Source organism: Cygnus atratus, chromosome 18, assembly GCF_013377495.2.
Source record: "Cygnus atratus isolate AKBS03 ecotype Queensland, Australia chromosome 18, CAtr_DNAZoo_HiC_assembly, whole genome shotgun sequence".
NCBI classification, from domain to species: domain Eukaryota; kingdom Metazoa; phylum Chordata; class Aves; order Anseriformes; family Anatidae; genus Cygnus; species Cygnus atratus.
In genome coordinates this window covers 6,463,016-6,748,443 of record NC_066379.1, presented here as the reverse complement: position 1 = coordinate 6,748,443, position 285,428 = coordinate 6,463,016, and the positions used below count along the sequence as shown (strand labels likewise).

Sequence of the window (285,428 nt, the reverse complement as noted above, 5' to 3'; positions counted from 1 at the left end):
TGAAGGGCACTGGTATCCAGAAAAGCCATACAAAGGATCAGGGTTTAGATGTATACATATAGGGGAGAAAGTGGACCCAGTCATAGAACAAGCATCCAAAGAGAGTGGTTTGGACATTGATGATGTTCGTGGCAACTTGCCTCAGGATCTTAGTGTTTGGATTGACCCATTTGAGGTTTCATACCAAATCGGTGAAAAGGGACCAGTGAAAGTGCTTTATGTGGATGATAATGAAAATGGATGTGAGTTGGATAAGGAAATCAAGAACAGCTTTAACCCAGAGGCCCAGGTGTTCATGCCAATTAGTGACCCAGCATCTTCAGTGTCTAGTTCTCCTTCTCCTCCCTTTGGTCACTCTGCTGCTGTGAGCCCAACTTTCATGCCCCGCTCCACTCAGCCTTTAACCTTCACCACTGCCACATTTGCTGCCACCAAGTTTGGCTCGACCAAAATGAAGAATAGCGGCCGTAGCAACAAGGTCGCCCGCACTTCTCCCACCAACCTTGGCTTGAATGTCAATGACCTGTTGAAGCAGAAAGCCCTTTCCTCCTCCATGCACTCTCTCTACGGGCTTGGCTTAGGCAGTCAGCAGCAGCAGCAACAGCAACAGCAGAAGACTTCTGCCCTTTCTCCTAACGCAAAGGAGTTCATTTTCCCCAACATGCAGGGTCAAGGTAGTACCAGTAGCATATTTCCTGGTGACAGCCCCCTTAACCTCAGTCCTCTCCAGTACAGTAATGCCTTTGATATGTTTGCAGCCTATGGAGGTCTAAATGAGAAGTCTTTTGTGGATGGCTTGAATTTTAGTTTAAACAACATGCAGTATTCTAACCAGCAATTCCAGCCAGTTATGGCTAACTAAAAATAAAACAGAAGTGACATACAAGTAAATACTATTGTACAAGTTAAAATGCACGTACCCAAGGGTGTATCTTTTTTTCCACCTCTTGAGATTTTTTTTAAGGCTTGTAGTATGAATACATTCAAGCTTGGTTAGATAAATACAACATGCATCATTTTTTCATTTGCCAACCAAGCACAAAATTATTTTATACTGAAATGTACATTACGAAAATATACTCTCAAAATATGGCCTCTTACAGTATTTAAGATATAGCAAGGACATGGCTGATTTTTTTCATGTGTATATATATATATGTGCACAAACATATGTATATATATATTTCAGAAAATTGGCACTAATAAGTGGGTTTATTGGTCTTTTTCTAATTGTATAATTTAATTTAGTACAAAGTTTGTAAAATATCAGAGTATATATATTGTTTCTACAACATGGTATTGCATTTATATCTTTTTACTACAGTGATCTGTGACAGCTGCAGCAGCTTCATGTTGTATTTTTTTTACTGAAATTGTAAGATATCCATCTTAAAGACATCAATTCTAAAAAAAAGTTGTGTACAGAATATTCCTTAGTGGTGGAATTAAAATGTACGAAATATTTGCTTTTTTCAAAAGAAACACAAATTGTATTTTCTGTTAAAAGTTTAAAGATTTTTGCTATATATTATGGAAGAAAATGTAATCGTAAATATTAATTTTGTACCTACATTGTGCAATACTTGAAAAAAGGTATAAAAGTATTTTGAGTCAGTGTCTTACATGTTAAGAGGGACTGAAATAGTTTATATTAAGTTTGTATTAAAATTCTTTAAAATTAATTGACTGTTGTGGTCTGTTTTTACTGTTCTGCTGAAGATCAGAGTGCTGCGCTTCTTGTGTTGTCAGTGCTAATGATGCAAAAAAGTCTGACTCAGTGCATCACAAAGGAGCGATGGAAAGGGTTGCTGTGTTGATGCACCACAACAATGGGTTGCTTACCTAAAATACTTCTGACAAAGCACGTAACCTGATTAAGTGTTTGCCTACAATTACTTGAACAAATGTTCGCTTGTTTTCCATAACTGCAGCTTACTGAAGTCAGAAGGTGCTTCGCTATTTTTCCCTTGAGAATTAAGACTACAAGCGGTGCGAATGTTGACTTGTTGTGTGACGTGATTTATCGAGAAGGTACTCAGGTGATTCAGTGAAATTCCCTGTCCATGTAATCAGAGCGCATTGGAACTATTATCTCGGGAGGTCCTAGACCAATGCATCAGCGTTTGTTTCTGTATTAGGGATTAATAGCTCAGAAGCTAGGCTGAATAAAAGTGCTGATGTACAGTTTACTAAACTCATTGTAAACTTTCATTTTATATGCTCTATTAAAGAGAGAAATGTAATGCAACTACAATGTGACAATCTAAGGTGTTTATTCTAGTGGATTTCACCAATTTTAGCTTAATAGATTTTCAAAACATGAATGTGAGTGGGAGGACAGATTCCAGAAGCTGACAAAATAACTCAGCTTTTCCATGGCTGTTTTGAAGTTGCATCCCTTACTTTTTTCTGTTCTTTTGACAAATAGTGTTCCTTGCTAATGGACGTTGTCACGGGGAAGAGAAACTTGCTTATTTAATCCCTAACTCTAAAACAGCAACTTATTTTCCTTCCTAGCTCTGGTTGTACAAAGAGGAGATGCATGCTAGGTGGATTGTCCTTTGGCTCATAATGGTGAATGCTAAGCTACTAAAGGAGTACAGTATTAAAATGATCTGAACGTTACTGTTCTGAAACAGGCATTTGAGACAAAATCAGTCTTGGCCTGCCTGATGCACTTGGTTTTATAAAAGGTGCAAACTTGCCCACCAGCAGCACCATGCCATACTACTTACAAACCCAGTCTGGAGCAAGAGCAGCAACTTGGTGGAAATAGCCTTGTGCTGTAAGCAAGGACAAGCATGGTTTGCAATGCTGCTGCGAGGTCTTTGGACAGGGTGCAGCTGTGAAGAAGCATTGCTCTAGCAAAGGGGTGGGTTGGAGATGGGAGGCTGACAATGCTATCAATTTCTAATGCCATGACAACCAATTCAAAAGCAATAATGGAGTGAATTTTTTTTAGGCATTCATCTGTTTGTATTTAACTGGCTGCTTTTTATTGAGTTTGCCATCTGGTTTATCTTTCCACTAACAGCACATCAGTGGACAGAACCATGCTTAGGAGTGTATCACTAGTTTTGAGTGGGTGATTTTGCTTCTAAAAGGGATAGGCCACTGAACGGTGTCTAAAATACATATATATATATTGAAGTCATAATTACTGAAACATGGAGAATGATTTGTGTATTATTTCTATTTGTATGTCTAGACTTTAAGACTTACTATAATTAGCATTTACAATATAATAACTGCCTAGGAGGTTGAATAGCTTTGATAGCAGAGACTGTTTTCAGTGTTCCTGTGATCCGAGCTAAGATCATTTGTTTTAAAGGTCATCCAGCAGTACTACCTTCTTTCCATTCTGATTTGTTCACTTTCACCATAACCAGCTCTACAATAAAAGGCGGTCATTGCCTTGAAAGGCAGTCTGGAAACAAAGGTGGTTTTTATTTTATTTTTATTTTTATTTTTTTGGTGGGTGTCTACATGCAGCAGCACCTTTTAATATAAAGATTTTAGTAAGCAGGTTTCTGTCATTCATAGGTTGTTTATGGTGCTTTGCAAGGCGACAATCTGGAGAGAAAGCTTGCAGTTGAAGAATACAAATGAGAAGATTTTTAATCTGTTCTCTTACTCATTAGAAATTAAAGATTTTATTGTTTTCTGTTCAGTCTACTACATCCATTTATTTATCTTTTACTAAAGCTTAGTGCTGAATTTGTTAGATCAAACATTGATGTTGCAATATTCTGTTTTAAATGAGTGCCAAGTCAATCTCATTTAATGTGCACATGCCTAGCTTTCTGTTCTTGCAGCCATGCTCTCAGGTAAATACATTTGCTTTGAGACAAAGGACCTAAATGGAGCGAAGGTGAAAAAAGGAAGTATTTGCTCAGTTGTGCAAGTTCTTTTGTATTTTCTGTTGTGAACATGCAATTTACTTCCTTAAAATTGCTGGTGTAAGTTAAACCTCAGAAGACATCTTTTATTTACAGTGAAGAAAAGGGTAAAACCCTAACTATGTGTCCCCTTCCATGATTCTAAGTGCATCCCGTCTCTTCATTCAAGGCCCCCAACCAAACACAAATTTAAAAAAAAATCCTTAAATGTCTGAAGTAGCAATGGATTGGTGTTAATGCTTAACTTCTGAACCATAACCAAATTCAGAGTCGTGTTAGCATAAATTTGTAGAGTCTTAAAGAAATTAGAACTGCTATTGACAAACTAGTGGTAGTCTGTGAGGTTCACATCTACTGTAGCATATCCATCTCCTCCAGTATTTCTTGCTTAAACCTATATTTTTATATAGATCTTTTAAAAGATACAAAGTTACATTTTTGAGGTATTTCTTCTGCTTTTACAAAATGTCAAAATCAATACTCATCAGTTTTCCACTGCATGGTTAGTTTATTAAAAAAAGTACCCATTCGCTTTTTCTACAGTGAGGATTAAACAAAATGAGCATAAAACCTAAAAAAATAATGATTGTTTGCCAGAGCTATAAAATTTGACAGAGCTAAGCCATGTCTACCTAGGAAGGCAATGAATGTTATGACTATACTGAAGGTTACATTAATTTGCTTTTAAATGTAAGATTGTTTAAATGATCATGCTACATTAAAACAAGGTTAGTGTTCAGTCATTGGTTTAGAAATTGATAAGGGATGGTAGCACTTTAATCTGTAAGGCAGACTCAATTCAGTACAAATTGATTACTTTTGAAAATTGTAATCTGGGATCTGTGAAATTGAGTTCAGAGGCTTCTTGGCACAGCAGGGCAGGGAGGTTTCAACAGCAGCAGTATGGGCTGCGTTTGTTCTGTGGATAAATGGCAGGCCTTGCTCTTGACCCCAGGAATCTAGGAGCCAAAATTAAATTGATCTGATTATTTTCTCAAAGGGGAGACAGCTAATGGGTAGAGTTTACAACACTTTGTGCTTCATTGCCACGTCATGTTCTCAAAGGTCCGTGCTGCGGCTGTGAACCCAGCGGACGCAGGCTGGCCTAGCATCGCAATCTTGGTGAGTACAAGTTTTTGTAGTTCTTTCAGCATCAACTAAGCTACCATGACTTACACAAATTGAGGACTAGGCTCAAGCCACAGAAAGACCCATCTCTGCTCTTCACCATGCAAAATCAGGAAGCTCTGAAACACCACTTATAGCATCTTGCTACAGCCAAACGTGGCAGCTGATCGCCCAGCTCCAGCACAACCACATGCCCAGCTGGCATCACTCCGTGCTCCCCCTGTACTGCAACGTGCAACAGCCTGGTACTGGCAAGCAGTCCCATTGCATTTCTGAAACGTAAGTAACCAAACAACTAGCTGTTAAATCAGCTCTTTCAACCAGCATGGGATCAAAACAGAGTTCATTTACTGATCTGATGCCCCAGACTGTTCTATTAACGTTTCACTAAAAAATACCTCAGTTTGTGTTGGTAGTTTTGGAGCAGATGAAGCAAACCGACGGTTCAGCATTCTTTTTTATATCATCAGCAAGTTGATTTAAATTGAGTGTACAGAGTTGGCTGCATTCCTCTCATGAGCTGCATAAAAAGTTTGCTAAATCGAAGTGCCAGAGCAGTAAAATCCTGCTGAAGGGATTGTTTCCAAAGATCAGTGAGAGGAACGGTTAAACTGTTACCGTGGCAGTGTGTGTATGACTTTTGTCCTCTTGGCTTGATTTTAGTGGAGGTAGTAAGGAGTTTTGCCTTGCAGAAGGGAAAAAGCATTAAGACTTGGGAACATAAACCACATTCCCTTTGGCACTGCGCGTTCTTTACCTCACAGACAAAATATGATCAGTGTGCAGAACGAATAGCAGGTGTAAAATATTTTTAGACAAACCTTGGCATACAATGCAGACATCCCTCAACCCCCATCCTTTATTCTGTCAGCTTTTGTTTGTTAAAAACAATCTAATATTGATAGATGCAAGTTTGGTGGAACTCACTGTAGTTTTCATTTGATAATTTAGCACTTCAGAGGCCTGAAATTGGAGATCCTCTCCTCCTCTGAGAGCCGAGACACCATTACATTTAAACAGTCTGTCAGCTCTGTGCCCTCTTGGAGCTCGTTGAGCTGCTTTCCCTTTTCCCCTTAGTTTAAAGATTACCCACAGCATAAAACAAAAGAGGACTCTGGGAATGTAGCGCCTTAATTACTGTTTAGTGCCTTGGTGAGCTTCTTTGAGATGGTTATTTCACCAGGACTGGCTAATGCAATTAAAAACAACCCTGGAAATCCACCTTTTTTCCTTGGCAGAATATATTAATTCCCTGCTGTACCCATAACTCCTTCCTTTGTCTTTTCTGCCTCTCCCACAGCACCCTCAGAAGGACTGGCTGGTGCACCGCTCCCTTTGCTCACTGCCTCTCGCTACTTTGCTGCACCAGGCTTTCATGTCGTTACTCTTTTCACCCAGACTCCACTTCTCTCTGATCTCATCTCTTAAATTACTTTGTGCTCTGTCACATAGCAATGCCAGGAACTGCTGTGCGATGGCAAACATCAGCACATGAGGCCCTGGCCACCCAAAGGTTCCCTAGCCCTCCGCCCCGTGTAGGCTGGGCCTTACTTGACTTCACTTTATCTCAACAGACAGTGTAAAGAATACAGCTAAGAATTACAGTAGATGCTCACAGTCTTATGAAACGGGGTGAATTTGCTGCTTGGGCAGCCTCACCCAGCAATGCAACAGCCTGGGAGTTTTTAGTCATGTTGACAGAAACAAGAGGTGGCAGCTTAGCGAAGAACATGGGACAACAGATGACAACTCAGGCACCCCACGTTTCAGCTCTGACCCTGCGCAAGTCACTGCCCTTTTCTGTGTTGGGTTCCTCCTCTAGCTCCACTGAAATTCAAGTGTTAGACATCAGCTGGCTATTGCTGTCAATAAGGAACTTCATCCAATTTGTCTGTGCCACAGGAACATCTCCTGAGGTTGACCTATCGTTCCCTCCTTTTACTGCCTTCAGCTGCTGTGGCCTCTGACTCTTCTCCATAGTACAGTTCAGTTAACGTATATTACATGACCTTTACATTTTATAATAATAAAATAAGGCATGCATATAAAAGTAAAGCGCTTGATTCTCATTGTCCATGCTATAGAGTCTGATTCATCCACCAATGGAGCAGAAAGCCTCCAGAACAGTGAGATCTCACATACCGACTATTGTGATTCTTTAAAAGAATTTCTGTGGGTGTTTCTATAGATATAGAAGTATATATTCCTCCAGTACAAATCATGTGAAAATTTTACACCAGCCTACTCACTGAAGTTGCTGCTGGTCAAAATTAGACTTGCATACAGATTTTACAAACTAAAACAAATTCCCCTTTGATTTTCATTAGACCATAATATTAAGCATCCTGTGTATGATCACAGAGGCAGGGCTACAAGGTTTTGCCTCTGGCTGTGCTATGAGCTGTCTGTGCAGTTTTCAACAGATAGTTTCAGCCTTTCCAGAAGTGGTTTCTCTATTTTTAAGCCTATACTTGAGCCTTTAACTCCCTGCTGAGTCTTGGATGCTGTAGATAACTGCACCTTATTTCTGAAGCCAACAGGTTCCCAGTCTGTCTGTATCTCTCAAGTTTGGCCAGGTATATATAGCACCTCTGTTTGGCAATTTAGTGGGAAGAGTGCAGAATTCCTAACTACAGTGAAAAATGTTAACACCTGGGGCAGTTACCTAATTTGCAGATAATATGTGAATCTCATGTTATATTTATTAACTGCTTTGAGACACAGGGCATATTTTACTTAAGAATGATTGATTTTTCATTTTTTAGTAACACATAATGATGTTCACTATTTATGTCTTCTAGACTGTTACAGGTGCTGTCCTTGTTTCAGTATTGTCAAACCAAATCACTTGAGAAACTGTGATTCAGGCCTACAAGAATATTTTAGAAATTATGAGATAGCTATAAATAATAATCAACCTTGCATCGTATTAATTTATTTTCTGGGTATAAATTTATATCAGTTTCTGAACTTTCTAGCTTTTCTCTACAAGACTACTGAGAACTTAATTTTTAGGTGAAAATTTAGATCCATAGGAAATCACAGGTTCCTAAGGACTGGTACTTTGCAGGAAACAGGGATAGATGTGAACTCACGAGTGTTGGCATTTAACCACAGCTGCTGAATTGAATCAGATTTCTAAGTGATACAGAATGACTGAGACCACCACTGCCCTCCTGTATGCTGCCTCTCTGGTGCTGATGTGCAGTTTGCATTTCAGATTTAACAGTTGGCAGTGGCAACAACCAAAGGCAACCAACTCAATTTAACTCATACAAACTGACAAAAGACAGAAACGCTCAGAGATCAGCCACACCATCTCCGACCTCTCACTCCTGACCTTTAAGGAAGCTCTCCAAAATTTCTTCAAAAGACAATCTGAGTACTAAAATTCCTGACTCTAGGATATAAAAATCACACAGATATTGATTGCATATCACATTATAATTTTTGCTAGCACCAGCCATCCCTAGGCAGTAATTATTCCTGTCTCTCTCGCCCTCTCTTTGTGCCATAAATGACATTATCAGCTGTCCTCTGGCTAGTATCCTCCCTTTGATCAACAAGAACCAATCATCCTTTCCCTCAAATTGCCTAATTCATTAATATAATGAAGTCTAACTCAGAACAATTATTCTCAACCTGTATTTAGCTCTAAGGTTATTGCTTCTATTTCAGACCTAAGGAAGCCTTATGTGCCTGAAAGCATGTCTAGTTTTCCAAGTATGTCAGCTGACCTAATAAACGATGTCCCCCCTCCCTGCCCTTGCCTCACTTCCATCCAACACCATCCTCACTACAATGCAGTACTGCACCTGCTGCCCTTACTCCTGCTCAGCTGAGTCTACAAATGAAGGCAGAGCCTTGATGAGCTATGGGAGGTAGTCTGTTAGCCCAATTAACAGAAGAGAAACGTGAGCATTGTGTGGTAGAGCTGCTTGGCCCTTACAGGCATCCATCCCAGCTTATCTGAGGCTGCACTGCTGGCTCTGAGCATGTCTCCTGGCAGCAGCTGGGGGAGGTAAGTGAGGCTGCTGTTGGCACTGGGGCCCACCATTTCTTGGTCTCTCTCTAGATTTAAGAATTCAGTATTCAGAACAGCTTACTTGCCCGAAGTCAGTGAAATTTAGGCTCTCAGTTTCATTCTCATATCTTATTCTCTGAAATTCCCAGTTTTTCCCATCAATTTTACTATTTTCCTTCAAAGTCTTCCTTAAAACTTATTTTTCCTTGTTTCCTTCCCAAACCAAGCCTTTTCCCCATTCAGCTTGTCTGAGGTCTGTGCTTCGCCATGTGTAATTTGCAGCGTATTATCTGATTGAGACTGTAATCTCTTCAGGGCAGGGCTGTCTCTCTCTGTACTCACAGTTCCCTTTGCTGCTCTCTGAGGTTGAATAAGAAGGACAGAAATAGCAGAGTATACAGACACTCCCAAATATACTGTGTATTTTGTGAACTGTGTTCGGGAAGCAAATTAAAGAATGACTTTTATTAGTAACATGGTTTACGCTGCATCACAGGAAGGTTGAGAAGAAGTAGATGCTTCAGGCAAAGAAAACTCCTTTGCAAAACATTTGTGGAACACATTAGTCTAAAAATACCCATACTTATGGTGGAGAACAATGTTCCATTGCTGATCTATAGCTAATTGTCAATGGCAATGCTGCACACTTCAGTCACGCAACAATCCCGCTGTGACAACGTTGTGTGCTTTGTCCCTCTCCTGCTCTGCAGGACCCCCGGCAACCCACCATGACCAGTGCCACCACTGCTGCCACGGCGTGTCTTGCTTGCCCCCTGCCACCGCTTAGCTCAGGGGGAGGATGGCCACAGCCACCTGCCACAGAGGTGACTTCAGGGAGGGAAACCTTAAATATGATTTTAATGGCCACTGAAGCTTTTCCTCTCTGCGTGTGTGCTGTGGGTGATGCGCTATGTGTACGTGCAATGTGGTCTGGTCAGTTCTCCAGTGAGTTTGGCGTTTTGATGCCTGCACAAATGGCCTCCATGTACTCAAATATCTGCCTGATGAATCTAGAAAATGAGTGATATGTAAGGGGAGATGGAGGCTGTGAGGCTGACTTTGATATGACTTTCTCCAAAGCCCAAGCACTTGGAGCTGGTGGTTTGACTTTTTTTTTTTTTTTTTTTTTTTTTTTTTTAATTTGGAGAGACCTGAGGCTGTTTAATACTGCAGGAGCATTGCTGAGGGTGGCAGCTCGGCCCCTTCCCTGTCCTGGCGTTTACATCGCCTTGAACAAAAGGCTCCTTCTGGCTGGCAGCGCTGCGGACGGGCTCCCCCTTTGTCTGATTCCCAGTTGCTTTTTGGGAACAGCTAGCTGTGCTCCAGTGCCTGGCTTTGAGTCACTTCGGCAAATATTTCTGTGGGGCACTGTCGTCTTGGATATGTCAGTCTCTTTTCAGATGTGAAAAGATATCTGTATTATCTGCTAGCAGTTAGTCATCTGCTAGCCAGAATGGAGTTGTTTTCCTTAAGGATGCTTAGGATCACATAACTCTTGCAGGCAGAGTGGAAAACATCCGTAGATGTCGGGATTAGTCATATAACTGCTGCAGTTATCTTCATCCAGAGCTGCTGCTTTCACTCCCCGTTAGAGCTGCTGAGCTGCAGGGTCCCCAGCCTTTCCATAATGACGTTTATCTGGGCGGGCTGAAAGACAAAGGAGAGCCAAGGCTGCACAACCTTTAGCCAGTTATTTCTTCCTTTACTTGTTTTTTCTCAACCACACGATAAATCATGCTGTGGAGAGCTGTGAATGAAAGGATATGAGCTGCTAATCGTGCTCGCCAGCTTCTCGCTTCGAGCAGCTGCTTTGGCTTCTCTGGGTCTCCATTCCCCATCAGCACAAGGCAGAACCATATTTCTGTGCCTGGCAGAGGTGTGGTGAGGTTTGCCTCTTGCTCCGGGTGACTCGGGTACAACACCTCCACCGGCCTCACACCTCCCAGCCTTGTCCTAGAGCTGTGGGATGGGGACAGAGGAGAGCTGGAGGAGCAGCCACCTGTGGAGCCAGGGGTTGGGTGAGCCACAGGCCCTGGCACCATGAAGGCCACCCTTGTCCTCCTGTGGTGTGTGTGACCCTTTCTACCACCTGGGAAAGGAGAGGATTACTCACTGTTCACTTCATCTGCACGATGTCCTCTACTTGATCGGGATAGGCCTAAACTGGAGACGGCTGCTTTATGGGGATGTTTTCAAGGGAACTGATGTTGAGTGGGAGTGCACAGCAGCAACTGTTGGTTAGCGAAGGCCGTAGCACAAACCCTTTTTGCCAGGGGTGTCCAAAGCTGAGTGGTTAACCCGTGTGCAAGGCTGAACTGCGTCTTAGCAATACAAGGGCAAGCGAGTTAAGGTAAAAAGAAGGAAAACTGGGATCCAGTCAATGTTATTATAACCCTTAGAAGTTCTCAGGTGCCAAGAAGGCCCCAGAAGACCACCCCAGCCCAACAAAACCTAACAGATTAATTCAATGGTCCCTCCAGCAGCACGGTCAGCCCAGGCTAAGCTCTGCTGCTATGAGAGGTGCTTGCTTTTATGGAGGTTGGGCACTAGCAGGCCTCTTGCAGAGCAAATTCCTTCTCTGCTCACGTTTGTGAACTGGAGGAACCTGAAGGACTGGCGAAACGGGGACCCTGCAGCCAGCTGCTGCCAGGACTCCCTCGGGGATTTCTCTTCTCTCAGTCCTTCCAAAAATGAAGCAACATTTGCTTCGACATGGCAATTGGCCCATGAGGCATGGCTGGATATAGGATGCACTAAAAATATATGTGACAAATGTAAACATTGACTTTACCAGGGTGGCAGCGTGCCTGCCAAGAAGCATTGGCTCTGTGAGCCTGGCGCTGGGAGGAAAAGGTGCTCCGGGCTGGCAGGGTAACAGGGAGGACACTTTCTTCCTCTGGATTTTTTGTTTTGTTTCATTTTTTTAAAGCAAGCATTTAAAATTTCAACAGCTTCACACATTAAAATTGCAGCTTTTTGCTGATGATGTTGTGGTAACCACATTTCAACAGGTAGGGGAAGAAAGAAAGAAGGGGGGAAAATAAGAACTGAAGAAAGAGGAAGGAACTGCAGAAGAGGGAAATGCCTCCGCTTCCTCCCTCCTCTGCTGATTGTTTGCTTGGGGTTTTTTAGACATGAAAGTGAACATAAGGATTAGGAAGGAGCTTGTCCGACCCCTGCTTGCGGCCAGAGGCAGGCTCTGGGTCCCGGTGCTCCGGGAACAGGGGACCGGGGCCGGTGACCGCAGTGCCACGTCAGCAGCCTGCGTGCTCCTGCCCTGTGACTGCGGACGAAGGTGGCCATTGAGGGGCTGCAGTGCCTGCTCTGAGCAGTTGTGCTGTGGGAACGGGGCTGAAAGGGCCAGCCGGGCTCTGTGCAGGCAGCTGATAGGGCACATGAGCCTGCTCGACACTTCCCTTCCCTCCAGCTTCCCACCAAAAGGTCTGCAGGACGCTGTGCGGGACAGCTGAGGCTGTGGTGTGCCAGGCAGGTGGGGGCCAGCGGTGGGTGCATATGGGCTCTCTGGGTGAGCAAGCAACGCTTGCTTCATTGGGGTGCTGGGTCTGACACAGCAGAGGACCATCAAGCCTTGGGATGCTCCATCCTCAGCTGCTCTTCTTGTTGCGGCTACCAGAGAGGGTGCAAGGGGCTGTGAGCCCTTCGCTTAGCGTGCCCTATATGCTGCATGTGAAAAATTTGGATGCACGAGGCCATTAAAGTCAAAGGAAATATTTTGTTGGCTTGAGGTAGAGAGGAGCTTGGGTCTCGTTTTGCCACTGAAAATTCTCTGATGCCGGGGGCTGTTCTGGGCAGATGACAGACAGAGGAGCAGCTGTGTTTGGCTGGAGCAGGGGGAGCAGGGAGCTGGTTCTTGGGACCAATATGGGTCCCAAGGAGGGGCCTGCAGTTCACTGAGGGTGGGGTTGGAGAGTTGCACCCCTAAAAGGGGATCCTGAGCTGTGACCCATAGGTCTCCAGGCCTGGAGCAAGCAAAGATACTTCATGTTAGCAGGGCTGGTCTGAGGGCAGGGCTAGAGGCACAAGGTTTGGAGAGGATCACAGCAGCAGCACGCGCAGACCTTATGCCATACTGGTGGGGCCCAGGCAGAGCACGACTGCCCTGCCTCAGGGAGCTTTTGCCTCCTGATCACTTTTTTTCAGGCAGGCAGTCTGAGCTGGCCTGAAGCAGGAGAACTGATACGTCCCCCAGATGTTATCTACAGTCCTGCAAGGGCAGACGCTATTTTTGCGTGTAGAAATGCTGAATTAAAAAGCATGAGCAAAAATCCCTAGCAGCCCTGCTGTACTGCACGATGTCTTTCATTCATATCCCGTAGCACTCCAGCTGCCCTGCAGAGACCTGGCACGGCCGCTCCTTTCTGTGTCAGCCTTCACCTCCGATGCTAACAGGAAAAAATCCACAAAGATCAGACGCTTCAGTTTTGCTCCCCTGGGCCCCAAAATGAGAGCACACCCCTCCAAGCAGCCACAAAGCAAACAAATGGGCTTTTCCTCCGCCCCTTGACTTTTTTTTTTTTTTGTCAGCTGAGGATGCAATAGCAGAATGCAGGAAAACGTTTATTTTCTTCCTTTGCAATTGCTAACTACAGGCATCCCCTATGTGCAGCTCCAGGAGTGAACAAAATGATTCTGTTCAGGCAGTCTCTGCTCCAGAGCATAAAGTTACTCAGCATTTGCAGCACCAGGCCATTGTAGATGTTTTTATTCTGTCTCTACTTTGCGCTTAGACTGGCATATTATGAATGACTCCAATTAACAGTGCATGAGCATAAACAATGCTTTACTCATACATTACAAATTGAAAGATTTTTTTTGTGTGTTTGCAAAAACATATTCGTGTTCAGAATTTCTTTCTGCAAAGCTGAAAGCACCTGAGCTTCAGGCCGGGGAGGTTTGGGGAGTGGGGTGGGGAGGAGCTGGCTGCACCACGCTGTGCAAACAAACTGCTGGTTTTGAAAGCAGACCTAGAGGAGTTTGCAAATGCATTTATTTAAGCAAGCAACCCATCTGCTACTACCAATAATGGATGCATAGACCAATTGGGTATTTGCTCAGCTCACAGGCCAATGAGTCTTGTGTATGTTACATGATTTGCACAAATCGATAGGTAATGTAGACACACATGCCCACATCTGGAACACAAGCCACAAAGGCAGGGATTTGAACAGTGACTTAGTTAGCACCTAGCAGTGCCTGGATCGTCAGGGCAAAAATATAATATTTTTCTTCTTTTTAATGAACTGCTAGATTTTATTAGGCAGACTGTACCAATGCATGTTTCATGAGGCTGCGTGACTCCTGCAGGATGCAGCTACCATCTGCAGAACTGGGCTTGGAGCTGCTTCAGGTACCCGGCTGGCCAAGGAGGAAAGCTCCAAATCACACACAAATGCAACACAGCTGGCTGAGGACCTGCCCCGCTCCCAGCACTGCCAAGTACGTGGCCGTGCCTTCCGATTCCAGCTGTGGAACTAGGGAAAGGAAAGCTTTATACAGAAAAAGAAAACAAGTTAGTCCCTTATGGGATATAACCACCCCCAACGACAGAAATATGTGTGGCCTTCTCTGCAAAGTGCTGTGTAGTGGGGAGCTATACTCGGAGCTCCTTGCAGAAAAGTAAGAGCTAGGGCTCCTTGGGACGGAACTGGGGCTCCGGTGGTTGTTGCACACGTGGGTCCTGTCCATGTGCTTCAGGTTTCCCTAAACTGGCAGGCGTGGAGCCCTTCAGGGTGTCTGCTGTCCCCGTTTCCATGTCCATCTCCCACCAGTTCCTTCTGTGGTGGCACCTCATATTCCAGAAGCTTCCCTTCTGCCAGAAATATTTGTAGAAATGGTGCTTTTTTTTTTTTTTTTTTTTTAACCATGCTTAGGAATGCATGCAGAAATTTCGAGGGGTCTGGGGTGTGTGTGTGTGGTGCATGTGTTTGCCCTGGAGCTTGATGGAAGGAGCTGTGCTCTCCCAGCAAAACCCAGGAGCAGCTTCTGCAATACACTGGTGGGAAAGGTGGAGGCCTCAGACTTCAGTTTTATGACCTTGCGGTGCCCAGAGGCTCAAACCCATGACAAAAGTCTTGCTGGTCAAGGCAATTACTAAATAGGAGAAAGGAGGGTGGAAGACAAACCTGTCCTCTCTCCAGATTACAAATGTAACAACCTGTGAGCTGCAATAATTCTGCAAAAGGTGCTCTCAGGAGTGTTTTTCCCAGTGAATGTAGTCATAAATAATAATAATAAAAAAAATGCATGCGTGTACTTTACAAAGCAAGGGAAAATTTTCTTCCTCTTCAAGCCCATAGTCTGCAAATAATTTGTGAACAAGAGAAGCAGCTCCATCTATCTTGCTCTGTATTTGTTACAAATCATTTGCTCATGTGTAAATCTTCCTGTCAGGGCAGGAGCAGCAAATCCTCCTTCAGTCTTTGTCCTCTGAAAAACTTCTTTCACTAAACATGAAAAATTGAATGAAAAAGTAGTAGGTGTGCAGGTGTGTGTTGGGATGGATGCGTTCCCGGTGTTGTGAGTGAATGCGAAGCTGCTGCTGGTTGTGGGGCTGAGTTTCTGCCTGGCATATGGGGCTGAACTGAAAGGGTTTGTCATTTTGCAGGAAAACAAAAGCCAAGCCTAAAAGGCCACCCCCAGTACCTGCTTCCATCCTTAGCCTGCCTACAGCAAGCAAGCAAATGGCCACTATCAATTCGAAATACATTTGAGCATCCCATCTGGAAAAAAAAAATCTCAATTTTTAAAGCTCACAGCAAGTCCCTAGATGGCAACACTGCTCTTTCTGACCCTGGTATAGTGTCGTGAGCCTTGTTGTAGTTGATAGATCTCCTAAAGCTCCTGCTTTGGAGATTATGTGATTAAGCGAGACCTTAAACTTCCACTCACAAAAACGAGAAAAGGAGTATGTGTTTAGTGCTGGTGGGGGCAAAGAACAGCTGAAAACTAGTTGCTGCAAGGCTCTGCAATCTGATGGCAAATTAAAAGAACAACCAAAACTCCTGTGAATTTATCCAGCCAGGTGGCAAGCATAGGATGCAAGGAAATGGTCTCAGTTTGCACCAGGGGAGGGGTAGATTGGACATTTGGAAGAATTTCTTCATGGGGAGGATGGTCAAGCACTAGAACAGGCTGCCCCATCCCTGGGGGTGTTTAAGAGACATGGCTGTGGCATTTCTATGTGGCACTGAAGGACAGGTTTTATTGACAGGACTCGGTAGGTCAGGTTGATGGTTCAACTTGGTGACCTTGAAGGTCTTTTCCAGCCTAGGTGATTCTATGATTCTGTGGAAAGAAATAACAGGATTTTAAAGCCAAGTTCATGATATTGCAAGTCGTGACTCACGACTCCTAAATGCTTTGAACTGCCCATGCACTTGGATACTTCTGTAGCTGAAAGCCCAGACAAGTAAAAACTGTCCCCTCTGCAAGCTTGTCCCCTCTGCAAGCTCTCCATTGGCAAGGAGCAGTTCTCCATCACTGCTCCACAGCGCACGGCCCTGTGAACATAATCACAAGTGCAGACATAGGTTGGACAGTCAAGGAGAAAAATGCCCACCCGACCCTGCTTCAGATATTTTCCTGGAAAAAGCTATCAGAGACCTTAAAGATGAGGACACCTTTGATGTAAGTCCTGCTTTTCACACCTGTTCAATCTGTAGATCTGAGAAAGCTATTAGCATTTCACTTTTAATCTGTGTTTGTTCACTGTTGACTCTGTGCAGGTCTGCCCTGTCTGTGCACAGCCCTCGCAGTGCTGCAGCTCTGCTTGCACGTACTCATGAATGGCTCTTCTTTCGCTTAAATGCCAAACGGACTGAGAGGAGCAGCAATTTAGTTATGCCAGCGAAAAGATACTTTTGCTCGTCTCTTGATTAGATGACTTTTCGAGCTCGCTATCACAGTGCAAATTGTGAATTGCAAATATTATAATCAAATATACAATTTGAGTTTCATCCTGAGTTAATTACCTGAGTCGTATACATCTGTTAGCTACAATAAATTACAGCAGAAATGGAGAATTTGATTGCAATATTCACTCTTTGGATTATTTGCAGGTCAAGTATTATTCATAGAAGAGATTCATGAATAATTTTGAATAACTGGACCAATATATTTAGAAACCAGACAATCTGCATACAGGGAGACAAAAAGCGTCAAATAAATTATACATTGTGTCCTTTTCTTGCAGCTCTGCAAATGGATTTGACTGCCTTATCACACTCCTGACTATATCTATTTTTTCCAATAAACATTGAATTTCTCCTGCTGTATCGCTTACCAGGCAAGGATGAAAGGCAGCAAAGCGTGACCCCAGCCATCCAGCTCCGCAGGGGTTGCTTTCCCTTTAGAAAATCTAAATTATACAGCAGAGTGTCTGTGAAACAGTTAAATTAACGAGGGCAAGGCAAATCTAACCACAGTAGGTGAGAATATTTCACTTTAGGAAGGGAAGAAACCCGGTGGATGCAAGGCAGCGAGAGGCAAGGCCCTAAAGCGCGATGCCACACGCCATCTTGTGTCAGGCCATGGGAGCAGCTGGATGCTCCTGCCCCAATTTCCAGCCTTCTGACGTCATTTCAGTGCTGGGGGACGAGCGGGGTTTTGTTTGTTTTTCTCTGCACCCCAAATATTGCAAAAATAGGAAGCTGTGGCTGTGTGGGACCTGGGGTTCTCCATGCTCGGGCCGCGGTGGGTGCAGCAGTTTTGTGTGCGTATGGTCAGTCGCTGGTGCTTGGGTTTGTCTCCTGTGACCATGTTAGTATGGTTGGACATCGCTGGACAGGGAAATGGACATAGAGAGCTCTGCTGAGGGCCGTAGGTTGCAGAGGTTCTGGTCTGCACTGGCCCCACAGCCTTCAAAGGTTTCTTGGGACACGATGCACTCACTGGGGTGCGTCACCTTCCCACCGCGGTCATGGTGTCACTGGCTCCACCACTCGATAGCATTCCTCCTGCTCCACCATCTCGTGAGCAGAAAAGGGGGAAGGGACTGAGGAGGAAGAGTGAGCTCTTAAGGCTCTTCAGGAACAACCTCCTCCACACGTTCCCCCAGGTCTCCTCTGGGACCATCCCCTGCTTTAGCCATGGACGTCCTTGCTGGGCTGGGGCATGGAGGACATGAGCAAGCATGGGGCATCTGAGGCTCGTGTGTGGCTTGTGGCTTTGTTTCTAGGGGGGGCTCAGCCCCCACTTTTCCTTCCCTGGAGCACAGAATTGTGGTCAATCCCCATTGTGGTTATTCTTGCTGAGTTTTCTGTGCTGTCTGTGGGGTTTTGGAGGCATGAGCAGGGAGCAGAGAGACAGGGACTCAGACCGGAGGACAGCGCAGCTGCTGCCCGTGCCACTTGGGAAGCAACGGGGCCACATTTACATTTATTTTCCTAGATATTGCCAATTAGCATGTATATTCCTGCAGGTGATAGAGATGTTTGCTTGGCTTTTCCAAATAAACCCAGGTGAATGAAAAGTAATAGAAATGAATTTGCTTACAAGTTCCTAAATGCTGCTGTCAGCTGTTATCCTTATGCATCAAACTACCTTTGAAAATCCATCTGCAACGACTCAGAGCAGCCCCTTGCTCCCCAGGGCCGTGGGTCCTGTCCTGCTCTGGGTGACCACCACAGCATTTTAGAGCAGCTCCCCCTCTGTGAGCTGCTCTCCAGCCTTGAGGAAAGCTGCAGCTGAGCCTGGCCATCATCTGTGTGGCCTGAGCTGAGCTCTGCGAGGTGGGTTCAAGGCAGAGACCCAGAATTCAGAGAGCAGCAAATTGAGGGGAATTCAGTCCCAAATCTGATGTCAGATTATCTTGGTCTCCAATGAGAATAGCTTGTTTGAAGGTATCACTGCAATGCAAAGTTACAGCTTGTTTTCCCCCCCATGTATATTAATCAATATTGTATTTCATCTGCTATTTTGTCATCCTGTCACTTGGTATTAGTGTCCTTCTACAGCTCCTCTGTCGGCTTGTCTTTCTGCAGTCCTAAGTGACTTGGTATTGACAACGAAGCTGGTAACCTGCCTCTCCAATCCCTTCTCCAGATCATTTCCATTAAGCAGCCCAGGCCATCGCCTGTGTCCCCGAGGGACTCTGCCGATGACTTCCCTTCATTATGAAAGCTGACCTTTCATTCTCACCCCTTCTTTCCTTTGTTTAACCAGTCCTTGGCTCAAGAGACTGCTTTATGTCTCACTGCAGGACAGCTAAGTTTCTTTAAAGATCTCGGGTGAGAACTTCCCCTGGAGCCTTACCGAAATCCAAGTCAGCTCTATCAGCTGGACCATCTCTGTCCTCGTGACTGCTTCAAAGAGTTACAGAGCACCACTTCACCCCTATGAAGTTTGCAGACTCTTCCTCTTTACACCACGCTCATTCATCTGGTGAGTTTTGCTCTCTTTTACACTTTCTACCAGACTTGCTGAGTTCTTGTCCAGTTCCTGGGAACCCTTTTCTAAAAGTAGCCCCATGTTTGCCACCTTCCAGCCCTCCGGTCCTGCAGCAGGCTGAAGCAAAGGTTATCCGCTGTAGTTAACAGTTAAGTAATTTCTTATGTGAGTACTTTTACCCTTGGGTGAATACCATCTGATTCTGGAGATTTATTACTGCTAGTTTTTTGTTTATTTCAAGCAGTAGTGGAAGTAATGTCCTTTACGCATGTTACAGTACCCACTTTGATCTGGGCGTGCTAGGAGTGGAGCAAAGGAGGAAGAGAAGGTACCGACTCCTTAAGGGGTAGTTCCTTTTCATGCCAGTTAATCCAGTCCAACTACCATGTCATCGTGCTAGTTTAAGGTGTAAAAATGCTCTCCCTCCTCCCTCTTTTCCTCATTCTCTCTTTTTCCAGCCTCCTCCTTTCCTCCTGCATTTCTCGATTTCACTGTGACAAATGAGAGGGTAGGAATTGCCAGGTGGGACAAGACCCATGGCCCTTTGTGTCCTGTAACCACCACACAGAGGTGGCACCACTGAGGGTTGTCTGAGCAGAGACTGATAGACACAGAGTAAAACACCAAAATCGGAACTTTCTGGCTGAAATCTGAACTGCAGAGCAGCCTTTGAAAGACCTTCCATTGAGTTTCTAAACTCTTGGGCCTGAATGTCATATCATTTGCCCAGCCATAAACAGCTGTGAATTAAGCAGGCTGTGCTGATTTTTTGGCTAATAGATACGTCCAATAATGCTGCAGTGTTATCTTCATATCCCACTGGTGTTTGCATTGTAGATCAGGAGCTCAAGCTGGCATTTTTTTCAAGATTTAAAGGGCTGGCAGAACACTTATTCAGTTGTGCAACCTCCATTCACAGTATTTCTCAGATCCTGAGCATGGGGCTCATTTTTTGTCCTTTGACAGCCGCTGTAAATCAATAAGGCAGTTGGAGGTCACTTGTAGTCAATCAGTAACCAGAGCCTGCGAAGGGGAAAACACTAAATATTTGGTATAAAAACACAGGCTCCAGGCTCGCAGCTCTGGCTCGGGGTGACGTGCTCACAGCTGAGGAGCAGCAAAGGGCTCTCACCGACTCCAGCAGCTCCCAGCACCCGGGGCCTCTGGAAACCTGGCTCCGCACAACCCTGATGTAGATATCCAGCCTGCCCATAATCTTTTCCTGGCAATTGGCTATATGAGAATTTCACGCTATGTGCACACGGGGCGAATTTCAGCAAAGCAGGCGCGAGGTGCTTCAGGCAGAGGAAGCAGGGCTCGTGTTGCACAGTGCTCGTTCGGTGTTGGCTGCGTTATTCCTCCTTTTTGCAGGAAGCCATGCAGGAGCTTTGCTTCAGCCACCGCCCTCAGGAGCCCAGACCCACAGCGGGCAGTAATTCTTGTAGGGGTCCCTAATTCCCTTTGAAACAACTAGGAGCTAAGCTCTTAAATACCTCTGCCATCTGAATCATATTCCAGTGGTGTCATCATCTCTGTTTGCTCCTACTTCTGGAGCTGGTTGCCCATCAAAGCTTCTGCCTGACCTCATCTCTGACTCCCACAACGTGAATATTTCCTCTTTCTCAATTTCCTCCTTCCTTTGACCTTAGCTGCTCCAGGGTTTGTGCTGATGCAGGCCCCTACCTCTGAGAATTACGCAGCCACCTCTCCATGCTTGCTCCCTCGGGGCCCTCACGCCCTGAGCTGCCAGGTCCTGTAACAGGGGTGTGCTCTGTGAGAGGCTGCTCGCCATCACTTTTTTGCTGGTATTTTGTCCCTCTGCTAATAGAGCTCGGCTGTGCAGATGGTTTGCACAATAACCTGTGACTCATTTTCAGATCCATATGCTGGATGGTTTCCATTCAGCTGTAGCTGCAGGGTTTGCAGATCAATGCGTTGCACTTTTCATCGTCACTCCAGACCGGGAGGTGGGCAAGTGGTGCTGGTGCCAGCGGCTCTGTGCACTCCTGGATCACACACTCTGTGCACTCCTGCAGCTCGAGGGTCCAGCACACCTCCCGCTCCATCCCTGAGTCCTGCAGAGGTCCCTGCAGGTCTCCGTCCCTGCAGGTCTCTGTCCCTGCTCCCTCTCTTCCCACACATTGGCTCTACCCAGTGCCAAGCTCGGCACAGGTTCCAGGACCTTCAGACCTCCCGCTCTGCCCAAACTCAGCGCCAGCCCCGCTAACACAGGTGGGTGTCCATGGAAATGCTGCTGCTCTCCTGCTTGGACATGTTTGACTCAGCATTGCCCCAGCGGCTGCTGGCCTTTGCCATGTGCTTTGAAGAGGGTCGCCTGCCTCCAGCTCCACCACTGTGTTCTTTCCCAGCCTGCTTCCAGGCCAGGAGAGAAATCGAGTAGGCTTTTCCCTTTCTCTCATACTTTTGATACAAACTGGCATTTCCATCCAGCTTTCTGACAACCTTAAGGTTGCCTTGAAATATGCACCCTAGAGAACAGGACAGAAAACTGTGTGAACAATGCGAGAGGGATTTTCTGATCAGGAGCTCTGTGCAAGTACCTATTAGCCTTGCAAGGGCTTTAACTACATCCTTCAGTGCTTGGTCCTGTGCGTGTGCTTTCCTCGGGCTGGCTGACTGGTCAGACTTGAATTTTAGGCTTCTTAAGGGTTTAATAAGAGGCTGAACTAAAATATTAGCTTTGAGTGGCGGGCTAAGCTCTTCAAGGTCAGAAGGTGGAGAGGCTCTGCTCATGGCAGCCCTGTGCCCAGGGGAGGTGCTGCTGGGATGGCTAGGGATGGATTTCCCCCCGAGAGGGGATGCCCACGGTATGGCTCCTTCTGCCTCAGGGAGCAGCAGTTCTCAGACTGCATTTTAGACTTGAGCACAGTAATGTGCTTGCTGGAAAAGCCATACATCAGCTGCTTTTTGCTCTCAGCAGCTTTTGCATCCCAGCTCTTCTGGAACAACCGGGTACGTTTCCAGAGCCACTCAAACACTCCCACACTTGCAAAATCCTTTAGCTTTCGGAAGAAAGGACCATATAAAGCCAGTCTTTATTAAACCTTCATCCTCCAATGCCTTGGTGTTGGAAAGTATGGCAGGAACATGCCACTTCCTACAGCTTGCTTGTATGACAGATGCCATGGCCTGGGCTGGGGGTCTGGGAGGGCAGCGGGGCTGGCGCCTCTTGGCCCCAGGAGGGATTTGTCATGAGAACATAGGTAAATGTTACGAACCTTTAATTGGAATTTTTCTCACATACACTCAGGAAAGGTACAACAAAAAAAGCAAGCAGGTATTTTCTTGGTCAGCAGTCTGATCCAGGCTCCTCTCCCTCCCACCCAGCTTCTTCCAGAATTATACAGATAAGCAGAGATTTAGATCAGTTCCTGTTGCCGGAGCATTTCGGGTGCAACCCAAACCCAGACCACCAGGAGAGGAGCCTAGCTCTCTGCCTCCTTGGGGTCCCTGCCCATCGCTCGGCTGCTGAGCACAAAACCCACCATGAAAACTGAAGCTGGCCTCCACCTTTAACTTTTCAATTCACCTTCCCCACTGTTAAATTTCTTTCCCCCAAACCCTGACAGTTGCAAAACACCCAATGTGTGCAAGCTTTGGGAATTTAGAGGCTTGCATGCCATGCTGAAGTGCAACATCTACCTCCTTCATCTTCTTCTGCCAATCCTTATCGTACATAGGTGCGCAGGAGCAGGCACAGCCCCCAGCCTGCCTGTTGGATGTCAGCATGGAGCAGTGCTCACTGCACCTCCCTCAGCTCCCCGAGGTGTGGCTGGGGACTGCTCCAGCCCTTGGTTGCTTTCTGTGCCATGGTGGGCACTGCAGTGACCCAACCAAGAGGTGCCTTGGATGAGGTGACCCACCCCAACCAAGAGGTGCCTTGGATGAAACTCACCGTGTAGCCCTCATGTCCCACTTTGACGGGCAAGAACATTCCCCAGTAGAGGCAGGATTTTTCCAGGATCAACCTTTTCTTTATTTAAGGATTTTTACATAGCCAAATGTTACATTTTTGGACACATAAATGTTAAAATGTGTATATGCATGTTCACACCCACAGCCCACACCATCTTTCTTGGGGTTTTTATTCATGCACATATATACAGTGGCCTAGCACAAGATGTTTTCCATCGTTTCAAAGCATGCCCTAAAATGCTCAAATTGATAAATATCTTTAAACTGTCCACTATGTCTGTTTGTGTCCATGCATTTGTTCTTCACTGGCTTTGTGTCTGTGCACGTGTGAAAAGTCTGCAGACTGTGTATTGCACTTTTCTATTTTGGATTTCATTTTGACTGCTTTTATTTTACTTTCTCGCCTATAAAAACAGGCTTTCTGATGAAATTAAGCAATAAATCACTGCATGTGCTCAGATGTAAAGGATTTTCAAAAGCAAAACATCTGGCAGCACACCGCCATCCTCCTGCCTTGCACTTTGTGTGATAGACAGACAATATATTGATTAAAACAAAAATAGGAAAGTGCAATAGAATAAGGGTGTTTGCTGACATTGCTTTTATGACAGAAAAGTAATTTCAGGGGTGAGAGTGTGCCTTGGGCTTTTACATGGACCTGTTGTCCTGGGTTTAGGATCAAGGGAGTTCTTCAGTGGGAGTTTTCTCAGGTAAGGATTGCCAGCAGGTAGTAGTTGCCATTCAAAAAACAAGGTACAATCCAAAGGAAACTGCTAGGAATTAAAATAAGCAAATTCATAACACATAGATTGGTTAAATGTGCGCAATTGTAAATACAGACAATAATTTACAGGCTTTTCTCGTGAAATATATTAGTGCTGCTATGAGGAGACAAGAGTGTGACTTACTTATAATGACTTACCATAACATTTCCATACTGTAAATGAGACAGATTAAGTTGACATTATATATTACTTAGCTGTGTACCAATTAGCTACACAAATGCTATGAATTCCATCATTTATGATGGAAGCTATATAAAAATTGTATAATTACTGCAGTGAGTCATCTACTTAAATGGCATTCCTATATGGACAAATTGATTTCAATGCAAGATTAATAGCCTTTTGCTGCTGTCTTACGTGCTTGCCAAAGACCATACTACATTGTTGCTAAGCATCATTAATGGATTAAAATAAGGGTTCTGCATAATTCCTACACTGTATCTTCAAACAGCTCATTTAGTTTGTGCACTAGCCTAGCGCTTGTTAGCCCTACATAACACACAGGTCTGGGAGGCTGACACGTGTGCAGGAGGTTAATGTAATCCTAAGAACTCTTTCAAAAGCTCACAGGTTTTCTTGTGGATGACTTCGCGGAGTTTCCGTACACGCCGGATGCTGGAGGTCCCCACAAAGCTGTCTGGCTGTAGGACAGCCATGCCATTGTGGACATCTCCCATGATGATGAGCTGGCCATCCACTGTGGTCATGTTGGGACATGGGCAGCTCCAGTCCATGTTCAAAAGCGTGATTTCTAGTGGTTCCTTCCCCAGGAATTTTAATCCCATTTTTTCATCTTTGAGAATCTCCTCCACTGTCACCAGGGCATGTCCTGAGTCTTGATCTTCGGTCAGTTCTGTTATGCGGCCCAGGATAACAAAGTCGCTTTTGCAGAAGCTGGTCACCAGCTTCTGGCGTGGCTTGCAAGCTTTGCAGTGCGTGTTCTTCGGGAAAGGGCACATCTCTTCACATGCCTCCCGGCTCTCAAAGTTGTTCTCGTTACCTCCGCACCCGCCGTAAATGAAAGACTGGCACTGCTTTGTCAGGCTGTTATAGGCCCACCTGGGCTCATAGGCTTTGCAGTGGCCTTGGAGGGCTGGCAGATTGCAAATGTTGATTGGGCCGTTCATGCACGTTAACATACAGTTCTCATAGGTCTCAAAGTGGTTGAGGTTGCTGTTACAGTTCCCGTAAATGAAAGTAAAGCAGTTGTTTTTCTTTGCATCATAGTACCACCTGGTCTGCTCTTCTCCACAGTCTTCACTGTCTGGTTGCTTCAGGCACTCATCAGTTGGAAAGTGTGTTTTGTTCTGAGAAGCTTCTTTGGATGTGGGTTCTCCTTTGATGACTGACAAAGGGAAATCAGCCCTGAGAAGGCCACCGCTGTTTTTGGCCGTGCAGGTATAGATGCCTGCATCTTGAAGCTGGGTGTTGTAGATGACCAGCTGGGCAATGTTGGTGACCACAACATTCCCTCTGACGTGATTTGGCTTCATAATGACTTTTTCTTTCCCATCGACCTGCTTCTCCCATGTGATTTCTGGCTTGGGCCTCCCTGTAACGTCGCAGAGGAAGCTGACGGTCTCTCCCACATAGACTGACTGATGGACGGGGTTGTTCACGAGAGCCGGCGGCAGGATATCGATGATAGTTGTCTCGGAATAGGCGGTAGTAGGGCGAGCTGTTGTTTCTGGGGGGATAGGGCTGGTGTTCGGCCAGGTAAGGTGGTATCGACAGGTGACTACGTTCAATGTGATGCCCTTGATGCAAGCTTCTGCATCCATGTAGCACTTGTTGTAGTAGGTGAGCCCGTCGGAGGCACAGGTGAAGCTCGGCTCCTTCTCACACCTGTCCTTGCACTTGCACACGGGCTGCCCGTCCCAGATGTCGCACTCTGAGCCTTGCTGGATGCACATGAAACGGTCGCAGGTTGCCTCTTTGGGCATTCCCACCGGCCCTTTCTTCCCCTTGACATCCATGTACCGAGCCGCCACACAGCTCTTTGTCCCACAGACATTGGGACAGCACTTCTCAAAGGTCTCGCATTCCTGCATGGTAAGAAAACAACCCAATTACTGGGGACAGAGTTAAGTCCTCTTTAGAGACCCAGTAAGCAGAGACCCCAGAAACTTTTAAGGTTTCAAGCTCAGTGGACCCAAGTCTTTCACTCGATCCAAAACTCGGTGTCCCCACTGGCACCAAGTATAAACCCCTCCAGCATCTCCCAGGAGGTGGCTAAACACGTTGGGGGTCCTGAAGTGCTTCAAGAGAAGCCTCTAGAGAAGGAAAAGGTATTGCTATTTCTTAAACACTAACCACATCATAAGTCTTTCCTAGAGTCACATGGACTGCTTGACTACAGAACTAACAACCCCCTTTCAGCACTCCAAAATGCCTGAGGACAAGCCCTGAGAAACAAGAGCGGATGGAAAGACTTATCATATGGCTGTAGGCAGTAATCCTTCTTATTTTCCACAGAAGTATGTAAAGTATTATTTGAATTCCCTGAGACTAACAGCCTACTCTTGGAGGTGAAACTGCCAAGGATTTGTAATTGTTCACATTGTAGGGGAAATAATAGAATACCTCAAAAGTAAGGAAATTCTTGCTCCAAAAATAATTTTTCTATGGTATTTAGAAAAACAAACCCAAAACAGCTCATTATGGCTTCTCTGTCCTATTTTAGTCCTATTTTCAAATGCAGCATTGCTATTCTAGTAATTTATTACACCCCATCTTAGCTACAGTCAGCTCAAAATTGTGGTTAATTTTAGGAGAATTTTTGTCTTCTCTACAGAAAAGGTATTTGATATGTGTCCACTGAATCACAGTGGCCATTTCATTAGGGATTACTTTAAGGGACCATGAACATTGCTACCATGTACATGACAGGGCATACTTCCACCATGTGTTAAACATCTGCAACCCCCTGAAATCCAGTGGATTTCTCTGTAAGTGAGAACAAAATGTTTTTTAAGCTACTAAACTCAATAGTTTCCCCTGAGTCCAGTATCCTTTCCTTATTGGGAAAAAGATGACCTAATAACATAACTCTTTCCCTATTTCCAGCTGCACATTACTAGGTTTCAGAAGCAAAGTTGCAAAACGGTTTCAGCTGAGGTTAAGGAGCGTGGTTTAGCAAAGTCAGACTCCTGCATGTGAGTTCCCAGGACTCTGCTCAGACAAGGCTAGAGTGAGTATTTTTATCCAGTGGCTTCTGGCTTTCAGGTTTTGACCAGTAAATTATTAAAACAATGTTCTCTGCTGCTGCTGGGTTTTTACAAGTCTTTTAATATTCATTGCTGCACCTGGTAGCTGAAATAAAGAAGGCTTTATCGGGACTGACAAAAGTAAAAACAACACCTTCGTTCATAACACATGGGATGCATTGGAGCAAATCTCTTCATTTACTAGATGAGCCTTTTTCCCCTCTTTTTTTTTTTTTTTCCTCCACTACTTCTAGCACTGCAGAAACAACATGGCTGTAGAGCACGAACCCAATGACTTCTTTCTGCACGGTACGTGTGGCTGTCAGCCTGCTTTGGGCTGCAGGAACTTTGCTGTTGATGTAAGAGGCAGGAAGAGCAGGTATTTTCAGATGCCAGCTTGAGCTGGCAGTGCTGACAGGTTGAAAAATGTTTTTTAGGGTGGTAAGCTAAGCACAATTTGAGCTGGGAGCATCACAGAGAACATCTGCTTGGTCATTTTAACTATGCCGCTGTTCTGCACTCCGAGCACGCTTTATGTTTCAAAGTGCAGAAAAGGCTGATGATTTACATGTTAAATCAAATGATTTCATACAGAATTCCACCCTGGGAATATAAAGCATTGATGATGGCTACCAACAATAAAGAACATCGTGACACTGCTAAAATACTGTGGATTGGCCCCAAGGCATGCTGAGTTCTGGAGTATCAAATTCTGATGTTTCCTTTGACAAGAAAGCAGGGAAAATGATCAAACAGAGTGGCTGCTGTACCCACAGCAGCGTAAGTGACAGCTGCCACACACCTCCCCGCTTAACTGATAATTCATCAAACCTTTTCTATTTTATATAGGTCACGGGTCAATTAAATGCATGCATTGTCTGGATCAAGTCCAGCACGGTGCCGGTGCCTTGCCACATGGAATAGAAAGAGACCGTGGTGCAAGCAAGCAAGCTCACCAACAAAACCCACCGCCCGCAACGCAGAGATATAGAAATGTGCATCACTCACCAGGTCAGCTTCGCATTCCCTCTTGCAAGTGCTCTGTGCATCTACCCACAGGTTGGGGTTCATGTCATTTGGGCATATCCCCGCGTGTGAATACCGTATGGGAGGTAAAGCTCTCCCTTGCAGAGAGACCTCCAGAAGCAACAGAACACTGCTCTTCCCCAGCAAGATCCACATCCACCGAGTGAACAGCGCCAACAACATCTCAGAACTTCTCCAGGGCAGTGGCAGTGACCGAGCTGGAGGTAGTTCTTGTTTGCCTGGAGTTGCTTGTTTTGGTGAGCCTTAAATTTTTGAGGAACCCAAATGCACCTGACTTCTGTAAAAGCTTCAGCAAGCTCCTTTGCTGCCTCTCCTGATAGTGCAGCTTGGTCTGGACCTCATTGGATTAAAGGTCCTAGGAAGTTACCCCCTTATTTTAAGAGAAACGCTAATAGTCTGAGCAGAGTTAGCTCTATTTATACCCTGCCTCTGTTAACAAGTCAGAAAAAGTAAACTTGATTTCTTTGACAGGCACACGCTTCCTATGTCCTGGTGGCAGTCAGACAGATTTGTTGCAAGAAAAAAAAAAGCTGGAAAGAGTTTAAAAGGCTGGAACTGGCACGGTGGGACCCCTGCATGTTTCTGAATGCAGGGAGGCCTTCTTAACCCCTTTAGACCTAAAGTACTTCCCTATGCTAAGAATGGCATTTACTTCTGAAAGGGTACTTGTCTAAATAACAGGGACCCACGATCAGGGGATTTCCCCACGGCAAGGGGCTACACAATCACTTGCTAAAGGGAACAAGTAATAGGATTGAAGCAATTAAAGCTAGAATATCATATATTAACAAAGGAAGCAGGGAAGAAATAACTTATTTAAACTTAGGATCTGCAAAGCAGAATGTCTTCATAACTACCCCCCCCCCCCGGGGCTCCTCCGGGCTTTTTTTTCTCTGTGGTATGGAGATTTCCAGGATGCTGCTTTTACTGTTGCCCTCCAACCCCACCAGCAAGACGTTAAAAGTGTCCCTGAATTCCTCCATGTTTCCTGACAGCGAGATCCCGTCATACAGTGCATTGCTGACCCCTTTAACGGCGACAACAAAAAAAAAATAGTAGAAGTTCAACTCTATGGAAACCTGCATAAAGGAATGTACAGCATTTTTGCATTGGGGGGGGGGGGGTGCTGGAAATTCAGTCAAGCTGAGTTTGTCATTCCCTGATTATTACAGCAAGGGGTCGATCCTGTTTGTGCTGAACACTTGCCAAAATGTAGAAGCACATGGCAGAAGCTCGAGCTGCTCAGCACCTGGCAGGATTAGAGCCTCCAGGCTGAATTCTGGGCTGGCTTGGCCGGATCCTGCTGGGTGCCCAGGGCCTCCTGGGAGGACCAGGTGAGTTTGCATCCCAGGAAGGGGTCAGCAGGGCCGGGTCGGCAGCGCTGCTTCAGGAGGAGGGATCATGTGGGATGCACGACCCGTTTTCTGCTGGGTTTATTCATGTAGGGCTGGTTTTTGTGGCTGAGCATGGGCCCAGTTCTCCCCAGTGGTGGTGTGACCAGCAGCTGCCGTGGACAGGCCTAAATGCAGGCAATGCCCCAGGAACCGGGCTCCTGCTCCTCCTCGGTACATTTACATGCCAGTGTGTCCTAAGGACTTCCTCTGAAAGGAAGGACGAGCAACCCAAGAGAATCTTCCCCCAGCTCTGGCATTTCTGTAGCACCCCAGGTTCATGGCAGAGGCTCAAGCAGTTGGGATTTATGTGACCGCATGAACGATATGCACAGCATTTGCATTTCGTATGATGTGCGGAGAGCAGTTGTCCAAATTAGCTATGTATAAGGAGTGAAGTCAACCGCCAGGCAGCAGTTTGCAGTTGATTTATTCTCTCTGAAACTTTAGAAACCTGCATGACACTTGTACAAAGTGCGGCTGTGCGCAAAATGTTTTATTCAGTACTTGTTTACAAAGACAAGCGCAGCACCCTGCGATGCCTAAAAAAGCCAACCCAAAATGACACATTCCCAAGAGGTACTTAAAATTCTTACAGCTCTATTAACAACAAAATCACATGTATTAGTGGTTCTGTTGACTAAACAAAGACACTTTATATTGTACAACTGACTACAGACAGGCTTTGAAACCAGCTGTACGTGGGTCTGGCCGTGCGCGGCTGTCCTGGCGCTGGAGGTGGTGATGTCCAGGGGGGTCTCACCGACAGCTGCTGGGTGTGCGGGGGGGTTTGCTCTCGGTCCATGGGGCTGCCACCACGCAGAAATCATTTTTTTCCCTACCACCCCCACCAGGGTCCTCTGGGGCTGTTTTACCCCATTGCCATGATGGGCCAGAGGTGGGTCTGCAGAGCTCTGTGGCCTGGTGCCACAAAGCCACTTCCTTGCATGCTTTGGCCATGCTGACAAAACACCCTGGGGGCCCACCCCAGGTGGGACTCCCTTCAAAGAGGAAGGAATAACATTGTCTTATATATTTTTCCCCTCCCAGACTGAGGATGGGTTGCCCAGAGGCACTTTTCAGCCACGGGGGAGCAGAGCAGGGCTCTGAAGAACCAGACGCAGGCTCATGGCATATGAATGGAGCAGTCTTCTGCTTTGCTATGACCACCTCCATCCCGACAGATCTTCTCCAAGGACAGGTAAGCCCCCTGTGGCTTTCTGCTTTTGGTACCTCATTTTCATATTCAGCATGTGCTGGCCAGGCTGGTGGAGCTTAACGGGGGCAGGTTAACCACGGAGTCGCAGAATGGGTTGTGTTGGAAGAGACCTTAAGGAGCAGATGCATGGGACATGCGCTCAGCTGACTGAATTGTATCCCTCTTGCAGGTTAGAGGTATCATTAAAGGAAAGGCAACCTGAATGTCTAGATTTGATGTCTTGTCACACCAATGTTGGGTCAGCATTTGGCACAGTGGAGAGCAGCAGGGACATCCCATAGGAGCCTGGATGACTAAGAAAAAGGACAAAGAAATTATCCTTAATGATAATGATGGTTTTGTTGGGTCGCTGTACATGAGGCACAGGAAATTCATGTTAACTAAGAAATCAGGCTTTCAGTAAACCTTTTTCATAGGAAGCTTCTTAGGGAGTCAAATCCTGCCTTAATCCAATGGAAATGGGACAGGCGCTGTGCCCCCCCAACTCCCACCACTCCAGGAACAGGGAGCACTCAGCCCTGGAAGGATCCGTCCCTTGGCCACTTGAACCCTGCCAGCAGAGAGAGGACAACAGCACCATAAATCCCTCTGTGAATGCTGCCAGGCAGCTCCTGAGGTCAGAGGAGGCTCCGAATAACCCTCGCCAGCTGCCCCATCCCAGCCAGAACATCACAGAAAGGCTGTGACATGGCCACATCCAGGAGGTGACACCAGCATGCAGATGGCCCTGGGACAGCAGGGACCCGGCTGTCCTAGCACAGGTTGTGAGAATGATGCCCTTGGTATCTTCTGGGTTTCACTGAAGGCTCATTGCTCACCTGGTTTAAATTAGATTAGCTGCACAGTGGATCTGACTGGGTACTCCAGGACAACACCAGCTTGTGACAGCTGTGAATCAGAGACTGTCAAAGTGCCTGGGCATGGTTTTTCTGTTCTTTCTTGTTTATAAAGTATCGTGCATTTTTTTTCCTTTAATATAAGAAATAAAATAAAGCTTATGCTCAATTTTCTCTAAACAATTCTGTTCTGATCATTGAATTTATGGTTTATCTTGGCTTATGGACTCAGTGCCAGATACTGCTGTGAAAAAGCTCTTCACAAATGAGTTCACGCCTTGGAAGAAACCCCAGTACTACCCCAAAATCACCCTTTCTGATCAAGGTGTTGATCTGAGGCTGTTGGATGGGGACCTGGGAAGAGCTTCCTTTGGCTCGCCCATGGACAAACCTGAGTCCTGGTGGCACAAAGCAGTGGCCTGGCTCTGTTCCCGGTGGTGGGGACACGCGGTACCCATCTGACCCTACACCACAGCCCTGAAATCCCTCCCAGGACACCCACCCTCCTGGTTAAGGCTGTTGATCTAGACTTGCCTTAACTGTGGCTATTTTCATTAATGATAATTTCTTTGTCCATTTTCTTACTGTTTCTAAGCTCTGATGGGACGTCCCTGCCCCTCTCTGCTGTGCCAAATGCTGCCCCAACGTTTGGCGTGGCCCCTTCCAACTGAGGAGGGAAATGGGATCCTCTGATGCACAAACAAGTATAATTGTGGTGTTGCTGTGTTTTTTTTTCTTAAACCACTGCTAAAGGAACAGTAAACTGTTGATGATATTTATTAGGCAAACTGAGCAATCCTCATCTGCAGTTACTAAGCGGACAGCGGATAGATTTGCTGGTTTTATTGTGGAAGGGCTCTTGGCAGGAGCTGCCACCCTGCAATGTTCGACCTCCCATCTCCCATTGATCTCTGCCTCGGCAAAGGGGCCCTTGCAAATTCGGCCTCTCGTGCTGTCTGGGCCAGCCGCCACTTGGCGCCAGCTCTGCCAACACAAACACAAACCACCCCCTCTCCAGGCACAGCCGCGATCCAGTGCTGCCGCCTGGTAGCTTGCTCGCCATGGCTGCACCATTGAGAGCCACAATAGGAGGGTTTGGCTGCCTTGGGAGCACGTTCCGTAGGAATGGAGCCCTCTGCTCTGTGGGTGCAGCCTTGGAGGGCAGCAGGGCGCTGGGCTGGCTCCTGCCCCTGCCCCGAAGGAGGGAGCTGGCTGGGCTGGAGCTGTGTGCCTCCGCCTGTGAAACCTGCTTCAAGCAAAGCCTGGTCCACCACTCCCACATATGGTGTCCAAGGCCGGTACCAAGTCCCTGCCCTTCTTCAGATAGAGGACTAACACCCGCCCCACCTGCAGTGACCCTGAGCACACAGGGAGCCCTGGGGCAGGCTCTTTTGCAGCCCCGCCATCACCAGTTGTAGGCATCAGGTGGCCTTTGTCACCGCACAGATGCGAATGTAATGGAGAGGAAAAGTTCTTTTTAAAAAGCTGTCTCATTTAGAAAGTAGCGATGTTCCATTCTGTATATAAAGCTTACTGTTTTTAAGGCAGATGGCCTGGCATTTTAGCGGGAACGTCCTCGCCAGATCCCCTTTGGAGCACAGCAGCCAACCTCTTGCCTCAAGCAGTAACGCTGCTTCCAAACCCACATTGAAATCTGGAGGATGACTCTGGGACCTCAGCTTTAGCTTGCTTTAGATTGTAAAGGGCCAAATCTCCCCTCTCGAGTGCCACAGTGCTCCCCTAGCCCCCCTGGGACCTGCTCAGAGCCTGGGCTATTGGGGTTGCCCAGGAAGCCCAGCCTGGCTGCCCACTGCGTGCGGCCCCTTCAAGGCTTGAGGCTTCGCAATGCCTCCACGTGCCGTGCCGTGCGTGCTTGAATTGCACCTTAGTGTGAAAGGGGGCAACAGGCAGCCACCACCCCACAGTGACAGCCCTCTGTGCTGTCTCCTTCTCTCCCAGAGCAGCTTTTTCCCTGCCTTAGAAGAGCGTGTCTCGCGCTGGCCCTGGCCGAACGAGCAGGATTTTCGGCCCCACGTGATGCACCTCTGAACATCAAAGCAAAGGAAAAGGCTGAGTTACACAGAGAGCTCTGGAAGCACATGCACATGAGCAGGGGCAGACTGGGGCTGAGGGGAAGCAATGGTGTGCCTGGGTCCTATTTTCGGAGCTATTTGTATGTATAATTAGCGGTGGAAGCATATTTCAGATTCCCCCTAGTTAAGATTTTTGTCAGCGCTTCCTGTAAGCGCCCATAGCTAACAAGAGCTGTTTTGACTCCTGAAATAACCCATCTGAGCAGATAACAACGTGTAAGGACAGGCTCGGGGAACCAGGGCATATTTAGAGCAGCAATCGCTCACCGAAACGAGCCACTGTATCTGTGCATCCCGCCTTGTGCGCAGATGCTCAGTAAGCAGAAGTTAATGTAGTTAGACAAAAGGGTTTAGTTTGGGGGAAAAAAATCAATAATGTTAGGGAGTTTATTACAGGGTTATGGGCCACCTGCTAGAACTCAGCATTAGGCCTGCATTACGTTGTGTTTCGGTACGAGCTGATGGCATTGCACTCAGGCGAGGCTAGCGCCAGAATTATTATTTTATGCCTTGGCAGATGGCTTCTGCTCGGGGGTTTTATCTTTGAGTGCAGACATTCGACTAATCATCATTTGCTTTCTCTTTCTCTGCTAACGTAAGCTGGGCAGGAAGCAATTGCCAGTTTGATGATGGTTCATTATTGCTAGGTTTATTCTGTCTGAAACAGCACAGTGAGAGGCAAAGAGAGTACAAAGGAAGATAATCAACTGGTTATCAGTGAGATATGTGGAAAAGCTGGGTGCAGGAGCCTGCCTTGTGCCAGCCTGTCTCCCTCGCTCTATCAGAAGCAATGCCTTAGGTACCCCACAGGCAGTTCAGGGAGGCTATGGAGTTGGTGTCTTTGGGTTGTGAAGATTGCAAATGTCAAATGCTGGGAATGAATTCATCCTGCTGTCCATCGGGAAGGTTAGCTTGAATAACAGCATGTTAGGAAACACTGGCACCAAATCCATGGTGTGCAAATGGATGGAGATGTTCCCACATCTTGCAGCACTGCTGTTCCTGCATAAGCTATGGTGTGCTATCCTCGGAGGTGAACCAGTACATTTGTGGTTGCTGCTGATCTTCAGTTTTTCTTGGTTCCAGTTCTGTTTGAATGAAAATTCAGAATACAAGTGCCGGCGTAGGCCTCAGGCTGGGTGCTCAGCACATCTTTCACCAAAGCACGTGATGTTCCTCCAGGAACGTTGAGTTAATTTAGTACAATGTGTATGGCTGTAGGAGGCTAATGGATACTATTAAACCCATTGCACAGATTCACTTCAGTCTGCCAATGACCCTAATTCAACGGCACTTATTTATTTTAAGGAATTTAAAGCCGGGAGGAAGTCACTTGCTGAGAATCACACAGCAGCAGCCATGAAAGGCCGCAGTCCGAGACCCTGCTTCTAGCCCCACGGGCACCATTTGCTTTTCAAAAGGCTAATTCAATATAGAAATGTCATGTTGCTTTTGTTTGTGATGTGAGTCAACTTATGCAAACAGTAAGGTTTTAACCCACTGTGCAAATGCTGTTACACTTTAATTTAACTCCCCCAGCTCTCATGTTTCCTCCTTGAAAACCCAGAGTTTCTCCTGGTTTGCACTGTAAGCGTTAATTCCCATAGTGTGACGGCACCAGCTCACCATCACTCTGAGCTGCTCCTTTTAGAAAGTTTATGAACCTTTCAGCAGACTGAGCTGAGAGTTTTTAAGGTGAAAGACAACTGCTGCAAATTTGCTTGCTTTTGTGCTGCAAAGTCAGCTCCAGCCGAGCAAAGACTTCACCAAACCACTGAATGTGCAGCAGTTTGGAAGCCCTCGCTGTGGCTGGGAGCCCCTCAAGGAGATGCAGCGTGGCTCCCAGCGACTGGTCTCGCCATCAGGCAGTGGCCGCTGGCTTTGCCGGACAACCTGGAAGTCCCAGAGCTCCTCCGAGGGTTTGGTATCCAAAACTTAGCTATAAACAATAATTAATTCTCACAAAATGGAGCTATTTCCATTTCTGCAAAGATCATGAAAGCCTTTTAGCGTCAATTCCATCTTTGTGGAATTTAAAGCTAAATTAGGACAAAAATCTTTTTAACTGAGGACTTATTGCCTTCATTTGGCTTTGCTGGTTGTCTGCAGTCCTGGCTGTGGCACAGCACACACCAAGCTCTGCTGGTAGAAGCTCAGCCAGGAGCAGCCCTGTACGTGGGAAGCTGGGCATTTTGGCAGCCCAACTAAAAGGTGAAGTGCTCTGCTTCAGCCTGCAGTCCCCTGCTTCACCACCAGCTCCAAGTGTTTTGTGCGCTCAGCAGAGCCTGAATCCAGATGAAGGCCATCAGGAACAGCTCATAAATCTCCGCTGGGCCGCTGACACCACTACTAGAAATGCCCAAAGGTGACTAAATGCAGCCCTGGTATGAGCAGGGTGCCCTTCCCTGGCATTCAGCTGACAGCAGGTCTGAACGCGGGCTGGAGATTTCACAAGGTTTGTCTGCAAAGCAGCGATGCTCTGTTTCCTTTCATCTTCCTAGCATGAGAGACTCCTGCCTGCCCTGGGAACGGGCTGTTTGCATTGAATGGCTTTTTTCATTGTTGCTCTTTCTAATTTCAGCTAATTCAATGTACATTTTTATTTTAATCTTTTCTTGTTTGCCGCACAACGCGTCCACCTGCAGCCTGCACGCAGCGGGGTTCAGGGAGCTGCAGCATTTTGCTTTTCGATGGCAGCATTGAAGATAACCAGCCCTTGATTGCCTGATGTGATGGTGGCTGGCAGCACGATTGTAGGTAATGGTTAAGAGATTCATGTGGTTTAATCGTTATAATTTTCCTGTCTAAGGAAATTTTCCTTCCTAAGGCCCGCGTGTTGGGCTCATTGTGTTATCTAACCAATTGCTGGGATTGTGTTTTAATGACAGCCGCAGCAGGCCTTCTCTGCGTAGTGAGGTACAAAGGAATCGTAGCATCATTAGAGGCAAGTGTTTCAAACGTGCTCTGTAATGGCCTGATTTTTCTCCAATTGAAAGCAATGGTAAATATTCTCCTGACTTCAAAGGGGAGCAGGGTGAGGTTGCAGCCAAACCCTCCTGGAAATCCCACCCAGCGCTTGATTTTCCTTGACCTGAAGGCCAGCTCAGTCAGCTCTGCTTCTACAAAGGAGCTTTCAAGAGTGATTTTAGCCACTGCTGCAAAGCCAGAGGACGACCGAGCCCTCCCAAGTGCTGGTTTCTCTTCTACAGCTGTCTGGATGGCATCGCTTTTGCTCTCTCTTTGTTGATAGTTAGGGCAACAGGATTCCTAATTAGTTACTTCAGGCCGGTGGGGTGAACTTGGGCCAGACTGCCTGTAGTGGCGTGGGTGGATGTGGGGTACCCTCCCAGGACCTTCAGCTTTGTATGCCTCAGGCATGACAACAAGTTGGCCTCTGTGCCTGCAAAATCATCATCATCTCTGCAACCCGTGGTTTGAGCTGTGACTGTGTCTCTTCCCATCCCAGAGGAAATGGTCTTAAATTCAATTTTACGCTTTTTTTTGTGTGTTTCTATGACACTGTGGTTACAGATCTCTGGTGTGGAAAAATCTAAATTTTCCATACACTTATTTCCATATACTTAACTAACTTATTTTTAAAATCAGTCAGATTTGTCAATCAATATGGAATTATTGTCTACACAGGACCCATTCCCACTTCTGCCACTGACTCGTTCCGTGAGCTGAGACCTATTACTCCTTCTGTGCCACAGCTTCCCCCTCTCTGAAAGGGGACATAAAACTCACATGTGATTCACAAGTTTGTCTTGTGAATCCCATCACTCTGCTTGCCATCACCTCAAAAGCAACTTCTGGTTGCGATGTGTGACTTGCTGCAACCCCAAAACTGCCTGAAGTTTATGCAAAATGAAGTATGCAAAAACCGTATCTGCAGCCATTTGTTTGTGCGTCTGGAGCTACAGCCTTGCTGTGAGAGCTCAGCACTTCTTGGTCACACAAAGGGAAGCTCACAGCTGAGAACTGCAGGTCAGCACTGCCCCAGCCATTCGGAGAGGCTGGAAGTATAGCACAGCCCTTTCTAACTCATACACGCATACTTTCTTCTTTTCTTTTTTTTTTTTCTTTTTCTCTTTCTTTTCTTTCATTTTTATTTTTTTTAACTTTGCCATAGCTAAAAATCACATCATTTGGTGTTTCAGAACATATACTTGGTTTGCACTCTCCCAGCTCCTTCCCAATTTCCTTGAGGAATCTCTGGCGTACCAATGGGGTAGCCATAGAAAACCAGGTTACCGCACAGTAGGGGCTTTCATGGCCTCTAATCTTGATGACAAAATTATTCGAACAAACACTTCTTGTGTCACCAATATATATTATGTAAAACCTTGTGACTTTGATTATGTGTCTATAATACAGATTAGTCTGTTTGGGTGTTTGGTGCTGACCTCCAATAAGCTCCTAAAGTATTAGCAAGAATTTGCAAGTGACAGGCAGGCAGAGGTGCTGTTCTGCCTAATCCCATTCTCAAAACTCTGACTATATATGTCTGAACAGTTTCTGTTGCTTTCCTTAAAGCACTGGGTTATTTCTTTCTCGGCCCCCTCCCAATGGCCTTTGTCCTTCTCTCCGCTGCCTTGATGTATCACAAACGTTGAAAGATTTAGCTAACCTTATGGATTAGAGCCAGGAAGACAGCAAGAACAAATTTAGAATAGGAGGCAGAGAATGTACCAGCTGGGAGGTGATGCTGTCAATCTCCATGGAGACCTCTTTAGTTACAGCTTTGCTAATTACTCTGTTGAATTGTATAGCGTCTGGTTGAAAGCCCATCCAAGTCAATGGAGAGTTCCTAATTGACTCGTAGCTTCAGCTGGCCGTGTCTCAGGACCATGAGGAGTGCACAGGGCATAGCTCCTAAGTGTGTCTGGTTATGATTTGCATTCGTGGTTTTCTCCTTGCCAGCTGAAATGCAACTGAAGGAGAATTCAGACCTTGATGCGGTCTTCTGCATGGGGGCAGCTTCTCCTAACGAAATACACAGCCCTTCAGAAACAAGCTTAGACCTTGGCTTAGCAAAACACTTAATGTTTTGCTTACGAATACAGGTGAACCATCTCCACTGTCTTGTTAACAGCATGTGGACTTGCTACACAAGTCATCTCCTGCAGGAGATGAACTGGGACAAGATCCACAGAAGCTTTTGGGCTCCAAACACCCATGTAGGACACGGCCCTGAGCAGGAGCCAGACAGCTACATACATGTGCCCTGTGTCCCCTGGACAAGCCAATTTCATGGCTTAGGAGAGCAAAGCAAGGGGCTACAGACATGGACAGAGAGGAATGCATCCAGATGCCTGGAGAAAAGCTAGAAAGGCACCTTGTCGGCTTGGCTTTCTGGGTGCGGACACCTCTCAGCTCAGAAGGGCTCCACAACTGCAACACGAACAACAACAACCCTCAAGGGGCGAAGTTTGCATCCACGCACTGCAGCTCAGGCTTGCCATTACTTGAAGCCAAACTGGCTTTAGACACTAATCCACTGAACAATTTCCAGTTGTTATCAAAATCTACTGGACTTCTTAACCACGAGTCCCTGAGCTGATGTACCACCCCCCTCAGGTTCCAGTTCTCTGACTTGTTTGTTCAGAAACGATTTATTTGTCCTACAAATAGGAACAATGTTAAATTAACAAATGAAAAGAAAAACAGCCACACACCATGCCTGATTTCTAAAGGGGTTTAGCTGTCTGAGCAGATCCTTCTCCTGCAGATCACGATTCCCCTCAAAATCAAGGATATTTTCCAACCCTCCATCAAATTTCACTACGCGCTGCAGGTGTGAGCATCTGCGTGCTCACGTGAGTGCTCACACCTCCTGCCACCCTGCAGTTAATGAGTCCTGTGTCACGTCCATTCTTCAGGGGTCTTCTGGTGAGATGTTGATGTAACTAGACAGTGGGATACAGAGGAACCATCTAAGATCTAGCACCTGGCTGATGCTCATGGAGAATGGATGAGATGTGGTGCAACACCAGCAAACATGAAGGGAAGAGTACAGCACTGGAAAAAATGAGGCCTGTCCTAAATCCCAGCCCCTAGTACTACTGTCACAGTAGCAATTCCTGCCTGGCAACTAGCTCAAAGTTGATTTTAAGTCAAAGGAAAGGCAATCAGTGCGTTCCCTACAATTTCACAATTCAACAGTGTGCTGAAAGTTTTTATTTACCTCAGCAAGAATAGAGGGGCTTAGGGAAGGGCCTCAGCCACCCTGTCTCAGGTGCTCATCTTGTCTGACACGAGGCAGCTGGAAATTATTGGGTTCCAGGCTCGTTACCTTTGGCTGCTTTGACAGTAGGTGGAACACAACAGGCTTCTCCAGAGGACGATTTGTGTGTGCTATTCTTAGATGCTTACCCAAGGATGAGATGAAGCAGTCTCTGGGGTGCATGTGTCTTCCCTCTGGCACACAGCGAGCACTGGATGAGGCAGACTCAGACCTGACAACAAGGGGCTTTGAATTTAACCTAGTTCTCCTACAGTCCCTCACACAGGTACTTCCATGGGGCCAACAAAATAAACCACTATAACACAAACTGCTTCTCCTGTGTGACTTTGACTTCTTCTGTGCCCCTCTCCGCCGCATTCAGACACTCAGTAAAAGGCCCAAAGCGAGCTTGGTAAGTTAGCTTAGAGCTAGGCAAATATTGGGCTTGACTTTTAATTTATTATATCTTCATTCTCCACCAGTCCTGCCATCTGCCTGAGCCTTAGTGCTATAAAGCTTTAAATCTGTGTGTGTATGCCTGTTCTTGAAGTACAATGTTCAAGTTTTTTTTCTACCTATATCTTTTTTCTAGTACCCTTATGTGAGTACAGGTTGGTTAAAATTGTCAGAAACATTTTTCTGGTGGGTTGGGTGGGGACTGAGTGCTTCAAATGCAACTGTACAGCTCTATCTATCAACTGTAACTGGGAATTAAACCTTTAAAAAGACGTTTAATAATAACCTTAAATGACTGAGAAGTCAGTTAAAGGAGCTGGGGAATTAAACCTGAAATGCAAAGGGAGTGAAAAACTTTTCAAGCCTTAAAACAAAAAGAGGGGCACAGGCCTAACGGACAGACTGTGGTTTCTCCAAAAAAGGAGAAAAGAACCAATACAGAAGTTCGGTCCCAGAAGCCTGCAAAAAGGCAGATATTAAAACTAAGCCAATAGAATCTGGAAAGCTTGTTCCAAGGACAAAGAATGGCCCGACACTACACAGACACATCCCTTGTGGTTACTCCAAGCAGCAGCACGATGTCAAAGCATGGGACAACGAGTGCTGCTCGGCGCTGCCTTACAAGTTCCAGTGTTCCCATTGTCGCCCACAGTCTGCACGGACTTCACCCACGGCTGGTGGATACGGGTGCCCCTCGGGTGGTGAATGCACAGGGAGTGCTGAGCACCTGTAAATCACAAACAAAAACCCAAATATCACTTGTTTGGGCTCCCCACACACATTCTTGCTGTGTCTCAGAGCAGTAGCTCAGCGTTTCTGCTGAAGGCCAAGGACTTTAGGAGGCACGTTTAGGAGGCACACTGACTGCTAGCTTTTGGGCTGGCAGCACAGCACAGGGTGCAGATCCCAGCAGCATCCAAAGGAGATGGCCAGCACCCTGCAGCCTGCACAGACCCTGCTGCCCGCACTACGGAAATACATGTACAGGTGTGAATGGGGGCTTGCCAGGCATGGGCACAAAAACGACTGCCATATGGTAATGGAGAGGGAAGGAACAAGGAAAGAGCATGCTCTTGGCTTTTCTTGTTTCTGGTATGTGCATGCTAGTGCCAATAAATGGGGTAACGCATGCGAGTTTGGGCTGAGGCTCCAGGGCGCAAGGCACAGGCAGGACGGGCAATGGCGGCTGGAGTCAAGCACGCTTGCTGCTAATCCTCTCTGCACAGTCTTTCTTGTGAGAGGAAATCTTATGACTCCAGGGAGAAGTACATTGTGTAACTAAGTGGTGGTGAACCCGAGCTGCATTTAACAGGGCTTGGCACAAACACTAGAGAGTAGGATACTCATCCCCGGAGAGCGTGAGAGAGCCTGTCCCCAAGCATCGCCTTCGAGTCCTTAAAAGCCCTGGCGGTGGCCTTGGGAGAGGAGCTCAAGCAAAAAGAAAAGCCCCCTAACCCTAAACAAATCCGCTCATTGAGCAGGGCTTCCCTTCCCTTGTTACAACATTGCATAACGCCCCTTTGCACTGTGCAGAGTTTTGAAATCTGCAGGATCAAAGCTGTATGGAGACACTATGGATGTGCTGGGGAAAATTTAAAGGCGTTTTACAACCATAGCAAGAAGTGCAAATCTACACTTTGGGGCCCTTCTTGCTGTTCCGCTGTGACACCTAGTGGCACAGAGCAGTTTTACCCGTGGCCTAGGGTATGTGTTTATTTTTCTAGGCCTCATCTTGCTCTCTTTGCTTGAATAGATTTTCCCCGTTGGTCTGAGAGAGGTCATGTACCACTTTGGAAGAGGCCCACAGGCTATTTTGCCCCTTTATCCGATTGGATTTTTTTTCCAGGTTTAATAAGTTGGGATTGCTTAAAGCTGTTGTGGTGTGGTAGAGAGCATTCTTGCTTCCTATAAGATCGGCCACGTCTTCACATTTGTGTGTGCTATGTTTGAGTTTTACAGCTGCATGCCATGGGTGCTAAAGACAGGCAAATGTGGTCATGGGTGCTGACCTGGGTTGAGAAGTGGGATCATTTAAGACAGCTTTTATTGAAAAAGGAAGTGAGTTTAAGAAAAAAAAAAAAATCTAGGTGAGAGTGTCCAGGTGAAGGCTGGACTCCAGGTCCCTGAGGTCCGTATTTGCAGTTGTCACTAAACATTAACAGAAGAGGATAAGTCTTGTTTACAAACCATTCTCTAAGCCAAACTGTTCATACAGTTGGTTGTGTCTTTCTGTAAAAGCCGAGCAAAATTTTTGCTAAGCCTGTTGCAGTCTGTTGCATGAGATCAAAGGCATGTGATCTGGTTTAAAGCAAATGCCTCTGAGTCACGGTGCGACCTTTGTCGTGCTATTTAAAAACGTCGCCTTTGCTGCTGCACACTCCAGCTGTGTTCATGGGGGCTGTTTGCAGGTACGCCGAGCACCCATGTACCCCACAGCCTTGGCTGAGGAGGGACCCCCAAAATGGTGTTCACGTAGAGAAGTAGAAAGGTCTACACTCAGCAGGCCTCAGCCTTTCCCAGCTGATTAAAGTGAAGAAGATTGCTCCTCTGCTTCTGTGTTTTGAAGCTTCGTTTATGGTGATAAGCGCTTGGGAACAGTTTGGGTGGTAAATGCTGCAGGCACGCTCTCCGTGTTACTGCAACTATCACAGCAGGAACGCGGCTGTCCAACGTGTCTGCAATGCAAGTCCTAAATTAAGCGGTGGGTTAAAAATAATGTGACTAATAAGTGCTGAAAAAGAGAGGCAATGAAATAAAAAAAAAAAATCATCTTAGTGCAAATTTCTCATTGGTGGCAGACACTGATGCCAAAATAGAAACCCTGGAATTGACGAATGCCCCAGCCCACGCTGCAGTTATTTAATTAGTGATTTAATTGTGCCCAGAGGCACACGGGCTGGGAATTATCAGGGGGTGCCCACAGGAAGTGCGGGGCTGTGCTCGTCACCGGGGGCTTCTGAGCCCGAGCCCCATGGCTGGAGGGCAGGCGCAAGGCCGGAGAACCGGCGCAGGCAGCGCGGTGTTTCCACCCCACCGGGGTCGCTGCGTTCCTCCGTTCCCTTCCGAGCCGAACAAGCGGGGCGAGAACCGTGAGAAAGGGCAAGGGGAGCCCGGCCCCGGGCCACAGCCGCCGCCCGCTGCCCCTGGGCACAAGATGGCGGCGGCCGTAAGGGAGCCCGGGGCGGCGGAGGGCCGGGGGCGCGTTGGGGGCCCGGCGGCGCGGCGCTGAGGAGGCCGCCCGGGCCTCCGTCCCCTCCGCGCCTTGTGACGGGCTCCCGGGGCCCCGCGGCGGGCAGCGAGGGCCGGGGATCCGTGTACCGGCCCCGTGCCCCCGGGATGTCGGCGATGAGCAGCGCCTCGGAGGAGCGGGAGCTGCAGGAGCGGCTGCGGGAGGCGGCGGCGCTGGGGGACGCCGAGGAGGTGCGGAGGCTGCTGGGGCTCGGCGTGGACCCCAACTCCCAGAACGAAGTCAACGGCTGGTGAGGGGCGCGGGGTGCGGGCGGGTGGCGCTGGGGGCTGTGGCGGGACCCGGCTCCCCGGGCGGGGATGGAGGCGGCCGCGGCTCGGCAGCCCTCGGCCCCGCGGTGGGGAGGCCGGTGCTGCCCTTGCCTTGGGCAGGGGTTTTGGACAATGTCGGCCCCAGGGTTTCCAACGTAAATCTGGGCACCCCGAGTTTAATGTTGCTTCACCCCAGTCATCGCTGCTTCGAGGACGCAGCACGTTAGTTTTGTGGTTTACTGAAAAAGAAATGCTGATCTCAGAAGGCTTTGGGGTTTACTGCTAAAGAGGATCATAACGAAGGGAGCCTGTCCTCTTTCCACCTGTCACCACCTGTTTGTGCTAGGACCTCTCCTTAGGCTTCACCAGCAAGGCTCACAACGGAATGGGCCTTGCCCTAGAGAACTTGGAACACAATTGTTAACTTCAAAGATAAAACGTGATGTAATGAAGGAAACTTTATTCCTCGGTGTTCAGCATGCAACCCAGGTGAATCATTGACTGGCGGCGAGGATTTGGGGTACATCTGAAAGCACAACCCCTCTGTTTCCTTCTCCACAGGACGTGCCTGCACTGGGCCTGCAAGCGGAACCATGCCCAGGTGGTGGCTTGTCTGCTGGCTGCTGGTGCGGACAAGCAGATCCTCACGGCCACCGGGGAGCTGGCTGCACAGTTAACTTCGAAACCAGACATTCGGAAGATTTTGGGAGGTACTGTTCCTATCTTAAAAGCACTCTAGAATTTGTGGTCTTTTTATGCTTTTACCTGTATCAGTAGACTGGCAAAACTTTGGGTAGGACTATTGTATCTAATTAGATAGCTCCTGGGGAATAAACATGTATCACGTAACTTCTCCTAAATGGTTTTTAGTCTGTGAGCGGAGCTTTCTGAACTGCTTTGACATTAGTACGTGTCTTGTAATCCTCACTCACACAAGAATTAAATTTACTGCAGAAATTTGAAGCAAGAGAAAAGAAGGCTTGGATATTGTATCACATATTCCCTTACCTGAAGAAGTATTTGGTTTAATATGCTGGCATGGGTCATAACAAACCATTTGCAGTAGTATTATTAAAAGCATTGCAAAATTAGATTTAGCAAAGAACTATGGGCCCTTTCCTTCGAAAAAGCTAGAATAACACTGCTAGAAATGACATTTTCCAATGGTTTAATATGCTGGCATGGGTCATAACAAACCATTTGCAGTAGTATTATTAAAAGCATTGCAAAATTAGATTTAGCAAAGAACTATGGGCCCTTTCCTTCGAAAAAGCTAGAATAACACTGCTAGAAATGACATTTTCCAATGGTTATTTGTAAAAATCTGTAATTTTTTTTCTTTTCTTTCATTTCATAGCTACTTGCCTTCCAGGTGTTATGTGCTTATGAGAAACCAGTATTATCCTTGTGTTTACCTCAGAATGTGATGTAGTTTTAAGAAACAACAGGAAAACTGACTATTAAAAATGAGAAAGATGCATCCAATAACTTGGTGGCTTTTTTCTCTCTCATCCCCTACCCCCACATTTTTGAATTTCATTAATAGAGGAAGAAAATGAATGTCAAGGAGCGAAAGATTTAAATTTGCCAGTTGTTGCAAACTATTTGGCCAACCCACCATTCCCTTATGTCTATACTGAAGCAAGCATTCCAGACAGCTTGGCAGAATCCCTGAATGAAAGTGCTTCCATCTCTTCCGCTTCCCAGAGTGAAACTAGTCCTTGTTCATCAGCAACTCAGGTTGAAAGCATATGCACACCTACATCATGTAACAGCAACGATGATTTTCCTGCGCCAGATGCTGCGGAACAGCTGCCCAGCCCATCAGCACCTACCACAGCACCAACATGCGTAATGCCCGAAATGCAGGACGGCCCTGTTTGTCAGCCACCCTTGTCTCACAGCAGAGGTTTGTTTTCCTCTGTAGCATCAAACGAGGCTGTACCTCAGCAAACTGACAGTTCACCTACTGGTCCTGCACCAACGTTTCAGCCCTTTTTCTTTACTGGAACTTTCCCGTATAACATGCAAGGTAATGAAGTGCAATTTTCATCCTTCTATTATGCTCCATTCCATGTTTTTGGTATCAAGGGAGGTAAGGATTCATTCCACATTCAGAATAATGTTGAACAGAGATAGAGATGTTAAGCTCTTAGACCAAAAATACACAGTGATACATTGACTTTTTTTTCTTCATTCCAAAGTAAAAATAACTGTTGTATTGTATCTTAAAAACAGTAATAGTTTCCAAACTTTGTTTTCCACCCAGGGAAAGATCAGTGGTTGTGACTGAGCAACAGAAAATCTTCCATTTTGCAAAATACCATATAGCATAAAATGCATCACAGGTAGTTTGGTAGCAGCTTGACTCTGTGACTGGATGGGTCAGATTTTTAGCATTGTAAACATGTTTCCCGAGTGTATTTCTGCTCTCTTAACCACTAGTTGCTGGTGAAATGAAGGCATGGTATTACTCCATGAGAGAGCAGACATTGTATTATAAAACCTGAGCTCAAAAGATAATCCTAATACTTTAGTGTTAGGGGTCTTGTTTGGTTGGTTGTTTTTTTAGGGGATTTTTTTTTTTATTTTCAATCAGAACTTGTACTTAAGGTGAGAGTCCAGAATCTCAGAGACAACGACTTCATTGAAATTGAGCTAGACAGACAAGAACTGACTTATCAAGGTCTGCTCAGAGTGAGTTGCTGTGAATTGGGTGTAAATCCTGAACAAGTAGAGAAGATAAGAAAATTACCTAATACACTGGTAAGAAAGGTAAGAATTGAAATCAGATTAATTTGACTCTGCACTTTACAGACATCAGAGAAGTTATTTCTGTAAAAATATCAGCCAAACATGGCATTGTGTTAAAAACTCATTTAAGCTCAAATTCAAAAGGATATTGGACTTGCCTTGTAACTTCATCATAACTTGCTTAAAACATTCTTATCAAAATAGATTATTTCAACTCCTAAAGCATATGGAACAATTAGATCAACTTTTTTTTTTTTTAAATGCATCAGAAACAGTGCATTAGCATGCTTTTAGCATAATTGCTATGTATTGCTTCAGCATTTGCTTGTCTTGAGAACAAATAACAAGGGGAAGAAATGCCACAAATTGCTATGTGTGTAGCTTTAAAGATTCGCTATTAACAAATGAACATACTCTTATGGTCCAAAAATACGTATATTAGAGTTTTGTAAATGAAATGTGTTTGGTCACAACTCTTAGTTAAGTGACGTGCATAAACAGTCAAATCATCATGAGGGTCAAGGCAACAAAACTGTGCTTTGAAAGAGTGTACACTGGTAGGAAGTTTTTATCTTTATTTATTCCTATAATTGGGTATGAACTCCCTAAACTTTAATTTTTGCTTTCTTTAGCTATTATAAATATTTACAAAGTAAGACCAGATATGTTCGATATGCTCAGAAGTTGTTGTTCTGTCTATCCTTTAAAAGGACAAGGACGTGGCCAGACTTCAGGACTTCCAAGAGCTGGAGTTAGTTCTTGTGAGAAGTGACACCTCTCCCTTCAGAAATGCTGCATCAACCTTGACTGAGAGACCATGCTACAACAGTAGAGCATCAAAGCTGACTTACTGACTCTTCTAGATGCACTCTAGAATACAAAAACCTGGTAATTATATGATGCTGCCTTTTGAAGGCAGTGAATTAAGCATCTATGAAACCTTAAGTTATTGTTAGGGTTAATATTTTAACTAATAATTTATCTTTGATATTTAATAACCCCTTTGCTTTTATTTTTTTACTTGATACTGTATTCAGATAAAGGATACCTCATGTCTACTAAAATCACATGCTTCCAGTGCTGTTCAATTCAGTTTATTGTTTGTATTTGGCAACAGAGGGCAGCAAAGACTGAATTGTTGATAGAAAAGTATGTTGAGTATTCCCACTCTGTCTTTTCCCTGACTCTTACTTGGTCATTCAGGAAATAGTGTATGTATGTATATGTTTTTGAACTTCCTGCTTAAGTTACAATTCAGAGGGTATTTGGCACACACTGAACGGCTGCTCTCTAAAAATGTAGGATTCCTTAATCTCTTCCCCCTTCACAAAGTCTTACCAAGATGCTATTGTTTTCTTTCCACTTCTCCGCAAAATTATAAGCGAATTGAATGTCACTTAAGTACCAAATGAATGCTGAGCAGTGTTTTTTGAATTTGAGAAGGATTTTTCACATTCACGTTTAGGCCCAGGACTCCAGTGCAATAGTAATGAGGACAATAAGCATTCTGCATTTGTAAGACCTGACTGTGCAGCAGGCAGTTACCTCAACTGCCCTGTGCAAGCCAACCCCATAGGCACCTGCACTTGAAGCACAGCTGTAGCTCAAGTGTATTGCTATTTAAAGAAGTCTTTGCTTCCCGCAGCAGTGTGGTGCTGGCCAGGCTGCGTTTAGACACGAGCTGGTACATATGCAAGGTACTGCATACAGCCTGTGCCAGTGCTAGCTTCCAATGCCACACCATACTGCAGCGTGTGACATAGACACAGCCTTACTCTCCTCCACCTAAACACAGTTCCATAGTATGACACCACTGCATCTACCTTATGAGACTAGAAATATTTAATGCTCTCAGGTAACAGGAGAAAAACTGTTACTAGCCTGAAAATAAGAATACTTGTTTTGTAAAATTTTATTGTAAAATAAATTTAAATACTTGTTTCCTTCTCTTATAAGAATATCGTAACTTAAGTGAGGGCATCCCTTCAGTTCCACAAAATCTTAAATTAAAAAATGTTTTTTTTTAATAAGTATTTAAGGTACAAAGCAAGTTAACATGCCTATTCAAAAGAAAGCCCTTATGTTTCAGATAGGGCGGGCATCATAAAGCTGTGACCTTTGTTTTTATTTTCCCAACCATTTGGGGAGACTATACATTAGACACACCAAAAGCCAGTACTGTCAGGTAGCTTCTGTATAGCCCAGCCTCAAAGACCAGTTACAAGGTGCGTGGTTAGCTTCTGCTGTGTGAGGAGCAGGAGAAGCACAACAGTATAGTCTTGAGGTATCACAACTCTAAGGAGCATACTATGCTCCTGATTAGCCATACTAAACTGGAAACATATACAATTGTTAAATAACCTGCAACTTTACCATCACTTTTAAGTAGTGTCAAAATTGTTAGCCAGATGAGTACCTAAAAGGCTGAAGGCCTCTAAGTGTTTTCATGATTTTGGGGTGGAGGGAGAGAAACAGCTGGCTAAGATGAGGCCTGCTTTAGCTAGCACTGAAGCAAGTCAGTAATGAAAATATTCATAAAACCACAGATGGATGGATGGATGGCAAAAATCATTGTTAAAACACACCTTGTCGGAGTCACTCCTTTTCACTCCAAATTTTCATTAAGGTAGTTAACTTGCAGTATGCTGAAATATTAACAGCCTGAAACTTCGAGCTAATGCCAGTATTCTGCAAAGCTAAGAAGCTTTTTGTTTTCTCCTATACCAAAAAACTAACGCAACAACCTTTACACCAAAAATGTTGAAAGGGTTATGGGGAGTAGAGTTATTTTTTTCTGAACCTGAGGGTTTGTTTTTTTTTTTTAATTTGATACTGATTTTCCTTCAATCTCTGCTTTATTAAGCTGCATTAGAGCAGATTCTTTATGCATAGCTGGCACAGTGTTTGTTGTTGATCTGGATTGCAGTGTTGACATTCAGACCATAAATAGTACAATCAACATGTTTTGGTAGGAGCAGCATGGCTGCCACGATTTCTTAGCTTCCTGTGGCACAGCCGCTTTATCATTGAAGCGACTCCTCTAAGGGAGGTTGGTAAAAGCACGCATTTCAGAAAAATACAGAAACCCCTTCTGCCAGCAGAAGAGATGCTCGAGTCTGTGTTCGGGCTTTCCACTAAGTTACTTGGGCTTAAAATTCTTGCTTTAGTGGATTGAAAATAATTACCATCCTTTCCCACCTGCTCCCTCTTACAAGGAATGTGACTTAACATCTTTTCACTTACTCTAAGTCCTACTCTGTCCAAGAGCTGGGCTACTTCAAAGCCTGATTCAGCTGCTGGTAAGCTAACACCTATGACACAACATGAAGTAGAAATACCTATTTCTCCCATTTTGTTTTTCTTGTACAACAGGAAATGAGCTTTTATCTTAACACCTATGTATCTATCTTTTCAATGTAGCTTGGAGACTAGTTCAGAAGATGTGCAATAACTGTTTGAAAACCAGTACAGGAATAGTTAAACGGTTCAAAATAAAACTGATTTCTTTCCAGTTCCTGTATTTAAGATATCAGTGTAAAGACTGCCTCCACTAATTAATAAACGTTCAGCTATACGAGCAGCTAGTTTAAAAAAGCTTTATTTGCACTAGTTTCCACAAAGAATAGCTGTTAATGTGATTAGACTAAAACTTTAATTATGATTTGACTGTAATAACAGTAAGTCTATGCATTTCAGAGAAATATTTTTATATGTTTTATGCAGTTTGATAGACTCTAAGGCACACTAAGTTTCATTGTTGTTTGGTTTTCTTTGGACAATAAATTGTTGGTAATAACTGAAACTAAGTTTACAAAACTTACTGTTCTTCCAAGGACTTTTGTTTGCACTACAAACTGATACTGAACTGACATTGCTACTCTTCAGTTCTATTAAAATACTGGTTGTTTAAAGTATTTAGATGTCTTCCCTTTTCTTTGTTGGCTTGGGGGGGGAATGACACACAAAACAACTAGGGTGGACGTTAAAATTTTAACGCAACTTTGAAAAATCACATAGCCGTATGTTCTGAACAACAAATAAAAGACTCGTCAAGGTGCCAAACAGTATGGCAAAAGCATGGGGGAAGTGCTTACTTAAATAAGCTACATGTTTTTTGCATAGCATACCTGGAAAATCTCAGGTTTTATCTTGGGCTTGAGCTCTGAAGATGACACTTTTCACATAGACCAATGTATTGCGGAGACACTCATTGTATTTAAATCTGAAGGAAAGTACTGGAAAGGCAACGTGTTTCCTATGCTCTGAAATACGGAATTTTTCCTTCAACTTCAATGCACCAAAATCTCTGCTATTAGCTGTGCCAAAATGGGAATCCCAGCTCAAGTTACTAAAAGGTTCCTCATTTTTACCATTCATACCTGTCAAAAATAAGTAAAGGAAAATGCTGGTCCCCATAACAATTACAACATAATTGTAATTACATGCAACGTAAGGTGCAACACAAACATTTTAGCCAAATCAATAAGTGACACGTTCATTCATGCAGTGGGTGAATCCTGTCTCTTCCTCAAGTTTAGAGAGGAAAAGGTGTTTGTAAAGTGTCAGTATTAGAACTTAACTATAATTTTACCTGCTTTCACTCACATGAATTCTCATGTATTTCCAATAAAAAGAACAGCCTCCTTTCTGCTGTGGCCACATAACCACATCTGCTTTGGAAAAATAAAGTCAGAAAGGGATCACGGCGGTCTGCAAGTAGTATCCCAGCTTATCAGAAAAGCAGTGCTCCATTTCACCAGAGGGACCAACCTGCAGATCCTTTGCAAGTGCACTTCCACAAACAGATGACAAAGGCACACCGACACCAGCACAAGCAACAGAGGTGTTTTGTCCATATATGACTACCATTACCTACAGAATCAAGTCCTGAATATTGACACAAAGGATAACGTATTTTTTTAAAATGTGAGTTTAATGTCTTACAGACACAGCACTGAAGTACACTTTACTGTCTCACTCCTGACTGGGACACATAGCATGGACTCTTCCAACAAGATCTACATTTGCTTGTGCTATAGCCTTACAAGAAAGTGCCAAGGATGTTTCTTTTACCTTATCTGTGGCAACACGCAAATCATGCATGCTTACCAACTGCATAAAGTTGTTAAGTAATGTTCAAAACTGATACTACAATACAAATGTAAAGGCAAGCTGATGGTCAGTCTCAGCAATGGCATCTTTCTGATACTAGTACAGAAGTTTCTGTTCTATAAATGCTTAAGGCCTACGTTTTTATTGTGAAATTTCCGTAACCTCTTAACCAATTGCAGAATAAGCCACAGCATAGGGGACATGGAATCCAACAACAGTAACTGCTGGGAACTAAGTGTGAAAGGAAATACTAACTGATGGCACAGCAAGAACAAAAACAACCACCCCAACCACCACAGAATAACTAAACATCCAAATTAGTGGACTAAGCTTGAAGACATGAGTAAATTTATTAGGAAAGAAACTTATTTAGTATTAAATGTTCAATGACAGAGACAATCAAATTTGTAACAGAAATTCAAAGATACTTTATTTCCATTTCTCGTATATCAAGAAGCTAGGAATAGCTTAGTTGTAAAAATGGGATTCATTTTAGTTTGATTCACACAAATACTAAACATTTATTCTTGTGTTTTAAAGTCCAAGAATGAAAACTTGCAATTAAACACTGAGCAAGCCATGTGTTCAGGTTATGTTGGTTTCTTATCTTAAAAAGTCTTAAAGAAAAAAAGGATACAGGACTTATATTCTCAGTAGCATATGTGCTATCAACACATCTTTCTGAACTCTGGCAGGAAACACCAGTCCTGAATTAAATTTTATAAAAAAAATTCTAACTCAACTTATATTTTTCTACGCCACTACAGCTTTCTTTCACCTCATTTTAAAGCAGATCTTCATTTTAAGCTGTCTTCCGCCGTCTTCGCAGACTCTTCACGTAGTAGTCCTATAATGCAAAATTTTGGGAAAACAGACAATTAGACAACGTAAAGAGCATTTAGTTTACCAAGTCCTATATACTGGCCCAGTTGTTAGCTGTCATCTTAACTCTACAAAAATGTCAACATTGAACAGTATCAGCTTTAGAAGCAATAATGTAGCATTAATAGTTTAATGACCAACATTACATGTTCAAGGGTTCCTAGCATAAAAAATTAAGCTCTACTAATGGCTTATGTTGCAAGAACCTCATTTATCAGCTGCATCTGCATCATTGTTAGTTCCTTATATCAGGAACAGAACTAAAAAAACCTTGTGCAAAAGAAAGAAAGCTACATCACGAGTGGGGAAAACACTTCCAACTTTTCTTTTTAACACAGTATTTGCATCTCCTAATGTTAACAGTTTTATTTCCAACAAATATTTTTTCAGCATACATTCTTGCCATGAACATTGTAATCATCTTGTGGCATCTGCCTTTTATTTACATTTGCCTTAGAAGTCTGTTATCAGCCATTCCACTTCTCTGTACTATGGCTGACTGCAAATTCTCCTACGCAGTAGGAAATATTAAACACATACCTCTTAAAGACTTGAATTGCATTGAAAGTAACAGGGCGATTATTATGTAGTGTTTATTGCATTTTAAACTCTTTAAAGATATCTAATTCTGGGCACCACTGCATCCCTACACACAGTTGAAAGAAAATTCCATTCTGTTAACATCAGATTTACAGTATTCACACAATACACAAAAAGTCCTTTTCACTATCTTGAAAATCAAAAACACAACAGTAAGCTTAAAGATTACAGGCAACAGCATTCAAACATGGATGTGGGTATAGAAAGGAGTACCTGGCATGAGTACCTGCTTAGTTTGACTGAATCCTTGATTTTTAATTTGGCTTTTCATGGGCCGCTCACAACACCAACGCTGTGTGAGGTATGGTAGTCAGCTGCAATAATTCATAAACCCTACACTTCCATCAATCCAATGCTACTGGCTCTCGAGTTATAGAACAAACTGCATTAGAATGCAAGGCAATAAAGCAAAAAAACTAGAAACATCCTTGACAAAGAAATACTAGCAGTTTATATAAAAACAAAGTAGTCCAACATGTGCCTCAAATATTAAGTATTAAAGCAAAAGTTTCTGCTGATGTACCAACACAATATGGACTTAAATACAAAAACAGTTCAACTTTTTTTAAAAAACGATAACAAAATCCCTAAAAATAAAAAAGGATAATTAATTTTTTTCTATGGTGACTATATTACAAATATGTCCCAAAGAGGCACACTAATGGGGGCACGAGTCTGCTACGAAATAGCTGAGACAAAACAATGTACCTCAAAATGTTTTGCAGGACTACACTGTCTTTTCCTTCAGAAGATGCTTTAGTATGTCTTCTTACTTGGCTTAGTTCCATCTTCATCTGTGCATACTTACGCTGCACTGTTAAACAGTAACAAAAAGCCCTAATCAAAGTTTGAAATAATGCACTTACCTCTGTCTGATCTGAGGTCATATCAGATCAGTTTTAATTGGACTGAGTGTCACCTTCAGATTTAATGTCTTCACTGGTCCCATTGACCTCATTCTTAGTATCACTCTCCTTCGAGTCTGTATTTGTGTCTTCACTCTGTTTTTCTCGACTACTGGACTTCACACTACTTTTTTTATCATCAGATCCCCTCTTTTCTGCCATGAAAGAAGACATTGACCATGGATTTCAAAGTAAAAACAAACATTGCACGTGTGAGATACATTGCATACAAAATAGGACAATTATTTTCTATATAATACAGTAGTCTACAGTAATAGCAGTAATACTCAAAGTTATAGAAACAGGCTTCAATCTACCATCCTGCAATGGACAGGGTACCAAAAAAAAGTCAAAGGGGACAGTGGGGGCAGGGGGAGAAGGACAGATCTAACAGAGGCAGCTACACAGCTGTCTGCTGAAATATACAAACTGGGGGGAGCGAGGCAGTCAAGAAGTTAGGCAAGTATGATGCATGGCGATCGGCTTCCTTACTTATTATAGGACTCTCTTTGTCCCCAAGTTTAATTTGTGATGTGTATGGACAATGCATAAGCGCATTATCAAATAAGTCAGTCTTTGCCAAGTTAAAAAAAAATTAGCAACCCCAAACAATCACACACTCAGGAAACAAACAATACTTAAGAACGGTTAGCTCTTTGTAGGTGGGGATCACAGTAGAAATCAAAATTAACCGTATCAGACAGCGCATCACATAAGCTGTACGCTTGTCAGCATTATTTATTCTCAATTCTATAAAAACTGCGTTTTTAATTCACTCAAAAAAGGCCTGGAAAGACAGTTTGGAAGGTACATAAAAAGCAGTATTTTCCAAACACAAAGAAGAGAAAAATGAAAAGGACCCCACAATTTCATCATGAATTAGAAAGCTGACTTGCAACTGAAGAGGTCACTACACCGCTGAGAAAACCTCGTCTTTCCCTCAATAATCTTCAAAGGAGGAAGGAAGCCAGAAGTAAAAGTATTTCCGTGGAAAGAAAAACATTCAATAGCAGAGCTACATGCCTCAATCTGTAAATTCAGTATTTGCAAATTTAATAAAAATAACCATTTTTCCTCTATTACTACACACCATAATATTAAACCTTTCATTAGTAAAGACACTTCAGAGAAAAAAATAAATCAAAAAAAAGACCTCTCAGATGTCATCATATAGAACAACATTCTTGCTTGTTTTTCTGATTGTTCCCTGCTATATGGGCAATTAAATATAAATATATATATATATCCCCAAAACAGAAGCACATGGATTGAACACTCTGAAAAAGTTATTTTAAACAATGTTATCACCTAGACTGGCATGACACACTTTTATACTTCAGAAGGCAAAGCAGAAATTAAGCTTCGTAACAGAAGCAACATCCCAACTTCACTGTTTTTAATACACCACCAAAGGGAGGGGGAAACCCCCATACAGAAATTAGGGCAACTGCCTAAAAGCACTACTACTGAGGTTTCATCGGAAGCAGCACATCCAGTGCACGGTGCCTGGAGAAAACACACAGTGACGTCCAAAAAACTACCTGAAGAACTACAAATTTTGTATCTGTCTGCCCTCGGTTTTGCAACTCCGCAGGTAGATTGCACTCTAACTAACCTTGTTAAAAAGTCTTCTTTTTGTGTCTTATAGGTATCTCCGATGCACACGTAGATCCACTGAGGAATAGTAGTCTTGTTTCCCCGCAGAGGACTAGTAGTCAGTCCAATAATCTTATCTTCTGTCCTATGTAGATATGGTAGATCTTAATAGCCCTATGGATGTGCAGTGTGCAGGGTTTTGTCTTTTGTTTGTTTCTTGAATTTGGTCAGGAAGGATTATTTTGTTTAAGGTTAAAAAACTACGATTAACCTGTGGTATGAAAGACGAAACTCTAACACCTTCAATAATAAAATAGTTTTACCATAGCAAACCTCCTGTTTGCCAAGCAGAACTGATCATGTGTATTCAACAGCCCAATAAACTAAACTTCTTTCAAATCCTGGAATATCTGCACGCAACTGTTAAGTTCCTTCACTGCATTTTCAATCACTCAGATTTCTTTCTTTAAAAGCACATACAATTAGTTTGCTGTTGATACTCTGCATATATTATTTTAGCTGTGATCTATTAGGTAAAATCACGAATTTACTTTGCTTCCTAATTCAACATATGCACCTTTTTCTGTTCGAGCTCATGTGGGAAACTGAAATTTACTTTAAGAATTCTTACCAAGATAATGTGAATGGTTTTACTATTTGGAGAATGTAAAGTCACTTTGTTAAACATCCTGTATTACTGACAGTTTGAGTGTTTTGACATTATTTGCTGACGTTTAATGACTAACATGAAAACACAATCACAAATGCAATTATTTTTATATAAGTTTAAGAATCCATAAGGTAAAGAGCCAAGTAAAAGTGGTCTGGTGGCAAGTTAACCCTCCATAAGATGAAGGTACTTGCAAAACAGATTATCTTTTTCTCCAATTATTTATTCCACCTATGCTGAGGTTAGTTTACACCAACAGTAGTTACGTTAATGCTCAACTGGTGTTTCTGATTGGCAGTTTCCCCTCCTTCAGCAAATGTCTCCCTGCTCCTGAAACCCAACTCAAAACTTGTGTCTCCATTTTTACATATACTGTCTTCTTATAGCCTTGAAAGGTCACAGCATTCCACAGTATTTTAGTGAGTAAGAAGCCAGGACTTCTGAATTTTCAAAGTATGGCACTGATTTAATGTGTAACAGTGGGCAAGTCTCAGATAACTTGCTTTTTTTTTTCCCCTGTAAGTCATGTTTGCATGTTTATAAAGCAGTTTGAGACTTCAAGATGAAAGGCACTACCACATGTGTTACAGTCAGGCCTTTGCTGCTGCTTACTTCTATAATTGCAGATCAATGGTGTATATAAAGACAAATTCTGAAGCCAGTATTCCCAATGGAGCAGTAAATGTAGTTAAGACTACTAGAGTAGCCAGCCACACACTTCAGATGTATGAACCCCTAAAGCCAACTGCTGAATTAACTGCCTACAAAGCCACATGGCAAATGTGAGGATGTAACGGTGTTTACAACTTCATCATATAAATTCAACACTTGTGTGTTAAATACTGATCGCCTTCCCTGCCTTTTTTCTCCCTCTCACTGGAGGGAGAAACACAAACTTCTTCACCATTACAGTCCTGCTCTACGGCTTTTTCATATTTCCACAAATGTTATAGTTAAAAAAATAAGTTATTGATTTTCTCAGGTAGAAGTTTCATCACAGCTCAAGCATCACCTCACTTCTCATTTCTGGAGGAAGAAGGTAGCAAGCAGCAAATAAAATGGCCAGCAAGGAAATTGGTCAAGTTTAAGCTAAAAATACTGTTATGCTGAAGAAAGTTCACTAACTCTTCTATTTATGGAAAGATTCAGGAGAGAACTGAAAAGCCTTAAGTGCAATAAACAGACCAAGTTTGAATAAACACATATAGTTATTTATATGGACATACACACAGAGTACTGAAGAGGACATTCTTGACCAAGTACCAGAAGTCTGTTCATAAAATAGGCAAAAAAAGGCACAGCATCAGGTAAGAAGTAACAAATGGACAGATACAGGCTACGATACTGTGTTTGAATTTAAACACTACAGGTCAGTTCCACTGCCAGCAAGCAGGCAGCAAAAAACACTTGCCAATAAAGGGCAAAGCAAAATCAGAGATGAATCAATACTAAAGATGCACTGTGGTATAAATCAGAAAAATTAAAACGGTCCAAGAAAATCAGGCAATGAAAACACACGAAGCATCACCTACGTTTCAGGAACTAATCCGCTGAAAAAAACATGGAAAAAAGGTATAGCAAACAGGCCTATGCAATCAAGAAACATGCACATAGCACCTTTCATCCCGGAGAACCTCAAAAGTACCTTAGAAACATAACAGAATTGTTACATCCATTATTGACAGTCAGCTCTGATGATGAAGTGGGGTGGCTGTTTCGGAGTGGACATTAGTCAGTACCCCAGCAAAGCCTGTAGTTTAAGCCAGAAGTTAGTACTATATTCCTCCAGAAGTTTCCAAAGACTTTTGAAGCGGGAATTTAACAATGACAATGAAATAACGTTTTTTTTCCACCAAATGCAAATCTCTCATGTTTTCTCTGCAGCTCTTTTAAACCCTACTTAAAGGTAAAACTTCAGAATATCAGCCTTTGATGAAGCAGTGAGTCACTATCAATGCTGTTGTACATGTATGTACTGCTATAAAGCATTCTGAGCACTAGCAGTACAGCATTCCTTTGAGACTCACCTGAATACTGACAAGGCAAATCTCACTTCATTGAGAAAAAAAAGTGGGGGAGGGGAGGAGGCAGGGGCAAGCAGAAGGGAGGAACGGAGCAGAAGACTGGCGGGGAGAGAGCATGGAATTGTAATTTAGAGCATCAGAGAAATTCTGCAAAGACTTATCTTGGACTGCAGTCATAGATCAGAAAAAAACAAACTAAAACTAAAAGCACTGTTAAGCAAGAAAAATAAAGGAAACATGACAGCATATAGAAGTAATAGATGCTACAGGTAGAAACACAACTACAGAACTCTCACAAAACACATACCAGTAAAGGATAATTACAGAAATACCTGTTAGCAATAACAATACCCACTCATAAAAAACCTGATTACAGTGCAAATATTTTTCTAAATGTAAACAGTCAACAGGTCTTAAAATACATCACAATCCTCGCACACTTAATTTGCAGACAAAGTAGTAAGCTGTAAGCTTTTAGAAACTACTGTAACAGATGAGAGGAGGACACCAGGGTGTATGTACACACGCATGTGCATTAACAATGACTGGAAAGAATAAAATGCTTCAAATGGGTTAACAGCAACACATACAGCTTATAAAACCAATTCTGATTTGATGCTAAGAAGAACTTTCAGTCCCTGACAGAAAGACAGCAAGCTTTTGAGACTTTAGGAAAATATTATTTACAGAACTTAATATTAATTTGGTCTTCACACAAACATACCTTTTTCTTTTGACTTCCTGTCTTGTTCTCTCTCTCTGCTTTTGCTTCTGTGCTTGTAAGATTTCCGATCACGGCTTTTTGACCGTCTCCTGTCCCTACTGCGAGACCTATGTTTCCTTTCTGATCTATCATGGCTTCTGCTTCTTCTTCGGTCACGACTCCTTAGCATTTAGAAAAAATTTGAAAAATACAAATGTTAGCGGGTACTCAGAATACACATACTGCTCCTGGTTTACACTTATAATGCATTGATTATTCGTAAAAAACAGCTATTTAAAACAAGGCTTAGCATACTGTACACAAATATTTCTCATTAAGTAAGACCTGGCTTCACATTGCCTTCTTCATTTCAAGCATCCAACCACACAGAGCTTAAGAACATTCACCACTATAAATTAAAATCCAAGGAAAATTAAGAGGGTATGGGGGGGGTCACAGAGAAAAGGAAAACAAAACCAAACCAGACCCTGTCCTCTGGGAATATCTGCATTCTCAAAGCTCCTTCATACAACTACTTTCACCACAATGGTGTCATCTACTTCCAAAAACGGACAGAAAACAATAATATGCATCCAAACCTGTTTATCCCTAGAACCAATAAAGCATGTCTACAATTAGAGATAAGAACAGTGAAGCTAATGAATTAGTGATGTGACCCAGGCTGACAGATTAGGTCCTCACGAGATTTTAACATTTAGAAAAATTACGTGAAAATAATTTGTTCCCATACCTGCTCCGCCTTCTTTCTCTGCTTCTTGATCTTTTGTGGTCTCGTGAACGGCTGCATCTTCTGTCAGATGTTCTGCTTGAATGTCTACTCCGGGAACGACTCCTTTTACGCCTCTCTCTATCACGGGCCCTCTCTTTTTCTTTTTCTTCCTCTTCACGTCGCCTCTTCCTTTCCCGCTCTTCTCTTTCCCGTTCCCTCTCCTTCTCTCTCTCTTCTCTTTCTTGTTTCTCTTTCTTTAACCTGTCATCACGGTCAGGTTCTTCTGTTCTTTTTCGTAACTTTTCCTTAAAGAAGAGTTCATGGGAAGAAATGAAAATTATTCAAGATGACTTAGTTCAAACAATCTCAGGCTGCAGAAGTTTAAGCTTTTAAAATATTTAAATTCTGTCCAAAGGACTGCCTACACAGAAGCACTTTCTAAAATCACTGAAACTTGCATCCTTTCTCCTGGAGAACACTTTTTTTTTTTGCTTGTCATTATCACAAGAACACAGGCCTTACAGATCTTAACAAAGGCCACAGAAAACTCCTGAGTTTACCTCTTTGCTTACATACAGTGTAATCACATAAAACGAAGAGTATCAGTGCAAACACAATGCTAAATGTGCAGAGCAGGATTCCATTTCATTTTTATATACTATCTTTGGAGTATTTCACGCACTTAACGAAGTCCACTGGCCAGCCTTCTCTTTACCATAGGAATCCTCCGAGCAATTTTTATGCTCAGTAACTTAAGACATGCTTACTTTCAGGTCTTCAACAGTAGCTTTTATTTTGGCATAACCCATGTGCTGCTTTCCCATCAAGTGGTCATCTACCCTGGACTGTGCATCTCCTACAATTAAGAAGGCTCCACAAACTTCACAAACTTCCATTTGCTTCTCTTGGGCGGCAAAGCTCTCAATTGTCTGCAAAAGAACATATTAGATGAAAAAAAAGAAACATTATTTTTTTTGGACAGGTGATAGCAAAGATCTTTAGAACTTTACTATTATTGTCGAATAGAACTAATACTTTAATGCTTTTTAATACTTTACTAATATTGTTGAATAATTTTCACTGGTAAAAACTTAATTTCATAACTGCATACTTTGTATTTGGAGCATCGTACCCGCTAGGACAAACAGTGCAAGAACAGGCTACAAATGCCCATTCCACGTGAGCCACAAGGAAAGAGCCAACTAGAAAACACCCGAAACAAACCTTATTCCTCACTGCGAAGGATTATTTATCTGCAGCTTCCTAGCAATCTCAGGATTAAGGAAAATAAAACCCAGTCTTCTCTTAGAATTATTTCTAACACCAACTGATGAGCTTGAGTTGCAGTCACCAACTCAATGTCCAGGTGGAGACCAGTGACAAGAGGTATCCCTCGGGGGTCTGTATGGAGACTGGCACTATTTAACGTCTTTTCTGGTGACGCAGACAGTGGGCTTGAGTGTACCCTCAGCAGATTTGTGGATGACACCAAAGCTGGGTGAGCAAATAGCTGTGTGGTGTTTAGATGCCTGACAAGTTAAAACACAACACGAGGCTACACTACAAAATTTAACTAAGATCTGAACTAGTGTAAGCTGAACGCGCACCTCTAGGACTGCTGTTTTAAGTACTTTCATAATTTACGTGCATGAAAACCACTCTCAAGACAGCACACTAAATCAGCACACATAAGCATCAAGTTACTGTCTGATTCTGCCCATAACTTTCACACTTTCAGTGTAAAGACAACGTTATTAGGAATCTAATGTTGCACCAAATTTTCAAGTACAACTGACAGAACTACGAACATGTTACTTACTGAAGTTGTAGACCTCAGCAATTCTCTCTCTTCTTTTAGCTGTTCAACAAGTTTCATCATTCCTTGTGCCTCTTCCACCTTCCCTTCTGAGCCTAGTTCTTCAATCTAAAGGATAATTAAAAAAACTGTAACTATTAAGCAAGTAATGAAAGCAAGAGATCTGTTACAGGGTATAAAACTCACCTGTTGTAGTAGTACATCAATTTTGTCAGTTAACACCTGAATCTTCTCTTCATTTTTACCAGTAGGTCCCGCTGCCTGCCAAGCGGTACAAGTGTGTCAATTATTTATATATTTTTAAGTTTAAAGAAAAAGACGACAATTTGCATGTTTCGAATGTGTTTTCTCATATTCCAGACATGTCAAGAATAACCTTCTCCTGCGTCTTCTCCCATGAAGACCAATAATCATCTATTCTAACATAATAAACACCTCTCAACACAGAACTTGCTTCACTCGGCAAGAGAAAACTATTCAAGCTAATTCCTCCAAACAAAATTCCCTCCTTGAACATAACATTTGAGGTCAAGGTAAAGAGAATGTGAAGGTGTTGCCTAGAGGAAAAATTATTTGCCTCAATGATTCTTCCAGACTCACCCCAGAAGACTGCTGATTCTGTGACAGCGCCAAACGAGCATGACCTCTTCTAATCCTGCGTTCTACTTCTGCAAGTAAGCTTTGTAAGTAGCGCAAAAAGTCTCTTTCGTAGCCCACTTTCATAAAACGAGAGCTCTTCTCATACCTGGTGAAATGTTTTTAAAATGAAAGGTCACATCACTTCATACTACACAAAAAACAAATGACACATTGCAATGTTTTAAATTGTTGCTGGAGGTAACTGAATATTATATGTTTAAATAAATGTTCATGTAAATGAATAAGCAATTAGTTACTCATGGTTAGCGTACTTTTATGAATTTCAAACATACTAGAAATGCTATTTGCATTAGCATATTGATCAGCATACTTACTGTTTACGTAGATTTTCATCATGAATTTTTTCACAAGGACCTAAAAAGACCACACAAAAAGTTTAAGCTTGCATTCCTGACTGCTGTATTCCCACATCATTGGCATTTGTTTGCGCACCTAGGTAGAACAGAGCTTTTAACTGTTCCCAGGGACTTTTATGCCTGCACTTCTGCTTCTTTTGCTTGGAGTTTAAAAGAAAGAATGCCAATATGTCAAAGTAATTAGAAAAACAAAGGAAATTCTGAATGACTTGTAAAATTGTAATATAAAACAATTTCCAGATCTTTCTCTGTCAGTAAAACTACACAAAAAATATTTTGAGGCCTTTAAAAAAGGAAAAATTACATATTAAAGGTAATCTCACCAAGCACTTTCTTAAACTCCAAACATTGTTCTTTATAATAAAAATAGATAAAGAAATTATTTATTTTCAGAGTAAAATTAAGAGGTGTGTATCCTGTGATCATGAAGGGTAGCCATGCTGAAATTCTCCCACCCTCCTCAGTCTATCAAATTCTTCAGTGGACTTGGAATTTAACACTAAAAAGAAGAAGCAAGTTTTTCCTAGTGGCATTCTCTAAACTACATGCTGTCCACATACCATAGCTTGAAAGCTACAGGTAACTTAGAGAAGGCCTTAAGCAGTAGTTCTTACAGTACAACTCTCTCAAGTTAATAAGCTCAAAAACAGAGTGACATTAAAATAAGTTAAAACACTACCGAGGTAGCATAAACCAGATTAGGAGACAACATGTTAGGAGAAGAAAACTACTCCACACCCAATAATTCAGCTCACACTATTAAAAATATAATTTTCCCACTTAGAAGAAGTAGGATTTGGAAAAAAATATTAATCTTAATATATTGTGTCACTGGCAATCCTTAAAAAGACTAATTCCAAAGTGTTTTGACAGAGCATTCAACAGTAAAAATATTTACATAGAGAAATTCAGTTGTAATTATACGTACATGAATAAAAATGACAAGACAGATACACTTACCTAAATCAGAACGGGTATTCGTGAATAGTTCAGCTGGGCAAAAGCCACAAAGGTAGTATTTACAAACCTGAAAGAAGAGGAAAAAAAACAAGTCTTTTTTTCTCCCCCTCAGGAATTGGCAATTTTTAGTGATCATTTCTATTTTCTAAATTGCAGCGTAAAAAGACCCTCTGTACACTCTGCAAGACTTCCAAAAATTTTACCCACATACACCCCTATCTTTGTGTTACTCAGTGTCAGCAAGTGCTACAAGGTGCATCTTAATGACAAAAGACGAAGAAATCCTACTCTCCCTTGACACAATGGTATTTCTTAATTTTACTGCTGAATATTTAAGACAACAAGAAAGCATAACCTATTTGTAACTGCAAGGTAACATGGTATTTTGAAAAGACAGAACTATTAAAAAAAACCTTCCCGTGCAATTCTTTAACTGTGAAAACGCCTGCCGTGGAAGCAGGACAGCAAGTTGTTCTTTGCTCATCCGTAAGGACTTCGCATTCAGCCTCCATCCCTTCAACACTACTGGCTAGGAAACCATGAGACAGCAGCACTCAAAGCGAGAGGCACTGCGCCTCAGGGCTGGGGATTCTGGTGTCAACTACAAGACCTAAGAACACACAAGGTAACGAACTATTCAAGAGCTTCCCTGCATTTCATTCTAATGCTTTTAGAAATTCCTACACAATTCCTACACTAAGAACGATGTGCAAAGAATACGTTGTATACTTAAGACGTGCACAGAAGACTTTTTTTAAATAGATTTACCCTCATCCATGTACATCGGCTTTATTAGCAGAGTTGGTCAGTTCTTGAAGTTCACACCAGTATCTCCTGTCTCTTTATCCATCAGAAAAGCCAAATGGATTAAAATCAGGAATACTTTCACCCTTGAGGTCATCAGATATTTTGAACAATTATTTCTTTAACAGACCCTTCCCCGGACTTGATCACCATTAACTTTTAATGAATTGCCAATGCAAAATTAGCCTGTACATTCTTCTAACATCTCCTACACATTACACCACTTCCTAATATTTGCCAAATGTAGTAACTGCTACTGGGTATTACAGCCTAGTCCTAACACTCTCACACTGTGGACAAAGAGCAGCAGCATACTATTTCCTAAAAAGTATTTTGAAGCATCTGAACAAACGGGTATGAGTAGGGATCCAAGACCTACCCCACAAAACCACCTCGCATAGTGCCCGTGACACCAGTTGTTCAAATTACAGTGATTTATTTTTCCATGCTAACTGCCAGACTGCAAATCTGGAGGTTAAAATTGGACTGACTGCTTTGCAAATTACACAGCCACACAACCAAGCTTTCTGCAACAGCCCATGGGCGTAAAAAAAAAAAATAAAGAAAAAAAGGTAGTTTATTGCATAATTTGAATACTGCTCCTGTGATCCAGGTTACGCCACTGTGGCACTAAATTCAGCAGACAGTAATAATTTTTATAACCACAACCCATGCTTGCACTGAAAACAAAAACTATTTAGCGATCTATGGAAAAAAGCAACGGTGTTAACCTGCCGACCAAAAACCAAAAGAAGATAATTCACCAACAGTAAATAGTCTCAGGCCTAGCTGGTAAAGAAACTCTTTTACTCTCTGCAGCCAGGCCGTGCAGATAACACTCCCTTTTTCTGAAGTTCACAAAGACTGAGCATCTGCAGAGAACTACAGCAAGACGGGGGGGGAGAAAGCTACCCATATCTTTAGTGTAGAAGGAAAAAGCATAGTGTATTTTTATCTTAAGTTCCCCCCCCCTTTAAGATCAACACCACTGTCAGGATTTCAGAAGCAATGCCTTCACTCCGGAGTTGGTTCCAATCACTCACACTTCACCTAACTCCTCAACTAACCAAGCTTGAGCGACTGCAGCTACACGGAAGAATAAAAACCCTGCCCAGTGCAACCAAATCAGCAAAGTAGCTCTATTACTGCTACATTACTAGCTTAAATGTCAGAAGCAGTCAGGCTTTAACTCATATCCTCTGAGAGAGCAAGCCGTATTAGCTTGAAGTTCCGCTTTGCTCTGGAGCTTTTCATTGATGAATCCTCAGGAAAGGAGCAACACCCAGGCTATGTGTGCAAGCAGCAACAGACTGACCAGTATTTAAGCATATGCTAATATCTTATCCAACACACACCACAGTCTCAAGGGGGAAAGATTTTGTCACTTCATTGTGCCTCTCATTTTTTCCAAGTTAAGAAAGCAAGCACCTCTCACCTGGGTTATGACCAGTTTTCCTCAACTAGCCACTGTTTTCTAGGAACTTGTGCTCATCTCCCACTTTTAACAATAGAAGACAAAGATGGATTTGGCACACATGATCCACGCCCACCTCTAGCTTGCACCTCTTCTTCTGAAACAGCTCCAATGGCATGGATGAATTTCTCAGAATAACTTGAAATCAGTATTTAGTAAAGCAAGACATCCCCCAGAAAAGTTTGATTTTCAAAAGGAGTATCTTCTTAAAAATCATAATAGATAATGAAAATAGGAAGGTTATTAAAACAATTCTCTCCTCCTTATTTTTTCTTACATATACCTAGTTTTATCCAGGATACCCACAGGGGACCCAACCAGGACAAACCTAAGAGAACACGATACAGCTTCTTGATAAAAGAACGGTTTAAAAGAAATCAGTTTAGACTTAATAGTTTGTCTGTTGAATTAGAACCCTGCCAAATATTTCACGTGAAATACAGTGAAAAAGTGTCTTACCAGAATTTCAATGCAAAGACATAGGAAAATGTCTTATTTATACACACACATACATCTCACAGGGCTATAGTTTAGGTGGCTGTTTCTGTGATGTCACTGTGGCATTTCTACAAAGCAGCACCATAGCAAAACCAAAACAAAACAAGAGCCCAGCAACTAAGGCTTTGTATATATGCCAACAACCACTAATTAAAGTTTAAGTATCTTCAGGTCATACAAAAGCTATATGGGGTATAAAAAACAATACTTACAAAGCATGAGTGGAAAATGAATTTGTCTGAGTAGTATGACTATGCTTTGGGAATTAACTCTAATCCAAGTAAAACTGGTGACTGCAGATTTAAAGTGGCAGAGCCATTCTGAAAACAGCTTTGTAGCTGCCTTACTTTTCACTTGATTTAAGTGCTGTCTGAAGAAACACTGAATGCCTGGGGAGAACGAAGGAAAAAAAAAGACAACACCGTACAAACCTTTCAATATCAGTTGCACTGCCAATGCAAGATTGGCTGGTCCAGAGCAGAAGCATCTTGAAAAGCTGCACAAGTAAAGCTGAATGGGTCTCCCTACAACCAGGCATCACAGCAAACGTGCAGGTGTAACACCCAAGGCCTACTGTTTGGAGACAGTATTCTCAAGTAACGGAGCTCTCCAAAAGAATGACAAAAAATTCAGCACCTGCTAACAGTGGACTAAATTCAGCACCTCTTAAAAGCAGCTTATGGACAGACTTACTTGCCCTTCGTTGCAGACATTCAGAATTATTGGCAGAGGCTTTGGCAGTAAGTCATAAGACCACCTAAGCTTGTTCTCTGAAACAATTTATAGAGAATAATTAAAAATAACCACACAAAATCACAATTTTTCTTCTTCTCAGGAAGCCGCGAGGAAAAATAAATAGGACAATCTCACTTTAGTATCAAGCTGTTTCAAGAAACCAGACTCCAGATGAACTCCTCTGTTAATCAAAAGAAATAGTATTTCCTATTTCTAGGATCTCTTTCCCCTCCATTTCATTTTCTCGACCTCACAACCAAGTACCGGGTCACTGAAAAGGCACTTCCCAAGAAAAACTGCTGGGATTAATCAGAGAATTTCCTAGGACACAAAAAGCACAACAATAACAGCCTGACCATATTCTGCTGGGAAAGAGTTATAGGAAGTCTTCATAGCTACATGCTCAAAAACTCTGCAAACTGGCCTGGAACAGTTCTGAAACTAGAAACAAAAAGAGCAAAGGGAAAATTATTGGAGGCAGAAGTCTGACAAAGCAAAACAAAAAATTTAAATGACCTTATGAAGCAGCACTTCTAGAAAAAGCCTCTTCTTACCAGATGATGGTAAGAATAACTACCAGAAGCTGCAGTGACCACCACTACAATATGTAGCTTAAATGTGTGTCAGACATCGTATTAACTATTTTAAAAAAAAAAATCACTGAAAGGTTGCAGTAATTTTCTCCTAGCTCTGGATGCTATGGTGCCTAGTGAAGTCCTTGACATTCTCTCCTCAGAGGCAGCCTGCAGAGAGACATTGGTATCAGAGTGGTTTGGGCTGTGCCTGCAACAGTTTTCTCCCTCCCTCACACCTATTTCATTATGTTCTTCAATTGGTTTTGCTTTGACAGAAAAACATTAATTGAGAGAATCCTGCAGCTATCTTGAAACTTTATCATCCAGGACTAGCTTCACCTTGTGGTACATCTGCCTTGACAGGCTGGAGATAGCTACCAGCCAGCTGCACTTTACAGCTGGTCTTAAGTAGTCAATCATGAGCAGGAATAGAAAGGGCCAAGAAATGGCTGAAGAACCACAGAGCCATTAAAGGGCTGAAACAGAGGTGATATGCTTCAAATAGCATTACTCATCCGTAGCTTATCAGACTGCTGCACTTAGCAGAAGTCAGAAGTCACATGGAAATATATTCCACATTTGCAGAAACAGGGCAACAGGTGATTAGCATGGCTATTTAGCCACGCAGGTAACAGACTTTTTTACCCAAAATTATTCTGATGACAGCTATCAAGGAGCTGGACTGAGCAGAATGTTATCACTTTGTTGCAGCAGGATTAGCTGTGGCTTGTGTCTCAAAGCCCTCAGATGTCGTATTTCAGTAATACACTGGAATGAAAATGGACACTTGGAACTCTCCACTTCATCACAAATTTACTAATCTTTGAAATCCCTTGGAGATGGGAAAGAAGCATTCACTTCGAATTGTGAAAGCTGACAACAAAAACGGATAGCTCAAGAGCTGTGAACCAATTCAAAGCTTTCCCCCAGACAAAAACTACTGACAGCTCTATACCATTAACACTTCTACACTAACATGCTCCTGTTCTACAAGAGTAAAACTGTAGTAAACAATTCTACAAGCACATTCCTTTAGGCACACAAGTCCTAGTAAAAAGGCTGAGAATAATATCCAGGTTGTAACCTACACAACAAAAAAGAGAAAATTGCTTCACGTGGATGAGTTCTTTGAAGCCTTACAAGCATCACAGGTTTTATAAGCAATGCTCCCCCACCCAGAACAGCTAAGTCCTTCCCCAAAGTGGCTCTTAAAGATAACCTTCCCATTAACAATATTCTCCCCAAACAAGTACAAATTAAGTCAAGTTCCAAAAACAAAACAAACAAAAAATAATCAGAAGAAAGAGGAGTAAGTTCTGAGCTTCTAACTAGATGCAAACCGATTTAGGTCTTCTGGCATTAAAAGAAAAAAAAAAGTATGTAACAGATTGTAAACAATTAACGCCACCAAATCATATTTTAAATACAGAGTCTACATTCTGAGGAACTGTATGCCTATCACAGATAATTGCTCAGTCATTTGTCTATAACTGTTCTCCATCTCTCCCTACTTTCTAAAATGCTGTATTTACCTTGTAGGAACCATCACAATCTCAAAACACTGTATGAAGCACAGGTAGCCAATGCTTGCCTTTCTTGAGCTGTAGAACAGCCTCGGAACTCTCACACCATCAATCATCAACTTGTCTTGCGTAGGTGGCACAATAAACAAGGATGCTTGAATCAATAAAGTTTTTTAGTTACTGTTCCAGAAATATACTTTGTCACGGATATGACTGTGAGCAGAAAGATTAAAACACATGCTACTAATAACTTCCTGCTACATATGAAACGGAAAGCCTTTATGCCAGATCTAGAATTGATCATCCAAAGAGATGCTGGAATACTGAAATAAAGAGCACCTGGGGTGCCAATGTCTTAAGATTAAAGGCTTTAGTCATGTAGAAGTTATAAAAATAAGAATTTAAAGGCTTTTCAATATATGATAAAACACATTTCACTAATACTGCAAATAGATGCTCAGCTATCACACTCTGGTTTCACAACTTCCTAAACAATCTATTCCAATCTTGTATTACATTGCATCTTCTATAGCTTTTGGTATCTGCCCGTCCATAACTTACAAATGATAAAGAAAACAGGGATGAGCTTGTTTTGATAACCTTCCACATCTAAAAATGGATGAAATGTGACACAAAATCTTAAATTTTGGTATGAGAGCACAACATGCTTACAGTGAAAAGGCCACATGTTGACAGATACATCATTTTACCAGAGAGGACACTAACATGCATTTAACCTGAAAAATAAAACAGCAGTCAAGCAGATGAATGAATGTTACTATTTGAACCTTATCTGCATTTGCTGAACATGTCAGCATTACAAATTTAATCTTTATGGGATGCAAGGAGTTAAAGCTGAAACACATCTTTATTTTTCTGCTACAAACTCATCAATTGACTGTAGGTATCTATTAACACATTCCTTTCAGAGAGGTGGTGTTTAATAATGGTCCTATAAATCTCATGAATAGAATCAGGAGTGGTAGAAATGAAACAGCAGCTCCTGCAAGGCTGAAGTTTAACCCTCGGCCTGTAAAGTTGCCGCTGGCCTCAGGGGGAGCACAGCTTTCCACTTTCTAAATTGTCAAAGGGGTACTTAGAAGAATAGACAAGGCCCCATCTCTAAAAATAAACAACAATAAAAAAATGAAAAACATCTTAAAGAGAAATCCTTATGGGTACAGGAAACATCTTCAGCCTAACATAGTTTGAAAAAAATTCCTTTTTTAAAGATAGAAGTCATCTTAACTAGATTCCAGCTCAAGCCATTTACTTCCTATTTCCAGGGTTGAACAATCCATTTTATTTTGAGTTCAGAATCAAAAGGAAGTATTTAACTGAACACCCAACTGAATAATGATCTTTGGTTAAAAAGTCTAGAAGGACATTAAGAAATTCATGAATACTTCCTACACTCACAATTTTCTTCTGACTCAAACTACTTAACTATATAGCAGCATTTTTCAAGCAGAAATTAGAAAAAATACTTGGATTTTCCAGTCTAAAGCATGAAAGGCATCTGTCCTTATCTCGGGCACTCTGAGAAACACGTGTTTCAGCCATCTCTAAAATAGCACAAGTTTTGTTCAAAAACATGAAATTCCAACCCGTGGGATCCAGATGCAACACAGAACAGCCAAAAGCAAGCATTTCTCCCTTCCGACTCAATTTAAAAACATCCCAAGAAAATACTAAGGTGGGAGGAGCCCCAGGTAGTTCAACTGCATGCTATTTGCAACTTAAACTAGAGCAATTCCTACCAAACATAATAAACGAGCTATCCTAATTGTGACACTTTTTTTTTCAACATATACTGTAACACAAAGCTACATTATGAATGATGAAAAAAAAATATTGCAGGAGAGTTCTCATCTCTCCCAAAGAAACAGGTAAGGAACTCTGCAATTACTGCTGATTTTTTCAGAAGTCGGCTGCAGTACCATTAGGACGGATATCAATAAAAATCGTCATTCACTAAAACTCAACTATGCCCGAGAAAAAAATAAGTCCCAAGTAATACAAAAGAAGTCTTGTCTGAGCTGTTTATTGCAGAAAACGAATGACATCACTACGTTAATGAAAAAAATACATTAAATAGTACTAAGTAATAATGCTATTTAGCCTAATGCCCATCTCCTTCTCCTCTTCTCGACACTGCACTATCCTGACTGAGAAAGTACAAAAGAAATCAAGTTTTTATTTGTTAAATGCTGCTTCAAAAGTCGTTATTCGCTATCCTCCAGGCCGCTCAGTCAGGATGCCTGCACCGCAACCTGCATGTTTCCTCCCCCAGCACCACATTCGGGAAGAGAACCAGAGACACTTGTGTTTCAAACCCCTAAAACCCGTCCCGCCTCCCTTTGTACGAGCAGCAAGCTTCAAAGAAATTTTGTTTCTGCCCCACCAGCCTGATTTCAGCGCCCCCAAACACACCCTGATGCCTCAGCCCCCCCGAACTTCCCAATTTGCCCACACCGCCGCTCCGCGCACAACACACCACCTCTCCCCCTCCAGCTGAAACCCAAACACAAGGCCTCTGCCCTGCCGTCAGCCCAAACAACAGCGCAGGCCCTCAGCCTTCCTACGGCGGGACCTTCCTCCTCCTCACCTCGGGGCTCCCGGAGCTTCCCGCCCCGCGGCCGCCATGCAGGAGGGCCGCAGCCTCAGAGGGCCGCACCGAAGGCCCCGCAGCCCCGACCCGAGCTTAGGGAACCCCCCATCGGCCGGTACACCTCAGCCCTACCCCTCCGTTGCCGCCCCCGGGGGCGATGTGGGCCCAGGGCCGCGCTCCGCGTTCCCGGCCGGGCCCTGAGGGAGGGAAGGAGGGAGGGGAGAGGCGGCCCCGCGGCACTCACGCTCTCGTGGTCCCACCGCACGTTGCTGCGCTTCTCATCCGGGGCCAGGTTCCTATCCCGGCCCATAAGCTCATCGAGGAGCTGGGCGGCCGATATCATCGCGTCCTCCGGGCCGAATCCTCGCCGCCAAACGCCGGCTCCGCGCCGCCTTCTCCTCCCCGAGCGCCCGCGCCGCCGCCGGAGTGACAGAGACAAAATGGCGGCGCGGCTCCTCGCCCTGCCCACAGTGCACCGCGCGCCTGCCAACCGCCTCTGCGGCCTGGCCTGGTGCGGGGCGCCGGCGGCGGCCTGCTGGGGGGCGGCCTCGTGGGGGGCGGCCGCTGCGCTCCTCACCGAGGCCGGGGCTGCTCCTGGCTCCGGGGTTTTCCTCGGAGAGAGGCTGTGGGGTCGTCCCGGGTGCTGTGGGGTGCGTGAGCGTTTCTCGCACCTGGAAATGCTTCATGTGCCTCAAGGCACACTGTCGAGCATCCTGAGGTGTTGCTGTTTACAATAAATGTACACAGTACTTTAAAACTTGTCCTCACGAGTCATGCTTTTTAATAAAATTTGCTAATTTTTATTAGTTGTTTTGGGGTTCTCTTTGCTTTGTCTGTATCACCCTGAAAGAAGGGATTTATTCAATGCAGGATCTTTTAAGTGCACAAATGGAACACTATTCTTTTGTTGTTGCAATAATGCTATAGGGGTACAAATTACTGATTTATATTTCATCACATTAATGCTCTATCAGTTTTTTTTTCCTTCCCAGATGTGACTTTTTACATTGTCATTACTGAATTTCACCTTTCTAATTTTCAACTATTTCCCACTTTCTCAGAATCATTTTCATCATCCAAGCTGCATGAAATTATTATTTTTTAATTAAACTGTATTTTCTAAAGACTTAGAAGTCTGTATTAGTGCTGACCCTGTAAGGCCCTCAGGACTTGGGGCAGCCTTGCTCAGAATCACTGGGGGCTTCCTGCAAACATAGCGTTGCCTGTGGAGTTCCCTTTCCAAAATACGCCCATAAACCCACCATTGCACAGCACCACAAGGCACTGCCAAGTTCTTCTAAACTTTGCAATTTTGTAATGAGATAACAACCATTTGAACAGTTGGAAACACCTCACTGAGATCAGTGCAACACAACTGGTATGAATCTTATGTCTTAATATTCTCCAGCCTGGGCTTGTTGGAAGGATGGGAGGTGGGTGCTTGTCTGCTCCAGAAAAAAAGGGGGCAGAATTGGTCCATTTATTTTTATCGCTCCAATTGCATTCAGACACCAAAGAGAGAGAGTAGCCACCGAACAGGGGTCCTCATGACTCCTGCAGGTGTCCCTGCACAGAGAAGTGGCCAGGATTCTGGCTAGATGTCTGCCTGGAGCCTGGAGTTATTATTTTGACTCTTTAGAATCGTTTTTTTTTTTTTTTTTTAAATAGTTCTGCTGTCTCCTGCAGCTTGCCTTAGGACAAATCAACAACAATTAGAAATGGCTTTTCAAACTGAATACTGTAAACTACAGGTAATCTTTCACGTTGATTTACTTTTTGTAGGGATTAGTTAAAGGATTCTCATAGACGAGGCGAATTCCCTAGAAAAGGCCAACTTCACAATTTGGGAGCCCACAAGAGCAAAGGACAAGAGTTGGCGACCCAGCGGGGAGGGCTGCGAGTAGGAACTAAAGCTCCAGGCCGGGGTTGTCACAGAGAATAGCGTCCCCCAGCAGAGTTTGGGGAGCGGGGCGGCTCGGGGCGCCCTAAGGCCGGCCGGGGGGCGACACCCCTCGAAGGGAGGCGGGGCCCGGCCGGGGGATGGCTCTCCGAGCTCGGGGGGCGCCGTAGCGGCCGGGGGGAAGCCGCCGAGGGGCCGGCCGCCATGGAGACGAAGGAGCTGCAGGAGCGGCTGCGGGAGGCGGCGGCGCTGGGGGACGCCGAGGAGGTGCAGAGGCTGCTGGGGCTCGGCGTGGACCCCAACTCCCAGAACGAAGTCAACGGCTGGTGAGGGGCGGCGGAGCTCGGGGGAGGCTGCGGTGCGATCGCTCCTCCTTGGGAAGCGGGCAGAGCGCCGGCAGCGAGGATTTAGGGCGAAATTAAAACGTCAGCCCCTCGCCAGGCGCTCCCCTGGGGAGGTGTCGTTGCTCCGAAAAGAGAAAAGTGTCAGTAAGGCGGCTGTGGGTGCTGAAAACCCGAGGTCTCTGCCCAGCTGCCTTTTATGCCTTAGTGCCTCTTCAGGTCGTTGTTCTCCGTTTTTTTTGGGGAATGTAAGGCAGCACAGCGAAGTAGCCGTCAGAAAGTAAACTTCAGCTTGCCAGGCTGTTTCCTTATTACCATGCTTATTTTATTAACTTCTAAACCAGATTTGAAGATTACTTTCTGTTTTATGTGGTAAGTTGCAGGCTGTTTCAGTGACACACAAACTCTCTTCAGCTGACAACCCTAAACCCGAGACTTTCCTGCAGTGTCCTGTCCCAACACGTGCAGGTTCGGGACTACACCTCAGACCCTTTGGCATGGGAAGCAGGATTTGCTCAGGCATTTGCAGAGGCTGTTTTCCTGAAGTTAATTCAGCCTGTAGTTACCATGCTACATTGTTTCTAATTCTAATTAAAAAAAAAAAAATAGGAAAGCAGCTGGACTTTCACAGGCAAAAGCTTGACCAGTAACTTTGAGAAATGTGAGGCACTGGCAGCTTTCAAAGTGTGGCGATTAAACTGGAGCTTGTAAAAATCTTAAGACTTTGAATTATCTCGGCATGTAGGGTAAGCAACTGCTTGTGGTCCAAATTAGTTTGTATCTAAAACTGTCACGTAGGAAAGAAAGGAATCTGACATAAATATAAGTTTTTATAAATAACAATCTGGTCATTTTTAACTATGACAACCGATGGAAGTTTGCTGTTATTGAAGTCTGCTTGTTGAATTTAAGTTTCCCCAGTGAGCCTCTCAGTATCTCTGATGCAGAGGTGCTGCATAATTACGTTTAGATGTGTGCTGGGGCTGAGGGTAGGTATTACCTCTCTGCATGAGACCACATGAAATGCTCAGGATGGATTCCAACATGAGGCCAGTGTTATTGAGGCTTATGTGCCTTCTGAACAAACTACACACGCACATGTTGTACACATGCAGGGTCCCACACAAATCTCGGGGACTTAACACAGAGAAACAGCTTATAATAATCCTCACTGGAGGGTCATCACGTGAGCAATAAAAGCAAATATTGACACACGCTGTGCACTTTCTCCCACCACTTCGGTCCAAACTAGTTTATGATTCAGCAGCGTGCTACTTCTGAATTTAGGGAAACTATTCACGCTTAAGGAGATATTTGTGAGAGGTCCAGAAAGCACTGCACAGCAAAACTACCCTAACCTGGTCTGAATTTCTTGAAGCTTGTCTCAGATTCTGTGGGAATATAGGAATACTTTCTGCTAACAAAATTATTTTATCCCATTTTAAAATGGTATTTTCTATCTGAAATGCACAGCCCAACCATGGAGATGGAGTACAGGATTCTATAATATTGTTAGCAGTATCTGCTCTTTAAAAGAATTGGCAACACAGTTCCTAGGATAGTCTGTGAAGAAAAAAATGTGTATGCCTATACTGACACTTATGACACTTCAATTAGACTTAATTCTACATAATAACAACACTTGCTGCAGTGACTAGTGCCATTACCTTTAATTCAAAGATACTTTCTGTCATCAAGGTGCATTAATTTTAGTAAGAAGAAATTGTAGAAATAAGCCTTTTGTTTTGGGTAAGTCAAGTTTAAATCAGAACACATAACAATGAACAGGGTTTTGCAAGTTATTTTGTCCTTCCATGGTTTTGTCTAACTTGTACCCCTCCAATAGATCAGATTCTTTATTTTCTCCATACATTCTCTTTTATACATGAAAATTCAAAAGAACACAATTTTGTATACCAAGTTAGATGTTATTGGTCAAGATGCAACTGCAGTATATTGACTGTGTTTCTTTCATGAAGGAAAAAAAAAAGCACAGTGGAAAAAGCTTTTTGGAGCTTGACTTGCAATTGAAACTTGTTTCCATTATAAGTATGTTATTTAGTTCTGCTGTGTTTTATTTGATTCTTAAAACAAACAAACATGCACCTTGGAGAACGGTTAACTGTGTTCATTTTTTTCCAGAAAAGTTTCCTTTAACTAGAGCTAGAGAATTAAAAGGTAAAAACTAGAGAAAGGTCAAACATTACTAGAACCTAAGATAAGGAAAAACGGCAAGACTGTACAGCAGGTTACAATGTGCAAGTCTACTAAGTCTATGGTACTATCACTGATGATGTCTTGAACTTTAAAAGTACTGCTGTGGAAACTTGGTATCATGATCATTAGAGCAAGGGAAAACTACATCAGCAGGTGTCACTGCAGGCTCCAAAACCAGTGTGAATTTGCAAGGGCCATTGCTATTAAAACTGTTTTTATGTTAGACATGCATTAGATCTTGTTCTAATATGCAGCAAGAATGCATGGAAATCAGTCTGCTGTAATTTAGTATTTCAAACACTGTTAACATCTTCCATGTGCAGGACTTGTTTGCACTGGGCATGCAAACGGAACCATGCTCCAGTGGTGGCTTACCTGCTGCACTCTGGTGCCGACAAGGAGATCCTCACCAAGAAAGGAGAGAGGCCTGTCCAATTAACGTCAAAGAGGGAGATTAGGAAGATGCTGGGAGGTAAATCTGTTGCCTATGGGATGCATGCTCTTTAAAGATGATAGGAGGAGGCTGTGCAAAGCACTTATGTTCCAGTCTTATTTTGCATTGCCAAATATTGTGTTAAGTTTTCATAATAACTGTGGCTTGATCTCTAGGGTGTTTGCTTAGTGAGAAACCAAAGTTTAAGAAAGGATTACCAACAAATTCCATACCCAGCTAGCCAAGTCTTTTTCCCCAAATACTGAAAAACTGTAAAAGCTGTATTTTGAAAAATGCCATGATTAAACCAGTCACAGATAGATGCAGATTCCAATTTTCAAAAGGAGAACAGGGGAAAATATCTCAAATTTGTATTAAACCCTTACAGTGTACGAGCAATAAGTAATTTTCCTGTTATTCTATGGAATTTAGACCCTGTTCAATAAATTGAAAATTAGCAGCCTGGAGAAACAGCTCATTAAAACATATTGCAAGAGCATTTTTGTTGCATTTTGTATCTGCTGGAGTGGAGTAGGCTTTGCTGCAAGAAGTGATAAGTAATTTGAAATATGGTTGATTAGCAACCTCTCTTCCACTTTGTATTCCTTTGTCTTTCTTTTCATTATTGTCTCCCAGCTGTTGAATTGCTAATGTTTCAGTTCTCCCAGGACTGCGTGTTCTTTTCCCTTTATCCCCTGCCTTAATATCAAACATTATATTACCCTTTTTTTTTCATTGCCTTATACATTATGAAGATGATAGCATTGTACCAGCAGAGACCATGTAACAATGTGCTGGCTACAGATTAAAAATAAATAAAGGTTTTAAAAAAGGCAGTATTTAGAAGGAAATAGCGCCCCCAGAATTATTTGTATCAGATTCTTGGATAATGTTGTTTTGTTTGTTTTACAGTGGAAGATGATGAACTCCCAGAGCTAAAAAATGATTCAGAACTGCCAATCATCCCTAATTACCTGGCTAACCCACCTTTCCCTTACGTTTATAATACCACAAGTAACAATATTCCAGATCCCTCTGTGAATGGGAGTATCTCGTGTACAGAATCGCAAGATCCTGACTCTTCTCCTTTACCCGACACGGAGACGTGCACGCGGGCATCAGCACAGCAGAATGCTGCTCCTGAGGCAGCAGGCAGTAAGGGAGCTGCACCATCCTTGCCTGGAGGCTGCACCGTACCACGATGCTCAAATCCTGCCGTGCAGAACGGCCCCGTTTACCAGACACCTGCATCTTGGAACAGAAGTCCTCCTTCGCCAGTTGGATCGAAACAGCCTGGACCTCAGCTAGGGAACGGCTCCTGCACGGGGCCTGTTCCAACGTTTCAGCCGGTTTTCTTCACAGGAGCTTTTCAACTTAATATGCAAGGTAACAGTAAAAGCCTTTCTTCTCACCTTTTCTTAGAAATTCTCTCACCTTGGACAGTGAAAATGGACTAGTCAGCGTTACGTGTACTCACAGTACTTCTAGAGGTTTTCAAGTTCTTGTGCGTTAGGCATCCAGGAATCATTTGAAGGGAATTTAAGAGGCAGATATGCTGTTTTTGCTGGAACTTGTTATTAAAATATTGATGAAAACACTTGCTGTTTGTCTCAAATGCTATAAAAGCTTACAGAAGCTAGGGTAATCCACTTCTCTAAATGACATACCCTTCAAATAAAGAATGTACGTAACCAGTCAGCTGGAGAGAATCTCGGCTGGCTCAGTCTGGAGAAAGACTTGAGTACTGATGTGATCTACCACTTCTGTGGGTAAATATTGCCCGCCCAAACAGGGATATTGTCCAGTTGTTTGCTTTTTGGGGATCCTTGTATTATTACAAATGATAAAAAATATGGCTAATAGAATGTAGAAATATTTAGTATATTTTTTCCAATTCTTTTACACATCTGCCTGTGAATGTACCTTTTTATTTTGAATAGAACTGGTGCTTAAAGTTAGAATACAAAATCCTAGTCTTAAAGAAAATGACTTCATTGAAATTGAACTGGACAGACAAGAACTGACCTATAAGGAACTGCTCCGAGTGAGTTGCCGTGAGCTGGGTGTTAACCCTGAACATGTACAGAAGATCAGAAAATTACCAAATACAATGCTAAGAAAGGTAAGAACTCTTAATTCTGAATGCAGTAACTTATAAAAAAGATTTTTAGGTTAACATGGAAAAGTAGTAGTTCATTTATCACCTGCATTATGCCCATGTTGCAAAAAGATGACAATACTAGTTTGTAGCGATGCTCGCTGTCTTAGAGACTAAAACACTGAAGAGGAGGAGTTAGGTGGTTAGTTGTGTCTGTTAGTGCATTTTTCACCTATGACCCATGCACTCAAACAGCACTGTAGTGTTTTTATAGTGTTCTAGATTCCTTCAGACTTCCTAATGTTCTGGCCAAAGTTCCGTAACAGTCAACTGCAATGTTTGCAGAAGGTATGTGTTAACCAGTCACCGATTTTTATTATTACTATTTATATTCTAAGTGTTTCATGATTGGTCACTTTGAACTGGGCAACTAAAAACTCCCTTCAACTTTCAGCACTTAGTAGTGGTTTTTCTTCCTATTAAAAAGTTCTCAAGTTTCTTTATCATTTCCTTCCATAAACATTTAGTATTGAGCCCTATTTATATCTGATTTCTCCACTACATACTACAGTGCAAAACCATGCTACTGTGACCTGTTAGCAGTGTTTAATAGGCCTGTAGCACTTAACTGAGTTTTTCTAGTTCAATAAGGACTGTACACAGTCCTTTTTTAAAAGAATTTGAGAATATTCTGAGCGCAGGTCTTTGAATGTAAGTTTTTTCACTTCCGTGACATTTACCTGTGCAGCAGACAGAAAATGGACCTGCTGACCTGTTTTACTAATTAATGGTTCACCTCTCTTTCACTCTCAAATGCCTCTACAGCATTGTTAGCTTCAGTTGTGGAACTAATCTGATTAGCACTAGATTAATAGACTTCAGCGTACTGCATCTTCACCGAGTACAAAATGACTTACTATTTACTAGTCAAAAAATGGAAAAGGAAAAAAAAAAAAGAGACATTAGCAATTCTATCACTTGCCAACTTAGGTTGTTGTTGAAGGGAGTATCTCCAGCTCTTGTTACTTCAGACTGTCTTGGTAGGATGCAGGACACTTACTGTTCCTTGCGGTGATACGAAATTGATTCTACTGAATGCTGTCTAGCAGTAGAGTACTGCTGCAGAGGGGATCAGAACTTGAGCTGTGCTGTGGGAGGGTGTCTTCCGTCGGTCTCTAAAGATACTGCTGAAGCCAGCTCAAGAATGGTGTTGGTGGGCTGCTCTAGAGGAAGCTGTGTGCAGGACCTTCTTGAGTGGATGCAAGAAATCAATTCATAAGCTTCTAAGAATTACCAAAAGGGGGGGTAGAAGAATGGGGGCTGAGGTGGAGATCAGAAGAGTATACTCAAGGAATATAGCATGCAGTAGATCTTAGAAGCACAATTCCATTAATCACTTGCACTCACTGTCACAGTGTTGCATTCCTTCTAAAAACAGACTTAGGCAAGTAGCTGAATAGGATCCCAGAACAAATATAAGATGCAGCAAGATGTCTGCTTTCCAGTTTACTGTAAAGAACTGTCATATTTATGGATAAATACATACTTTGTTTTAGTATAAGCCTACTATTTAATTTACCTCTACTAAATTGAACATACAGTTTATCACCTAACAACTGACTGTATTTATTTAAAGGACAAAGATGTTGCAAGGCTACAGGATTTCCAAGAACTGGAGCTTGTTCTAACAGTAAGCGACAAAAACTTCCTTTTCAGAGTCCCAACACTTTCTGAACGGAGTGGTTATAACAAGAAGGCATCAGAACTGACATACTAATTGTTTAAAGAATAAAACAACATATTTGTATCTCTCATTTTAAAATAATATTTGAAATACAGTATCTATAAGGGCTAATGATGTGAAAAAAATCTATTTTGTTAATCTTGAAATAAACTAAAGATATTATGCACAATTACAGCCTCTAGTTAATCTAAGAGTAATTAATCTAATATGAAAGTAGGTTATGCAAAGGAAGTATTGGTAAAAATACCTGTTAATGCAACACTTTTCCTTACAAAAAAGGATAATCTTGAAATACTGTAGAGGTAGCAGCTCTCAGGGAAAGGCTTACCTTAAACTGTTCTAATAATTTGCTATAAAATAGCAGAGGTACTCATGCTAAAAAACCTGCCACGAAACCCATTTAATATTTGTACTGAGTCCATTACCATTAACACTTTCTAAATCATTTATTTTTAGTCAGATCATATTTAGAATGAAAAAAACAGGAGGGTTTAAATCTGTGGAAGAAGCACAAAACTATGTCTAGTTTAAATACTATTAACTGACTTATTACCTGTGATTTCTTAATACCTGTTTACACCTTTCCCTATTTCTCAGGTTGAAACAAAAAGTGACCGTAATTATCCAAATCACAAATATGCTCTCAACCAAAATCATAGATCCATTTTATTGTTGTCTGTCAATATATAGTATTGACATGTGCAATTTAAAATACTGTTTTTGTTACTGTATTGAAAATACATTTCTCCAATGCTGCTTTTATGTTCCCCTTTGGAAGCACAAGAATTGTGATTTTATTGACTTCTTACCACCTACATTCCTGACAAAAAATCATGTATTGAAACTTTAAAGTTGCCTGTGTAAGAAGAATCTAATGAAATGCCCAGGGTTTTCTGAGCTAATATTAAAATCTTGATGTTCCTATGCAATGTATTTTTTTTTCCTCCAGTGACTTGTGTTTACCCATATTGCGTACTAAAAAAAACACTATTCCTGTTCCATAAAATCCAAAATTAGACTGCTGTGATATGAAATTCTGATATAAATAAATTGAAAAGTATTTAAGATGGTGAGCTGGATTTTATCTAACTTTTTAGGATTTTAATATTTACTCAGTCATCTGCATTTGAGGTAGATTTCTATTCTGGTAGCATAACTGTAAAATATGTACTATGAATTAGACAAAAGAACTAAAGGACTAGATATAAACAGGCAGACAGAACATACCAAACTGGACTGAATTTGCCATAGCTCGTCTTCTCCCCTCTTCCCTCCCCGCCCCTCCAGTTTCTTTGGAAACTACAGCACCAAAGGACTTTGTTTTCATGTTGTCTGATAGAATTTACAGCTCAAGTCAGCTGTATGTTGCACATGGACCTGTGAAATGGGTCTTACAGCAGTAGCCTGCAGAGAAGGGAACCCTGCAAGCTAGCTGGAGGAAGCGCTGAGATGAAAACCCTCTTAACTCTTACCACTCTTCTCACAGAAGATGACTTCCTCTGACTGGCGTTAGGTGTCCTCCACAGCCTTTTCTCCTTTCTCGGAGACAGGGACAGGAAAGTCGTCGCTCTTCCCTGGCAGTCAGAGCTATCGCCCGTATTACAGCTAAGACAATAGGAACTGGTACCCGGGTTTGCCCACGCTCTCCCATCCAGTGAATATTCCTCTGTGCAGTGGGAAGCAGCTTCAGCAAGAGTGAGTGGGCACACAAGGGGGAGCCCTCTCCCTATCTGCTGTGTAGGCAGATGCCCAACGTTCACCTGAAAGCACAAAGCCGTGCAAACACCCAAATTTCCTGCGTCAATTACCTAGATTGAAGCTCGGTCTCCTAAGGACAATAGCAAAACATTTTGTCACAACAAAATAGCCTCTTGCGAAAGTGTTAGAGGTCAAATGTGGTCTGAGTCATCGGCAATATTGATTTCTTATACTAAAATGCTGGTGGTATATTACCTTCTGTATAATGGAATAATAAAATTCTTGTTCCTTATGTCATGCCTTGTCTATTGCGTTGTCCCTGGCACACAGAACAGCTGTGGTTTATGTACCGGCTCTCTAAATGCCAGCTAAATCCATAAAGGTACCAAGCTGTTATGGATTAACTAGTCAAAAGTAATGGAGAAAAGCTCAGCTGCTTGGCTGATTGCCTTCATTGTTACACTAATAATATTGTGCAGATGCTGATAGATAACTATGCATTCAGAAGAATATTTTTATACATTATGCAGTTTATACACAGAAGATACTATTAACACTCCTAACTTAATCTGATAAGTATATAACCATTACATTACTGTATATGATAAATAATTCATTACTTTGTGCATTGCTATGTGAAATGTTAATTTCAAATGAATGCTTGGCTGCAGATTCTTGTTTCAATTTAAGAAGTATCGTTTGTAACAATAAATGATTATTTTTGTCTTCTCAAAGTTTTTTGGAACTTTACTTACAGAAAAACATGAGAACTTCTTGCGAGATAGTTTTCCATAGTGCTTCCTACACCAAGTAGGAAGTGAACAACTAAAACAAAGGATGTTCTATGAGGTTCTAGAAGCACACGTTGCTTAAAACAGTACTCCCCATAATTTGAAGAGACTTGGCTATCAACAGTAAGGTAGACACTTCTGTATAACAAATAACATTATTTCAGGTGATAAGTGTTGAAAGAGAGAAATAATATACTCATCTACACAGAACGCATGTTCAGCTTAAGTCGAGACTTACTCATGGCAACTTCATACAGGAGAGGTAGAACAAAATAGCAATACTCGCGTGCTGATCATGTCCCTCCAGGCTGAAGTGGGCTATACTAACCTGTCAGAAATTGTGCAATTATTTACATTAAGCCATATCTGTAGCTTTAGTTTTAAATAAAAGTTATTCATAACCCTTAAGTTGAAGAAGGAATTTTACAATCCTCAAGTTTCACTAGGTAGGGATACCAAAGGTCCTGGGATAACTCACAGCCTTGAAGCTGACGCGTTCATCTCTTTTCTCCTGCAAGGAGCAGGTTGGAACCACTCAGAAACTATACATTCTTTCACTCTTTTTTCAAGCTGAGCCACTGGGCCTGTCTTTCCACTTCAAAACCAATGAACCCTTATACATAAGACACAAAAACAGGTGTATTTTGTACCATGAATATAATTTACTAATTATAAACCAGAATACAGTACATATTGCCTTGCGATACATACGTTTTCTTGGCAGAGTGTTTGGCATTCTTTGGGAAAGAAGCATATAATAAAATATTTTATAGAAAATATTTAAAAATATAAAATTCACTTTCTGGTCCTTATAACTGTAAAATACTTTGTTAATATATCACAAGTCTACTACAAAAACTTTTGTAAATTACAGTACATTCACAAGTCACTTTTGTGGCAAGTCAGTAAAAAAAAAAAAAAATTAACCAAAAAAACCCTCAACAAGGGGTCGTCTTCTCATGCTAGTCCAGCATCTTTAGCCATACTGTAGAAAATACCCTTTGATGCTATAAGGTTTGCAGGTGTATCAAATTCAGCTATGGTTCCGTTGTCTAAAACAAGAATCCTGCGCAAAACAAAAGGTGGCAGTAAAAGATATGTCAGAATTCCTTACAGGAAATGTGATACTCATTTCTATCACAAAGCAAATACTGCTCTACTCTTTCTCTTGACTATTTTGCTCAATTATTTTCACACGCTGAAGCACAACAGATGATAGACATTCTCCCTGAACTGTTGTTTGACTTTAAAAGGTACAGCGCAATCACCATCTCCCAGAAAAAAACACTAAATATGGTTCCATTGGTAGCTTTGTAAAGCGTAGTGCTGCAAAGCCATGGCGAGGCTTTGGGGAATGACTTGAAAAAGCTCATTAAGTATAGTAATAGGTTTTGAAATAATTAATACAACACAACATAAGTGAAAAGGTTACAGCAGCTGCTGGTTAAAAATGGATCTTTAAGTTTGTTGACAGTGCCATTCATGCAACTGGGTAGTATCTCTTTCACAGCTTTGGTTAATGAATATAGAATTTACGCCAACAGTATCAAAATCAAGCCTGGATATTCTAGGATTATATGGCTTAAACATTATTGCTTACGTACTATCTGACAAGAGCACCAGTGTGACTACCTGGAGACAAATCAGACCCTGCTTCACATACCCAGCACACTGGCAAGCCCCAACACATGCATCATGAAGTGTTTTACCTTGTGTAATCCATAATTGTGTTCAGCCTGTGTGCTATTGTCAGCACTGTGCAGTCTTCAAACTGAGTCCTAATTGTCATCTGGATAAGATCATCTGTCTCCAGATCGATAGCTGCCGTTGCTTCATCTAGGATCAAGATTCTCGTCTTGCGAAGTAGTGCCCTTGCAAGACAGACGAGCTGCCTTTGGCCAACACTGCAAGCAGAGACAAGGCTTTCACAGAGGCCCCACTGCTCCTTAGCTCTCCATTGTTCAGAATCACTTGTTCTGGAGCAGATTACTCATCAGATAAAGTTAGCGAACAAGAAAAAAAAATTATTTAGCTAACAGCCCAGCCTGACAGGCCTAGAGGAAATAAATACACATTGCAGCATTACTCAGCTACTTTCAGCACGTGTTTGTTCACTAACTGACTTTGTTAACTAGCTGACCCAGTACTTAGAGAGCCATCAAATGTCCCCTTTCAGTCATTACATCAAAAGTCAGGGAAATTAATAATTATAATGCTTCTGTCTGAATTTTCAGAAACACGCAGAGGTGTAACAACATTGGACATACACGAACTTAAAAAAAATTTAAAAGTTCTGAGGTTGCAAGTCCTTTCTACCATCAAAGAAAATAACTAGGCAGCTCACAATACCCCCCCTACAGCTCCCCAGACACTGCCTTTGAGTGTCTCTGAGGGACAAGGAAGGAGCTGAATGTCCATCACACAATTTGGTTACACTGTGGTCACAGAAGCCAATACAGCATATCCAAGCATGATTTATCATACCATTCATGTCTTTCTTCATGGATCTTCCAAAATAATAACAGCAAACAACCATTGATGAATTGTCAGTACAGATAGAGGACTCTTACTCAGCACAACAGTTACATGTTACCACGGCATTTCCCTTCCTACCAAACCATGGTTAAGGGATCGCCTATTCATAATACCCTGCCATCCTGAAATTTCTTTCTATACTGATAAGACAAGATTTTGGTTTGGGAGAAATTCTTCCCAGCAGCAAAAGTGAATCAGATCGTTCCTGGAAGAGGTGGAAGAACAACATGTTTGAGCCTTACCGGTTTTCTTGGAACAGCTGGCCAAGTACTTCAGGACACAACAAACTACAGTGTAAACCTGTGCTCAAGTGTTACTCGCTGTTAGGGCTGAATGAAAGCTCAGTGTATATTTCTAATCCAAACATTCTTTACCTAAGATTTTCTCCACCTTCTGAGCATTCGTATTCCAACATGGATGGCTGACTGCTGACAAACCTCTTCAAATGCGACAGTTCGAGAGCTTTCCATATTTCTTCATCTGAATACTTATTAAATGGATCCAGGTTCATCCTCAGTGTTCCAGAAAAGAGAACAGGATCCTGGATAGAAAACAAGCTTCCATTAGACAAGTGCTTTAGTTGTTTTAAGTACAGGTATTAATATACGAGTTATTAAGTGTCTATTGCATTGGAGGTGGACTACCTTCCAGTCCTATCCACTATGAAAATACATCACATTATACACAGACTCTAAAGATATTTTACTCTAAACTCTGTTTTATCACCCACCATCAGCTTGTGAGATGGCAGGACAGGACCACATAAGGAAATACAATGACTTGTTGGTGTGAACCCATTTTATGAATGCAACAAAGCATTTTCCTCTGTGGTTTAACTACTACTATTTGTGGTTTGATAACCTTCCTTTATCGTGATGCACGGAAGCTGTACCTGAGGAATAATTGTTAGCCTCGATCGAAGGTCATGGAGGCCGATCTCTGAAATTCTCACACCATCAATTTTAATTTCCCCTTTTGCAGCTTCCAGGATCCTAAAGAGACAGAGTGTCATGGAGGACTTCCCTGCTCCAGTTCTGCCAACAATCCCAATCTACAACAAATCGGAGGATTAACAGCAACGCATATAATTAAAAACAAAAAATACCACCACCAACAAAACAAAACGTCAAGATGTCTCTAAGAGGTTTTATACCAGATAGGAATCTGAAAAAATAATGTAATCACCCTTCTCTAGAAAACTGCGTCATACATTACAATGAATGTGTTGTCATTCCCATAATTATGTACAAAGGCCTACAATCACCCTACGTGAGTTTGAGCGATTAGCTGAAGTACCCATGTTAGGGATTACTTATGTTAGCATAACAGACAAGGAGAAAAAAATAGATTTTTAGAGTACAATTCAGACTTTATCATAAGCACACATATCTGAATTCCAGAAGGCAATTGTCATCCTGTCTGCTTAGTATAAGGATAATAATGTGTGGCACTGCTTGAGCAGAGGGTTGAACCAGATGACATCCAGAGGTCCTTTCCAACCTCAGCCATTCTGTGATTCTGTGATAATGCCCTCTTCTGTTAATAGCCTATTGACTGGAGGACTTTCCCATGCTAGTTGTTCTGTCAACAGCACACACAGCCCAGTACTTTCAATTGAAGCATGAAGAGAATCTCCCAGAACAAAGACAATTTCCCAATTAAGAAAGCAAAGAATGTCATTTCCTTCCATGCCAAAAATTTCACAGGCAAAGCCAGATTGTGGAAAAAGCTGGAATTCCTTCTCCCATCTACATCTCCTCAGAGAAGCATTTTTGTCACTGAAATTCTGTCACTTGCAATCACTGGTGCCTCCTACGCAGTAACTCGATGCCAGCCTAACTTTTAAAGTCCAGAAAGACCCACGCAGTCGGTTCTGTTGCTTCCTGCCTGGAGGATGCTGCCACAGTCGTTACTGCTGGCCAGCTTATGTAGTCTGCACTACTGAGGCAACTGTGCACGTAGCTCTTGTCCTTTATCCATGGTTGTCACTGGAGGCCCAGAGCAAAGTTACAACAGAGACATACAGCTGGTTACTCACCTTCTCTCCACCGTGCACTTGGAGGTTTAGATCCTTCAGCACTAGGTCCAGGCCCTTCCTGTACCTCACTGAATAATTCACAAATTCCAGCTCGCCCTTGGATGGCCAGTCTTCTGGGGGACTCTTATCCTCAATTATCCAGGGAGCCTGAAGGACACAGAAATTAGAAATGCCTCACACAGCTTTAAAAAATTAGTAATTCAAACTCAGATACAAACATTAGCATTTATGGGTTACTAGAAATATAAATGATAAATTGAATTTCTAGTTACAAATTAAAAATAGTTTCTTAAGCATCCACCCATTTTGGTCATTGTTGTGAAGTTCACAAGAAAAAAATATATCTGAGCATATGAAGTCAAATCCTCAACTGATATAAATTAACATTTTTCCCATTAACTTCAACAGAACACTATCTGTTCCATGCCAGCTCAAGCTCTGGCTTATAATATACATCACACATCTTGTCTACCTTCTTTTTTTTTTTTTCTTCCAGATCAAATACTTTATCTCCAGAAATGTACACTGCAGCTCTCCTCAGACCATCCATTTCCTAATTCTTAGTTTCTCGTATACACGGGGCTAACAAAACCCACCATGTCCACAGAGCAGCAGATTTCCCAGCATAGCTCCATCTGCTACCTTTATAAGTATTTGGCAACAAAAGAAAATGATCGGATGATTTTTCTGGATTAGGCAGTGCAGTGTTCCTGGAGATGTTGTTCTCTCAAGGGAGAGGAGGTCTGATTAAGCTGATTAAATATAAATACTTTTGAAAACATGTGCATAGACTGATAATTGTAGTGCAGCTGTGCTCAGAGGCAGGATCATAGCACCATCTACGCAGGTAGGACTACGCATCAAACACTTCAAACCCAATGGGAGCAATATTCTGATGGTGAAAATCATATCTGTTATGCTATAGCCACTCACACTAGCAGAAAATGAGATGCTAAGCACAGACTGCATGATAGCAGTAATAATTCGGAGCTGTGGTAGCATAAATTACAGTTCAGAGTGTGACATTTGTTCAGGTTAAATGGTAATACTCTCAGAGCAGGAATTCTCTCTCAAGAGTCTAAAGAAAGACCAGGTAAACATTGTGTGTTAAAATTTTGCCATGCTTGTTAGTGAACGTGCTTGACTCTCAGTGGCTGACCTCTGTTTCAGTTTCTGAATACTCTTTTATTCTTTCAACAGCCACAATGTTAGTTTCAAGATCAGAAGTCATTCGAACCATCCAATTCAGAGACAAGGTCACCTGGTAAAGACAAGGAACAAAATATTGCCCACAGAGGAACAACAACAGATTTAACAAAAGTGGATACTGTTGTTAAGACATGAATTCACACTGATATTACAAATGGAGTAATTACCTTTGCATCGACATTAATACAGATACTGGGACAAGACGTCCACAGATAACCAGGTGTTCATGTGAAGAAGGACATGTTTCCCATGGTGCTTTAATAACTGCCCCACAAAAAAGTTGGTTTCAAGTCATTCCCCAAAGTCATGCGTCTCACTTGAAAACTGCTAACAGCAGTCCTGCACACTCATTGTATCTAAAAAGCTTCTGACAAGAGCGAAACCATTAAATCTGCTCAACTGTTCATAGCTTGGGTGAGTATAGTTTATCTTGCTATTTATGAATTCTATTGATCTCCCTGTGATTACCCGGACATGCAGATGTTCTACGTAGCGGGCAAAACTTGGGACACATCAAGCCCATGCTGCTCAAATGAGCTGCTGTTGGCAGGTGCACCTGACATTCTTGGGCTGCTTGCACGCTGCCACTGGAGATACAGGGGTGCAGCACACCCTCAGTGCTCCCAAAGTGCCCTGAACTGCATGTGGACTTGCTGATGGCCTGTCAGCATTCAGTGTAAATCTCTACTGTAGTTTCCAGATATTCCACAACTCTTTTTTATTACTTCCTTATTAACTCCAACTTTGACAAGTACTTAAGTACTGCTAATTTATCAACAGAGAGCTAGAACACATACCTGTAGTGCATAAGACACTGAAAGTCCTACCAAGCCAGCATTCAGGCTGTTTTTACCAATCACAGCAAAGAGGGCAGCAAAAAGGACAATACAATTCCCCACAAACTCAACTCGAATGCCCAGCCACCTGGTCAAAAGGCAGACATAAGAAGAGAGGTAAATGCTTGCTTGGACCTGTTGTGCAAACACAAAGAACTAAGCAGAAACAAGAAGTTATATTCCTTTTTACCTGTTTGATACAATGCCAGGATAGTAACTCTTCTGATTTTCATCCACCTTCAGATCACTGATGTCTACAAAGGATTTTTCTCTCCTGTAGGCTCTGATGACGCTGGCTCCTGATATTGTTTCTGAGAAGTGTGAGTAGATGGGAGATCTGCTCACAGACTCCAGACGCTTCAGCTGACGGGAGGTAGCTACATAGAATCGCTGCCATTTTTTGGAGAAAGTTGAAGGGTGCATGAAATACTTACTCTTTTAATTATCAGCAAATCGATTATTAGGTTAAGGGATTATTAGGTTAAGGATTTAAAGGAGATTTTTAATGATGCACTTAAACCCTTAAAAATATTCCCTATAATTGTGAAGTATTTCAAGTAAAGTTACCTTTGTTTCATTCCAAAACAGAGTTTTGGGTGACTGCCATTTCTATATACTCTAAGATTAATTTATCTATGTCACTTTAAATTCAGGTAACATAGCCTAACAAAATGAATGCATTTGTAGGAGCCTCATTTTCCAAGAAAATGAGCATGAATTTGTACCTCCATTATCAGGTCTCTATTTACATACTAACATATGCTTCATTTTTGCTCAGAAGTCAATAAAATTGATGCTATTTTCAGCATTTTAACTCCTCTCCACCTTAACAACTTGTCTGTATGTCAAATACATGCACACTTCAATATATTAAAATGCACTGCAGTTCTATCTCTAGCAGTAGGCTTACTTGTTATTACTTAAAAGCAAAAAAAGTTATGCCAATTTATTTTATGACCATGTCCTACAGGAGACACTTCCTTTACTGGGAGAAGTAAATAATGTTTTGTCTACATAAACATGGTTACTTCAGATACTGCAATTTTACCCTAGATTTGTTTTTCTTAAAAAAAAAAAACAAAAAAAACCACCAAAAACACCCCACAAAAAAACCACAAATAATGCAATAATAGCCATTACAATGGTAGTGAGATATTTTTCCAGTTACCTGAACAAAGAAGTACAGAATTGCAAGTGGAACTATAACCACAGCAAAGAGCGGAGTACTTGCTATAATCACAATCATTGTCGATAAAGAGGTGAAGAACGTTCCAAGGAACATCAAGATGGTTGGTGGGATGACTTCATCGATTACATAGATGTCCTTTGAAAAGCGGTTGATGATTCGGCCGGTTGGAGTGGTGTCATAGAAGGACTGTGGTGTGCGAAATTTATTCTCCAGCAGAGCCGTGTGAAGCGTCCGGGCTGCGTTAATGCCTCCCATTGCCAGGGTGAAAGAGGAGACGAGCACTATGAGGCCTTCCAAGTAAAGAAATGTGTTAACCAGCAAGTGTGATGTTCCCGATTTGCAGCTCTTTGACCCTCAAGCAGCTCCTGTTGTGCTAGAAGCCTTTTTGCTTTACTATTTCCCTGTCCACCTCCCTCTTACCACACACATCAGCACCATAGCATTGTGGTCACTGCTGCCTAACACACAGGAATACATCCTGTGGATTTCACCGTGCTGTCCACACAGGACAGATGCACAACCATCTTCCCTCTGCTTTCTGCAAGCCTCCATGAAGACCTAATACTGCAACTTCACCCCAACCTCTCTGTCTTTTCTGCACCTGAGTTTTCACGGTCTCACTCCAATTTCTCTCTCCCAGGCTTCCATGTCACCCATTCAAACCCCTCCAAAGGCTTCACAGCACAATTAAAAGTGGGGGACTGAGCTCAGATTTTCTGGCTCTAGCTTTCTTTACTTCCCTTGTTTAGGATAGCATTTTGATGGCAATTTTGGGCCACCAGCAACTAATACAGGGGCTTTCCCATCTAATTCCTCTTTGATAAATACTAAGACATCATGATTTTTATCTGGTCTCACCTTGCAAGAGGCCCAAGGCAGCATAGACTCCGATTCGCATGGATGTGTTGTGCTGAGTCCCATTTATCACTGGCTCGTTGGTCCAGTCACTGAGCCACACATTGGCCCCAATAGAAGCAGCATTTTGACAGCAGTATAGGAAACATATGGCTAAAGAGATGACAGGGCTGACAGCCTTCATGTATTGCCAGAACACTGTTAGCTTTACCTGCAAAAATCACACACCAAAGCTGGTTTGTACAACTTACAGAATCAGAAGTTCAGACAGAAAAAAGAATCCTTCAGCAGAGGAACTACTAAGTTCAAAACTGCCCAAAATCTAACAGACCGCAGAGAAGAGTTCACCTGCCTGAGCTCCATGTCAGGGCGGTAACTTTCTAAACAAGTCAGAAACTTATCTGAAATATTCTTTTCCTCCATTTTGATGAACTGTATTGTACTAGTTTTGTCGGGTTTTAGTTTTTAAGACTGCAAGACAGGCTGGGAAGAGGTTTATCAAACAGCTGCAAAGGATGGGTAACAGGAACAGCAACCAAGCCTTTCAGGCAAAAGCAGCAACTTGCCAGGCATATCCAGCTCGGGACTACTTAAAGGGCCTATTCAGGTCCTTTTTTAGGCCTCCATTCAGGTGTCTGTACAATAAGTTCTAAGGTAATGCAAAAAAAGGCAGAGAGGCAAAAAAGACAGAGGCTCAGGACACAACAGTCTCTAAAAAGGCATAAGGAAGAACAATTTAGAGAACAAGTGTTGCTGATTAGGGACTTTAACAGCTAAAACAATCCACAGAAACAGTCAATTAAATGTCTGTGCTAGGAAGCATGTACACCAGACAGTAAACAGGACATGTTGAGTGGTAGGACACCTTCTGAAATGGTAGGAAGGGGCTTTCTTTGACAAGATCACCCTGTTCCTTTTCCATCCCCTTTGCTGTCCCTGGATTTTATGTCTTTATTCCTATCTTTTCTTTTTCCCTTTTCCTCTCTTTTTTTCTCTATTCCTATTTTACTCCCTGGCCCCGCTTGCAGAGAGTGCAGCCCCTTTTGTACCCATGAGCATAAACTGCTCTTGAAGATGATGTGGAAGGTATCATTTAGACAGAACAGATCCACTGGCATGCAGCAGGCAGCTGGCTTGTAGAACCCACTGCTGCAGGTCATCAAATATCCAGTGCTGCAGCTGGACTTGCACAGCAGCCAAAGGGTTTAAAGACTAACAGTGCTGAAAGCTCTGCAATGCAAAGACAGAGCTGACAGAGTGCAGTGCTATGCGGTATCAGGTGACTGTGGCAGGAGCTGGAAGGGATTATTTTCTTCCCTAACTACACAGTCTTTGCCAGGTGCAGAATTCCCTGCCAAAAGCCCAAATCTGAAGGATCAGTGGCCACCAGATTAATTCCTAAAACGTGCTGTCATAATTTATACAATGCATTTAACAGAACTGGATCAAATGTAAAAATAAAAATGATATTTTTTCAAGCAGGAAAAAATGAAGAACAAGGAAGGGAGAATATCACACTATACCGTTCCCGTTTCAGTGGTTTCTGCCTGAATAAGTTTCTCGTTAGGATTTTTTCTTGGCAGAGGAGGCTCAGCTGGCTTCTTTTCACAGACTCTCCGTTTCGTTGACATTTTGTTGGGACATTCTCCTCCCTCAGAAGATATTACACTAAGTTGCCTAGTCAAAACAATAGAGTCATTAGGAGAAAAAGGGCATATTGTGGCTGTGCTAAAGCAAGAATGGGATGCAGCAGACTGGACTTCATCCCAGCACTTTTGCCCTGTTCCCATGCCAGCCTCACTTGCAGATATGGGTGTATGTAGGATCCCCATGGATGTAAAGTGATGTTCAGTAATGCCAGAACTATAGTTCCTAACAAAGGCTGTGGCAAAGGCTGGACACTTTGATACAGGGCAGTCCTCATGGCAATACAGGCTTTTCAAAGCTAGCCCCCGAGCTTCTCCATTTTCACATCAACAGTAACTGGAGAGTGTTCCAAGGGTATGGTTATGAAAAATGTTGCTTTAAGAAGTTGGTTCAATTTGGATTAAAAAGAAGATTGCAGGAACAGGTGTTTGATCTTCTTTGCATGTTCTTTCACATTTACTTTCAAAAGGACTCCATAACAATTTATTTTTAAGAGGAAACTAAATCGTAGACCGTGAGACAGTATTTGATTAACATCTTTCAGATGTGTTTTACCCCAGACACAGATTATAAACACAAGAGGACTTCATGTTTACCTAAGGAACTGTTTGCGGGCCTCGTTCGTCACAGGTTCGTTATCTGCCAGATCAGTGTGGATGCTGAGGGTGTCTTCAGCTAGCAGGACCTCTTCCTCTTCCACCACTGCAAGACAAGATTACATCTCAGATATTCTGCTGAGTAAAGCAGAAAGCAGAGAAACAAGTGGCCAGGCAAAGCAAGAGTAATGAAAATCAATACCATAGCAGGAAAAATCATAGTATATAATCCCATCATTAATCACCCCCAATGGCAGTAGTCACATCCCTTCGGTGCATCACTTTACCAATTGCAGAGGTCTTCTGAGGCAGACTGGTGACCAAATGCATTCACATCTCATTGCCTTCGTGCATCCAAAATGCTAAGTGATAGAGTTATAGTTAGTTCTAGCTAAATTTACATATCGAACATGCTCTAGGCATGATCTTGGGATGGGGTCTCATGTTGGAAACTACTGCAAGCCTCTGCTATTGCTAAAAGATGCCATGCATGTTCCTTTCTGTCTGTCTGGTGAGAGCACAGCACAGCACTGCAAAGAGCGTGAGAACACTGCCACACAAAGGAAACTTTTACCAAAATGCTTTAATCTTGCAATATTTTATCAGCATAAAACCAAGCTTAAAGGTAACCCAAGATTAAAGTATCATTTAACTTGTGTGGAAAAAAAACCACAAACAAACTGAACAACAACATCTGAACAAAGGAAGAAAACCAAATTCTGTGTAGCCCTTATGATAGCAGACCCCAGTTTGTTCTTTCCTATTCCATTTTCCTGCTGAGCTCAACCTTGCCAATTGTAAAAGAAATTCTCAACTTTGAAATAATTTCAAACACAAGAATCGCTTTTTCTAGGACAAATCAAATGAAATTTTTGAACTAAATTTCTTTGGGAAAACATTTATCAATAAAACAGAACTGGTCAAAGACAGCATTTTTTATGGTAGTGCAGAAAGGAAAGACAAATGTCAGGATGTCATGAAGGAGCAGTGGACAGTATACAGAGAAAGTGCCTGTAATCTGGTTGACAGAGAAAGACATATTTTAAGAAAAAGCAGTACTGTACTTGTTAGTTCATCCTCTTCGATGTCTTCATCAAGTGCATAATTTCGAAGGAATTCTGCAAAAGCCTTGTTTTGTTTCAGAAGGTCTTGGTAAGATCCCATTTCGGAGATTTTGCCATCTACCAGGACAATTATATGGTCTACTTGAGGCAGGAAACCAATGCCATGGGTCACCAAAATACGGGTCTGGATAGGGAAAAAGAGAAAAAAAACCACATCCCTCAGCTGTCATTGTTGAGACTAAATGCTGCAGTGCACTAATGCTACCCAACAAGTCAAATAATACTGCATTTTTGAGACGGGGAGTGAATTATCACCTTAAGGTGAAATGCCAAGAGAAATACCCTGCCCTTGTTAGTCAAATTAGCTTCAAAAAATCTACATGAACTTACTATGCTTCCTACTACCTGCTGATATAGCCACAAAGGGAAGTAAAACAACTGAGTCATCACTCCCCTCTTTCCCTTTTAAGCACTGAGACAGTCCGAGAAGGTTGTAACAGGAGTAGAAGGGGAAGCAGAGAGGCTGTAATTTGGTTGCATACTGCCAAAGACTTCCGTAAAATTAGTAAGCTGTTGCAGCTTCCTCACTGTGCCACCTCTGAGTAACAAGCAATACTAAACTGACAACCTTTACAAGTTCCCACAAATGCCTTGATTTTGGACATCTCAAATAGTTGGGTTTTTAAAAAGACAGAACAGGTTTTTGCCTCTACATGTTCTGACCAGATCACATCACTTTTGCACGTACCTAAATAGCAGCTCACCGCAGAATCTGTGCTGTGGAGAAAAGGAATGATTCAGCGCTAAAGCCTCAGTGGTGAAACAACTTTCCTGTTACCCATTAGTATTTCAGAGCTTATGTGCATTTGTAAGAGAACCTAAATGTCAGCTTACTTTTCCTTTAAGTACCCCATCTGGACCAATAACTTTGTCAAAGATGTGCTTTGCAACATGCGAGTCCACAGCAGAAAGAGGATCATCTAACAGGTAAATGTCCGAGTTACTGAACACAGCGCGAGCAAGGCTCACTCGCTGCCTCTGGCCACCAGAGAGGTTGATACCCTGAAGGGAAGGAGAGAGCAAAATGTATCACACAACTCAGTTCAGATAACAGCTATGACTTTTTATGGCTCATACACCACCAGACACATGGATGCTAAATGAAACATGAGATGCTGAATAACGCACTCAGAGCCAGGGAAAGGAACAGAACGCCTCTAAATCTGTTCGCTGCCAAACTTCCACTCACCCAGCAATCTGCAGACAGAATAAGCTTCTCACTTAATAAGCTCCTAAAGGGAGCTGTTAAAACTCAAAACAATGAAAAGGAAGACTGTCAACAAGGACATAAAATGAAAACACTCAAAGCAGGGCTGCAGCACCTGGAACGTCTTCCATGTCTCTCATCTTACATACAAATCCATACATTCACCCAACTTCATGAAATCCATCTCAAATTTAGTGGCCTGTGAAAGAAAGCTTTGTCGGCAATCACTGACGTAAAAGTTTCTCATTAAAATGAGATGTTAAGGGATGATCATATTACTTTTTTTACTTGAAGCACACCATATGTTCCCTCCCCTTTTATCCACACAGGAATAGGAAGGACCTCAAGTATTCTGGCCAGATGCATGCTTACAGTTGGACTACAAATGGAGATGCTCTGATCCACCAGGGCTAGATGTGCAATTATGTGATACGGTATAAACACTCACTTAAAGTTAGGAACATGTCTAAGTCCAACTATCTTCCAGAGAACTGCCTGCATGTTTCAGCGCTGATTGTAATAGGGATGCTGTCGTAAAGATCAAACCAAATCAAGTGCTGACTCTACAGTGTTCTGTTTAGCTCAACAGAAGAGGAATCATCAAGCAGGTCTGACTTGAAAAAAATTACCTTCTCTCCTATCTCAGTCTGATCTCCCCCTGGCAGCACTTCCAGGTCAGTTTTTAAAGCACAGGCCTCCAGGACATTTTGGTATTTTTGTTCATTAGGAGCTTGGCCAAACAAAATATTATCTTTCAGTGTGGCATTCTGGATCCAGGCTTGTTGAGGCACATAAGCGACAGAACCCTAGAACAAGATAGGAGACAGGAAACTCCAATTTTTAATAAGCATCGATTCACGCTCACAACTCTGATTAAGATCTTCAGCACACATATATAGATCCTGTTTGATACGTATTCAAATTATACATATATGTGTACTAATTGCTGATCCACAATTGATTGAATCAAGAAAGTAATTTCACGTAAAACACAAGTAAACAGGTGTGAACAAAACCCAAATAAACACACAGACAAGCTGGCACAGGAGCAAACAATTCCATCTCTAGCCTGATGTGCACTGCAAGCAACGGTAGGCGTAAGAAGCACATTTCTATACCATTGTTAAATGGCATTAGAAACAATACCAACCTTCACAGCCACTTCTCCTTCCAGCTTTTCCATTTCACCCAGGAGTGCAGACACCAGAGAAGACTTCCCACAGCCAACATGGCCAACAATAGCAACCAAAGCACCACTGGGGACCAACAGATTTATACTGTGGAGGAAACAGGCTGGAAATTAATTAAATATTAGTTTACTAAAGACATTAGAGGTCTTTTAAATGGGCTAAAATACACAGTGACAAATCAGCCTGACCTCAGCCTGACTGGGTATAGTAAGCATAGCTTGGTCACCTCTTGGTTTTCTCCTCTCTTTCTCATGTACAGTCAACTGTAAGCAGAACTGTAGGAGTAAATGGAAACCCAACATTAATCTATTTTCTTGGTTGTAAATCAGTGGGATTGGTAACAAGCCTTCTAAGACCCTTTGCTGTGTCACATCAGTCCATCAGCAAGTCAAACAGGGCTAATAAGCCTTTTGAAAGCAATCTTCCAGAAATCTTTTGGGTTTGATTTTAAGAACCAGGAGCAACTGTACTGAAGCAATGAGTGAATACATCACACCTAAAAATGTCCAAACCATTTTACTAAAATATTCCCAGTGCTAATAAACAGGGTTCACAACTACAAAAGACAAATAAATCTTTCCCAGTAAAAAAAATCCTTTACTGTTTTTCCCATGATGTCCTAAAAGGTACTGCTTTAGGTTCCAGTTCTGAAGGTGATGTGGAAATGACTGATGGACAGTCTCTTCACAGTGTCTTTCACTAACGAAATCAACCCGAACTTCTGTTTGCAAAGATCCTGATGCAGAACTAGGGCTTTAATGCTTTTGCAGATTCTTCCCCAAGAGGTAGTTGATATTTTGCACACTGCAAGAATGTTTTGTTTGTTTTTAATAAAAACATCAAAGCAAGAAAACTCAAAAACATTACTTCTTTTTTTTTTTTTCTTCTTCCCATTATTCTTTCCCTCTAGCTGAGTTTTGCCTTACTGCTATTTTAGGAAGTCACCAATTAATTTTTAGGCCCAGGTAGCTAGCAATTTGTGCTGGAGATGCATGGTTCTTTCTGACACAAAACCCAGAACACTGAAGTCAACCTGGCTGCAGATTTGGTTGCCTGAACCAAAGCAGCTCCTTTGAACTCTAAGCCTCTTGCTGACAGGTTATCCACGTTAGCCTGTTAATGTAATAAACTCAGCACAGCATCACAAACTCCTCGGACTGAGAAGTCTATGGATACTTATCAGGTTTCTGTGATTTTGATCTGACAACAAAGCATAACATAGGGAAGTATATGCTTCCAGGCAAATTTTATTTGTATTCATACAAATAGGCAAAAGAGTAAAACATACACCTCCATAGTCTGGAAATGGCATATGTATAGCCACAGGGATGCGCCTGCTACAAGAACCTTAAAAGAAGAGACTACTGTTCACATGCCCATGAGCTAGAATTAAACCCAAACCCAGACATCGGAACTGCCTTCATAAGCCATCAGATCAATTTAATCTGTCCACTGCTTCAGTTAAAAAAAAAAAAAAAAAAACTATTTAAGAAATTTACCTAGCCTTTCTGTCCTTTAATAGATAACTAGTCTAGGCTGGTCGCTGTGGAGTTAAAGCTTTACAGCACTGTTCTATAATGCCTGAATACTATGAGGCATGAGTATTAGCTAGATGTTTTAAAGTCAGACGAGATGCACTACGGGGCATGTGGTAACAACCTTGCCCAGAAATAAGCCTGCAGATATTAGCAGACATTTTTCAAACAGACCTTCCAAGAGTCAGAAAAAAGGGAAGCAAGTAGATGTATTGCAGTTGCATAAAGAAATCTTACTCTTTCAAAGACGGCTTAAGGTCCTTTCCCCAGCTGAACGTTGCATTTTTAACACTGATGGTATAGCCTGCATGACAAAAATGCAACAACAGAGAAGGCAGGAAAACTGTTACACAGAATAGTGTGACTGAGAGACTTGCACACAAAGGAACCTTTACAGGTTTCATGTACGCTGCAGTTCCCTTTTCTATTGGTATGGGAAGCACAGTCTTGTGATTGCACTGGGTCACGAGATGGGAATGTTCATCAGGGTGAAAATAACTGGTTGCAGCTTAAACTACAGACAGTGAGCTTACAGACCTATGGAGCAGAAAAGTCCTGCTTCACTCTGTCCAGGTGAGACTGGTCCCAACATTTGCTGCTCAGAGTAGTTCTCAGAATCCGTGTGCAATCATTAGCACAACTTTACTTAAGAAACCACTTTCAAGTCAGTAGGAGACCAACAGCATGCTGTTGACTTTGATGATTCAGATTAAATTTGCCTCTGCACAGCTTTTTGCTTGCCACAATAACAAGTCACAGATCTGCAGGCTTTCTTCACCTCCTGTTGGAGCGGTGTATAACAATAAGCATATGACAGCTACACAGCTATCCCTCCTCCTTCTCCACTGCATCACACACAAGAGAGGTTTCAAACCACAGCATCATCAAAGTCCATTACACGAGAAAACACAGCTTTTCAGTGGTTTGCTCATTCTTTTGGGAATACTGTGTTTGCAATAGAATAAAACAGAACTCCTGTTTATAATATTCCTGAGCATTTGTGCAGTGTGAAAGGTATGAGGAGGTCTTGTTGACCCTAGTCAGTGGATGTACTTCATTATTCAGTGCCGTTAGCAACCATTATATTGTAGATGCAAACTCAGGCCCAACAATGCAGTGCAAAGCTCAAAAATATAGCCAGATACTTTTGTAGTTTCCACATAGTCTAAATGACAAAACACACACTCTTCAGAGAAGAAATTAAAAAAAAAAAAAAGGTAATATTGTTGTCATTTGCTTTTTGCTTTTTTGCTAACTCAGCCAGTCCAAAACAAATACAAGATGCTTGTTGTATTAGCATAGTTTAGAAAAATACTGATCTCTTTACCTGGTGCAATCACTTTTGTTTCCACACAATTTGGATCAAGCTCATCATGACTCAGGAACTGCTGTATTCTCTTTAGGGAAACACTCGTCTAAGAAAAGAAAGCAGCATTATTTTGTCATTCTTTTAATGGGGACTTAATGCTCTTACTACAGAAAAGATAAACATGCAGAATGGCTTAAGCTTTCACTCCATGGGCTTCCTGAACAGTGACTCATTCTTTCCCTGCAAGCAGTCTTACGCTGAAATTCATGTTTTTAACTGTGAACTTTATTAGACGAAGCTACATTCATCTGAGTGAAGCAAAATTCACATATGTGAAATGCCACGCACACAAGCTTACTCAGATGTCTAGCTTTCTGATACACGGCAGCACTAATGAAAGGATATTAGAAAGAAAACTAGCTAACAGGCAGATACACGGCATCTCTGCTTTCCAGAAATCAGAGCTATCTGGTGTTCTTTTTGTATTTGAAACAACTTATGCACCAGACCTTCCTTACCTGTGCAATGTTGCTAATGACTTGTGGAAGCATATTGAGGGGAAACTTCAGGATATTAAACAAGGAGAGGGAGACAAAAGCCTTTTCTGCATCCAGGATATTATTCTCATCCACTGAGACATATACAGCAAATGTTGTCAATGCTACCTGAAAGCCAGAAGGTGAGTTTACTGCGAGATGTGTGTAACATTTTGACATTTTAAAAAGCGGTCAAGCCCGAAGCATATTAGAAATAAACGCATCAACAACAATATCAGGAAAATTCTCCATATTTGACCTTTTCAACATGCTTGTCATATGAATAAGTTGATACTTGTTATCAACAAAAAAAAAGGCATGCAGAATAAAGTAACCGTCAGATTACTAATGGCTACATTTAGTTGAACTAGAAGCTTTAGGTGGTGAACTACAGAACTCTGGTAAATTCAAATAAGTGTTTATCTAGCTGTGGTTTGGCTTCATTTCCAGCTCCACCTAATCAAATTTACCCATTGTAAACTGCAGGCTAAGCAAACAAAATTTACTGATCAATAAGAAAGGCAGTAACAGCCAAGTTATTTGCTGGCTCGCTATATGGCAGGGACCATGCATTGCAAAGGTACCTCCCTGTGCAGTACACCAGCAGTGAGCAGGCAGAGGAATGTGCACTGAACCCAACTTGAAGGAAACATGAAAGAGGCATGATCTGGAGGCCGTTAAGAACATTTTTACAGGCTTGGGCCTTTGATCTCAAGAACTGTTGGCTAAGAACATTTTTGACAAAGCACTTATCTGGATGTTTTTATGCATGCAAACCAAAACTCTTCATGCAAAAGGGATTGTGGTGCAAAATAAAAAAAAAAATGAGGAAAAAAATCATTTCAGAATTGACAATGTGACATTCAGGCTTTATATTTTTACATTAAAACTTTTTTTTTCCTAAGGTAGTAGCATAATTTAACAGCTCCTTCTCCCACTAAAACAAACAGAGCACTGTAAGAGGAAAGGCAAAAATGAAAGCGTAAGACACTGAGTCGACCGACTCAAAGCTTTTTGGCGAGGAGTTTTATACACAGGTATCTCAGATGTTTCAAATTCTAGTTTCAATTTGTTGTGGGAAATACTTTGAAGTGGTTGGAAATTCTCCTGAGACAGCTATTCTCAGCTTCCACTGGCAGGCTTTACCAATAAATACTTTGATACTGATTAACAAATGGGCTCTAGGTAAATAGAAACCTTGCTTCAAAGCACATGAATAATTTATTATTATTATTTTTTTAGAGGTATTTATATATTGTTCCAACTTACGGTTGGCAAGTAGAGAGCCTATTTACGAACTTCACACATCCTTCAACGATATGCTTGTACAATTTAAAAAATCATGCAAATTCAACTTACCAGGAATGGTGCGCTGATCCATGCAAAGGTGGACAAAGAATTGAGATAGGCAGATTTTTTCAGAACTCGCAGCTCATTCCTTCGTATCTCCAACACTTTTTCTGAAAATGATGGCTCCCAAGCATACAGCTTCAACACCTTTATGCCACCCAGAATCTCATTCATTAATTTAATGCGGGAATCTTTATACCGCATTTGTTCCACCTAGGTTATTGGTAAACACAAGAGACAGTGTGTCACAGGAATGACTAGATGAGAGCTTTAAACATGTTGTCTCATAGCTGTGATGGTCCTTGGGCTATTTCTAAAGAGGATGCAAAAGGAGATTAAAGAAAGCCAGACCATCATCAGTAAACTCACTGTGCAAGTCTATACTTCCAAAGAAACCAGGAATCCAAGAAAATTATTGAAAAGATGAGTATGAAAGCTTTCTATTCATCTTCAGTGTTAGGAGTTACATTTTCAAAACCACCCTTAAGAAAGATTCAGGCTTTTCAGAAAAATACTACCCTACTTCCTTTGATTGCTTCAGATTTTTTTTCCTGATATGTGTAATTTTATTTCTCATGGGATCCCTTGAAATTTGTGGTTACTCCTAGTTTATTTTTCTTCTATACACTAGAACACAGTGCTTCATTCAGCTACTTCACAAAAATCAAATCCCTGCTCAGCAGTGTAGACAAAATAAAAAATTGTGTTCACACACACCTAGTTATGCATCTCCAAGCACCTTATTGAGGGCAAGGGAAAAAAAGAATGCTACTATTAACATGTTAACATCAAAGAGATTTAATGGAAAGTCTGGATGTCTCTTTAAGGCATGTAATAATGCCACTCTGTTACTAAGGTTGTGTTTAAATATTATCATTTATACTTGTTTTCCAGCTCTTATCCTTTTTACATCAGTAGCTTGATTTCTCTTTTAAACCTTTCAGCCAGCCACTGATAGGTTACACAGCACAAACTACTTACGAGAGTTTTGTAGCACAAAGCCAGAGGGCACTATTATATTGTTTTTTCAACCTTTCTTGACTAGAGACTAAGTGTAGGGAAAAAAAAAAGGAATAAAAGATATTTTTACCACAAGATAATAATTCAAATTTAGCCCCAGCTCAGTAGCGATGAAAGTCAACACTGGCCATTAATATAAGAAACAAGTTGCCACATTTCGTTTTCCATCTCTAAAAAGTCATTCATAGCTCAAAGAATTACATTTCCCCTTTCCCTAGACGTTCCTAGAAGAATAAGCTGCCAGATGAAGGGAATATAGAGACAAAAACTTCTTGCTAACCCCAGAAGCTGTTCCAGCAGCATGAGTCACTGACTCAATGCCACACCTTTAAATAGCATTCGATTCACTATGGTAAAAGTACTATCTGAGAGGATACAGTTATTAAACTTATCAGTACAATCTTACTTTTAAGTAAATTGGTGCAAATGGCACCTCAGAAATCGCCAAGACACTGCTGATGCCTTCACTTCTCATAGCACAGTTAGAAATTCAGATAATGCCACCTTCTCTGCTGGTACCTTACCTGGAATGCTCTGGTTTTCATTGCTATTGCAGAGTTGAATGGGATAAGTAATACCATCACAGCAACTCCTGCCAGCACAGAAGGCCCTAAAGCCTTGATTGAAAGAAAAAAGGTAAGTTGTTGTTGTACCCAAGTGCTGCTATCCCCTATGGCGAGCATTAAAACAACAGCAGGTTACAGAAACTGAAATGTGTTGCCTCACTGGTGAGCATTCTGCATAGACAGCTAGACTCCTCCTGGTGAAGTATTCTGATTCCACACAACAACAATGAGGAGACAAAAATAAGACAACATCCATCCTGAGTTACCGTTACACCAGTACTGGTGACAGCAGAGTGCTTTGTGATTTACCTGTTAAGTGGTTCCCAGGGGGAGAGGGAAAAAAGTCTGAACTAACGCAGATACAGAGCTATTGAGCAAATCTAGAAAGTAACAAATAAGCTACAGAGAAGGCATTTTTCCACTGACTTCTCCCTGACCTAGGGAACTGTAATTACTGAATTAACCCAGTGCCCTCAATATGGATAAGAGCACACACAAACTGCTAACTACCAGAGCTCTGCTTACCAGCAGAGCAGTAACTCATAAACCTACTGCAACTTTATGGCTCTTGAGAATAAATCAGTATAGTTACGTTGGTGCTACTGCTTTACAGATTAACTACAAGGAAACATTTTAAAGATGAAAGCCAGTGCTCTAACCAAACATGGAATAAACAAGAAACTTCACTGAAGCAACGGAAAAAAAATATGTTTATTCCAGGTGAGATTTGTGTCACGCTGACTCACGCAAAACTTATTATAGCATAATATGATTGTATGATTTTTTTTAAAGCACTTCCCTCGAGTTCTCATTTGTATCTACTACTGGGAATACAGTGATGAGTCTAAAACTGCACCTATCAAAGCGTCCTAGGGACAAAGGAAATATAAAGGCTATCTTTGGTTTCAAATGTGTTATCTTGCCTGCCAGCTGAAAAAAACAACTATGAAACTAATCGATCTTGTACACCAGTGCAAGTTATTTCACCAAAACAAGGCAGAACAATAAGCTTAAAAAAAAGCAGTGGTGGGTCAAAGGATCAAAAAAATATTACGCTTGTACATCATTTAGAAAAATTCTGAAGAAATGTGACAATGTCTGTACCTGCCAGAGGAAATATAAAGCTAGAAATATCTGGAGTGGTGCAGACCACAACATATTCAGGAAAGTCATCAGATCCATGAAACGTTGGGCATCCACTGACATCAAGTTGACAATTTCTCCAACAGTAGATGAGCGCTTTGCTGAGTTTGTGATGACTAAGGACTGAGAAATAAGAGAGATTCTTTGGATTCACAATCTTGATACATATGAAGAAACATGGAAAATAAATCCTCAAGTATTAAGAAAACACAATATTCCCCATGAATGTGATTCACCAACAAGAATAAAATGATTCTCACATACATTAATTCTTGATCTCCAAAGAAAAAGACTTCATGACATGGTTTGCTTGTGGTGTTTTGGCCCACAAAATGCTTCCAGTCTTACCTTTCTGTATATCACTCCAGTGATCCCAGTTCTCAGCCTCATCCCAGTAACAAAGCAGTACTGGAAATGCTGGTGAAGTATGAGAGTCTGCAGCACGGCACAGGTAAACATCAAAGCTGCAATCAAAAATCCCCACCAGGCTGGGGCATCTTTGTTCTTAATGAAGCTGATTAATACGCTGTTTTTCAGAATATTAGGGAAGGAAAAGGAAAAAAAAAAAAAAAAAAACATACAGCAAGTTTAATGGGACATAACATAGCTTCCCTCAGCTATGGCATCCTGCCACATCCTCTCTCTAGCCACAAAAAGTAAACAGCTCTCCAGGATGCAAGCTGAGTTATGACTTCAGCCAAACAACATTGCAAAGATACAACAGCAAAACCTGAGCTTTGCCAGTGAGAAAGTCCATTTGTAAATGAGCCTGTAGAAAATGAAATATGACGAGAAAGTCTAGATTTCCCCTGCGATCTGGTGTTCAAACACATGGCTCAGTGTCTGGGCTTTGCCAAGCAGACCCATAGGGCAAGAGGTAAATGATACAACATCGTAGGACACTGCAGTAAAGCAGGCAAAGCCAGCTTCCTACCCTCCTACCCAAATACTCTTCCAGCAGCCCAAGCACCCCTGCATGGGGTGCTTTCCCACAAAAAAAAAAAAAAAAAAAAAAGAAGAAGCTAGATTAAAAGACATCCTTCAGGATGGATGCACAGGAAGTTCTTTACTCACACTTTTTTGGTAAAACTGTCGTACCACTAAACTGGTTATCTTTCATCAATAACCATTTCTTACTGTAGACAGCTGCTCTCCCTGCAAGACCTGAACAGCTGTCATATAACAAACAAGCAGAACAACGTATTGCACCGTCCAGCATTCTCAAAAATCACATTTCTGACCCCCAGACTACTGACCAGAGAATTGAATTTTCAAAATAAGAGAGGAACAGATTTGGATCCCTGATTCAAATAGCCAGCAGGGGGGAAATAACACTTGGAAACTACTAGGGAGGCCCAAAGCCTTGGTTTAGAAGCATGAGGTTGCTACAGCTTCAGATCTGAGATCTTCCTTTTGCACAACACTGTTCATTCATGCCTTAAGTGGACAGCTTCAGAAGAAAAAAATCTTCCTCAAGATTCAGCAATTTTTTAGAGACAGAAAACTATTTTACGTGCAACTTGCCAGACAGCCATGGCTTTTTCATTTTCTTTTGCCACTAGAATTGCATTTTCCAAGATTGCAGGAGTTTAGACTTGAGCAGAAATTCCCCATCATATGCCTTGAGATATCACTGACAACATATCCAGGAATTTATGCAATTTTGAGAAATTCCCAGAATAGACTATACTTAATGTGTTCCCAGAAGGAAGCCAGCTGCCTCCTCTTCGCTAGGGACGCTGGAAGAAGACAGACTGCAAGCTATTAATGTCACCATATTGGGCTGGACCCTCTTTTCAGCAAGTTTCTGGGTATGTCACAAACCACCCACAAAACAACACTGTCTCTGAACACAGCTCCACATTATTTTAAGACACTCATATAGAAACAGAGCCCTCCTTTCTTCCCCTCCCCATATTCACCTATGGCCCCCATCCAAACCCGTCATGCATTAACTCTTCATGCATTAACAGGACCATGTGCCTTTCCATAGGTTTGGAAACAAGAAGCAATGGTTTGGTAGAAAGCAACTGCCATTCTCTGAAACGCTGGTATTCCCATCATTATGTTTTTCTTAGTTAATGATTAGCTGGCGACATTCTCACCTCAGGAATAAAGGAATGATACTAACAGAGAGAAAAATGTGGGGATTGCGCAGATAGCCTAATGGATTTGAATGACCAGTGTCCCTGAATATGGAAAGTAGGGATGTTCCTCATACAGGGAGAATTTGAGGACATATCAGTTTTGTCAAGCTCTTGCTTTTTTGTTCCTCTTTTTTTTGAACCATTATTTTCTGTTACTTGGAAATCTACTGCACATTCTCGTCACTACCTACTGCTACAAATGCACAAACTCATCTAAAGTCCCCAAAATCTATCCCAGATGATAGCAGCACTGCCAAAGCACCACGTACTTGAGCATCACACTTTATTTGTATTGTCACACTACAGCTGCCACCACCAACAGCCCATATGGGTATCAGATATACAGAGACTACTGGATCCAGCAAGAAGTGCTCTGCATTGATTTCACAAATAATCTTTTAGAACTGTGAAGAAATTACTTTGGACTGTTGCACAGCACAACAGGTAATTTGTAATCCAAAGCTGTCTATTGGAGATGGGTGATTTATGAATCTTTCATTTCAAAGAAGCTTGTCCAATTTGCAGCTTAGTCCACAATAAAGAACTCCTGTCTCAGGGCATTTCAGGGGGAAGGTGGGGAAACTTACATACGCAGCACTGTGAGGGAAACCAGTTACGCATTTCAAAAATAAATACTGCTTGCCAAAGCCAAGCCTCCATAGAAATTGCACATAGAAACTACTCACACAGTAAACCAACCTTAAGAGCTGAGGGTTGACGAAAGAAAGTAGGTCTTGTATCAGCTTGAAGAAGGAGCCGATTAAGAAGTATGGTCCAAAGGTCCTCAACAAAGCTTTGAGGAAGGAAGGCTTTCTGTTTTGCTTCTTGTCTCTAATCAGAACTTCTGCCTCCTCTGGACCATCACCAACATGATTCAGCACATGGTTAGATTTCTTCCTATATGTCACATCTTCTTTCCTAGGGGAACAAACCCACTGGTTAGAGACAACTGATGAAGAGAACGTCATCGCCCTATGCATACAGTACTGCAGTGACATCCAAAAACCCAGCTCCTTTCTTTGCTCTGCTACAGCAGGACTTCTGGCAAGATCTGGACACATTCAGGGATAGGCCACTCTTGTGTGATGAGTCTTGATTTTTCTGCATAACATCCCTCAAAAGGATGAGGTGTACCCCACAAGCCAGAAAGCCAATCACCTGGAAATGAGAACGAGGCCCAAAGGAGTAGGAGATGAATGGCTGACTTCCTTTGGCAGACAACTAAATTGACCTTGAATCTCCAGTTTCTTCTAGAAGGATCCTCTAACAGTTGGTATTTACATGCCACAAATAGGCACCCTCACCTAGTCCTTCTGAGACTATTCTTTATTCTATCACTAGCTGCACTAAACCTTTACCTTTATCTGGTAGCACAGCTGTTTTCTGAGAAGTCTCAGTCCCTCTGGAGACAGGCACTGAACCACATACCAAACTAAGAGAGGAAGCAGGCATGGCCCGCTTCAGAGTTTTGCATTCCCGGGACTTTTTCAACGGAGTACAAACCATAGTACAAAACAAAAACCTCCAAAGCTGAGCTATCTCTGAGATCTGGGACACAGATGACCAAGTTCCTTCCAGAAGAGAAACTCTGGATTTAGCTGCCTAAAGTTTACTCAAATGACAAATCAAGCAGTTAAAATCAGTTAACTCTCTCCAAATGCAAAATAAGCCAATGAAAGCAAGATCTTCTGCAAAGATCCTTAAGAAGGACCAAGGAAAAAATCACCCAAAAAGTGTGTGCTGCTCTCCAGGGCTCTAGGTGAGTTCTACAGCGGAACCTCTTGGGTTTAGGTGCCTGACTTCTGTAGCCTAACAATAAAGATTGGGTGCTCTGAAAAATTACTTCCTTCGTGAATTACTCTCAAAGAGCAGCCTGGCAGCTTTTCTATCAACATGTCCCAAATTGCTGTTGAGTCTTGAGGGCTACGGGACCTAAAGAATAATTCCATGAGCATCAGCCAGGAAGTTTAAATCCCAAATCCAGGTGGAGCAGAGAAAAGGAAATGAGAGTCAGGGACACATAAGCCTTATAAGAAGGGACAGATGGAAGAGAGACCCTAGGAACAGTTGAGACTTATAAAAAAGACATTTGAAAAATAACTTGCAAGTACTACCAAGTGGGGTGGGATTTATGATACTTCATAAAGAGCATGCAGAATTTTTTGGAGCTGGCTGGCTACAGAGGCTGATGATTCCAACAGCCTACGAGTGTTCAGAATGATCACTGTGGCTAACAGCCCACAGGTAGAAACTTGTTCACATCCTTTCAAATGAAGGCATGTGCAAATCCCAATTTCTTTGCCGTAAAGTTTGAGGGTGGGGTAGGGGAACCTAAACCAGACAAAATTTTTTGTTTTATTGTTTTGTTTCAGACGCGAACAGTGTCGTCTTTGTTCTTTCAGATCAAACCTGGAGAGTTTATGAGCAAATCTTTATTTTCTGACAACCAGGCTGTTACAACTCATTGAAGGAGAAACAGGACTACTTGCCCATGGCTCTGTGCTATTAAAAACGTTTATTACAGTGAGCTAACAGCAATGAAATAATTCTCTTGCAGCAAAAATCCCAAAGGGAGAAAAAACACATCTATTGTTTACTACGGGTAGCTAGGTGAGGCCAGGATTTCAGCAGTGTGTGGGACTCATCACACCCAGTTTTTTCTCCAAGCAAAAAGCATGTGCTTGGCTTCCATTATTTACAGCTGAGCAGATAATACATGCTGATTATCTCATGGGAAACACATAGCTTTCTCAGTGGTAATGACAAGGCCCTGTATCTTTAATTCATCTACATAAGCAAAGCCTCTAAAATCAGAAGCTAACTGAAAAATGAGGCAAAATAGGTTCCAGTGCGCCCTCATCCTTCCAGCACAGCTCTAGCTTTCTCAGAAGCAGCAATGCACTTACCAGTAAAGTAAGCAAGCAGAGACTTCAGCCATACAGTCAAATGAGCAAAAGCAAAGGAAAAAGACTACTAGCATGCTTTGTTATTATTGTTATTATTATTATCTATAATAATGATTTGAATCCACGCTGATTTGACTTAAATCCAAACTAATCTATTCTGTAACTCGTTAGTAGAGAATCAATTATTAGCAATTATTTAACAGTAATTCACAAGGGTGCTTTAAGAGAGAGCTGTGAAGCAATATGCAAAAGGAGTTTTGTAGGTTTAGGTAAGATAGGAATATGATAATCATTACAATGAAATAAATCTGAAGCTTTAGCTATGCCAGAATTGCAACTGATTAATTTTTTAGAAAGAAGTCATTACCAAGTACACTGCAAATATTTTCCGTGACACTTTCTACACATGTGGAACTGAAAGAGCATTTTAATATCATAAAACCTTACCGAGAGCAGATCTAATCAGCAGAGTTTAAAAAAAAAGAAAAGCCTTTCCAATGGCTTCCAAGCAACTACCAATTATGTTATTTGACATGAAGTAATTAAGAATACCTACTTATATATGAAGTATAAACAGAGCCACCCAGCTTTCAGAGTTACTTGAAACAGCAATCCAGAGTACAGTGATTTGCTTTGTTTTTGCTCTTTTCCCCACCTCAGAATCATTAATGTAGTCACCACAGAATTTTACCTGAGCTTAATATAAGCCAGAATTTATGGCTGAATTCATTGCCAACTGGCCCCAGTTTGTATGAATAATTTCCAAAATGCAATGAACCCCATGACAAAACCCCAGACACAGTTTCTGGTTTTCCAGCAAAAGTTTTCCTGGACCCCAGGCACTTCTGTAAAATGGCTGTGCTCTTATTATAAGAAAGCCTGGGGGACTAAGATTTATGTCTGTGCAGCAAGAGACCAGAACCCAGACAATGCACATTATTCCACACCGTAAAAGTAGAGACATTAAGTAAACAAAAAACCAAACCAACCAACTAACCAACAAAAGCAAAACCACAACACACACACACACAGAGCACTAGTGGACAAGCTGCTGGTGTTAGTGCTGGAAATCTTTCAAATTTTAGCTGTGAAGTGGAACTCTCCACATCATATTCAGCCATGCCAAGAAGCTTATGACTTTCCTAATATTATCACATAAAAGGGTCTTTCCAATTTGGCGAGGAGATGCGCTGAAAATAACAGAGGAAAGCTTCCATATGGAGAAGAAATCTCCACAATGAAAGGAAATGGAAGGCCAGGCATCCTCCTTATTGACATTTTTCATTTGAAACACACTATTAGCACATCTATTTGTTTGGAGACATTTTGGACACTAACCAAGGAGTTAGGAACAGAGAAGGAAATACAGTTACACAATAGGTAACTTCTTAAGATTAGACTGGGACAGAACATGCAATAAAAAGGATATCCTCTCAAGCATAGATGCAACTATATGCAAGTAATTCTGACCCTCATTCCATTTCCATCAGACATCATGGGAATTTTGCTGATAGCTTTTGAGGCAACAGGAGCAGGGTCTCAACTCTTAACGTGTGCTATTCCCCTCCCTATATATACCATACACTTCACTTGTTGGGATAGTTTCATATTTTTATTGGTAGGAAGTGAAAATTATTTACTGCTAACAGCCTTCAGGCTAAAATTAACGTCGGGCCAAACCCTCACGATGGCGATAATCAAGAATTCCTTTTGTTTTATGGTGCCCAGAAGTTGTGTTCTAACATGCCTAGGACGGATGCAATTATGGGGTTAGACATCTACCAGCTCAATAATGAAAGTTATTCATTCTCTCCAATCCAACCAACTCATTCCGTTCTGCTTATACATCTTCAGCCCTTCTCCACATGGTAAATGACACTACCTGCCCATGCAGATTTTGAGCACCTAGTTAAAAAGTGTGTAGGTGGTACACAAGCCCCAGAGGGCTCTTGCTTGCCTCTGCCTAGACATATTAAAATAAGCAAATTTGACTGTTAATATTAATGAAGAACAGATGGAGTAAGAGCCAAGTGCCACGTTTAGTTGGCTCACTTCCAGGGATGAACAGCTCATTAGTGTTGAAATGATTCTGATCAATCTCCATTCGCAGAACTGTTCATATACTTACTGTTTACACTCTGCTTTTTCCTTGTCCCATTCTTTACTTAGTTGTTGTACAATACTTTTTGAAGTATCATCTTCATTCAGTGACCACAAATCCTTATCTTCAAGGGGTCTTTTGTAACCAAGAATTGCCGTGCTGCATATATGGAGAAAAACAGTCCAACTCAGTTTGGAAAAAAAAAAGCAACTCCTAGCAACAACTCTGGGACTAGTTAGCTAACAAAAGCAAGAAGATACATCTCCACAGAAGAAAAGCAATAATTATGCCTTTATTTCCCCTTCCTCATCTCTATGACTGCACTTAAGGAGAGCATACTACATAGTTCTCATTACATGTACATTTTTCCTAAAGTGATATTTTCAATAAAATACAAGAAAAACCAACATCCAAAAGCCTTTGAATGAAACTGTGGTGTTAAATGAAAATACTGAAGACTTAGAAATAAAAATAACAGAGTCTATCTGAATTAACTGTCAGAAGTGAACAAAATGCAAAAGTAAAGCTCACATAAATTAAAGGAAAATCAGATTACTCTCTCCAAATAAATGAAAACTACAACTGTAAGTGAAATTTTGCCAAGGGACAGAAACATCTAGCTGCCATAAATCTCTACAGAAAAGCTGAAAATTCAGAACTCTAGAAGTTTAGAAAGATCTCACTCTAACTAAAATGAATTTTACAGGGCTGTTGCCAGGACAATAAAGCTACATGGATAGAAGAGAGAACATCTCAACACTCAACCACTTTGGAAAAAACAAGTCTTAATATGACCTTTGGTAGCTATGCCACTTCTTTATCATGGAATAAAAGAAAACCCAATCTCACATCTGGATCTTTAATATCATCCCATATTACAGCAGTATCATCAGCTGGTAATAATCATTTGTATATATAACCCAGTTTCCTCTTGCACAGGAAATGTCCTCATAAAAAAGCATTCACCCATGAACCTGAACAGGAAACAAAATGCATCTCAGCTGGGTGAAAAGTTGCCACTATTACCTGCAAGTGCAACACAGTCTTACAACTTGTTTCAGGTCACACTCCAGCATGTGGTAAGCACAACCAGACTGCATATCCTATTAGTCATGTCAAAATTGCTGCCACTACTTTTCAGAAAAGAAGTTTGGGAAGTATGAGCACTCTAAAAGTGGTTTGTAAACATGCAAATGGTGAAAGTGCTGACAGTGTTGTGAATGAAAGAGCATCCAACATCAATTACTTGCAGGGACAAAAGCCTCCATATTGGTAACTCTGTACAACACATATCATAAATAGAGTTTGGGGCTGTCAGCTGTCCAACACATTGAAAAGAGAGGCTCACCTTGTAAACCACCAAAATGTCAATCTTGAGAGAAAGCCTGAAGTTAACTCTGGAGATGGATTCTATGGTAAAGTTATAGGGGAAAAAAAATCAAGATATTTACTATTACTTCAACAAGAAAATAGTCTACTTTGATCAGTTTTGCTATATTATATGGTATATTACATGTACGTACCTATGTCCTAAAAGGACATAAAAATTGATTTATTTCATTTCGTACGTCATGCAGAACTCCTTTCATCTTTAAAAATTGCTTAATATATTGACTTTAAATAACACTTACGTAAAGTGAAATGTCATTCTACAGTTTCTGAAATGTTCATTCAGGAAATGAACTCAACTTCTCTCTGTGTCTGGTTCAAGCATAAATCTAATTATAGAGACCATTTTATGAAACGGAGAAGAAATTTAACCTGTGACACCACTGATACCTTCTGTTATTAATGTTTTTCCATATCTATTCTCAATACATATAAAATTGGTTTATTGGGTCAACCCTTAGAGACTTCAGCTAAATGAATGTTAAGCAGGTAGAAAACCATCTTCATAAAAATCGCCCTTGGAATAATTAATATTACACTTTAGTTTTCATAAATAAAATTTATGAAGCAGCAAGTAGGAGAGTTGCTTTCACCACACAGGTTTCAGTCATTAATAATGGGATTTGAAGCCTTTTTCCATTATGTGTCACTAGTACTCTCCATACCTATTGTTTCTTAAGGGGGTCACCAAGTACAGCTGGAATTTCAATGACAATCCAAAGCTTTTTTCAGTTATAAGTATTTTGAGTGGAACTCTCAAAACATGATAGTCTGTAAAGTATTAATAATGCACATAAAAATACTTACAGGGTCTGTATTAACAGGGGAAAAAAACGGAGGCTTTTCTTTAAAACATGAAAGAATCAACTCAATGATTATCAAAGCAAAGTAGATGTAAAATGTGGCAAACCTGAACCTTTCGTTTACATGGCCCTAAAGGGAAAAAGAAACACAGTAAATGGTTGTTATTATTGTATTTCAACCCACAACACACATAGATACACTGTCTGTTTCAGCTTCTTTTGGCAATTCCCATCTTCCCCTACAGTTGAATACTGCGAAGTAGTTGCTAGCAGGAATTATCTTACAAAAGTATGCACATACTCTGTAAAGTGCCTAAGAAAATGCTTATCTCCAAGCTTTTCATTAAATTCTGTCAACTTCAAAGTGCTTATGCATCTTCACTGCATGCAGACACCCTCTGGAATCAGGACTACATGACATCCTTTTAAATTACCTCCAGGGGCTCTTGCCAGATCATGTCGTAAGCATAGAAATTGTCAACCCAGATCAGAGAACATACATTTTCTTTAGTATCTTCTCCCTGACAAGCAATCAGTGTCAAATGCTTTCAGAAGAAGCTACAAGAAAAAGCACTGCATTGTATAACAACAGTTCCATCTGCTCTAGAGATATTTCCTTTCCCACTCATATGAGTATGCAGTTGACTTAAAACTTCTTGCTATGAGTGTATGTCCCTTACACGGTTCTTTCATAACCCAGTGCAGTTGTGAATGCTCTTATTGTTCACTTAAAACTTTTAGTCCTTAAGTGCAAGAGAAAGAATATTTATTTGGTCGTTGGCAGTTGCAAGAACAGGAGGGATATTACCACGGATGTTCTAAGGCTCTGCACATAGAATTTTAAGTTGATTAAGGATTCAATCATTGATAGTCCAATATTTGTACTTATTCACCAGTACCACAATTTTAAAATTGACTTTAAGTAGTGTACAAGAGGGTCTCACCATGATTGCGGCTACCTTCTGAAAAAACTCTACACAGATTGTCATTTAAGGTTTGATACAGTTTCTGCTGGAATATTTACCACAGTCTGACACAGCAGGATCCTTTGTAAAAGGATAACACTGCTAGTAGTTTTAAAAAAAAGTGTATAAAAAAATCACCAAACAGAATCAACGCTGATTTCACTGAGGAGAAGCAATCACCTTAATGTTTTCCAAATACTCTCTTTCATTCCTAGTCTTTGATGATCTAATCACTGAAACAATCTGCTTTGCCCTACTTAGTGAAATTTGTTTCTGTGAAAAACAACTTTCTTACTGTGGGAGAACCTGCTATGCTTTCAAATGGGAATCATAACAGCCCAGGTTTCTTTTCTCTCCCTCCGACTTTCTGGTCTCTATTTACAGCCACAGTTGGAGTCAAAATGCTGTCCTCACCACATTGGGCACTGACAAAAAGAAAGCCTACGGAGTTGTATAATACGGTCAAGCTGCCGGAACAACAAAGGAAGGAACATTACTTATTAAAACTCATTATCTTCAATCACTGCCCATCCTATTGAACCATGGCACGGGGCTTAAAAAGAGAAAGGGAAGGGGAGGAAAACAAACAGTGAGAGCCTGTTCATGTGTGCTGTGTATGTGCGTGTGCATGCACACACACACACACACACGAAGTGTTGGTACAGCCCTCAGATGTCTATCAGGTTTCCAGTATAGCCTCAGGCTAAGCAAAATCTTTATTTGACATTGCAGGAGAAAGCCCAGTTCCCTTCAAGTTAGACCAGTCTGAGTCAAGGCAATGGAACCAAATTTCTCTTTCTGGCAAAAGCCAGCTTCAGGTCTGACTCCAAACTTGGTGACTCATTCCCTTCACAGAGATGTTAATGCTACATTTCCTGTTCTCCAAGTGCTAACAAGGATGGCATGTTACCTGTGCTGTTGTAGTCATGATCTTAGACCGGAGAGGCCCCACGGCGCAGAGCACAGACAAAAACCAGAAGATAATGAGCACCCCAGAGGACTGAACTCCTCTCAGTCTTTCATATTGAATAAGCAATGTAGCTAACAGCTGTGAAAAGTAAGTACAGGAACATGTGAACACAATCCCGTCCCACTGCTCCCCTTATTCACACTCTCATTGGCAGCAGGACCACTTTGAAAAAAGGCCCCATCATAACTTTACAGAAGTCAATGACAAAACTTCCCCTGTCTAAGGGAAGCCTAGAATAACTTTATGAAAAAAATTGTTTTTATCATTTTCAGAGCCTCTGCTACATAATCCAATTTTTAAATCAGACATTGTACCTAGGGCCACACACAATTAAACCTTAGCTATAAATATATTAAACTAATTTAAGACCTGTCATTTCTCCTGTCCAGATGGACCACCATGACTCGTCTAGAAAACAGCATTAAAAATAAATTAAGCTTACCAGGGGAATTAAAAACTTAATGGGCAAATTTTACAGCTTCATTTTTCACACAACGGCCCCAAGCCTGTTTGTTATCTTAGGTAAAGCAAATTTGGTTTCTGTTTGATGGAGGAACAACCAACAGATAAGACAGACAATCTGACAAAGTCCAGTACAATACTGAACAATGCACAAGCCAAGCTCTATCGTATCTCCCCGTTTAGGCAAAGTCATACCCAAATTCTCTCCACACATGGATCACAAGCCTGGAGAAACAGATGAGAGCAAGGTGAGAGGCAGAACAATCTCTCTATTATAAAGATTTCGATTTACATAGGTGAGTCTGCATGAGAGAGATGTCTGTAACTGTGGTCTTTTCAGTTGGCAAAATTTGTTTCACTAATCCAAATACTAATCATTCAGTTAAGAGAGCACAGGGTTAGACAATAAATGTAAAGGAACCCCTTTCCTCCTTCATGCATGTAAGTAAGTTTTCTTATTAGTCACAATTAACAGAAACAGCTACAAACCATAGTGATGCCAACAACCAAGGGAGTCACAAAATAGACTGGTGGTGGCATTCTGCTTTGCAGGAGCTCATGGAAAGAGTAGAAGAGATCTGCCCAGCTCACACACCACAGCAGGACACCGAAGAGCTGAAAGTAGTCAAACAGAAACAGCATTTGGTAAACTCATCTCCAAGGGCAATCACAGGGCTAGCAAAACCATTATGATTCAAAGATTCCCAGCAAGACAGAAAAACAAAACACTGCTACAGTGACCAGCTGCATTTAGGCTAATGGAACTGTCCCACCGCAATCAAACCAAGGATCCAGTCTCAACTGTTTTGCAAGGGATGTGCAAACAACTAGGAGAAATATTAATGTATTTACCTGTTGGGTTTTTTCTTTTTTTCCTCCCCTCCCATACTAGTCAGTTTTAATTAGAAACACAGGCAACGTGTAGATAAAAGGCAGACATGCTCTGAAGCAGATGCCTGGAATTTATCTCCACGATAACCCGATTCTCTCATGGTCTATGGGAAGTGACTTGCTTGCTTTCCTTAGACCTAGCCATTTATAAACCAGAGGAACTGTTGACATCAGCCATCTCTTAGGCACAAGATGCAGACAAATCACAAAACTGTTAAGTGGGTAGAGTGGCTTGAAAAAATACTTTCCTGTGCTTATTTTCACAAGGAGATGAAGTTTTCACTACAGTTACCTTTAGGTCTTTGTTTTGCAGCTTTAAGTGGTGCTGGCTCACCAGAAGGGTGAATTATTTTCTGCAGAATAATAAACTCCTCACTCTACCCAGAAAGGTGTGCTCGCAGGATTTCCCAGCAGATGAGCTATCCTTTGGTATGCCTCCTCAGAAATCTGTACGTACACTGTTGTTCCCTATAAGCAAGTTCGCCCATAAACCAGAAAGAATTTTGTTTAAACCCTACCTGCAGCGTTTGCTTTGACACTGAACTAATGCTCATGAACTAAAAACTGCACGTTACTTGCAGAACAGTGCAAAGACATCTTACCGTCTTGAACCTGCTCAACACGGAAAGCACGATGTACCCTCTTCTAGAGTGCTTTAGGTAGAGAAGATAAAAGGGTAAGGCAGTCCACAGATAAATGCTAGGAATCCATGCTAGGATGGTATTCTGGAAACATGGTGTCAGGTCTGGATTATCAGTGTGTATCGAAAGATTTGAATCCTGGAGAAAAAAAAATGAGACAGTTATTAACAGAGAGGCAGAAGCACTGCCAATTGGAACATCTGCTTGAGGAAGTTGCATCCAGATTCTGCTGGAGTTAGCAAATGGCCTTAGTAAAAGCTATTCCAACAGCTTGCGGTTAATCTGCTATAGTAAAAGGCCTAAGTACAGTTATAAAAACTGGCAAAAGCTTAAAAAAAAAGACAGACTTCTGCCCTCCTCTGTCTCAGAGCAGGACACACATTCTGTAGCATACAAATTCATCGTTTCTGTCTCTTTGCTAAAGCTTAGTTACAGGTGATGATATTACAACATTTCTCAGACATTCCCAGCCTGGACTTTGCAGGTCCTAAATAAGAGCTTTCTCTCAAGGCAAAACCCTAGACTTCAGGACTCATCCAGTAAGACTGTCCAGCACTGGAGAAAACAATCAGATTTAGATCAACAGTATGCCTATCTAGAAAAAAAATGCATTTATGACTAAAATCTCATCGTTCTTGCTCATATACCTCTAACGATAATTACTTCCCTTTTCTAAACAAAGTTGAAAGGAATGTATTTTACATGCAAGTAGGAACATGGGTTTCTTGAAAGCATTGCAGGAAATGCTTTCCATCAGCAACCTAGGACACCATAAATCTCACGCAATTTTTAACTAAGGATTTGAATGCACCACATACAAACACACAGCTATAAAAGTTCAAACTAAAATAGAAATTTCAGTATAGCTAAGGGGAGCCTTTTTTTAATCAAATCTACTGGAAATTCACAACTTGCATTTTGCCATCTGACATGTCATCTCCAATGTGGTAGATAATTACTTACTTGCAGGAAATGTAAAATTACTTTCTTGTATCAGTAACAAGCAGATGATAAAACCAAGGCATACTTGAACCACAGATATCTTATCTCTGCACTAGAATCACTTACTGGTACCTAATTATTTTGTGGTATGAGCTCTCAGTAGAGGCATGTTTCAGTTAAGCCGTGCCACTTCTCCCCACCCCTTACAAATGAAGGGCTGACTAGTCTGAATGTAAATTCTGAAGAAGTATTTCTGAGCCTGCTTTTGTTTTACCAGTCCCAAAGAGATCAAATGCTGAAAGCAATGGCTAATTTTAGAAGTGAAGAGCCACGATGTGCTTACAACCCTTGGATCTTGGCGATGATCTGTCAGAAGGGCCATGCATCACTGCATCCATCCACTTAACACACTTAAGAGGAGCTCCTAAGTACTATGAAACTACAAAGCCTTGGCAGGTTGCAGGACGGTTTGGCTGAACTCTAACAGTTTTGTCACTCAGTACTTCAGTTTTGGCACCACTGAAAGACGGATGGCAGAGACCTCTGGAAGCGGCGGAGGGTGGCACAAATCCCTTGGCTGTGCATCCGAACTGCACCCTTTAGTGCCACGGGGTCACTATCTCTCCAGACAAGAAATGTCTCCTTTCAAGGCACACAAGCACCCAGTGTGGGCCAGGGGAATAAAAACACTTCAATTTCCCTAAACGGGTTTGTCCAGACCTAGGGGAAACTTCGGTCTTGAATCAACAACACAGAGGCAATTACACTGCAATTCAAATACAAGATCAAAACCAAACAAAACTCCAGCCTCATATTCAAACTATTTCAGTGCTTTCCTCCAATGAGGAGGTCTCTAAAAGGAAGATGACATTTAAGGAGGACCCACTTTTGGCGCATCATCAAAACACTCTGAATGTGACAAGCCCCCCTAGCAGCTCCCCTGCCTGGAGCAGGAGATGCCCTCAGGAAGTTTGGAGCTGAAGGGCTCTTCAGTTCTAAAGCTGGTACTTATCTACCAGCTTTTATTCAATAAAATACTCATTTCCTCTTTAAATTAAATGTGGTTTTGCAGTGTCTTGAGCATGTTCGCATTCCTGCTCTTTTTGCTTGAAAAAATCCTGGGAAAATTAAAACTGGAGAACAGCAATAACTGGGCACAGAATAAAACAAAGATTCTATTTACAGGAACATTTGTAGAAAAAAAAAAAAAAAAAGGCACACTTAATTTAAACCTTTCCTATAAGACCAGGATGTCCAGAAATGGCTTTCTGTCTGACAGCCACCTAGAAGCTGCCCCAGATGTCCATTAACTTCAGACTGAACACAAGCTGACTATTGTATCCAAGACACAGACTGTATGGCTGCCAAGCCATTTAAAGGTTTTCATTAACTCTTATTTAAACTAGGCAAAAGACTTGCATTTTTGAACGTATAAATACAGCTGGCCACAAAACAAAAATTATGTCCTAGGAAAACATCTAAGATTTTGAAATTCAGCTGAATTATCCCCAAGACTGAAAGTGGAACCTCTCCAAAATTACGTGAAGGTACAACCAGCACCCACTCCACGACCAACCAGAGTCTCCCGCTTCAGTGCTTGCATGGCACTCGAGAAATGGAGGTGTGGACCGAAGGAGAAACCTGCAACCAAGGTGGCAGACCTGACTACCTGCTCTTTCGGTAATGCTTTCCCAGGTCCAGTTCCACCCTGAACCAGATCAGTAAGCTTTCCTGGAAGAGATCCGTTTCCATAAAAAGATCCTCTTTCAACGAATTGGTGTTTCCTGAGAGCAGACTCTTTTCGTTCTTGCATACGGTAAGAGGGGCTTCTGTTATAATACAGTACCTAAAACATTTAAGAAGTGTAATTCCACACCAGTTATTTCCTTCCCCCAAAACTCTTGCTAAGACTGGACTGTAGTGAACAATACTGCCATGCTGTTCACCATGATGTGAATAATTATTAGATTTTTTTTCTTTAATCTGGGAATCCAAAAGATGCATTTCTTACCAGGCTGCATCTGTTTATATGGAGCTGGCAGTTCCACTTTGTGCTATAAATCACCCCATGGAAAGCATATATCCCAACATCCACTCCAACCCTAAGCAGCTCATTTTGCGTCAGAATATGACACTAAGGCTCAAGACAATCTATCCCAACCAAGCCAACGTTGTTAAATATTGCTAAATACCCTTTAAATCAGCAACCAAGTCATGGAACTCCACCCCTCAAAACAAACACAAGAAGCAAGGGCTGGAGGGGACCAGCTCTCTGACGCCTATCTTTAACGCTCCTGCCTTAACCTGGCTTTGCCTTTGCTTGTCCTGAACTCTGTCCTGGTAAGCAAGGCAAGTTAAATGCTGCCTGCATCCCATTCTGACTGAGAATAAAAATTCCCACCTTGGGCTGTCTGGGTTTGAGCTCTTTGAGCTTGCTGCTGAAAGGTCCAACACGCTGAAATTGGCTAGCACACACATTCCTCGGCTCACAGCTCCGTGCTGTCCTGAGATCTGCTCACCTCCCTGCGTGCTTCACAGCTCTGCCTCAGGGCCCCTTCAGTGAAAACCCACTGGAAACACTTCAAGCAGCTCCATGACACAGGGCTGGGGTGACACAGAGCAAGGGTGACCCAAGAACCAGCATTTCACATGGGGCACATGCAGGGAAACACCACTTTCTCCGAAAAGTCATCCCAGAGAAACCATAACAGCTAGCATTTCCACCACAGCTAACTACCATCAGCTTGCTTCCCCACAGGCAACACAGTCTTCAGGGCAATAACCTGTGACTCCCACGTGGCTCCTCAATGCAACTAAAGAGCTCAGTGGCAACTGTCTGTAAGCAGCAGCATTCCCTTGGATGCAGTACCATGGATCTGGTTGGAGGCTCTGCTGGTGAGACGAGCATTACAGAAGTACCAACCTGCTGTACTGAACTCCCTGGACACACAGCTTTCTGAACCCTGTAACGATACTTGAATGTAACGGCAACATCCATGGGAAAAAGATTAGAGGTGCTTGTTACAGCCTCACAGCAGACAAGGGGTCTTCTGGAGAATAAAACCTACAGATTAGTAGGGCTTCCTGCTGGCCAGCTACGAATGTCATGGACATTGCCCCTTGAAGCATCTTTCCATCATACCCGCCTTCCAGTCACAATCTTTGGATAAACATGACCTCTCTGTGCAGCAGGGCTCACATTTAGGTGATCAGTTTTAAATACACGGTCTTGATTTACAGGACAATATTCAATAAGGAAAGCCATGAGCAACATTAAATCTGTTCTAATACTTACTATTTTCTATTACACTTTCCCCTCTGGAATAGAATACAGCTATTGAAAAGGCCATTTTTAAAACTGGTAATGGCCATAAGGGAACCAACTGTACAAAGCAATATATCTTGGGCTTCTTGCACATCACCCCTTACAGCTTTCAAAGAAACAGGGGAACAAACAGAGAGCCTAAAGCTACACTGAAAAACAAGCAGTGAAATTCCTGTCTCTCCCTTTCCCAAGCCCCAATGATGGTATTAACAGAGCATGCTGAGAAAGACCAGTTGTGGTTCTGGTCTTGGTTTAAAGTCTAAACCAACTCCTAGTCTACCACAGAAGTTTAAAATAAAAGTGCCTTACACTGGCTTGACCCAGGAAACAGCTGATGCTGCAGTAATGCTTCTCATACAGCCTGCAAAGGAAGGCTTCTAAACCCTAGGGAAGACATATCTTTTGTAAACTCAAACAGTTATCTTCACTGAATGGATAAATTAATACGTGTTTCTCTCTGAGAATACTATACAGCACGAAGAATTGCAAAAATGGCAGGAAACACAAATTCATTCTTTATCTGCTGGGAATGTGAAGGCCACTGTGCTGATGTCATTCACACTGTACCAAGCTTAATATGTGCCGTACCATTGATTCTCTGCCAGTTATCACTAGTCAGTAAGCTATTTAAGATTAAAAATCAGATTAAAAAAGAAAGCTGGCTGCAAAGATACACAGGAAAAGGGAAGTGAATAACTGAAAGTAACAACTCTTCGCTGCAGCAAACGAACATGGAAATAGCGTCTCGTGTAGAACACACTGACAGTCAGAACTTCAATGCAGAGAAGACTTCTTACCCTCTTGCCCCTAGATTTATTAAGTATCCTGCCAGTGAGTTTCACTTGCACAGCCTGGCAAAAAAATAACAATGGCTCCTCTCAGCTCTATCGCACGGTGTCCTCCCAAGCACAAGGACTGCTCTGCAGTTACAGCTCTGAACTACAACACCAAAAATTATCCGGGCTCAGTCTTAACTACAGCACAGGCTTCATCTCAGCCTGTCTCACCTCCCACTTCTAGCTGCTGTCCATCTCCCCTGCTTGTTCCCTGCTGGTATACTCTTCAGGGCAAACTCTAGTAATCAGCTTAGAGCACAATTTCAAACGAGCTCTCGGCTCCACTTCTCCAGAAGGCTGCTAGTTTCAAACGGCCTTTTCAGAGCAAGATCAGTCATCTGCATTTCCAAAGGAACAGTTTCACCCTTGTGCACAGAAAGAGTAACACGCTTCATTAATCCACAGTGACCACTGCACAACTCAATTCCCTTATGTGATTACACAAACAACTTTTTTTTCCCCCCTTTAAAACAGGGCAAAAGACAATGACATTCTCCACTGCAACACCAGAGCAACACTGCTTGGAAAGAAGATGGGGCTGAAAGTACATTTTTAATAGTATGGCAATAATCAGAGTGGTTTTTTGTTTACAAAACACACTGCAACACTTATCTACATTAGTGAAGGACAGCATGTGGGACACTGAACTTTCTTTTCCAACAGTAAATTTAGTGGCTTATTTTAAGAGATCAAATAAACCTTGCACAAGATTATAGCCTGTACAAGGTAGCTTATGGTTGTGGACTGAACAACCAAAAATCAAGGTAGGCCGCAGAGATGGCGGCCTGCGGTGACAGTCACTGGGGGAGACCAAGTCCTGAGAGAAGTCAAACCCAGCAGCAGGCTGGAGGGCAAGGCCACACTGGGTGCTAATGAGCTTTAATGCCAAAACGAAGCCTGGCTTATCGCTCCCAGAAGTGCCCTTGGCTCACCTAACACAGATGAGCACTTGCACTCTACCTGCCTTCTGGGGTTAATCTGCATGAACCGTACCCATCTCTCAGTCTGCAGACCTACTTATTTCAGTCATTTTTAATCAGAAAAAGAGCAAATGCCCAAAACCACGACAGTAGTTTCAGTGAGAAAAAACTTGCAAAGCACCACTACAGGTGGTGATGGTGATGGATCACCATCAGGAAATGCATGCTCTCTCTCTTCAACTACTCTCTCCCCTTCTTCATAAAGGGGAGGCTGGCCTTCGGTGTTGTGAAGTTAAAAAATTCAGAGATAAAGAAAAGATGGAATCAGGTGACTATCGAAAAGGAATATGCTGATCACAGAATCAGAGCCAAGGCACAACTGTCCTGGTACGCTGTCTTACCCCAAACAAATTGCACGCGTTTCTATCCAACACCAGCTAAGCAATGTGAACATAAAGCTTAAAACTTGATTTTCAACACCCAGAAAACCTGTATTTCTAAATTAATCATGTTTAACTATGATCTATACAAACATCCTGCAACTGAACCTGCCCAGGAAGTGCTGATATGAAGAGGAGTGCCATCGTTAAAGAATTTCTGTAAGACAGCAAAGGCTCAATTGCTAAATGCTTACAATAACGACACACCAAATACCCAAACAAGGCAGAACTTGCACACTTTGCCACAAAGAGGCTTAGACATGGAAAGTGATTTTTTTCAGGTCACCAACATTTAAGCAAGAGGTACCAACTCTGTACTGGGGCAAGAGAAAAAAAAATGGAAAAAAGAAGCAGACAATATAGTGTTGCTACATATGAAGATTGCTAATGACCACAATTTTCTATTCAACAGAACTTCCGATAGTAAACTATTTCCCCAGAGAACATATCTTGCTTTTTCAAAGGAAACAAAAATAAAAGCCTAAAGTTTTTCTTTTTTTTTTTTTAATGCTTTTTGTTCCACTGCCTGCTCTCACCTCCCATGTCTGTAATAGAAAGATGATATGCAGAATGCAGAGAATTTTTCCCTTTGATTTTCCCATGTTTCCAAATATACATAATAGCAAAAGGAAATGAAAGAGGAAGAAAACTGTGTGTGTAGGAGAAGGGGGAGATTCTAAAATACGTGTAATTCAACTGGGGGAAAAGGAAGAAATGAGGATTATACATTTTTTAATTGCATAGGCATCAAATGTATTTCTGTATTCTGAGAAATTTTGGAAAAGAAAAATAAGTCGTTATTTCTGAAACCAAATGACTTTGAAATTCAGGACAACTCTTGTGAAACGTTTTTTCTCCTCCCCCTTCCCTCATTCCTTACTGTGTTCTGATTCAAAGCTTTATGACACCAACACGTGATATTACTGCAAAGGATCTAAGTTCTACTGCATTGACTTTGCCCCTCATGCTGCCGTCACATTAGCACAGGGACGAGGTGCCAGTTCACACAGGCCCAAGACAGAAGCAAGGCTGTTGGTTGTGTAAAAGCATAAATGCGTTCCTCTGGCTGCTTGCCTGCTATGCTGTCCTTCAGCTCTGCCAAATAACGTGTGACTGGATAATGGCCCATCATATTCGCGGCAGTATCAGGAGACAAATGGAGCATTAGCTCACTGGAAAAATCAAAGATCCTGTTTAATAGGTTTCTCAAAGGAATTTTTTTAAATTAAATTTTAAACAGTAAGAGCCTCTTCATTTTAATATATTACAGATTTACGTGCATAGAAAGGAAAGGACTATATCTACAGTAGCATAGCAAATTGCCTACCAGGTAAGTTAGCCCCATCTTAAAACGCTTTATACTCTTAACTGTAGTGATTAAATGAACTCCATTTTAAGGAGCTCCTCAAGTACGCTATATTTAATTTCAAATATTTTTTTCTCAGGAGGCAAACTTTATAGAACTCCTAAGTCTCGACCCCTTCAGCTTGTACGTACTGGCTGCGTCACTTAAACTAAAAAGTCAGAGCTGTGACCAGGGAGAAACAGCTGTGTCAAAAGCTGACGAACATATCTGACCTTGGTATTTGCTACAGATAGAGAGTCGCCTTGTGGGGCTTTAATTCACATTCAAAGCAAGGTGGGACCTTGCCTCTCTACAACAGGATCCCAGTTCCATACCTGCTCCACCCTGAGGCTCCCTCAAGTTTTACTGGCCCAACCCCAAAACCCCACAGAAGGGAAGGACAAGTGAGGCTTTGTGACCAAAGTGCCTTTTGGAAGCATCTCCCACAAAGCAGCAGTGCACCTGGGCACTGAGGACTGCCCTGATCTTTGCCCTGTCAGCATGCTGGTTTGAAGGAAATGGCAATCGCCCATTTCCTTTAAAAACATGAGCAATCACATTCACATATTCCACTGCAACAAATGTCATTTTCATGAGCTTCATTAATTGGCAACCGTCACTGAGGGACTCCACAAATCCTTGATATTGGCAGCTTTCACTGGCACTAAGTTTTGCTCACAAGTTTCAAATCCAGACTTTGTCTTTTCCAGACAGATTCGAATACGGTCTATTACTATGTTTATGCACAGATGAATGGTAACAGGTCCCTGCTAATACTCCAGATCTAATAACAAATATTTATACTTCTCTTGACATTGCAGAATCTGATGCCCATATCATTTAATAACAGCTTCCATTCAAGTCAGTTCAATAATCTTAATATCCTTTGAAGGTTTAAGCATGCGCACTCAATTGCTTTTAAGTTCAGGATGTTACCACCACCCTTTGCGAGAGAATAACTTCGCAGACCTGATGTCTGAAGAGACCACTCAAGTCACCGATTTTGATCGCCAACCTAACACAAGACAGAACACAGACACCCGACACGATAGTTTGTGAAGAGATTTATGTAATTGGGACTCTGCTATCTGAAAGTGAATGCAGTTAATAAAAATTATGTGCAGGTCTGTGTCATCTTAAAGTATCTATAAACACTGAACTTTCTGTGTTTATTACAGTGTGGCAGAAGGGGAAGCTGATGTATACAGAACAGCCAGTCCGGATGATGCCACCCTACTGCTTAATCTCCCCTTTGCAATGACCTGCTACCACCTTTCGCTTCATTCTTCCTCTGCTGGAACTAGCTTAGTTGAAACAGCAACAGAATAATTGAAATGCTAGGCTTTATTATTAATTCAGGGCCATATAACGTAAGTTTTTTTGTTTTAATAAACTTGTACACGTGTTACGAGCACGTTGTTTGTCATCTCCCTTGAAAGATGCATTTTTCCCCTCCTACAGCTATTCTAAGTCATCCTGAACTGAAAAAAAGAAACGTAAGCATGATACATGAGGAAGCAAGAAGGGAAATTATGCAGAGGGGAGAAGGGTGGCACTGTTAACTAACAGAGCAGGAAGCTGCATTTCCAGGGAACAGCACGACATTTAGTCCAAACCCAACAAAATTTCACACAATGATTCAAAGTGAAGGACTATCTGCAAACATAAAGGTTAAAGGGGTGCTTGTGCTCTGATATATGAGACTCTCTCAAAGACAAGTCTGAGGTATTGTTTACTTTCGAAAGTTGCTGCAACTTCCTGTTGAATTACTCAAGAGCCTCTGGATGCAGAGTGAGACAGCACTCCACGTGGGACAGAAAAAAAGAGACAGATGTCAGGATACCAAGACACATGCAGCTGAGAAAACCGAGCTCTACGGGCTAAGCAGTATCAAAAAGAACAAGCCCGGATCTCACTGACAACTGACTAGAAGCTGTGGTCTCTCATTTGAGGTACTATATCACTTGTCCTTTTTGTGCTGAAAAAATAAGAAAAAAGAAGCTCCTCCTTAGGCCTATGCACAGACTGTTTGTTGGTTACAGTGTTAATGCAACCCATCATCCCAACAATACCCGAGTACTGCAGAGATGAAGTGTTTTATTCCAACAGCCACAGTGCCAGTTCACACCCAGAGAGTCTGGCCACAGAAAGACAAGTCTGTACACTGGAGCACAGTTTGTTTTTCTAAGCTCACGTCGTTCCGTTGCCTGGCCAAAACACTCCTGCAGCTGAACTCCCCCTGGGAGACCACCCTGTTCACTTCTGGGAGGAACCACTCGCATCCCACTGCAGCAGACGACACAAGCAACAAAGCAATAATTCAGCAGTGTCTGCTTCTCCGGTACAGAGATTGTGGGTCACATTAACTGGCACATCATTCCAGCAGTAAATATGTGACACAATAAAACAGGAGGTAATTGCAAACAATAATAAATAACACACCCACACAAGATGGTCCATAGGTGTGTGCTATCACATTTGCCTCTTCCCGAAAGGCATTTAGCATGGGAATACAGCCAGGTGATATCGACAACTAGCTTCTAATTCTCAGGTTAAGTATACAGTGTATTTCTAAGTGTTCAGATCATGAGATTGCTCATACTGCCTTTTGAAAATAAAACGTTCTGGTTGCTTCTCTTGTATATATAATCTGTATTTGTATTGCATGTTTGATTCAATCAATTGCAATCATTGATTACATGTTCAACAGGTACAGCAGTAGCTAGAAGCCAGAAGCTTTCATAAATTCCTAACGTGACCAAGAGTGTTTTCTTTATTTTTTCATTTCTAAAATGGGTTGAACAGGAAATTATTTTACCTCTGTACAAACACAAAAAGCCAGCCCCTCGACATTTCCAGCAAAATTCCCCGCCCTGCATCAGGGTGAAGAGTTGAAAACTTAACACTTTTGATAAGCCAAAAAACCCAAAATAAGTCAATCACCTCTTAAAGTTGATTTAGCTCAAACTAAATATTTTCACGAGCTAACTCTGAACTGTTTTGTTTTGATTCTGACCTCCTTTTAACAAGAAACTATTGTAGCTGGTTTAAACTCCAAAATGAAGAACTGTTTAAATTGGAAGATCATGTTTCCTTTTGCTCGAAACAGTTTTAAAACTGACACCAGTTTGCCATTCAGCTTCCAAAAATATCCAGTTTATTTGACAAAATACGGGGAAGGAGTCGAAGTTCACCAGCTATGAAAAAGTGAACATTAAAACTAGTTCACATTTTATCAAAGCCTTGATCTGAACTGCAAGGCTGAACACCATTAGTTTATGTACACCATTAGTTTATGTGCACATGTGCACTGTCTTTCACTCTGATCTCCCCTCTTAAAGTGTACAACAGAACAGAAAACCCCAACTTCTGTGGACATCTTTCAAAAGGGTGCCTTTTTTTTTATTGAACGGTGCATTTGCAAAGCAAATCGTTTCAAGGTGACTGCAGGCTCATCTTCATGGCCATCACTTACAACCTCTCTCATAAAATCAGTTCACTGCATACACCTCCTGTTAACAGGGAAAATGCCCCTGGCTACCGAAAATATAGGATAAGACTCCTGGCTACTGAGTCTAGTTTGCTGGTCACTGGGTCGCCTGTTCCATCCCATCAAAGTTATTGGGTAGCATTTTTAAAAAACAATTCGGCAGATGTAAGGTTGTTCTGACTAAACAACTCCAGACCAAGTATTTTGCCCATTATTCATCACTGGCTTACCATCTCATAAATAATGCCAATGTTGACACTGCAGGGCAACAAGAAGTCAAAGCTTCCTTCCGTAGAAACTCTTCCCCAGAGTCCGAAAGCCAGGTACATAGAATAAGATGATGAGGAACCAAAATTTAAGTTTGACAAAACATGTTTCTATTACTGGAGTAACTGGAATAAAGGACCATGTCTTTGAAGTATGAAATCACAGTAAGCTGAACAGTAATAGTGTTCATCAGCCAGCAGAATATTTTATCAAAAGAAGGCGACAGATCCTGTTGAATCCAAGAGACTACTGGACTTTGATGCAGCAGTGATTGAGTGGATTTAGCCAGAAGAGTCTCGCCCAACATCGAGACCTAAAAGAAAAGCTGGACACTGCTCATGACCTAGTAACTCATGACCCTGCTCCTACGGCAAGTGCTGAAGGCACAGATTCCACATTCAGGTGAATGGCACTCCTCAAAGAAAGGGAAAGTATTTCATTTCCTTGTTTGAGGAACACCGCTCTTCACTTTTCAACCAGTCTCTCTTTATTCTTTAGTAATAATTTATGTTTATGTATAAGGATGTGATAATTACACAAAGAAGTTTCTGGAGAGCCTTGTAACACACCTGACACCTTCCTTTACAGACTTGGATGGAAAATGCATTCCTCTGCTAATCCGAACTACCATGTTTCAGCCATGTTCCAGATTAACTGGTGTTAATCATATTTGTGCTATTACTTCTAGCAAGACAGAAGGTATATATTTTTTTATCACTATTTATGTTTTATTAAACTTATTCAGATCTCATCATCATTTAGGCTATACAGAAGTGTTTATTAATTAAAACCCCTTATCTGGATTACCTTTATATTACTTTCCGTAAATTTTGTGTTGAAAAGCCTTGGCAACATTACAAAAAAGATAGCAAAGGCTACTATGTAACACTGCTGCACAAAGCACAGAACTGAAGTACTCAAAACCTGCATAACTGCTGGAACATTTTACAGTAATGTATCAATAAATAGTTATCAGAAGCTTTCAGCACCAACAGAAGTTGCACTGCAAGCCTTCCTTGAGAAGCTAAGACAAGCTTCTCCTGGCAGTCAATAGCTAGCAAGCAGTGTTGGTCTGTTTGTGCTTGTTCCTGTTTTATAAGTGTTTATAGTAGAAATAAGAGGTGAAAATACTTGTTTGAGCAAGCTTATCCACCAAGCGCTGTAGCAGTGAGCACGCAGTGTGCTTGGCAAGGAAATATGAGATTGAACAAAAAATGTAACCAATGGCTTAGGACCTAAGTCCTCTTTTTAAAAAGTAATGTTGAGACAGATTTTAACAGGTAATTAGTTATCTGAAGACAGAGCCCAGCATTAAGACCTCAGAGCCAATTGCCTGTTGCTCTTGTGTTGCTCTTTAATACCTTCCTAGCAGTTAGTAAGAAGAGCTTCGTCGCCAGCCACTCCTCATTCCTGCTGGTCTTTTGTTGGAAAAAATCCCTCTTGAGTTAAGTCAATGTAAGACAAACTAACATGTAAAAAACATGATTTATTGAAAGGCAGTTCCAAGTTCTCCACACATGCTCAAATCCCCATGACTTCATAAGGTCTGCCTGCACGGAACAGGAGAGAAATAACAGCATGCTGTTACTGTACCGCGGGGAAACGCCACACCGAGCACTTGCAACAGCCGGCATGCACACACGGCTACGGCAGCACTTTGCAAACTTTCCTGCTTACAGCCCCAGCACCTGCTCCAAGCAGCCTTTCCAAAAGGCTGAAGGCTCCAGTGTCTAACTCAAGTCACCGCAATCCTGCGAGCCTTGCGACCACCCTCAGCTGCCAGGAGCCCACCACCCTTCAGCAACAAGGCGCTTGGCAGGCAGCACTCTGACGGACATCAGCAACACCAACACAGGACCTTCGGAGAAAGCAACAACCAGGGGCATCAATATGAAGTTCAGCTTTTGGCAGAGGTGCAAGACAGGGTCTCGCCCCTTCTCTGAAGCCCAAACAAGAGCTGTGACCAGCCCCAGCGCTGGGCAAGCTCGGCAGGGCAAGCCCACGGAAAGGGGCTGCTGAGGATGCAAAGAGGGCACGAAAGCCCCGTTAGGAGCCCCACGGGAGTGCCGCCCACCCTCAGCAGGGACCCCCGAGGCCGGGGAGCACAACGCCCACTTGCCCGGGAGCCCCCCGCTCCTCGGTGGCCTGCTGCCAGCCCGGCCCCCGCTCCTCTCCTCGGAGCGCCGGGCGCGCTGCTTACCCAGAAGCGGGACCCGCAGAACACCTCCATGGCCGCGGCAAGGGGAACCGAGCCTCTCCTCCAGGCCCACGCCGGGCAGCGGGAGAAGCCGGCTCCGGCCCTCCTGGGCGGGCCGGGGGCGGGGAGGTGCGGGCCCGGCGAGCCCCGGCCCGCCCTCCCTGGCGGAGGCGGGAGGCGCCATGGCTTCGCCCTGCTGCCCTCGCCCCCTCAGGCCGGGAGGCGCCGGCCCGGCCTTTGTCACCTCGGCGAGGCCGCCTCAGGCACCCCGCCCTGCGCCCACTCTGGTCGGGGAGACGGTGCCAGGTCTCCCCTTGTGGGCACGGGGCTCTGGGCACTGAAAGGCAGGCACTGCTGCCAGTGTGGGGCTTCTGGCTCTGCAAGGGTGACCTCCCAATGGAAGGACCGAACCCCCAGGAAGACATTTTCCTTGTTCTGTGCCACCTGTGGAGATAAATAGGGTCTGCTCTTGAAGGGGGATATTGGCAAGCAGAGAGAGGGCTGAGGGCTTGCTCATGTCCCCGGTCACCCAGGAATGTCAGCTGGCCTCCTGGGTTTGCGGCTGCCCATGTCCGACCATTCAGGCTGCTCAGGTCAACATTTACATCTTGGAGACACTCTGTGTCTCTTCTCTAGAAAGGCTTGGAGTGTGGTTACCTCAGCGGGACCAAAGGTGCAATGAGGGAGCAGCAAACCCAGACCCGAGACCTGTGCTTCACTAGCAGCCCCTGCCACACAGCTCTGAAACCAAGGGTGCTGCTGGACAGGAGAGAACAGATGGCTGTTCATAAACAGTGGTGTACACTTAGTCATGGATGTCTGGAATTTCAGGAAAATGGCCTTAGTTCCCTAGTTTTTGTTGTTGTTGTTTGTTTTGTTTTTCCAGCTTGGCTGTAGCCTAGCCTCTCTGGTATCCTGCTAACAGAAATCAAGAGTTCTCCAAGCTACATTTAAGCCTGGCCACTTCTGCAAGTACCTAAATTATAGTCTATCTGCAGCCACTTCTTTCATGCTAATTGCATCCTCTGTAGACATTAGGCTGAAGCAGTGGTGTGGCTCTATTTTAAAAGTTTCCAGTCAATAAATTTCACATATATGTGTAACTAATAGATTTTGTAGTGCACCTTGTACACAACCTCGCTTTTACTTCCTCACAATGAAAGAACACTGTTTGCTTTCCTCTTGGACAGGACTTGTCCTTCAGCATTATTGGTCTTCCAGCACCTGCTGTTTGTTGACCTGCTTGCTGTAGCATCTGGTCCAATATCATCATCTCACCCAAATCACCCTGTTGTCACAAATCTACTTAAATATCTTAGGAGTTCCAGTGTCCATGGTGAAGAACCATCAAGCAGAAGGCTGTCATCAAAAATGTTCAAAAGAGGGAAGAAATATGAGAAGCCCGTAATTGCTGTGCACCCCAAATATTTCCTTTCTAAAGAAAAAAAATATGCTAATCTTTTATGCCTGGACCATTGACACTAGGTTTGATACCCACTGGAGGTGGTATTATTGGAGAAAGCCAAATGCTTTCATCGAACAGTGCTAAGCATTTGTTCTAGCCATTTACTACAATCTGGCTAAAGGGACACAGTTATTTTTTACTGTAGAAGTGACTGAACTTACTATTATAGCAAGATAAGATCTCACCCAATATTAGATTCTTGGGTGTTTGCCTGCAAAATTTGAAATCTCAGACTGATCCAGGCTAATCAGCACAATCACATTACAACCTTCTCAAGGAATACTTACAGGAACCCTAGCCAACTGTGTGAGCGAGATCTTGAAGGACACCATGTGTTCTCTTTGCAAATCTTCTCTATTTGCAAATACATAGAAACTTCAGTTCAGTGTTTGTTCATAGTGAAAGTTTAAAGGAAAGTCAGTAATAGCTGGGAGTTCTCCTTTGTGGTTCTTTAAATATCCTCCCCTGCAATTTTGTGAAGTTTAGAAACTTGTCCTAAATTAAGATTGGCTTTAACATTACGAGATGTCGCAGGTAAAAGGGTACCTCAAGAACAGTTACCATAGGCTGTGTGTGCAGGAGGGGAGAGGTTTATTTTATCAGTGTACTGTACGGTTCCATTGATATATGCTATGTGCCTTAATCCCTGATTAAGATATTGACTTCAGAAGAATTGCTCCACCAGATCTGTAGGGAAAGGTCCTGTATCAAGGTTTTTCCTTGGGTCTAACAGGATTCTAAATTAGGTGGTATAGATGATTCTGCCTTTTGCTTCATTTCCTAGTTTGTGGTGGGCAGTTTCTGCCTTTGGTAGCGGCTCATGCCATTAAAGAGGGATAGTTCTGCTGAGTGGGTGCAACGGGGGTGTCAGCTCACCTCTTGTGCCCCTCCAGAGCTCAAGGACTGGAGGACCTCACAGCAGACCCTGCCGACTTTGCAGTGTGGTTACTGACTTCCAGGTGCTGTCTGGCAAAAAAAAAAAAAATGGCAGAGAAGAAAAAAAAAATCAAAATCAGGAATGAAAGAAATATTAAACAATCAGACAGATAAGATGGAGGGGAAGCTTAAAAGCTCCTGGGAAGGACTATAGTGAAAGATTTTGCTGAACCTGCTGCAAAGCAGAGCCTGAAGCACTATCACAGGCAGCTCTCTTTGGTCCCATTTCCTTTTGATGATGGGAAGGAAGATGGATGTACCTAGAACATGTAATCACTCCTGTGATGTTCCCCAAAACGCAGGCAAAATGCAATGGCACCTTTTGTATGAATGTCAGGAAGGTCACGAACTCACTTTTCCTCACCATACGTTTATTCCGGGGAGTGGCAAGATCAGATCTGAGTTCATTCATTAATGTATTTGCATCCTTTTTTCCATGGCAGCTGCATGGTAAAAGGACTTTTCACCTGCTAACTTGTAGGGCAAGTGTTCAAAATCAGCACAATCATGAAAGACCTAAAAGGCACACCCAAGGCCACACAGAAGCAGGTTAGCTATAAACTAGAGTGATTGCCGGGCAGAAAGGAGGTACCCTGAGAGAAAAGCCACTTGCGTAAGCATAGTGCCAGGTAAAAGGCAGGCACCTCTTCAAACCCTCATCTCATGATGAGTTGCCAGGCCCTAAAAGCGAAGTGTGACCTACTCTCAAGGAAATCAGCATAAAGAAGGACTTTCAGGGGTGAGGGCTGGGGAGGGCTTGAGCTCTGGGAGTTACAGTTTTACTTTTAGTTGACTCCAAATATCACCTTCATTTTCTGCTGAACAGCAGAGAAATTCCCTTTCTGAGACCTTCAGAGGTGTCACGTATGATAGGAAAAACAGGCCACTATAGCAACATTTACAGCACGGCCCTATACATTTACTTGTTAAGAAAGAGGATGACACCTTGTTTTAACAAGTAAGATGTGGACTTGCAACAAACTGCTTAAAGTCAACACTGCATGAGTAGCTGAAGGTCTTTTTTTTTTTTTTTTTTTTTCCCTGAAAATATCAGCGGTGTTGCTTATAGTGTTTTCTTCTAGCAGCAAAGGATTTGACTTTAATTTCTTTCTTTCTGGAAAGCACAATGGCCAGTTTAGAAGTCCCATAATAAAACAGATGAGGGAGCAGGCTGGGAATATGCAGCCCCCAGCTTTTACTCACAGCTTCACCCTTTGCTTTGGGGCATTTATCAGCTGGGTGGCTTTGTAGGAGCAGAAGGCAAGACCTTTCCCCTGGCTGGAATCACAGAGGTGGCACTTCCCTGGAGAGCCAGCGCTGGGAGGGGGACCACGCCACATTTGGCCTCCAGCTGCCTTGTAAAGTCCTCCTGTTAGCTCTGGGGTGAGGTGGGATCCGCCCAGTGCTCTGTTAAAAGAGAAAATGGTGTACTCATGACTCCTCCAGGACGCTGCGTGTAATGCCATCCTCCCCTGTTCTGTGAGTGCTCCCACATTTTTCCCCTGTGAGCAATGAGCAGAAGAACCCAGACGTGCTGAGAACCATCCAGATCGCCCCAAAGTGATCCTCAAGCTGCTCCAGCTGCAAGCAGCTGAACTCTGAAGGCACTGGGTGTCTCTGTCCCATTTTAGATAATTTCACATACATACTGTTAAGTGCCTAAAGAAGTTAATTAAACCCATGGCAGGTGTAACACACCTCAGTTTGTGGGCGGTTTAGCCGCAGAAGGAGATTGAAGTGATGAACAAACAGCCACAGACAAGCAGCACATGACACTCGAGCTTACTGGGGCCAAACTACCCTACTTCAGCCCCCAACATGCTTGCCGCAGGTTATCCTCTCCCCCTGCCAGCTTGGCCACCCTGTAAGCCTCTCCTAGTTTTAATGGGCTGGAGCCATTCAGGATTTCACCACAAAACGGGCTCACAGAAGTCACGGTGGCTGCAGGAATCCCACTATGAACGCGGGGTCCTGCTTTGTTTGAATGAACAGGGAGTTGTCACTGGCCCTCGGCCACGCTGGGATGGTGACACCCAGCAGAGAAGCTCTGTGCTGCCTTCGCCTGTCTCAGCTCAGCACATGCTGTCCTCTGCAGCATTTTTAATTTGTAGAATGACTCCAACATTAACTCCTTCTTGATTTTCCCAAGAACAGCTGGAATCTACCTTCTCTTTCTGCAAAGTAATTGTTAGCACAATAAGTAATTAAGTGGTTTAACTGTCCTTTTTATTTTCCAGATGGAGCTTAGGGGTCTTTGGTTGCACTATTAAATAGGTACTGAAAGATAATCTATTCAGGACCTTGAAAACTTGCCAGTTAAAGCATCCAGTGACTCAAGCAATAATAGAAAATGCCAGAGGGTGTTGCAACATTATATAGTGCTGTAAATACATCTGAAGCATAGAATACAGCACATAAAACACCCTTAAACTCCAATCATCCTCAAATGCAAAAACGCCAGCGAGGCGGTGGCTGGCGGCGCTGGAGAACACGCCAAGCCGAACAGAAACAGCAGGACCTCAGGTGCAGCCTTATCTAAGGCGCACAAACATCCCAGCTAAAGCACTTCGTGGCATTGCCATCTAGTGACAAGCACTCAGCCAGCGCCCAGCGAGCACAAGCCATGCAAGGCAGGGAGGGTGATTATCCTCCTCCCATGCTGGGCCAAGCAGAGATTAAACTCCATGTTCAAGCCCACGGGTCGCAGATGCTGCTGCTGTGTGCGAGTGCCCACGCAGAATGGACACGGGTTGGCACGCACAGGGAGATGCGCTGGGCTCTGTGTTTTAAAATGTTTCAAGGCAACATAAGCACGTGCAGAGACAAAGAAGCCTTTTAACTGCTGCCATGGCCTCTGAGATGCTGGACAGCCCTGGGATTGTCTCTAGTTGTGCTGTTGTCTCCTGGGGCTTTGCTTGAGCCCGGACATGGAGATGCTGCACATCAGCCTGGCTTTGGGCAGCTCCTGCCAACACCGAGCAATGCGTGGCTCCGTGGGCTGCCACAGAGCACCTGAATCTGGGACAAATCCTTCCTCTCCTCCTACCGTAGGCGGGGATATTTATACATTCAGCGGCTGGAAAACCCCGCAGAAGGAGAAACCCTCCTTTTCTTTTTCACTGCGCTGCTTCTGTGACACCGAGCTAGGACACGAAGCAGTTCCCCAGCAGGCAGAACTACACGGCAGGGGCTTTCTGATCAATCCCCCGGGTAGCGCAAGAGCTGTATCCCCGTCCCCTGGCCAGCAGCTCGCCCAGCCCGGCACCTCTCCCCAGCTCGCTAGGTGGTAGCAAAACGCTGCGCACCGCGCCGAGCCCTGCCCGCAGCCAGTACCGCGCCCCCTGCCCTCGGCGGGTCTGAGCACCCCCAGCTGCAGGAGCCTCGCCCAGGAACCGATCGCAGCTCATCATCCTTTGTACGGTGCTGGTGGCAATAAAGGGAGCTGGGCACATTTCTTTAAATCGCTTTTTTCCTTTTTTTTTTTTTGGGATATGGGGGTAGGGGTGTTGTAGTACAGGTTGTGTCTAAGACTTGTTGGTGTGTCTTGGTTTGCATCTCCGGAATATCTCAATACAGAAGGCTGAAAGGCTTCTTGTATTTCTCATGCAGCTACTTGCAGGGTTTTGCAGAGCTCTGGCACAGGGATGTGCAGAGCACACAGCCCTTCCGATGGGACACTGCTCTCCAAAAAGGAGGATGGCTGGCCAAACTCACTAAATTGTCTGGACTAAGCCAGAAACAAATTCAATCTGAAGTGCTATTCCCCTAGATGCAGCTACCATTACGTAGAAAACAGTCTAATTCCATGTGGCACCCAGATTACCCATCAAACAGAACACAATGCCCTGCCCAAGCTCTGGCAAGTTGTGAGCATACCCACAAGCAGCCAGCCTGGGTGGGAGCCCTCTAAAAACCACAAGCAAAATTCGGCAAAAAAAGCTTCACACAGGAATACTCACGAAAGACAGCCAAAAAAAAAAAAAATCCCCTCCCAAGTTCCTCCGAAAACCCACACTGGAAACAGAAGGATTTGATTTCCTTTAGAAGGAAAATCTGACTTCCCCTCAACTCACCTGTGTGCAGAGAGGTGAGAAGTGCCCACATCTGCAGACTGCTCTGCTTTCGGGGCCAGCCCAGCTGCCCTCAATGTCTTGAGGACCCTCCAACCTTGTGGGGTTGGCCCCACAGCCTGCACCACATGGATGTAGGACAGAGCTCGCCTCTGGAGTCCTGCTCTGCATGGCTTTCTGTGGGATTTTGCACGGATCCACATTTTCTCTCTGTTGAAGGGCCAATTTTCTTCCTACTGCTTTCTGCTTGGAGATGGATTGAAAGGGCCTCCACCAAAACACGCTCTAGACAACATAACCACCTTGGGTGCCAGCTTTTGGGCTTAGGGTCTCTCTGGCTGCAGAGCGATTGTCTCAGCTGCACAGTGGCCAAGCACTTGGTTTCTCCCTCTAGTGGCTGCTCCTCAGAGAAAAGGAGACAACTCACATAGGGAGCTGCCCGTAATCCCTTTGCCACAGACCCCTGAAGAGTTTAGGGCCAGATTTTTCTGGTGGTACCCAAACAGCACCTGGGGGCTGAGCCCCTGCTGCCCAGCAGCTCCTGGGGGAGCACCACCACCAGCTGTTGCTTTGCAAGCAGCCAAATGGCCACAAGAGCTATGGAGGAGAGGCTGCAGTGCTTCAGGCTGGAAATCCTGAAGTTATAAATGTGTGCAAGAGCCTGGCCCCTTTGTGCAGCCACCCTTTTACATGGGCAGATCAAACCTGCCCCTTCTCCGGACTCCATCCTCCCCGGCTGCGGCTGTCCTAGCTGCAGTGCCGGCAGCCTCCTCCGCCGTAAGCAGCATGCCAAATTTTGCTTTGCCAGCCCCGTGCAACTGCAGAAGCACCACTGACAGTCTCCTTGGTTAGTAAAACAGCACGCCCTGGGCAGCGTGCTGGGCTGGATTTGCTTGTAGTGCCAAACCAAATTGTTTCACAAAGGGCCGCCGTTTCGCAAGCCTTCTTTAAACTTCTCTTCTGCTGCTGCTATGCAGTACCTATGCCAACTGTCCACAATTAAAACATTCCTCAAGATTTGATCTGAATGATACAGATTATCATCAACAACAACAAAAAAGGGAAGTGCACATTGATGTTCTTTTCAAAAGCTTTTAATAGGACACATTTGTTTTTGTCATTTGTAAAGATTTACACTCATTTTTTGTCTTTTTGCTTTTTGTAAAAAGGAACATTTTAACCCAATTTTGCCCATGAATACCACCTTTTGTTGCCCTGACCAGAAGACCTTGTTTTGGCCTATATACCTGATACAGTATAACAATATATTAACTATTAAATACAAAGTTCTATAATATATACTAGGTTGTTACGGACATTGCAATGGTACTGTGCCTACTCTAGTCACCTTGTGTAATAGTGTACATGGGTTATTATAGCCAAAGGGGCAGAAAAGGGGAGACTGGGGCATAGCCTAATTTACAATGGTAACACTTTTGTTTTCTTTTTTTTTTCTTTTTTTTTTTTTAAATTTTTATTTTATTTCCTTGAACACACCTTGTGCTGAGTGCAATCCACAGAAGTCAAAAACAGTGTTTTCTTTGCCCTCCTCCAAAATATCTACAGTATAAACGGCCTGTAACCGAGCTATGAAAATTCAGTCCTATGTGCAAGGGGCTGTAAGAATGGAATTTACATTTTTCCAGACACGTCTGCAATCTCTCTCCTTTCTCCTGTGTCAGCCTGGCAATGGCAGAACATCCTCCTGCTGCCTGTATACAGTAAATCCACAGTATTAAAGTGCTGGTGTGCTTGAATGAACTGGATAGCAATGCGACTACTTTGCCACCAATATGGGCTGAGTTCTGGGGGTAGATGTTTTATTTCAGTACAGTCCTTGAACAGTAATAGCACTGCAATATCATAGAACCTTAGTTTAGCTGCTTACTTCTAAACACAACCTGGATGCAGGCTCTGAAACTAAGCTATAAATGTTGTAATACAGTAGGTCTGGCTCCAGGTTTATGAAAAGAAAATTGTAGGTAGAGCTGCTTCTGTTCCCAAGATGCTATGCAGACTTTTAACAATTTCTCTATAGATTTCTACAAAAATATAAAAAATTCTATCAACATAACCATTCTACAGAATTCCTGTGGATTTTGTACATTTTGTTTAAAAAAAGTCAAATTCTATAAAACCCCCCCAAAGGTATTTAAAATTATCTTAAGATTATTGCACGCACTGCAGTACATTTGTATTTGTTTTTCAAAAGGGTGTCTAGAAAAAACTTATCTGGTTTAGAAAACAAACTATTTTACATGGATTTATTTTCCTGACTGCATCCCTGTACAGTATTTTTTATTGGCTAGTCCTTATTGAATATTCATGTATGATGTAAACTTTTTGTTGCTTACACAAACCTTGTCAGTGGGCGAAACCCCGAGTCTTGAAAATAGAACAGCCTTTAGACTTTGTTACATTTGGAGTTGAGCATTTGGATTAACATCACATCACCATTTTGTGCCACGATTTCAAGATAAAATGCTGCATACTTTTTTATCAGGAAGGGACTGTATCATTCCAGAGATATCAACACACTCCTGATCATTAAGGAACCAGGGTCAGCAATTTCAGTGGCCTAGCTATTTTCCCAAATTATTTAGTAAACGTGAAAGGCAAAGCTAAGGCTCATTATGAGCGTAAAACCAAAAAGGGATTAAGAATATTTCTCAGGCTTAATACACTGTAATTTTATTATTTCCTTAAATATAATCTGGGGGAAGAACTGATGAAAGGTTTGTTTGAAATCATTGCTTTAAACGGGCTTAGCTCTGGATTTGGCCAGGCATATCAAAGAGAGTCTTCTCTGTGTGGGCCCATGGTGAAGAGGGGAAAAATGTCCCAGCCAAGAATTAATCTGTCTGCAGTAAATAGTTCAGAGTGTTAATCTTCGTCCTTCAAATACACCGAGTGCCTGACTTCCTGCTGAAGTCCCTTACATTTTCACAGGACACGTAAATCAAAAGGGATTGTTTATGGAGGAAACTTCCTTGAGTGAAAATAAAGGAGCTTAAGACCTGACACAGGCTGTTACGTATAAACAGCATCTTCTCCTGGTGTACATACTTGAAGCTAATGCAGACACATGTAGTCGTAATGGTCTAATCTCCCAACGGATAAAAGGCTGTATATCAACATCTTTAAGTGATTTGAAAAGATCAGTAGTGCTCAAAAAGTTACAAACTCCCGACTGGTAGAATTAGCACAAATCCTTCTCGTGCTTGTGCTGGTTTAAGGATGTGATCCAGCAAAGACTTATCCACGCATGCCATTTTAAACCTGTGACTGTTCCCATACTTAAAACCATGCCTTCAAAGTCTTATTTAGCCTACATCTTAATTTGATTTCAGGGAGGTTCAGTGAAGTTAATGTCTGCTTTCTATCAGTCTTATGAAAAGCAGGATGAGTTGAATGGGGCCAGACCCCAGAGATTTCAGGCTGTGCTGTCTGCTTCTGTGATTGCTTTTTGCAGAGGGCATTAGCACAGAAGCAAACAGTTCATTTCCTAGATGACTGATGCTAAGGACATGTTAACAAAGTAAGGACACGGATTCCATTTTTGTTGACTTTGTATCATAAAGTTGCTGCTTAAGGCTTTTGCTAGATTGGAAATAAAATTTCAGCAGGGTCGTGTCAGTTAACTCCAGCAGTGATAGCAAAAAAACCTGGCTTTTTACTGAAAATCAACAACCATTTCAGTACTTACAGACTTCCTTACATGCGCTCTGTAAAATAACTTGTAAACTGTAATAGGCCTCGATTCTGTTCAACGCATAAACATAAGACTTCAATTTTAAAGAATTACTTATATACGATCAACTTCAATGCAGTTTAAGCAAAAACTTGAGACAGGTGCTTAAGCACACTGCTGTCCTGGGGGACCGAAGTCACCCAGCTCAAACCCTAAAGCTAGCCTTGTTCTCACCTGCGTCCTGCTGCAAAAAGGGGGCTCCCCTGGGAACAGCAGGCTTCCACAGGTGTGGAACTCAGCAAAAGCAGCAGCCTGTCTCCGAGATGCTGGAAAACACTTCAGAAGTGACCCCAGGCTTTTGTTGCCTCGGTTTCCTAGGCACATATGAAAATTATCCATTGACATGATTTTGCAAACCACCAGTGGATGATCTATAATAATCCTGTTATAAGTCAATATTGTGTAGTGCCAGCGTACAGTTGGATTGGCTCTACATTCACAACCTTCAGGTGTATATCAGCATGTTTTACATTCCGGGTTTCGTGCACCTGTTTTTCTCTCTAGATGTCAATTTTACACAAGATTCGAATATTATTTGGTTTTAAAAAAATGCCGCTGCATTTTTATACTATCCAAGCAAGCTTTTTTTTCCTTTTTTTTTTTTTTTTCTTCAGAAAATGACTTCAGTCCAAGGGGAAAAATAAATTACATTAAATAATTCTTATTTACTGCTGACTGTGGGATACATTTCCTCTGTAATGCACTAATTGGCTACATTTTGTGCTTTGCAAAACAAAATGAAACCCAAACAAAACAAAACAAAAAAGAGAAGGGATTAAATATATATTTTTAGGTTAAAATATTCATAAAAACCAACTTTATCTCAGAAATATTCTGAGATACATAAAATAGAGAAAAATTAAACGAGTCTTTAGTCACAAAATGTACTACATCCCGCAATACTAGATTCAATTAATTTAATAAAATATAATATACATATAGATTCTGCACATTGTATTGCTTTTACCTAAGCAGAACATATGCTTAAGTAAGCGTGATATAGGTTAACCACTCTTTTAACCAGCTGGTTCTTTAATCTTTCTTTGGAAATTTTTTACCCGGTGCCATTTTGGAATACAGAGTTTTTGATTTTTTTTTTTTCCTATTACATGAAAGGAAAAAAACATTTGGCACCAACAGAAAAGTAACTCAGGGGTCCATTTCCGTTTGATCAAAGGAAAAGCTAGGAAGTGTCAACAAGTCTTTCTTTGGGGTAGGAGATGTTGACATGCTGTCTGGAAGCAACGAATCCCCTATATCCATCGAATCCTTGGAATCACAAGATGGAGCACGTCGTCTCAAGCAAGTATCTCCACTGGCAGGTGAGATGCTGTGAGGTCCTCTAGGTAGCAAACTCTGTCCGTCGGGAGGATCTATAGATATACACGGAGGGCTCAGTTTTTTCTTCTGCCGTGTTCCTTGCAAGCCTTCCATTTCACTTACCACCTGACTTATGAAGCCAGAAGAGCTAGATGTGGAATGGTGCTGAGGGCTGTTTTCCATGGAACAAATTTCTATTGAATGTCTCCTTTGATCATCTAACCAAGAGGGCGGTTTTTTTAGAAGACCCTGGGTGTCTACACTATGGTATTTCTTCAGGTCCTTCAGTGTAACGCTGCCGGTATTGCCCACGTTCCTCTTAGGAGTGAGAGGCTGAGCCTCTGAACAGGCACTCGAGGCTGTGCAAGTTTCTGAAGTGAAAGGCTCCGAGGAGCTGTTTGTTTCAGATACTTCTTGGTCCACTGAATCTCCAGGCGTCTCCTGATACGAGTCTGCACAAGCACACGACGCTGGTGCCTGCTTTGAAATGTTATACTGATTGTGGGAATGCTGCTGCGTATGAACGCTTGCCCGGCTCCATGTGGCCAATTCTTTCGCTTCTGAGGGCACCAGAGCACCCGATGACTCCTCCTGGGGCGCAGCGGGGACATTTGGGTCAGAGAGTTCACCCACCTCGGTGTGGAGGTTCTCCTTGCTATCCAGAGAGTCATTCCTTATAGCCATCTGTACAGAGCGCAAAGCAATCGGGGAGGAGGGGAGTTGCCAGATGAGAGAGACAGACCAAACAAAGGTTAGTACAAGCAAGGCACAACATTTACAGGGCACCAGCTCTTTGAGATACCTCTGCACAGACCCACTGGCTCCTACAACTCGGCCTGCACTGTGTGTTCTAGCAGTTCCCATGCTTCGATGACCTGCGGGTTTATCCCTGTGTAAGTGACAGCAGAATTTGGCCCTTCATTCTTCATAAATGGTTGACCTTTAGCTTTCTCCTGTAAGGATGAAGGGCTGCAAAAACTGAATGCCCCCACCCAAACTCGTTATACAAACGATGAAGGTCTACGGCAAACCCCTTTGTGATTTTTAGCAGTGCAGGTATAAGGGGAAGAGGGGAAATGTGCAAGCGAGCCTGCACGCTTCCTTCTCTAGCTCGGGTGATGCTAAGGCATGGAGCAGGATCCCCAGGGCCACTGCCACCAGAGCAACCACAGTCTGTGCCCACAGCAGGGCAACAGCCTGTCCTTGGCTTTGGGACAGCTTTGTCTCAGGCTGGAGCCACAGCTCTGCACCATCTTACAGCAGGGGAGCTTGAAATGCCGGAGATGCAGAAGCTAGATGGGACCATCTGTAATTACTTCCACCTATTCTGATGCTTGGGTCCAGGCTTTTTAAGGCACATTTTGCCTTGGCTGTTTTGAGCCCTATGCAGCATCAGTGCCTGCTGGCAAAAAAATGCCTATGGCATGGTTTGAAGGCTGTGTCTTTCCAATGCATTGTATCCCTTGCCAAAAAGGTTTATAAATCAGCCACATTAACTGGCCCTTAAAGGCAGTGTCTCAGTTTGAGAAGACTCTTAAATGATCTTAAAGATTAAAAACTTCATAAAGAAATTTGGAGGAGATGCATACAGCTGGTCTCAGTCCTTCAGAGAAGTGTAAGGAGATGAAATTCCTCATACTAAGGAATGCTTTTGTGATGAATCGCCCCCAAAATGATCTTAGCATTTTTATAAAAATTGTCCCACAAGGATCTTTTGAGCCAAATGATCTCTATTCAGGCAAAGCTCTCATCAGCTGCAGTATGCACATGTGTGCATGCACGAACACCAGAGACTATTGTTACATCTGCACATTGGGCTCCCTTTGTCGTCTGTGAGAACTGAGAGAATATTTAATATGGCAAATGATTTTGTCCAACACTAGCTAATCCTTTCTAGCTAAAATTTTACAGTGTCAGACTGGTAACGAACCACACTCAAGAGTGGAGCTAATTCTGGCCTCCTTGATGGCATTTGCTTTAGGGAGTGTTTGGGGAGCAGAAATCATGTTCATATCTTGAGAAGAGACACAGACCACGAAAAAAAAAAAAAGTAGAACACAGCAGCAAAAAGTAATTATTGTCATTACTTTTGCTTGTGCACCAACCTGTGTTGCATGCAAAAACAGCGTTAGTCAAGACCAATTCTTTCTTTCCCTATGATACAGGCATCTTTGGTAGTTGTTAGAAGTGACTGCTGGTATAAAAGTTCTACTGGTTTCTTTCAAAACAAAAGGACCCTCTGCCATCCCACTGGTGTGTACACCTCTAGTAGCCACAACTTGGTGTGGGCTACACTGTGGACACACAGTCCTGGAACCAGAAAATCAATGCGGTCTTAGTTTCAGGTAGAATTCCCCTGGAGAAAAGCATCTGCACAACGCACTGCCAAGGAGCACATTCCTCAGTGGGGAGCTTGGCTTTACACCTTCTCTCAAAGTATCCGATTCACTCATCTTCATCTGCGAGTGCATCGCTAATTGCCAAACTTTCCAGAGTCTAAACAGCATGTTACTGTGGGGACTGTGTCCGCTCTACAGCACTCTGAAGGGAAAGGGGAGGTTAAACACACGGGTGTCAATGGTGGAGGAAAGTGCACGGACCAGGTATGTGGTGGACAAGATTTATCTATGCACAAATTTAGGATAGAGAGGGGAAAGGGGGGAAGGGAAAGGAAAGAAAGAAAAAAGAAAAGAAAGCAAATCAGAATTACATGCAATATATGTAACAGTAAGGAAAAATGGGTACTGCAAATCAAAATGCTTTGCTAGCCTGGGCTATATTGATGTGCCAGTAGCACATCAGTGGTATCAGTGGTGGCAATAAAAGGAGCCAAGCAGAGAGCACTTGAGCAAGCAGAACTGCCAGGGGTGTAAAGGAGATTTTGCCTCTTCAGAGACTCAGTTTCACAGTGTCTGGCCATCTAAATTACAATCAACTCTAGCAGCAATCATACCCTGTTGCCAGGAACAACTAACTCCCGCTAATGGCGCTGGGAGCTGCTTGCTACTGAGGAGCAAGCCCAAGTCTAACACCTCGCTAGCTTTCCAAGGGATGCGACTGGCCTGCAGACCATACCCGCTCACCATCCCAAAGCCTTTCTTCTTCCTGAAAGGTCACTCCAAGAGCATGCTTATGTCACCGCATGAGCAGAGAGAGGAGGGAGGGGAATAAATTAATTTAAATGTATGAAAGGTTTTAGAAAGAGAAGCCTTCAGAAATGCGAACAAAATTAGGTTGAGGAAGATGGCTAACATGGTAATTTATTCTAGATAGATCAGTTCAAAAAGATGGGTCTGTTATTCATTAGAAAGCAAGAGAGAGTGGTTATGAACTGGAATCATGACATCAATTAGTTTCCCCATTAGCAGTGATTGGGGTAGCTGGCCATCCCTCTGCAAATGAATACATGCTAGGAATTTCTTATGTCAATTTAGTATTACAGACTAATGTAATTGTTAACCTTGGTACTTCACATTCATTTTTAGAGCTTAATGAATCAACTGTCTAATTTGTCAATGTTGATTAAAAGATGAAAGAAAGGGGAATATTTTCATGCAGGAAAGAAATTGTTTTTGAAAAAATAAAACCAATCTACTCTGTGTATATAAAATCAGACACAAACTAGTGAAGAAAGCAGAGTTTGGGAATCAGATATGCCTCTGGTCCTGATCCAACAGCACAATGAAATATGTTTAAAAATGTGAGAGTGAAGCACAAGTTCAAGTATGCTACTAAAAAGGATAAATTTAAACTTATGTTTCCAATCAACCAGACTGGAATCTTTGATTAGATCTCTTAGATCTTTGGTTGAATCGGGGCTTAAATCAATGCCAGGCAAAATAACAGAGGTAAAACCAGTTACAAAATAAAATATGTTCTGTTTTGCATATACTAAAGCTTTTCAAAAGCACATAGGAGATTTAAAAGGATCTTAATTTTCAATTCTTGCTGTAAAAACAATATGCTTTCCATGACGGTTTTGCATACAACGAGATATCCAGCTGTCTTTTAAGATTTTTCCCCTTTCAAGAAATGAGAGGAGTCAGAGGAAGGGTGGCCTGGGTTGGAGTCTGCAGTCACTGTGTCCTTTCAAGCACTGAGAAAATCACAGCAGTTAAGAATTAGTTCCTTAACCCCAATGAGCCCCTGGGGAGCATTTGGCTGCATTTATGAAGAGACCTGAAAAAATAAAGCGCTAACATCATGGAGAACATTTAGGCACATTGCCAAAGGAGATGATACGCATCACGCACATTCTTTGGAGACCCCTGGATGGCTTTCAGATCAAAATCCATCAACCTTTTTGTTATTTCTGTAGGACAATTACACTTCTCCAGAGGTTTCTCTGTGAATCCCTCCTTGAATTTAAAATATGGGTAACCTGAAAGCATGGCAATATAAAACCTCAGCTTACCTGTCTACGGAGTAGCCTCTCAGCAGAAGGAGAGTGCACTGGCTGGGAAACCTGGGATTTGCTCTCCCAGACCAAGTGGTCGTGAGCTCTTATGTGGTGAAAATGGTCTTTTGGAATTTGCAGGAGAGAGCTGGTGTCTGCTGGCTGCGACTGCACTGATGCCTTTGAACCTTGCAAGAGGAAGAAGAGAAAGGAATGTGACATGTTCTTCTGGTGATCGCTCCCCTGTCTCAGTGACCTTTCAGAGAAAACTGCTCCTTTGCATTTTGGATCAGACAGGCACAGCAAGAACACTGAATTCAGCAAACAGCTCTCCATGACTGGAAAAAAAATGTCCACCTACTAATAAATTATTTCAAAATGGTCTATTATTTCATTTTTCTTGGCATTTTCCCCTGATCCAACTGGGACTAGCTCCTGTAAAGAACAGAAGATTATGAACTAGAAGTTCATCTGGACCAGCAATTTCTACATCCCTGCTTAAAGGCCAATAACTTTGCAGGCAACCACTCATCTCAGCACTGTGGGGATCTGCTTTTGAAAGATTCTGGAAAAGGATATCCCCATACCTGAGTGTAAGCAGAGGTCGACTGCTGAGATCTCATTCCCAGCATGCACACTGGGAATCAAGTGGAAGAGAACCGCACCTGGCAGCTTTCAAGGCTAGCTTTACAAAGTATCCCAGGAGAAGGAAATGTATGCTCTCCAGCCTCTTTCTGACCCTTTGTGGTTACTGGCTACTTCTTCTAAAAGGCTTGAAATGCTGCGTGCTCCCCCCACACGGGCTCAACATTTTTCAAAACAATTCATTTAACCTGGACCGCATCCCAGAGAATCTCATTTGTCCTGGAATCTTTCCCAGAACAACAGCCCCATTACGAAGGAGTATTCAAACAAATACCTCCTGCAAGTGCCAGTGTTTCTGACAACAAAACCTTTCTCAGCTTGAAATATTGTGGCTTAGTCGTGGTGATTTATTAGAGGTGCCTGGCACCTTTTCCTATCTTCACAGCACTTTACAATATTACAGACTGTAAACAGGTAGGGGTGACTTCCCCCACCCTGAAAAACAGTGACATTGCAGGTAGAACAGGACAATGATGAATACGCCAAGATTCAGGCACCTTACCCACCTCTGAGCACTTTGGCCCAGTTAAGATGGTTGGAATTTCACCAGCAGGAGAAAAACACAAAAGATTTAATTGCTCAGCATAGTTATGAATAAGACATCAGCTTTACCTTTCCAAAATACTTCTACATTTCAGCAGAACCATTTTTTTCCTGTGGATTCACAAGGGTGCAATGCCTGCCCCCACAAGCCAGGACTGTCAGACAGGGCTACACAGTTCTCCATGCTGGGAACTAGCTGCAAAGTGCAATCTTGAAAGGAAGGACTCAGAAATTACCCACTATTTATTCCTGATGTAGCTTTTTCAAGACAGGATGTGTGTGTCTGAATTAAGGGTCAGAAATACAGCACTGGAAACTCCCACTGTGGCAAACAGGATTTTTTTTTAAAAGGTCAGGGATTATAACTCCAAGGAATTCCTTGGCTGTTACAGAGACCCATAAATTCCAACTCCACCAAAGGTAATGGGAGTTCTGCTCTTAATTTTAGTGGGATTTGACCAGGATTTCAGCTGCACCTTTTACATTATGTGAAAACAGATTCTTCAAAGGACAGCTCTTGACCTTGAAAATTTCATACTGTGGAAGAGATTTCTCACAACTCCAGATTCATCTTCCTCCATTGCGTCCGCATTTTCTTTCTGCTGTTCAACAGTCACTATTCATCCAAGTTCTTATTACTATGCAAATTTCAACATCTTATTTCTAATCTGCTCAAATCTCCTACCATTCTGAACAGTGCTGAAATTATGTTCTGCTTAGAGGCTTTCAAATGACAATGCTTGTAAAAACTTCTCTGTCTTATCTGTGACAAATGTCTAAAATGATGGCCTACTAAGAGCACGTACAGAGGAATTAAAGACAGCTACATTCACTTACCAGCCAAAGGTAACCCCTAGGAGACAGTAAATGAAAATATAGTGATAAGCACTGGAGGCAGCTCAAAGTACAGGTACAGAGGTGCATATAGAGCCCTCGGTATCTGCAGCACACTGCATCTAAGAATATCTCTGAATTTAGCTCTAAGGCGTGTATCCCAACCACGCACACTGAGAAGGACAATCCTACACTCTCATTTTTCCATTCATCTCACACCGAGCTCTCTCTCAGTTCAGCATGTTTATGTTCATTTTACAGGCATTTAGAGACACCATTTTCCCTTCTTTCACAGATGTTCCCGTACAGCGCTTCCAAAACCTCTACAGTAGGTACTACTGCAAAAAAATAAAATGGGCACAAGGAAATATTGTTCTGCTGGGATTTTTTTTCCTGGACAACTATCCCAGGTAAGACAGATGAAGCTTGGGCCACGCTGACTGTGACCATGCCAGGGCACGATCAGCCAGGCCAACTACTCCCTGTGCCCCCGCCAAGCTCAGAGAGGAGCTATCCCTTCAGCCTGATCTTTGCAAGCTAAGGTGGGGCTTTACAAAGCCATTCCACATGTCTAGGCCCCCCAAGACCTTCTTAGGAACCGAAGGCAATTTGCTGCCTCCTACTGACTCGCTTGGACCCCCCAGCCCACGGCCGTCGCAGCTACGTACCTGACTGGGCCTTGTGGTGGGCCGGAGTCCTCTCGGCCAGGCCGGCGGTGCAGGGCCGGCAGCGTGGCGGCTGGAACATGTAGCTGTCGTTGGGCAGGGAGCGGGTGCGCCCCACCGACGGCTTCCTCACGCTCAGCAAGTCCTTGTCGGGGGACAGCATCAGCGTGTCGTCCTTGGAGCGGAGATCAGCCTACGGGGAGAGACGCAGTGAGGAAGGGAGAAGCCGCAGGGTCGGGAAGAGGAGAAGTGCCCAGAAACGCTAGCGACAGCCATTGCAACCAGTATGGCACGATGGGCATGCACATCATCAGTATGCACGGGTGGCACAAATGGATCTACCAGGAAGCTAAACCCCTCGTTTGTTATTGTCAAGAAACTGTCACACGGAATGGACCACAGAAACAGAGGAAGCAACACTGCAGTAATAAACCATGACTATTTCAGGGGTACGTAAAGAAGGCATCATGCCTCAAGGCCAGCGGTAGTCATGTGCTTTGCATAACTTTGATCCTCTGCAATAACGATAAAGCTTTCTCCATGTGCCCTCATCAGCAAGTCAAACTTTTGCAAAGTTTCCCTTTCTAATGACAACATCGACAACAAAAAACAACGGAAACCAAAAACTTACCAAAACTATTTTACAGAAAATGTCCTATTCTGGCTCCCAGCACAATTTTATTGGTTTTCTTCTCACCTTAGGAATAACTAAACCCATTTTATTGAAAGGGATAAACCTACTGATAAACCTGCTGCTTCAGGGTTAAAGCCATTCTCTAATTAGAAGGGATCTAATGCAAGCAAGGGTTATTGTATATGTGTTGACTGTGGGGTTTTTACAGCCAAGGCGTCTCTTGGAATGGGCAGCACCAGATGCAATATCAAATGAGGTAGATTCAGGTCTGATTTCATAAGGAAATATATCTCCATCCCAGAACTGTTCCTAGGTGTTCTTGTGTGTGACAGTGTTAGCAAAAATGGAAGTAAAGTCAACTTTCCTGTACATTTCTAACAAAAGAATTATCTCATCTTTAAAACATCTCTATTGAAAACCAGAGAAATCAGATGTGACATTGTCATTCGATACAGTATATTGCTGAGCATTTTCAGAAAACTTTAAACCTTATTTTCGGACAACTTTTTCATTCACTCAGTGCACTGCAGTTATTGCAGTTTTTCCAAAATCAACGTTCTGAGGCCGGTGGTTTTTTTGTTTGGTTGTGGTTTTTTGCTTGTTTAATTTTGTCCTCTAGTCATAAAAACAAAATTACGCTGTGGCATTTCATTTGCACAAAAACACATAATGAGATTGAACAGGATTTACAAAAAAGAAAAAAAAAAGGAAAAAAAAAGAAATGTTTTTAAAAAACAAAGACTACTTGAAAAATCAATGAAGGAAACAGGTCTGCACTGTCCTGCAGCGTTACTTTCACTCCTGGGGAATGTGCCAATTTGGATCTACCTGGGATCTACTCATGATCTAGTCCAGATACAAGAGCCTACAGTCTCTTGATCGAGCAAAACCTGTGTTGGTAAAGCTGAGACTTGGGTTGGGAAACCTCTGTGTTCCTCCCTCCCTGCCTTCCCCTTCAGAGCAGTATGTTTATATTATTTAGCCTTCATATTATTTAGCCTAAAGCAAAAAAGATGGCCTGAAAGCTGAGCGTTCAAATTCAAAACCATTTGGGTTTGAACTCGAGAATTTGGATTCAAGATCCTGTCCAAACCCAACCTTTAATGAGCCTCTAGGTTCATTGACAGGATCCAATACCACAGAGGACTTGTTTCCAGCTTCTGATCATCTTGGGGCAATCTCATGAGTGAAATTCATGAAAACCATTTAAAATGGCTGCAAAATGATCCTCTGAGTCCAGCTCGCAAGCAGAGCAGTGGGAGCACATGACTTTTTGGTTCACTGGCAGTTTTGAAAAACATGTTGTTTTGGCTTGACTGAAAATCAAATCTCAGTTTTCTGTGAACCAAAAAAAAAAATAAATCCCTAACCAAATCTATTTTGAGTCAAACAAAACATTCTGTCTGAGGTAGTTTTCAGCTAATTTTGTGTATAAGTGAAGTATAAAAATGCATTTAGAAAATATTTCAACAGAAGTTTGCACTTTTTCAGCAGTTTGGGGAGACATCTTGACCAAAACACTTTGTTGGTATTGACACACAAATTCACTTTTTTTTTTTTTTTACTTTTTTTTTTTTTTGGAAAAAAAACCTCTCTTGGCTATTTCCTTGAGACTTTACTATGCTGTCAAACTGGTTTGATTATAACCTGATTCAAAACTCAAATAGGTATCTCCTCTCTCCAGACTAGCTAATTTTGAAACAAAATGTCCCACACAAAATGTTCAATGCAGTTTACAAAATCTTTTGTACATGATGCCATGAAGCATGATGGGAAATATTGTCACGGTTTAAGAGGTGTTTCCCAAATAAGTATTAATTAGGATGAGCGATCGACTAGAATGGCAGAAAATTTATCAACAACACAAACATCCAAAGGCAAGTACATGAACAACAACAAAGAAAACAAGAATGATCCAAAAATGTTGGAAGAGGAGTTATGTCTGTTGTACAGCAGAAAAAAGCACTTGACTGCTACACAGCTAAAAATGTCTAATGTTTCAAAGAGGAGATGGTTAAGGCAGGGTTCAAAATACTGGTTACTTCATTCAGAAAGACACAAAATAATCCAGACTTTATTTTTTTTTTCTCCAGTGAGATGACTGCTAGTAAGAATTCACAAAAGCAGCAGCATCTCTGAGAGATCCCCATCTGATATTTGTAAAATAAACAGTCTGGCCCGAATCATGCAAAAAGCCTTGTGGTGCCTGCGTTCATAAAGACAAAAATCCGTTACACACCAAACAGTTGTGGATGACCCCTCTAGAGAGGACACATGAGTCATTAGCTCATGGGTGTCTCTTCCACGCAGCATCACTGATTTGTTTCAGATGGAGAGGAAATTTCAACCTTGATGCTTTCCAATGCCCTTTTTTTTCCTTTCTCTATTTATTTTACTTGTAGAAAACACATTGTTTTTACGTAAGACGCCAAAGGAAAAAAAAGAAATACTTATTACTCGCAGGGAGACAGCTTTGTGGACAGAGTGGTACCAGCCCAGGTCCTAATGGCATTAAGGACAATGTCCTGTTTGGGGGGAAGGTTGGTGCTATTTGGAAATGTGCTTGAACTAAGAATGCCATTAGGCAGGTGTAGGGAGGCAAAAGCAGTATTTCGAACCCTGTAAACATCAGACTATACAGTGACCAGTGTATGTACATTGCTTTCCAGAGCATTAAGTAAGTGTGTGTAAGTATCATCAGGAAAAGAGTCATCCGTCAGAGCTAAGGACCAGGACTTTTCAGAGAGAATATCTGACGTCAGAGACAGAGCCTCCATCTCAGCTAGAGGGATCTGAAGGGAGAGATGATTAAACATAAGAAACCAGGACACAAATCTTCAGAGAAAAAAAAAAAAAGTATCATAATCTAAACACTTCTAGACGCTAAAGCAATATCCCTGCAGTGGGAGCAGCTACATCATGCACATTGTTACCAGGGACAGAACATTAAAGAAACTGAATATAACAAAGAAATGACAAAAAGAGTGGGACGTTCATACTTAAATGCTTACCAGTGAATTGTGAGGGAGCTTAAAACCACGCACTAATGCTAGCATTATATTTTGTTGTTCTTCTGTCTAGGTGGAGCAGCAAAAGTAACATTGCTTTCCTACTGGAGATATTTATCCTCCCAGCTAGGACCAAGCACAAGAGGCTTCATTACCTTTTGTCTTCTCTGGAGCGATTCCTACCCAACACCTCTGCTGTTTTTGTGGCCTCCAAGGTAATCTGGTTAGATCCCCAAGGATTCCTCAACACCAAAGCCACCAAAGCCATTTTGAGGGCAGGGTATGGCACATGCCTTTCTCTGTGCTCCAGGACGGCATGGAGGCCTCTCCCCTCCCTGAGAGCCAGCTGGGACCATCATTAACTTCCTAACAACTCAACAGTGATAGTGAGATCATTAAGGCTTGATTGAAATTGGGAAGGTCAGTGAGTACCTTCCTGAGGACTTCTCTGGGCTTTGGCCTGCTGGTGAGCCTTCAGCACCTGGGGAAGCACCGAACCTGCCCTGCCAAAAGCACCGGCTGTGTCCCTCAGCCCCCAGCTGCCACCACCGCTCAGGCCCCCAGTAGCTTCAGCGTTCCCGCTGCACCAGCGCATCCCTGCTGAAGGCATTCAGGGAAAATCTTGATGAAGATCTCTCTGCAGACACAGAGCTCTTTCTCTAAGAAACACGAAATGTTTTGGAGAGAGAATCCCCAGCCTGAGTCTGTGTCTGCAGCTGCTGTGCTCATGGCAGCAGGCAAGCAGTGCTGGAGAGGACATTTCACCAGGTCACAGGCAGCCTGGACATGTCCCAAGTGCTTCCTTTTCATTCCCCATTTCTCCCTGTGCATTTTTCCCCCCTACCCTCTATGCCTGAAAAGTCTTTCAACTGCAACATTTCTTCAAGCAGAAACCACAGAGGCCCAGATCTGCTGCTGTTAAGTTGTCAAAGGATTCTGAGTTACCTCACTTGAAGAAACTATATCGGTGGGGTGAAATAAATCCAGTGATGAGTGAACCTTGAGAGTCTCAAAACCTTGGCTGCAAAAAGCAAGAGGGTCGGGCTCCTCTCACCTAACCTCGAGTTTGGTAACTAGTGTCCGCTGGCAAGGGATGAGAGATGCTCTGGGGGACCTCCTGGCTTCCCCCCGGGGCCCCCAGGCAGGCAGCACTGAGCAGGCTGCAAGCACGAGGATGGCAATCCCTAACGGGGATGCCGATGGCCCAGGGGGACACATCCAGCCTGCCGACTGGAGCTGGGCTGTGCTGAAGCATGGTGGGCACCGGCATCTCCTGCCCAGCAGAGCTGCTCCGCTGGGAGCTGCCATTCGTCAGGTTGCTTTCAGCAGGTCCCAGCGCTGCTCTGAATTCCTGACTTGCCCAAGAACATGACAAATGTTGTGAACGGAAAAGCCAAAATGTAAACAAAGCAGCCCTCCCTTCTGCCTCCCCTCTCCCAAAATTGAATTTGAGGTAGTCAAAACATTTTGCTGGAAACATTCAATTGATTTATGTTTTTTAATTGCAACCAAAAAAAAAGTCTAGCTTAAATTTGAAAAGAAAAGCCCACTACAAACTGAAATGCTATATTTTTTCATTACATAAAAATGTCAAAACAAAACCTTTTTTTTTTTTGCTGCAACAGCACTTTCTGGTGAAAAATGTTGTAGCAAAAAATTCCCAACCAGCTCTTGCTGCGATTCACACTGACCCTCAGCCTTCCCCAACAAACCTACTGTCTCTGTTCCTCTGGCAGCTCTCACAGGCAGCTGCTTCCTACAGCTTAATAGACTTCAATCTGGAGAGCAATAGGCAGCAATCAGAGGGAGACATGCTCTCCTGCTATATAAAGACCTGCAGTAGGATTTCATTTTACCTAAACTTGTTCCTTTCCTCTAATGAACCACTGAGTTGGATAATTTAGAGTGTCAGTGAGATCGTAAATAAGCACACTGATTTAACAAGAAAACTTCTGGCTATTTTTAGCCAGAAAGAAAAGACATGAAGAAATATGGAATTTGGTGAATTCCAACTGCAGGGGAAAAAAAAAGGTATGTTTGAATTATTATTATGGTTACTGCTGTGAGTTAGGGAAAATATTTGCTCTAAAGAATGACATGCTTGAAAAAGAAGGAATTTTATTCTAAGAAGTAAATGAAGTGATTTTAAATAAGCACTACAGCCCGTATTCAGGAAAGTACTGGAGCACGCCATTACTTAAGTACATCGTTAAGGGCTGCCTTGCCTTCAGAATTCAGTGTAGATCAGAGATGAGGATCTAGTTTACAATGACCCACTTGCAAGAAGCCTCTGTAGGAAAATCATTCAAAACTGGATTTTCATGTAGCGTAAGTAGGCACAAGATGCAGAGATCAACTTCTGATCCCTGCCACCTCAGGCTCCCCTCTGGGAACAACTCATGCTGTCCTCCAGGCTCCGCAGTTGTGTCCTGACACTGCCACGGAGCCCTGCGTGAGAGCAAGATGCCAGATACAAGAACCTCACTGGAGGATGACGATTGGATTTTGCACATTTTCCCTGCAGCACTCACGAACAGTAAATCCAATGAAAACCTTCTTACTGTGTTGAAGATGGAAACTCAAAGCCTGGACTTTTTCTCTTGCACTGATACACAACTTCATAAAATCAGATCTTACCCTGACTCTCAGAGAAAAATCCAAAATGATTATCCTTCAAAATTCCTGTGACTACATTACATAAAAGCAAAGAATTTTAACTCTCTATTACAGGTCTCAGTCAACTCAAGTTTGGATGGAGACTTTTCAGGAAATGAGGAATATTAACCTGGTTCTCAGAGTTGTAATATTCAGGAGCAGGGAGGGCATAATGATGGCACACAGAGCCTGACAGGTTGTCCATCAGCTTCAGCTCTCCTTCCAGAGATTCCTGGATCAGCAGTGATATGGTATCAAACAAGTGCCTTTCCTAGGAGGGGTGGTGTGTAGCATGCAGAAGGGTAGAGCAGGCCAAAGAAATAGAGAAAATTTGAGGGACGGGGACAGAGAGAAAAAAGTACAGTGTAAAAACAAAACAAAACAAAAACAAAAGAGGAAAAAATGAACAGAATAGACGGGGGGAAAAAAAAGACAAACATTAATGGAGAATAGCAGTAACAGAAGCAACAGGACAGGCAAGGTGAGGCAGGAGAGGAGAGAGAACAGTGCAGTAATATCACAGTGAGCAGTGAAAGCTTTCTCCAAAATCACGAGAGATGGGACTGGAGGGGCTGCTGCGCCCTGGACCCCTCAGCACGCATGGCCAGATCCTGCTGGCGTCTGAGCTGCATAACGGGGCTTTTTTCTACAGGACGCTACTGCTGTAAGGTTCATGTGACCATAGTCCATGCTTTTGAGCAAAGAGGGCCTAATATTTAACACCTAAATCCATATCCTTGGTCACATAAACTAAAATAACCCGACTGGAAGAGATGCCGAGCATCCTGTCCATGAAAGCTGCAGAAGCCCAGGACGGCCGCACGTCAGGTCACTCATTCGTGTGCCAGACATGGGCTGAGGTGCCTCTGTTGTCCTGGCCAACTTCAAAACATCTGGCCACAGCACAGACAGGGGGAGGGTGTACAGAGCAGGACCCCTCACACACAGTGTGGCAACAATTTAAGCACCTTTCATGTAGGGAATGCCTAATGTGTACAATGAAATGAGGACCATCGTTACAGTCAAACAGCACACTGCAAAAATTCTGGGGATGAGGCAAGCAGAAGAGCATGCTAACCACATGTCCTTGCAGGGTCATGTCCTGGGAATTGTATTCCTCTACTGTCATGCTCAAGCATCAGATTCGTCGTGAAGATTTTTGGCTGGGACCTTAAATAGTTGGAATAAAGTCTCCTGGAGGTTTTCAAAGCCTCTGTTTGGGTGGTAGAGCAAGAAAGATGCTCTGGAGATTTTGACTAGAATAAGCCCTTCCCAAGGCCACCTTCACAAAGGACAAGTTTAACAGGTTGAAGAGTTGAAAGCGTCCTTCTCACTGATTTCTCCTGCAATTCTACAACTTCTCTTTTTGCCAATATGAGTACTGATGCAGGGCAATAGAGCTGAGGACAGTTTGCCAGCACTCCGCTCAACGTGTACAACAGCAGTTGGGACATGTTGTTTCTTCCTAGAGGCTGTAATGAGCCCGGATTTCCCCATATTGCCCTGAACTCCTTTTTCTTGTGCCAAAGAGCAGCTTTGGACTCCATCTCAGACATCAGTGACTCCTAATGGAACCAGAAATCGCCGGTAGCTTAGGAACTGAAACAAAGCTTAAGTAGGGATTTACTCTTTTTCACTCTTGGACTAAAGATCATAAATGAGTTTTTCATGCATTAGAATACTCATTAGTCCGCCCCAGGCAGAGGCCAAGATATGCGGTTGTGAAATCATGATGTAATAAAAGCTAATGAGGTCTGTGTAGAGTTTAACCCAATTTGCAATCAGCTAAGACTAAAAAAAGGCTGGACCATTTTTCTTGTACAATTCCAGTGCAGTTCCCTCCCAAAGGACCCGTCTGGGTCTTGACCTCACCTCACTCATTCCTCAAACGGAGTCTTCATACAGAAGCTCTGTTTTGCAGAGACTTGCTGCAGCCGTAGCAACTACCACGTCAGGGCCCTGCTCCTGCTAATGGGAGTTTTGCCACCAGTGCTGGTGAGCTCAGGTTTGCATCCCCCCAGATTATTCTATTGTTAAAATAATCTTTTCTTACACACTTTATTGTGGGGATGGATTTTAAGTTGAGGATCTATAAAACAAATTTAATACTTAAGCAAAGATTAGCCAAGTTTTATTCCTCTTTTATGTTGCAGTTCATGGTAGCACTATTATGCTCATAATTTTGCTCTTGCAAAGAGCCTAGCCCAAACTTTGGATTAGAGAAAATTTAGAGATAGCTCTGAACTTGGTGGCTTGGGCACATCTCCAGAACAAATTGCAAAGCTCTGTACCTCTGAGCAGATGCATCAAGGTGGGCTGGAGACCTGCCTAGGGTCTCCTCCCTGGAGCACTGGCTCCAACACCGTGCAGCAATCCGTCAGCAGACAGCGAGGAATCCAAGCCCCTGGCATATGGTACACCTGCTCCTTCATTACCGACTCGTGCATGTCTTCCCCTAGCAGATATGCAGGCCAACCCCTCTTCACCCTCCAGCTGAGATTCTCACCATAGGGTAAACTAATGAGAGCTGAGAATCCACCTTGATTTGCATGGGATTGGTACATCCTCGGGGGCTCTCGGGTCTCTCGCCACTGACACTGCCTGTCCAAGCAAAGATGTCCGAGGGGCTGCGCTGGCCAGGGCTGATTGTCTTCATCTCCATCTCCAGCTCTGCCTCGAGCTCTGCCTCCTCTTTAGCCTCTTTGTTGCTCTCCTCCAAGTGCTTCATGAGCACGGCGATCACCACGTTCACCAGGACAAACTGGGCTGTCAACACGAAGGAGACGAAGTAGATGGGCGAAATGACGGTGTTGTAGCAGGTGGACTCCTGGTCACAGTCTCGCAGGGTGTCCTAGAAACAAGGGGAGAATGGCTGAGGGGTGTGAGGAGGTTCCAGCTGGCCAGCACGGACCTCTGCCTGCCATCTGGCTGCAGTGGGTTCTCCCTCCATGCAGAAAACAAAGAAGTTTGGACAAGTTTCATGTCTGAAGAGCCAAAATACTTGTCCGTAAAACCTCACTTCTCCTGTGTTAGTCACTATAAGCAGGCTTAAAGGAAATTGTCCCTGGGGAGCTCAGCAACAGACATCGACATGCTGGTGCTGTAATGGCCTCGCTTGTTCCAGTGCCTCACTTTGGAAAGCCAGTTTTACAAGGTTAGAGACCAAATACAAGAATGCGGTGCACGGACTCAGGGCAAAGCAGGGTGCACTACAACCCATCGGCTACCCCACAGTAGCAGGGCTTGCAGACACCCCTTCTTCAAGCTCACAGTTCTCTGGTGGAGTTTAGGCAGCTTACATTAACCATGGGCTACAGACAGACAGAGCAGCAATTCCCTTGGACCAGCTGGCACTCCGGGTGTTCACAGAGCAGGTTTCTTCACAGTAACTTGACTTTAGGGCTGTCCCCTAAGACAGACTCTCTCCCAGAAACATGGGTTTTCTCAGAAAACAACAATAAAACCAACACACAAAACCAAAAACCACAAAAAAAGCAATGGTAATTGGAGACTCAAGGAAAAAAAATCAAAACTAATCCATGTTACTGAACTGACCTCATACTACTTGAGAGATGTGTCCCTTTATTTTTTCCTTGTCTTTCCAAGGTGCTCTCTCAGGGTTAAAAAAGGAAACATATGGAGCGTTCAGAAGCCTGCAACCATGGCATAACCACAGGCATCGCACTGCTGGGCAGCAGGGATCAGGACCATTGGAGACCTTGCCCAGGGCCGAACCGAATGGACCAGCTGGCTGCGGGACACGAGAGCAGCAACAGGCAATGCCGCTTGCCGTGGGTCTCTTACCTTCATTATCCCGTTCCAGTTGTCCCCCGTGGATACCCGGAAGAGAGTGAGAAAGGCCATCCCGAAATTTCGGAAGGTGGCGTGCCTCCCCAGCCCCTCGCAGGGGTGCGTGTCGTTGCACTCTGCGGGACCAAGAGCGGCAGTGAGACCCCTGCTCACCCCCGCGCCCACCCATTTCTGCCAGCACAGTGCAGGGCAGCACTCACCGAGGTCTCCAAAGAGCTCCACTCCAAGAGCTGCAAATATGAAAAACAACAACATGAAGAGAAGACCCAGATTCCCCACCTGGAAAGAGAAAAAGAAATGGGGGGGAAAAAAAAAAAACACAAAAAAGAACATTCATTGATTTTTTTGTTCCAGACCTGTTTCTTGCTGTATTCTTTAATCCAAACTTAAATTGCTTCGGGGGAAAAATGACCTCAATGTGAGGACTGTATCTCAGACTGTGCTTCAGAAGGGAAATGTGAGTCTCTAATGACAGTAGAGATAAAATGATTAGCATTCCTCCGCAATAAGAAATCAGCTGTGGGCCAGAGGAGATCTCGTGTGCTGTGACAGTGGGTTACCTGAGGCAGCGCTTGCATCACGGTGTCCAGCAGGGCTCTCATCCCTACAGCCATCTTCAGCAACTTCAACACTGCAGAAAACACGGTCGTAATATGGTAATGGCAGCATTAGTACGGAGGCACAAACTCAGCCCCCCTCACAGGAGCCACAGGTTTATAGGAGGAGAAATGTGAAATGATGGCAAGTGTTCTCCATTAGCCACTACAGCTCCTGGCCCTTTGGCATCGCTCCTGGTTGCTTGGATACTATTGAACTCCCACGATCAGCAGCATCACCTATCCTGAGACCTGGAGAAAGCACTGTCATTCTGCCTGGCTTTTCCTTTCCCTCTCGCTGAGATGGACAATTTGACACCTCAGCAGGAAGGCAGGAGCAGCCGTTTCACCTGATAGTGGCTCCAGCGACCGAGCGAAATAATGAGGTTTAAAAGGTATGCACATGTTCCCTTCCAATTCTGTTTTAAAGCTAACAGCTGGGGGGAGCTGCATCCTTCGCTGGCCTCTTATACCACTTTGCACACCAGGTGTACTTCCAGCTTGGGTTTTGAATCTAACAAAATATATGACAGAGAATATCCTTTCTTCACGTCATCTCTATTTGACCCAACTCTTTCTTCCCCTGCACTGTGAGCAATTGCTTTCCCAGCTCTGGGGCTACTTTCCCACTTCCATAGGCTACCCACTTTCATATATGATTCACCGAGGAACTGATTTACACATCTCTTCCAGAAGGCTGCATATCCAGTTGGAAACTGCTTGTATTTTTAATTCTGAAAGGGATCCAATGCTCAGGAAAAACACTTTTTTCTCCCTTGAGACACAACAGCATTTCATTTCTTCTTTCGTTGCTTAGATGAGGACTGCAATCATAGCAATTATGCCTCAGAGCACAACATTGCCCTTCAGGAAAGCCTGGGAGCACTTTATTAAGGGCCTGAGCATTCACATTTTGCATCTCCATCGTTTGGACCCAAGACGTCCCTGTTGTGAAAAATCCAGCCCTAAGGAAGCTGGCTTCACAACTCGGGTACGTGTCATTACAGTTCTGAGGGGACAGATGGATGCAGAGTGATGAGGCATGTTTTGTCACAATGTGGTGAGATGTAAAGTCCCACGGGAAATTAAATTTATTAGATGCTTGTCTTTTAAAGCCAATGTACTCAAGCTTGCGTTCTGTAATCCCCGTCAGAGACAAGTTTGATTTGACTGGCATAATTTCCCAGGTACATCTCTGGGAGTTACAACCACAGCTATTTGTCCTTTATTTCTAAGCTCTCCGTCTTCAAGTCCTCTTAAGATAGAAACACATGGTCAGTTGGCTCAGCTTTTTGGCTCCTCGCAAGTATTTTCCCCCATTGTTCTTTTATTTGTTTACAGACTGTTGATGCCAGAGCTATGCACACTGCAATGGGGATGTGCCCCAGAACTGTTTCCCAATGCTTAACTCTCTCCTGGAGGGGACCCTGCAACCTCAAACACCAGCCAGTTCTGCTTAATTTGTCTCACCTCGAGCAATCCTGAGAACCCTCATGATTCGGATAATAGTGGGGTTAATTGGTAGCGAAGCATTCACCTCAATCTCTTCCAAAGTGATACCCATGATAGACAGCAGTACAATTGCCAGATCTAATTGGTTCCATCTGGAGACAACAGAAAATGAAGTTTAACATCTACTAAGAAGCTGGCAACAGGAGGCAGCTTGTTTCACATGAATTCCAGTCATTTCAATGGTTCTCGCACTCAAATGAATCTACAGCATTTTTCTGAGGGTATTATACAAAAGCAGTTATGTTATGAAATCATTATAACTAATGCAGCTTGTTATAAAATCAGCTAACAGCCAACGTTATTCTCGACTGAAGGGAAACAGAAACAAAGCAGGGCAGTTTTCTACCCAGAGGCTGCAGAGCTCGGGGGAGATGCTGCAGCCTCTGTCAGCCCCTTCCAGACACAGCACTCGTGGACCTTGGCGTGGGCTTTACCCCAGAAAGAGGTGAAGCCTGTGCCCAGTCCTCAGAATAAAAATCACACCAGGTGAAGGAAAGACACCACAGATTCCTGCCGGGTCAGACAGAGACGTAATCCCAGCACAGAAAGCTGAAATGGGGGGAGACGTGTGAAACCATGCCCCCGGCTGCTGAATGATTCACGTCATGTCCAGCTCAGTGCCAGGGCTCTTGGTATTGACCTTGAAGGAGGTGAAAATGGGAGGAGAAAGATTTACCAATGGCATAAAATATTTATTTGTGAGATACGAGAGTGGAAATTTAGAGAAAGCAGCCATTTCATCTGCTGCTCAGCATCTGCACAAAAAAGAGGTCCTTTTGCTCTTTGATTTCTGCTCAGGAGCAGAGTCTCTCCCTTGGCACAAATTCTGCCACTTCACTCAGTCCTCACGATTCTGTGGACATGCAGCCAGTGTGAGAAGGGAACCAGACAGTCGGTGAGTGACTTGCTCCAATTTTGTCCACCCACCAAATTGGTGCAAGTCACTCTCCTTCACAAGCACACTCCTGTCTCCAACTCACATCCTAATTGTCCGCCTACCCTAGTTTCCACCGGCCACACCAAAAAGCATTCCCACGTGTAAGATGTTATCACCGGGAAGAGTGCTGGGGTCTAAGATGCTGAATTTGGGCAGCTGACTCTAAAAACCTGCAGCTGCCCTCACGGTCAACACACAGCTTTAGTTACCTGTCTTGGAAGAAGCGACGAAACCCAAAGGCAATAAGCTTGAAGACAGACTCCAGGACAAAGATAACGGTGAAGATGTAATTGCAAATCTTCAGGGCTTCATCGAGAACCTGGGATGTGGACACAGCACTGAGGTCAGATGCCAGCTCTGCAGAGGGGCTGTGCTGCCCTCAAACCTGCTCTCCTGCTTTCACCACAGCTCCTCAATTCCTAACTACAGACAAAAGGCTCCAACCGTGGCCTCTCGCATGATGAGAAATGTCCCAAGGAAAAGTCCCAGTACTCCAGGGAGTGCACAGATGGCATTTCTGCCTGGCCCTGGCCCACCCAACATAATTTGCGGGATGGGGTGACATTAACAACCCAAGGCATGACTCAAAGCCCACAGGGACCTGGCTGCTGCTGGCAGGAACGCAGCCCTGGCTGAGATCACTTGGGTAAGTGATAGGAACTGCTGCATTTGCAGCTGTCAGCAGCGCAAAATCCTCGTGCTCTCTGCAGAAAGCTGAATTTCATTCCACGTGCTCGTTTGTGCGCTGCTGCGGGAGCTGAGGGCTGGCTGGGTTTGCATGAGCCCTTGGCCAAATGGCTGCTTGGTGACAGCCTGTCCTTTACTCCTCACCTTGGGCTTTTGGCAAGGAGCAGGGCATTGGGACAGCAAGCCAGCAGGACTGAGCGGCCTGGGTTTTCCTCTGCCACCCTTCCCTCTGCAGGTGTCCCAGTCTGGCCCATAACTACAGGTGCCTCCTGGCTGGGGCAGCTCTTGCACCACCAGGAGCTCCATCGGAGCTGATTTCATCCCAAAAACCATGCCTGCAAAGGAGCACTGCAGTAGCAGCATCCTGCACAGCCTCTTAAGTATCTCATCACCAACATGCCAAGAAATCATTAGTTTGGGTACAAAGCTCTTTGGTACACTTAACCTCTTAAATATCTGTGGGATCCCCACCATCAGTTACCCAGCCCGGAGCGACTGTGGGGCCCTGATTCAGCAAGGCCCTCAAACATATGCATGGCCCTAGCAGTGCTGTCATCTCAGCACAGACCAAGTTTGGAGTTATTACCCAGATGCTGCATACCAGAGGCTTAGAGACAAAATGTTATTTTCCTAAAGAAAATTAAAAACAAAAGCCTGCCCAACATTTTTATAATACAAGAGAAAACGTAGCTGCAAAACGACTGCGGTAAGATGCACGCCCTCCAGCGATTCCAATACAAGCTCCTTAGCCAACAACCTTTTTCATCACCAAATGACTGAATCATGCAATGAGCCTTCCAGGGTATTTAAAGGTGACCTGAACAGAAGAAATAAATTGGGCTTGTGCCCTTTCACTTTTTGGCTTCTTTATGATAGGTTGGAGGATATTTTTCCCCTTGCTTGAAGGTCTTTTTTTTTTTTTTTACGTTAACTATTCAAGCTCTGTCTAGTCTTAAAGAATATTTCTTCCTATTGTGTGCTGTATTTATTCATTCTGAAAGTGGCTAATAAAAATAAGTACACATTATATGGCAAAGGCATCTATTTCCATTTCATTCTTACGCACAAGAGACTTTACATCCCAGGACAGGCTGTTTTTATTTTCAGAATATGACCAACTCAGGAGCTTAGCACACTAATATATTAAAATGTATTTTAAGGACCAGCATGGAACCCAGTGCCTGTGAAAATTAGGCCCTACAGGACTTTGGGGATTTGGGGGAAACATTTCTAAAAGATTTCACAAGTGCAATTTTTTTTTTCTCCTTCATTTGTGGGAATGTTAAGTCAAATGGAAGACTTCAGTGATGATCTCTTCTAGCTAACGATACAAACATGCTCCCGTCCTCATTTTCAGAGCAGTCAGCTTGCACTTAACTAGAAGGAAGAGATGCAACAGGCTCCTGGTACAGATAGCCATGGTCTGAGCTGGCAGCCAGATGTAGGACGGGTATGTGCAGTGGTGCCAAGGGATGATTTGGGCTTAGTGAATGGGGCCCTGAGGTCAAACAGCAAAAGTGGCCGTAACTGTGCCCACCGACCTCATCCCACTGCGGCTGAGCATGTTTCCCCCTGCTTTGTCCCCCCCTGGCCCGGTACCTTTGGCTGCTGGTAGTGTTCCATGGCCATGGTGATCACATTGAGGCCGATGACACCTGTGATGAACAGATCCAGATAATGGCTGGTGCACATCTGGTGGATCAGGAGGCGGAAGCGGGAGTAATCCGAATAGTAGGGCTTGCACTGTGCTTCTGCAGCGGGAGGAGGAGAGCGGAGAGGCACGTCAAGTCATTTCTCTGTGTCTTGCTCAATTCAATGCGCCCTCACTTTCCAGACTCCGAAGATGATAAATTCTACACCGGTTACAGCAACATGCTGTCTTTTTCCTTTTTTCGCCCTCCCTTGCTGGCGTGTTACCATTTTTAATACACAGCTGGGTTCCCATCATCTTACATCCATTAAATGTCTTCAGCGGGACATGCGCTATACTCAGCCTTATGGCATCAAGGATGAGGTGAGCTGGGATTACTGTGGTGCTAAGGAATGCTTTCACCGTAGGGAAATTTCAACAAAATTTAAATTAAAACAACATTTTTTTAGCTACTGAGCTTAGAAAGTCCCCAAAGTATCTGAAAGCCCAATTAGCGGTCAGATTTTGGGGACAGATTTTAGTAACAATAGCTTAAAAATACAGGGCATTCAGCGGTGGTCTTTGAAAGAGAAGTAATTCAGTCCTATTATGTTCTTTGCAATAAACTGTGGAGAGAACAAAATTCGACACTTTGGCTGTCAGAGGGCTGAAAAATGGTCCATAAAAATACCAAGGAAAACTGATCAGTCAGCCTTAGTGATTAGAAAATAACGATCCTCCATTTATACAAGATTATCAAAGTACAGATTTCACTGTTCAACTATTTCCCAGGTTGGGCTGCTGCAGGGATGACATGCTCTTTAGACCTCGAATGTTCCTAGAGATAAACTCATTTACTCACCTAATCTCTAATGAGGAAATGCCAAGGCTGAGTATATAATTCAGTACAATTTTCAAGAAGGCATTATAATGCAGATTGAAGTGGAAAGGACTGTCTTGAATATGTCAGAGTGTAATATTACTCTTCTAATTAGATGATCAACTGGTTATGAAAATTATTGAGCTGTAAGAATTACATGGCTTGATATTTTGTGCTGCTGAGCAAATGTACAGTTTGATACATTACTCCGAGCAAAAAGTCAGGCCAAAGGAAGCCGTGAAGCCCAGGTTTGGGTTGCCCTCAGGGAAAACTGATTTTAGAAGATTAAGTTTTGCCTGGAAATAGAATTTACTTTGTCAATAGTCAATAATATTGCAATCAAAACCATAGATTTAATGGTTTCATGCACTCCCTGCTTCATAACACAATCCTGAGAATCAGAGAAGTTTTGTTTTCTTCTGTAGAGACAGGCTTTTCCCCTACAGCCCAGGGTCCAGAGAGACAAATCCTTTAGCAGTTTTATTCTGTAGGGGTTTGGAACGTCCAAAATTCTGCCTCAGTGTCATCACATAAAAGGCAGTATTAATATTCACTTTCTGATCTGCACTGTGCTTTAGGTGATCTGTACCAGAGTGCTAAAGCACGATATCGATGAAAAGGTCTGTAAAATGAATTTTCATGCTGAATCTATTGAGTGCTTACAAAAAAGCAGACTGGTAGCTGCTGACTCACTCAAAAGACTTTGTCAGATATCTCAGAATCTGCATAAATCTCCATAAAGTCAAGATATCTCGATCACATTATGCTAAATTATGAGTAGCAAATTAACTAAAATGTTTGAATACAATTAAGTTAGGAACAGGACCTATTTTTATGAACCAACTTATCATCGCAGAAAGAAACACCATAGTAATTGGATCACTTACTTCTTCTACATTTATGTATAATTCACATTCAAAGAGAAAAATGTCAATGTTTCTGCCTTTTCTTGCAGTGGATTTACTTATGAATAATTACACTGGAATTCAAATTTTTCTTAGCTTTGATTGACAGGTAATTCCAAATCCTACAGAATAGCACCGACGCTGTTAGAACAGAGAGAGGATTTAGAGAGAGCTTCTAAAATGTCTCCTGTGCAGGGATCCTGCACCTGGATTAGTCAGTGCATGACCTTATAAACAGGGTTGCTAATTGCTCACCTATCTGCAAAGGCTTCTCCCCTCTCCCAAACACCATAGCTCCTTGTCACCTTTCCCAGCGCATCCCCAAGGTTTCCTGAGCCAAATGTCTGTGGCTGCTGCTGTGGTGGATGCAGCCTTAGAAAATTACCATCGGTAAATGCTTTGTCCTTCACCATTAACTTTGTTAGGAGGGGATTTGTCAACCCTGTTTATAAATCATACCGTCACTCACTTCACTGTTCCCCGCATGCTGGCCATGCATATTAGTGCAGTACAGAAATTACCTCGAGATGATGCACACACAAAAGAGCATGCTGTCCGAGCACCGTGGACAAACAGCTACTGTGCCTAGGTAGGCAGGGAACTTTCTGGACAGATGAACTGCTTTTCTTGCTGTTGTATAAACACCATTTATTTAAGATGACCTGTGCATTTCTGCACTTAAACTGGGTATTGTTCATCTGTAATTATCCAGGTGCAAAGCCCCTGCCCCCTATCACACAGTATCCTTTATAATTATTGCAATAAAGATCTAAACAATACCAACATCTTGGGAAATACAGACATCTGTTAAACTCCAGGTGGTGAACTTCACAACTAACACAACACCACATTACTGTACTGTTACAATACACTGTGTCAAGAACAACAAGAGCTCTGGGTTAGTCTCGGTTATTACTGGAAAGGTTAACTGGCTTCCCGGCACACATGGCATTAAAGAAAAGAGTAGGAGGGCAAACAAACAAAAGAAAGAAGAATTGGCAGAATGAGAATGTGAGAAGATGGGGAAATACAGCAAAAGCCCACTACGAAACATCAGGCTGGTAAACAGGATGTAAATCAAGCTGCTTCACTGTGGCTGGAGGCCAGAAGTGGGGGCGAGAGAAGTGTCTCGGATTTAGATGGAGTTACACTGGAGAAAACCAGCTCAGAGAGTGGATCCCAAGTAATTTCCTCCTAGCCCAGGTAGGAAGGTGATTTTGCAGAGAGATTTTTGGTCCAGAGAACCCTTCCTGTCCCTCTGTCCTGGGAAATGGGCTCTACGGGGCAGATGCCTGCCACAGTGGCACTCACTGTTAGCTAATTGTTTTTATGGGTTCTCAGCTTGACTTGTTTCCCAAGCAGACTTTCCCTGTTCCTCTTTGCATCATCCCATGGGATTATGACTGCGAGCAATGCCTGCCAAGGGCTGGTGAGCAGAAGGCAGCAGCCCACAGCAGCGCCAGCCTGGATCCTGGGCTACCTGAGCATCTCGCCGTGCTGCTCCCTCGCTCCCCAGTAAAACCCGGGGCTGATGCCCCCTGCCGCTAGCCTGTTAGCTCCAAAATGGATGGTGCCACTGCTGGAGCAGGACTGTCTCCCAATATAGCTCTGTCAAGAGAGAAATTGCCACTTTCCCTGAAGTGGCTTTGCAGCCGGAGCTGCGTGGGCATGGGAAATTGGAATTCACGAGAGTGGGACAATTCCATTACAGTCTCCTCTGGCTTTTTCCTCCTTCTATAATAAGGGAATTAACTCCTTTGCAGCTCTGAGTATATCTGGAGGACGGCAGCAAGGCCGTGAGCAATGAGCCCATGACGCAGCCGGATTTACAAACTGTATCAAGAACATTATTAGGTTAAAAAGTAGTTTGCACTGAAGGAACTTTTTTTTTTTATTTAAACACAGCATTTTACTTGGCTTTTATTGTACTGAATGGATTTATAAAAAAAAAGAAAAAGAAAAAGAAAAGAAAAATGGAAAATGATAAATTATTTCCACTGTGAAGTTTCCAGTTGTGATAGAATGTAGACTTCGGGGGGAAAAAAAAAAAGGAAAAAATAAAACTGTAATCTCTCACTACGCACCAGGCAGCAGTGCACGCACACAATTCCCCATCTTATCTTCACATAAAGAGAAAGGCAGCCCTTAGTAACTGCAGAGATGTGTGGAAGTGCTGGGGTCACAACTTCAGGTTTCCCACTGAACCCCAGGAGGTTCATCTACAGCACCCAGGATCGATTCCCTAATGTCTCCAGCAGTCGGGTTCAGAAAGAAATCTTTCCGCGCACTCACGCCAGCGCCTGAAGAGCAGCGTGGCATATTCACCGAGATGGGATCCAAAGAAAGGGCAACAAAAGGCAACACAAAGCACAGACCTGACAATCGCAGACTTTTTAAAGGCAGACTCCAGAACTCTTTCTGAGTCTGCACAGGATAACAGAGGGGTTTGGAATGAATTCAATGCCTTAAAAATAAAATAAAATACCATAAAACATGCTTGACGTAACTCTGCACGACCAGAAGAGGAGTCACAACCAGACAAAAAGAACAAACAAAGAAGCCCCCACGCCCAGGGCAACCCCCGGTGCTGCCCTGAGGGCTGGTGGCCAGTTTTGCAGAAGAGAGGAGACCAACAAGAAAAGCAAGAATGAAGGCAAAGAAATAAAAGTACCAGAAATGGCAATGGAAAGGAGATTCAGGGTTTATGAAAGCATGTTGTGATAACTTCCAAAGGGCTCAGAAATATAAGGACGGGAACCTCTGTCCCCCTGAGTTACCCTCCACAGCCAAAGCCAATTGCCCTCACCTGCAATTTCTATTTAATCAAAACTCCCTGCAGCGTGTGACAGATGGATGGAGCCCTGCTCCCAGCTCAGGCAGTGGGAGACTTTTCACAGGTGAGAGTTTTAAGAGCACAATTTTCCCAGCATATTATTTTTGTCGAAAATTACAGCTATATTTGTTTCTACGTTGGCGCCTCTTTAATTATTCAGGCTAATATTCTTAAGTTATGAATTAAACAAAATGCTTGCCAGATCAAAGCTTCTTCTAAAAATAAAAGGGGACAGGCTGACGCCAGCGAGCAGCGGGTCAGGGTGGTTAGCACAGACCCTGAGCGGGTTCCAGCACAGCTGCCCCATCCCTGCAGAGCCTGGAGAGGATATGAGGTGGCATCTTTATTTTTTTTAACTTACAAGATGCCTCATGGGTGGAGCAGCTCTCTATCTCTATCTCTATCTCTATCTCTATCTCTATCTCTATCTCTATCTCTATCTCTATCTCTATCTCTATCAGGATGAAGAATTTACCAGTTTGGCAGCACTACAGATAAACCCATGTCCCTGCTGAGGGCTAGTGTGGGGCAGATCTGCACTATCCTGGATTTTACCCCGCTGAAAAATACAGTGCCTCCCTGCTGCACAGCTTTTGTAGAGCAAGGAGCGAGGGCTGGCGAAATAACGAAATGATCTCCCTAAGTGAGGCTGCCTGCCTTCCAGAGACACTCCTGCAAGTTATTCAGAGACTCCTCAGTCTGTGCTTGGAAAGCTAGCATAAACAATAAAGGACCCCTTTCATAGTCCAGACATTATTCTCTGAAACAAAACAAAACAAAAATTAAAAAAAAAAAGAGCTATGAAAAGTCTGACAGTGCTTTAACGAAAACCAGAAAAAAAAATGACTGAAAAACATAACGTGATCAAGGGATAAATTAAGGATTTGCAAGTGTCAGTCCTGAGCCAGGTCTGCAGACCTGCAGGTCAGAATGAGACGCGTGTGCCATGAAGTAAGCAAACGAGCTTTGCACCACACACACAGTTTAGTGGGATGCCTCACAGCAGCGTGGCCAGCCGTTAGTTACACAGCACTGCCATTCAAGTGGGACGAGACGTGACGACTTCCCAGTACCTTGCACTGCACTGGCTGTGCTCTCCATTAATACATCATCCAGCATTAGATCTAAAAGAACGAAACGGCATTAATCATCCGGCAGGACACGCGGCAAGACTTCCCTTCCCCTTGAGAGGTTCCTACGGCTCTCGTGCTCTCCACTGCCTCTACCGCGAGCATCTCCTTGCGGATCCTCTCCTCGCGTCCCATGGAGGGTGGGCTCGGGCACACAGGCTCGTCATGAACACTGAAGGGCTCTTGTGCTTTTCCCGTGTACACAGGTGGAAGCCCAAGAGATCCCTGAGAACGCCCTGGCTTGATGGTGGTGGAGGAGGAGACGCTCCTGGAGGACAGACTTTGTACCTGAGGTGGGGCACGTGTCCTGCTGGGCCAGCGCACCTTACAGCAACCACTCCTGCACTTGCCTACACCTCACCAACCAGGATCCCACACGCTCCTCTGCTTTTCAGACTGGGTAACTGCATTTGAAAAGTCTATGAAGAAAAACAACTGTTAGATGTCTACATCTGGCTACATGAAAAATAGACATCTGTAGGTAGATTCGGGGACAGTCAGGAAGCCCTGCTAGAAGGAGCCCCCATGCAGTTGCTGGCACAACCAAAGCCTCATCTCGGTATTTGCTGTAAGTTCCCACCATGCAGAACGAAGCTAAGCTGTGACATCTGCTGTCTTCGAGGGCAAAGCTGGACACGGTCAATTAAAAACAGCATTTTGCTGGACGTGAATTGGGAAAACTGTTCTGAAGCGATTTGGAGGGCTTTAGACTTTGCTCTTCAAAGGTTTTTATGGCGATTGAATACTCAGCAATATTTGATCCTCAGTAAAATAGCTGTTTATTGCCTCTTTAATTAGACATTTCATAGGACTGAATGAATAACTACATCTCAAAGGATGGTTTGTGATTCCTTCCCGCTGGGAAATTGCCCAGACTTACATCTTTTCATCTAGTTCCTCTAGCATTATAAATAAGGTCATTAATAATAACTAAACATCTATTTTTCTTCTACATCTGCCTTTCAAAACTGCAACTTTAAATAGGGATCTTTCTATTCACCATTTAAAAGCATTTTCTAAACCATCAGCCTGAAACCGTGTTTGGGAACTTGGACTAACCAAAAGTGCTTTCTAGGCATTTCCTTGGTGTGAAAACCAATTCCTTCTACCTGGATCCCACTTAACTGAGAACAGTCTAAAGTGTCCTCCAGCGCTCTTGAGGGAAGCCTTCGTCTTTCCACTGAGTGTCGAGGAAGCCAGGCTCTCGGCATAAAGCAAAGTTTGATGTCCAGAGGCTGGTGTGAATAATCCTATCGGTTACAAAACCTGTGAAGCTAATGGGACTTAAAGACATGGGAAAGTGCTGCGTGAGTGCTGATCCGAGAAAGGCTGAGACATGCTTGTGTTTCATGGTTGCACAATTAAGCCTGTCACAGCTATTAAACACCCCTTAGGTTATTCAAAAAAATAATAAAAATAAAATAAAACAGACTTAATATTACCAGCATTGAGAACAAGCACTTGATCAGACAGTCTCTTAAACAGTACTGAAGTCTGTCAAAGATAGAGAAGAAATGTGAAAGGGGACACGGAGTGAGCAGCAGGCGGACGGACTGGGGAGGGAAAAAGTGAGGCCATGGACACGGAGGGCAAAGGAGAAAGTTCAGTCACAAGAGAGCATGCGAGAAGAAAAGTACCTCTGACCTTGACCTCTGGCTGACATATTCCTTCCTTTTTCAATCAAATTTAAAGAAAAAAAAAAAGACCAAAAGACAAAGATAGATAGACTTTTGACAGAGTGGAGGTCGAGCATCCTTTCACGTTTAAAGCCTCCTCTAGGCAGGGCTGCAAGCTTGCACACTGAGCTTGGCGTTTGGATCAGTTTGCATCAATGCCATTTTGCCTAGTTAGTTACTCTCCTCAATTGCTTTTTTTTTTTTTCTAATCTGTATTTCTCAAGCAAATGCATTGATATGTTTCTCTAAGGGGTTTTTAAGCATTACTAGAATGAGATGGCTCTATTATTTTATTACACTCTTGAATAGCAGTGGTGCTACTCTACCAATAAATAAACCTGTTTGATAAATGGGACAGGTAGCATCACTGTGGCATTACAAGGCTGTAATAAACCAAATAGTGAATCCAGTTATCAGCAACAGTGCTCGTGATTCAGAAGATTTACGGTGGCATCCGGCACTGCTGATCTTTGCAGTTGTCACTATTTGTGTAACACTGAGCTCTGCTATCCAAGAAGCTCCAGGTCTGATTATCATTATTTTTTAAATTTAAATAACCTCCAATAGAAAGGTCATTGCAAACCACACAGCTATTAAAAAGGCTTCCGTGGCTCCTAGCTCAGCCTAAAACAGCACTATTTCCTTCATGCAAATTTCATAGTTGGACATGCTTTTCGGAGAAGAATGATCACCAGACGCGAGGCAGGGAGGGGAGGGAGGAGGGGATTGTGTGGAAGGTCAAGCAGGACTCAGAAAGATGTGGAAAGACTACCGACCAGCCATCTGTTTCTCCTTACTCCTTCTCTTTTTCTCCAGCCGGCGAAGCCTCTTCTCCTCCCGCCTCTTGGCTTCTTCCTCCTCCTGGTGCTGCCGACACTTGTGGAAATTCTCCACCACGACCCCCACGAACATGTTGAGGACGAAGAAGGCCACGATCAGCAGGAAGGAGATGAAGTAGAGGAGCATCCACGGGTTGTAGTTCATGACTGGCTGCGCACGGGAAGAAGGCAAATATCAACTGAACCTCAAAAAAATGGGAGCCAATGTCTACAGCTACTACATCCACAGCCTTGAAAGTGGGTGCCCCTTTGAGGTAGGTCAGTGTGCTCTGCTCTTCGTGAAAACTAGAGCCTTCTGAGATGTTTTGACAGAATATTGCTCAAACACAAAGCACAAGGAGGACAGAACCACGTCCGTTCTGCCAGCAGCAGGACAGTTGCATCTTTTGCAGCTATCGTCTCCCTCACTGAAAACTTGTACCTACACAAAGCAGTTCTTTTCTCCCAAAATGCCCAAATTGCTTTAGAAGGCCAGCATTCATTCTTCAACGGGTGTAGTTCCCCTGCAGTGGCCTAGCTACACTGATAGTGTGGCAAAATCTGCAGCAAAAAGACTGGATACAAATCCAGATTTTTCCCAGTGCTCCTCAACACACCCCAGGACATGGCTGCCTTCCTGGCAGCCCGCAAGCCCCCCAAACCACAGCATTCTGCAAAAAAAGAGCTGAAGCTTGTGACCTCTGGCAACCACATACCTGCTGGTCAACTCCCACAGCATCCAGGCCATCGTACATGATATCCACCCACCCGTCCTTGGAGGCCAGAACAAAGAGAGACATCAGGGCCTAGAAACGCACAGAAAAAAAGTTACATGCAGTTACAGTAAAGCTTTTTTTACCTGTAAAATTTTACTCTTCTTTGCCCTTTCCTGTCTGGGGATTGTCATTACCTGGCTGATAATGGAACACTGTGATGACCGAGGTTTCTCCTGGCAGCAAAACCCAATCAATGTCAGCACCCGGTTCAGCAATGAGTGCTAATTCGGAAACCACAAAGCCAAACACAAAAGCACCTTCACTTCCACCCTCCAGGTTTCTACTGCTCCCTACTAATTAGTCCCTGCCACACAGCTAAAATAAGGCAGTGTCGCAGAGATGGTTGAAAGTGTCCGGCTCTATTAGACAAGCCCTTCTGCAAGATATATTTGGTTTGTTATGTAGCAGTGAAGCAATTAAGTACTCCAAGAAGCCACATGTGCTTGTTCTGTTCTGAAAAGAAGTGTATGCCTGCTTGGAAACACCACCTTTGGGATTTACAGAGACAGAATGCTGTATATGTGAACTGAATATTTACTGTGACTGGTAGTGCCCTGTAAGAAAATCCCATGGGATAATAACGCACAGGTTTTAAGTCAAGGAGGTAAAGGAGCAAAGAAGCAGATTACCGTTCTATTAATACCTGGCCGAGATTATCAAAATTATACTTGTGCCGGACCCATTTGTAGCTTGCTTCTGCACAATCCGATTTATTTGTGATGTTTCTGGTGTCCTCCCCCTGGCAGACAAAAAACTTGCCTTTGAAAAGCTGCAAAACACATAAAGAAGAGAGGAAAGGTAATGGCTCGGACCACAGGATTTCTCTGCAGAGGATGGGCATTTCTCATGGGGAATTCTGCACAGCCCATGCAGACCAGACGAGTTAAAGGAAATGGCCTTGTTCATGCGGGTTATTGAGTGCGAGCAGCCTGTATAATATGTACCTAATGAGCAAATGCATGACTTCACACCATTTGGGACACCCACCTGGTGCATTAGGTTGTGTGGTTCAGTGGTCTGAGACCAGCCGAAAGCCCATTGCCGCTGGGTCGCCAACTCTGGCACAGCCCGGGCTAATCGCCGGGACCACTCCGCTGCTGCTTGCGACACGTGGGATGCCTCCGACGGCTCAGCCCAGCCAGCGATGCTGGCTGCAAAAGTCACCGGGAAATGAGGCGTAATGGGGGCCCTGCCAGCCGCACACAGGTGGCACTAAAGAGGTGCAGCGCTGAGCTCTGCTCCGCTTTGTACAGGTCAGAAGGGGACACGCTGGAGAGAAGCCGACTTGCTGCAGCTGATGTTGGGCTCTTGCTGTGTGCAGGGCTGGCAGCACTTTGTCTCTGATTTGAATGCTGTTCTCCAGCCACCACTGGGCTCTGCAGCCCTGCAGGGGACTGAAAATATTCCTCACACAGTGCCCAAAGAGTCAAGCCCAGCTGGGGCTGGGTACCTGATCCTGACCTTGCTTCCTTTGGTGTAAACCAGGAGAGATGCAGCTCCTGGGGAGTAAACTCCTGATGTACACCCGCACAAGGAACACAAGCCTCCGTGTACTTAGTTCTAGAGCTGGTGCTTCTCACAGCCAGAACAGAAAGTGGCAGGGGAGGACTGCTCCAGACAGGGTGATGGATGCTAGCAGAATGGGTGGGCTCGGAGCCTGCAAGACATCCAACAAACCTGATTTTATTTGCTGACAGAAGCTATTAACATTACTATCACTGATTTTGGGGAAAGTGGCAACCTGCTCTCCAGGCTCCTTAAAACACTGCTTGGGTATACAGAGAAAAGACGCTGACGGTTTTTGATCTGTTGTTCATTTCAAGTATCAGTAGAAATAATAGCGAACAAGACAAGCCCACACATTACTCCATGGGTTTCCTTCAGAAATCAGCAGTGGCAGAAGGATGTTCTCGAGGCATGCAAAGTTAATCACCACTCAATGCAATCATAAAACTCTGGATGTAAGAAGAGAAGCATTCCCTGATCTTTCCATGGAGAAACACTATCTGTTTGTAAGGCAGGCGAGGGAGATATAGCCTGCACAGATCAAAAAGTTTTAATTAAGCAGGAAGGTAAACAACGGTTTTAATATATTGTCTATAAATACAGTTTCTCCTGGAGCTGGACTGTAATGCCCGTCAGATGGGAGCAGTAACACAGCTACTAACTGGGTTTGGAAACAAAAAGCCCAATTTGTAAAAGTGCTGCTTGCTGGCTGTGCTTCAACTGGAGCTACGGATTCCAGCATTTCTGAAAGTGAAAGACCAAGTGTTTTTGCAGTGTGCTTGTTTATCAATCTGTTACTTGTGTCCGATGATGCCTAGCCACATGTGGACAAGCAGCACAACAAAAAATCTTGCTAAGAGGAAACACCATTAGAAGCTTGGAAGTCTAGATTTGTGTAGCATAAGAACTAAATTAACTGTAGTTTTATCTTCTGCTTATATTTACATGGGAAAACCAACTGTAATTTTGAGAGATCGTCTTTTTATAGAAATAGTTACATCCTTCATCTTACACCTAATTAGACATAAATATTAACGGAGAATTTTGCTTCCTGAATACAGGCTCAGTCTTGCTTGTGTCTACCACTTAAGCACATCGATAGTCACGACAATTTAACAGAAGACTGCAAGTCACTAGGAGAAGCAGTCGCAATTAGCAGGGAGGAAATTCAGAGAGCATACTGCAAGTTTTGTTGTTTGGCATAAATTTTCCTGTGTCTGAGTTTTATATTGTTTTATGGGATATGCTTAGGTTTATGCATCTGTTGAGTATAATGGATGGATGTTGTTGTACTGTAACACTCAGCCAATCTAGCTGCTGTGATGGTTATGGATGGCACGATTTTCTCCTCTGTTTATTTTCAATGCTGTATTTATTATTTAAACTGCATATTAGTATGAAATATTATATAAGACACCTTTCCAAAAACAAAGCAAAACAGAACTGCTTTCCAAAGCTGGTCATGACATATCAGATAAACTTCAGAGAGAAATAAGTGTTATGTCAGAATATTTATATGAAACAATCTCTTCTTCTCAGGTAATGAGAAACCAATTGCATTGGAAACTCTGCCACTTTTTCCCCTGGGTTCCTGCACTCCTGGGACTGAGGATATTGCTAGCAGTGCCAGCAGGAAACAGACTCAGAAATTTCTATTTCTGCAAGCTTTCAGTTATACAAACTGTCAGAACTTGAATGAATCTCCAGGTCAAGGTCTCTCTGGAGTTTACAAACCTACAATTTCAGCCCTGAGAGTTTCTATTTCCCTATTGCTTTAAACCTAGAAGAAAGGTGGAGGGGAGATGTCCCCACATTATCTCAAAGAATGAACAGGAATGGGATTTAACAGTTTCCCGAGCAGAGTTTTTCTGGCAGTACATGCAGTGCCTTGGGCCTGACCCTTCTGTGGTGTGGCCAGGGGAAGAAAGTGGCGAAATAGCTTGATTTATGTCCTGCTGGAGGCAGAGCAAAAGTCCTTGTGGTGGGGAAAGGATGAAGAAAGCCCATTCTGTGCCTCCAAGGGGGTCGTCACATTGGCTTTTGTACCACCACATGCAATAGGGAAGCTTCAAGAAAGTTCAACACATCAAGTGACACATAGCCAAGACTGGAAAGTCAGGAATAATTGTGTTTTGAGAGCACTGGAAAGGCCACGCTGTCCTGCTGAGGTGTGGACTGACAGCTGCACAAGCCTTTGGGTCTGAGTCATTCGGGGCTGTTAGCTGCAGCAGAGTGAGGTATTCAAAACCAACACACGTTTCTAGAGCTGGCTGCAAGACCTTGACAAAGCCAGAAAGAGGCAAAGCCAACCCCACTAACTGGCTGTAACCACTGCTACTTCAGCTACAGCTAGTGATGCACGTAGCTGGTCACTGTTGGTAGGCCGTAAGAGAGAGTTTCTAATGGTTGACTAGTAATGGGAAATCTGCCTCCTCCTCGCTGGGAGGAAGAATTCCCCAGCAAGACTGAACAGCCCCATGGGTTTGGCTTCAGAAAGGGCACATGCTGCTACAGATACCCAGCTGTGGAGCCACTCGGGGCCTGCTACACTTTCTGTCTTGGTGCCGAGGCATACAGGGACTCACCTGAACTCCCAGGATCCCAAAGATTATGAAAAAGGCGCAGCAGATGACCACGATGTTCCCAATGGGCTTTAGGGATGACATGAGAGTCTCCACCACCAGCTTCAGTCCTTGGGCTCGACTAATGACTCTGCGAGGGCAAGTAAGCACAAAACCTATGTTAGTCCTGATCTGCCCAGTTCTGCCTCCTCCCTGAATAGAAGACCTGTGGAAAAGACAGCGTTAGAGATTTTTTAAGAATGGCAAATAACTCAAAAAAACATGATGGGAGAACCTGAGAGATTGTTAAAGTATTTGAGGGAAAGGGATCTCTGCCTATGCATACAGCCTTGCACGAAAGAAGAGAGGGGAAGCAACCATGTGAGAAGAGCCAGACCAGAAAGGTCAGTGGAGGAGGACCTAGGAAGGAAGATAGATAGGCTAGCCCCATGTTTTTTAAACTCAGAATGATGGCTTTGATCTAACCCGCTGTCTACCCTTGATCCACCTCCTGATCAGCTTCTTCTAGTTGCCACACATTACAATATATTCAAAGCCTGGCATTTTCCTATTCCTATTGTTTGGCCCAAAGAGCTTTCTAGTTTCCATACTTGATCACAGCTTCCCTGGGATGCAGCCTCTTGTTTTGGTTCATCCACAAACACACACCTTTATGTCTATAGCATGTCCAGGACTGCAGAGTCGTCCCAGAGTGCACTCCTGTGTGGTTTTAGGCAAGGCTCTTGATTTCTCTGCTTCAGCCTGGAGAAATGAAGCAGCCACTCTTACACAGCTGCCTGCAGGTGTCTGTACATGCACCCACAGTGCTGCTGTGTACAGAGACCTGAGCTGCCCCTTGGTTCCACCAGTCTCAGCTTTATACCCACTGTACAGCCTCAGCTACAGAACCAGTGCTGTCATCCAGGTGGAACTTCACCAGTGGGACTGCAGGAATCTAACCTCATTTCTGTAGTTCCTCTCTGACTGGTACTGCACAGAATTTCTTAACAGAGGATTAGCTTATACGGAAAGGTTGGTGGAGAATAATGAGCACATCACCAGAGAAGCTTGTTAGAATATATGTATAAAAGAGGAGAAACTGTACTATACTCTCAAAGACAATATTATGATGAAAGGACAAAGCTTGTGAGCGTTAGAGAAGCCATCTCACCATGCTGGGCAGGATGAACACCGTATTCAGGATCACAGACATGAAGGTGGAGAGCTGGGGGACTGACAAAGGCATCTGAAGAGGTTGCACACCTCCCCCCTCTTGATGCCAACTGGAGTTAAGCATTTCACTAGCTCTGTAAATCAGCTTGTACTGATGCCACAGAAGCTGTGCTCTCCCAGAGCAGAAATAGCTGTCTGCTGCGTCAGCCTGAAGGGGGGAAGCGCCCGCGTGCTTCTGGGTACAGGCTGGTGGCTCCTCTGAACACTTGGCACTCAAAAGTGCCACAAACTTCCCCACCTTCTTGTTTCTGCCTGGTTCTCTCTTTTGCCATCAAGTCTTCTCACCGCCTCTGCCGTTTGGCCCCAAACCCAGCTGCCCCGCCTGAAGCACAGCTTGGAGTTCTGTTGTCTGGAGAAAATCCAATTTCTTCTCATCTCTCCCCCTTTCTGGTCTCTGGTGCTCCCAGCAGAGGTCCCCATGGACACGTCCATGTGCCTGACATGCATGGCCTGAGCGTGTGCTTGCCTGACCCGGGCTGGGACCATGGCCAAGCCTGCACGAGCCCTCTCCTGCCCCAGAGCCCACAGCTCGAGCAAACTGTGGTGCTCAGCACACAGGCACCAGTTCTTTCAAAGCCTCTTGGCTTTAAACAGTATCCTGAAAACCTAAAAATTATTTCCCTTTTTTCTGGTTAAATATTTACTCGAAATGTCAAGGGTAAATCATCAATTATCCTTTTAAAAAAGAAACAGATGGTGATATTTTTATCCACTCCCTTACCAGTCAAACACAAAAGGCAGATGCTTCTATTACTCACGCTGGGTGTCTCTTCCAGGTAGCTGGTGTGGCTCCTTATTTCGGACACCTCAGCTTTCCTGATGCTCAGACCTGGGGTATTTTAGGAATTGAGCTGGGGGAGGAGGGCTTATAGAAGGCTCAGAGAGAGAAGCAGCTCGAGGCTGAGGTGCTCCAGGGGATGGTGTGGACCCCATGCAGCCGTGGCAGTGCGGAGACCAGTTGGTGTGGGCTGCCAACGCTGCCTACAAGAACTGCTCCAGGCTGAGGTCCTTGCTGGGGCAGGCAGGCTGCTGCTGTCAGTCGTACCTGCACCGAGGCTGAGACCTGTGCCTGATTCAACGGGGTGGCTCATCCAGCAGGCAGTGTCTGCAGGTCGAGGACTCCTCCCAGTCCATGTCAGCATGCAGGGCCAGGCAGTCTGAGGTTGAATCCCAAACTTCTGGATCCTCAGATGGTCTAAGGATTTTCAGTGTCCTTCACATATTACCCCTGCACTATCCTTGCACTATTACAACTGCCAAACTACAGATGGGAAACTGAGGCACAGGAGGATCATGGTTATGTTCCCAGAGCTCTGCGGGCACTTCACGTACAACGATTTCAATAGAAATTAGGTACATTGGGATCCTGGCTTAGGTATTTTGCCCACAGTTATGCAAGATGGAACGGAAGTCAGGCCTTGTAAATTGAAGGTCTGTGGTCTAACTACTGGAGCATCCTTAAATTTGGGAGAACAAGGAAGAAATTTAGCCTCCAGAGTCTAAAGCTGATAATTTTCTCCAACGGTTATTAACGAAACCTATCCTAGAAATAATAAAGTGATTTCCCTTGTGGTATACTATTTGGTATCCAACAGAGATAGAAAATAGGAGGTTTCTCGTCTGACTTAGCAAAGTCGCATGTACAGAGAAAAAAAAGGCTGAAGAACTGCAGCATTTGGCTGCTTTCAGAGATTTGATCAACCAGGGAATTCCTCAAATGAGGATGCATGAGGGCAAAAGCTTCCACCAGTCTAGCTCCATGCCAGTGCTGTTTCCAGCCCTACGGAGAGAGAAGACTTTGAAAAGATTTTGAAAAATGATAGTTCTTACTAATGAAAACCTTCAGACCTTGGAGCTGCCTCAGACTGAGGGCCTGATCCAATGTCGAGGCAAGTCCATGCAAAGACTCCTGCTGTCTCTCTTGAGAGCCTGATAACTCTCTCGGAAGTGCCAATGAAATCCTCAGCATTTCCAGATTATTAGTGTCAGCTCCAATATGTCAACATACAGCATCCCTGTGCCTCATCAATATTGCCCGAGATCCTGCTGATATCAGGCTTGCAGACTCGTACTGTCTGACCCACCACTCCTGCAATTTGTTGCTGAAGGATCCAGCTGATTTGGAGCCCTCTGGACGTGCCAGAGCCGGAGACTCGCTGATGTTGCATTCAGGGCAATTCCCATCTGCATTAAGCGTATGACAAATAGGGAAATTGAAGTTAGACTGTTCTTTGTTCATTGTGAAGAAATGCTAATCCCTCGAGCTCCTCCTGGTTCTGCTGGTCTCAGCGTTCACAATGCTGTCAAACCCCTTGTGTGAGACACTCCGAAACCACTGCCAGCCTCACCCCAGCTGGATCACATTTCCTAACGTTAAGCCTGCTGGTCTGATTAGAGCACTCAGATGAAGAAGGAGCACTTAGATGAAGTAGCAGATCAACATTAATGAAGGCCTTCCTCCACAGATTAAAAAAAAAAAAAGCAAAGGTGATAATATGATAGGGAGAAGAGAGTCTATGAAACGACTATTTCATACTGCAATGGTATGAAGAGTGAATAATTCATCCATCTGTTTTGAAAGGCAAAACCCAGGCGCTGTAGAGAGTAAAACAGCACTGAAGTCCAACCAAATTAATTCTGAATACATTTTCAATCTTGATTTCTCTTGTATCTTAAGCTACAACACTTGATCCCAACAAGAGCAGGTTGAACGCATTAGGAAGGAATGTTATTGTATAAGCAATCCCTCTACTGGCTGAAACATCAGAGGGTCATGGAAACATCTTTAAATGTCACTCCTTTGTGAATATATTTTTGGAATTTTGGTCATAAAGCTGGGCTTGAATCCTCATGGATTCAATTTGGAGGCTGATAATCAATCATGCAATCAAAAGCCAGTGATTGGCACGCAGGCCAGAGTTTTTTTTATGCCTGTGCAAATGGCACAAGCATGTGTGGCTCTGTGTGCTGCATAAAGCAGCGGGGTTGTTTGCACGGGAGAAAACAAGCGACAGAACAAGGGAGGTCTTTCTGCAAGAACCCCTTCTAGTCATCAACCAGAAAAGCCAACACAGATGCGATGAGGGCTGTCCCTGCCCTCGAGCTCAGGGTGAGAGCTGTGGCTGCTTGCTGATGGTGCTGTCCCTGCTGCCCTGTCCCCAGGGTGCCTGCACAATGGGAGGGCAGCGGGCGGCCGGCTCCATCCCCCAGTGGTGGCACAAGCTGTCACTTCAGAAAGGAAAACCAGTGGTTTGGTCTCCATGGGGGACTTGACCTTGATATGGGGACTAGGGCCATGGCATGCACAATCCTGCTGCCGTCCTGCACCGATCCAGCTGGGGATCGCAGCAGGGACATGGAGACCCGCAGCAGAGCGGGGCAGCCCGGATGCACATCGCCGAGGCAGATGGGTTTCCACAGGCGGAGATTTACGACTTAGTGAAAAGTCCCTGGTTTGATGGCTGCTTTTTCATTTCCTACAAATCTAATTACAGGGGAATAGAACTGATTGCGAACATATTTAGGGAATGGGCTTGTTGCTGTCTTTTTACATTTCCTTTGTAGTATAAAGCAGTGTGTTGGCTGAAAACGTTCAGACACTCTTGAGAAAACATATTGAATGCCAACAGGAATGGAATAGCAATGGAAGGACCTAATCCTGCACATGCTCCAGATGGCAGGTCCTCCTCCACCCTGCAGCTACTCCATGGATTATTCCCCGTAACTGCAGACTACTCATGCATATAGGTGACTGCAGGGAAAGACCAGCAAATGAAGCCTCAAGTTCTGGCAAGGCAGATCTACAGATCCACAAAGAAGCACACAGGTGGCAGGGTCAGACAGCGACCCTAGCAGGGCTCAGCACAACCCAAAAATCTCATTCTACATCTGATTTAACCACACCACCTCCAGAGAGAAACTTGCATTCTGCAGCTCAGAGACAGGAAACTGATGCTTCTTTTACCCTGAGATAGCCTGATTATTTTGCAGGTTTTCTTAACATGGGTCAAAAATCAGTCTAAACAGAAGAGCAGAACAGATCCAACAAACCACAAATCTGGCAGAAATTCCCCCCAGAAACAACAGTTGACATGGAGATGCTGGGGGGCACTTGAAAAGAAAAAATTCTGAACTGGAGTCACGTAGGAAGACAGTCCAGTCGTGTGGCCAGAGAGATGAACCACACCAACAGGAAATCTGTCCAGATAAAAATGATTAAAGCAGCTCATGTCCTAAAACTCTCCAAGCACAACATACACATAGCCCAATTTAACAGAAACTCTTTCATAGCTGTTAAGAATATTTGAAAGATATATAATGTATGGTCATGGCCATTGTTATTTAGACTTATTATTCACACAAGGGTAGTAAAACAACATCTTCTGTCAGAAGCAGGGTCCTTTTTTTTTAGTTGTTGTTGTCCTGAAAGAGAAAATCCTGACTCAAAGAGAACCTTTTATGAAGGAAGCAGCAGTAAGATATGACAGCCACACAAAGATGCTTTGAGCAGGAAGGTTTATTAGCTGCTGCATAACAAGACCAGCAACAATGGCATTAAAGAGGGATTGCATTTAGCATGGGGAGAAACCTTCATGCCTTGGGGTACAGGACCAAACGGGTGCTGCTCCTGGGGCAAGTTCTTGTTGGAGGGGTGCCTGCCCCGGAGCATGGGATAGTGCCTGCTGCCAGGGGTGGGGGAGTGAGTCAGAAGGACAACTGCTTGCAGCTTGTTGGGGCAATATTCAAAATAAACATCTCCTTAAAATTAACGGGAAATTGAGGGGAAAAGGCTTCTTCGCATTCTAGGTTAAGCAACAGTTTAGTCTCTGCTTCCTTAAAAATGATCTGCCACCTGCTACTAATTTCCTTCTTTGTTACGAAAGCCATTGACTGCCTGAAGGAAAGGGGGAGAAGAAGCTGTTAAACTGCACTTTACGCAGAGCAAATGAGAACACAAATAGCAGGGGATGTGTGTTTTAATGAGCATAAGAGGCATTGATCAGTTTACTACTGCACTTGGGGCCGGTCCCAAAACGCAGCGAGTGCCCGGAGCCCCTTGCGGCTCGGCAGGACCCGCGGCCGCTCGTTGTCTGGGGAGCAGCAGGAGGCTGGGCACAACACGCTGTGCCCTTATCTCGCCTGCCCCTTCCCTTGCATGAGTGCTGCTGCTTTGCAGCAGCAGCTCAGCTACCCCTTCGGCACGCACACCCTACGTGCTTTTAGGTCTTCCCCATCCTCTGCTTACCTTAAGGGCCGCAACGTCCTCAGCAGTCTCAGAACCCTCAGCATCCCCAGGATTTTCGTGCCACTGTCTGACACCATCGAGACCAGGATGTCAATGACCGAGATGAGAACCAGCACCCCATCCAGCACGTTCCAGCTGCTTTTCAAGTAGGCTTTCTCCCCAAAACACAAGCCTAGTGCCACCACCTGCCCGGACAACAAGTTGCAACAAATTAGGACTATTGCATCCAATATGTTTTCTCCAGTTAGCAACCTGCTGAGAGTGCATTATTTACAGATACAAGTCTGTGAGTCCATTTGCTTCCCAGTATAGAAGCCTAATGAGACAAATCAGCAAAGTGTTATATTGCAAGGACTGTAAAATAACTCTGCAGATACATCCCAGATTGTCCCTCACAGATGATGTATTTTTAATGCAACTAAGCCTAGCTGCACAGAAGTGTTTCTAACATGTTTAGATCTGGCAGAAAAAGTTTGATTGTGTTTTATTTCTATAGACTCCTGGAGGAAAGGTTCAGGGTGGCTGACCCAGAGCAATCGGTTACAAGCTTTGCAAATACAGAAACTAGAGAAACTTTCCATAGAAAGAGCAATTGTTCTGTGAGATCATTATGAATTACACAAGAGAGATTTACAGCAGTGGGTTTCTGAGCCTCCTGCCTCAAACCCAGCAAACCCAGCACAGAATTTCAATGTGCTTAAGTATCTTCCTCCTCAGGAAAGCACATAGCTGCTTAGGTTGTTGAGGACAATGGGCTGTTGAAGACAATGGGACTTACATGCATGGCTGAAGTTAAGCATATGCTCAAGAGCTTTGCTGAATAGGGAAGGATTGCTGAATTGAAGCATTCCATTGCTCATATAATGGTGTAAATCAAGAGCAACTTCAGTGAAATTTGTTCTGATGTAAAACGTGCTCAGAATAAGGCGTGTGGTGGGTATTTGAGTATGATTCAAGAGGGGGAAAATATTCACCTCGCTCGTCACTGGTAGACCTAGGAGTTTTGCAAGTCCAATGCAATAAAATATCACTGATATAATACAAACACACTTATCCTCCAGCTTCATTTACCTTAACTGTCATCTCAGTCAGGAAGATAACCGTGAAGATGTAGTTAGAGAGCGTTAGGAAGATCCGTTCCTATTTAAAAAAAAAAAAAAAGAAAAACAAGAGACAGCATTTTATGGCTTGCTTTCCGCAGCTCTACACCTCCCTGCGCACATTTATGCGGCTGCTGACTGCTCTGCAGCTTCTGTGCTGAACCAGGCCTCGGACTGTTTGCTCACGGAGTGGGGAAATCCAAATATTTAGACAACCTCGCTGCGGGCGGCCGGGCTGTGTCAGCACCATGGAGAGGGGCAGCAGCGCAGCACCGGCCCCTCCGCCAGCACCGCAGCAGCCCCCAGGCCCCTGGCTGCCCCCCAGGCTCCTGGCCACCCCCAGGCCCCTGGATGCCCCCTAGGGCTCTGGATGCCCCCCAGGCCTCTGTATGTCCCCCAGGCCCCTGGCTGCCCCCCAGCAGACACCTGGGCCATCTCGCATCCTTGGCACATCTCTCCCTGCCCCTCACCTGCAGCTGTCGCCGTGCAGCGCAAATGTCTCCGAGCTCCCAATTCCCCGGTAAATTAAGTCAATATTGGAGTGGCTGTGCTGCCAGGTGAGCAGGACACATGGGAGGCCAGAGCGCGGCTGGCATGAGCTGTCACAGCTCCACCGAAGCCGAGAAGCTCCGGGGGTTGGTGCCAGCTGAGACCTGTCCCCGGAAGGGTGAATCACTCGCCCAAAGCCACAGGCAAGACCCGGGCACGAAGCCCGGCGGTCTCATCTCCCCGTCCCCTGTGCTATCCACCAGACCATGCAGTCCTCACTGCCACTGTTCTGCAACAGCAGAAAGCGATTACAGATGAGGCCATGGACCGGTTCCCTATCTGTAGTTAGCAGAAACCTTTCTTTTTTAATGATGACCATTAAATAAATTACACTTTTCCCTAATCCCTAAGCAATCTCTGATTGCCTGTGCTGAGAAATGGATGGCAGAAAGTGGAAGCTGGAGAAAAGGTGGGGAGTGTGCATGTATACATGTGTGCATACAATTGAACTGGCCCTGGTTCTGCTAATAACGATTTTGGATTTATTTCTGCTGCTCTCTACAGAGCAGTCCTGTAAGAGATGCAGATCTCTCACTCAAAATGAGATGCAATTTAAACAAGACAAAACACCTTGGCAACTCTCTCGCTTGTCAGATCATGATTTACTGAAAGTGACTCAGGAACCACAGAGTAGCTTGTTTCCATCCTGGGCCCATAATTAATTAGGTCCTAGGCCTGCACTGTGATTGCGTGAGCTGTGATAGGGAACATCTCCGGCCGCCCGCTGACTGCCACACAAAAGACTGCTGCGAGGGTGAGGCAGCGTGCGGGAGGAAGAGGGTAGGGACCTGCTTGTGGTGCTGGAGATAAAACAGCAATAGCATGGAGGAGACTGAGGATATTACATTCCTCTCTGGCAAGCGTGTGGCTATTTTGAAGGATAATCTCCACGGCCCATGTCGCGCTCTCTGAAATGGGAAGCGCGTGTTGGCTAGCAACAGCATCCCCTGTTCCGATAAGCCAGCTGAAACTGGGGCAGGGAAAGAGAACTCGCTTGAACAAGCTAGAAAATCCACAGCTCGGGGAAGCAAAGTACAATTATTTTAAACAACTCAAGCTAAACTAACTCTCTCCATTTCCAGATGAAAGCTCCATCAGTGCGAGCAGGGGCTGGGCACTCCTCCTGGCTGCCCTGCTCGCTACCACTGCTCAGCATCCCCCTGCTCCTAGACCACGGCTCAGCTCAGCTCCTGCCCTGAGTGACCCAGTTCGGGTCCCTTGGATACAACCTGATGCTGAGGAGCCTCACACTGGTCCCTGTCTCCTTTCCTCTCTGCACTCTGCCAGTGCCTGGGGACACCACAGCTCGTCCATCCTCTCTTATACTGGTAGCAGTGCTGTTTTGTGCTACGTGCTGTGGGCTCTTCTGACTCTGCATGTCATACCGCTCCCTCCATCCCCATGCAGCTACCGTTCCTTTCAGAGCCAGCCTTGGTGAATGGTGGCTCTCAAAGGACACAGCAAGGGGCTCCAAGGAAGCATTTAGGATCTCAAGGGTGTCCCATTTGGGGAACAGCAGGGTGATTTCCTCCTGCTAGATTGGCTGGCAGGGAGTCCTGCTCTTGTCTCACAGCTGTGAGTTGGTGCTCCATGGCTGCACAATAATCAAAAGAGAAAAAAAAAAAAAAGTGGATTTAGGGGAAGAACCTCCGGGCAAACTAATTCAGTAAGGAGGACTACTAGGGAAGGCTTAAAATAGGCACAGAGCAGCCACGACTCCAGTTTTAAGGTCTAACATTGAAGATCCACGAAAATGAACAGCCTGACACGCCTACGACAACAAAACAGGATCCTATACGATTGCAATATGAGCAGTCTTTTGCAATACATCAGCAAGAACCCAGCATATATCTCAGCCGCAACCTATGCTAAAATAAAAGAGCAACTGGATGATTCTGCCCCTCTGATTGATGGAAGTTGGTGCTGTGAGGGTCTGGTTTGAAAAATCATTACGCAGTCAATTAAAGCAAAATGGTTCAGGGAAATGGAATTACAGTGCACATATCAATTCAGTTTTGCTTGTGTCACAACAAAGATCATAGACAAAAGGGAGAGAAAAGTATGAAATGAACAGTTTCCCCCATTCCCTTCGCACCATACATACGTGCCCGTGAACAACAGATGGATGAAACGAACGTTGTGCTGAGAGAGGAAAAGTGTTTGAAGGTTGATCAGAGAAGGAAACTGAGACAGATGCCATGCTTATGCCATGGATTAAGACCTTGATCATGCTTGCAGAAATGGGGTATTATTAGGGGAGCCTCGATAAGTGGCAGACCACGATCTCTGCTCTCATTCTTTGAAGGGACTCTGGAGAGGGACCAAGAGAGCTGGGAGCAGCAGCCCCAGTGCACGGAGCAGGAGATGGTGAAAAGCCTTTCCTGGGACAGCATTACCTCGGTAAACGCTGTACTTAATTCAACACATATGCTGGCAGCTTCCCATTTAAAATAGGAAAAGAGAGAGCCCAAATGCACGGCGGTGGGGTGCAAGCCACATGAGCTGGCTGCACGAGGAACACGACAGCCTGGAGCACAGAAAACATTAACCTCAAACTCACAGCGCTGTGAGGCTCGATTTTGGGTCGTTCCATGGCAATGGTAATGCAGTTGAGGAAGATGATCACCAGGACGATATGATCAAACATCTTGTGCGTGATGATTTTATTGCACATCAGACGGAATCTGCCAAGGAAGAGAGAAAAAAAAAGACAACACACAGACTAGCTGTTAATGCTCGGCTGGTTGGGGATGAAAACGCTCCCACCTGCGCAGCAGCCGAAGCACGGCCGCGGAATCGAGCACCCTGTTTGCACAGCAGATGAGCCACAGTCTTGCAACCCCCTCCCTGGCAGAGCCCCGTGCTGCAGGCAGATCTGGCTATGAATAAAAAAGGACCCGAGCTACAAAGTTCGATGTCAAATTTGGGCCACAAACTTCAAGCCCCGGTTAAAGCCATAGAGGACTTTGGCTCTCTTGGAGTGGAGCAGCTGCTTCCCCAGCTTGGACAGGCAGCCAGGTGTGGATCTGGCCCCTGCCTGGTCCGCAGAGTTCAGGTTTAACTTAAATAAAGGAAGAAATACCTCCAGCAAGCGTGTAAGGGTTGAGTGCACACAGAACAAAGAGACAGAAGCTATTTATTGTGACAGATGGCTGTACACTGACCCGGGATTTATAATGTCGTATTACATTCCCCTAAGTCTGTTTCTGAAAATCTCTCTAATCTTGCTATGAATGAACTCAAATGCTGTCCAGAGCCCACCAGCTCAAAGGTGGGAAACCCTCATTAAGCGTGGGTTAATGTCCAGAGGAAGGAGAACAGGAACCCGGAGCCCGGTTGCCTCATGGCCAGGCTTTGGGAAGGGCAGCGCTGGGGTAAGGAGAGGGCAGATTTCTGGGGCTGGTGGGAGAGGGACGGAGGGAGGGGAAGGACAGAGAAGACAGGGCTGAGAGGCGGTTTAGCAGGTGAAGTAGGGCCCTTTGCTGTGTTGTAAATGTGCACCAGGTGCAAAATTAGATTTTTCTGCTTAATGCAGCTCCTTTCCCCCTCGCTTCCAAGTCTCTTTGCTCCACTGAATAAAAAACTTGCGGAGCACTGGCATCAGCGACAAAGCTGACAACGACCTCGATGAAGCCCTAGCCATGCCCGGGCTGTGGACCACCACAAAATGCTCCCATGCCGGGGCTGTGCCCGCACCAGAGCACCCTGTGGTGTAGGGACCACGGGGGGGACATAGGCAGTGAGCCATCGCAGAGGGGACATCCACGCCAGGCATCCCGCTGCTGCGTGAGTGACCCTACCTTGAGTGAGGAGCAAAGATGTAGATGGACCAGGAGTCTCTCTCTCTGCAGCAGGCAGGAAGACGTGCCCGGATCCAAGCCTTCACTCGGTCCCTTTTGCTCTATGAGGAAAACGTACAGCGGAGATGGACCAGGAGGGAAAAGCAGAGAGAACAGTTAAAACCCCCAAAGCTCCCAAGCAAAGGATTCAGGGCAATTTTTCACTAAACAAATATCCCCAAGTGCTCAATAAAGCCAAAGGAAAATGATCTGTCCCAAAAGGCCTTCAGGGGACAGAGCTCCTGAGGCCAGGTGAGGGCTGTGCTGGTGCTGATACCTCACGGGGCCTCACCTTGCTCACAGTACCTGCCTTCAGCACGTGGCTAGCCAAGGGGATGGACTTGGTAAGTAAATCCCTTGTCCCAGAGGACTGATAACCTGCTCAGATCAGCCACAGACCCTCCAGATTCTCAGCAGATGCTTACCTGACTCTTCTGAGTTGTTTTTTGTTTGTTTTTTAAATTATGTATAGTGCTTATGTCAAAGGCTATAAAAGGAACAGAGGGAGGGATTCCTGCTGCTTGCTGGGTCAAATCCTGTGGCTGTGCACCACTGGAAAGCCAAAGAAGCCATTTGGGACCTGTGTTTCAGTCCAGGAACACGATGGCAAGCATCTGCCTCTCATTCAGCATGAACAGATTAGACAGAAGATTACGAAGCCAGAAGGGAACATCGTGGCCAGTCTAACCTCCTGGATGAGCACGGGCCTTCCAACTCCCCCGAATTAATTCCGACTTGAAACCACAGCATATCCTTAGCCATGCACACATATATGTTAGACTTCCAGGTTATTTGAGGCCAGGAGGGCAGATTGTAATGCCATGGCCAACAGGTCAAGTAAAGACACGAAAATCTCAGTGCCAAGGGGAAGCCTTGTCCCAGCTGCGACAGCCTCTGGATTAGGTCTTCTTGACTTCTCAGCCACGAGTCTCCAAAGGGAGGCCAGGATCTTTACGAAAATTGCCCTGACAGTGCTGTGAACTCATGCACCACCAGCGGAAGCCACCCAGAACCCAGCTCCCCAGCCAAACTCCTCACCCACCACGCCGGGGCTTCCTCAGCCCTTTCAAATCAAAGCACCGGGAGACAAACCCACAGACCGGTGCGTGCAACATCACCTCAATGCTTCACATTTGCAGACAAATAAAAATGAATTCTCACTCACTCATTACCCTTATTTCCCCACCGCCACGTGGGCCTGAATCTGCACAGGTGTGGGAACGCGGCTGCAGGGCTCCTGGAAGATTATTTTGCAGGTGTTTGGAAACAGCGCCACGAAGCACAGTGCAGGAACCACCGCTGGCACCCAAGGAGCAGGGTGAACCGCAGGGCTTAGGCACTTGCATGCATTTCATCTTTGAAACGGGGAAGGGGGGATTCTGTGCTCATTTTGAGCCAAACTGTTAGCAATTTGAGGTACTCTGGACTGTAAAAATGGGATTTGTTAGGGTAATTGAGTGGAATGGAGGAAATGCTTTCTGCTCCTACATGTACTCAGCCAGGGGTCTCATTAGCGATGGGTAATAGCTAGTGTAGTGCCCATCTTAATGAAAGCACTTGGTGACAACCTGAACCCTTCAGAAAATGAAAACAACCTTGTGAAAATTACAAGAGAAGCCTGCCTAACAAAAAAGCTGGGTTTTTCTACCCCTCTCCTTTGGTTGTCCGTCCTTCCCTCCCCTTCTATGCAAACGGCCCAGGCCATGGCACACCAGTAGGTTTTGGCCACATCTTGGCTGTTCTCACATTCCTTTCCCAACTCCAGGCAAGGAGTCAGAACTGCTCCCTTCACTCTAAGCTGTATTTAATAGAGCATGCATCCTAGGGATGTGTTATCCTTCCTAGCAGCCTAGACTGTTAAATTATCCAAGAGTTAACAAAGGTAGAAAAAAAAAAAGAAAAGGATAAAATTGTGTGTCTGTTCAAAGTTGCAGCAAAATCACTGATTGCTACCCCAGCCTCTGGACGTGGAGTAATAGCTGCAGCTCGGTCCAGTTCATTTTGCGAGCTGGAAGGTTTCCAGAAGTATCTATTATTCAAAGCAGTTCTGGTATTTATCATGGGGATTTGTAGTGAATGGTAATGCGTCAGCAGCACAGAATGCTTCTTTATATTCCTTTTGTCCAATTTTAATGCCAAAGATATTCTGGGGTTTGTCTAATTGTTGCAGCTCTGAGTTCATAGGCTAAATCAGATAACAAAGGCAGAAAGCGATCTTCCATCGCATCCCTATTCACCGTGTCAACACGAGGGCAGCCGTGGCTGCAGCTTGGCTGCTTTGTCCAGGGTTGAGTGCTGTCCTCCGGTACATCCACATAAATCTAAAGTCAAAGGAATTACTCCAGATTTCCACTAGTGAAACAGCCCAGTTGGGTAATTTGAGCCAAATGTAAGATATCTGTGAAATAAAAAGCGAGCTCTTCCAGCCCAAGTCCCATCAAACGCTTTCTCTGCAAGGTCCAGACACACATCAGCCGCGCACAATCAGCCTGATTGCTGCTTAAGCCCGCATTATGTTCGAAGCAATATATCAATTATGTTGTTTAAATCACATCTATTTGTTCATAAAACACACCTGGACAGGATGAATAAAGACTAGGGTGGGGGAGGGGAGAGAAGAAAACTACTCCTTAATTTGGGTGCTGGTGGCTTCACCAAAACCTAGTTGCTCACAGCAGCCGCCCCCCTGCTGATATGGGGACGGATGCGGGGGCACACGGGGCTGGGGGCAGCAATGCTTGTTGATGGGCTGTGATGTTGTCTTCACCCCACACCTTCAAGCAGGGCTCCCCCAGCCCGTGCGAAGGAGAGCTGCTGCTAAATAGCTTCTTTTTTTATGACTTCTAGATATTAATGTACTTCTGAGGGTGAAAGGCAGCTGGCATTAAAAGATGACTGATGCACTCCTCCGAGTCAGGGAAAGGGTTAGATTTATAAAAGATTTATTATAAGGATGGGGGGGAACCGCTGAAAAACGCGCTACGAGCAGCAACAGACCTCCAGGCAAGCTCGAAGCTGCACAGAGGCACTCGGGACCTGATTATTTGATTTTAAATATGCAGCAGGGGCAGGCTAGAATGGTTTGGGGGAACAGCTGGACTGCACATCACAGGAAAAAATGCAATAGCTGGAGCGAATCCGAGCTGTGATTGCAACATGCAATGGGGATTTTGCCCCTGGGAGGAGGGGACACTTGGCTCTGCCCTCGCTTTCTACTCTGAGCACTCAGCGTTTGAGTTTTTCTTCTCTCTGCAGACCACAGAAATTTTGCAGCTGGCATGTGCAGCGACCTGTAACACAGCCTGGATCAGAGATCCGGCCAGCAAAGGTCCCCCAGCAGATCCCTGACCTCAGGTACAGTCACACAAACCCAAGCAGGTAGCAGATCGCTATCTTGGTGAAGCTTCTCCTTATTTACATTCACACCCTGAAGAACAGATTTTGCCCTCCCTGACTTTGTACTTCTGGGGAGAAGGGAGATGAGGGGCCCAATTCGGGGCCCTCTGAGAAATGTAAATTCAGAATAAACTCTCTGAAGGCAGTGGAGCTGCACTAATATAATGGGAGTCTGGGAGATCCAAACGAAGCCTTTGCACCTCCTTTTATTTCTGTGCAGAGGCAATCAAAACCATCCAGCAAGGAGAGCTTGTTAAGCTTTGTTGCAGAAGGGCGTATTTAGGATTGCTTTGATCTGAGTAACAGTTGAGTTCTTTTCTTCTTCTGGTGGTAGGGGAGTTTTGAATATTTTTTTTTTCATTTAAAAAATAATGACATTTTTTTCTGACTTTGTCAAAGCTCACATAGGGGCAAAGAAACCCCCAGAACGTCAGGAGGCAATCACAAAGGGAAGCTCCGCAACCTGGGGACTCATTTCTCTAATCTAAGCAATATTTTCCGATCCGTCTGGTTTAGCAATTTGCAGTAAGTGCACATTTTGGAGCACGGGGAAAGGCAACCGCCAGCTGAGGATGTCCCAGCTGCCGAGTGTGGAAGCACCACGGGCAGGGGCACGCTTTATTTACCCTGTTTTGTCTATTCTTTCCCTAGGCATTTGCTTCTGAGAACTCCACGGAAAGGGCAGGGACCTTTGGTCTAATCCTGCATGGCCAGACATCAGCACGCAGAAAGATGACGTTTAATTTCCCCTAAAAGCAGCCACCATTGCCATAATAAAAATTAAAAGCACGCATCTTATTCAACAGCTTGTCAGCGCTGGCTGGAGCTGTGGGGCCGGGTGGGATGGGAGGGGGACAGGAGGGACGTGTCCCATCACAAGGTGTCCAACGCAAGGGGAGCTGCTGGGGGCAAAGAAGGTACCTGTAGGATCTTTGTGCCAGGTGAGCTGGAAAAAGCAGCACACATTGGACATAAAAACCATCCCTAGCCAGCTATAAAGAGCACGGTCTCCTGATCACTTCCAGTAGTGCTTTTTCAGAAAATAATTACCTCTCCTATTCTTAAAAATTCAATTTATTTTATGGAGGTTAAAAACCAGGTTAAGACAATCAGTAAAAATCCCAGGCTGAGGATCCATGCTGGAGATGTAATGGGATAATGGCTTGTTTTAAAGGCGATTTACGGCTGAGTGACTCCATTCTGCCAACACAAACTCTCCTTCTTCTCCTGTTCGCTCTCTGGAGTCACCGCGGCCTTTCACATCCCTTCACATGCTCCAAATCCCATTTTCATTCAACAAACTCAGTGAAATATAGTAAAATCATGCCTACAAGCTACAGCTCGTATGTTCTCAGCACCGCCCCAATTACCATTTCGTGGCTGTACCTAAAACCCCTCAGCTTCACCCGGCACAAACCGAGCAATCCCCCAAATGACCCACCAGACCAGCACATCTTTAAAGCCAACAACAAGGTGAGCTGAAACAATGAGAGAACCTGGAAACAACTGAAAACACCCCAAAATGCCCCTGTCCTGAGGACATCCCCATGCACATGCTGGGGCCAGGACTGTGGGTGTCCTCCATCTGTGCTGCCCCACTCTTCCCCTCCCGCTGCTGGAGTTTCTGAAACCCCCCAGTCCTGGTGGCATTTGCACGATTTTGGGCAGCAGCAGCACGTGGCAAATTACGTGCCTTGATTTGGAAGTGCGGATGCGGAGAATATGCAAAGCTGGAGATGCCTCTCTACTATCTGGCGCTCTAATCAGCTCAAAATTACAGCTGATTTTTCTTCTCCCGCTGCCATGCTTTTAGCTAACGTTTCCTAAATGGCACTTTTCAGGCCGCTGAAAAAGAGACACTTATTGGACTAATGCCTCTTCATATTGAAATTAATGCAAAGCCTTTGAAATTACCACTGTCTCTACGGGACTAATGCCTCCGTGGGACTCGTGGGCCAAGCCCTGCCCTCACATTGCCTGTTGATGTCAACAGAAATTGTCTGCTCCTGTGTGTGGGAGCTGAAAGCCAAACAATGGCTGGGGAGCAGGGAAATTTACTTATTGAATATAATAAAAAAAATAAGAACAGAAAAGCATACAATCTTAGAATAAAATTTTAGAATCATCTAGGTTGGAAAAGACCTTCGAGGTCACCAAGTCCAGCCACCAGCCTGGCATGCCGAGTGCTGTCACTAAACCATGTCCCTCAGGGCCACCTCCACATGTCTCTTAAATACCTGCAGGGACGGGGGCACACACTGCCATGATGGGGGCATGTACTGTCATGATAGCTTTTGAGCCGCACCTTTTCCTGGAACCTGTTACCTCCATCCAGAGCTATCTGATACAGTACCGAAACACTTAACATAACGCCTGCCCTTCTTCTGGCACTATTCACAGCCTGCATTGCTCCCGGTGCTCTGCTGGTGCCCCTCAGCCTGGGCTGGTGGTGACACCCAGCTCTTGCAGTGGCCATAGTTTTGTACCCACCAGCATGCTCTTAAGACAGGTACAGATAGCACTCGGTCAAGCAAAAAAAGCCAAAAGCAAGCACTTGGCACTTCCTTACCATGTTGCCTTCATCATCGCCATCATCGCAGTCCTGCCGGGGGTCGTCCAGGTGGAGCTGGTGTACCAGCAGGCCTGGAGAGGTTTTCCCGTTGCAGTCCTGGTGCTCAGAGGTGGAGGTGCGACTGCTGTGCATGCTGCTGGTCCGGTACAGGGAAGGCACCTGCAGGGTGTCCTGGAGGTCGAAGGAGCCTTTTGTCTCCAGCGACTCCATGCGATGAGGTAAGGACCCGTTGAAGCTGCCGGCCCGGCTGGAGCGCTCCTCGTCCGAGCTCTCCCCATCCTCCGAGCTCTCCTTCCCCTCTCCAGAGAGCAGGGATCTGCGCTCGCTGCTCTGGCCCCGCCGCTTGAGGCTGGGCGCCCGGCCGATGCTGTTCCAGCTGGAGCGGCGGCTGGTCCAGCTGCTGCCGGCGCCCCAGGGGCTGTGCGGGGAGCTGCGGGCGCTGGGCTGCAGGAAGGATGGGGACAGAATCAGCACCATGCCACCCACCTGTGTCGGGCTGTCCCCACATGGCTCAGGCACACGAAACAGCCCCGTGAGCCCGGCGGGTGCCTGTGAAGCATCCACAGGATGCTCAGGTCCCTACCGGGGACTTGAGCTCGTAGGTGGCGGGGTCCACGGAGACGCCGCTGGCCCGGCGCGACTCGTAGCCCTGTGCGGCCTCGCTGAACACGGCGCTCTTGGGCATGGGCATCGGCGTGGCGGCGGTGTGGATGATGAGCGGCGGGGTGAGGCTCTTCTTCAGCTCTGGGTGGTCGCTCAGGGCCATCACTGTAAGACACAAGTGGTGTTTAGGTGCCCCCCGATCCTGGGGCATGCTCACAGCCTCCTCTCGGGCAGGAGGAGCAGCTGCATGGGAGGTGTTTCTCCTCCAAGTGTCGGGAGGGTGGGGACCAAAAAGCCATCTGGAGAGCCGAGAGCCTTCCTCCAACATGGCAGGGAAAGAGCGGGATGTAAGTTAGGAATGGGATCAGGCACTGATGAGAAAGGGGAGCAAATCTGTTATCTGCTGCCCCTTAACCCTTCCACTGAGCCCTGCCAGCTCCTCCCCTGGAGACCTGTGCCCATGCTGGGCTCCCTCTCTCCTCTCCATCCTCCTCCTTCCTCGCTCCCCCTGGGGGGCTCCTTCACTTGTGCCCCTGCAGGGATGCTTCAAACACCCAGACCTCGTGCCCAGCAGCAAGAACATGTGCCTGAATGCCATCGCATCTCCCTTTGCAACTTGCCCTCCAACCCCACAGCACAAGCCTGCTGCAGGCCGGGATGAATGCGTCCTCCCCAGGAGGGCTCTCCCCATCCAGGACACATGGTTTTCGCAGTAGAGCGGGGTTTCTGCAGCAGGGATGGGTGTCCCGGGGCTGCTACTCACAGGCTGGGTTTGACAAGTTCTTCTTCAGTCCGGCCTCCTCTTCCAGGCTGCGGGGGAAGAGATCGCCCTCCGAGTCGGACTTGGAAGCGTCACCCTGGAGCAAAGCAGAGCGCTTCAGCAGGGAGGATGGAGGGCTGCACCGCACGGACACCCCTCCGACAAATGGATTCCCACTGCCAACAACACACCTACGGATCCACCGCGTTTTGTACCATGATGCAACACCACCTTTCACAAAATGAGGCATGCACATATTTATACCACAGACTAATTAACCTCCTACCAGGAAGACAGACTGCCTCTGATTCCAAACGCAACCCCAGAAAAGGATCAGGGGAAAAAAAAAAAAGAAAAAAAAACACCTCCAGAAAGCACTGCTTATTTTTTGTGCTGCTGGAATCATACACTGGGTGGATATGAGGGAAGGAATCTGACAAGCAACTTCGGGACAAAAATTGACCCTACTCATCTCTCTCAATTTCTGTAGCATAGCTTAAAACTCCCTGTGCATGGGCATTCACATGGCTCTTTCTAGCGATGCTTCGACAAAACAAGTGAAGATTCAGAAGGGACACGAGGGACCCTGACTGTCCCACGCAGCTGACGGAAGAGGCTCCAAGAGGTACCTGATAACAGCTGCCCCTGGGTGGCCACGCACCCTCCAGCTGCAATACAGCAGAAGCAGAAGTTTGGGGGATTTACACAAATTCCACTGCCTCTTTTCAAATCCTGAGAGCTGCTGAGGACACGGGCCTGTCCTCAGGAGGGGAGGGACGAGGTTTACCATTTCTCGCAGCGTGGTGCCTGGGCTCTTGCTCAGCCTCGTGGCACAGACCCGCTTAGGGACCTCCCTGCACGGTTCTGTCCATTGGCACTGCAGAAAGGTGCTTAGGGTGTGGTATAGTCAGGACCCATCTGGCAGGAAAAGGTGCTTGCCAGAATGATGCCCATCCAACAGAGAGGGATTTGGGGCTGAAAATGCTCAGACATTCTGGCAATGGGCACCAGACCCCGGCGTGAGGCACATCAGGAGGGAGGAGGGCAGGGAAGGGAGGCAGGGTGCCGGGATGAGAAGCCAAGCAGACCCTTACTTCAGCTGGGAGAAACCAGGAGCCCCAGAAACCGCAACCCAAGGCCAAGCTGCACCCCGGGAGCCCCTGTGGAGGTTTGGTGCTTGGGTTCCTGGTGAGAGAAAGGCAGAGGGGCTCCAGCCTGGAGGAAACCACAGCAGCATGGGTCCGGAGGGAGAATGGCCTCCGACACCAGGTCCAGTGCTGTGCACCTCTTGGTTAGGGCAGACTCTGGAGGGGTAAGCTCTGCTGCTCCCCAGCTGGTTTGCTAAACAGTTAGGGTGGTTTTTTTTTCGCTTTGTTTTCTTTTTGTTTCTTTTCCAGGAAGGCTGGACACTCTCAGACACAGTCTTAAAGCAAAAGAGAGTGTGATGCGAAGAGCTGGCTCTTCTCTTCCCCTCCTGAGCACTCAGGACTTCTGTGCTATTCAGGGAAGCCCGCCCTGCAGGAAGCAGGAAAGGTCAGGAATGCACCTTGCGAGAGGGGGCCGTGAAGCCAGGCTGGCCCGAACCTCGCTGGATTCGGGGCTGTCTGGCTCCAGCGAGCGCGGGCTCCAGCTGGCTGCAGGGACGCTCCCGCCGCCGGCTCCGCAGCTCCGGGGACCTGCCAGGAATTACTCACTTCTCCCTAATGGGTTATTAAAGATGAATAAATAATGGGAAAAAAATCCGACGTAATTCATATTCCTGGAGTGCTCTTCGACAGCCCGGAGGAAAGTTTTAGGGTGCACAACAAGATGTGTGCCGAGGTGGGGAAGCGGAGCCACAGGGGACTCCCCCCAGCACCAAACCCCACAGCGGGGGGGCAGAAGCGTCCCCTGCGAACCAGCAAGCGCGAGCCCCAGCACGCTGTGGCAAGCACCGCGCCCGGGGCTGCTGCCCGTTACCTGTTCTTGCACTCCCAGTTTGCCTTTCTGGATAGAAAAGGGGTTAGGAGAGAAGAGGGAGTTACAAGCCTTTCGGGAAAACAAGGGTACATCGAGAAGGACCCCGCGGCACCGCGGCTAAGGCAGCGTGTACCCGCGGTGACAGAGTGCATTTGGATATGATGGAAAAGGGCTTTTGTGCTGAAGTTAAAGCCAGACGTCTTAGAGAGGGCAGAAAGGGAAGGGGGTGGTGAAGAGAAAGATGAGGTCGGCAGACGAGCGAGGCTCGGGGCACACGGCACTTGGGAGATGTGCGGCTTGCTGCAGCCCTTTGCCACCCGCTCATCCCGACCTGCTCCATGTGTGGGGGAGTCTCGCTGGGACCCCACATCACAGCCAACCTTCCCTGGACACCCCAGAGCATCTTCCAGCGGTGGCTGCCTCCATCCCACCTCATCCTGCAGAGCGTGGGGCTCCTGCACCCACAGCCGTGCACTCAGGGGACGGATTGCAGGTCCCTTGGGTGCCAGGAGCTGCTCCCAGCATCACCACCCACACCTCCACAGCTGTGACCGGGCTGTGAGCACACTTCGGACCAAGCTGCTGCAAGCCCCATTGGGAGAGCCTACCCCATTTTAGGGCTGCACAAAGGGGTCGGCGAGAGCTGGGGCTGGAGCCCCATCAGCCACCCCGAAGCACCCACCTTCGTTCCTGCGGCTCCCCCAGAGAAGGACAGGACTCATAACCAAGGTTGACTTGACAATGAGGACGACAAAAAGAAAGGAACGACACCAGCCCGACAACCCCCAAAAGCACGACAGCTACTACGATGGGAAAGGTGACCAGGCACCACAAGGGACACAACCACGGGGGGCACAGGTGGGCTCATGCGTGGGCGTACGTACCGCCGCCGGGTCGACAGGCAGCTGAATACAGCTCAGCTGCCCGCTCGCGTCTTCTCGCTTGGAGATCTCCTGAAGGAGAAACGGGGGCGGGGGGGGGGGGGGGAAGGAAGGGGAAGGGGGGGTTCAATTTTCACACTTTCAACAGCAGAACGGAGCGGGGAGTCAAAAAATCGATCAATCAATCGGGATAAAAACGAGGAGAGGTGGGGAAGGAGAAGGGCAGCGTGCGGCCGCGATGGAGAGCCGGCTCTGCGGGGAGAGGGTGGAAGACCTCAGGTGGAGCACAGCCCTCCAAAGAGGCCAGCCTTACCTTTAAATTAAGTGTTTCAAACAGAGAGCTTGATTCAGCTCCTAAGTGATAATTGTGCTAATGAAACACCAGCTAATTATTGAAAACACGATTTTTTTTTTCCTTTTTGCAGCTGCATAATGGGATCTCTATTTATTATGCTGTCATTAAGCAGCAATGGAGGCTTTTAATGAATGTTTGATTAACACAATATCATTCCTCTTACAGCCAGGTAAAATACCTCCAGCACCTCTTCACAGTGCCAGAAATCAGTATTTTCTGGCCCATTTGGAGATATTTGCACCATTCTGCTTGCCGTCGGCCCCAGCAGCACTTGGGGAAGGAGGCACAGCCCTGGGCGCATGGTGTGGGGCACCAGGAGGCACAGGGTACCCCCTCCTTAACTGCTCCTCTATGTGGCAATGCCATTTTGCCCTGCTCCAGGCCGGGATGAAGAGTTTAAGACTGATCAATTTGGCGGTCTGTGTGGGAGAACAGTTTCTTGCAAGCCACACGACGGACACTTAATTTAAAGTCTGTGGTTATAAGAAAGAGACAGGTGTAGACTAGCCATCGGAAGAAAACACGGAGACACTTTTCTTTCACAAGGACAATCCCGACAAAGCTGATAGGAATGCAAAAGGATGCAACAAAAACACCATCCAAAAATCTCTACAAAGGGAAAATGAAGAAGTCGTCTTCTTCAGAAGTCAAAGCGCTGTTTCCTGCTGCTACACACAGAGTGCAGGCAGCATCTTTCCTGGCAGGGGCCAGTGGGCATGCTGGGGGTGGCCCCGGGGGGGCACAAGTCAGGGGGAGAGCCAGAGCCAGGAGTGAGGGAGGACAAGGGAACACGAGACTGGGAGGATCGCCAATGGAAGAACACGCTTTGGAGATAATATTGTCAGGAAGTCCCTCGGGAGAGGAGCTTTATGTCTGACAAAGAGGAGTCATTGTTTGCTTCGAAGAGAGAAATCCCAAGGGCAGGGACCTGAGAGTTCAGGCAGCGATTTCAAATTAGCAGTTCCATCAAACGGAGTCCCCTGCTCACCTTCCCTGCACGAACGCCAGACCCAAGTTAAATCAGAGAGTGCGCGTCCAAAAATAACTGCGTTGCATAAAGTCCTGCGTGTACCTCTTGCACGAGAGAAGCAGGTTATCAAAAAAAAAAAGAGAGAAAAGAAAGGGAAAGAAACTCAACCCTGCAAAATATATTGCTCCATATTCAAAGTTTGGAACAGGTCCTTTTTGTTTCCCAACTGCTTATATACATCTGCTGCCTAGCAACTGGGGCTGCAAAGCCATGCACTAAAATTAACGAGGTGCTCGCAGATTGAGGGAAGGCAGTCAAGGACCAGGAAGATAAAGGCAGCAGCCCTGGGATTGAGTTTCAGCCCAGACAGCTGAAGGAGAATGGAAAAACACCTAACTCAGGAGAAGGGCTGAGTGCAACCACTGGAGAGAGATGCAGGGGTTTGTTTACAGCGAGTGATGATCTCTCTGTTAATTTTGCTTCGGAGAGGAGCCTTTGTGCGCTTGCTAGCAAAAACCAGAATGAGATGTGTTGGAGGAGCAAAGCTGAATAAACACAAAGCTGTGAGGCTGGAGCTGGCGGGCAAGGGTCCGTCTGCTGCGGCAGTGCTGGCTCCCACCGCGGTGACCTCAGGCTCCTGGCCTCGGCATGTGCTCGCTCCCCGTCTGCTGCGGAGAGCTCGGCTTCGGCCGAGGTTTGTCTTTATCACGTTTCCATTTACTGGGGGAGCGCTGAGAGCTCAGGATAACAAGGACGTGGAAGGAAGGTAATTACTAAAATGCCATCCTAAAGGCTGAGACATCAAACAGCACTGTAAGCAGAGTTGCAGATTACACAAATCAAGTGCAAGCCCATCGAAATTGCCGTGGTTAGGCAGAATTAGCCCTGAAAGGCAGAGAGGGGTCTGGGCTTCGGGGGCTGCGCTGGGTCCTGGTCCCAGCGACCTGTGCTCGCCTCTTGGTAGCAGCGCGAGGAAGACATAACCTTAAGGACATGGCTGGAGGAAGAAAATCACAGAGCATTAAGGCAGGGCATGACCTTACAGCGAGCCGTGCCGCGGGACCAGCTGGCCGCAAAGCAAGCGTGAGAAATTGCTGCCCAGCGCCACGGGCATGTGGGGTGTGCGGGTGGGAGCGTGCTGCGGGCGAGCTCAGGGATGCTCGTAGTGTGGGGCCAGGTTGCAGAGCTGGCGCTGGCTGAGGGTGTCACCGCCCTTGAGGACTTGGGGGGCAGAAAAGGGGACGCTGCACTGCAAGGCTGAGCCCTGGCCAGCGAGACGTGGGGACCGAGGGGGCTCCTCCACTTGGGTGACCTTTGGAGAATCAATTTGCTAGCCTGAGCAAAGGGTGGGTTTCGAAGCCGTCACCACTCCGCAAGCAGACAAGGAGATTTTACCTCTTCTCACTTGGGCAAAGGAACATCGAGCTATTGAGGAGAACCTGGCAGTGACCTTCCCTTCGGCTGAATGGCAGGGGGGGAGTTACAGAGAGCAACAGCTACAGCAATAACAATTAAACAGGAAAGCACCAACACAGAGAGAGACGATACAGAAAAAGAGAAAAAAAATCTTCTAGCTATCTTCTCCTGGTATGACCCCATTAACGTAACTCTAAACTGCACTGCAAAAAAAAAATAATAATAAAAATAAATACGGTTCTGTGCATAGCCCTTCATAAACTGGTAGGATAGTATGATAAGCAACAAATCTTAAATAATATTTAGTCACCCCAGCATGCTTAATAAAAAGCAAAGATAATGCGTAGAAGCACAGCCCATACAAGCAGATTCCAGTGGATGGTTTTAGGGTATATATCCCTCCCTAAACCCCAGGTAGGGTGCAAAATCTCCTTGCTCCCACCGACCATCTCAGCAGTTGGACAACCCCTGCAGGACAGTGGGCATGGCAGGTCCCAACGCTGGGGACTGGCCGACATGCTCGCTCGTTCCCAGCTGAACAGTATGGGGGAAAAATGTGCAGCTCAAAGCTACCACCCCCCCTACCCTTCACGGAAGCCCACAGCTGCCCTGTGGAGGTTCCCAGCTGGCAGGGATGAAGACCCATTCAAGTTAAACTGGGGAGAGCACTGCAGTGCTGGGGATGAGAGGAGCTCCATCAGCACAGACCATCAAATAGGCAATCAGACTAATCTCCCGGCAGCCTGCATAAGTTTTTAGGAGGGGTTTTAATCTAGCTCACAAGCACGGCAAGAAGCATTTCAGAGACACTGTCATAGCAGTTATCCCATCCGCAGTGCCTGACTCACCGCTGAATTCTCCCTCCTGCATAAACGCTAACAATGCCTTTCATTTAAGCCCTTCACTTAAAGGGCTTGCTGTATTAAATTGTACCCTAACTAAGGAAAAAGAAGGGAAAAAAAGAAAAGACCTTATATTTTCCCCACTTCTTTTCATGTACCACTGCTGTAGATGTATTGCTGCCCATTTCAGAAATCAAAATTCCTGGGTCTGGTCTGGAGGCCCTGAAAACTTTAAAAGACAGCGAAGGCACGAGCGTGAGGACATTACCTCTGTCTGGAAACCCTCCACCAGGATGGCCACCAGCAGGTTAAAGAGAACATAATTCCCAAACGTCATGAGAGCAATGAAGTAGAGAGCAGCCCAGGAGGAGGTAGATGCCATGCCGTTGTAGAGGACCTTGTTCCAGTCTTCCTGGGTCAAAATCTGCAGAGAAAACGTATCAGGAACATGGAGACACCAGAGAACAGTGCGCTGGGTGTCCGCTGACACAGACACGCACACCACTTCTGGGTTGCCACCCATAGCTATAACCACAGTCGTTATTTCAGCACAGCTCAGTGCTTCTTCAGCAAGAGGGCTCACACTTCTGCTTGCCCAGAAGACAAGTCCTCTGGAGGACAAATGTGCCCCAAACCATCTCCTGAGCTGGAGGAGCTACCGTCCCCCACGCTCCCTGGCTCCACCCTGCACCAAGGGGCATGTCCGTGCAACTCCTGCCTTGGGGTTTCTCCTCTTTAGCCTTCTGATTTATTTGCTAATACAGCCTGAAACCCCCTCTGTCCCCTCCCTCGTGGTGTAAGGTCCTCTCCCTGCCGTGGCAAGGAGTTTCGCTAAGCTCTGTCAGATGCCATGGAAAGCATCCCCAGCCCCCGCAGCCCCAAAACGCACACGAGCTGGGTGCTTTCTGGTTTGTACCTGGAAAACGGTGACGATGGCCCAGAGCAGGGAGTCGAAATTCTTCCTGTCGGGCAGCGTGTCACCGTCTCGCTCAGAGGCAAACTTGCAGCCGAAGAGGTGCATCCCCAGGATGCTGCAAGGCAGAGCGCATGGGCTGAACGGGGGCCGGCGTTGAGGAGCAGCCACACGGCAGGGCTGACTGTGCCTCCTGACTTCAGCCAGGCAACATTTTATTGACTTTTTTTCTTTTTTTTTTTTTTTTTTTAAGATGAATCAGTCATTCACTGAAAAACATACCTCAAGATCATGCAAACAGACTGTGAATTTGGGTCAGACCTGTCACATGGTTTCAGCCAAAAAGCATGCCTGATCCTTCTTTTTCTTCTTTTTTTTTTTTTTTTTTGTAAGTCAAAACATTCTGTTTCAACATTTTCTAAACAAAATGTTTTGACTTTCTGTTTTGCAATGACACATTTTCAGCAAAACAGGCTTAAATTGAATTAGGAAGACAAAAAGGGTTCCTGTGAAATGCCTCAATGAAACCTATCAAGGGACCCACAACATCTTTCCCGATTTTGACAAGAAAACAGAATACCTTTCATTTCAGACTGATGCTAAAAGAATAATTTGTTTTCCCCTGCTCTTGGCCAGTAACCTGAATAATCAAATTAGTCACAGCTCTGCTCAGCACCACGGCAGCAAACGGTGTTTCGAGCAAAGTGTCTCACTGGGGAAAGGAACATTGCTCCATGAAAGGACGGGCTTTTGTCAGCCCTCCGGTTGCAGGAGAAGCAGCTGCTACAAGGGCCAGGCTCTTTGTGAAATCTAGACCAAAACCCAAAAATTCAGGGTCACACCAAGCTTTTTTTCTAACATCTCCACTGCAGATCCTCACTTCTGCACAGAGGCCAGGCTAGAGCACGAGCACCAGCACAGCTGGCTGTATTTTAGGAACGCTGCCCTTCTCCTTGGCAGTATTTTTAGCACCTGGCTTTCTGCTCATCTTTAAGTAACAGGACTGCTGTCTTGGGGGGATGTCAAGGAATCCTCCAGCGGAAAGATTTTCCTTGCAAATCATCTTGCAAAGACAGACGTCTCAATTGGCCAGAGTTAAGAGGAATTAGCCAGCAAGCCAGCACTGGACTGAAATGGGGCTGCTCGCTCAGAAAAGCCCTGGTAGGGACCCCTGAGCACCCAGAGCAACCACAGGACCAGGGATCCATGTCTCTCACCCAACACCCACCTAAATATGAAGATGAAGAGCATCAGCAACATGCAGAAGGTGGCCACGTTGTCCATGGTCTTCATGAGCACGACGAGCTGGCGCTGGAGGGCGGGCATGAAGCGGACCAGCTTCAGCACTCGCATGAGCCGAAACGTCCGCAGGACAGAGAGGCCCCCGCCCTGCTGGCCCACAATCTCCCACACGCTGATAGGGGAAAAAAAGGCCAATGTGGGATGAGAAGGCAATGCCCAATGCAAAGCCACAGAGGAGAGGAAGCAAAGGAGAGGGAGAAACTCAGAGGGAAGAAGGATGGGAAGCGGGAAGCCGGCCCCGGGCAGAGAGGAGCTGCCAATGCCTCCTGAGGTCTGGACGCCGTCCAGGCTCGCAAGGAGCAGAGCCCTACCAGAGTGTCAAAATCACGCCTGCAAATCAGCAGCTGCAGATGCAATTACAGCCTTTGCTTGTGTCAAAAGCCAGACAGCTACTTAATTGGGCACTGGTTGTGCCACTTGGATGCTAGACTTCCCAGGACATCAGGACGGATAGCTTTCTGTGCAGGCTTCTCTCTAAAATAGCCATAAAATAACCCCAAGACGTATATTAGTAATTGTATCTTAGTGCATTAATTTACAAAATTGACATAGGAAGGTATTTATGCCCACTCTCCATTATTTTCTGTTTTAATGAACCAGTCAAATGAGGGGAAACACACATAAAGCAAGCTCTTGTTGTGTACCTAATCACCACGATGATCCCATCAAAGATGTTGTATGGATTCTTAATGTAGCCGAAGGGACCGTAAACGAGGACTTTCAGCAGCATCTCCAGGGCAAAGAGGCTCGTGAAGACGATGTTGCTGATCTCCAGGGCATTGGTAAGCTCCTCTGGCTAGGGAAGGAAGGGGAGGAAAGGGACAAGATCAGCAGCTCCGACCGCTCCGTTTGTTGGGCACATGCACACTTACACCTGAAATACATCAGCCCACGGAACGGGTAGAGACACTGATGGAAACAGCATAAGGAGGACGTGGCAACAGCTCGCTGAAAGCCCAGGAGAGAGCAAAAAAAATGCCATTCAAGTATTTAAGTTTTATATGTCTGTTGTAAGCTGGGGAAGTAAATCCAGACGTGGACTTCACGTTAAGCAGAGCTTTAGCACCACCACGGGAGGTTTACATCAGAGCATCACGCACCGAGCCTCAACGTTTTCATATCCTCCAATTCTCCTTAGACAGAAAGGAAACTTGGATGGTTCTCACGTAAATAGCATTTCAAGCCTGCCTTTTTATTTAGTGTCTCATCAAAAGATTTGAGCTCAAATTTTCAAGAGCAGAAACGTTAGGTGTTATACCTGCAACATCTCAATAAAACCTCATTATCAGCAAGCCCTGAATTCCTCTCCTGCAAAAAGGGCACAATCCTGGCATTTCAGAATGGCAATCTAAAAATAGAGGTATGAAAAAACACAAACAACAAAAACCACAACAAAAACAGACTTCTCGTAATATAAGACCTAAATTAATACCTTTCATGTTTTTCTAGCATATTTCGCAGAGGGTTCCTTAACAATGCCTGCAGACACCGAGCGCTGCGCTTTCCCCGGCGGGTGGGCGAGCATTATTGGAAAACATATGGCAGAAGACAAAAACCGACGGTGTGGTCTGTTCACGATCAGACTCTTCATTGACAGGAAAGGCCGGAGCAGAACCTGCAGCAGCAGAGCCCTTCTCCCCGTGTAACCCCAATGCACAGCCCCAATTTCATGATGCACGGGTTTAGGGCGGCTGCACCAGGCACAGAAGCCAAGGTGTGATGTACATGGGTGGGATACTGACTGCACCCACCACTTCCATGAAACACTTTTATGGCCAACAGCAGCAAAAAAAGCTTCCTACAGCATGCCAGGAGCTGCCAACACCTGGCCACGGGGCGGCACGAGCTGTCCCAAACCCAACCCCAACCCATCAGCATGGGAGCAGCAGGAGGTGGCTGGGGACAGGGTCACCACCTTGCTCACAGCATCATCAGCCACGGTTCGGAGGCCTGAGAAACCCCAGTAACCAAAGCTTTACTGGCAAATAGACAGTTAAACCCACATGGGCTTTTAACTCCCTTTCTTTGTTTCTGCACGTCAATGTCTCAGCACCGAGGCCAAGCCCTTTTAGCTCAATTCCTCCAAGCCCAGTGTGATGGAAGATGGAGACCCAAACCAGACTGCTGCTGTCTCAGCACGCCGGTGTAATCCCCAGGGACCTGCACTGATTCCAGTGGGAGCCTGTGATGACAAAGCAGTGGTGCCAAGGTAGCAAAGCAGGAAATGGCAGCATCAAAAAGAAAAAGTAACTGAAAAAAAAAAAGGGGGGGGGACAGTGAGGGGGAGAACTGGAATGCTTCCTGTGTCTCATACACGCTTGTGGAGGAGCAGATCCCTTGGCCAGAGCTTTCCAAGCACACACGTGACGTGATCTAGAACTGAAGTACAAATGCTCCTGATATTAAACACAGCGCTGCTTTAACAGCTTATACCTCCGGGAGCAGTCAGACACAAAGTCACAAACAGGCCAAGAACCTGTACGTCGAGTCGCCCCTCAGGACAATTCCAAATAGCTAAAAGTCTACATTAGTCACAAAAAAAACCACCAACTCATTCAGAAGTGCCCCAGTGCCCCGGTGCTGCTCTCATTACTGCAGCAATGCTGTTGGGAAAAGCAGCAGGTTCCTGGAGGCTTTCCTTCTCACCCTTTGGCACCGCTAACCAGGCACGGAGACTGGTGCCACCCAGGGCACCACGGAGCTCCTGGCACAGCCTCCGAACACATCAGTGTCGGAGCAGGGAGCACAGAGCTTGCAGCTCGTGGCATCGGGGTGCCCGCAGCCATCGGGGGCACTGCTGCTGGCTGCTGCCCTCCCAGCAGGGTCAGGACCTCAGCCTCCACTCGGAGAGGTGAAAGGGGACGAGTTCTGGGAAGCCGTGGGTGGGAATCGCGTGGTCTCCTCAGGGACCAGCACAGCTCGAGGACAGAGAGGGCTCTGCTTTCCCCAGAAGCAGAGACGTTGTCCTTTGTGCCCAGGGAAAGCACAGGCAGCGCCTTGCCAGGTCTGGACGGACAGTTTCTCCCGACCGTTTTGGAAACCAGAAGGGGCCAAAATCAGCTGGTGGCCACAGCCAGGCCTGCAGCACTGAGTCCCACTATGGGGTCATGAATGTCCCCGTGGTGCCATCCACAGAGGGGACAGGCCCCCACAGTGCCCCGCTACTGCTCAGCATCCTGCCCCCTGGCAGCCCCATCTCCTGCTGCATTTTCCCCCAAAAAAACACCTGAACCCTGCTCCTCCTCCATGCACTCCTACTGCCCTTGCAGGAAAAGGATATTAACATTGGAGACATAGGATGCACACAACAAAAACGAGGAGTGGGATCTCCTGAAACAGAGCTGAGAATAACCAAAATCCGAGATTAATGGCCAAGAGAGGTTGGAACGGGAAAGGAAGACTTCTCCCCTGGGGCCGGAGACAAGGCACAGCCCCAGGGCAGCCCGGTGCTGCCATAGCAGGGGAGAGGCAAGGGGGGAGCGGCTGCTCCAAGCGCTCTGGGGCCATGGAATTACTTTGTCCTGGGAAGCAGCAGGTCCCCGAGTAGCGGGCGGGGGCGACATGAGTTACTCGAGGGGTTTCGTGGTGGTTCCCAGCAGGGGAGTCCCCAGCGCACAGCTCCCGGGTCCCTGCTCGGCTCTGGGTCCCTTCCCAGGGACACGTCACCGCTGCCAGCCCTTGGGGCGCTCGCCCAGGCCCTGGCCACAAGCGCTGCTTTCACACGCATGGGAATTATTTCTGCAGATGGAAGCGGGCTGAGGCTGCGGACCTGCCGCAGGGGACACACGTCCCGGCTGGCAGCAGGGCTTCAGGCCCCGGGGGCGCTTCCGAGAGCCCCCACTGCGGGATTCCCGGGGAGCTGCAGACACACACAGATAACAAGGCTGTTTAGGAGATGCTCCTGCCTTAGAGAAATCAAAAATGTGCTTGAGGCATCTTTCCTTAGACATCATTAAAATACTGCAGGGAAGCGGCTTCTTCATCCCGTGGGAATTAAAACTGTCACCTGATCCGGACCAAGACAGAGGAGTTTCAGATGTGGGGAACTGAAACCCTGCATCTCCAAACTGAAACACTGCGTCTCCAAATTTCTGCAAGCCTTCCCCCTGTTTCAGTCCCTATTCCCTTATCCATTTGCTCTGTACTGTAAATCATCTGAAATTAAAAAATAGAAATAAGTCAGCTTGAAGAACACGAGCTTTTTGTTCCCCAAATGTTCAAATGGATGTTTCAAATATCTCAGACAACATATTTCAATAGATTTTTTTTTTTTTTGGAAGCGAGTTCATTGAAAGGGCTCCCCTCCTACAACCAGCTTCAGTTTTGATAACTTCCCATTATCTGGCACTAGCTGTCTCATCAAACCAGGACTGACCAGCTCTGGATGTAACACACCTGAGCGAGCCAGGGACACCCAGCACGGACGGCTCCGGGGGCTGGAGGAAGCAGCCTGCAGCATCTTCCCTGCAGGATCCACCAGGCAGGGAGGTAAGCAGCATCGATCCTTTCGCTAAGTGATGTTTTTGGAAGAAGGAACCCGTCTGGGTTTGTTTTGTGTTGCAGGGAACCACGGCCCCATGTGTGTCCGCACACTCAAGGTGCAAATCGCCCAGCTTTGTGCCGCAGAAAGCCTCCCTCACACCGCTCCATCACAGCGCATCTGCTGGAGTCACACTTTCCATTAAGAGAAGAGCCTGCTAATTTCCTCATCAGTAGCAGCAGTGACTAATTAAAAGGAAAGCATCCTATGATTAAATGAACAGCACCCAGAAAGAACAAGATCCAAACACACCTCAGGCATGGCGTGGAACACCAGCTCTTCCCACAAGTCCTCCTCATAAACACTGAATTTCATCCCCAGGACACCTCACCCCGCTGGACACACAGACGTGGTGCCCTGGATAAATCATCCCCTGTTAGCTCTGTGCCTGTGCAGTGTCGATTTGTTGATGTACCCAAGAGCACACTGACGAGCTCTGGCAGCACACACCATGGGAGAGGACAGCGTGGCACCTCTCATAATCTCCGCGTAGCAAACAAGCGCGGCGGGGAGGAGGCTGGGGTGCAGGAGGGGCGAGAAGGGCTGGAGACCTTGGGACTTGGAGGGCTTATCCACATTTCGGCTCCACCAGCGGAAGCCATTTATCCCGTTCACCTCTCCGCCCCCATGCAGGCTGCGGGGAGCACCCAGAGCCCCCCCCGACCCCCCCATTGCCACAAGCAGCAGAGCCAGTGAGTAATTCATGGTGGCTTGAGGGTGCCCCGGCTCCGCAGGGCACGGCTGAGCTAAGGGGAGGCGAGGGACAATGCTTCCAGATGCTGAATGATACACCTCAAGGGGTGTCTCAGAGCTCAGCCAGCACCTTCCCCTTTTTCAGCACTCAGATATAAGCTACAATGCATTACTTTGGTGTTTTACTTTCTTTTTTTTTTTTTTTCCCGTTTTTAAACTAAATAGAAGTTCTTGAGCAAGGTTTCCAATGGCAGAAGGGATGGGCTGGATTTCCACCTAGGTAACAGGGGGCTTTCCCCTGTACCACAAACACGAGACAAAAAGCCTTCTGTCCTGCCACAGCACAAAGGGATGCATGGGGTGACCACGCTGGGGGCAGGTCCCCTCTGAGCCCGAGGCACTGCTGCTGTGAGCGGATCCAGACCAGCAGGAAAACTTCGAAGCCATTCAAAGGACTGCAGAATAAAACCCTTCTGAAAGCATTTCCATGGCAACTAAAGCAAAATACCACAGAAAGAAAATAACGACCTCAGCTATTTCCCAGGAAACACCAACAACATTTTCCTGACTCATCACTTGCAGATTTTTAATATATATATATACACATAAGAAAAATCACACGGGTCACGCAAACACGCGACTCTACCCGCTTCTCAGCCTGATGCCTCCCATCAGGATCCTCTCCACCCTCTGCGTGGGCACAGACCTACACACTGAGTCCACTTCCAGGCAGGAGCAAGACCCTAATTCCTGGGGCAAAATGCAAAGGAATTGAGATGAAGAGAAGCAGAGATAGCTAGCAGCCTGAGGCACCCTTCCCTTGCCCTCTGCCGTGCCCGATTCCCCAGCATTTGGAGCTGGCAGCCCCTGCTGAGCTCTGGCCGCCCTAAATCCACTTCAAGGCCCCCCAGTAAGCGCCACTCCTCTCAGCTGCAGGCCCGCTTGCTATTTTATAAATAGAAGCTGGATCCGTGGATATTTTCAGCCGTGACATTCATTGTCTTTGAGGCTCCCTGGAAGGATTTGGGCTTTAGCTGTTGTCCTGGTCCGGCCGCGCCAACCTGCGCCGCGCTCAACCAGAGCCTGCCGTGCCGCGATGCTTTCCCTACGGATCCTATGCCAAACCGGTCTAAATGAAAAAGTTCCCCCTGGAAAATGACTCAAAAAGCAGGATGGCAGAGCTTTTGCTCAGCTCCTCAGCACAGTCTCAGCCCCTGGGTTTGTCACCGCTCGTGGCCACGGACCTCTCCTGCTTGTCTCCATCCCTCCCGGCTCCAGCCCCCAGCTCCAGGGAAGGGACCTGTGATGTCCAGGATTTAGAGATGTTTGTTACATGGGAACGACTGACAGGCAATCAAACAAGCCCAGTTTCATCCCATCACAGCATGGGAAAGGAGGATTCTGTTGGAGGCTGAATGGGGACTGAATATTTCACGCCACAGCAAGGAATACAGTACGAAAAGGAAGCAGGCAGCTTCCATTTTGAGGAAATCTGAGCTGCCTGCACCACAGGGACCCCCTGCACCACCTCACCTCCTCCTTGTCCCTTCCCTGCAGCTCACAGTGCCCCTTCCCACCCGACCCAGGGCAAGCAGGGGCTGGATGTCATGGCCATGTCCCCACGTGGGGCGTTGTCCCCTCGCACCCATCACCAGGGGTGCGGTGGGGACCCCACAGAGCCCGTGCCCTGCCCAGGAGCCTGACAGGGCCACAGACCCAGCTCCCCCCCTGCACACCCCAGGCTGTGCTCTCCACACCCATCTCTGGAGACAGAGCAGATATTCTCGCTTGAACTCCTTATCTCTTCCAGCTTGAGATTTCCGGATGAATATTATCCCAGAAAATGCAAGAAAAACATGAACCGGCTCATCCCTCCGCCCAGGTTTTGAAGGAGCTTAAGCTGAACAAAAGCTGCATTTCCACTTGGTCACACCTTGTAAGTACTTGAGATTTAAAGCCCTCTATTTCTCGTTAATCTAAACCAAGTTCCAAACTTATCTCCCCATTAGTACTTGAGAGGTACCAAGGGGAGAGAGAGGAAAAAGGAAGGAAAAGAAAGGAAAAGGCTGTCTGTACAGCTCCTGCCCAGTTCTGCTGAAACTGGGTTTCTGGTGCCGGTAACGCTATCTCTAATGCTGACAGGCGTCCATGGGGGAAAGCTGGTAGAGTCCTAACATCAGCAGAAACCCCGCTATAACAAAGAGCTGAAACCTGGTGGGGAGACAGGAGCGGGGGCCGAGTGGGCACGAGGGGCTCTGCAAGGACACGGGCGGCCGTGGGGCACTGTTTCCAACCCCCCCCCCCCCACCCCTTTTTTTTTTTTTCAGGCTCGGGGAACAACCTCAATAATCAAAGTCGGAGCAGTGAGAAAGGCCCGACTGTCTGCGGAGAGCAGCGACTTGTCATCGGCACGGGCACCAAGCAGGTCTCTGGAGCACACCTCATTTTGCCATTTCGCCGAGCCGCAGTCTCTTCCCGGCGCTGCCGGAACAGAGATAAGACAAGGGTGCCGCTGGCAGCTGAAACAACAGCTGTAATGATATGATCTAAGGCAGCCCGAGCGTTCCCAGCCTCTGAGCAAAATTGACCGGAGAGGATTGACACTTCAAGCTCCCCATCCACAGAGCTGAAGAAAACTTCAGTGGATGTCAAGGAATCCACATAGGTTTATCCCTAAAGCATGCAGAGAGCTGAATTGCCTGATAAAAAAAAAAAAAATCATTCATTTTCCCACTGCACGAAAGCTCCTTTAATTTTGAAAGGATGCAATCTCCAAAACCAGGATAAAACCTGCTTTATGGGCAGGGCCCCGTTTTTAGCAGATGTGAGGACTGTGGCACCACCGCGTTTTGCATGGTGCCCTGAAGGAGCTTGGTGAGCCAGTCAATTAACAGACACAAGTTCCTACAAGACCTCATAAACCCTTCAAAATGCCAAGGAGCGGAAGAACCCCTGAGGTCCACAAAAAGAATTACCCCCAATAACAAACGGAGAGCCGGTTTTGAAGTCAGTGATCCTGGTGATTAACAGCTCTGATGACTTCTATTAGCATTGATTTGACTCCCCCAGTCTCCAACAACAAACCGTTAATAAGAGTAATTTCTGCTGAAGCGGGAGCTAATTGAATATAACACGTGCAAATCTATAGGGCACCTTGTTTTCCTACAGTCTGAGTGCCCTGTGCAGCTGTAGCACTGAAAAATTGAGTTGAGGCTAGCTGCAAGCCCAGCCCTGGGCAGAGACAGCGGGCTCCGAGGGAGGGAAAGCCTCGCTGCGCTGCCAAGGCGCTGATCGCTTGGCTGAGATGAGCTGGCACAGGGCTGGAGAGATGTGTAATGGAGTTAAATAGAGAAATGGGATATGCACCAAAGGGGAAGTGGAGCTATCTCGAGGAAGGAAAACGTGCCTGAACGTGGGACCCCCTCGGCTCCTCGGAGCAGGCAGAGGCCATCCGGGGAAGGGCTCCTTGATTTCGAGGGATGCGTGCACATGCACACAGGCCTTCCTGCATCAAAGCCTAACGAATCAGATTTATAGGGGGAATCGTCAAACTACAAACTTCAAAGTAAGAAAGTCAGGCTAGCTATTAAGTGGGTGCAGACCAGCCAAAGCACAGGGCTAAGGAGGTGGATGAGCACTTTTTAAAATCTCATTTTGGCATGCACAGATGTCCAAGGAGCCGCCTCCCTGTGCCCAACAACTCTGCAGCTGCCCTCCGCCACCACTCCCGCATCCAGCTGCAGCATGTTTGGCTTGGCTTGGGTGCTCCTGAGCACCCAGTCCTGGGAGAAAAGTGCCTCTGATGCCCAGAGCACCCTCGTTCCTCCAGGCAGCACACACAAAACGGAACCAGCAAGTCACTCGGGAACTGACTTTTATCCCTGATCTCCGACTTGTTATCTGGAGCAGCAATTAATGAGTCTGGGGCAGGAGCAGAGCACAGGGAATGCAATAAAAAGGGGACGGGAGCAGGCACAGCACTGTCCCCATGCTGGCAGCTCCATCTCTCCCAGTCGTGCCAGGAGGCACAGACCCCCAGGCTGGGGGCTCTCACCCTCCCGCCCCATGCAGGGGCTGAAGATGCTGCTGAGGCTGCTCAGACCTCTACAAAATAACCCCAGTGGCTGAGCCAAGCTCAGTCTTGAGTCTCTGCCCTGCTACAAGCATTTTATGCATTCCTTCACTCAGCCTTGGCTTAAGACCCAAAGCAAATCCTGAGGTCCACAGGCTTCCAGGCAGGTAATAACTTTCAGCTCCTGTCTTTCCTTCACGCTGAATTCAGGCAGAAGCACAAGCACGTAAATGCTGTTTGGGTGACCATTACAGATGCTTGAACCCGTAGCTCCTCCACGCTGGCAGGTTTTCCAGCGCAGCTGCAGGTACTGACCCTTCTGCCCCTTCCTCTCTCCATCATCCTGGAGACCTGAGAATTTAACGCCCACCGCCGCCGATTAGGGAGGCTGCCACGTTCTCCAGCCTCTCCTGTTTACATAAATAGGTGCTTTAATCCATTTTGCCAGCAGGCTTTCCTCTGGCACAGATGGCTGGTATTTTCATGGCGCAGCAGCTATTAGATCATGACGTTCCTGGTGACAACTGTACGTCAGCTGTACCGCGGCGCCTGCAGCACGACCCACGAGGAATTAAGCCTCAGATACCACCGTGAGCTCATGAACGTCAGCACGGCCTCTTCCCCCATGCAGAACAGCCTCCCGTGGGTTATGTGCTTCTCTCCTTGGGTGCTGTCCCAAAAAGCCATTCGCCCTCGTCACCTCTCCAGTTTGCTTTCCCAAAATGAACAAAAGGGTCCTAGAGGCCTGAAACAATTTCCTCTTCCTTTACAGACCCCAGAGTTTTGGCCCAGCCTAGATCCAAGTCCCCACGAGCTCCAGCCATTGTGGCTTTGGAGGACCCTCTGGCTGGGATCTTGCCTCTGTCTCGCTAACAATGGTGCAACACCACAGAGACGGTGGCTGAAACTCAAGCGCTATTTAAACAAACGAATATGTAGGGTATAGTTCATACCACGCGAGTTCAGACAAGGAAAATCGGCACAGCCAGGCAGCTCAATGCGAACCAGATTTTAAAAACAAAAACAAAACCCCAAGCCCTTCCTTAAGGAAGCCCGCATCGAATTCTTTCCCTTGCTCAGGAGTCCAACATCACGCCTTGTGCTAAGCCTTCGCTTTTCACTCCAAGGAAGGACTTTAAGAAACAGAAAGCAGCACATTGTGGAGCACAGCCTGGCTCGCAGCCAGGGCTGGGGGGGAAAGCAGCACACAAACCCTCTGCTTTAGCAGCACATTTCCCTCCTGCTCTGTGGCAGAACAAGCTTTTGCAAAGCCCTAGCCATTTGAACCCGCAGCATTGCAGAGTCTCAGCTTCCCTAAGGCGAATCAGTCAATTGGTTCAGCAGTGCATTTAGAATCCCCCGGAGCCTACCCTTAAATCACCTTTATATTTCTCTACCCAAAGCTAATAGTTTCTACCTGCATTTTGCTTCATCTCTGTAGAAAAACAAGCTCTTTAGCAGTCACATTAATAATCCGCAGCAATCTGGTTGTCGTTTCCCTGATGGAAAATTTCACAGTGCTGCCCAGCAGCAGCAGCGGCCACGCGCTGAGCACTGCGTGCACCTCGTGCCTCTGCTTTCCTCCCTCTGCACCCCTCAGGGGCAGAGCTGGGGGGCACGGGGAGGACAGGCAGTGCCCCAGGGTGCACAGCCGAGCCTGGCCAGGCACTCAGAGCACGCAGGAGCCTCGTGGAAGCAACCTGATGCTGAGCAAAAGTCAGCAAGCACCCTGTCTGAAGGAACTTAGAGGAAACCCTGAGGCCCCTGCCATGGTTTTACCACTCTCCCCTGGCTACAGCGGTGAGCAGCTCTGTTCTGAAGCCCAGGGTGGTCCCAGGACTGCTGAATCCCACCCCACGCTGCTGGGGACACGGGACACCCTTCTCCTCCCACCCCAACCATCCCATCCCTCCTGGAGCACCAGAGCTGCTGCTGTGGCCTCGCCCCCTGGCAAGGTGCTGGTAAGCAGCGGCACCATAAAACGTGTCCCGAAAGTATTTATCCTAATATAGCCTGGTGTGCCCCGGCCAGCCTCATGTGAAAAAGCCCACAAGGTAAATATTCATTAAATAAGCAGAGAGCTTAATATAGAAATTCAGGGAGTCGAGTACTCTTCAAGCCCCCTCACTTCTTTGCAAACAATCGGCCAATGAAGATAAATTTGGTGAGGCTGATCACTTGCACTTCCAGGCAAGGCTCTTGTAAAAGAGAAATCACATGTTTCAGTGTTTATCATCCCCGCAGAAAGGCCTGGTCCAGCATCTCTCCACTCTAACTCCTGCTCTCGTAACTGTCAGATTATGAAACTGCAGACTGTAATCCTTCCGAGTTCACAGAAAAACACCTCTCCGCTCTCTGCCACCACTTTAAGCAGATGAACTAATAAAAACAGCTCCGCTGTTCACTCCACATGCCTGGGAGAAAGGAATCTGGAACGGTAGTAGCTTCAAAATACCATCAGAGAAAGCAACCACCCAGTGTCTGGAGTCCCCTCATGCCTATCTGCTCCCTTCCCCTTGGTACCCAAAGCCACCACCCAAACCCGCTTCTTCTTCCACCCGCCTGCTGGGGGGGCAGAGGCTGGGAACCCACTGCCAGATTTCCCCCGATCTCAAGAATTAAGGAGCTGATGTCTTTATGGTGCTTGATGCCAGGAGCTTGCCCTGCCATCCATCCAGGCGGGACGGTTCTGGGTGCATGCACAGCAGGAGCCTGGAGGTGCTCCTGGAGATGGCAAGGAGCTTTGACCACCCTTGGGCAACCCCAGCAAGGCAGTGGGCAACAGAGCCACCACAGCTCCGCTGTCACCTTGCTGCCACTCAAAGGAGAAATATAAAGGGGAAGATCTTTATAATTAAGCAGACACACGGACACTTCCTCACACAGCCCCACGAGCACCCAACAAGGGGCAGCGCACGAAGGTGAGGCGGGGTGGGCGATCCCACCGGCAGCACTGCAGAGAGCACGGCCGCTTAACGCGTGCTGAAAACCGAGGCTGGCCAGCCAGACTGCATTAGGCCATCAGGGAGAAGGCGCTGGTTGGAAGGGACACATTTAGCACACCCGAGTGCCCCCGCCACTCAGTCACTGAGGCATTAACGGCACGGGAGGACACAGGGACTTGGAGCTGGTCTAGCACGGGGCGCTGCGGGCAGCGGAGAAACGCCTCCGCATGCAGCAGCGAGTGACTGTGCAAACAGAAAACGTGCCAGGACGGGGGAGAAGTAAACAAGGACGACTCCAGAAGCAAGGGAGTTCCCAGAAGAGGCTGGCACAGGGACAGGGCTGGCTGCGGCTGGGAGGGAGAGCCCCGGCGCCCTGCGAGCAGCACCATGGCGGCTGCTGTTGAGCACCGGAGGGCACATAGCAAGGTTTTGCAGCATCTTGGCATCAAGGCTAATAAACTCTTCCCCCCAACAAACCATGCACCTGCAGGAACCCAGAAAACAGCCCGTCCCGTGCCCATGCAGCATCTGTGGGGCTCGGGGCACGACGCGGTGCAGGAGCAGGGCAGCACCCAGGCATGCAGCCACAAAACCCGAGCGAGAGACCAGACCGCAGCTTCTGAAAGCAGAGCTCTTGTCATCCTTATAGAGATGTTTCCAGGGTGGCAACTTCTTTCCTTAATGACTACATACAGGGAAAAGCTCGCCTAGCTGACAAGCGGATGAGTGGCTGGAGCAGAGGCAGTCTCTTGCCTGCAAGGACTGAGATAATAGAGCGGAGGAATAGCCGGCGCTGAGTCTATTTTGGATTCAGCATGCTGCTGCTGGAGCATGCACCAGGGAGGCGAAGGCATTTGTTACATCCTCCCCGGGGACCGCGCTTTCAACAGACGCTCCTGCCTGCAGCTGCACCGACCATGGCGGCTGCCACGTGGCAGCGGGCTCGGCATGGAGCCGAGCAGCCCTGGCACGGCCAGGATTACAAAAATTAGGGATGGGAAGGGACCTTGAGAGATGATCACCTCGTCCCATCCCCCAGGACTGCAGAAGGTCGCTGCCCGCGAGCTGGAAGTGCCGAGCCGGCTCACCTGCTCGTGGTACTCGATGCCCATGCTGAGCGTGTTGATGAGGATGGCCACCATGATCCCGCGCCCAAAATATTTGCTGTCCACGATCTTCCGGAAGGTCTCGCACACCACGCGCCAGAAGGCCAGCACCCTGCCAGCGCTCCTGGCCCGGGCCCTGCCACGCTGGGGGTCCCGCTGGTCTCTGTAGTGGGCGTCCTGCGTGAACTCGTAGACCCCCTCCTCGCTGTCCGAGTCCGCCATCTCGTTGTCCGTCTGCTCGGCCTCGCTCGCCAGCGCCTTCAGGCAGTAGGGGCAGCCCTCGGGGTTGCAGGAGCCACTGTCCAGCTTGGTGCAGGGGCTGGAGATCTTGCAGGAGCTCGGGCAGGGACCTGAAACGCCAACGGGGCAGGGGAGGGTGGGCTGTTAGGCAGGGTGGGAGGTGGTGAGAGAGGTCCCCTGCCCCTGATAGCACCAAAAAATTGTCCTCAACACGACAGGTATTTGTGAAGGGGAAAAGGGCTCCCAAGCAGAGGCAGCTCTGATGCCATCAGCAAGTGTTAACATGAACCTGCCTAGCCGAAGCACACCCCAGCCCTCAGTTAATGCAAGGAGCCATAGTCACCTGCACATCCAGCCCTTTTCTCACTCCTCGCAGAGCATTTCCCAAAGGGTTAAAGATCCCCAAGCAAAGCTCCTGCTCCCTGAGCACCAGCTCCCCGCTCACTCCCCTCCTCGCTGCCCCCAGCCCCCCCCCAGCCCAGCACCCATCTCCTTGCACCCTTGGCCATGAAGGCCAGGAGAAATCAATCAGCTCCTCCAGCCCTGACACTCTCTGAGCTGCAATTAGCGGGAGCACCGCTGCCAGCAGCCTCCTTTCCTGCTCCTGCTGTTTGCTGATGCTCCAAAATCCCCAGCTTCCCCCCACGGCAGCTCCCAGCTGCCAGGTGGCTCCCCGGGGGACAGCAGCAGCGGGATATTCCCCCCATCACCAGCTGGCTGCTAGGGGAGAGGTGAGCTGCAAAGCTCCCGACTCCTGCACAGCACCACGAGCACAAGCCCAGCACCGCACGGCTCAGAGCCCTGCTCCACGGGCTGGGGGATTTCGGCTCTTCCCTGTGCAGGTCCCACCTGGAAAGGTCGAAACCTGCAGTGTTAAAGGCCACCGTGGCAGGATGGGGATGGCATCTACTGCCTGGGAAAGCCTGGCCTGGAAATGCTGCCTGGAAGCCAAGAGGGTTTGAACGAGGTTGGCCCGAGCTCCCAAACCTCAGGATGTGGAAGGGGAAAGAGCGCCTTGCGGTGAAGGTATGAAACCCTCGCCCGGGGAGAGCTGCGTTCAGTTCCTGGCGCTGCTGCAGACTTCCTGAGCAAATCGCTCAGGGCAGATTTTTAATGCTCGGCATCTGCGAATGCCATTGAGAAATCATGAAACACAGACACCCCCTCGCCCCCAGCCTGGGGCCCTGGGGCGCTGCAGGGTGTGCTGAACCTCAGCTCTCCTCGGTCCGGAGGCATCTGCACCCAAGGTTGGTACCGAGTGGGGGGCAAGCAGCCCCCACCAGCCCTTGCCTTTTACTGAGGAAAGGACTTGGCTATTTTGAAGCAGCCAGACTGGGCTCCAGCTCTGTGCAGTGTCCTTGAGTTGAGATGATTTGGGGAGTGCTGGGATCTTGGGGGTGCTCCCTCTAATCGCAAAATAAACTGTATTTTGGGGGGAGATTTTGACGGGGAAGAAAATGGGTTCATTGAAACCATTCATTTCCCTTGTTCCCCCCCCCCCCCCCCAAGTACAAAGCCTGGACGTTTGAAATCTCTCTCTCTGTTGTGGCTGAGATGCATTAGGTAGGTTGGAAGATTCCCACTGGCCTCACCTGCAAATCCATCACCTTTATCCGTAACGTGGACCGAAAAGAACCCTGGAAAGACGTGGACGAAAGAGAAGGCAATCAGAACAGAGCTCACGTTTGTGCAAGGAAGCCCCACGCCGATGCCCAGCCCCGGCACTCACCCGTGCTCTGCGTCTCCAGCAGCTTGTGCATGGTGCTGTACGGCCCGGGCGGGATGTTCAGGCTGGTCAGCGTGCTGCTGCCGGCCCCCACCGCCGCCTCCCCCAGGCTCTTCTCCTTTAGCACCTCATGGGAGGTGCTGGGGTGCACCGTGGGGTACACCTTGCCGCCCCCCATGCCCCTGGGGACACCTTCTGGGCTCGGCAAGCCAAGAGCCGGCTGTGGGAGGGATGGCCGGCAGCGCAGCGGCTCCACGTGGCAGTCAGCGTGGTAGATGCTGTGCACGGACTCGGTGGTGCCGGGAGCGGCGCCGGGGTTTGGTGCTGACGGGGGCAGCATCAGCCGGTTGGTGCCGTTGTGGAGGGAGCTGGTGTCCACGTTGCTGATCTCCGGGCTGGCACGGGGCGCCCGCAGGTTGCCGTTGCCCAAGTGGTAGTGGTGGTGGTGGTGGTGGTGGTGGTGGATGAGGTGGTGCACCGAGGACCTTTTCCTGGCCCGGCGCTTGCCGGAGTGCCGGTCGGCCCCCACCTTGCTGGTGGGGCTGGCAAGGAAGCCCATCCTCACGCCCGCCACCCGGTAGACCTCCACGAGCTGCTTGCTGCCTTTACGGGCAATGTAAACCAGGTACTTGAGGAGCTCATCGTAGCAGCTGCCCGGCTCCGAAAAGCTGGCCAGGGTGCTGGCATTGGACAGGTAGCGCACCCGCTGCTCCTTCATCAGCTGGCTCTCGCGCTGCTTCGTCTCCGAGAACTGTGTCGCTATCACCACGAGGCAGAGGTTGATCATGAAGAAGGAGCCCACCTAAGGGGATGGGAGCCATCAGAGCCCCATGTCCTCAGCTCTGCCCACCCCATGGCCCTTCCTCGCCCTACACCACCATGCAAGGAGCAGGGTGCAAACCCCATCTGGCCCTGGTGTCACCCATTGAGGTCCACCAGCCAGCCCCCCATCAAGGACCACAAACCAGGACCACAGCATGCCTGACTCATCCCCCAGGACAAGCCCCCCAAGTCCCCACCCCAGGGACTCCCACGCCACAGCTCCATGGAGGACGTCAGAGATCAAAGGCAGGAGGAGATTATTTTGACAAAAAGCTTTTGCTCTTTTAAGATCGTGTTTTTCTCTCTTCGCAGACAACAGTTGTAATTATCGCAATTAGTGGCATTACGATGAATGCGCTGAGCCCTCCTGATAGGAGCGATTTTTCTGGCAGTGTGTGGGTAGCTTGCGAGCAGATCCCTTTCCCCTGCTAACGGGATTTGCGGCTTACTGTTACGCAAGGGCAGCAGCAGTCTGCATCCACAGCTTTGAGATTTTATTTCCAACCAGGGTTTTCACAAGGTCTGCTTTCCGCAGATGCCAGCCTGGATCACAAGGAATTTCTGATATGCTAACGGGCTGCCACAAAGTGCTAGCAGTGCCCGCACGGCACCCGGGAAAGCACTGTTTGTCCTTCCTCTCTGCTGTTTTGGGGACGCAGAGAGCTTCTTTTTTTGGGGAAAGCTAATAGATGAACCAGAAAAAGCATCATGGGCTAAACAGCCTCCTACCTTCTCATCAGGGTTTGAGTCCTGGTTTGATGAGGACCAGAAATCCCCACAATGGTCTAATGGAGGATGTGCAGCTATTTTGCTGGATTGAGTCCAATTAGACAGGAAGAAAGGGACTCATCTCACTTATCTCAGCTACATCTGAGTGAGGCACCTAATGATCCTTTAGAGTCAGGAGAGGAATAGGCACATCAAGTCTGCAATGCATCTAATTTATTTTGAATGTCTACCTCAGGAGCAGATGAATCAGCCCCTTAAAGCACCTATTTTTCTCTCTTGACGATAAAGGGAGTCTAGACAATGAGCTCCTCCACTCACAGGAGACACCGCCGCTCGCGTAGATGAAGCCCATGGTGGAGCCCACCCCTCCGAAACTCTTTGTTGGCTCCTTTGTGGGTGGTCTCGGCTGACGCTGGGAAGCGTGGGTGGGCTGTGGGCAGTCATCCCTTCCCTCCTTTCTTCCTCTGCTCTCTGAAGTTTGGGGCTGCTTTCCCTAAACGCCCCTTCTGCACCGAGGCCCAGCCAGCTGGGCTCTTCGGTATGGGGGAACCTCTGGGCAGCCTCCTCCCTTCCATGGCTCATGACCTGATCGGGGAAATTTCCCTGCTTTTAAACCTAAACTCAAGGAGGCAGCTAAGGGAGAGGACCTCGGAGGACAAGGAGAGAAGTAGGAGAAGCAACAGCAGTGTATCTACCATAGCTTACATGCACCTTCCCTTCGCAGCACAACGCAGCACTGTGCCGAAGCTGCATGTCCTGTGGCAGGCTGGTTTCTGCTACGTGGGACCAGCCTCACACCCCCTGTGCTATCCGCCTGCTCCTCTCGGCCACTCCACCCCCTCCACAACACCTGGAGACCCCCCATCCCTGCGAGGCCACTCACGATGATCAGGAGGATGAAGTAGATGAAGTTGTAGAAGGAGTGCGCGTCCATGACGAAGTACATGATGTCCACCCAGCCTTCCAGCGTGATGACCTGGCGGAGGCAGGAAGGGAAAACCAACCCGGCAAGGCTCCATTACAGCACCAAGAGAACAAGCAACATTTCTCCTGCCTGGGCCAATTCCGACACCCCATAGCCGGTTTGGGTGCAGTACGGGACACCGAGGAACCAAATCCCGCTCCCACCAGTGCTGATAGCCACAGCGCTGGTGGCCCACAGCGAGGGCTGCATCCAGCCCTTCTTTTCCAGCTGGATGTAAGGCCAACTCTGCACTTTGCAGAGAGAACAGCAGGCTCTAGGCTCGGCTCTACATCAGCACGGTCCTCCTGCACCCACACAGCATTTGGGACCAGGCTTTTGTCCACGGAACCATCATCAAAGCAGGCATCAAGCTGTCTCCCTGCCATTTCGAGCATCCTTGTGCTACTACAGAAGTGCTTGCTGGTGCACCACAGCCCTGGGAATGGGGTTGCACAGCCCCACAACATCTGGGGAGGCACCACCAGCCGTCCCACCCCTGCCCCATGACGGTTTGCATGCCAGGCTCACCTGAAAGATGGCAATCCAGGCGTAGCCGATGTTGTCGAAGTTGATGGCACCCTTGAAGGGGTTGTGCTCCCCGGCTGAGCAGTTGGTGTAATACTGGTTCCAGTTGACACAGGATGTGTTGGTGGTGTCGTTGTAGGAGTAGTAATCCAGGGTGCACTCGAGGCCCTCCTCCCTGCGCGTCGGGATGCTGCGGCAGTAGCGCATCCCGTTCTCGCGGGGCTGGGAGCAGATGAAGGGGTTCTCGTCTTCGTTCTCTGTCTGGTAGTACCGCTCCAAATCCACCGCGTAGGGGCTGAAAGGGGCCAGACAGGGCTGGGGTTTGCACACAGACTGCAGGCAGTCTGGTGTGGTAACAAACGTGGCGACAACGAAGTGACATCTTTTATTCTGCATCGTAAAGGGATTTTTGACTGATTGTTTGCTTAAATCCCCTTGGGCTTTCTGCAGCCCCCCTGAGGGAGATGATGTCCCTGTCAGGTCTTAGGGAAACTGAGGCAGTGCACTCAGTCACTCAGCATGTCGCTGGCGGGGCTGGGACCCCTGATCCCTGCCCCATACAAACTCTTCATCAATAGAAGGGGGGAGAAACAGATGAAAATAGAGGAATAGAAAAAGAAATCAGACAAGAAGTGGAAGAGGTTGGTCAGACTGGTGAAGCACTGCTGTGTTGTGGCTTTGGAGCGACCCCTCTGATGGCAGTACAAAGAGTCTCTCCATCTGGAAGACCAACGGCTTTGACCTGGGGCACTAAGAGCAGGGTTTAGCCTAGCAGCACTTCTCTGAACCCTCTTTGCTGCACTAAGACGGAAATTGGCCACTTTAAGCTCCTGTATCTCCTGTCCTAGTGATGCTGAGCACAGCTTAGGGAGACTCTATGAACAAGGACCTCCCAGGCCTTTCTAAAACCAGAGGCGCGGCCTCCATCTACAATTCAGTGACTGTTCAGCCCATAGATAAGCTATAAATTCCCTCTGAGGGTGGCCTTACTACAGCAAGCATGGCAAAAACACTCAGAGAGATGAAACAAGCCATGGCCAGCCAGAAACTGGCTGCTTCCAGAGCAAGAAGCTGCCTCCTTAATGCAGCCAGTACTCTCACTAAAGCTCGCAAAGATACTTTTAAGCCTAGTTCAGCCCGGTTAAATCCTGCAGAATTGCCTCTAATACCCTTCAGAGCTTATCAAAACCCCTGGAATTCTGGCTCAATTAAGAGGCACCCAAACCTGTAGCTCGGTTGGATTTACCCAAGGGTGAAGGAGTCCCCATGCCCTAATGCCATTTACTTAGCAGGGTCCTGCCCTGGTAATGGCTCCCCTGATTTCCCCTGGGGGGCACAGCCTGCAGGGGGTGGCAGACGCTTGGGGGATATGTGGGAGAGGCTAAGAGGTGCCTCGTGCCAGCTCCGGGCTTGAGAGCCCATCATTATTGTCGGGTGTGCAAAGGGAGAGCCTCTGCTTCACACACTCATGCATCCCAGTGTGGATCCAGCTGGATCAGAACCAGGGAGGCTGCGTTTGGAGGCAAAGCACCAAGAGGTGACAGTTTTGGAGCTGTTTTGCATCTGAGAAGCCCTAATTACAGCCCCAAAGGCTGCCAGGCTGGGATGCTCCTCGCAGTGCTGGGCTCCCAGCACTATTTGCAGCACGGTTGCTGTATATGAAGACAACCAAATCACCGAGCACAAATCTGGGGGCTGGGATCTGTGAAAAATTAGCACTTTTAGGCAGGGACTGTCTCCTGCTCCGAGACTAAGAAGTGTCTAGCATCATGAAGTGTGTGCCCAGCTCCATCAGCCTCCCCTGGGGTTCAGGTGGGACCACAAATGCCATACCAATAAGCACTCCCAGCTGCTGAACGGGATTCAGGTCTCGGCATCCTGACGAATGCAGAAAAGGTCACACGTTAACGATATGCTGAATTTAGAAAGCCTCAGCTCCTAAGCCTGGTTGTTTTCTTGGAGGCTCTTATCAATCACAGAGGCTTCCCAGTGCCGGCCGAGGGCTAAGGGCAGCACTGCGGGATGCGAATGGCAAATTGCTGCAGCCGGCCCGGCTCCATCCATGTGCACCATGGCAGGAGCCGTGGTGGCATTTTGGAGCTGGGACCGTGCACAGAGGACCAGGGCTTTCTGCTGGACAGCCCCAACGCTCCCCCACGCTCCAGCCATGGACACGGCCACAGGACTCACATGCTGAAGTTCTCGGGGAGGAAGCAGCGATTCCTGAGCAAACCCGCCCAGAGCTGGACTCCCACGATGCCGAAGATGAAGAAGACGAAGAAGCAGAGGAGGAGGACGTTCCCCAGCATGGGCAGCGTGTCCAGGAGCAGCGTCACCAGGATGCGCATACCTGAGGGGAGGAGGAAGCAGTCACCGAAGAGGGAAAATCTGCACTGAATTTTCTCCTTCCATCCATGGCCTCCCGACCTTTTCCCCTCCATCTATACCCTTCCTTCCCCTCTGCTCCCCTCATCCCCCACATGCTGCAGGCCCCCCTCCAGCCCCACCACCCACCCCGGGTACCCCCGTCCAGCCCGGCCCCACTCCCGGGCACACAGCTCACCTTCCCCTCTCCTCTCCCTTCCTCCACTCCCCGTCCCAATTCCTCTTCTCCTCTCAAAGTTTTCTGCCAATTACCAGCCCCCTTCCTTCCCCAAGATCCGACTCTGACACCTCCCTTGCTCAGCCCTATTGCTTTCCCCACTCAGGCTGTACTAAAATTCCCTTCCCTTCCTAACTCCTCTCATCTACCCTAAATCCCCTCTTTTCCTTCAAACACAGGATTTTCTCTGGCAGTTTATTCTCACGAGCTCAGGAACAGCCAGTTCTGTAACAAAGACAAATTGATGGTGACTTCAACTTGACATTTACACACAAAAAAATTGATTTTATCTGACATCTCTGTAATATTCTGCTCATCTCTCTCTCTCCTTCCTTCCCCATCTTCTGCATTCTCTCACTCGCTTACATTGATTTTCATTTAAAGGCACCCTTACTATTGCTTCCTTTACTTCAATACTTCAAGAAGCTTTCTGATGCTGTCGTCTCCTCCCTCAGGTTTTTCCTTTTACTCCTCTGCTGGGGAGCAACCACCATGAGTCAACTCCTAATTAACTGGAGTGACTTTCCGTGGTTGCTGCATTTATCATCATACAAAACTCTCCACTTTCTTTCCCCACCTTATATTTCTATCCCATCATAACTACGTTGCACAGGAGCCAAGATGAATTACCCGGGATTTGAAAACACATTAAGTGAGTTACATCCCCAGTCAGACGGTGGCAGATAAATTCAGCCATCCGTCAGTTCAGCAGCGGGGAAAAAAACCCATCACAGAGAGGATTCGGAGGGTACAGTAATGTCTGAACCAGCAGCAGCAAGCCAGGTTCAGAGTCGGGACCAGAAAAATAAACAGAGCCCAGGCACTTCCAGCACAGAGCTGGAGCTGATCAGTGCTCATTGAGGCACAGGGGTTCACGCCTGGAGGCAATTTGGCTAAAACAACGCTGAATCCAGCACCCAGGGCTGCAGGAGCAGGAGAAGGACACCTCTAACAGCCATACCCACACCTAGCACACCCCATCCTTGCAGCCTCAGGGTGGGCACAGGGCTCACTGGCTCTCTCCCACAGCACAGCAGGAAATCTGGGGAATAGGACGGGGTTTGGGGGTTTGCAATGGCCAAGGCAGCTCTGAGCAGCGGGCTGGGCTGCCTGCTGCAATGCTGGAGCTGGCAACTCTCTCTCCAAGAGGAAGACCTTGCAATGTTTCCTGGTGCTCCCTGGGTTCTTCACAAGCCTCAGAGCATCGCTGCACTCACATGAGGCTGTGAATCCCCCAGCAGCAGGACTCACTTTGCTTCCCAGGGAGAAAAAGGCTTGGATGAATTATTTCGCATTAAAACCAGTACCTCGATTCTTAGGGCAGGTGAGGAATCTTCTCTATGGTGAAACCAGCAGGCAGAACTGCGTGTGGCCATCAGTTTGAGAGTGGGCTATGCTAAATTTACAAAAACGGGGGCTCTTTTATGCTGTGGTTGGAGTACTTGGATGGGCACCCAGGCAGCTCTGCAGGCAAGGTTTGCTGCACAGACCAGCTGTGGGGAGTGGAGCAAGAGATGCTGCACAAGGAGGCTCCTCAGTGCCTCCCAGGGGCTGCCTCCAGGCATGACACGATTTCTGTGTCCCAGCTTCTCCAGGAAAGAATTGGGGAGTGCAGGGAGGGCTTGGATCCCTCTGCCCACGCTGCATGGGAAAGGCTGTTGGCTCCCCACCACCTGCATCCCTTCACCTTTGCAGCCTCCTAAGGCCCTCTTCAGATGAGAAAGAAAGGAGTCTGAACACAGGCCTGGGACAGACATCTTGTCTGGTGGCACCCAAGGGCACAGACAGGAATATTGTTTGAAATAGGAAAGTGCCAGGCACTGGAAACCCAGGAACGGTGGTATGACCTAGAACCACCAGGGCCTGGGCGAACGTTTGATGGAAGATGGGAAGCATCAGTGTTTGTTCTCCCACCTTTGGGGCACAGATATAAAAAAATTCTAAAGGGAAGAGCAAAAGTCCGACTTACTGGGGACTCTGTTAATGGCCCTGAGCGGCCGCAGGACGCGTACAGTGCGCACGGCCGAGAAGCTGACGTTCTGCAGGTCCAGCGAGTACTCCAGCATCCTGCAAGGCAGACAGGGACGAGTGTCAAGGGTCTTCGGGATTATCAAACACTGCAAATCAAACTGTATGCCAACTGCTCACTGAAGGAATTTTACTGTGTCTCTCCCCTCCAAAAGGTTTACCAGAGGAATTCATTAAGGGCTGTTTACAGATCAGAATAAAGTCAATGAGCGCACGCAGCCAGATCTCTCACCTCTCTCTCATCTGCTCTGGTTACTGCTTCTGCACAGGATCCAGGGCAGAAGCTTCTCAAAGTCCCTGCTCACTGCAGGAGGGAAATTGCCAGACAGAGCCCTGTTTATAACGACTGATTGCTCCCATTTTACAGCTCAGCACAACAAGGCACCACCTTCACCTGACTTCGCCCAAGGCTGCAGTTCACCTGTGAGAGACCCTGGGGCAGCCCAGCACCATCTCATCCTGCTCACAACACCTTTGCTCAAGCACAGTGGGGCCACCAGCCATATCACTGCTGGGATTTGGCCCTCGTCCTGGAGGAAAGCACGAGAGACCTGCCGAAAAGCATCTCTGAAGAGGCAGAGCCAGGCAAACGCGACGACAGAACCGCGAGGCTCCCTGCACAGCCGGGCTCCTGCTGCTGCAGGCAACCACAGGATATTAATCTCTTCCGAAAATTATCAAGTTCCATCTTGAAGCGAGTTGGGTGGTTCCCTCCCTTCAGCTTTGATGGTTAGCAGCCTAATTTCCAGCCTCAATTTATTCAGGGCGAACTCACATGCATTTGCTCTTACGCCAGCGCTGCCTTTTAAGTTGCTCCTGGAGCCGTTCTGTGTCGCCGGTGTTTACCCACCCAACGTATTGACAGAGCACAAAGCACATCTCCCAGCCTTGATTCTGCAAAGCCAAACAAAGCGAGCTCTCCCAGCCCCGTCTCACAGACAGGCTCTCTGCTCCCAGCCATCTCCACGCCTGTCCCAGCCCGAATTACCCTCACCTGCTCAGACACTGGCTGCTGGAGGAGGCGTTGCTGGTGCCTTGCTCAAAGGTATTTGGTGCTGCCCCATCCCTCCCTGCTGGAGATGAGCTCTTGGTGTGATCCCCAAAACCTATGGCTCCACACCTGACGCAGTGATGCCTAACCCCATTTCTCTTTGCAGGCTCCAACAACGATGGCTACCAAACCATAGCTAAGACCAAAGCAGCCTCAATAAATTCTTCTGCATCCTAGCCAGGAGCACCACATGCAGCCACAACGGTTTTGTCCTCGTCCTCTGGCCAGGCAGGACGGTGGCAGGGCCACGGGGGCACATCTGACCTCATGCAAGGTCAGGCTCCCTCTGCAGGGCACGGCACTGACCCTATTCTGGAGCTGTGTCCCCCCCAGGGAGAGCCACCAAAGCTTCCCTGGCCTCTAACAGCTCTAAAATACCCCTCGGTGTTTGGAAATAAGATTTTCATATGGTTTGCAGGATTCTGGTAAAAAGCCCATGTCGAACATACTGCTTTTCTTTCATCCATAATTAAAACAGAGGCGAACAGCAAAATTCAGAGCAGCACATGATTATTTGCACCAAGACAAATCGTTTTCTGATTAACGACAGCTCCAGACTCACTCCCAGAGATGAGCGTGCTTGTAATCTGCAAAGAGCATGTTGTAGAACGCGGTTTGATTTAACGTACTAAAAAACAATTATAATGTCAAATTGAAAAAAAAAAAAAAAGGATCCCACTACCTTGAGCAAAGAGCTCAATACCAGGACCAGGAGCAGGTGGGTGCAGGGGGGAACAGTCACTGAAGGGCATCACCAGTGAGCACCCACCAGCTCAGAGGTCTCCTCCCATGCACAGGAGGGATCAATCCAGTCCCTGGCCAGCAAAGCTCCCCAGGGAGAGCAAACATCAGGGTGCTGAGCACCAGGGAGGTGACAGGAGCATTTACCAGCCCATATCGCATCGGCGCACTGAGAATCCATGGTGTAAAAAGCCCACGACAAAGCTTCAGCCCGAATGTCATTTCTGCTCCACTGTGAAAGCACGACACCTGTCAAAGCCTCTGCTGTGGTCCCGAGTGCCCAGCAAAGTTAAAAGTTCAGGAAAATGCTCGGCATTAAGTAGGGTGGATCCACATCAGACGCTGAGACTCATCAGAGTGCTCGGCAGCCCCCGGTCGCCGGAGTTATTCAGAAAGAAAGAGGAAACATTTCAGAAACACTTTGGACTTTCTAAGAATACAAGCAGAGCATCTGCAAAGCCAGACGTTCAATGAGATGCTGGGGGGATGCATGAAAAGAGCTGATGAAGCCTTTGGCAAGCACTCCTCCCAGAGGGAGAGGTCCTGGGGCTCACAGCAGGGTAGACAGACAGACAGACGGGGCACAGGAGGGACAGCTCTGGACAGAGCAGGCAGCAGGAGCCTGTTCCCGTCCTGCCTGGGGATGGCCTGGCAGCTCGCTGGGCTGTGTCTGATCTAAATGAGATGTAAACGCTGCCAGCCCGGGCTGCGGATGGAGCCGTGCCCGCGGCCGTGAGCTCTCCACAGGGAGCCCCCGCAGTGCCCTGGGCGGCCGCATCCTGCCTCCCTGCCACCCACAGCGTGGGGACAGCCGAGGACCTGGGGACACGACGCAGGCAGGGACGTGACCGAAGTGACCAAAGCAGCGTGGTGACAGCCCCCACCTGCACTGGAGCCATGACCCCAAGAGCTGCCCCCCCCCCACCATGGAGCTGCCGGGACACAGATTTACGCAGCGCTAGGAGCTCTCCAACCCCAGGCACACAGATGCCCCTTATCTACAAAGCGCAGCAATCGGTGGATGATATTAAGCCATCAGCGCTGGGAAAGACAAAGGCGAATTATTTAGGCGGTGCCGTATCTGTAGAAAGCCAGGATGAAATTTCCTCCCGGCCCTCGCAGGCTTCGCCGTGCTCTGCTTTTCACTCAGGCGTTGCTTTCTGAGCCTCGCGAGTCTCACCGCATCCGTGGGCGTTGTTAATTTGAAAAATTTCCATTTTATTCCAGCCCGATGGAATAAAAATAAAAGTGGTGGAGGTAGTGTGAGCCCCTGGATCCGGCTGTGCAGAGGCACCGTGAGTCCCAGCCAGGACACCTGAAAAACGGGGCTTTTGGAGCAGCAGCAAGTTCAGCTGAAGCTGAAAAACTGGGAGAAATGAGATTTCTCTCTCAAAAAAAAAAGTCCTAAAACTTCCAAAAAATACCCCTTTTTGCAGGTAGGTTTGAGTCAGCTGGGCTGCGAGGGAGGCTGCTGAGGGCTTGCTGCAAACAGCAGCCTCCCTGCGCCGAGGCTGCTCTGCCTGGGAGGCTGCGGGAGGCTGGCAGGGAGCAGTGCCCGAGGCGTTCACCGAAAGCACCCCATGGCCAAACTGGGACCCCCGTGGGGACACCCGGACGTTTGGGGTCACGGCTGGTGGCTTGGCTTGGCTCTGTCACCGCTGCCCCCCGGGGACGAGGCAGGAGGCTCCCCGCCGCTGGCCAGCAGCACCGGTGTTGCTGAGGGCCAGGCACGGCCTCTGCTGCAGTCGGTGGGGAGGGCGGCTGCACATCGGGTAATTGCGTGTGCAAATCGCCCGCTCACACGCACAATTACCCGACCGCTCACACGCACAATTACCCGACTGCCAGCAATGCGCAGTCACGGTCCCGGGGTGCTGCTTCAAGGTGCCCCGAGGTGCTGGAGACCGCTATGAGCAAACAGAGGGGGCACGAAAAAGTAGCTTTCACCCCCGCCTTTCTATTATTTCTTTTAAGGGATGAAGGGGAAACAGGAGCCTTTGTCCAGTGTCACACCGGGAGGCTGCAGCCTGGGATCCCACACCCAATGCCTTAGCTTTCCTCCCCGTGCCCACCCCGTTTGCTGATGCAGCCCTGGGTGCCTCGTGTGGCTGCAGCGCGGTTCGGAGAAGCCCTGCCTGCCTCTGAAGCACAGAGGCACCGAGAGATGGAGGCCACGGCCTGGGAACATCACCCACAGCACGCAGCCAGAGCACTGCTTTGGGTACCACGGACATGGGATTGATGCTCCCCGCAGCGACCCACCTGGCAGAATTGTCTCCGTGCCCAATTTCTGGCTAAAGAGCTTTTCAGAAACTGTCCTGTGCTTTTGTTTTAGGTGGAGCGAGGGAACGTGGTGTGTCTTGCTGTCTGCTATCCACGAACACGCCAAGGCTTTCTGCAGCATATCTCAGCCCTGAAACTCAGCACTTGGAAAACAGGAGGGAGCAAGACATCCTTAAGAGTTGTTTATGAAAGCTTCGGTGGAGCTAACCCTTTAATACTGCCTTCAGCACAGGGAGAACAAAAAAAAAACAAACATTACAAGAAGTGTTCAGGAAGCAAAGGGAAAAAGAAACAGTATGTCTGCTTCAAAAGCAAGCGGGCTGCCAGCCACCTCCAGCCCCAGCTCCTTCTGAACTGTAAGCAAAATATTCCAGAAGTGTTTAACTTTGTCAGAAAGTCCTCTAGGAGGCCCGTCACCGTTCCAAGGAGCAAGGCACAAACGGGACACTTGGCCAAACAACTGACTGAGCCCGGAGGAACAGCAGAGCCGCACAACTCAAACACAGGATGATGCACAGCCCTGCTCGCGGGGGGGCAGGAAGGCAGACGCCGACCCCGAGCCCCAGAGGAGCCCTGCCCGACCCTGCCTGGAGAAGGCAGAGAGGAGCCCTGGAGGCACCAAATCCTCACCTGATGCAAGCCCCCCTCCTGAGGAAACGACCAACCCGCGGGGTTTTGCTGCTTTTTGTTTGGTTTGATGAGGCTGGCTTACAGCACAGCTCGATCTGCGGGGCTGCAGAGGCCCTTGTCTGGCCAAAGCCAAACCCTGCAGGCTGGGGGTCCGGCCAGGGAGCAGGCAGCACGATCACTGCCTTGTGCTCCTCAGCTTTCCTCAGCTCCCGGTGCCCTGCTCGGGGCAGGGGCAGAGCGCAGCCATGGGTCCCCAGGGGGCCAGGAGCATCAGCACCCCACAGCCACACTTTGCCAGCTGAGCTTGCAAGAGATCCTGCATATTTCTGGGCGTAAACAAGCATCTGTCCTTGGCACCTCTGCGTCTTAGGCCGCGAGAGGTCGAAATCCCATCAAGCCACCCTCAGAGGGAGCGAGCCGGTGCGCAGCGCCAGGTAACCTTCAAGCGCTCCTTGAAAAAGCAAACTCCCCAGATCCTCTCCTTCAAAATAAAGGAACATAATTATGCTATTCGTCACTTTTTTTTTTTTTTTCCTTTTCCCCACGCAGCTCCGTAACCTACAGCCAAAGCTACACTTCACCAAGCGGAGTTTTGTCTGTGTAGCGCTCCCCTCATCTGCAGCAAGTTTTGCTGTAATTACAGAGATGTGTTGCAGACATTACACTCTCTACAATTAGTGCTAATTGCATTACATTGTCACAAAGAAGTCATTTATTCTCCATGAGCTCATGAGATTGGTCTGGACAGTTTAACAGAGCTGAGAAGTACTTAACGGCACGCCGCGCAAGTGGCCAGCCCAGCACTGCCCAACGGCACTGCCTTTGGGGCAAATACGCAAGAAATTGGTTCCTCTGTGACCACAGCCCCCGGCAGGGCCAGAAACTTCTCGAGGAGGAGGGAGGGTGAAATGGTTGAAATGCCATTTTTTTTTCCTTCTTTTGGAAGCAAGCCTCTCCTAGGCTGGTTGCGGTTATGAAGGGTTTCCGCGGGAGGTCTGCCCGCAGGGAGGAAAGCAGTGGGCAGGCAGAAGCGGAGCTGTTGTGCTGCCGGCGCTTTGCCTCCTCCTCTGCAAGGAGGTTCAGGGGCTGGGGGAGATTTGGGGCAGGCTCCAAGGGGCGAAAGGCTGGGTGAAGCCCTGACAATGAGACCCATGTTAAAACCCCACTCGCTTTATGGGGTACCTAACAAATCCAGAGCGGATCGGAGCATTGCCCTGGCAGTCGCTCTCCTCCACAGCTTGGCTCTGAAAAATTCCCCAATTTCCCCCCAAGCCTGTATCCTGGGATGCCCCAAGCACATCACCTGCACTGTGCTCCCCTTCGCCTTACTGGGCTGGGACCTGCCCCTGGCGTGTCTTTTGGTTTTGTCCTTAAGGTGTTTTCTACCTACACCTTCAGTCCGGGCTCTGGTCCCCTGATGTCCCCTGCTATGGCAGTGGCCCGGTCCTGTGGCTGTCCCCGGCACTCAGCACCGCAGGCGGACAGCGAGGGGTCCCTCGGGACAGCAGCACTGCTGGAGAAGGACAGAGGGGCCAGGATGAATGGAGAGGCTGGAGGAGAGCAGCGGGACGAGCGGCCGCAGAAAAACAACACGTGCCACCGAAGGAGAGGCTCTGCCTTCGCCTGTACAGCCAGTTCGATCCTTTGTCAGCTGAATTGCTTGTGACAGGGCCCAGATGGGAACAGCTCGAGCACACAAAGGAAAGACCGATCATTTAGCGAGAGGCAAAGCTGACCTGGCAGGAGGCACCAAGGCGGGCAGGCTGCGAGGCTGCACAACCGCTGGAGCTAATGAAGCCGCCGCGCCCCGGGGGATGCGGGTGCCCGTACCCACACCCAGGGCTCCATGGGGGAAAGGGGCTAAATCCAGACACCCATTCAGGTGCAGAAGGCAGGTGGGCAGTTTGACACTTGCTGAAGCACATTGCAGCTATGTAGGAATTAGGGCAGCCTGTAGGAACAGCAGCAGACACCCCTCATGATGGGGGCCCCATCACGGGCATCGATAGATAACCCTGGCTCCAAACACCAGACAAGCTAAACAGGATGGGAGAAGATGAGGGGGCAGTGCAGCACCCCCCCTGCTCAGCAGAGCTGGAGGCAGCCCAGCACTCCGAAACACACCACCCCCAAAGCACATCACACTCAGGTCCCCTTCCTCATCACGCTCAATTCTGCTACAAGAAATAACAAAGAACTAAAGAAGAATCTGGGATTTTTCGGCCCCTGCAGCAACGAGTTCCTAGGGGCACACTGGGAGACCTGCCGCCTCCTTACTGGTTGTACTGGGCCACCTTCACGGTGCCCCCAGCTCCCCGCAGGGGTGCGTACCAGGGGCTGTAAGGGAAGCCCGCAGACACGTCGCCCCGTACGGCAGACGGCAGGCGCCCCGCTGACACCCTCGCCTGGGAAACAGCCCAGCCTGGAGGGGCCCCGCTCCTTTCCAGGAAAATCCAGTAAATTTGATCTGCAGCTCTATCAAAAGCGGGAGGGGGGGAAAAAAAAAAAAAGCGCCATTTTCCCAAAAGGTCTCCGGGCTCTCAGAGGAGGGAGGGGAGGCGAGGGCCGGTGAGCAAATCCTGTGCCAAAGAAACTCAGCGCCCTGGCCAGGGGCCAGGCACTTTTCATGTGGATTTGCAGCCCCAGCCAGGAGATTCTCGGGTGCTGGAGGAGCCTTAACTCAAACCAGGTGCCTCGGAAAGGAAAACGCTCAAAAAGGCAAACTTGGTTGCTTTCCCTCAAAAACAACAAAGAGGGCAATCACGCACATTTCACTGAAATATCCTCCCTGGAAGGCAGCTCTCCGCGCTTCAAACGATCTGCTGAACCACCACCCCCGTTGGGCAGCCCGCATGAAACCCAAGCCCCCGGCGCTGCGGAGCCGAGCCCAGCGCCAGGCGGGGTGGCCGCGCAGCACAGGACGCGCATGGGCTGGCCAAAAACTGCAGCACACGGCTCCTGCTGCATCCCCAGCAGTGCTTGTGAGCCAAACATCACCAGTACCCCGTCGCCACCACCACCAGGCACTGGAAATCTCTCTCGTGGGTGATGGAGACAACCAACAGGTCCCCCTCTGGGCTGATATCCCCACTGCTGGAGAGGGTAACGGCCTCACGTTGCACCAGGGGAGGTTTGGAGGGGATATCAGGGAGTATTTCTTCACGGAAAGGGTGGATGGGAAGGGGTTGCCCAGAGGGGTGGTGGTGTCACCATCCCTGGAGGTATCTGAGATGCGTGGACGTGGCTTAGGGACATGGTTTAGTAGTGTTAGGTCAACGGTTGGACTCAATGATTTTAATGGTATTGTCCAACCGAAGAGATTGTAGGGTTCTAGGATGGGTGGCGCTGACAGCCCTGATGCACAAGAGCCTGCAGGACCCCGGCACTCTCCACCCAGAGCTCCCCTTCCCCAGCCCAGGCGCACAAGACACGAAGCCCACGCGGACAGGGGGCACCCGGCGCGCCCAACTCACCCCGCGATGACGATGAAGAAGTCCAGGCGGTTCCACGTGTCTCCCAGGTAGCATTTCTTCCCGAAAATCCCCAGCGCGATCATCTTGACTATCATTTCCACGGCAAAAAAGGCAAAGATGAAATCGTCGAAGCTCTGCCAAAGAAAAGGGAGCGGGATGAAAAGGGAGCGGGATGAAAAGGGAGCGGGATGAAGGGCGCGTGCCCCCGCTGCCGGCCGCTGCAGCTTTTTGCTGGGCAGGGAAAGGTCCCACAGCCCTCCCACCCCAAAGCCATGTGTACCCGGCCGTACCTGCAGGATGCGGCAGCGCGGCGAGTCGCAGGCGATGTCCTCGCAGGGGTGGAACATGCCCAGCGTCACGCAGTTGAGCAGGATCACCAGCATGCTCACCCGCTCGAACCAGCTGCAAGGAGCGCGGTCAAGGAAGCAACGGTGCCAAGCACAAGCCCCCCGCATCCCCTCACCCCCAGGGCTTCTGCACCCCGGTCCAGGTCTGTGTCCCCAATTTAATGGATAGGGAAAAGGAGGGGGGTGATGCCAGCAGGACCCCAGGGTGCTTTGTCCCATCCAGGACACCCCACGTGCTGTCATCTTACAGCTGCCTCTCCTCGCCCTGCTGCTCCTCAGGTTCGTGCACTTAAATACCACAAGTCTTCCATAAAATTACTCTCAAACTTTTAAATATCCCTTCCTTAACCCTTCTTCCCTCACCTTCATTTGGCACCAAGCACAAAGAAACACCCAAATGCAGACCACCAGCAGTCACCACTGAACCAAAAAGATAATCCTTGTCTTTCCAGCAAGGCGCACGCCAAGAGCTGCTTCCTATGGGTCAGATTTTGGGGTTTTGCACGGAGACCCTGCCCACTGTTCGGTACCTGAGTGGCAAACCGGTGGTGTGTTTTTCCCCATGGTGACATCAGTGGCCATGGCTAATGTGAAAAACGCTATAAAATTAAAGTTGCATGGCGAGACTGCTGAGTGCTGATATGATGGATTAAAAAACTAAATTAAAAGAATGATATAAACTTTTAGAAAAAAACACACCATTAATTTCCTCTCCTGGCATTTCACAGAAAAGCACTTTAACAACATTACAATTTTCTATTAACTATGTCACAGCTTATCCCAGGGGCGTTTCCCTGAAGCCAGTGATTGAACTTTTCATTCCCAGTCCAAATTAAGACTGTCAAAAACATTAACCGGCCGCCTAAAAGGCTTAGGGCCGCCGTGAGGCCCTGCAGAGCCCATCCCCTGCCCAAATGCTGCCTCTCAGAGCAACGCTGAAGAGCTGAGCTGCTGGGACAGGCTTTGAGCACTTGCTTGGACGGAACAAAGTGCGTTGCTGCAGCAAATCCTCCCAGGGAACCTTCGAGCCTGGTACTGAATCTCCGCATCCTTCTTCCAGCCAACTGCTGGCTACCAAGGGCACAAGGACACGAAACCAAGGAGCTGTCACCACTGGGGTTATCTGCCAGCACGAGGGCTTCCAGCTTTGGGCAGGACGCTTTGAGTCCGGTTGCATTCAGGAATATTTTAAGCCTTGACCTCCAGCCTCAAGGGGAAAGGCAGAGCACCTCGAGCAGGTGCCCCAACCCAGACCCGGTGTTGGGGACGTCCTTGCCCGGTGGCTGCAGGGTCTTCTATAGGGCTGAAGCCTGGAAAAGTAAATTTGGAGGGGAAAGGCTGGGCTGGAAGCTCCTGGCCCCTGCTCTGTGCTTACCTTTGGGCTGGATCAAGCCGCCCTTTAGGCAGCTCCTCTCTGCACCTTCTCCACCTCGTAATTAGAGGTTTGTGTCTCATTTGGGGGGTAACAAGGATGCCACGCTGCAGCTAGTGGCCATGCTGGGCACAGAGACCCAGAGGTGACCCTGGGACACATGTCCTGCAAGGCCGAGCAGCCCTGGCATGAGGCAAGCAGCGTTCGGGGAGCTGCCAGCAGCTCGGCGCCTGCACCCAAACGAGCGCAGCCCCCGTCAGACGAGAGCTTTCACTGCGATGCGGAGCCAGGAGGTGTTTTGGAGCCCGTGCTGACGCGTTATCCGGCTGGAGAAGGAAAAGGTGCGGGGGAATCAGCAGGTGCCTGCCCACCGGGGCGCGGGGCCGGAGCCGCAGGACGACCCCGCTCCGATTCCTGCGAAATCACACGGGGCTGAGTCACCGCCCGGTCCCTGGCAATCTGGATCTTTTAATCTGAAGAAGTGTTTACAAGATATCGGAATAGAAATTCCGACTGTCAGGTCACGGCTACGGGCTGGAATATTTATCCCAAATATAGCCCTGCGGGGGCACGCGCAGAGGGCACGCTGCAGGAGGGGGCAGGAGGCTCCAGCAGCAGCCGCGCCAGATCCGCGGGCGTTCCCCGGCCTGGGGGGGCTTGGAAAGCATCCACCAGCATCCACGGCTCTGGCAGTGATGAACTGCAAAGCCCTCGAGAAAATAAGGAATTAAAAAAAAAAAAAAAAAAGCCTGCAAGATCCCAAATTGGCGACAGAATGAGTGTGCGTCTGACAAGGGCTGCGTGAAATATTCAAGGCGGGAGCGAGGAGACTCAGAAGGAGCCCACTTGGTCGGATGGGAACCCGACGAGACAGACAGACAGATGGAAGCTTCCCCAGCCAGGCAAATCCTTGCAAATAAGTTCTTTCACGGCGGCAGAAGACAGGCCTGGCTCTCCCCGCGTGGTCGAAATGAGAACACGACCTGGGTGCGTGCCCGGTCCCCGTGTTCGCTGCCACGATGGGTGCCCTGGTGCTGGGAACAAGCACCCCTCGGGTGGAAAAACAGCCTGGGAAGAGAGGGGCCGGGAGCAGGATGGGATTTCATCTGCTGCTGGCATTTGTCTTCGCCTGGCTCTGACCGCAGACCCACTTATCAGCACATCGCTCCCTCAGGCAAACACATTTTCAGTCCAATATAACGCTTCTCCCTGATTAAATATCCCCGGGGCACGGCCGGCACAGGAGCCTGCTGGTGCACAGGGCGATATGTTAATGTGCAGCTCATAGATCAGAAGGTTGGGGGTTATTTTATTTTTTTCCTTTTTTTTTTTTTTTTTTTCCAGCTGAATGAAACTTCAAGCTCTTTCTTCTGCTAATGGGATTTTCAGAGCCACACAAAGTGCTGATGGCTACGGCTTTGTACCTACTGTTGTTTGAGGGAGAGGCTGACAAAGGAGAACTTCAATTAGCAGCAGCAGAAGGTGCTTTATTGAATACTGCTTTCTGCTGCTGCCTTGGCAGCGAAGGGGCAAAGCCGAGCGGGGAGCACAGGGCTTGGGAAGCCCCGCACAGACCCCACTGCTCCTTGCCACGCCGCGTGGCACCGCATCAGGACTGAAACCTGCCCCAAGGCACTGCTGGTGCCGAGCTGGCCCTGCGGTGGCCGTGCCCTCCTGGTGCAGGGAACCCGTGTCACACGTGCACGACCAACGCTCAAAATGGTCCTCTCCATGCCACAGGATGCTGGAGAGTCCCCACTTTTGGGGTCGCCTGCTCACCCCAAGCCATTCTTAAAACCCCACAATTTTACCATCAGCCTGGTCAGAGCTGAAACGCTCACAGGTACTCCGTTTCCAGAAAGATCCAGCAAGACTATGACCTCTCTCTTAAAATTTAAATAATGAAAAGCACAAGACAAAAAAAAAAAAAAAAAAAACAGAAGCTGAGCTAGGAAAGGAGCCTCCACCCTGAACGAACGCCCTCAAACGCCTCCCCCCAGCACCACCTGTGTGCGCATGGCTGAGCACGACCTCCCGTAATTAAGAGGCAAGAACCCGGGATTCAATTAGCCACTGCTACCCAGCTTAATATAATCAAAAGAGAAAGATATTGCATTATGCTTGCTATGATTCGGTTGCAGAAGTTTGGATCAAATTTGCCAGCAAGGGAATTAAAAGGGACGATGCTGCTGGAGGGCAGCGGCAGCCGCAGGCTCGGGGATGGGGAAGGCAACACCAGGACATTTCCTGGGCATTTCCCTCGTGCCCTGCAAAGTTTTTGCTCTCTGGGACGGCTGCTGCTGTTCGACAAACCTGCAGAAAGTGCTGGCGAGGCCTGGAAATTTTTGTGCAAATGTGATGCGAAAATTGGGTTGAAATGACAGCCTTCCCCTGCAGTGCCACCGAGTCCCACCAGCTTAGGAGCGACGCCGGGATAAGCCGCAGACGTTAATGAGAACGGAGTTTTAGGCTTCGTTCCTATCATCAATTCCAGAAATAGCCCCTTTGACAAGAGCATAATGGGACTTCCAGGGCCTGGCCTTCGGGGGAGAGGGAGGCGGCAGCCACCAAAATCCTAAAACATTAATTCAGGCTGCTCACGAGGGAAGCGAAAAGCCCTTGAAATTAATCTGAGGATGGAAATAAAAACCCCTTCCCAGCTCTGCTGCCGACCACCCAGGCCACCAGGAGAAGGCTCCAAATGTCACGCCTGGTGGAAAGGTTGTAGGATTCCTGCCGCAATCCTACCCCAGCCTGCACAATTAATTGGGGTTTATTTCATTTTTAAACAATATTCCTTCAAAATTGAGGCCAGCAGCCACGTCGTGCTTCCAGCATGTGCAAGAGACACCACAACCCCTGGGAGCTCTCCAAACACTGCAGTGCCACCCCAAAAGCACAGCCACGGCCTGGGGACAGGCAAGGACACATGAAGTGGTGGCAGGGGTGGCCTCTGGGGACATTGTCCGGCCTCCCGTGCTCCCCCCTTGCTCTGGAGCTCTTTCAGACCGCTTCCCTTGCGGCATGGCTGGCCCTGTGAGGTTGTTTTAATTCAGGCAGCTTCGCAATTAGACCTGGGAAACCCAAACAGAGCAATTATTCATGCCACAGGGTTTGAAATTTCATGTCATTTATTTTCCCTTGCAGCCATCACAGGTGCTGCACCCATGGCACCCCCTGCACCACAGCCACACCGAGTCCCCAAGGCAGCCAAAATCCCGCAAAGTGCCCCAAAACGCCACTGGCACCCATCAGAGCGCAGGGGGGCATTCATCGCCGCTCGGCGGGGAAGCAAAACTCTTTAATAGAAGAAAATAGGAATTTCTGGGATTAATCATCTTAATCGCCTTTTCATTTTCTCCCAAAGATTTCAAAATTGTGCTGCCAGAGGTGCTCAGGGGAGGCTTCCCCCTGCCTGGGGGACGCGGCCGCTGCTCCAGGGCAGCGTGGCGCCTGCTCAGGTGATGGAGTGAAAAGGGATGCTGTATTTAGAGGGGCTGAAGCTCGATAAAAGAGATGTTTTGTCAGAAAAAGAAAAAAAAAATCCTGACAAGGCTCTTGTTTGCCTGACTGTTTCAGAATTGTTTCCCCTTTGCCTTTTTAGATTCATACTTCAAGCTTTTTTTTTTTCCAGCAACCAAAAGGGTTTAAAATCTTACTGCTTAAAGAGAAAAAAAAATGCAGATAAAAAGAACCCTGCGAGCTGAGTGCCTTGCATAATCCCCAAACTTCAGGAGCTGGAGCTTTTAAGCGAAGCCCTGCATATCGCTCGCAATTAGCTCCTGAGCTGGGAGGGCTGGCACGGCCGCCAGCAGCCCGGCTGCGGGAATGGCACTGGCGGGGGGGGGAGCTGTTTTTATTAGGAAATTAAATAACACAATAAAATCCCAAGTCAGAGCACTTCAGTGTGAATTTAGCCCAGATTCCCATTCCTGTCCTGCTCACACCTGTCCCACAGAGGGGTGCGGGAGAGGCACGGCGGAGGCTTGGTGACGCCCGTTAGGAACCGCAGGGCTGCAGGGAGCCCTGGGTCCGGCTTCCCACGCCATTCCCAACACGCTGCCCTAACACCACTCACAGCAAAACCCCGACCTCTCACCCTCTCCATTCCCACCACTGTTCCAGTACCTTCTGCTGACATTTCGGGGCCATGGGGTCAGGCTCCTGTCCCCACCACCCCATCCCCTCTACCCCGTCCCTTGTGGCTCCCAGCCCAGCCTATTTGGGAGCCCCCAAGGAGCAGCGCCCTCCCCAGCAGCTCATGCGTGACATTCGACGAGATGCTGCCATGAGCAGCAAAATCCTCCCTAATGGACTCCCCCGCTGCAGGAGGGACCTGGGGTTGCAATTTAAAACTCGCTAAGTATGCTGAAGCCATCACAGGTGCTTGATAATATATTTGAGGCTTCTTCTCCCACCACACCTTAAGTGTGGAGTGGATACACACTTAACCCCCAAATATATAGCTTTTAAACGCACTGGCTGCAAAGTGTCCCTTAGAAAAGCCTGCCCTTAAAGCTCTCTGGTGATGGATATGGCAGAGCAGCGGTGCTGGCTGCTCACCCGGGAAATATTCCTGGCACAACGCACCGTCACCTCCCGGCCATGCACGCTCGTGGTCTGGGGGGTAAACCGAGGAAATCCAAGAGCTTGCTGCAACACAGCTTTTCCTCGGGCTCCAGCAAACAAGCACAGCAACCTGGTGCTCTGCAAAGCAAAGCTCCCGTGCACAGAGCCTCCCGCACAGCTCCGGGCACTGGCTGGCAGCAGGACAAGGGTGCCCCGAGGAGCCCAAAAATCAGTCGTGCTTCCTGCTGCAGTGGGCAGTACCCTTACCCTACAGCCTCTGCCTCGAGAGGATGCTCGGGGTATTTGGGATACTATCAGGTTTTCACCGTCCCCGATTCAGCTTGCTGCATTGCCCAAGACAAAACCGTTATGCAAGGCTTCCTAAACAAGTTGCGGCGAAATCTTTACAACATCCTACACCGACACGTCGTTGGGATATGTCACATATTTGTCTTATTTTGTTCCTTCTTTGTCCTTTTTTTAGTCTCCTTCTACTTTTTCCCCCTTGGAAGTACGCTGGTTCCCATGGAAACAATGATGTTATGGGTATGGACAGAGCTTCAGTGACGTCCACGAGTTGGGTATAAAGGCGGATTTATGTAACGTTCGTGGAGCACAGGAGTGGCAGCGATGCCTCTGCGCGGCCACACGTGTGGCATGAGCGGTCCCGTGCCGGGGACTCCGCAGCGGTCAGCCAGGCTCAGACCGAAGCGGGAAGGAAGGAGAGGGCAGGGCAGAGCGGAGGAGATCCCAAACACACGGGATGGCAGATCAGGATAATGCATAGATAATAGATTTATGTGTTTAGGGTATTTGCTTGGAGAGCACCCCTGCACTTTGCTGCTGGAGCAGAGGGCAGAGCAGGAGCTGGGGTGGCAGGCAAGGAGGGAAACCCCTGCAGCCCCCGAAAGCAGGCAGGGAGCAGCTTTGGGAGGCTCCCGCAGGCTTCAAAGCCTAAGCAAAACCAGCACATTTCCTATTTTCACATTTCCTATTTTCACCAGCCGGTGATTTACGCCCCTTCCCAGAGCAGCGCACAGATGGAGGGGACGTCTCTCCTCCTCCTCCAGTGGTGCCCGAGGAGGAAGCTCCCACCCAAAGCGAGGTGCTGCCCTGCCCAGCACCACGTCGAGTCCCTCACTGCCCGCGGACCCATCCAGAGCCCAAACATCTCTCCCTTCACCCCTGCATCCCTGGGGTGCCCCGCGCCCCCCTGAGCCCTGCCAGCAACCCGCACGCACTCTCATCAAGCCCCAGCCTATTAAAAATACACGAGGCGAGCGCATGAAAGATTCATGCAGGGCAGGAGGTGTTGGCAGCTGCAGCAGGACACACAGGAGCTGCACAGCTCGGCGGGGTCAACAGCAGCCGCTGATCAATGCGGCGATTCCCTAATTGCCCTAACAAGGGGGTGGCAGGAAGTCAATACAGCGAGGTATCGGGCCGAGGACCACAAACCCTCCTGGGCAATGCTGCTGCAGCTGGAGCAGGGAAGGCAGCTCAGGCAGAGAGGGAATTCCCTCCGCTGAGTGAGGGCTGGGGAAAGCCTCATAGGGAAGAGCTGGTAGGAAAGGAGCTGGGAGTCGAGCACGCTGAACAAATCATCTCCATATCCATCGGAGACGCACGATCGGCTTCTACTCCCAGCCCTCCCAAGCCACCATCCCTCTGCAGGCGCCTGGGTGAGGGATGCTCGCAGGTGGGATATGAGATGGGGAACAGAGGCACCGGGCACAAGGGGTGCTCAGGGCTGAGCCTCCTGCAGTGGCACAGCTGGGAGGAGAAGGTGCTGCCCCTGGAGCCCAGCCAGCAGGTTTGTCAGATGCCAGACCCATAAGCAAGTTCCTTGCCAGGATCTCCAGAGAGGCGAGCAGCTCCGGGGCATTTCCAAGAGGGCATTTCTATTCATTTCACCCCCTCCACCGAGAGGGCACGGCTCAGGCTTGCCTCTCACCACCACCCGCCCTCCAAAGAGCATCCTCCAGGCCTCGGAAAGACAGAGGCTCCATGCGCTCCCTCCTTTCTGGAAGTGATGGAGCTCACACCCTGGGGTTTTTGTCCATTTGCTCTCCATAGACAGGGTGAAAACCAGCTTGGGAATGAGCAGAGGAACAGTCCCGGGCAGGGCAGCCATGGCAGCGGTGCCGCAGCGACCTTCCCCGCTGCGCCGGCTCCAGCACGAGCTGGGAACGCCCGGCTACCGGCCACATCTGCTGCGGCAGCTCCCTCCTCTTTCCCACCCTGGTATTTTAATCGCAGAAGGGCATGAGCTCAAAGCCCCTGAGGAAACCCAGCCGAGCTCTGTAAAAAGCTCAGAGGACAAACCCAAGGACAAACCCGGCATCATTTTAACCCTACGGACCGAGGCAGGGCAGACGCTTTAGGAACCAGCATCGCTGCTTCCAAGGGACGCAGGTGACACATAAAGCAGAGTGGGGGCCGCAGACCCCGTGTCCCCCCCGTTCCCTTCACTGTCACCAGTGCCCTGCCCTGGGGACACCATTTGGGGATGCTCCACACGACATTCCCTGGGGATCCTCAGTTGCCACAACAGATCACTGATAGCAAGATAACCCAGGTGACAGCCTCCTCCGGGAGCCCACGGGAGCTGTATCCAGCCACCCGGTTACCAAGCCCTTCCCACTTAATGGCTTGCATCAATTAATGCTGGTATGACTTTCCATGCAAAGGTGTTTGCATGAAAAAGCTTTGGGGCAACTCAAGGTACCCGCAAAGTTTTGGCTACGTTTTCTGACCTGGCTTTAAAAAAAATGGTATTTACAAAGTCTGAATGACGACAAGTTTCCAACTGGACTGCTTCAGTGTTTCACTTGGAAACGGAGCCAACATTTCCTTTCTAAAAAAACACCAACACAAAATACAATATTTCATTGTAGGTTAAGTACTTAATTAGACAGAGACCATCTTGCACGCTTCAGATTTTAAAGCCTAAGACCAAAAATAAAGAGCACTTCTCAGCACAAGCTTCCACACCTGGGTGAGCATCAAGAGCATCACCCTGCAGGTGGTGACAGAGGCGGCAAGCACCTCTCACACCGGCTGGGGGCAGAGGCGGTCCCCCCCCAGCAGCAGCAACGTACCGAATTACCCCAGCACCGAGGGGATGAAGAGTTTGAAGCAGCAGGTGCTGCCCAGGCACAGCCATACAAGCGGGCAGGAGCACGCCGTGTGCTGCTCCCCAGCCGCTGTGCGAGCAGCAGCGCCCAGGTACCTGAGCCACTCCTCCAGGTGTCTGCAGGCAGCATCCACGTGCATGAGCTGAAACATCCTGACGGCGTGTCAAAATACCATGGTGACTAAACATGACTAAATGCAGGCATGGGATCAGGCTCGTGCGGGACGAGGCGGTGCAGAAAGCTCGCTTCCCAAGCTTGCTTCCCAAAACTTGCTGCCTGTGGACACAGCACAGGGGGTGCCTGCAAGAGCCAGCTGGGGGCTAGGGCAAGGCTCCCTCTTGCACACTTGGTCCAGCATCTCATTGCTCCCTGCACACAAATCTACGTGGAACTTGAGAATTTCCACAAAATAAAGACCTGCACTTTCTTCTCCATTAATAACCTATTACAAGCCTTGCTGAAACAGCTGCAGGCTCCAGCTCGTGCCCTTCGCTGTCCTGCCCCCTGCTCTGTCACAGCCTCACCTTCCCCTCCTGCTCCCCATCCACTTCTCACTTCTGTTATCTGCGGCTGAAGCTCTTAGAAACAGCTGAGAAAGCTCCAGCCTCTCCATTCCAGCTGATCACCGGTACCTCTCCCAGTCCCAGGTGGTTTAATCATCTGCCCTCTAATGCAAAATGTGTGTTCCCCTTCTAACTAATAAAGTGAAAGGCAAGAAGGAAGCAGAAAATAAAGCCACCGTGCATGGGGCTACTCGGTGTTTGTCTTCTTCCTAACTCCCTTACTGCTCTGAAGGAGGCCTAGGTGTTACGGCCCCAGCATTAGCAGCTGCTCCGCTTTCCCTCCGAACCCTGGAGATGGGGCCCTAATGAATCCCACAGCCAGAAGCAGGGGTTTTAACCACCACAGCAGCACCTCCGATGGAAACCAGGCTCAGAGCATCTCGCAGCGCTGATACCCATCTGTTCCCCGAGCCCTGTCGGCTGCCGAGAGGAGGGTGTGCGAGCACGGGGCGGGGGGACCCGGAGCCTCCAAGCACTCGCGATCCATTTGCACCTCATAAAATTCTCATTGCCTTTGCCTGTAACAAGTGCAGTGACCGCAGCATCCCTCATTAAAAATACCATCGCAGTCTGCAGCAACCTCGAGTGCCGCTGCCGGGGCACAGCACGGGCAGAGCTGGTCCGGGACGCGATGGGCGCGCAGGAGGCAAGTGCCTGCTGCAACCAGCACCACAACAGGTATACAACTGGGTGTACAACCAGGTGTACCACCGCAGCAGGTGTACCACCAGGTGTACCACCGCCCATACCATGCCCCCTTTCTTTCAGTCGCACGAGATGGTTTAGGATCATCCTGACTGGGATCCATCTCTGCAGCACTGCAGGTGCAGCCGTGCACATCCCGAGCACAGGGGCTGGGGGCTGCCACCACCCCCGTCCCTTCCCAGCCCCGCACGGCTCCCACCCCGTGCCTCTGGCTGTGAGCAGTCGCTCCGACTGCGTGTGAATGCTCCGGGGAGCCGAGCACTGCCAGCAAACACATTAGCGGGAGCAGAGCAGCTGGGGGAAGGAGGTCGGCTTTGTGCGCCTTGCCAGGCTGCTTCGCTCCTGCCTTCCTTCTCTGCGGCGGTAAGCAGGGAGGGCTGGGCCGGATTAAAGGTTGCCGTCCCGATCACAGGTATTTCTCTGAGCACTAATTGATTGTCCCTGATCTGGCCTTGCACATCCCATCACGCTGCGGCTGCAAGGAGCCCAGGCCTGCTGGCACTGCCTTTGTGCTCCCCAGGCACAGTGAGCAGGGAAAAAACAGCCAAGCTGGAGGCAGGCAGGAGAGCAGCAGTGGGCAGGGAGTGTGCCTTGGCCCAGCCCGACCTTGGGGACATCCCAGGCAGGTGACATCTGTAAACACCCCCAGCCCACCAGGTCCTGCCCGAAGCAGCACCATCTCCCAGGAGGAGAGCATCCTGCAGGGCCCCAGGCTCTGCCCGCTGCAGGGCTCAGGGATGCAACTGCCCGGCCTGAGTCGGCATTTTGGGAACAGCTCCCCCTCCCAAGCTTGTCCCCAGGTCACACTTGTTCAGATTTGGGATTCCCACGAAGATCACCAAATGCAAAGCTTGACTTGTGCACGCGTCAGCATTTATTCCTGGTGAGACTGACCCTGGAAACCTTTCCGTCTGCTCAGCTGAGCGAGCCAGATTGCATTTTCCTTTAAGGAGCATGCTAAATAATTTTATTTTTACTGCTAAATGCGTATATATTTGCTAAATAACTTTCAAAGGTCGGGGTGTGATAAAGGGGCTTAAAAAATTGGATCAACTTTCACTTTCCAAGCCTGGAGCGACCAGCTGCCCTGACTCCAGGGAAATCAAAGGGCACTGACCTCGCCTGGGCGAAACACGGCTGCTCCTGCACAGAAGTCCTTCATCCCCACTTAAGTTCAAAGGAATTCGGATGACTTTGCTCTCATTAGCTTCATCTCCTGGTGTCCTAGCGAGACTCGTGACAGTGCCAAGCGAAGGCAGCTCCCGCCCCACGCCACCTCTGCAGGCCGACGGAGCCAGGCTCCTTCCAGGTTTTACCCCAGGGACCTGACCTGGGGTCTATTAAAACCAGGCCATTTATTTAGGTGCTGAGATATGGACTTAAACGGCTAAAATTAGCCCGGGAAGTTGCTCTTTTATGGATTTCTCATCCCATGCCTCAGTTTCTAAAACCAGTGAAGAAAAATCATTTCTCTCCCAGCCTTTCACTTGCAGATCTTCGGGTGACAGTGCGCTTTGGTGCAGACGTCTTCATTATTCTTCCCCTCCACAGAGCAGCGTTAAATCTTTCCCCATATAAAGTCATTTTCTAAATTAGGTGAAGACGGTGAGTTTTGCGCTGAGCACATGTGGATATTTTTATAAAATGTTTAAAACTTCTCGTCTGACTTCTCCTTCCCTTGAAGGACAACGCTCTGAATTAAACCCTCCTGTGACCCCGATTCATTTCACCCTCGAGTGCCTGCAAGCAAGACTTGGCCAAGAAGTAACGTTAGTGAGCTCCCATCGTCACGGGTAATAAAATAAATAATAGAATGGCAAATAAATAATAACAAATGGCAAAGTTTGGGGACACGCGCTGCTCAGACTGCCTGGGAAGAGCTGGGCTGGGGATGCTCCCAGACAGCCCCCGGAGGGCTTACCCATCACTTTGGCTATCCAGCCCCAGCCAGGCAAGCCCCCACAAATCCCACGGCTGGGTTCCCAGCATCGTCTCCAATTTCCACCCAGCATCGTCTCCAATTCTCCGATTTCCACCCCTTCCTCCCTGCGCTCTGCTAGGAAGCCCCGCAGCCACCGCTGGGGGTCCACGCCCTGGGTCCTGGTCGTGGTGCGGGGCCAGCAGCGGGTGTGGGGGCCCCGGTCACCACCCGTGGGTCCCGCACCCGGCCCCGGTCCCCTCCCGTGGGTCCCGCACCCACGCGGGCAGCTCCGGCCACTGCCTGGGAATGGGCGAGCGCGGTCACACGCTGGGGAGAGGGAGCCAGTGCCAAGCTGGGCAGGGCTGCAGCACGTGTTTAACCCTTGGAGAGCCCTCCTAAAGGGGGAAATGTTTGCCAGGTGTAGGGGTTACAGTGCCGGGAGCTATGTGGGGAAGGGATGGAGCTGCCCTCGGCTGGGAAATGTGGTCCCTGCTGCCCAGGGACAGGCTGCTGTCCTGCGCTGGCAGTGGGGAGAGCCCAGCCCCAGATCAAGGGAGATGAAATGTCATCAGGTGCAAGGGAAGGGGCTAAAAGCCAGGGGGAGCGAAAGGCAAAGGGGGAGGCAGCAGCAGAGCCACGGGGTGCCAGCCTGAGCAGCTTGGTGAGCACACAAACGTTTTTGCAAGGTGCTCGCCCTCGCCAGGGGCTTTGCCCCCTGGTTCTGGCGCAGAGCCGCGCTGCCATGGCGCGGCCGATCCTGAGCACAGACAGCAAACACGGGAAAGGTCACCCGTGCTCTGGCCCTGCGAGCTCAGGCAAAGCTGTGTCAACAGGGAAAAGGTCTGAGCTGAGCCCAAATAAGACGTCAGGGCTGAGAACTGGGCCTGCAGGCATTCAGGGAGGTTTTGTGCCCCAAACACACGGGACAAGGACCCGCGGAGAGGAGGGGACCCGGAGCAGGGACGGAGGTGGCAGAGGACGGGCACTCCTGGCACGCACCAGCCGCCGCAGCTCAACACCGGAGCAGAAGTTTTTTCATCCCCAAAACTAACTTCCTGCTCTGATATTTTTGTTATTTTTAACATTTCTGCTGCATTATAAATATCTACTGGGCAGGACGCTTGCCTGCGAAGCTGTGGGTCCGCGCTCCAGCTGGGGCAAGCTTTATGGCTCGACTTCTCTGAGAGACGACCCAAAAAGCTGGAGGGGAGCCAGAGAAAGGGCTGACCCGTGGCGAAAGGCCGAGGGAATTAAATCCTCCGAGCCCTGTGGCTGCGGGGGCACCGGCAGGGCGGGAGGTGACAGCACCGTCCTGAGGTGGGGGGGGGATCAGCACCCCAAAAACTGCCCCGTGTGCCGGGGGGAGCAGCCCATAGAGGGAACAGGGGGGCAGAAAACCTGTCCTAGCAAAAGGTTCCCCAAAGCAGGGGGAATTTCTGCCCCGAGATGTTTACTTCCCATACTTCTGCAAATTTCCCTCGTGGCTAATTGGGATTCAGACGCAATTAGCACGGCTGCCACTCACCAACCCAGCGCGGCGGCACCAGGACACCACCGGGCACGGGGGAGGCACCTGCAGGGGGACAAAGCCCTCCGGGGCCAGGCAGGCTCCCACCGCCGAGCCAGGAGAAATGATCCTCCTCGAGCCTCCCTCGCCATGGGGAGATCCAGCCCCCAGCAGCTGCCTTTGACCACCACCATTCCCATCCCCATCCCCGTCCCTCCCATTGCTCAGACGTGTCTCTGAGCGCCGTCAGCTCCCCATCCCTGATTAATCGCCCATAAAGGATAAGTGGAAACAGGCTGCTAGAAAGGGGGGGGGTGGATCTTGATATTTAATTACCGCAGCTGCAGGGCTGGGCAAGGAGGGCAGCTCTTTTGCTCCCCTCTGCAGGGTCCCCCCTCCTCCTCCAGCCGCTCTCCCTGCCCTGTCCCCAGCCTGGGGATGGCTGCGGAGGGGCCGGGACCACTGGGTGCCTCCCGTGGGACCTCAGAGCCTGCTCTTCCCTGTGACAACCTGAGCTTTTGGTGGGTGTTTTAAGGGGTAAGCCCCAGCCCGAGGCTTGGCACAGGGCATCCTCTTGGATTGTTGCTCCTGCTGCGTTCTTGCCCAGTTTGCAGCCCCCATCGCACCAAGAACTGCAGCAAGGACCAAAACACCCCACAAAAAAAACGTCTGAACCTCCTGCGCTGATGTGGCTTTGCATCCCTTGAGGAAAGGAGCCCTATAGCTGGCCTCATTTTTCCTCCAGGGAGGCTCACAACCAAATCAATCCCCCAAGCACTGGCAAGGATACACCCGGACCCAAACCCAGGAAAAGACCTCAAGGACGGGGGACCCGGGGGCAGTTCGTGTCGACCCCCCAGCACCCCCCGACCCCGCTGCACATTTGTGGGGTGCTCACCCCGGGAGAGCAGCCCCAGCCCCAGGGCACTGCGGGCAGATGGGGCTGAGGAAGGGGCGAGGGCCCCCCTGCCCTGCTTCCCACGGGAGCCTCTGGGCCACGGGAACGGCACTGCTGAGAAATTTGGGGATCAGCTGCAGAAAGCAAGCTCGGAATTAAAAGCTGCAGCTGCTCAGGGCAAAAACCTGGTTCTCAGAGCCGCATCTCACCCCTTGAGGGGTCAGAAACCCGCGGGGCGAGCTACGTGTCCGAATCAAAGGCGGCCGCGATCAGAGCCATCCAAGTAACACAGGCGGGCAGACTGTCTGCAAATAAACAGAGCGAGCCAAAAATCACCAGCGGAAGCAGCGGGGGGAAGGAATTCTCTGCACTGTAAGGAGGTTGTGATCTGGGCAGGCCGGGAAAGGAATGCGGTGACGTTCGTCAAGCTAATAGATTAGATAAATTATTCATGGCTAATTATTTGCCCCGCTCTACGCATGGGAGAGATGTGCAGGGGAAGCAGCACCGAGGGCTCGGCAGGAGCTGAAGGCTCCGGACCCTGAGGAAACCCGGGCTTTGGGTGGGATGCTCACGGGAAGCCTTGCTCGGTGCTCGCCCCGGGGAGGGAGCAGAGGAGGAACAATGGGGGCTGGGGATGTCCCGCAGGGAAACGTGCTCTGGCGGGGCCCACGCCTGCCCGCGGGAGGCACGGCTCCACCGGGTTACGGTGCCACAGCGGGGACGTCCAGGGACAGCATCCTGCATGCACTGCCACCTTGTCCCTGCCCCGAGGCCACACCTGCTGTCCCCATCACCCTGCAGGCTGTCCCACACCATCCCCATCCTCACCCCGACACCTAACCCTGGGACCACCCAGATTTTAGCCACGTGCAAGGCGCAAGGTGACGGGCGCGGTGCAACGGGACACGACAGCACGCAGCTCTGAGCGAGCGCACTGAAATGCAGACAACAAACCCTTGGCACTGGGGGCCAACCTCTCCCCGCAGCACCAGGTGAGTTATTTCCAGCAAACACAGCAAGCAGCCCCAGCTAAAGCAGCAGCTGAGAGCCACAGGGGCCCCTGGGTGCCCCACGCCACCCCTGGCTATCAGTGCTGCTCCTGCAGCCCCGGGCGCAGCTCCCTGCGCTGCGGTAAGGTGGCCGGGAGCCCTTAAACATGGAGAGCCCACCCGGTGTGCGTTAGCCAGCTGCCCTTTGCAGCTGCGAGGGCTGGAAATGCCATCGGACAGAGTTGAAATGGGGGAAAAAAAAAAAAGAAAACACTCGTGGCATGCAGGACTTGAGGGGCAGGCCTTCCTTCCCCCAAAAATCACAGCCTTCCCTTGGAGAGGGCTGCAGAGAATTGCTGCAGTGCCCGCTGCCCCCCGGCTTTGTCACTTTTGGGGCTCCCCCAACCCACGGGAGCAGACCCAAAACCTGGGCCATACAAGCAGTGATGCTGTCCCGCAGGCACCTCCGTGTGCTAAAACCTCCTCCGAAGCACCTCTCCGGGGCAGGGAGCCTCGAGCACGCCGTGACCCCGCAGGGAGCGTGCCCAGCGTGCCAGCACCTTCCCGCGCCCCGGCCCCGCTCCCGGCCCCGTGTGAACGCGGCACGGCCGGCCTCTTTCCCTCTGGATGGCCGTCGCTCCCAGGGAGCGATTTCCTCTGCATCGCCCTGACCCCGCTCCCCGGAGAGCCTCGGCTGTCCCTGGGATCCATTCTCAGGCTTATAAAAACCGCAGCCAGGGCTGGGGGCAGAGCGCGGACGGCTTTGGGGAGCGGAGTGGGATGGATGCGGAGCTTGTCCCATGCAGCCAGACCCCACGGCACCGAGGGATAACAGATGGGTGCTCGGCCGTTCCTCCAAACCAGCCGTGCCCTTGGCAGGTCACCCGTGCAGAGCGTGAACCCGTTCCCTGGGGTTATTGTTAGAAGTGAGCGAGAGGTTTAAATAAAAAGGCGAAGCGGCAGCTCCGTGCGTGGGGACACGCTTCCCAGGTGCCCGGCCAAGGGGATGGGATGCACCAGGAGCGAGCCGGGACCGACTCCATCCCCATCCCCATCCCCACCCCACAGCGGCACCGCAGAGCCCCAGCCCAGGCTTTCCACCAGCTCCGCGTGGTTTTACGAGGCCCCGGGGACCGGGGAGGCTGTTACGTTAGCAACCCCCCGCCCGGGGAAATAGCAGGTGTTGAGGCGCAGCAGCTGCCAAGATCACATTATATAGACGTACGTAAATATTTTAAGAAGCAAAACACAAAATAGTGGGAGCAGCAGGAAGGTCACGAACGGTGGGACTGAAGCCAGCGAGCTGCCAATTACAAATCCTCGTCTCACATCACCCGCTGGGGAGGACGCGCTCCCCGCAATACCCACGGGGCTGACACTGAGGCAGGACAGACCTGGGGGGCTTCCTGACCCCCCCGGGACCCCCAGCCCAGCAGGGAGCTGCTGCTGGAGGGATGGATCCACGGAGCCACTGGCCACCCCCAGCCCCTAGTGCCAGCCCCACAGGGACCACCCCAGGGACATCCCCCGCCTCCACCACCTCCCCAGGCAGGAGCACCCCGGGGAGCTCAGCACCACCCCTCCGTGCCCCCCCAGAGCCCTGCTCACCCCCCGGGAGGTGGCAGCAAGGCTGGCAGCCTCCTGGGCAGGGGTCTCCATCCCACATCTCCGCCTCCCCGCGGGGGCACGGGGCTCATGGGATGTTTCCCCCGCTTTGGGGCTAGGAGATGCTGCCAGCACCGGCTGCTCCCCCCAGGGAGGAAGAGGAGAGCTGGGGCTGGGGAAGAAGGGCATGTGGGGAGGGAGCAGCAGGAGAAAGCCAGCACGCTGTGAGCCTTCCCCACCCGCCCTCCCCTTCCTGGCTCCCTCCTCATGGCTTCTCTCGTGTCTCCAAGATAAATATTTCGGCTCTTTCCTCCTCGCAGCGCTCGGCAACCCATGCGCTAGCAGCTCAGGCACCATCCCGCCCCGGTGCTGGGGCAGCAGCAGCCTCGTCCTGCTCCCACCGAAGGCAGCGGTGACAGCCAGGGGCACCAGCACGTGCGCAAGGCGCTGCCCTGTATTTTGAAACGCTGACCCAGCTTTCCAAAAAAATAACAAATAAAACAAAAATCAGGCTGCGCACCGCAGCCCCAGCCCCGTTATCTGCTCAGCAGCCCCCGTTCGACGCCAAACCCAGCAGAAACCCCTCCGGATCCCCCTCGGAGGGGAAAAAGAGGCTGCGAAGCGGCGAGGAGAGGGGCCTGGATGGAGGTTGTGCAAGAACCTTCCCCGCCAAGCCCGGGCTGCTCGGTTTGGCCAGCGCCGCTCTTGGCCGTGCGGCCGGGGCTCGGGTTGCAGGGAGGCCGGGGCCGGGCTGCGGCTGCCAGCGCCCGAGCGCAGGCGAGCGGGGCCATAATGCGAAGTGACAGCGTTTACTTTGTAATGCGAAGTGACAGCGTTTACTTTCCGCCCGCCGCAAACACGCGTGCCTCCAGCCCCACAGCCCGCCCGGCGCCGGCCGCGCCGCACCAGAGGCCCCCCGAGCCCCCCGGCCCCTCGCCGCGGAGGATGCTGAGCCCAAATCCTCGCCGGGAAGTGATGGGGAGGCGAGGAGAGCATCGGCCTGCACGGCACCAAGATTTCCCCCGTGGGGAGCGAGCCTCAGCGCACTCGGGAAATAGTTTGTTGGAACAGCCCCCACACCGCCGGCTCCCTTCGCCTGCAGCTTTTGCTTGGGCAAGTGTGTGGCACCGGGGCTGAGCGTGCTGCCACCTGCTCCCCCCGCCGTCCCAGCAGCTGGAGTCATGGGTACACAGCACAAACCACGAGAAAAGTGTAAAAAGCAGAACCCAGGATCTCCGCTCACACCGCAGAGCCTGCCTGGAGGTGATGGGGATGCGCTCGGTTTGCCAAGACCCTCACCCATCTCAAGGGTCAGGGCGTGGGGTGAAGCACCGAGGGGGAGGAAGGTCCCACTGACACTCCTGGCCATATTTTTCCAACCAACTAACCCTCCCGTGCTGGCACACAGCCCCCAGGAGCTGCCATCAGCTCTCCCTCCTGCCCCCATCGCCGCGGGGCTGGAACTGGCTCCTCCGCCCCAGCTGCAGCGGGGCCGTGGGAGGTGGGAAGAAGGCAGCGAAAGGTAGCGAGCGCGGCACCGAGCCCAGCCAGAAATAACCTCCCGAGCCCGCCAGGTTTGGCTCCCTTTCCCCCACCTTCCTCCAGCGCATCCGGGAGCGTCCTGGATTTCTAACCTGGAAAGGGAGCGAGGGGCTGGGAGGAGCAGCAGGGAGGGGAAGGGCACCGGGGCGAGCCACGGGCAGCCTGGGGCAGGGCTCGTCTCCCGATGATGCCCAGGGTTGCCAGCACAAAAATCCTGCCTCCCATCACTTTTCCTGCACTTCTGGGGGCAAATCATCTAATCTGCCCTCTGTACGAGCAGCCTCCGCAGCCCTTCAGGGCTGCAGACCCCGAGAGCTCTGCAAACCCCCCAATCCCTGCAGGGCCACAGCTCGCCCCAGGCGGGCTCCAGGCAAAAGCATCCCAGGAGCTGCGTGCTCCCAAACCCTCAGCAGGGATGTATTAGTTCAGTCACGCAGCCCTATTGATTCAGGAGCATTAATTGGTCTTCACTGTTCAAATACCGGCCTCAATTAGAGCCACTTTTCCTTTTTTTTTCTTTTTTTTTTTTTTTTTCCCTGGATCTCTCCCCTCGTCTCCGTTAAATACCAGAATACCTACACTGGCCTTGGGGAGACTCGGTGTTAACTGTACATTTGTATCCAATTTACAGTAAGGCTCTTTGCAGCCCTAATGAGCACGCCTCTAAAGAAAAGGAGACACAAAAAAAATAATAATAATAAAGGACACCTACTGCAGGAGATGCGTGCTGCCAGGCTCGGTCACTGAGTGTCGGGGGGATCGGGGCCAGCCAGCTCCCACCCCGAGCGAGTCCCAGCTCCGGGCAGCACACAGCTGGAGCGATGAGGGGTGGCACAGCCTCCCCAAAAAGCTGTCCCACAGCCCCGGACACGACCCCATCCATGCCCCACATACCCCCAAGGAGAACCACGGCCGCGTCCCGCTGCACCGCGGCTCTGCTGCCCCACGCTTTGCTTGCCTCGTGCCAGCTGGGAACGCAGCAGCCCTTGAAGTTGCTCTAATTCTCATTATTTCCTTCTAGTGATTTCCTACCCACGGCATCCCAAGCCAAAGCCCAGGAGACAACAGCCAGGATTTCACATTTAATTAAGCCTCGCCGAGCTGGCTGCAGCCCTCCTTTGCGGCCAGTGCTGCCTCCGTTACCCCCGAGCCCCGCAGCTGGGCTGGACGAGCTCGTGGGGACCCCAACCCGGCTCCTCCGGGGTCCTGCACACCACACTGATGACCAAGGCTGGGGTGCATCCCCCAAAGCACCACATCCTAGTCATGGTGAGAAGCCCAGCGGTTGAGTTTTACCCCCCTCCTTCCCTATTTTTATTTTTTTTTTTATTCTTACTGGCTGGCTGCTGGTTGAACGGAGCCCTGGGATTTCCAGCCCGGTGCCAAAAACACACTGGGAATCACGAGCTGATTCATTAGGGCAGGGCCGGGGAGAGGCTGGCTGCGCTCCCCAAGTTGGGGGGGGGGGAAATAAATGCAAAGATTTGTCAAATGCACAAATGACGTGCTGCAGCACCCGCAGCACGCTGGGAGGAGCGAACCTGCAGGCAGACCCACGGCTGCGGGTACGGGCAGCAGCTTCTCCACCAGACCTCAGACCTGGACAAGGCCAGCGGCACGGACACCCCCCAGGGCAGCCCCCCGAGCCCCAGCAATGCCAACACTCCTGCTGCGGGAGATGAGATGGGGTGTGTGGACCCCAGAGCCAGCAGCCCAGCCGCACAAGGGGGTTCCTCGGGGATGGCACGGTCCCGGGACACCGTGGCGCTCCTTCCTCTGGCCATTGGTCGTGGCTTCCCAACTGATTTTATTCTGAACACCAAACCATTTGGTGTCCAACCGCCCCTGGGGCACGGGGTGAGATATTCGGTGAGATCTGGGGGGCAAGGGAAGGGATTTCCAACCAGCACGGACCAGCAGCCCCCAGAGCCTTGACGGGTGGGCAGAAGCACATCGCAAGCGCCGAAGTGGCCCTGCTGCCAGCCTCAGGGGCCAGCAGAGCTCTTGGTGCAGATTTCCAGCATTTTTAAAGCCTGTCCATGACAGCACCAAGTTCCTGAGGGGGATGGACCCACAAATCTGCAGGGGCAGCCCCAACCACCCCGCAGAGCCACCTGCACACCGGCCCTGGGCCATGGCCACCGGCTCTTTTGCTCTCCCCAAGTGCCCGTGCAATGTGGTTGTAATGGCAAGTCTGTAAAAACAGGGAAAGAAGGGCTGCATGTGCTTGCAAGAAGCACTTCAGCAGCTACAAACGAACCAGCTCCTAAATTTTCCAGCTTGTTAGTGGCAAATCTCAGGAAAAATGCTCAATGTGAAGCACCGTGGTGCGAGTGCTGCACCCAGCACCTGCCCCACCGTGGGGTCGCGCAGCCCCATCCCACCCAGCCACATGTCGGGGCCACAAACCTCCCAGGGATTTGCGCTGCCCACAGAGGAGCAGCACTACCCAGCCTCTGCATCCCACCGGGAAAAACCCAAGGGGGGAGCCTGAGGAGGAGGAGGTGACCTTGGGGAAAACCAGCCTCTGAAAATCCCGCTGTGACGCAGCTTTGCCCGCAGCAAGGCAGGTTTCCAGCCTCCATCCCAGAGCACCTTTTATTATTTTCCCCCATCCAGCGAGCCCATCAGATGATTAACTCTAATAATTTCCCCCCCAGACCTGCTGCCCTTATGACAAACCCCTGAGCATCGTGCTCCTGCCTGGTCCCCACCAAACCCCGCTCCCTCCCCGTGCTGGGGGTCTCCTCGCCATCCCAATTCCCGTTTGGGATTTCGGCCACGCAGCCCCCGGGGCCGGCCCTGCCCGCAGCGGGGTCACCTGGGGATAAACCCCGGCACCTTCCCCAAGCGGAGACGTACCGGGGCGATGCTAAAAACCCTCCCGTTTCCATGGGTACGTGAGGCACATGTTGCTATGTGATGTGCGGCCCGTCACCAAGGCGACGGCGGGATGTCACCACGCGGGGCTTATTAGTTGCCATGGCTATTAAAAGGCGCTTGTCCTCTGGGGACCTCCAAGGACCAGGGCCACCGGCTTCCCCCGAGCCTCTCTGCGGGAGGCCACCGAGGCGCTAGGTGCCCGGCGGGGCCCCAGGTCCCCCGAGGCCGCGGTGATGGGCGGCTGCCCGGTGGAATGGAGGAGCCCGGCCCCACAGCGCAGCCCCTGGGGAGCCTCCCCCTACCCAAGCAGGGCGCACAGCAACGGGGGTTTGTTGGCCACGGTGCAATTGATGGAGGCCCCAAAACCCAGGGAGCAAGGCGAGCCCATGGATGCAGCCCTCCCCTTAGCGCAGCACCGCTTTGGAGACGGCTCCGGCCCCAAACCCGGCATCACCAGGCAGAAACACATCCCCCACAGCACCTCAGGATAAACACAAGCACCTCCTGCACCCCAAGGATATAATCCACAACGTGGTGAGACCCCTGCCGCCCCATGCAGGACCCCCCAGGCAATGGGGGACCCGCTCTTTGCTTCCAGGGACATTATTCCTGGCAATAAACCCCCGGGGACTGGTCCGATGGCCCCAGGACCCCTCTCCATCCGCTCACAAACCACTTCTCGACAAGCTCAGAGTGAGTTTTTTTTTTTTTAATGTGGCCATATAAACCCCCAGGAAAAATACTTACATGCTTTATTAAATAAATTAAAGGTATTATTTTCTCGTCATCTCGTTAGGTTTTCTAGGAAGGATATAATTTTTTTATTTAACTCCCTTGGACAAAAAACCCACAAGCAAAAACCTATAGGAAGGTATATTACCCTGTAGTGGAAAATTAGATTCCTCCTACACAATACTATAGGATGATTTAAATATAATATATAGGAATATAACATGTTATTAAGTTGTATAGTATCTTTCTAGAAAGACCTCCAGTATAGGACTCTCAAAATTACTCCAAAAACCTATTAAGTTTCAATCTAGCCCAGCTGGCTCCCTTTCCATTCCGTTCCGCGAGGCTTTTCCTGAACGGTTAGGGTTTTAATCACGTCTCCGAACATTGCCACCACCTCGCTTTGTTCCTCAGGGCACAGCAAACCCGAGCAAAAAACCCCAAAGTGGCCCCGGAACAGACGGACGGACAGCAGGGTGGACGTGGCAGTGCTCTCCCCTACAGCCAGGAAAATACACGAGGGGCGGGGGGGCAGCAGGGGCACAGCTCGCTGCGTCCCTTGGTTGATGCAATTCTGCATTTCCCCGTGACCAAGGGCTGCCCCTCTTCCCCCTCCCTGCCCCAGTTGCTGGGGGGTTCAAACAGTTCTCAGGGCACGTGCCCGCACCCGTCCTCTCCCCCTCTGCAAAATAAAACGGGTTCGGGAGGAAAGTTGCCTCTAGCTGTTGCCATAGAGACTCTGCGGCTCAGCGCAGAAAACCCAAATCTTGTCAAAAATGGCAGAATTTAAGATTTTAATCAGCGAGAACACCCAGGAGGCCACGAGCAGCAGTTCGCATCCTTGCCTCACCAGTGTCTGCCTTCAGCCGTGGTTGCCCCGTGCCCAGCGGCAGGCACGAGAGCCAGCTGAGGGGCGAAAGCCATGGAAAGAGAATCAGTGGGAAAGGCAAATCCCAGAAAAGCCCCAGCCCGGAGAGGGCTGGCAGCACACCACCATGGATGCGGGCTCTGCCTGGGAATGCCAGCCCCTCGGCAAGGTCCTGGCTTGAAGAAAAAGGGGGAAAAAAAGAGAGAGAAAAGTTCAAATTGGCCCCGGAGAGGCAGGCGGCTCGCTGGTGTTTTCTCTCGCCGCTCGTGGCCAGGCGGAGCTGAGGAACAACAGCCCCGCGCCAAGCTGCCTGCGCTCCGCCGCCTTCATCCGCTGCCAGAGGAGCAACACAAAACCCAACACCACGAGCGAGGCAAAATATTTCCCGGAACCTCCGCTGCTTATCCCACAGGCTTCACCTCTCAGCCAGTGCAGCCAGCGGCGAGCGACAGAAAAAAAAAATAAAATAAAATACAAATAATAGAGCAAAACCCCAGCAAAACCCAACTCACGGCCACGAGCGGTGTCTGGGAGCGTCTCACCATCGCTCCTCGCTGCCACATCCTCCCCGCTCCCTCCTGCCCTGACTTCCACCGTGACCGCAGAGCGGGATAACTCACTGCCCTGGCATCCCCGGCGCCCCGCTAAGACAAACACCGCAGGCTGCGGTGTCCAGAACAACCCCATTTCCCCACCACTTAAAATTTGTGGTGCGGGTGACCCTGTGGGGACAGGGCAGTGGTTTCGCACGGTGGCCCCGGCGAGGCGCAGGGGATGACCAGAGCCGTGGTGCTAAGGGGAAGGCGGCGGTGCCGAGGGTGTTGTGTTTCGTGCCTGGGAAGGCGAAGTTTGAGGGATACCAAAACAAGGGACTTCAAAAAGGAGCAGTGTTGGCTCGGGGAATATTGTTGTATGAGCTCAGCTGCTCCGGACGGATGGAAAAAATCACGCAGAAGCCTCGGCAGGAGGATGCGGCACGTGGGGGCCGAGCACGGTGCACGAGCACGGGGTGGCTGCTGCCACCGGCCCTGCTGGACACAGACCCAGGGGTAGGGGGGACACAGGCACCCTATTTTGTGCACACCAAGGTGCCACCAGAATGAAGATCCTCATGCTTTCTGCTAATCCCAGCCCTCCTTGGATGACGCCCACCCCTCCAGCAGCTCCCCGCGCAGCCCAGAGCCAGAGGCAGGACCTGGGCTGGTCAGGATGGTGCTGGACAGAGGGCACAGACGGGGACTTACAGCCGGGTTACTGCGGCACTGGCTGAGCTTTGGGAACAAGGTGGCTTGGGCCTGAAGGTCACTGGAAGAGGAGTTTCACGACTCCTCTCTGCACCTCTGCATTCCTTCCATGCTGCCGTGCCCTGCTCCGTGTGCAGTGGGTACGTACACGCTCACGTGCCTGCACACCGCGGGGTCCCACACCCGCCCCGGCTCCCCAGACCAATCCCGGGCACAGTTTTGGCTCTCCATGCCCAGAGCAAGACCTTTGTCCCCAGAACCCCTCTCTCTGGATGCCCCCACTCCCCCTTTGCTCAGCAGCAGGGCAGCCGGCCACCCACAGGCACAGCCCAGCACCTGCATCGCCTCGAGGTGCAGCCTCGGGGTGCAGGGTAGCACCTCCAGTCCCTAAATAAAGCCTAAAAATCACTCCAAATAGGATTCACCGAACGCAGGGAAAGCCTCGGGGCTGCTCCTTGCCTGGCACCGAGCCCTGCCCGCCCCGGTCCCCTCCTTGGCGCGGTCCCCGCGGCCGCCCCATCCCCCTGAGCAGCTCCCTCGCCTGCTTTCTCTCGCCGTGCCTGTGTGTGGGTGTATTTGGAAACGAGATCTTTCCAGCTGAACTGCAAAATGAAATGCAGAGATCACAACTCCTTGAATAGATTCATCACACACACACACACACCCCAACCTCCAGCCTGCCCCCAACGGGAAACCAAGGCAATAGTAAAACTGCGAGGTGGGAAGTCAAGGTGTTGGGAAGGTAAAAGGAGGGCTTTGGGGAGGGGAGGAGGCACAGAGCCACGTTTTCGGAGCATCCTTTTGTCGCTAAGGGGATTCACCGCCGGATTCGCAGCTTGACTGCGACTTGCCCGGCCCCCCGAGCTTCTGGAGAGGAGACAACCCAGCTCCATGGGGCTACGAGAAAGGAGAGAACAAAACAGAGCAAAAAGCTAAGCGCAGAGCCCAGCTGTGACATTTGAATGTCCGCTGCTGGAGGAGACAAATCCCATTTACTGAGACGAGGGAGGGCAGCATCCCCAGCCCTGCCATGGGTGCCCATGCTGGTGCTGGGCTCCTCAGCTGGTTTCCAGCCTGGTACCAGGCAGGATTCCCCAGGCCAGCCCCAGCTCCTCGCCATGGGGCTCCCAAGGGAGCTGCGCTGGTGGCTGGGGTGGCGTGGGGAGGCAGAGCCTGGGGACACAGGGAGGGGGACAGGATGGGATGCACTGCTCCATAGAGGCTGGGGTGGCGGGATAGAGCAGGAGCATCCTCCCAGGTGCCACCACCACAGCGATACCATCAGAGGGGGAGGTTTCCGAAGCGACACATCCCTGCAGGACGGGGCGAGCAGCTGGGAGAAGGAAATGCCCCCTCCCCTTCCTTGTGCACATGGGGAGGGGGCAGCAGTGCCCACCCCAGCACCCACAGCACGCCGGGGTTTGGTGTTACACCCCCTGGGATATCCAAACCAGAGCACCCACAGCGCACAGGGAAGCCCTTGCTCCTCTCCACAGATCCGTGGGTTTGTGGCCCCTTGGCTAGGGCAGCAGGGCTGGCCGAGACCCCCAGCCTACCTCACCAAGGCATCCCCAGCCCACCAACAACTGCTCAAAGCGGGTAAAAGCTCAGGGAATGGTTGGGAGCACAAGGAAAGGGGCTGCAACTGCGATCCGGGCGGCCCCAGCGCCAAAGGGCTTCGCCCACGCCGCTTGCTCCCCCGAGCCCAAGCCGCCCCCAGCCCCGAGCAGTCCGTGGGGTCAGACAGAAATGCGATTTATGCGAGGTGCAGGCCTTCCAGATTTATGACATTCACTCATGGTGCAGCGCAAACACGTTCACATCTGCGAGCGGCTGGGTCCTCTGTCAGAGGAATTAGGAGTTGTGACCTCAGAAGTCACGACGAGTCTCTAAAGGAGCATCAGAGACAGACCTGCGCCGTGACCCCAGCAGATTACGGTCTCAGGGGCATATCCTGAGACATATTTATGTTCCTCCAAAGCCAGATAAGTCAATAACCACATACAGTAGCAGTTACAAGTCAGATATTAATTTAATTCCTCTCCTCCCTGCCTGCCCAAATAAGCATTAATTCAGCGGAGCACGAGGGCCCCGTTATTCATCATTCTTACCGGGCTTTCTCTTCTCCCCAGTTAAGGTAGCGTTGCTGCAGCCAGCCTGCCAGGAGAGGAAGGCTCCCAAAAATCAGGACGCCCCCAAAACCAAGACACCCCACACCTGCACCGCCGTGCCAGGTGCCACCAGCCCGACCAGACGAGGGTTTTACATGCTATGAGTGGATAAGGCTGAAGGGGAGGCTGGTTACAGCACAGCGCATCGAATGCATTTCAAAGCCTCATTCAGGGCTCAGCAAAGGGAACATTTGCTTCCTACGGCCCCTGGGGTGGGGAGGGAGCCAAGATGTTCCCCCCAGGATCCTCCTGAGCCCGGTCTCAGCCCAGTGCTAAAAACAAGCCTCCATTTGCATAGCATGGCTGTCAGCTTAACGCCAAATAAATGTTTTGGCACACGGAGCCACAGGCATGGGGGCGAGCCCTGCCCTGCAGAAGGGAGCTGCATCCTTGCAAGGGGTTAACGATTGCTTCCTAATTGAATTAACAAATCATTAACAAGTCCTATCCGCCATCTGGGCAGGGGAGGGCTATGCCTTGGGCTGCTGCTGTGGCCACCAGCCCCTCGGAGACCGTCAGTACCAGGCAGGAGAAGCTCCAAACCCGGCCTGTGTCAGATCTGAAGCCCAGGGGGGCACAAAGCCCAGGGCTGCACGGATGGGTGAAGCCCCCTCCAGCCCCAGACACATGTCAGGAGCATCCCGAGATGGGTTCGGAGGATGCACCAGGGGAAAATCTCTTGGAAGAGACCCAAATGAGAGAGAAGTCTAAGGCTGCTTTGCTACTGGAACCCTGCGAGTGTGGGGCTGGAGTGTGGATTACAGCACATAAATCCCCTTTTCTTTCTGAGCTCGTCCCTGCCAAGTTCCCAGCTCTCTCCCATCACCTGCCCGATGGGCTTCAGCATTTGGGTTTGATTTTGTACAGCCCCCCAGGGGGGCGCCCCCATCCCTGCCCTCATGCCCAGGGCACACATCCCAGCAGAGGGAGAAACAAGGAGGGCGAGAGCAACAAATGGACCCCCCAAACCACCTCCAGCCCTTCCTCCTGGGAGGCACATGAAAAATTCCAACAAAACCACGCTCCAGACGCCGGGGCCAAGCCGAGCCCCATCCGCTTGTGGCTGCAGGGTGACCCTGGGACGTTTGGTGGCCGTGTCCCCGCGCCGTGCCCATGTGTGTGTGTCCCCACAGCCCCGCTTGCGGCGGGGCAGCAACCAGCACCACGCCACCCTTCAACACTGTGGGCAGAGAGCGAGCCCGAAACTTTCTCTCGGCAAAATAGTCAGGGTGAAAAATGTGCTTTTTTTTTTTCCATCCGCTCAAAGCCTCTTTGCCGAGGCTTTGGTAGGAAGCAGATGTGAAAGCATCCCAAAGCACGATCAATTGTTACTCACTCGGTTATATAAAACCATGAGAATTTCCTCCTTTTTTTTTTTTTTCTTAGCGCCAGGCCGGATTCCTGGCTGAGAGGCCGAGGCTCGCGAGCGCAGCCAAGCCAGGTTGGGGGAAACCTCCGCGTGCATCACCAACCGAAGGGAAAAAATTTCCCATCTAGGTCGCTCAGCGGAAAGCCAAGGCGCTCCGCAGCCTCCGCCAGGGGAAGAAAAAGCCACGGTCTGGCCCCGGAACAAACCCAGAAACACTCAGGCCTCCTAATTAACTAGAAAATTTCAAGCCCTCCAAACCACAGCAAGGCTTCAAAGCCCTCCCAGCCCGGCCGCGGATGCTCCTTCCCCGGGTCCCCGCGCACGGGACGGGGGCTGAGGCTGCCCAGCGCCTCCCGCAAGGGAAAGCGACTGCAGGATCCGCACACAAAGCCAGGGTGGGGGCTCCTTTGGGCCAGAGGTTTTTCTCTCTCCCTCCCAGCAAAATACAGTAAAAATGGAGGGCTAAGAGAGACCTGGGTTTGAGAAGCCCAGGCAAACAAAAACCTGATCTTTTCTGCAAGGAAATTTAAAAAAGAGCGAAGCGGAGTTTAAAGGAAAAATTGGAGAGAGGCATTTTTTCAGCCCGGTGCCAAAACATCTGCAGGGGGTGCACGGGGGTGGGGGAGAAGAAAGCAGAAAATTTTGTATGCATCATAAAATCCTGGGCATTTCTAGAACGACTCCAACACCACCCAGTGCTACCAAACCGGGGGGGAGCACAAAAGGCGATGGACTCAAGGGCAGCGAGCGGCCGAGAGGTGTCACCAGCACAGGGGGGGACCCGGCGATGAGAGGTGCCCGGGGGTCTGGCCCCCTCCTGTCCAAGCCCCAGGAGATGCAGGTGGCTGGGGCGAGCTGCCCCCTCCCCAAATTAAAGGCAGGCTGGCGGCGTCCTCGCTGCTTCTCGCAGGAATCCTCCTTGTGGATTTCCTGCCGGGGGGGCTCGGAGCCGCAGCAGCCCCCGTCCCCCGGGGGAAGCCGGGTCCCCGGGCTGGGATGACATAACCAGCATGGGCTCAGCCCTTTGTCTGCACGCCGAGAGGGAGGGAGAGAAAGAAAGGAAGAAAGAAAAGAAAACTTCTGGAAGTCATTACAATTCCTCTGCTCCAGTCTCCTTTTTGGCAGACGGCTCCCGCAGCCCTCCCCCCCCAGCCCGGCTCAAAATGCCAGCCTATGATTTTTAAATGAGAAAAAGCTGCCCCGTGCTCCAGCGCTTGGATAAACTCCTACACAAACTTCCAGATGTGACACAACAGCCTTGGGAGAGGGAATTCGCCGAAGAGAATCTCCCTTAAAAAACACACACACGGAGCAGCGAACGGAGGGAGCGGCGGCTCCCGGCACTGGATGGATCCAGAGATCCCCACCGAGCGGCGGTGCGTTAGGATTGGGATCGGTGCGTTACCGAGATTAGGATCGAGCAGCTCCTGGTTTCGCTCGGGAGGCAGCAGCGAGGGGGATGCCAGCCGCTGCGCCGAGCCCAAATTCACTCCCGCAGGGCTCTGAGCAGCGGGGAAGAGGCTTCGCAGCTATTTGTCCCTTGGGAAAGGGGGAATAAAAGGGAAAAAAAAAAAAAAGACACCACGCTCGTGCTGCCCTTGCTAGAAGGCAGCGGGTCCTGCTTTTTCTCCTGATATCGCTGCATGGGAGGCAGAGCGGCCCATCCCCAGCCAGCTGTGCCCCATCCCAAGCTCTCCGTGTCCTCACAGGCAGGGAGGGGACATGGGGACCCCCCCAGCCCCCGATCCCCCATGAGCTGCAGGGAATGAGGCTTCTGCATCCCCCGTGAGCAGGAGGCACTCGCCGGTGACCCAGTGCCTGCGGGAGAGAAGCGAGTGCCAGGACTCAGCACGGGTCAGGTGAAGCCACCGAATTAGTCCTTGGTGGGTTTTTAAACAAAACAAAACAACAAAAAAATAAATCTTTCAGTTGCAACTTCCCAAAACAAAGTACCTCGGTTCATTACATCCAAAAGTGATGTGCTTCGCAAACATACCAGCGTTCAAAGAACACTAACACGCCCCCCCCTCAAAACACACCCTTTTGATAAAAAATCAACCATTTTTAACCGTGCTACAGCTGAGCCCTCCAAGCGGCACCCAGCCCGAGGAGGGGACAAGGACCTCGTGTGCCCCCATGGCACAGAGCACACCCGGTTGGGGAAGCCCAAACCACGGCAGAGGTCGGTGGGCTCACGCCCCATCCCACCACGCAGGATCTCCACTCCGGCACGTTGGACACACGGACGTGGGCATGGAGCGGGGGGCTCAGCGCCAGCCAGCCCCACACAACCCTCAGCCATAAAAGAGATTTAAAAGCCGGGGTCCAGAGGCCGTGAGCTCTGCCCCAGGAGGACGAGACAGGGCTGTGCCAGGCATCCTGCGGAGCAGCACCTCCGTACAACCAAACCCGCTCCCAGTGCACTGCTCTCCGGTTCCGCACGCAGCCACCGCGCGGGGAAGAGGCAGGTTGGAGCACCACGACAGAGATCACAGGCCTTCCAGTTACACTGGTGTTTTCCTATTCAGAGCTCTGAACGCCACGCAGTAGCATCCTCCCCGCTTTCTCCATCCCTGCTCTTCAATCAGCGCGCAGCTCTCGAGCCGCAGCCTCGTTTCTTGCCTCTGATCGGAGGAGCAGCCTGGCCCAGACCCCGCTGCAGCCTTTCATCCTCCCAGCCTTCGTGGTGCTTTTATTTTATAAGGGAAAGTCAAGTAACCAGCTTCCCTCCTCCTTACCCCCGGGGACACCCGTTCCTCTCTGCACGCCAGCCCAGCCTTCCCCAGCCCCGGTGCCCGCGGGCCCAGCGCGGTGACCCCGCGGCACATCCCATCGCCTCCCTCCCCTTTGGGGGCCTGGCCCCAACCAGGCTTCCCTTCAAAGACCACAATGGGGTGGAGGGGAAGGAGAGCTTTGCAGGACTGAGAGTTTTAAGGTTAAAAACCCAACGTTTCAGGCCCTGGAGTATTCAATTTCTGGATCAGGACAAACCCCACGACCTCCTTCTAGCCCTAAGGGAGCAGAACGAGAGCCCAGCACAGGTTCCCCCATCCCCGCTCCAGACCAAGGGAGAGACATCCTTAAAGCAGAGGATGCTTTGAGCTGGAACAGGGTAGAAGAGCCTGACAAATCGTCTTGACAGGACCTGGCATCCTCGCTGACACCCAGCACATCAACCTTCGCCCTGCCTCGGCCATCACGGTCACGCAACCTGCCTGGAGGGATGGAGAGCAGTGTCCCAGTGGCACTGGGATGTGACAAGCCCCAGGGACACGGCCAGCCCTGGGGACACCAGCTGCCCTTCCCGGGGCAGCGAGAGGGCTCTGGGTGCAGCAGCACCTCGAGCACCCACTGCCAACACCCGCAGCACCCATCCTGCCCACAGGGACCACCACAGAGGGCAGAGGGACATCAGGGAGCAGGCAGACAAGGAGATGGATATCCACACAGTCAGCCTCACCCGGGGAGAGGTAAAAACGAGATGAGAGCACAGAAAAAGCCCTCGAGAGCCCCTCTGTCGGCTGCCAAAGGCAGCGGGCAGGGCAGGCTCCTGACAGCCACGTGGCTGAGCACTGTCACTCCTCTCCGAGCAGCTGGTGGCAGCAAGGACTTTCGAGGATGCGATTATAGGTTTGTGGCACCAGGGCACGATTCCTAGGAGATTACAGTGCAGGAAGAGTCACTTTTTCACTTTTCTGGCCCACCACGATAAGCAAAATAAAAATAAAAGTGCAACATATAAAAAAGCAAAGGGCTCGGGCTGCAGAGAGCCAAACCCACGAGCAAGACCACTCTGGTTAATCTGGTTAAAGACCACTTTTTCCTTTCTTTTTCTAAATAAACTCCCCCAGTTGTGGGTCAGCGACCGAGAAAACAACTAGCTGCTCACAGCCACCTGACCCGCAGCCCTGCAGCATCGTTCCCAAGGCTCCCAGCAGTTCGATTCCCCTGTCGGAAGCAGGTGAGGAAGCAGAGAGGAGGAAAACGCCAGCCCCTGGGGCTGTGCCCAGCACTCGGCCCTGCACACAGCAGGGCTTGCAGGTGCCCAGGGGAGGCTTTGACGATAACGCTCCTCTCCCAGGGATGAGAGCGAACCCGCTCGTAGCCACGGAGGACAAGACGCATTTCGAGCCATTGCTGGAGGGAGCGGGGTGGAGGGGATTTTACCCAAACCAACTGAAAATGTTCAGGTGTCGACACCTGCTTCAAAACAACACCACCAGGGAGAGGTGGGGGTTTGAAAAAATGTCTATAAATCAGCTGTCGTAAATTGCGTTATCCACGGAAGGCAATGAGAGCACCCGGACTTGCAGCTAATATTCCTCCCCAAAGCAGAACGCTTCACAAAGTTTTGAGATTTCCTAAGATGCTCAAATAAACGCAGCTGTGGATTGCTTGGCTGGTGTGAGAGAGATTTGCGGGGGAACTGCAGGGAGCATTCATGACTGGGAAGAGAAATCTTGCCTTTTTTCCCCTCCTGGGGGACATTTTAGGAAAGAAGGCAGACTGTTTATCAGATGAATTATTGCCAAAGCTTAATTAAAACAATATCCACAGCTCCCGCAGACCCTCACCCGGGCACGCTGACCTCAGCCCCGACGGATTTACTCCCAGTTCACACGAACTGGGAGCTCTCGCTCAGCACATGCTGGCCCTCCGTGCCATGTAACATGTCCTCCCTGCTACCGCACAGCCTCTCCCACTCCAGATGTGGGGTTTCTGCCCGCCCGTGCTCGGCTGGCTTTTGTGCAGGGAGCGCGGCCCCAGGAACGTCCCGCTCACCCGGGCACAGGCTGCTCGCAGGCACCATCCCCTGCTGGAAGCCACATCGCCTGCTTTTATTCCTCGTAGGATTTTTTGTTTCTGCAGATAATACGCGGAGCTGGAGTTCAGGGACGGCAAACCACTTGCGATGCGAGGAACCGTGTGCTGGTTGCGACTCAACTCCAAGGGAGGCTTTAAAGGCACCAAGACTGCAGCAAGAAGTGGCTTTTCTATTGTCTTTTTTTTTTTCCCCCCTCTCTTTTGAGAGCTTAAACTTGACTAAAGCGGCTTGGACACGGAACCTGTGCAGAGCAGACGGGGAGTTTGGAGGAGACCAGGAGCTTCTGTGGGGTCACGGCTCACCCCGGGACCCGGCGGGGAGCAGCCCTCAGCCGATGGGCACCCCATGGGACCCCACTCCCCGCCTTGCCTGGACCCCTCCAAGCCAGGAGCATCCCCTGGGCCATGGCAGCCCGGGAGGGTTTGGGGATAGCGGGCCCTCCAGCCAGCCCCACACGCCGTGAATTATTTAGGGACCCCGCAGGCGAGCAGCAAACCAGCCCCCCTCCATCCCCCCTGCACCACCGCCTCCCCCACCCCCGGCTTCCTTAAAACCCTCAGGGAAGGGACCGGGTAGCCTAAAACGGGTGAGAAACGGGGTCAGGGAGGAAGGAGGGCTCTGCAGGGGGGGGGGGGGGAGGCTGGGGTTTGGGGTCCCTCGGCGTGCCGGGGAGAGCAGGCGAGGAGCTAGAGGACGGGGCTCCCGCTGCCCCTGCCCCCGTTCCCCATCCCCGGCGGGGCCTGGGGGAGCCTGGGGAGGGGGGGGGGGGGCACGGCGGAGGGGACCCCCCAAGCGGGACGGGGCGAACCGAGCCCCCTGCAACAACCCAGAAAACTTCCCGAGAGGGCACCGGGGAGGGGGCGAGCCGGGTCCTTCTCCCAACTCCAAAGCCCGGGGGGGGGGGGGGGGGGGGGAAGGGGGTGCGGGCGAAAAGGGGGGGGGGGGTGCTGGCTTACCTCGCCGCCGGCACCTGCAAAGGATACGGGTTACAGACCAGCCGGAGGCACCAGCTCCGCGGCCGGCTCTCCTGGCTCAGGTAGAAGAAGACGACGGGGGCCAGCGCCGGGTAGGGCAGCGCCTCCGCCTCCGAGTCGCCGCCGCCGCTGCCCCCCCCCCCGGCCCCGGCCCCGGCCCCGGCCCCGGCCCCCTGCCCCTGGCGACCCCCGGCCCCGGACAGGTCGTTGAGGCGGATGAAAGTCTTGGCTCTGCCCGGCTCCGGCTCCTCGTCGGCCGCTCGCTCTCCAGCCTCGTCCATCCTCCGGCCGCGACCCCCGGGGGGAGCCGGGGAAAGCCGGGGGTGGGGGGGGGAAGCCTAAAGGGGGGAGCCCATGCCGGGGCCGGGGGGCTTCAGCGGCGGGGCTGCATGGCCGGGGGAGCCGGGGCCGGGCCCGGGCCGCCCCCCTCGCCCTGCCCTGCCGGCTGCGGTCTCCGTAGCTCCTCCTCGCCGTGCCTCCGGGGGGGCCCGAGCCGCGGGAGGAGAGGCGGCGAGCTTTGCCCCCTCCCCCCCAAACCCCCCCCTACCCCTTCTCCCCTTCCAGTAGCCGGGGCTGACCCCCGGGGGAGGCTCCCTAAGGGCTCCGGCGGCCCCCCCCGCGCCCCACCATCGGCCCCCGGGGGTGCAGCCGCCGAGGATGCTCGGGCGGGCGGCGAGCGGAGCGCTGGGCGCCGCTGGAGCCCTCACTCCAACTTCAAGTCCCGGCTCCTCCTCCCCCCCGCAGCCAATGGCCCCCCCCCCCCCCCCCCGGCCCCTCCGAGCCCCCCCATTGGACGCCGAGGCCGTCAGTCAGGGCTGCACAGCTGGACGGGCAGCGCCCCCCCCCCCCCCCCATCCCTCCCCGGCGCGGCTGGACGGGGCGCACACGGCGTGCTTGGGGGGGGGGGGGGGAGGGGGGGGAAATGGGGCACGGGGAGACCCCCCCGCGCCGTGGGAGGGCAAGATCCCCGTGCTGGAGGCCGGGACCCCCGAGATGGAGGCCTGCAGCCGCCGTGGGGCTGCTGGCAGCGGGAGCTCCACCGCCCCCCCCCCCCCCCCCGGGTGCGAGGCGCGCACGGTTTGCAGCCCCCGGTACCCCCGGGTGGGCGAGTCACCGCCCTGCTGGTGCCGCGGCTCGGGCTCCCTGCGCTGCTTCAGGGGCTCCCTGCCGAGCATCCCCCCCCCCCCCCGCAAAACCTCGAGCCTCCATCGGTTCCCGCCCCCCCCCCTTATCCCGCACCACCCATCACCGCCGGGACGGCCGCGGGGGGGGGGGTGCCGGCGCTGTGCCCCCACCCGCACCGCCCCCACACCCAGCCCCGCTGCCCCGGACCCCCCCCCCCCCCCCCCCAGGCGGAGCAGGGACCCCCAGCTCCGGGGCAGAGCCACCCCCGACGGGCACAGCCCCCGGCCGCGGAACGGGGGGGTCCCGGCCCCGCCGCCGCCTCCGGTCCCCCCACGCGGAGGACGCTGCCGGAGCTCCCTCTGCCGGTGCGACGCCGGCCGCTGCGGGAGCCGGCCCCGACGGCGGGCACCGGGCCGCCAGCATCCCCCGGGGGAGCGGTGCCAAGAAGGGTGGGGGCGAGAAACCACCCCCCCATGCTAAGCCCAGGCTCCGTTTCCTAACGCTGAAGACATCTGGAAAATTAAAAGAGAGCTTTCTCGCCCTTCCCACCGTCACCTCGCCCCACGTCACGCCACCGCGAGCGTCCCCCAGCTAGCCCCGACCACCCCCAAGAGCGATGGGAAGACGCTCGTCTGACCCCAAATGCCTTCTGCTGGCCTAGGAGCGTGCTTGATCTTGGATTCACAGCCCGTGCTGTCCAGCCCGAGACAAATCGCATTTGTTGGCAAAACTTCAAGGGCAGCCGGGCTCTGCTGCAGAACCGCGAGACGGCGTTCGGGGAGGGGAGATACAAACCCCACAGTGCAGCACCAGGATGGTCCCCAGCAAGCCCAGGGGGACGCAACGTGGCAGCACAAGGCCTGTGTGACACCAGCCAAGAGGAGAACCCACGGCACGGGCATTAAGGAAGAGGATTCCCGTCGATTTCCCGTGTTTCTGAGCAATTCACCCCTCCAGACACCGGTGTGCGCACCCACGGGGAGGGCGCAGCTCAGCCAGCTTTGGCTTCTCCCCACACCTACCACGGCATCCAGGACACACAGACTCCGCAGAGCCCCCCAGCACAGGCTCATACTGTAGGGGAAACATCAATTGCACCCCAGGACCCCTCAAGGTCACACAGAGGGATGTCCCAGTGCACCCTACACGAGCACAAGGGGTGACACAGGGCCACCCACGGGTCCCACCTCACCATACCCATCTCCCAGCACTACAAGGGGTGGGACAGCAGGGGGGAGCCCAGCGGGGGTCCTGCCGCCACCCCTCGCAGAGCACAGGGGGGAGCAGCAGCAGCAGCTCGGCTGCGGCGCACAGCGAGGGCCGCAGACACATTTGCATGTGCAAGGTGCAACGTGAGATCAAGCAATTTCCTCGCTACATATGTACAGCCCGGCCACAGCTGCTTTTGATCCGCTTCTCTTTGTGTCCTGATAATGTACAGAGAGCCTTTGTGTGTCGTTCTGTTTATTTAAATGGATTGGGAGCAAACATTTTTTTAAAAGCCGAAGCTTTGAGCCTCTAAGTGGGTTACCAGATTATATGCTGTCTCCATTTTAATTACATTTGGCTCGTTTTGTTTATTGCGTACATTTTCAAGAATTATGCTCGTCGCGAGAGCTGGAAACATCTTGCTTTCGGAGGTACCTGCCCTATAAAGGGATCCAACACCACACACGAGACACCACGCAAACTTTCCCATCGCAAAGAGCGCTCTCCTTCCAACTAGGATGGAAAAAGAAGGGCTCCACGGAGCTGTACATCCTCGGAGCTTGAAAGGAAGCCTCTGAACATCAGGAGGATGAAGCCAGAGGGATTTTGGCATCCACGTGCTGCAGCAAATAGAGGCGCCGAAGGGCAGGGGTGCTTGCTGCTCTCCCCACACCCCATCCCCATGGGTACAGGATAGCGCCCAGCCCAGGGCATCTCCCCCGCGAGCCCTTCTCACCCCCCTGTTGTGAAGCAGGAATTCGCCCTCCACAAACCCACGAGGGATTCGGCTTCGAGGCAGAAGTGGAGCAAGCGATCAGGGAGAGGGCACGCGGCTGCGGCCCAGAGCCCTGGTGAGAGGGCTGGAAAGCAGCAGCAGCAAGCGACCCCGGAGAGCAGAGATGTGCGTTGAGGGATTTGGGATGTAAATGAGAAGAAATTTCAATACAGCCTAAGAAACTAATGAGGTCACATTCGCCTCACACGCGCAGCCCTGGCCTCCTAATTAGACCAAAGATAGCACAGGGGAGAGGGATGGGGGTGAGGCAGGGACAGGGCTGGCGGCGGCAGGAGTTTTAGGGCTGGGTGGCTTTGGAGGGGCTGCAAATCACACCACAACACCAGCCGTACCTCCAACAGCTTGGTAGCTAACACGATGCCCCCCAAATTATGCAGAGCACCCGCTGGGACAGGCGCTGAGCGCCCCGCTCTGCCTCCGATGCCCAAGGAGGGAAGGGAGGCAGCAGCCTCGCCAACAGCCCGGCCCTCCCACTGTGCTCCCGCTGCCATTTCCATGCTTTTTCAGGAAAAAAAAAAAAAACCACTCTGCATTTCGCTGGTACTTCTAGGAAATGCGTCACGAGCATCAGTGGGGGAGCTGGAGGTGGCTGGGTGCTCACCCAAGATGACTGTGGTGCAGTGAGGGGGCGTGGAGCCAGCCGCACGGGAGCTGCAGGGGAAGAGCCCCCAGCTGCAGCCCTTTGAGGAGGAGGAGGCACGTTGAAGCCGGCCTCAACCGAGGGGCTCCGGCCCTGTGAGAACGGGTCACCATTTGTTTCACTGCTGACACGCAGCTGCGGTAGCTGTGGGTGATGTTAGTGTGACAGGATGATATTTCTATCAGCTCTGGGAGCTGCAGATTGAACCCATACAGGCATCTGGCTCGGGGCCGGGCGATAAATCGCAACAAGGCGCAGAGCTCTTCTCACGCCTTGGGACCGGGCAGGAAACACGTTTCACCTCGAATGCCACAGGTTGGGGCAGGGCAGGCCTCCCACCACCAACTCACAGAGACGGGTGTTATTGAAATGCTTTGATGGCAACGAGCCGGGGCTGCCCCAAATCCCCTGTGCCAGCAGACACACCACATGCTGCGGGGCCGTCCCATCAGTGTGTTAACCTCACGAGAAACACCACTTGCCGTATCTCAGCTGGTGTGACAACAGCATAGGGACAGCACAGAGCATCCTGCCCACCTCTCCTGCCCTTCACCCTTCCCACCAAGCCCATCCCCAGCTCCATCCATCGCAGCAGCCCTGTGGTGCTCCCATCCATCAGTGCCCACGCCCAGAGCCCCCAGCCTGAGGGTTTTAGCACATTCACTCCTCAGGACAGTGCCTAATGGCCTGGGAGGAGCGAGAGCCCAGCCCCACATTCGATACAGCCCGAGATAACGGCTTAACCCCGCATAACCCTATCCCGACAGCTGCTTTTTCCCAGAGCTTATATTGCTAATTCCCTTTTTCATCACCACTCCCTCGCCCTCCTCCCTCCGCCCCGCAGCAGCCATCCCTCCAGTGCCACAGCTGTGGCTTTCGCCCCAAGCATCCCACGGCCCCACCAGGCACCCAGGTACCCAAATCCTGCGTTCCCAAATCCCAGCCCCGGGCACCAGCAGCCACCCCAGAGGTCTCGGTTTCATTTAGCAATTGCTTCTCCCAGCTGCTAGAGGCTACAGGCAGGGCTCCATCTTTTATTTTTTTTTTCTTTTTAATGAATATCTTTATTGTCCCTCTCTATCTTTATTAACCGAATAACCAGACAAGTACTTGGAGGGGAAATATACTATGGCACGAAGCACAACCACTGCGCAGGGGGGACAGAAGCCACTGACACGATACATTCGGTGTGCAGAGCAGAATTAATAATTCCAGCTGGGGACCACTTATTTTTGGCTGATGACCAGCACGATCAATGTTTGCACCTCGACTGTTTGGTGCACAATCAATCCATGCCTGAGCAGGGCTGAGGTTTGGGAACTGCTACACCTGCAAGCACGGGGCCGTGGCATTGACACAGCTGAGAGCCTGGGCACAGCGAGAGCCGAGCTCTGTCCAGCTTCCAGCACTGGAATGCAGACGGGACCACAATATAACTTAGAGTGGAACCCAGCTTTCCAGTCCACACCCCCCATTATTTTCAAAAAGCTTCGTTTTCCTTAACGACTGCCATTACATCCAGGAAACACCAGGAAGGAAGGGAATCGTTCTGTAAAGGCTCCCTGGGGAGGTGGGGTGGGAATTTTAGTGGCCAGATCTCATCTCTGATCCTCAAAAGGATCAGAGGGCCATCAGCCCCACAAAGACAGCCCCCTCATATGGGATTCAGGGACTAATCCTCGCACCCAGGACAGTCTTTGGGGCTGAGAGCCCGAACACCAAGACACAAATGGGTCCATTGGAAAGGTCACTCAGACCCAGGAGGGTAATTCCTGCTGCTCCACTGAGACCACATGCTTTTCTCCCAGGGATCCCACTGCAGAGCCTGGGCGGGAGCTGAACATGCCCAGCACCATCCTGGATGCTGTCCCTATTGAATATTTTCCAGCATTCACTGTGAATTCAGTTGGGGCTGTCCCTGTCGCTGTGCCCTGCTGAGAAGCCCCAGTGCTGCACACCGGCAGCCGCGGCGCTCCAGACTGTCCCCACATTGCTCTGAAGCGTTAGTACGCAAACAAAGAACGGCTTTCAAGGAAGAGGCAGTCTTCAGAAAGGGGGGGGAAAAAAAACCTTGGCTGAAATCCAGCCTTCTGCTATGCCACTTGCCAGAGACAGCTCCCCGCATGATGCACGCATCAATCCTTTGCGGAGGGCTTGCCCTGCATCCCGCAGCACCGTGCCACCACTGAGCCCTGTGCATGACGAGGTTCGGCCCTGCCACGTGTGCGTCACTGCTGCTGTAGAGATCTGGCTCTGTTAGGCCAGATTTTAGGCAAGAAGCCTCTATCAGCCACATTCAGGCAGGCTGCAGCGTGGTGCCCATCAGGACACCCAAACTGGCCCCACCGGGCACACACAGGATGGTGACCCGAGCAGATGTGGGTTTGCAGCTTCAGTATCACACCCCTAAACCTTCCCCAACCACCCCAAGCCCTTATTTCTCGCCTTTTCCTCCCAGGATCTTTGACAGCCATCAAGAGCCGCCGTTCCCAGTGCCTCCTCTCCCCACCCCCTCGCGTTGCTCTCGCCTTTCATCTGGTTCCCATGCAGCGCGGGTGCTGGGAGCCAGCAGCACGCCAGCACTGCTTCTATCAGCAGCTCCCACTGTAATTGAATCCTCAAATCTTGTCTGACAGGAGGAGACAAGAGGGAAATGAGGAGCTTGCTGCCGAGCCCCACGGCCCCAAGCGCTGTGGTGCCCGTTAGCGGCGATCCCGAGCACACCGGCCTCAGTCCCCAGCAGCGCTGGAAGCGCTTCCAAAATCTCCCTGAACTCCAAAGGCACCGCCACCGCTCAGGGTAACCCTGGAGAGGTAGGGAATAAAGCGCAGAAATGCCAATGTGAGCTGTGAGATACCAGGAGGCCGCAGTGCAGCAGCAGGGGACAGGGCTGCAGGGCTCAGATCTCAGCTCAGGAGGGACCAGGGCACAAAGGCCTTGCTCAGCACATGTGGATTCACAGGGAAAGAGGAACCTTGCGAACAGCACACCCACAGTCACCTACAGCCCTCCCAGACAGCTCCAGAAAAGCACCCCCAGCTCCCCCTGCAGAAAAACCACAGCAGCCAGGGACACTTGGCAGCGCTCCCACCTCCAAGTCCCAGACAGACACAAGCAAACCAAGAGCCCCCCTCAGGACAGCCCTCACCCCCAGCTCTTACCTACACATTTAGGAGCCTCAGATGGAGTATTTCTCCCCCCCAGCACTGCCACAGCACCTGTAGGGCTGGCAGATGGGGGGGAGAAGAGCCCACAGCGCTGATGGGCATCAGCTGGGCCAGCACTAATTGAGAATAGGTGGATGGCCTGGAGGTGGGGCTGCCCTGCAGGTCGGACTCTTTATGTCCCCCTCACAAGGGCTGTGCTGTTGTTGGGGGCAAGGGGACCACATCCCAGCCCTGCAGCACGGCCCAGAGCCAGGTGACAGGTCCAGGAGGGTGCTGCACCCGTCCTGGCCCTTCCCTTGTCCCAAAACTGCGGCTTCTCCTGCTGCAAATGACCCAAACGACTTTAAAATAAATGAATATTAAATGAATGTAAATGAGCATGACTGTTTCCTGCTCTGCTGAGGAGACATGAACAGCAGGAGGACGGGGAAATGCAGGCCTCGTGGGGCTGGGAGGAAAAGGCTCAGGGCAGGAGGGAAGGAGACCCCCCCCCCAAGCCGGTGGCAGGCAGCTGCCCACGGGATCCCGATTTCCAACCACAACGCTCCCTCAGGGCCAGCAGGAGCCCAGGTTTTGGGTGCCAAGAGCCAGGGTCCTTGCTCTGCACTCAGCTTGGTCCCCACCAGGTGCCACCAGGCACAATGACACTCACAAATTAGGGACACCCCCAGTGCCACCAGGCTTTCTGCACCCCCGTTTTGCTCCTTAGCCCCCTCAATGCCCATGTTCCAGCTTGCCCGCACCACCCCTTGATGCGGAAGGGGCTTTTTATTTTTTTTTCCCTTTCCCTTTTTTTCTTTAAGACCTCTGCTGGGAAATCTTTGTAATTAATGGCCCTTTAAAGTAAAATATAATTAAGAATAATGTGGAGCACGCCGAAGTCTGCCAGCAGCTCGCGATGCAGGCGGCTGGTGGGGAGCGGGCAGCCGAGCGGCTCCGGGTGCCGCACGCAGCTGCCTCGCCCTGCCCTCATTTAACACTAAAACAGTCTCCGATACACCAAAAATGCCAGATTTCTCCATCGCATCCTAGGGGACACTGAGGCAGTTTTTGGCCTCGCAGTCCCACGGGTGCAGCAGGACGGGATGCTGAACCCCAAGCGCTGGGACGAGGCGTGACCCCAAAGCACCCGGTTGCTCACGGGGCTGCGACGGCACAGTTGGTGCCTTCTTGGGTAGAAAAGCGTTATTCCCACACACTTCTCGAAAGCCAGCGAGGGAGAACCTGCTTGCTGAGCTTCCAACAAAACCTGAGCTCCCCAGTCACCCTTTTGCAGGGAGAGGAGCGCCGCAGGAGCGTGCAAATGAGGAATGGCTCATTTAAATTTAATGCTGATGAGGAGATCTTCCTCCTCTTTCCAGCAGAGAGCAGATGTTCTCGCTTCACACAGGCAAGGCGCCTCTAAATCACTTCCCCAGCACCGAGGTGGCTGGTGATGTCATTGTTTATAGGTTGTTGGTTATTATTTTACAGACAAACCTGACATTTTCCCTTTTAAAGATACATTGGGGTGGATTCTGGGTTTCTGCCACTGCAAATATCCTGGCAGTCCTGTTGTCAGCCTTCTCTTCCAAGAGGCAGGATGCTTTCCGTACAGCACATAATTAAAACAGCACTTTGAATTTTCAGCAGCTTGCAACATCTCCGTGATATACGGGAACGCAGGCGGCACATCACTGCCGAGCCCAGCCCCGGAGCCATGCGCGGGCAAGGCGTGCGCATGTGGATGCCGTGATGGGTGTGTGCCCATGTAAAAGTGCAAACACGTCCACGTGTGAGTGCAAAAAGGTGCAAGTGTGCAGGATGCAGGAGGGGATGGATGGGAGAGGTGGCCCCAGTGCTGGCAGCTCGGTGCCTGGGTGCTTTGAGCCAACCCAGCCCCGTTCAGGTGAATGGCACGGCACGGCCATGCCTGGCCTCTGACATGGGTCATAATTAACTTAATGAGGCCCCCTCAACACAGGCTGATCTCCTGTGGGGTTTTACCCAGGCTGGTGGCACTGTGGGCTGCAGGGGTCATGGCTCAAATGGGGTAAAAAAGCAGGAATTTGGCACTGCCCAGCCCTTGTGGGCACACGCGGTCAGGTGTGGGGAGCACAGGGATGCTGGAAGGGGGGCGCAGCCCTGCAGAGCCCCCAAGGAGCCCGGTGCTGGCCCCATGAAGCTGCTCTTGCTCCACACACAGGTGCCAGTGTAGCTTTTCTTTCCCTTTCCATCCTTTTTTTGGGAAATGAATGTATTTGGGAACATCTGTGGAAGGCAGAGAACCATGGCTGGGGGTGCAGCCGGGGCTCTGGGAACCCAATCCCACCAAAAAAGCTCCAGTGGAGGCCCCCTGGGTTATTCCCATGAGCAAACAGGGTCAGAGCATGAACACTTCAACTTTTGCAGCTGCCAGAGATGGGCGCCTTTCCCAGCACTATCCCACTGGCTCTTACTGGTGTGACTGGGACAGATCCCGCCTGCAGCAAAGCAGCAGCAAGCGCTCAGTGCTCGGAGGCACGAAGGAGCCGGGGACGAGAGGGAGGAAGGTACCGCACCACTAACCAACCGAGGGGAGCTAATGACACCAAATTGGCTTGGTGTTGTTGGGTTTGATTACTTTTTTCTATTGAGGTCTGGCTTCTATCTGTCATTAATGTTATATTGCATAACCGGGGATAAATCTGAATGAAGTTAATACCCACGGAGCATGGTGCCGAATATTCATGTACTGGGAACCAGAATGAGGCAAATGTGAATCTTTATTACCAGTGGAGGTTGTTAAATATTTATATTTTCTGTTTGAGACACGCTGTGACACATGAAACTCAATTACAATATAACTAAAAACCATGCTAAATTATAGATAAACGGCAACAAATGAAGGGGAGAAGTCTGAACTTCACCATGCACAGCCCTGGGGGGAACAAAAATAACAAACTTGGCAGAAGAGCAATGCCCCAGCGAAGCTGTGGTGACAGTGAGAGGTGGCACAGGGTGGCCCTGGGGCAGGGAAGCTCCTGGCTTGGGGGTGCAGGGCGGCAGCTCTGAGGTGCAGGATGGGTCCTGGTTCCTCCCCCCCGTGCTGCTGTGTGATATATGGCCTGGGGGATATATTCTGACCTTCTGCTGGTCCCGACACACCACGAGATGAAAACCACACACAGTGGACATGAGGTGCCACAAGTGTGGGCACGATGCTGCCGACGTGTCCATGCAGCACCGAGCAGGACTGTCATTAGCAGGTGCTGAAGGGAGGTAGGGACAGACAGACTGGGACAGACGGACGGACGGGGAGGGGGCAGCAGCCCCCACCTCTCCGCTTGGCTCCCCACCTGCCGGCTCCCCGCTCCGCACCAGCCTCCCCAGCCCCACTCGCCCTCCCCGGGGGCACATTGCCAGCCCCGTTCCCCCCACTTCTGTCCCCCCCGGTTGTCCCCCCTGCCACCAGGGTGCCCTGCCCTGCGCCCCTCCTGCCCGGCCCCCGCCTGCCTCGCCAGTGCCGGCCGAAGGGAGCTGCATGCAGGAATGGCCTCGTTTTGCTAACAGATGAAAAACATGCCATTTATTGAAGAAAACAGCAATAGAGGAGGAAAAAAAAAACAGAGGAATTTAAATTAAATTTAAATTACAACTTTGCCAAGGCTCGTGACCAGAATCCCTTAATCCCGTTTCTAATTCTGCTCCCTCGGAGCCAGCAGCCCCACGGACCCCAGACCCGCGGGGATCCGATCCCACAGCCCACAGCCCTGGTGCAGGATCCAACCCAGAGCAGGATCTGACCCGCAGCATCAGCGACCGGGGTTTTAATTCCCCAGGGCCAGGACTGCCGCCTGCTCTCGGAGCGGGGACTGAGCGCCCGGCCGTGGCAGCTGCGAGCAGGCTGATTATTAGTAGTAATAACACTAATCATGGCAGTGTTTCCCGGCGTGGTGGCTGGTGGCAGAGGCTGATTACCCAGCCCTGGCGACCAGCAGCGGGCTGATGGATGCTGAAGAAGCCCCCGCTGGGAACGCGCTGATCTCTGGCGGGGGCTGGATCAGATGGATCCTGCTCGGGGGGAGGACAGAAACAGCCGTGGCCCCAGCCCGGCTTGTGCTGAGCCCTTCCAGTGTGGGGTCAGGCATGAAGCCTGGCACCGGGGGCTTGAGTAGGGCTGCGATTCCCCTCCTGCTCCCCCTCCATCGCGTGCAGCTGGCAGGCAGCGTGGAGGGAAGGGCAGGACCTGGGATGTGTTGGGTGATGCGGCGTGAGTGATGCTGGCGCACCGGGGCGGGCTGGGGAGCGGCCAGAGGCAACCCACAAGGCTGGAGACCTTCCTGGAGACCTTCCCCTGCAAGAGCTCGGCTCCTGGAGCAGCCTCCCCGCAGGCTGCCGGCCGCCCTGCCCCGTGGGACTGATCCTGCCCCCAGGCACGGGGCTGGTGCCTGGCTGCCGGGCCGCATCCAGCCCCCACAGCACGGCTCTCCGTCGGCACGCGGGCTGGGATCTTGCAGCGCGGCCAGGACGCCGTCCAGCGCTTTTGTCTTTGTGTACTCCTTCTAAATTAGATTTTGCTCTTTGCTCTGTTGTCCCTGCCAACCCCTTCAGAGCTTGGAAATAGCTTTGTCCCCTTCTTCTCCCCCTCTAATTTCCATTCACTCGCCCAAACACGGATTCCCTTTCGTGCCCGTTTTCCTCTTGGGGTGGGAGGTAACGGGTCTGTGGTCGCGCACGGACAGCTCTGCACCAGCCTGGCCACAGAAATTTGAGTTTTAAAGCTTGTGGTGGCAAAAAAAGAGCCACAGAGCGGCACAGAAAGCCTGGCAGCATCCCAAGCATGAGGGCATCGCACGGGGTAGCAGGATCTGGCCCCAGGGCAGGACCCAAGAGCTGCCAACGTGTCCCCAGAGGAGCGGGACCCTCCGCCCCGTCACCCCCGTGCTGACATCAGTGCTGCTGCTACCAGCACCCTGGATCTATCCAGGGCCCCGTGCCTAATTTGGGATGCGGTGGACATTTTTAATCTGCTGCTATAAATATTCATGGGCTGTCAGCTATGAAAAAGGACCCTGCCTCCTGCCGCGCTGCCCTGCCAGAGGGGACCAAAAGGGAGAGGGACTGAGCCCCGGCCGGCCACCACGGGAGCTCCCCAGGCTGGCTGCCTTTTCCCAGTTTTATATACTCCGGTAGGGGACGGCTGCAGGGGACCACATGGCTCTGAGCGGTTTCCTCGTGGCCGTGACGTCCCCGGAAAGCGCGGGGGTGAGTGCCGGCACGCGCGGGGGCCGGCTGTCAAAGCCTCGAGTCCCGCGGAGCCGCAGCTCGCGCCTGTCACAGCAGCCCGCAGGCTGCTGAGCTGCAAAAACCCAACGAGGGTTTGCTGCATCCCGTTCCTGCTGTGCACGGCCGCTGGGATCGTTTGCTGCCAGCTCCCGCATCTCCACCTCGCCACAGCCCCTGGGGAGCCCCCCGCCGGGCTGCGCAGCCTGCCTTGAGCTGTGCGGAGAGCCGAGCGAGTCCTCGTGTGTGTGCTTCGCCCCAACGCATCGACCCGACGCGGCCTCTAGCACAAACCAAATTAGCTGCCTTTAATCTGGAGATAATCGCAGCGAGCCCGTCCCAGATTCGCGGGTGGTGGGGATGGAGCAGGCTGGGGAAACCAAACCCCATGTCCCGCAGCAGGCTCCATCCCGCTGTATTCCGGGAGCCCCCCTCCCCGGCACGGACACTGCCCTC

At 47.7% G+C, this 285,428-nt stretch overlaps 7 protein-coding genes across 12 annotated transcripts in view; 3 read left to right on the top strand and 4 right to left on the bottom strand.

Annotated features, from left to right (window-relative positions):
* The window catches only part of TOB1 (transducer of ERBB2, 1), a 5,412-nt gene extending 3,730 nt beyond the window's left edge, over nucleotides 1–1,682 (top strand). For both annotated transcript variants that reach the window (XM_035558807.2, XM_050714376.1), the window contains one exon: nucleotides 1–1,682. This exon is cut by the window's left edge and continues 253 nt beyond it. In XM_035558807.2, coding sequence (XP_035414700.1) covers nucleotides 1–862 — 862 coding nt within the window. In that variant the 3' untranslated portion in view covers nucleotides 863–1,682.
* A 23,030-nt stretch (nucleotides 1,683–24,712) lies between these two features.
* On the bottom strand, nucleotides 24,713–28,594 carry WFIKKN2 (WAP, follistatin/kazal, immunoglobulin, kunitz and netrin domain containing 2). Its single transcript, XM_035558830.1, has 2 exons — nucleotides 28,394–28,594; nucleotides 24,713–26,224 (listed from the first exon to the last, which is right to left on the bottom strand). Exons 1-2 carry the CDS (start codon nucleotides 28,592–28,594, stop codon nucleotides 24,713–24,715), a joined length of 1,713 nt encoding a protein of 570 aa, XP_035414723.1.
* A 15,390-nt stretch (nucleotides 28,595–43,984) lies between these two features.
* On the top strand, nucleotides 43,985–52,212 carry LOC118253902 (ankyrin repeat domain-containing protein 40-like). Its single transcript, XM_035558774.2, has 5 exons — nucleotides 43,985–44,132; nucleotides 44,713–44,861; nucleotides 45,698–46,183; nucleotides 46,751–46,926; nucleotides 47,616–52,212. The coding sequence occupies exons 1-5, from the start codon at nucleotides 43,990–43,992 to the stop codon at nucleotides 47,757–47,759; spliced, it is 1,098 nt and encodes a 365-aa protein (XP_035414667.1). The 5' UTR covers nucleotides 43,985–43,989; the 3' UTR covers nucleotides 47,760–52,212.
* Nucleotides 52,213–52,421: 209 nt separating this feature from the next.
* Nucleotides 52,422–72,659, bottom strand: LUC7L3 (LUC7 like 3 pre-mRNA splicing factor). 4 transcript variants are annotated; one of them, XM_035558771.2, is made up of 13 exons: nucleotides 72,384–72,657; nucleotides 63,920–63,986; nucleotides 62,918–62,957; nucleotides 62,544–62,688; nucleotides 62,130–62,204; nucleotides 61,947–62,051; nucleotides 60,895–61,056; nucleotides 60,149–60,432; nucleotides 59,419–59,579; nucleotides 54,419–54,559; nucleotides 54,208–54,313; nucleotides 53,726–53,791; nucleotides 52,422–52,864 (listed from the first exon to the last, which is right to left on the bottom strand). In XM_035558771.2, exons 1-12 carry the CDS (start codon nucleotides 72,480–72,482, stop codon nucleotides 53,767–53,769), a joined length of 1,410 nt encoding a protein of 469 aa, XP_035414664.1. In that variant the 5' UTR covers nucleotides 72,483–72,657; the 3' UTR covers nucleotides 52,422–52,864; nucleotides 53,726–53,766. The 4 variants fall into 4 exon arrangements, 3 of the variants coding, with proteins under 3 accessions (XP_035414664.1, XP_035414665.1, XP_035414666.1); XR_007708978.1 differs by having other exon boundaries at nucleotides 53,726–54,313; nucleotides 72,384–72,659; XM_035558772.2 differs by lacking the exon at nucleotides 53,726–53,791.
* Nucleotides 72,660–74,073: 1,414 nt separating this feature from the next.
* ANKRD40 (ankyrin repeat domain 40) lies at nucleotides 74,074–83,296 on the top strand. The gene is made up of 5 exons (XM_035558886.2): nucleotides 74,074–74,365; nucleotides 76,921–77,069; nucleotides 77,943–78,416; nucleotides 78,971–79,152; nucleotides 80,765–83,296. Exons 1-5 carry the CDS (start codon nucleotides 74,244–74,246, stop codon nucleotides 80,903–80,905), a joined length of 1,068 nt encoding a protein of 355 aa, XP_035414779.1. The 5' UTR covers nucleotides 74,074–74,243; the 3' UTR covers nucleotides 80,906–83,296.
* Nucleotides 83,297–84,006: 710 nt separating this feature from the next.
* On the bottom strand, nucleotides 84,007–132,391 carry ABCC3 (ATP binding cassette subfamily C member 3). Of its 2 annotated transcripts, XM_035558802.2 has the most exons (31): nucleotides 132,287–132,391; nucleotides 118,483–118,659; nucleotides 117,479–117,604; nucleotides 116,468–116,605; nucleotides 114,597–114,722; nucleotides 113,749–113,810; nucleotides 112,428–112,559; nucleotides 108,093–108,311; nucleotides 105,595–105,772; nucleotides 105,208–105,369; nucleotides 104,062–104,154; nucleotides 102,527–102,730; nucleotides 101,150–101,296; nucleotides 100,650–100,737; nucleotides 99,560–99,626; nucleotides 97,748–97,874; nucleotides 97,227–97,403; nucleotides 96,225–96,392; nucleotides 95,331–95,514; nucleotides 94,267–94,372; nucleotides 93,547–93,700; nucleotides 92,027–92,234; nucleotides 91,148–91,458; nucleotides 90,170–90,369; nucleotides 89,941–90,067; nucleotides 89,094–89,195; nucleotides 87,935–88,081; nucleotides 86,789–86,947; nucleotides 86,271–86,437; nucleotides 85,071–85,265; nucleotides 84,007–84,427 (listed from the first exon to the last, which is right to left on the bottom strand). In XM_035558802.2, the coding sequence occupies exons 1-31, from the start codon at nucleotides 132,314–132,316 to the stop codon at nucleotides 84,319–84,321; spliced, it is 4,590 nt and encodes a 1,529-aa protein (XP_035414695.1). In that variant the 5' UTR covers nucleotides 132,317–132,391; the 3' UTR covers nucleotides 84,007–84,318. The 2 variants fall into 2 exon arrangements, with proteins under 2 accessions (XP_035414695.1, XP_050570329.1); XM_050714372.1 differs by lacking the exon at nucleotides 116,468–116,605 and having other exon boundaries at nucleotides 84,008–84,427; nucleotides 132,287–132,382.
* Nucleotides 132,392–143,654: 11,263 nt separating this feature from the next.
* Nucleotides 143,655–273,072, bottom strand: CACNA1G (calcium voltage-gated channel subunit alpha1 G). The gene is made up of 38 exons (XM_050714371.1): nucleotides 272,801–273,072; nucleotides 238,858–238,969; nucleotides 238,568–238,701; nucleotides 230,331–230,428; nucleotides 227,950–228,109; nucleotides 225,763–226,054; nucleotides 225,154–225,246; nucleotides 222,723–223,521; nucleotides 222,586–222,630; nucleotides 220,736–221,103; nucleotides 208,042–208,193; nucleotides 207,324–207,509; nucleotides 206,099–206,213; nucleotides 205,451–205,606; nucleotides 201,603–201,671; nucleotides 198,763–198,856; nucleotides 197,980–198,164; nucleotides 197,394–197,840; nucleotides 191,390–191,490; nucleotides 190,150–190,273; nucleotides 187,012–187,080; nucleotides 185,941–186,125; nucleotides 179,487–179,613; nucleotides 176,039–176,164; nucleotides 175,336–175,425; nucleotides 174,599–174,791; nucleotides 172,069–172,119; nucleotides 166,347–166,498; nucleotides 164,270–164,379; nucleotides 163,082–163,215; nucleotides 161,576–161,646; nucleotides 161,216–161,294; nucleotides 161,010–161,131; nucleotides 159,745–160,056; nucleotides 157,336–157,476; nucleotides 150,912–151,101; nucleotides 148,240–148,409; nucleotides 143,655–144,509 (listed from the first exon to the last, which is right to left on the bottom strand). The coding sequence occupies exons 1-38, from the start codon at nucleotides 273,070–273,072 to the stop codon at nucleotides 143,655–143,657; spliced, it is 7,179 nt and encodes a 2,392-aa protein (XP_050570328.1).
* Between the last annotated feature and the right edge of the window lie 12,356 nt (nucleotides 273,073–285,428).

Excerpts from the sequence above, each read along its gene's own strand:
- WFIKKN2 (XM_035558830.1), bottom strand. The coding sequence starts at position 28,594 with ATGTTGTTGGCGCTGTTCACTCGGTGGATGTGGATCTTGCTGGGGAAG. Across the intron at positions 26,225-28,393 it reads GGGAATGCGAAGCTGACCTG|GAATGCGAGACCTTTGAGAA; the intron begins GTGAGTGATGCA and ends CTTACCATGCAG.
- LOC118253902 (XM_035558774.2), top strand. The coding sequence starts at position 43,990 with ATGTCGGCGATGAGCAGCGCCTCGGAGGAGCGGGAGCTGCAGGAGCGG. Across the intron at positions 44,862-45,697 it reads CATTCGGAAGATTTTGGGAG|AGGAAGAAAATGAATGTCAA; the intron begins GTACTGTTCCTA and ends TTTCATTAATAG. Across the intron at positions 46,184-46,750 it reads TTTCCCGTATAACATGCAAG|AACTTGTACTTAAGGTGAGA; the intron begins GTAATGAAGTGC and ends ATTTTCAATCAG.
- LUC7L3 (XM_035558771.2), bottom strand. The coding sequence starts at position 72,482 with ATGATATCGGCCGCCCAGCTCCTCGATGAGCTTATGGGCCGGGATAGG. Across the intron at positions 62,052-62,129 it reads TTGATGTACTACTACAACAG|ATTGAAGAACTAGGCTCAGA; the intron begins GTGAGTTTTATA and ends ATTATCCTTTAG. Across the intron at positions 54,314-54,418 it reads TGAAGACATTAAATCTGAAG|TGCAGCGTAAGTATGCACAG; the intron begins GTGACACTCAGT and ends ACTGTTTAACAG.
- ANKRD40 (XM_035558886.2), top strand. The coding sequence starts at position 74,244 with ATGGAGACGAAGGAGCTGCAGGAGCGGCTGCGGGAGGCGGCGGCGCTG. Across the intron at positions 77,070-77,942 it reads GATTAGGAAGATGCTGGGAG|TGGAAGATGATGAACTCCCA; the intron begins GTAAATCTGTTG and ends TTTGTTTTACAG. Across the intron at positions 78,417-78,970 it reads TTTTCAACTTAATATGCAAG|AACTGGTGCTTAAAGTTAGA; the intron begins GTAACAGTAAAA and ends TATTTTGAATAG.
- ABCC3 (XM_035558802.2), bottom strand. The coding sequence starts at position 132,316 with ATGGAGGTGTTCTGCGGGTCCCGCTTCTGG. Across the intron at positions 94,373-95,330 it reads CGAAGAGGATGAACTAACAA|TGGTGGAAGAGGAAGAGGTC; the intron begins GTACAGTACTGC and ends CTTGTCTTGCAG. Across the intron at positions 84,428-85,070 it reads ACAATTATGGATTACACAAG|GATTCTTGTTTTAGACAACG; the intron begins GTAAAACACTTC and ends TGTTTTGCGCAG.
- CACNA1G (XM_050714371.1), bottom strand. The coding sequence starts at position 273,072 with ATGGACGAGGCTGGAGAGCGAGCGGCCGACGAGGAGCCGGAGCCGGGC. Across the intron at positions 238,702-238,857 it reads CGCGCTGCCGCATCCTGCAG|AGCTTCGACGATTTCATCTT; the intron begins GTACGGCCGGGT and ends TTTCTTTGGCAG. Across the intron at positions 206,214-207,323 it reads CTCTTCATCTTCATATTTAG|CATCCTGGGGATGCACCTCT; the intron begins GTGGGTGTTGGG and ends TCTGCCTTGCAG.